This window comes from Haemorhous mexicanus, chromosome 3, assembly GCF_027477595.1.
Source record: "Haemorhous mexicanus isolate bHaeMex1 chromosome 3, bHaeMex1.pri, whole genome shotgun sequence".
Lineage (NCBI taxonomy): Eukaryota > Metazoa > Chordata > Aves > Passeriformes > Fringillidae > Haemorhous > Haemorhous mexicanus.
Genome location: NC_082343.1, coordinates 68,603,207 through 68,846,999, shown reverse-complemented (window position 1 = coordinate 68,846,999; position 243,793 = coordinate 68,603,207). Strand labels below are relative to the sequence as shown.

Below are 243,793 nucleotides of genomic sequence, written 5' to 3'. Positions count from 1 at the left end.
GGGGACTTTGGGGTGGGAGGTCTTATTCCTGTCATGCAGCATGGTGACAGCACCAGGGATGGACAATGAATATGAATGGGACACCCGGGATGCTGTCACCTCCACAGCCACCCTGCCCGCTCCGTGGTACCGCTGCCGTACTCTCGAGCTCCCGAGAATCCTCTGCCAGCACTCTGGTGTCGGAACCAAAACATTCCCTGCGGAGAAACGAGTCCTCCCTCTAAAAGGGAGAATTAGGACATTTCCGTGAAGTTCGAGCCGGGGAGGAACGGGCGGGGGAGGAAAGCCGTGTGCTCGCCAGGGATAAACAAACACAGGGGCACACACGGAGAGAGCGGAGCGCTCGGGCCGGAGCGGGGCAGCTGCGGGGCGGGCTCCAGCGCGCCGTGCCGCCATGGCGTGAGGGGCCGGCGGAGCGGCGGCGGGAGGAGAAGGAGGAGGAGGAGGACGGGGAGAGGTACGGAAGGAGGGCGGGGAAGCGGGAGGTGGAGCGGGACTGGGGGAGTCACTTTCTTCCTGCGTTGAAAAACGCACCCCTCACCCCCCTCCCCGCTCCGTCCCCCGGGGCTGCGGAGGAGAAACTTTCTGGCAGGCGGTCGGCGGTCGGCGCCGGGCAGGGGCCGCGGGCGGTGAGTGCCCGTGCGGGGCGGGCAGCGCTCCCGCTCCTCCATCGCGCCCTGCGCTCCGCCGCGGCTCCCGCGGCGCCCGGCGGCGGGGCGGGCGCGCAGCGGGGCGGGGCGGGGGCGCCGCTGGCCGGCGGGCTTGGGAAGGCACGGTCAGTCCGAGCGCTGCCTCCGGCACACGGTCCCCAGGCCGTGCGGCGCCCGGGGCAGCGGCGGGAGCGGCTCCCGGTGCCGGGCGGCGGGAGCGGGGCCGGGGCGTCCCGCGGGGAGCAGCCCCAGGCACGCACGGGCTTTTCCCGGCTGGCCCCGGCGGAACGCCCGCAGGACGGCCCCGCAGTCCGAGGGAGGTGGGGGCGTGCGGGGGGACGTGGCGCTTTCTGTGCGAAGCTTCACCTGCGGGCGCCGTGGGTAACGGCTCTGCTCCTCCGCAGCATCGGGACAGCGGGAGCCTCCGAGCCTTTTGCCAAAGAGTTCAGCCTCCCAAACATGCATGTGTGAAAGGTAAGCAGTAGCATCCTTGTCTTGCACCTAGGCAAGCTGAGAGACAGGAACAGAGCGACTTGCCCCATGCAACTTCCTGCCACTTCTTTTTTATTTCTTTTTTAATTGGGAAAGTTTTAAGTGACCTGGGACCAGAGCTGTCAACTCGGGAAGCTCAGTCTTCTCAGCCCCAGGCAGCGAGTTGCGATTCCTATGGCTAGTATTCCATGAAAGGAGTGCATCATCACTTGGTGTGTCTCATGCCAGCTCTTAAAATTCAGTTTGGTATGAATGAAAGTAACCACCCCTCTCTGTTCTTCTGTCGCTCGCTCTTGAAGCAATATAAAACTGACATTTTCTTGTGTTTTCAAGTTGGAGTGGCTTGGGTTTTAGCCATAAGCAATGGCAACATAAAAAGTAGTCACAACTGTGAATAAAATACAAGAAATATTGCTCAACCCTGGAGATTTTTCGGTCGCACTAAGAAGATCAACTGCAATTTAAATAACACTAAAATTTTAATGTAGTCTAAACAAAGACAAAGAAAATCTCAGCCTAAATATTGCCACATCATGTTTATCATGCCAACTATTATTATAACTCACTGCAGTATTTAAAAAAAAGGAACAATTCAGCTGACGGGCAGCAGTGGGAGTCAATAATTCAGATGCTGTTTATTACTCTGAAAGACTCTAGCTGGGTACCCTTGGGCAAGTCACTCCACCTCTCCATGGCTCTCTTTTCTTCCTCATAAAACAGATAAATGTGCTTGCTTGCTTCACAGGGGTGTTGAGAAGTTTAATTAATTAATTAGTTTCATAACTACTTGTAGATCCTTGGCTGCATCGTTCTACTGAAGTGCTAAGTATTATTTCAACTAGGAGTTTCCCTACTGTGTCTCATCACTTATACGTGGTTTTTTTTAAGTGACCTGAATTAGTTAAGGTTTTAGGGGTTTTTAAGTCAACAAAGTAGCAGTTTTGGATTGGGGTTGTCTTGACTCTCTGTAAACTTCACTGAAACGTGAAACCAAAACGTACTAACCACAATGTATTTCATTGGGGCGAGCTACTGGGCCTTTAAAAAAAATGTCATTTTCTTGTTATTCAAAGTAAGAGCTTGCCTTTGTTGCTTTGTTTGAAGTATTGTGATGTTTTGCATGATTTTGAATTGCCATGAGAAACACCTGAGTTGCTCTTAATATGAAAGATACGAGAATAGTTTTTAAGCACATCTGTGTTCTCTACTGTGAACACTGACCTCAGAAGACACTTGGTGCTGATTTTCCACTCTACATTGATATACAGTCTCCTTTACAACCTGTTGTTTGGGTGTAGAGAATGTTGCAAGAAAGAAGTGCATAAACAGAACCATTGATTTCCTGTGGTAAAAGTGATAGATTTTGGTTGCCTAGGCAAAATCAGTTTTTATTACTGTGTATATTAATTATTGTAACTAGGTATTGAGTAAATATCTGCTGTACAATGGTGAGGAAAATGCATTTTATTACCTGGCCAAATGTTAGATGTGATTTTTATAGGTTGCATAAAGTTACAAGTAAAAATGAGCAGCTGAAAGCAGGTTTTAGAGTGACATCTTGGGTTTGGTACTTTTAAAGGCTCATGAGGTTTGTGTGTACCATTTCTTTTCCTCAAGGACGATGACAGTACATAAGCTTTTTTTAAAACTGAATTCAAATAAAACCTAGATCAGGGGTGGTAAAAAGTGGTTCATATCACCAGGCAGCTGTTGGGTTGTGAATGAACATAGGAAGTTTATATCTTAGTGGAATGATCACATCCATCAGTACCCAGCAGTCTGAGCAGTGAAAACTAGGGTTAAATGAGGAGCTAGATATCCTTTAAACTGAAGTGTCCCTTGTCTCAGAAGTAATTTCATTTAACTAAAATTCAGTCACATTCTTAGTTTGTGTATGGAAACTTGCACATCTGGCACCCACAGCATACTATAGCAATGAGCAGAAATAAATCTAGTTACTATTGCTATTGTTCCTGGATATTTTGCAAGAAATAAAGCGCTTTGGGGGGGGGGGGGGGGGGCGGTGCTGAAGGAATTAAAAAATAAAGAAAAAACCCCAGCTTTCTGTAACCATTGTTTTCTTGCTTAGACTTGGTAATTCAAGTGTGTGATGAATGAAAGAGGCTATGACTTTTTCTTAGCAAATTGTATTTAATTGGTAAATACGACATCTCAGCAGCAAGTTTGTCCTGGCTGTTCTCACCTTCTTTGCTGTCTCCATTCAGCTGAGGTGGATCAAAGAGCATGGTTATAGCACTATATTCTCCTAAAGCTGTTAAACCATGGTGCCAGTTCACATTCAAGACTATAGCCACATACTTAATATAAATAATTTAGTAATAAATAGTTTAATATAAATAATTCTGCGTTTGACTCCCTTTGAGGCAGTTTTCTGCTTATATGGGTAAACTTTGTACTGATGTCTCTTAGCCCTGCTGGGGTAGGGTGAGGTCCTACAGTGCTGCATTAGTAAACCCACAAACCCTTGTGCACTGCACTTTGAGCAGATTCTGATATGTGCTCAGGATGAGAACTGGACAGAGAAGCCTGCTAGGAAAAAGGAAATTTAGCAAATGCCACCAGAGATCTCTCTCATGAATGCTTTGTCAGTAAAAGTTTAGCAGAAGTAAAGTGTTGGTAAAGGAGAGCTGACCAAAAAGGTCAGGTCATTTTGGGAATCACACAAAGAACAGAGCACTGGAAGTGTTTTCTCACATCAGGTGCTGGCATGACACTTTCGTCCACTCTTGGGACATGGTCAGGTGTGGAAGCACAGGTACAATGTGACTATTATGTACGCAGTCTGAATTACCTTTGTTTGGTCTTTCTTTCTGTTTTCCCCCTTGCTTAGATGCAGAGTATACAGGAAGAATCAGCAGTAGCGTTGTTTAGAGTGAACAGAGGGTTGTAGGTAATTTGACTTTGGTATGTGTTGTATCTCAGTACAAGAGAAATATAATTTTAACATAAACACTCTTTTACCATGGTTGTCCTTGTTTATGCTTTTATTTTGTGGAGGTTTTTTATCAGAAATATTAAAAATGCTGAACATTTTATATAAACCTGGTATACCTTCTTCAGCCTTCTAATCGAGTGGCTGCTAGAGTTGTTAAAGTGTTTTGAAAAGTTGTTCACAAGCACTTCTGTGAATATCGTGTTTCTTTTAATCATATCCTTGCAATCATGGTTCATCACACCTTTTACCAAAATGATCTGTCCAGTTTCAGTTCTGCTATGAGAGCCATGCCTGCACAACTTACAGTCAGAAATGAGATCATAGGATTCTAAATTTCAAAATTAACCCATAATTTAATGGTTGTGTTGACACCTGCTTACAGATTGCTCATGCACACTGTGAGTCGCTACGTTTTGCAGGAATCATGTAGTTGCTTAACTCCATCTGCAGTTGAGATTTCTGTCCTTGAAAATGTAATTACCACGTTTTTCAAGGCTTTTGTTAAGGGTATTCTGGGGAGCACTGGGAGGACAATAATAGCCCTGAAGGAACTACAGGGCAATATATTTTGTCTGTCCCAGTTTGTACCCTGAAAAAAGCAGTTGCATCTGGGTATGTATTACATCGATGGGGAGAGAGAGAGAGAGGAGCTATATGCTCTATCTCTCTGTGGAGAAACCCTAGGTAATGAGATAACAGCAGAATTGTATCAACAACCATGAACAACACACTCATCTGTAGAGAGATGCAGCTACCAGGTAGGGTGGTACAATTTAGATCTACCATCACAGTGACATTTATCCTGTAACAAATGAACCAGTGGTTCTTCTGTGTGAGTACACATTTGGGGTCTGCATACTCACACTCTGAGGTTATCTCTAGATAATATAAAAGCAAGTGTTGGTTTAAATTGCTTAGATTACAAACGCCTTAGGTTCAGAAACTGACTAGCATCAGCATCTTTGGACTCTGCTGGCGCTCCTCAATGCTCCCATAATAACTTAACATATATGATTGCCATGGTTTTATCCCAGCTGGCAACTCAGCCCTACACAGCCACTTGTTCCCTCCCTTCAGTGGGATGAGGAAGATAATTGGAAGAATTAAAGTGAGAACGTTTGTGGATTGAGATACAGTCTGTTTAATAGATAAAAGCCAGACAAAACAGAGAATTCATTCACCACTTCCCAGGGGTAGGCAGGTGTTCAGACATCCCCAGAAAAGCACATCCCCAGGCTCCATCACATGGAATGGTCACTTGGGAAGACAAATGCCACAGCTCTGAACTCTTCTCTCTTTCTTCTTCTTTCCCAATATTGTATGCTAAGCATGACTTCTTATGTTATGGAATATCCCTGTGGTCAGCAGGGATCAGCTGTCCCAACTGTCCCCTTCCCAACTCCTTGTGCATCCTCAGCCCCCTTGCTGGTGGGGTGGGGGTAGAGGCAGAAAAGTTCTTGACTGTATAAATGTTGCTCAGCAGTGACTAAAACATCCCTAAATTATCAACACATAGCCCCGTTTCCAGCATAGCCCCGTACCAGGCACTATGAAGAAAATCCAAAACATAGCCCTGTACCAGCCAGGTACTATGAAGAAAATTAACTCTATCCGAGCCAAAACCATCACATGAAAATAACAATAAAATATTAATATAGTGTTGTGTGCAACACTGACTCATAAACAGGATATGGAATCATAGTTAAAATGAGTTTTGATCCCATAGCAACTGAAAGGATATGATGCATTTTAGAATTCCTGTCTGGTAATATAAAGTTCTGTGGAAATGCTTTAGAAATAAAAAATATTTGATATCTTCAGCTACTCAAGTTCGTAGTTTTAGATACAGAGAGTGAGAACTGGTTTTGTAACACTCCAGCAGAATCACATCATTTGTTTACAACACCTTCAAGACAATCGAATGAAGGACAATTAAAACAATAAGCAGGGAATATTAAAACTGTTAATTATACATGGTCAAGAACAACAAATAAGGGCACTTAAAACATTTACAAGTATTTGGGAGAGTAAAGGTCAAGGCCAGCAAAGAAGCATTAGTTGGAAAGAGGATAAAAGTTAAGGTCTGAAATTAAAACACTTGTTTTGGTATCAGAAGTTTCTGGTGTTGTAATCAGCCTCCTCAGAAGTGAGGGAAGATGGATGGCATGCAATTCCCTGGGGCGGGTTAGGCACAAGGAGGAATTCTGGCAGCAGTAAATTGGCTTTCCCTCTTGCATGTAGGATTATTTTTTCCTGTCCTTTATTTGTGCCTCCTGGGCATTGCCATTGCCGTGTGAAGTTTTTCCAGTTCCTCCTGCACTCCATGGCTGTACCAGTGGATCCACACAGAGGCTCCAGCCTGCCCCTGGCATTCTGTTCCCTTGCTCCCTTCTTGTGCAGGTGGATGTGCCTTAGGGCTGTGGGCTGCTCTCAGAGGAAACCCTAAACATGGCTCCTGATACCCGACTCCAAAGGGTTCACAGCCTTACTGACCCCCAGTGGGCCTCTTTGACAGGGCCAGGAAGATGAGTTGCTTCTCAGTCCTTGCCAAAGGAATATTGTTTCACCACCCGGGCTGTGCAGGAGCCTTTGTGTTTCTAAAGTGCCTGTTACTGTCATAGTCCTAAACCCCAGAGGTGCCCTACATGCTGTAAGAGTGTAACACGTGGATGAGTGATTTGCTTGGCTTCTGGGACATTAATGGAGCAAAGGTAGGGAGTATATCCTCTTGGCCTAGATGAAAGTTCTCAGACTGCCTTCCTATATTGTTAACATCTGTGAAAGCATTTCTAAGGTAGAAAACAAAACGTAATTTTAGTTATTAAAATGGCCCTTTGAAATTATGTCAGCGCAGGATACAATGCTGGTGTTCTAGAAGGACTCTTTCTCTGGTAGCTTGTAGTTTAAGCCTTCAGTGGTAAAAGTGATTGGGCTTTCATTCACTGAATGTGGATGCCTTAACAGACATGTCTGTACTGGTTGGGAATGATCATCTGCAGGATTCTAGATGTCAAAATTACTTCTTTACTCATTCTACAGAGTGAGATATGGAATAAAAGATCCTAGTAAGGGTTAGGAATAGACTACTATTATTTTTGGTTAGTACAACCAAAAATTACTGAGAAAGCATTTTTTACAGGAGGACAAATTGTAAAATAGAAGGAAAATCTAACTTCCCAGATTATGGTTTGGACATGCAGACTATTCAAATCATGTTTTCACTTGAAGCAGAGAGAAGGTTATGCATTCGGTGTGTGTGTGTGTATGTTCTGTTAATTTATATATACAGTGATAAAATAGACAAACTTTTAACTGGAAGGAATTAACAGATGAAACTTCCATCACAGATGTCTTAGAGATCCTCCTGTAAACCTATAAAAATATTTTGCTGTTGCTGTCTTACCTGTAGCATGGTGAGGAATGACTGCAACCCTCCATTCTCCTGGAATTATGGTCTGACACAGCTGCGTGCTGCTCTACACAGATCCATTTAATTTTGTGTTAGATCAAAGGACAGACACAAGTTTAAATCTTGACTGCTGACAAGATGGCATATACTGATAATCCCTATAGGAACTGGCTGTTTCTGGTTGCCATTGGGATTTTCATAGCACAGCTGTTAGTCAGACATAAAAGCTGATACAAACTTCTTTCAAGGTATTTCCAATAATTTCAGAACAAGTGCAGTACTAACACCTGGGTACCTGAGCTGTACTTTATTTATGGCAGATGTAATTCTGAATTATATTTGGGATTTCAGTATTTAAGTTTTGAAATTCCTTTGAAATTATATAATTGTAGCATGCTTTTCATAATGAAAAAACCTGAGGAAGAAATGAAGTAATGTCCCCTGATGGTTAAGGTCGTAATAGGTGTTTTTCAAGTTTTAAGCAGTGATTTTTACACCTTCCCAGTATTTTTACTGGAGAGCCATATAGTCACTGGTTTGAGCTCACCAGTCAAAAGGTGGGTGAAGACTCCTGACTGCTCCTGTCTCTTGGGACGTGGGAGTTTCCCACCCTGGTGTCCTGCCCCATAGCCTTGAAAGGGTCTCAACAGTACTGCTTGTTGATGTAGAAGCTATCCAGCATGGGACTTCAGTCAAGAGATTGATTGTCATTATTACAGCACAAAGATAAGTTTATAGTTTTATTGGTTCTGCCCCATCATGCACCTAATTATGCTGTATTGGATATGGTTCTCTGGAACCAAATGGCAATATATATGTGGGAATTAGTCCCCATTGACCCTTTCACCTCTCTGTTTTCATGGACTTACCCTGCATTCTTTAGTACCAGAATGTCATTGCATTCAGTTAGAAGACTAAATTGTTCCCCTATTCTGAAATGTGTTTTCAAAATATTTAGATTTGTGGTGAAACTGACTTTGTTGAACAAAACATCTCTTCAGTTGATGTAACTGGCATGACTTTAGAATGCTACCATTATATAATGGTACCAAAAATTCCAACTGATATATTCCATGTTATAGATTCTGCTCCTCTCATCAGCAACAATGTCAATTGCAATGTCTGTGAAAAGATATTTCAGATTTTTGAACAAAGTGCAGAAAAAGGAGCTCCTACAGAAGTTTGCTTTTCTCTACTGTGATCTAACCTACTGCTTATTGTGTTACATTTTGGCAGGTGCCAGTATTGGGACAAAGATTTGCACATCCCTCTCCATTTAATGGAACATTATTCCACACACATCTCATTGCAATGTTATCTATTACTTTCACAGTTTTGATAGGACAGCATCTGTTTCTGGTGGTTGACCATTTCTTGTTGAAATATCTATGACTTTCCTACCTGTTTTAGAACTGGGTTCTAAAATTGCTTATTTTAGTTTTAATACCAGTTCTTGTGATGCAATTTGTGACAAAACTGTAGCGATACTGTTGTTCAAAATGAAACCGCATGTTATGTATTTCAAGCATTGAAAAAATTGGGTAAAAAAAGTTCATTTTCACTGTCAATAACTTATGAAGTGCAAAGAAATGATGAAATTTACGTCCATGCTGACTCAGAGGTCATTTTCTAAGGTAAAAGTTTGTGCACAGATCTGGAAGATTTGATTTTTGTCAGTATGGTGGAACAGATTTTCATTTAAATATTTGAACACATTTCTTAGGCAAACATTTGTTCTCAGGTATCTCAGGTAACCATAATGAGAACTGTAGCCTTTGTGGAAAATAGTAGCTTCCCAAAAGAAGACAAAGAGTCTGATGTGTTCATGTCCCAGTCCTGGGCTCTGGGAAGATCTTTTATTCAGAAACCTGAATAATCTGTGGTCTTGTAATGCCTCCGTTTCGTGGAAGTTTTAGTCACCTGAAATCTCACCTTTTTTTGTTCCTTCCTATAAATGTTGACGAGGTGCCCATGTCAGAGATGGGTCATGGCTAGCGTGGGAGATGCCAGCAGAGACACCTGCAACTTCTGCTTTTTAGGAAGTGTTGCAAGTTTGATTCTGCAACAAAGCTACAAAGCAGAGTGTCTCTTCAGAACTGGTACTACAGAAAAACACGGTTCTGTACCTGGTTTTAATTTTTAATCACCCACAAGGAGGTCAGATTGCTTCAAGGACAGCTGTGCAAGCTGGTGATCCTAACAGTGCCATCATTTCCTCTCCCTCCTTCTCTGCCCCTTGCTCACTCTGCTCTCACTGATGAAGTGATGGTTCTGTGCACATGTGGCAGGAGTAAATGGGCCTCTCTTTTCTTTTAAATAGTTTATTTGGTAAAGTTATCTGTATAAACTAATGTTTAGTTTAGTTTAGTTAGTGGTTTCAGTTTTACAATACTTTTTTTTTCCTACAGCTGAACATCTACCAGTTGATGCAGATGGGGTGAACTAAAATTGTTGAGATTTAATCTGTTGGGTATTTTTTTCTGGAATAATTGGTGGGTTTTACTGTTTGTTTCTGCTGGCAGTGGAGTTGAAATCATGCAAAATGCTCTTTCAATCTAGAACGAAATGACAACATTTTCAAAGCAGACTGTATAATATGATTTTCTTCCATGGGCAAGCATCCTTCATTCTCCTTTTAATTTTTAATACTTAATCAGATCATGGTTTCCTAACTGAATACAACCCCCTCGTTTTCAGAAAAGGTTGAGTTGCTTGGTAAAGTTTTTCTTGGAAGATGTGACTGGTAATGATGCAGTGTAATATGAGAGTAAGAAATTCCTTTAGCTTTAAAAAATGGTATTGTGAGTGCACGTTAAATGATCACAAGGCCCAGACTCCAATTCTTTCAAGCCCTGTGTATCAGGCAGACTTGTAGCAAGTTCACTCACAACTGGTAAGCTGGAGCTTATGTGGACAGTCAACTGCACAGATCCAGCTTCACCTAAGCTATGCTGATAACCAGGGTTCAGAGGTTTGCGTGGAAAGGAAGGTGCACTCCCTTCCAGCTGCCTCCTCCCATCCTTCAGTCACACCAGACTGAGCCCTGAGGTTATGGCACAGGGCTCACTGTCCTTAGTGAGCCGTGGCTGCTGAGAGTTATTGTCTTCATATCACAGGAAGGGTTCCAGTATAATTTAACCAAGAATAAATGATTTTTGTATTCCTGCTTTTGCCACCTATTGACTTTCTTCCAGATGGTGACTCAGAATAAATATACAATAGGTTGGTTTTCAGTTATTCTGTTGTTAGCCTAAAGAATGTGGTGCATTGGTTCCGCCTCATGCAAAGGTAAAAAAAAGGGTTTACTTACATTTCTCACTGAAATGTACACATGAATAAAGGGTGAAAATGTGGGAGGCTATTGAATACTTAAGAGTCCAGACTATGATTTTTTGGCAACACTGGATGTGTTTGATGATGGTGTAATGCTGGGAAATGTGTGTTCAGATTTGCAAAGGAGTTCTGGGAAACTTTACTGTATATTCCCTAATCGTTGGTCAGAAATAACTTAATTTAGGGAACTCCTAAAACCATCCCTAAGTTTATATACGTTCTTAATTGTCACTGATGTGCAGAACACTTACAGAAATCAAACCAAATGAAAGAATGCTTGAAGTCCTTACTGCTAGCTGAGATTTTTTTTCTGCTTGTGTAGACCAGGAAGTTTTTTCAATAAATAGTTAACACAGAAAAAGCTACAGGCATTTTTGGCTTTTCTGAGGTATTTTTTAGGTTATTTCCTCTGCCCAGAGTTTTAAAGGATCACAGAGGCTTAAAAAAAAAACCCCAAAAAACTGTAGTGTTTTTTTTTCTTATTATGACAAAGCAGTTTTTTCATCAATTAAAAAAATTATATCATGTTTCAACCATAATGTATTGCTTTGTCTGGTTTTTACCTCCTTCTTCTCAAAATATACTGTTGTATAGTTTCCTTCAGCATTGAGAGGAATAAAAGTAGTTTTGACTATGTCTGGAAAAACTGTGGTGTATGTGTCTTTTTGTATGTCTGTATGTGGTGAGAGACTATGTAGATATAGTAAAAGTGTTACCAAATAAACCAGCCTGTGATAATGTGTCCTGTAACAACTGGTTTACATCCAAAACAGGGCAAAATGTTCTTGCAAAATGCATTCAAATACTATGAAGATGTCATCTTCCTTTATACTCTGTTTAAGCAATTATGCTGTTTGCTGTAATAGATAAATTTAAGCACTTATGAGGTACAATATTATTTGTAGGTACAAATTCAGAAGAAATGATGTATTTCTTGGCCAAGGAGATTTGCTTACAAATTAATTTAAGGATGTGAGCACAAAAATCTAGAGGGTCTGGGCACCCAGTAGTCATGAAGGGTCCTTGTCTGTCAGAGTTTTCTTATATTAATGACTTTGTTGAAACAGGATGTGGGTCTCTAAATAAGGTTTTAGCAGCCTCAGTTTCTATTAGAAAGTTTTGGCTATGGAATAGGGATCTGCAGGGAGAAGTAAAAGGTTGCTTTGTACTTTAACTTCCTACAAGTTTTATGACTGAATCCTATGAAACTGGTTTTCCATGGGAGAGAAAAAAAATCTGTTTTTAGGCTTTCTTTCCTTCTATTTCTCCTTTAAATAATTGAAAACTACTGTTCATTATTTACCTAAAAGTGTCTCACTTGAGCCTGTTTTCCATAACCTTTTCCCTCATAAGAATTCTAGGAATTTGCTGGCTTTCCTCAGGGGGATCTTGGCCATGTTTTATCTGTGACTTTAGGCCAGATAGTTGGTAATTTCTACAAAGTAACTTACTATGTTTAAATTGCATTTGCCTCTGCATAGATTTCTCATTTGAGCACATTTCAAGAAATAATGTACGTAGAAGAATCTGCATTTTAATACAATGTTCAGCCTTCTTGGTAACTGGCAGTAAATCTCCACATGTAAAATGGAAAGCCCCTTGGAAAAAAATACTAATAATGCAACCCCCTAAATGCCTGGAAGGCAAAATATTTCAGCTGTTTTTCTAAGATTCTGCCACTTACTGTTTCCCTTTTTGACTCCTGACTCGCTCTTTTTTTTTCTTTTTTTAAAATGAGGACGTGTCAGAACCAGAGGCCTTGAGCCCTGTATAAAGTGACCCCGGCACAAACCTCCAGCATTCCTCATCTTTCCCTCTCTCCAGCTGCTAACATCAGCCAAGGCAGCACGCAGGCTTGGCTGCCGCCAGCTTCCTGGCTCTCCCCCTTCCTCCTCCCTTCCCGCCCTTCTCCCCTTGCCAGTGCAGTCAGCGCTGCTTTGCATTAGGCACTGTTGCAATTATTTGAAATCTCCAGTACAAGAGCTGTTGTTGTGTCCCTTCAGCTGGTATCAGCTACTGGAGGGCAAGGTGTGGGAAGGAAGGGGCTTTCTTCAAAGTGTAAAGCTGTTTCTCTTGGGTGAATTGCTCAGTAGGTGTTTCATCTGAAGTATTCAAATAGAGATGATTTGAAAGTCACCTGGAGAATACGTGGGGTTCTTTAGGTGGAGTCATATTTCCCAGAGAGACTCCTGAATGACAGTGTCTCACAGATTCGTTTTCTAACTCATTCTTTCATGTCCATCTACCACAGGACATTTCAAAGATGGTTTGGCTGCCATTGAGACCTGGAGATCTGATGCCACAATGAGGACTCACACACGGGGAGCCCCAAGTGTGTTTTTCATACACGCGGTTTGCTTTGCCTTTGCCTGCGGCGCCAGGGAGGACCAGGACACGATGGTTCCTTTTGTCAATGCCAACTATGACAGCTACCCCATGCTCTACTTCTCCAAGGGGGATGTGCAGACCCTGCGGCTCCAGGCCAGCAGCACACACCAGCACATTGCGGCTCGTCTGATTGAAGCAGTGCAAACCATGCTGTCGAATCCCCTGGAGTACCTTCCTCCCTGGGACCCAAAGGAGTTCAGCGCTCGCTGGAATGAAATTTATGGCAACAACCTCGGGGCCCTGGCAATGTTCTGTGTGCTCTTCCCTGAAAATATGGAGGCCATCAACATGGCCAAGGATTACATGGAGAGGATGGCAGCTCAGCCTAGTTGGTAGATTTTTGTCTTTGTTTTTTTTTAAAGTTGTTTTTACTGCATAGACTGCTTACAGTTGGAGGAGTGAGTGGAAAAGTGAATTGCTTAAATTATTTCAGTTGTACTAATATTCATTTTGACAGTGACTAACTTGCTGAATGTATTTACCCTCATCAGGACCAGCAGTGACACACAGCTTTTCACTGTTACTGGACTTATCTTCTCAAAAATTGATGCTGAAAGGAGCATGATTCTTTATGCACCACTCTGCTGTAAAAAAACAAAAAGTAGTCCAAACCCACTCTAAATCAGAAGAGTTTCATATCTATTTTTTGGCAAGAAGTACTAAAAGTGTTACTTTGAAACTTTTTTCCCCAGATTCATAGATACCTTTTGGGTAACTAATTCTTCCTTAGGAAGAATTTAGGAAAGGGGGACCTATGAAAAAGGTATAATTAGGTGTAGGTAAAAATGACACTCTTTGGCTTCTGCAGTTTGCTCTAACATCTGTCTGAGCTTCAGTTCAGGCTGGCAGCTTCACTTGGCTGCATGGTTCTTGGGCCTCTCCTTAAGACATACTAGGACATGATAGTTGTCCATCTGATTACTGGAAATGCCTGAGTAACTGAGTAACTGGTGTTTTGATGACCACCTCCTGGATTAATTTCCCCTGGATTTGAGTTGTCGTCCCTACAAGTTACTCTGTCTTCTCTGTGCCACGCTCTTTCTATGGGAACAGAAGTTAATGTTCTCACTAGTGGAGTGATTTTAGAGTTGAGACCCCAAGGTCTCCTGCTTTTCATATCCACCTGCAATTTATCTCCTCTTTTTGCTCAGGCAGATGCATTTCCCCTATGTCCCTGCAGCAGCTGCCACTTTGTGCACCTTGCAGACTATGGTCCAGGACTGCTGTCACTGTGAATAGGTCACAGAATGGGAATGTAGGCTTTGCCAGGACAGTGGCATCTGCCCAGGGCAGCGAGATGGAGCTGGATAGGGCACGGCTCCCTTCTGTCATAGCTGCTCTTCTACAGCTCTGTGGTGACAGCAGCTCGGCAGAAGTGTGAGTCAAGATTCAGGTCAGCACAGGAAGAGAAGCATTAGCTGTTCAGGCAATACTCATTGTTCAAACTACTATTCCTTACCCTCTAGTAACCAACCAGTAGTATCTTACAAATGTTATCCTTCCATGAGCCATCACTGGAATTATGCTGGATTTGAGCTAGAGTAATTTGGGATCTATAGCCTCCTGATGGGCATTATTGAAAAACTATGATAGTGTTCGGGTTCCCCTGCACTAAGGATTAAAATGGTGCATGCCACAGAAATACATGAGCTAGAGCAAAAGAAGTGATTGCAGACAGAAGGGACACACTGGCCATATATTGCCTGCATGTCACAGAAGACAGGACATGTGGGATTTAGGAAGAAAAGTATTGTCTCAACAGTGGTGGTAATTTCCAAAATCTTCCACTGAAGCATAGCAACACAAAGCTTCAGTCTTAGCTCTGGAGACAGTGTGGAGACAGTTTCTCTTGGCACACTGACAGAGGGATATAGCTTACAGCGATGAATCCAAGGATGTGTGACCATCTCCAACAGGAGATAGACTACTCCAAAGTCAACACCTTCCTCCTTAGTTTCATTGTTCACACTCTTTCTTAACTTGTTTTGGGAAGGCTGTAGTTACATGGCCATCTGTTTTAATGAAATAAGAAAGAGGGGGAAGCATTATTTTGAGTAGGAGGACTTGTTTGTGTCTGTTTTTTTCAGTTTCCTACATCTTACTCTCTGTCTCAAGGTTATATAAGTTGCTTATGTCCTGTGATTCCTGCCCTGGATTAATTGTGGTTGTTCTGTCCCTTGTTATAATGCTCTCCTTTGTCCCAGCTGACCAGATACCAATCAGAACCAAGCAGATATCCCATTTCCACTTGGCTTTGATGTTATTTACTTGCCTCCAAGTACTGTTTTTTCTCATGCAAGTATCTTCCATTATCTTGGTGAAAGAGAAACCATGCTTTTCCTGTCTTTCCCTTCTGGTGTAGACATCCCATTCAGAAATCAATCAAGGTTTAATCAGGGTTCTCTGCTTGGCAGAAGAAGTGGCTGCAATATGCTTAGTAGTAGTGAAAGTGCAGGAGGAAATTTTAAACATAGGCAATGGATCTGGGCTAAGCTGGCCTTTGTATAACCTCCATCTGGCCAGCTCTTCAAATGCTGTGGCAGAAAGATGGATCTGGTTTCCATTTTTGTTTTACCCCTGAGAACTTATGTCTGAATGCTGTCAGCATGGAGTTTATACTGTAGCCCCATCAGTGGTGGCAGTAATACAGATCTTTCTCCCTTGTCCAACAGTGGTTTTCAGAAAAGTAGGAATGTGACATCTCTGAGGCATGTACTGCACTGTCTGGCTTTGCTCAAATAAGCTGGGTACAGAAGCTGAAGGACTGGGCAGACAGATTATGTAAATCTGTTTTTCCTAAGAAACTCAGTTTAAAAGTACCAGAAAATGTTATTGCACGTACTTCTCCACTTAGGATAAGACTAGGAGAACAAACATGATAAACAGGAGTTACGGCTGTTATACGAGCTGTTCTGGCAGTGTCAGAGTGGTGGAATTTTTTGTCCAGTCTATCTAGGCATGTTTAGTTTTCCTCAGACATTGGGAAAATACTGTCCTGGATGACATAATATGATTATTGTCCTTATTAAATAATTTGAGGGCACGTGTCTTCTGACCAGGAGGGTGGAAAGAAGGAGGAGTCTTCATGTTGCCTGACTTTGGGGCCTTGTATATTAGGAGAGTCCTCTGCCATAACTTTTTATTTCATTGGGAAAGAGGGCTTTTGCAAAGAGGTATCCATAATGTAAGTAAAGTGGGCCTCTCCTTAGACCTCCTCATTAATGTAGGTACCAAGACTGACATGTAAAATTTCTGGAAAAATATCTTGTCACTGACAGATTCATCAACATGTTGGAAACTTAAATCTGGCGTTGGCAGCTTAATTCTTTCAGCAGTATAATCTGGATTTCTTTTGACTTCTGCTGTCATGGCATTGACTCTAAAATAGCTTTAGGATTTTTTAAAAAATCATCTTAATGAGTTTTCTCTAGTTTTTGTGGCAATGTTATGTAAAATTTAGGCCTTACCAGAAAACAAAAGTGTAGGTTTTTAGCGTATGCAGTAGTTGAATAAAAGAAATATGGTTTAAAATGTCACTGGTTATTTGTTTCGGAATGCTAGGAGATTGAGGAGACTGACATTTTAAATTTCTTCTTTACATTAGTGGAATCCTCAATAGTCCAAAGGATTGTATCCCTGGGATTAGTCCTGGGATTGTATCCCAGGATACAATCATGAGAATGTCTACTGGTAATTGATATATACATGGAAGGGGCGTGTAATTAAGAACTCTGGTCCTTTCTCATCTATTAAAGTAGTCATTTTATGTCACATAATAAAGTACACCCATAACTGAGGTCCCATTTGTGTCAGCTAACAGAGGTTAAGCCGTTTGTCATAACAACCCATGTGGATAGGCATGCTGCTCATTAGCAGTGCATCCCTAATGGCTACATCCTGGAGTAGGTTTACATTTTAAAATAAACAGAGGGGCACTGGGTAACAGCTAACTATAACAATCACCCAAAATAATCTGGGAACGACACTGTTGTGGAGACTAGCAACAGCAAACAAACGTGCATTAATATTTTAGTTGAAATAGATGAGCATGAATGGTTTTGCCTGTAAAAATTAAAAGCTGGTATTAAATTAACCCCCTTGGTTTTCCATGGATTGGATATCTAGATACTGTCTAAAATCTTATGGGAAGTTTGTCCTTATATTTGAACCCTATTACCTTTTTTTAGCGGGAACAGAGGATATTGATGTGTTTTCTGGCATTTTATCTCCGACTGGCCCCTAGAGCACTCCCCACCAGAAGGGCGTTTTGGCCAAGGAGATCTGTGCGCGTGATTCTTTCCATATGCCGCTGGCTTGTCCCGTTCCCGTTCTGAGCGGAATGATGTAATCACAGTCACACATTGTGCAGAAGTAACACTTCAGTCAGACTCTCTGGTTTGGACAAAGCAGCGAAAAACTCTCTCCTTTGCTAAGCCCATCTTACAAACAAACGCCTTGGGAGTTTGCAAATTCTGCACCCTTCTTGTAGCAAGAGGGACATTCCGATTTGCAATGGCCAGAAAGAGATTTCTGTGGGTTTGGTTTTGGGTTTTTTTGCACATAGTTGATGCCCCATTTTTAAAGACAAGTATGTTACCGATGTGCAGTAAGGTGTGGGGTTTAACAGCGATTCTGTGGGTTTCACAGGGCAGATAATTACTGTCAAGCACATGCAGACATTCCAGGGAAATAGCAACAACGCAGGAGAAGCTAACAGGAGGCTTTGGAATAACAAATCTGTGACTTTCTGCTGCTTTCTTATAAACTAGCAATCATGTAGCCTTCTCTTAGTCACTGCTTATTAAAAAGTATTGGAGCATCCTATGGGACCCTTGCAGTTAGTACCCAGATAGTGCTAGATGTTGAACAATACAGATTACAAGGTAAAAATAGATATGTGTAAATAATTAAACATGTGGATGATAATTTAACTAAAATAAATTCATATATGCCAAGTTGAAATAAACCAAGTCTCTGTGCTGACACCAGAAATTTATAACATCTGTTTGACTCCCACTAGTCAACTAGCAATCACATTCAAAGAAAACTTAGGGAGCTTTGTAAGACTGTGGAATAAAAGTTAGTATAAAAGAAGCTTGGAGGATGCTGATCTGCTGTCTCCTACAGAGAGGAAGAAAAAGAAAAGGAAGAGTAAGAGGATGAAATTGATATCTGGAATATATGTTATGTTAGTAAGTGAAATATCAAACCCTTATACTGTTTTTATCTTCTACATATGTAGTGTTTAAAAATAGAAATTGTGCATGTCTATGAAATTAAATGGCTAGCTGGATTTTGGAGAGCTTCTTTAATATCTAAATTGGTATAGAAGATAAATTGGTGCTGACGTTCTGTGGTAGCTACTGGGAGCTCACTTTGTGGCATGACTGGTATAAAATTTTGCTAAAACAAGAGCTAGAGGCAATCTCCTAAAAAAAATAACATAATTAAAATGTCTGCTAAACATGACACTGAGAACAACTGAAACAGAGTCAGTTCTGGTTTATTAATGTGTCAACACAGAAGCATCATAAAAGCAAGCCCTGTGTGCAAAGGACTCTCTTGTGATCAAAGCCAAAAATGAGAGAAGATCTGAAAGAAGCTTTAGAAGCATCAGAATGATGATCATAAACCTATGAGGAAACAGAGGGAAAGAGGTTAAAAAGTGGATTAAGATTTTTAAGGGACTAAAGTCTACTTTTCTCCCCATAGCACCTAAGCAGTACAACTCTATTTTTATAGTAAGCTCTTAAAACGTCTGCCTAAATGTTGCCTTTTTTTCCCATAGTGACATGAATGTAGCCTTTTTCATTTAACCACTCCTTTGCCTTTCTTCCTGTCAACTGAGCTGCAATGAACACAAGCATGTGAGATTGGCTGCTGCTGAAAAATGACTAGTAAAGAGAGAGGGGAAAACCTGTTTTACCTTAGACACCAGAAACATAAATCATCAGTTTTTCAAGTATGTTTTTAAACTTTTTTGTTTTTGCAAAGGACCAAGCACTAAAGTTGGGCAGATAATGGGTTTTTGCTTTGGCAGCCAAACAGAAAAATGTGAGAAGGGTAAAAGCTGGGAGGCTGGGTTTTTTTCAATGAGTCTTCTTTTTTTTTCCCAAAACGACAATTGTAGAGTATTGCTCCATTTATTAAGAAAATATTCCACTTGATTAAAAAAAAAAAAACAACTTTGTTTTGGAGACTTTGTAAGAAAAATATTTAAGATTTGGTTTGGTTTCTAAAATAAATGTTGGTGGTCTCATTCCCCTTGAAAGGTGTTCTCCCGCTTGATAGGTATGCCTCGTCTAGCCATGGAAGAATATTTCTCTTTCTTGTCTGGTGGGAGGTTTAAAGCTGTATCTTTTTCCCTCAGAAGTGGATCAGGACAATAGCAAGAGTGCCAAGGCATTGCCTGTGGCATTGGGGAAGACTCTACAATTGCACAAGCTATCAAGAGGTCACTTGGCCCCATTGTGTGCCTCGTTTACATCCACACTTGACATTTTGTGTGCATTAAACTCACCCATGCTCACAGCTGGCTACCACATCTGAGTTAGATGGCATCAAAATGTACTACAGGGCTGTCTTAGAACTAATTTTCACCTCTAAGCTATTAGAAGAGAGTTCTCACTCATTTCCTTTGCATGCAGCTAGTGAGATTGGAATTTCACTGTACTGGCATCCTTCCTTCAATCTCCTCCTCCAGGAGTTACTCTGCAGTGATTTGTCATGGGAAAGTTTGGAGCATTAAAAATCAGGATGTGGATTACTTGTATAGTAATCCACATCTTGATTCTGTATAGTGCATGTGTCAGGATGTGCTTAATTCTTCATTTTGCATGCACTGATACCATGTTAGTTGTTGACCTAGAGTCCAAAAATCAGATCTCACACTGCTTGGAAGGTTATTCTGTATCTCAGATTAAATAGGGTTATTTTCCTACTTACTTCAATTTGTTTTTAAGAACTGGATACACAGTGAAGGCTGATGAGTCTAAATATCCCACAGGTCATGATCAAGGAACTCACTTGAGCAGCAGACTTTAATTTAAATCCGGCCTTGAACTGACCATGGTTTTTCCCTCTTGGCTTGTATTTCTGAGAGAAATGCTAATAGAATCATAGAAACAGAATTGTTGGCATCGGAAGGGACATTAGAGATCCTCCAGTTCCAAAACCCCTGCTCTGGGCGGGGACAACTTGGACTAGACAAGATTGCTGCAAGCCCCAGCCAGCCAAGCCTTGAACACTTTCAGGTTTGGGGTATCCACAACTTCTCTGGGCAGCCTGTGCCAGTGCCTCACCACCCTCACAGTCAAGAGTTTCTTCATAACTCTTAATCTCCTTTTTTAGTTTAAAACCTTTTCCCCGTGTCTTATCATTATCTGCCCATGCAAAACCCTTCTTTTTCATATGTCCCCCTTTAGGTACTAGAAGGTTTCTGTAATGTCTCTCTGACGACTTCCAGGCTGAACAACCCCATCTCTCTCAGCCTGCCTGCACAAGAGAGGTGCTCCAGCCATCTGAGCATCATTCTGGCTTCCTCTGGACACACTCCAGCAGATCCATGACCTTCTTTTGTTGAGGAGCTCAAGCAGTTTGCAGCACTCCAGGTGGGGTCTCACCAGGGCAGAGTGGAGGAGTAGAATCCCCTCCCTCGCCCTGCTGGCCACGCTGCTTTTGATGAGCCCAGAACAATTGGCTTCCTGGGCTGCAGGTGCACATCACTGGGTCATGTCCAGCTTTTCATCCACCTGAACCCCCAAATCCGCCTTTGTAGGGCTGTTCTCAGTGAATTCTTCTCCCAGTCTGTACTCATGTCTGGGACTGCCCCATCCCAGGTGACCCTGCTTTCAGTAAGGAGGTAGTTACTTGGTAGTGAATAGTGAGATATTAAAGAAACACATTTCTGCTAAGAGAAGAGGCAGTAGTAGCATCAGGAATGTTGTCAAGAAATTGAGAGGTTGTAGTGATCTTGGCTTTGTTGGTGATACTGGTTTTTACTTTCCATCCAAAAGTTTATGCAATGGTATACTTATTTAGAGTTTGGAATTACATTTAATGAAGGTGCTGTGTATACTCAGAACAAATGCAGTGCATGCATGATGGTTCTTGGTGCCATCAATTGGTCAGTGGAAAACAGGGAAAAATCCCCCTCTTCATATTCATTGTTCATTGTAGAAAGTGACAAATCTAAAGCACATAAACCACATCACACCATGCTAAAATTCTCAACACATGTAGGAAAACCATACTACTTATTCCTAATTCCAGCCTCATCCATGATCTCTTTATTTCTCCAGTTTCTTCATGGAGGATTTATATCAAACTCTAAATGTAACAAAAATGTTTTATAGGACACGGATGAACACAAATTTAAAGAATACCCCAGGCATGTATTTATCCTGTGCCATTCACAGGATTTGTGCAGACAGCAGATTTTTGTGCAGAACAATGCATATGGCTTTGGATGTTTATGGAGTTTGATCATGAGGTAGCAAACCTGTTCAGCACTTTTTCAAAATCTTCTCAAGTTTCCAGATAGGCACCTCTTGCAAATATACCTATGCCTACAGATAAAGGTATGTAAGTGCAAAAAGGTACTGTAGGGGTGCCTTTATCTTTTAGAATTTAAAATATATTTTAGAATTTTTAAACAGTTGCCTTTGCTCAAAGTTCATATGTCTGCAATTAAGTAGCTGTTCTGTATTTTAAAAAAATTATAAATATTTTTATTTACTTTGGATTTGTTTGTTTGCTTTTGTAACATCTGATGCCTTTTAAGGCTGACAAGGCTAATGCAGCCTTGAGGTAGAGGTTACTTGCTGTCGTCAGACTCAGTTAATTGTGAAGCTGAAGTTCACACTCTCTGATGTTCTGCTTTAGTCTTGAGTGGCTTAGAAAGTGTCTTGTTGTACAGGGCAAACTGTGGGCTTTTTTTTGACCTATCTTTGTATAAATACATACCACTTTTAGTAGTTAATAGTTAGCCCTGAAAACACTTTATTCACTTGCATTCAGTGCATGCCTGTGGCTCTGTGCTTTCCCTCCGTTTATCAGCCAGGCTATTTACCAAGTCTAACACTGGGAGATGCATTTGAAAAATGAGAACATTATTTAGATACAAAACCATGTAATGCCTGCTACTTGATCATTCTTCTTGTGAACCAGTTTTAACATGGTTGGTGTACATTGCTTGATTCCCTTGAAACTAAGTTAAGGGGGGTGGCACTGATTTATAGCAGCTAAAGAGTTGTTTCTTCAGAAGAGCTTCACCTTAAGAACAGATGTTAGCTGTGGGTTTGTGTGTTTAGAAATTAGGATCTTTAAATCATCATCTTTAATTTTCTCTATTCCTTGTGTGAATCTCCTCTGTGAAATTTTATACAAGACTTAACTGTACAGAAGTGCACTATGAGGGCAGTTATGACAAAATTGCTGGTCTAACCCAAGCTGGGTAACTGTGTCAGTATGTATGATAAGGGTGCCTTACATAAGGGTTTTCACACTGAAAGGCTGTGGGGTTTGTTTTGGGGTTTTTTTGTTTGTTTTTTTTTTCTTTCCTGAAGAGATCAGGAGCCTAAATGCAGTTACAACTTCTCAATTTATCACCTCCCATGTAGAAGACTGTTTTCTGTTTTGTCAGAAGCAGTGTCATGGAGACTATTATATGCTTTTACACTATAGAATTTGATGTGGTATTCTATTAGAAACTAAACATCAAGTTAGCATACATCTTAGCAGTGAAAGTTACAGTAAATCAGTTCCACTGGCAAATCCCATTTTAAATTTAGTCAGGTAAAGATCAGGTTTAGGCACAATAGGTTTAAGCAGAATCTAATTAGGAGCTTGTGTGTTGTTAAAAGGATACTGAACTTTGAATTAAATATTTTAAATTAGCTCAAATTATTTCATTGGACTTTTCATCTACCCTAATGTATAGTTTAGCCTCAAACTCTTTGTAATTGTTCCAAGCAGATGCCTTAAAAGTGAAATTTCCTGCACCTATTGGAACTCTGATTTCTGAATATGCAAAGGTTTAATGAAACTAAAAATATCTTGGAAATTAGAATTCATTATATAGCTGATCAAAGGAATTTTTCTGTGTCAAAGGATTCCTGAAAGAAATCATGGTGACAGAGTTGCATATAGTTGGTATAGAATGTAATTTTAGTTTTATGTATAGGAACAACATTTTAATAGCTCTTTCAGTTATAAGGAAAGATGAAGAAGCAGAAATAGAAAATTAATTGAGATTGACAAATAACCAGATAACTCAGATTGATGTATTTAATTTAAATCTGTGAGACAGATATTTAATTTAAAAAAAGGAAAAAAGAATGTTTAACTTCGCTGCAAGCAGAATAAGAAATCAAAGCTGAGAGAAGGTGAACAGTTAAAACTGTTGGAAATTCGTCTGATCAAAAAGCATACAAATAGTTTCCTTACATGACAGTATGAATGTGCCAAACTTGAGTTCTTCCAATGATTTAAATATGCTGAAATAAAAATTAAAGGTCTTTTTTTTTTTTTTTTTTTTTTTTTTTTTTTTTTACTTGCACATGATATCTTTTACTATCATTGCAGTGCCTTAGGCTGATGCTCATAATTTCCACATGCTTTATTAATGCATTTGGAATGCCAATAAATGCTTCTGTAGCAGAATATTTTTGGTTTTATCTTACTCTTTGGGGATTATTTTTCTCATCTATTCACACTGCTGCTTACACAAGTGAAGATGAAATCCTATTTGTTGAGTCATAAAGTAGTTGAAACTGGAATGTGTGTGCCTTCAGGAGCACAGCACTATTTCTACTGATTGCAGTAGGACACTCACCTCAACAATTTTAATTCACTTCTGTAATAAAAAATAGATTGCAAAAAAAGTGAAAGAGGAGATCATGAAAGCATGAAAGCAACTGATGATTTTTCAGTTTATAAAAGTTTACTTTCACTGTGTATTCCTTTACATTATCTTTTCTGTAGAACCATGGGCTGGAAGTCCTGGAAGTACTGCAAGACTAAAGTCATTGATACACAATGTATACTTGATTTAAGAGGAATATTTGCTCCGTACCACCTATATTACAAATTTTCTTGGTAAAAATGTAGAATTTTGCAAAGTGCAGTGTAGTCATTGGACACAAGCCAGTAGTTCCTAGAAAATAATTTTTGAGTATTGACAGCATTTTACCTCTTTTCTTTCTTATCATTAAAAAACCCCAGTGTTTATTAAGAACGTTAATTCAGGCTGTAGTAAAAGTAAATTTCTTCTTTTCTACTTCTGTCCTTGAATGCATTTGGGACATGAAAAAACAGTGTAGTGAGTTGTTTTCTTATACTTGCTTTAAAGACAGCTTTAATCTCATAGGCACTGTTTATCATCAACTGACTCCTTCAGAAAAGAAAAAAGATTTGTTACTGGAGGTTGGAGGAATATAAACCATAACATATTACTTTAACAAAAATTATATGAATCTTTCTTCAGATGAATAGATTCTATTTCTGTACAATCAGTATTCTGCCTTTCTCCTAGCAAAACCCAGAATATTTCAAACATTTTTCTAATATTTAGCAACTTAATCTTTATTATAAAATTTATGAGTTTTGAAGATTAATGCTGTCCATACTTAGGATAGGAGAAAATAGTTTAGAGACTTGGTAAGTAGCTTACTACTGGGTTAAAATTCAACACAAATCATCTAACTTTGGAGACTTTAAGTCATATACATATCACAGTAGAGTAAGGGGGAAAACTTAAGTAGGTGAAACTCAATTAATTGCTGTATTTATTTATTGACAGGCTAGTGAAGGATGCCCCCTGGGATGAAGTCCCTCTTGCTCACTCCTTGGTTGGTTTTGCCACTGCTTATGACTTCTTGTACAGCTACCTTAGCAAGATTCAACAGGAGAGATTTCTTGAAGTAATTGCCAACGCCTCAGGATACATGTATGAGACATCATACAGACGTGGATGGGGCTTCCAGTACCTTCACAACCACCAGCCTACCAACTGTGTGGCCCTGCTGGCTGGAAGCCTGGTTCTGATGAATCAAGGTATGTGCTAAGCCATCAGAATGTTTTTCCTAAAGTCTATCAACTCAAATCTGCCACTTATGCAGCAAAGTTCAGGATTTGATAAAAATGCTTCTCAGTGTATAGCAGTACTGGGTTTGCTCTTTTGCTGCTTAGTAAAATTTAATTTACTGAATAGAATACTGCCTGTGGGCAGATATACATGTGTGAGTATAAAAGTTCAGTTTTCTAAGTGATTCTGAAATTCTTACCTCACAATTTATAAGAGTTAAAAATTCCCTTGTGTGCAGTTTGTCCAGTCCTGATTTCATGGACAGTGTCTTTCAGAGTAGATCATCAATGTAGAATGATGCTTGGTCTCCTTACACAAAGCATTGTGAAAGTCAGCAGTCAGAAACACCCAGTGCTCTGACCTGGGAGCCAGACAACAGGATAGCCTGGAATTTCATCCAGGACTTCTCTCCTCTCACCTGGGGGAGCTGCAAAAGTGTAATTTTATCTACCCAAGTTCTACAGCTTTGGACCTTTCTTCCCAACAGCCTATCTATGGAGATATACAAGGCTGTACTTTTTTCCCTCTGAACTCTGCTATTGCACCCCACAACCAACATTTGTGCCTGGTTTCCTCTTCTTTGCTTCGGGGGCATAAAACCATCCTTCCCATTTCCAAGGTGAATACCCTGGCCAGTAGCTTTTGCCTGCTCTGTCAAGGGGCTGTCCCTGTCCTGCTATAGAGTGCAAGTCACAGAGTGAGAGAGAGAAGGCAGGTAAGCAATCCTGACTTTAAACCCCAGAGGTACTTCAGCTGAGAGATGGAAGTCATGGAGCCAGCTCCTGCTTTTATAGGAATTAATCCATATTTCATCAGGTGATTATTTTATATGTGCTAGAAGTATTTTGAAAACATGATTCCGAATGGAATTACTTACATACTGCAAGTCAAGGAAAATCTAATTTCTGGATGCTGATGAGCAGCCAAGCTGCTCAGCCCTGCCAAACAGAGGCACATCTGCACATCACTGGAGCTTTCAAGTGCCCAAAGAAATGTGACAAAAAACTGTGGCACCTACTGTGTTTGGAGGGTCATTTTTTGCTAAGTGCCTGTCAAAACAAACACACTGACTGATGTGTATATGTTGAAAAGCATCAAGAGCATGTGTGGAAGTTATTCCCTATCCTCCTGGCTTGCCTTCCACAAATTGAAGACTCAAGTCATGTTTATTCAGTGGGTTTGCTAAATTTCACATAATTCCATCCTTCCCTAAGCCTTTGTTGGTGCAGAAAGCTGGCATTTTGCAAGATGGTTCTGCTTTTCATTAAGGTATAGACCATAAGTATGCCTTGTGAAAAACAATGAAAACATCACAAAGCTGGGCAATATTTTTTTCACCAAGTGACGGTGTTTGGGGGGAGGAGGAAGGGAAAAAGCAGGAAACTAATGAATTCTTGAGCAATTTGAAAATAGTAATATTTCAAATGAAAATAGGTCAAAACAGATTGTATATTTCTACATTAAAATGCTGTCATTTTGATATAGAGAAACTTTATTTTTTCCAAATAAATAGCAACTTATATGAGGTTTTTCTGTTAGTCTAAAATGAAAAAAAGAATCCTAATATGAAAGAAAATAATCTGAAGGAAAAAAAAAAAGGAGGGAGAAAAGGAATGAACATATTATGCTTCTGTATCAGATATATAGCAATTGCAAATATTGTATCCCAATGTAGACCTTTCTCACAGAAGGTTTAAATTCCAACAAGTAAGTTTAAACACAATTCAGCTATTGAAGCTTGTAGAGACTAAACAACCCATTTAAAAGAATGTAAATGTTACCAAAGGAATGAAAAATGAAACTAATTGAAGTTAATTCTAGGCACATGCATATGGCGAAGTCTTTGCACTTAGACACTCTGATGTTCAAAATAGGAACTTGAGTAAGGCCTTGATAGATATAGATAGCTGGCTTATACACTGCTGAATTTAGGTGAGATTTTTTTTTCTGGTTTGTCATGTAGCCTGACAGGGTGTTGGGTCTTTTAATTTTTTCATTTCAATGTATTACTGTTCTTTTAGTGTACTACAAGTGTATTGTTATAGCATAGATATACCTGAAGTAAACAGAGCATTAATGCATTACAGTGGTAAAGGCACTGTGCTGAACCATAGCAAATCACATTCTTGCAGCAGTCAAAAATTAGCTTCCCTTTTATGTCACAAGGGAAAACAGGAGTGGAAACATTCAGGATTTTATTCTGACAGACCACTGTGCTGCCAACTCCATTAAGAGTAATGAAAGAGTGTCTTAATAGCTGGGAGTGAAGTGGAAGTAAGTAGTACCACTGCAACTGTTGCTCAGGCCTTCCCCATCACAGCTTTCTCTTCAGTCTCTGTTAACTGAGCAGGATTTGGCAGCCTTGACTGGTAGGATGCCTGAATTACTCATCACTCTGCTGAGCATAAAAACAGTGTTGTTGGCAATGGGATGAAACACTCTGACTAACAGGACTGCATGTAGCTCCTAGTCCCTTAGCCTTGCATGTGCTTCATTCAGCAGGCACTGCTTCACCATGTAGTGAGGTGTAACATGTGCCAGCTGGGCTTTGCTATAGGATGGAATTAAGTCTGGTTCAATCTGTGTCCAGACACTTTGAACTGGGAGAGAACACTAAGCTGCCATGCAGAAGCACAAGGCAGTTGACGTTTGTTTAGTCCTACATCTCTTGCTACTCAATCCAAAAAGCCTTTCCTCTGCTGGGTTCCATGTGCTGACTTCTGCTGGAGGCCCTCCTGCTTGTACTTACTGAAAGCAGACTGGCACTGAGAAGGTTTCTTGTGACCTCTTCCCAGGTCTTGATTTGTGTAGAGCAGACCAAAACAGTAAAATCTCTAGGCTCAGAATTTATCTGCTTGAAAGATTAATTTTATTCTGGAATTGAGGAATCTACTTTTGCAATTACCCGTGCAAAGCTCTTCCAAAATAGCTTTTATTTGGATAACCCTTTAGGTTGTACAACAAACTGAAAATATAAGTAGAACAGAGCAGGTCTTAAAATAGAGCATGAGTTAGCTCATCGTCATATCAGTTAACTGCAGCTCAAATGTGAACTTTTTTACCATGCTGGTGATACTGCCAGTGAAAAATGACTGATCAGAATTGTTGCATTATTGGAGCCCTCTAGTGGGGCCATTGGTTTGTTTTCATACAGCTTTAATTTGAAATGCAATAAATAGTCTTGGTTTGGCTCTTCCCTTTTTTGCATGTCCTGAATGTGTTCAGGAAATTTTCTTTTTAAGTTGTAAAGCACAGCCCCATATTATTAGCAAAAAGGGTTTGTTAGATTTTCCCATGCTCATGTGACCTTGCTTTGCTGTATTTAAATACAGAATTTTATTTTTCACCCTAGTACAGGAATGCTGCAGCAGTAGGTTGTATTACTGACCCCTTTGACTGCAGATTCCTTGCTGGGAAGGACCCCACAGTAGGAATACAGACAACACCATCTGTGAACTGTTGTGCTGAAATTAGTTTTGCCACTGTCATTTTCTTTCAGGCTACCTTCAGGAAGCTTACTTATGGACCAAGCAAGTGTTGGCAATCATGGAGAAGTCAGTAGTCCTGCTGCAGGAGGTCACAGATGGCTCCCTCTATGAAGGGGTGGCTTATGGCAGCTACACAACCAGATCACTGTTTCAGTACATGTTTCTTGTCCAAAGGCATTTTGACATCAATCACTTCAGCCACCCGTGGCTCAAGCAGCACTTTGCATTTATGTACAGGACTGTCCTACCAGGTAGGTCCTTTGGGTGAATGAAGATGAATCTCTTTATTTTTGAAGCAGCAATAAATTTCATACTTTAAATAGGCCATTTTAAAATAGCACTCTACTTGGATATTTTTCAAAATAACCACTTCCTTGGATTTTACCTTCAACAGTTTCCAAAACAGTAACATCCTTGTTTATCACTGCTTCTAAATGAGTGACACTTTCCACTAGCACAGGTTGCTTAAAGACCCATCCAACCTAGCCTTGGACACTGCCAGGAGTGGAGCATCCACAGCTTCCCAACCTGCTCACGTGCCTCACTATTCCCACAGGAAAGAACCTCTTCCTCATATCTAAACTAGGTCTACCCTCTTTCAGTTTAAAGCTGTTACCCCTTGTGTTGCTTATTTGCAGGACACTTCATTAGGAACTTACATTGCTCAAATTCCAGGTTAAAAAAACTTAGATAACTCTCTTGGATCCCCAGATCTACCCATGTATGTGAGGGGAGATGAATGCAGCTTTGGTATGCCAGCACAGGCACATAAGGAATTGTGCTGACTCCATGTGAGATATCAGGCATCCTTTGGGAAGAGGTTCCTAAGAGCAAAATGAACTCACACTGTTGGTTTCAGGGTGAAGCTGATTATCTTGTTCTTTGGGGGCACCTCTGGTTTATTCCTTTGCAGAGTATAGATTCACATAAAAACATGAAAGCTGTAAAGGGAAAGTTACTTTTGCCAGACTTGAGTGAGGAGAGGAAGTGGATTGCATCTTACATTTTGTGTAGTACTTTGGTTGTCTGTAGCCCAAAGCCAAAGAAGAAAGGTGAATATTCAAGCTGGCTGCAGCAGAAGGAAACCACTCCTGTGTAACCTATTTACGGCTCATTTACAAGCAGGTCTATAAACTTCTGAGAAGGCTGCCTCTGTTTGCACCGCTTGGCTTCACTGGCATGCTCTTCAAAAGCATCTTTGTGTGCTTATTTGTTCTTTCTCCTTCTCACTTTTCCCCAAGGGTTCCAGAGAACTGTGGCCATTGCAGATTCCAACTATAACTGGTTCTACGGGCCGGAGAGCCAGCTGGTGTTTCTTGACAAGTTTGTCATGCGCAACGGCAGTGGGAACTGGCTGGCAGAGCAGATCAGAAGGAACCGAGTGGTGGAGGGCCCAGGCACACCATCCAAAGGGCAGAGGTGGTGCACTCTCCACACTGAATTTCTCTGGTATGAAAGGGAATGAGTGGGCTCAAAAGGAACCTGGCAGCTGTTTGCTGTTAGTGATAATTCATTATCTGTAGATTTGCTCCATAGAGGCCAGGCTCAGGCTGTCCGTGTGCCACCCAGGGTCATGAGGCACAGAAGGACTTCTTCATTTAGCCCAGGTTGCCACAGGGAACACCCTGGTCTTGTCCTCCATCTGTTTTTATGGTTTCTTTCCACTGTCTATTGCTTTCATAGAATACAGGCCATTCTGAAGGAACTGAAAATTTACCTGTATGTAGTCTTTGTTTAATTTGGTCTATTCTAATGGGGTTTAATCCTGTTGTGTTCTTTTATGATGAATTAGGTGAATATTTAAAGCATAGTTTTCATTCAAAAGTGCTGTAAAACAGTATAAACTTTCTTTTAAAAGCTAAATAATCCAAGCAGCAAGGCTACTGTTAACAGGATTTGCACACTAATTAGCAAGTTATGCTTTGAAAAAATGCCATGCTAGATGGATATTTTCCCATGTAATTTACAGTTATGCTAACTTCTATGTCAATCTTCTTAAAGTAAGAAATTAAAAGGCTCAAGAAGCTTTAGATCCACATATGAATTCCCTTCATTTGTTGAGGTAACAAGTATATTTTCGAGGTAGAGCTCTCTCTCTTGCAAGAAAAATCTTATTGAGTATCTGTTGGTTTGCACTTATGATGTGCACATTAGAGTGCATCTTTGTTAGGCTCCAAGCAGCCTTCATCTTGTTACTTGCAAAATGCCGAATCTCTCCTCTACAACCTCATCCCATCACTGTTTTCTCCTGTGTCTCCATGGAAATTCTGGGACTGTCTAGGGCCTGACAGAAACCCCTGGTTAATTGTAAGAATAAATCTGATTCTGGAACTGTCTAACAGAAATGTTAGTGGGCTTAATATGGTTTTGTTTATTTTAGTTGCCTAAAAACAATGCCAAAAGGTTACGTTTTGTTTTGGATTTTTGTTGTTATAACTCCCATAACAGATAAAATTGTAATAATTTTAACCTTTTCTGGAATTAAGGCTTCTTTTTAAACAAAATGTCTTACATCTTACAATTCATACAAGAAATACCAAGAAAATTTTTCTTCAGCCTAGTTTGGAGAAAGAAATTAACATACATTAACTGATACAAATAATAAATATTCATCCTTTAGAATGCCTTTTCATTAATTTTCAATGTATTGCCTGTTCTGTTTGAAGACTACAGACTTCTGTAATCATCATTTTGGGGAAACAGACAAAACATGGCTAGCTTGAAATTAGTGGTACTCTTATTTTTTGACTGCAGAATGACTGCTTGCTTTAAATGCAGAGCAGATGCTTTCAGCTATCGTTCTGTAAAAGGCACACAGCAAATTTGTATAGGGATTAGTATGATGAATAATAATTACAGCTATATGATTAGGAAGCATAACTGTGGGCTTTATATTGTTGGCTTGCTCTGTGGTGTAAATAGGGAATGGTTTTTTGAGTTTTTTACAAGTACTGATAGTGGAATCAGTCAAGGGATTTTAAACCCCATTTTTCTCATCTTTTTTTGCAGGTATGATGCAAGTTTGCGCTCGGTACCTCCACCAGACTATGGGGTTCCTAAGCTGCATTATTTTGAGGACTGGGGAGTGGTGACTTATGGAAGTGCTTTGCCAGCTGAAATCAACAGGCCTTTCCTTTCCTTCAAGTCAGGAAAGCTGGGAGGACGTGCAATATATGATATTGTTCATAAGAACAAGTACAAAGAGTGGATCAAGGGGTGGAGGAACTTTAACGCTGGCCACGAACACCCAGACCAGAACTCCTTCACTTTCGCTCCCAATGGCGTACCTTTCATAACAGAAGCTCTGTACGGGCCAAAATATACTTTTTTTAATAATGTGTTGATGTTTTCCCCTGCTGTGTCTAAGAGCTGCTTCTCCCCATGGGAAGGGCAGATTACAGAAGACTGTTCCTCAAAGTGGCTTAAATATAAACATGACTTGGCTGGCGACTGTCAGGGACGAGTGGTTGCCGCCACGGAGAGAAGCGGGGTGGTTTTTATCAGGGGAGAAGGAGTGGGTGCATACAATCCTAAACTGAAGCTGAGAAGATTGCAACGAAACCTTATACTTCTCCACCCCCAGCTTCTCTTGCTAGTGGACCAAATCCACCTAGAAGATGACAGCCCTCTGGAGGCAGCGACCAGTTTCTTCCACAATGTGGATGTACCTTTTGAAGAAACAGTTGTCGATGATGTCCATGGGGCCTTTATTAGGCACCGTGATGGGATATATAAGATGTACTGGATGGATGACACCGGCCGCAGTGAGAAGGCCACCATTGCCTCGAGGATGTATCCCCGGGGCTACCCCTACAATGGAACAAACTATGTGAATGTAACGACCCTGCTGCGGCACCCCGTCACGAGGGCCATCTACCTTTTCATTGGGCCCTCTGTGGACGTGCAGAGCTTCACCGTGCGTGGAGATTCCCCGCAGCTGGATGTTTTTGTGACCACTGGTGAGCACGCCTATGCCGTGTACCTGTGGCCCGTCGAGGATGGCTCCCGCTCTGCCTTTGCACAGGTTATTGCAGACCGCCAGAAAATTGTCTTTGACCGAGCCTCTGCCATCAGGAGCTCCACAGTGCCAGAAGTGAAGGACTACGTAGGCATCGTGGAGAGGAACCTGCAGCATTTTAAGCCCGTCTTTCAGCAGCTTGAGAAGCAGATCCTGTCTCGTGTACGCAACACGGCCAGCTTTAGGAAGACTGCTGAGCGGCTGCTGAGGTTTTCAGATAAGAGACAGACAGAGGAGGCCATTGACAGGATATTTGCAATCTCACAGAGGCAGCAGCAGCAGCAGCGTGGCAGAGCAAAGAAAAACAGAAAGGTAGCCAAAGGCTACAAATTTGTTGATGCCGTTCCTGACATTTTTGCACAGATTGAGGTAAATGAAAGAAAAGTGCGACAAAAGGCACAGACTCAAGCACAAAAAGAGTTGCCTGTAGATGAAGACGAGGAAATGAAAGATCTTCTGGACTTTGCAGATATCACTTATGTGAAGCACAAAACTGGGGTGTCTGTCAAAGGCCGATCAGGGCTGGCACAGATGGTGGCGACTGCTGGAAGTGCCCCATCAATATCAGCTTCTTATACTCGCCTCTTTCTAATTCTCAACATTGCTATTTTTTTTGTCATGCTAGCAATGCAGCTCACATATTTCCAGAAGGCCAAGAGACTGCATGGCCAAAGATGTCTGTATGCAATACTTTTAGTAGACAGCTGTATATTATTGTGGCTGTATTCTTCCTGTTCTCAGTCACAATGTTAGCAAAAGACCTCTACTAGTTGACCAGTTTATGGTCATATACGTCTATGCAAAAACATTAACCCTAATAGGGCCAAAGTTTATATATTCTCTTTTTTTTTTCTGAAACATTCCAAAAACATCTGGGGAAAGATCATTTTCAGACCAGAAGGGATTAAAGAATAGGGCAAGCAATAAATATCTCAGAAAAATCAGTACTTAATAAGTACTCCTCCTTTGTGTTATGAGCTGCGCCTCATGTCTGAGGGAATGTTATGCTTTGTTCATCAGAGTTCAGTAATGTAAAGCTGTAATTAATTTTTTGGTGAGAAGAGCCCTCTTGATAAGTTTGTTTCTAAGGTCCTTTTTTATACAGAATTTGATTTGCATGTAGTGAGTTTTCATTTCAGGCTGCTAGGGATGTCTCTGGACATTCTCCTAAGACGAGGACATTCAAACATACATATACAAGGCAGATCTTAGCAGCAGATTTCATTTATGTCTGCAAAACCAAAGAATGGCTTAATATGGGACACCCCTCTATCATTATTGCAGACCCTTATATTGTCCCATCTCTTTCATGCTTTACAGTCTGGCACAGTGGGGAAATGACAGTCATGTCAGTGCTTGCCAAGTGAGGGGCACATCACTAGTAGGTAGTAGTAGAAGGCAAATATGGGTTTAACTCAAAGTAGAACAGAATGCAATTCTCAGGAAAATAAAGCCATTTATATTTTAGGCAAGTATAGGCTGTAGAATGCTGAATTCTGTAGGGTCTGTTCTCCATTTTACAAGGCAGGGTTTCAAGAAAGTTTTCTATAGTTTGAAGCACATCTTAGCAGGGAAATATTGTCCTAGATCACTGCCCTACCATATGTAATTTTAAAGATACAAAGAACCAAAGCAATCCTGTGGTAACCTCAGCAACTGCCAGTATGGAAAAGTATGTGTTAAGGAAGTATTTAATGTATTTTTTCTTTCAAATGGCTAGAAAGAGGACAGGTAAAATTTTGTGAACAGCCTGTTCTCTATAAAGCACCAGCAAGGGTTCTGCAAGCTCTTGATGGCCCCAGGTCAATTATTTGGGGATTAGTGGTAAATGGAATCATGTGGTTTATGACAAAAATAAATTTGACATCTCCACATATATTCCCCTCTGTTCATTAAACTAATTTCAAAAACTCATAGCTATTTGAGAGAATTAAAACTGTGGAATTGGGACATACCTGTATGTCTTTACAGAAAAACAATTCTTCAGTACATTTGCTAAATAAAAGCATTATAATTATCTCTATGGAAAAGTTGTTTTTCTTTTATTTAAATATTTTTCCTGATAATTACAGAAGTCATGTTCATCAGCTCTTGGTTCAAGCCATGAACCCTTACTTCCTCTTCTTTATACCATTTAGATGTATATTATCTACATTACTCCTGTTAAGCCTTCTGCAAGTCTGTGTTTGGAAACATGATGAGCTTTCCTTGTCTAGACATCTTCAGTGAATAGGTCAGAATATTTTCACTAGGTTCCAGCTCCTGAGTCAGTTCAGAGCACTGTATTCACATAAATAAACCCTACTGCAGTCTCCAATGCCTGGATTTATTCAATGAAATTTGCTACATTTTATGTGAGCAAAGATTTAGGTACCCAGGTAATGTCTGATCCATGCATAGTCCTCTGGATTATGAGAGCCTTCAGACAGTAACTCAGCTCACCAAAGACCTTGGAACACCTTCAAGATATACTTTCCCCTATTCCCTGATTGCAAAGGACCTATGAGGTGGATAATTGTCTATTTCAACTCACTCACTTTTTCTTAAGGCAAAGGCAGCTGGGCCTGGGGACTGTCACCCGTACAGCTCCAGTTCAGCCTGCTGAAAGCAACTAAACTGTGACAGGCTGTGGGTAACTGGAAATCTCTTTATTTCTGCCTTTGCACTGTGATGACATAAACACATGCAAAAATAGTTGTCGTCTTACGTTCAATTTTAAAGGCACTGTTAGTTTTTCAATATTAGGTGACTGGACTATTATTTGTCATGAAACACCAAAAAATCAAGAGTTTATTTAACGTCTATGCACATTTTCCCTGTGTCAATTTGCTATTACTTTGAACAACAAGAAAACCACCCTGTGGTCTAGAAGACTAAGAAGTGCCTGCAATTCTTTGTCTGCTGTGTAGTGTGGCTCTAAGTTCTAGCATGGGATTTGTGTAGCTGTCAAATGCAACTGCAGAGATTAGCAATTAGGGTATGGTTTTGCACGTTAGTTCTCATTTACACTACACTTCTCACTTTTCCAGCAGTGCCAAGGGAAAGAGGTGGCTGCAAGAGCTGCCCATGCTCACAGCCAGGTCTTAAAGCAGCTTTTGAAGCAGACAAGCATTCAAATGAACAGTGTTTGTACAATGATACTGTAAAGGGAAATGAAATGTAGCAGCCTAACCCTCCTCAGTGAGAGTCCAGACCCATTTCAGCATACAGCGTGCATCCAGGAGTTTTGCAGCCTGTGCTTGGTTTGCATCTGTTAAAGATTTATGTGTACACGACTGTCATTACTTGCTGCTCTGAACTCCACTTGCACAGATGTGACTCTGATGCAGATTGGGCAACTAAAGAAGCAAATTAAGCCTTAATTGTGTTGACTGTCTTTTAGATACGAAAAGAATCCTTAGTTATTCTTTTCCAGGCCAGAGCCTTTAAAAAGGCCCTCTCCAGTGGTTCTGTTTCCACTCTTTTTTTCCATTCTTGTCTCACTCATTCCTTGCCAAGGACTGTAATTTTTTTTTATTTTGATTTGAAACAAATGGAAGAACAGATTGTTCTATGCCATCAATAATGTGGCATGGGCAATTGGGTGTTGGCTAGAAGTGTCTGTGTCACAGAGAAGAAACAGTTTGAGGCCTCAGGTAGCAGGACCCTGAAAAATGCAAGCTGCCCTTGCTTCACTGGGAAGTACAGTGAGGAGGAACAGGTAAATGGGATCAGCCCGACAGCCCTACTGGCTTGTGGGAGGGCTGGAGAAAGATGGTATTCCTCCACACTTGGTTATGCAGGACAGAATGTTCTCCTCACCTTTGCATCCTTTGCCTGAGCTGCAGAAGAGAAGCAGCCTCAGTGGGCTCTGTGTCCATGGTAGAAGCATTTAGCACTGTGTTCATTTAGTCTGGGTATACTGAACAACTTCTGAAATGCCACTGTATGGCACCCAACAGCAAAGTTATTTTTCAGTCCTTCTTTTTAGTGGAGTAGAAAAACTGAGGTGTTCCTGGCACATGCCTCTGCTCCCATTCTTATTCTGCTTCCTTTTCATTTCTGAAAATGTTCATTTTCTGCATCTCTGCCCACATGAAAAAGTGGCTATCCAAGAACTTTATTTATGTGGATGGGTTCCTGTGTTCATCTGAGACCCTGCTGACTTCACTCAATTTCTCTTCAATAGCTGTTCTTCAATCATGCGTGCTTCATTTCAGGACTGCAGTCTAATTTAGTCTAAAGTTAATTCACTGTATTCTGAACAAAGTGAATGGCAATTCAGCCCGCAGGTAGTGGTATATATGTTTGAGGGTGGAAGTGAAATCTGGTTCTTAGATTCTTTCAATTATTTTTTTGAGTCCAGCCAAAAAATGTCTATCTATGTTACATACATCATTGTGACTCAAGGAAGCTAAGGGAAAGGAGCACGTTACTTAATTTCTTAAAACTTGTAAGATGAAAGCTTATTCTGAAGAATTATGTGTCTGAAATTCAGTTGGTCTATGTATTTTCCACTGATGAAAAGCATTTTCTTGGTGTTTGAAACCATATAGAATTTGGAAAATAGCTGTATTTCTGCACCGGGACATTACATTCACATTTACTTGGTCTGGTTGGGATCATAAATACTTTTGTCTAACTTCAATCCCTTTGCTCTGGCTAGTCTGTTAAAATCAGTAGGGTAACTTAGGCTGGGACGTCAGACTGAGCTAATGAAGCCAAGATGTCACTTTCTGTCCTTTCTTGGCAGCTGACTCCAGGAGCTCTCTGCAGCAGAAGGCCCATGCAATCTAGTGCTGAGTATGTCTGTACTGTCATTAGAATAGAGACTGTTTTCCAAATGAGTTCAACCTTGAAACCATATCAAAACACTTCGAATAAAAGCCCCGGACCCTCTCAAGTAAGGAACAAAACTATTCCATGCTTCAGACAGGCAGGAAACTGGACCCAGCTACACAATATATGAGTGCATTCCTTCAGCGAAATGCATGCGTAGCATTTTCTCCAGATGCTACCTTTCCTGCAAGGTTCTTCAGGCTGATAAAGCACTCATAACATTTATGATGATTTTCCAGAAATTTAGAACGCAGAGAAAAATTGCTAGCTGAAATGAATTATTGTACAAGACATTTGTGACTTTTTTCCCCTTTGACTTGTGTCCAAAACCATCAATGATTTTACTGGTTTCCTAACTGACCCTGGGACAATCAAGAGGAAAACTGTCCCACTCCAACCCCCAGGGCTCTGTTACTGTTACAATAATCCATAACAAGTTTATATAAGTTTATGACTGTCCCCAAAATATTGACTTACATTTTTTCCCTAAACATTCCATACTCAGTCTAGCTACATACCTTCCTCCATTTGGAAGGCATTCTTCAGGGAGGTGGAACACTTCTAAAATCACAAGTATAAAACCCCTGGTTTCCCACTTTGTCTTCGTTAATGTAACATAGGAAGTGAGGAATGCCAGGAAAGCTGGGCACAGGAAATGCTAGTGAAGAGAACTTGAGGAGGACTGGGACATGGAACTTTCACTACACTGCTACACTGCTGTGAGAGTAAGCTAGAAGAATTTGCCCTGTGGCAAGAGGGAATAGATGATCAGCATATGCATTTCTTTCTATCCCTAAAAAAATAGGACTATCCTTGGGAGGAGAAGCTGAACTCTTTGGGACATGCTAAGGAAGGCCAAGTTTCCCTGTGATCTAGTAAAGATGCTACAACATTTATAGTTGACCTTTACTATTAATTGTAGTCTAGAACTGTATTCACTCCTCTCATGCTTTTATATGGCATAAACCTTATTTTGATCAAGTAAAGTAATTGTATCTGTTCACTTACTAAGTTTGTCATGGAGTTTCCTCTGGTGGACCCAACTGCAGGTTGGTAGCAATGGGGAAATGGCCACAGGACCAGAGTCCCTGGAAGGGCAATTGAAGAACTCGGCCTTTATGGAAGCTAGAGGAATAGAAGATGATCAATAATGCTATGAAATATAGCTGCAAATGCCAGGCAAATAAAATGACAATGATGATGGAGTATTTGAACATTGCAGAATAAATGAGGGCAGACCAAGGGACTTGGAAAGTTACTGCTAACATAAAATATAGGCAACTGGGAATATTTTCTCCTTATGTCCCATATATCATTCTTTCCTTTTGAATCATATCTTCCCATTAAAAAAAATGGAAAGTGCACACACAAGGGCTGCTGAGTGTAATAGGGTTCAGCCTTTAATACAAGCCAGACATGGTTACCAGAGAGCCTGACACAGCTTGTACAGTAGTGGTGAGCTGAAACAGCTTGGGTATTCTGTAGCTAAGGATTAGATTGATTAGAAAAAATATATGAGCAAGGGAGGTTGAGGATCAGAAGCCAGAAACTTTTCATTTCTTTGACACCTTTGAAAAGGATAGGGTCTCAATTCTTGGGCTGCATTACTGTTAGAAAAGATTCTATGAGAAACAAAATTTTAGCAGCAAAGGAACCTGAAATGGGAAACTGGAGACAGTAGTGTACTACCACGAACTAAAGAACTAGTTAATTTGTTCAAGTTTAAAAAGAGAAAGAAGGGTTAATTGTATGGAAAAGTACAGAGCTTGTTTTGTAGCAGATGGTTAGCCACCATTAGGACACACATACGCCCACACAGAGTGGAACAGATCAAATCTTAGGACAAGGGGGAATGACCTCAAGGTGAAAGAAGGCAGATTTAGATTAAATATCAGGAAGAAATTCTTTACTGTGGGGGTGCCGAGGCTCTGGGACAGGTCATCCAGAGAGGTTCTGCCCCATCTCTGGAAGTGTTCAAGACCAGACTGGATGGGCCCCTGAGTGCCCTGGTCTAGTGGAAGGTTCCCAGCACATGGCAGGAGAGCTGGAACCAGGTGATCTTTCAAGGCTCTTCCAGCTGAGACCATTCTATGATTCTGTGACTCTGTGAACTCTCAGCTACGCAGCAATTCCAAGGCAGCAAGGTGTGATGGTATAACCTGAAGAAAGCAAGGACACATGGAATATAAAACATCTATAATAAGAGCATAGAAATATTTTGGGTTCAATGCGTTTAAATTTGCAAAGTAATTTTATGGTGTGTCATTTTCCATAGTAAATGAAAAAGACTGAACTTTTATTTCTTAGAACTGACTGGTTAACCACCCAGGGTGATTTGCCTGATTAGTCTTAGATAATCTGCCTCACCAAGGCTACTTAATTTCATCATAAAACATGATAACTTCTACCTTTCTAATCCTATGCTTCTATCATATATTTTCATATAAGTTCAGCAAATATTTGTCACTTAATCTGCAGACAGCATTAAAGAATCATACAGATTTGTTCAAGGCTAACACAGACTGCAGATGGAACAGTAAAACCCCCATGAAGCTGGCTGCTGTGGGACATTTGGACTGGGTGACAGGACCTTCCCCATAAAGAAATGAGACATGTAGTGGACCCACAATGTTAAAAGAGCAGCAGTAAATAATGGCCGGGGACAATTAGTGCCATGGCTGATGTGCCTCTCTACCAGAGCTCACCCATCAGAGCCTCCTTCGGAGCCATGCTTGGTTTTCCAGACCTGTTCCCTTCCTGTCTGCTAAAATCCATTTTCAGCCAAAAATTGCTAATAAATGTAATGCCTTAAAATAGCAGTATAAAGTACACAAATGCTTGTAAGCTGTGCAGGCCCAGGCACAGTGCTACTTCTCAGGCTGCTGTTCTACTAAGTGTTAGTACTATTAATGATTTATGTGGTGCCACTGAGCTGTGTGACACTTCCTAAACTTGTAAGAAGGCTGGTTTAACCATAAAGTCAGAATAACTTCCTCAGTTTCACAAAGTGAGTCAATGGACCTCTGGGGGAGGTCAGTCCACCTGGAGGGTAGGTGCAGAGCTGCTTGTGGACAGGACCTCCAACATTTTAAGCATTAATTTCACCTGGAATGAGACAAAAGGCATTACAAGAATTTTCCTCGAATAAAAAGGCTTATTATCCCTGTGTCTTTCTGAACTGGAGAAATGCAGCTTACATTTCTTTCAGTTGAAGAAGCAAGGGCAGATTTTATGAACAGAAAACCAGTGCAGAGGCGCTCTTTTCCATTGCAACCATGAATGTACAAGATACTACAGCATTAACATGAAGAGGGAATTGAGCTTTTTAAGACTAATGGAAGGAACTTAAGACAGGATGGGCCTTGGATGGAGCGTGGCTTGTAGGAAAACAAAACCAATCTTTGGCTATTCTGAACAAGTAGAAAAAGTTCCAGAAAAAAAAAATTATTAAGAAATAACCTACTGTAAGGATTTACTAACATAACTAAAACAAGACCTGCACAATATGTACTGGTAAAGCCTTTCAGTGTGCTTACACACACTTACACACTTTGCATTTATGGCCAGTATTATGCATTTTATTGAACCACAGAATTAGTTCAGACTACAGATTTTTCCACCTAGAAAAAGTTTGAGAATCATTCATCTGCAAATGAAAGTATTGAAGTTAAAATGTCAAGGAGAAAATAAAATATTAAACAAGTTCGCTTGTTTCCAGCTAACTTGTTCATTTTAATAAAAAATATTTCAAAGCAGAAAGATGTTTCAAGTAAAAAATAACCTTTTGTTCTAAAAAACTCCGTCTTTTCAATTCTTGCATTGCTCCATCCCCCCTTGGAAGACATGAAATTTAATGCAAATCAATGTAAAAACAACCATTAAATTGGAATTCTGGGTCCTTTAACAGAAAACTGTTTTTCTGAATACTTTCCATGTAATGCTTTGCAGCTGTTGTGGCCAGACAAGTGTTAATTTAGAGGGCAAGAATGAGCTGCCCTGGGAGAAAAGGGCTGTGAGTGAACAGGGGTTCTGTAACTCCTGGGCCCCACAGCTCCTCACACCCTTGGGCTGCTCCCCAGCTCCCAAAGCCACCACCAGCTGGGCTCACCCTGGCTACTCCTGCACCCCACCTGACTGCCGGCACAGCTGCTCCCCCACTTCCCAACTAGGGTGGTCTCTCTTCCCTTGCCCACCACTCTGTGAATATTTACTGAAAGCATGTTTTCTTGGAGGAGGGTTAATCCTTTTTCATGCAGAGCTCCCCTCCCTTTTCCCAAGAAGCTGGTTCCTGAAATAGTATTTTATTACAGATAAATAAAACACTGCTAAAATTAGGCTCAGAAAGAGAAGTAGCAGGGTTTCTTGGCTCTGTGTTTTCCCCTGTGTGGTCATAATCTGTTCCAGAGAGCTGCCTCTGGTCCTTTGCCTCTCTTGTTAAACCAGTTTGTTGTGGCTCTTGGAGGCAGCCTATGTCCCTGTCTTTGTCAGGATGTGTCCTTGCAGCAATTTCACATTGCATCTGTTTCTTCTGCTGTGCTGACAGAGAATCACAGAATCACCAAAAAAGATTGGGCTGGAAGGGTCCTTAAAGATCATCCAGTTCTCTAACCTTCCTGCCATGGGCAGGGACAATTTCCACAAGACAAGGCTGCTTAAAACTTCATCCAACCTGTCCTGGAACACTTCCATGGATGGGGTATCTGAATTCTAGTTTCACAGCTTTCTAACCTCTGTCTCTAACTTCCTCTAAGTAAAAATCAAGGTAACAATACCTGCCAATAATGCAAAGTTATCCTTGATACTTAAAAATAAATCACTGCTTTAAAGATCTGGTGAGATACTTTCTTAGGCAGCCTGACCAGGAAGCAAAATGATATGTCTAATTCAGTATAGAAGTAATGGTGCTCAAAGTGAAACCAAATCCTACCTTCACATATACAGTGATAGACTCTGAGCTTGCTGAGGTTATCTCTCAGGACTAAAGGGCTTTTTATTATAAGGCATATCTTGTTAAAATATCAATTCATGAATGATAAAAAATTTCTAGAAATGATTTCAAGGGAAGAGATGACAAATGTTAGTATTCCCTTGTAGCAAACTGTGATTCAGTTGCATCTTCAATGCACTGGAAATCTGGTATAGTTCCTATTTCCTCTCTTATGAAGAATTATACCTGAATCCTAGAGAACAGTTCAGGTGGCAACATGGATAAAGGAAGTATCCAAAGGGTTACATCAGATGAGGAATTACTATATTAGGGTTTCCTCAGCCTAGGAAAGAGAGGGCTATGGTGAAGGTGTACAAGACCATGAGTTGATGGAGATGCCTAGGATCCATTCTTTTTTCTCTTTCCTTTCCAGATCTTGGGGACATCAAATGTCATTCATTATAATGAAGGTTAAGCACACTTGCTGTACAATATTTTGGATGTCAGAAAGTCTGCATGGGTTAAAACAAAAGGCATTAGATACAAAGAAAATCCCTGAAATCACACAGGGTGTGAGGATATTGCCAAAATTCTTTTCCCTGTCTCTGTCCTCCCCCTCAGCTATTGGCTGTAGCTGAGATGTGGCCAGACAAACCTTCAGTTTGATTAATTCTTCCTGGTTTTACATCCTTTTTTGATTGCTATGTCATTGTATTACAAGGGCTCCTCCAGGCCAAGGCAAGCATTTCATTTAGCAGCACATTCTCCTCTCCAGCAGCAGCAGCTCAGCACTGAGCACAGCACATCTGCTCTGAGCCCAGCAGCCACCTGAACCAGTGCTGCCTGCTCTGGAGTCTCTGTGTCATCCTCTCAGATGACCAATGAGCTGAAATCGGAACTGTGAATTTTCAAATTCCTGATCTCCAAAACATCCTTTTTCTAAAATTGGAGGTTATCAGGCCTTGTCCAGCGAGACCCAAAGCCTCAGCAGTTTAAAGATTAAACAAACAACAACATCCAGCTGACCTTCCCCTTGGCAAAGACAAACAAATACATGATTTAATGCACCTTAAAGTAAAAAAAAAAAAAAAAAAAAAGTAAGAGTTATATAATTTACAACATTACTTAAAAAATATTGATAGATTGATTATCTTGAAAAATTGACATGATTACAGTTGAATTTTCTTCCATAAGAGAACAAGCCATATTGTATAGCTAAAAATAAGGCAGGATAAAAATCTGTATATGGTTCTGGGTGGTTTTTTTCACATTTTATTCACACTTTGAATCTGGTACCTCACTGACAAGATGATGAGGTTTAAGCCATTTCTAGTTACAATGCATGTGTGGATGAACACAAACTATTTTTATAGAAACAAATGTATAGAAAATTGTTTTGCTGTTGATAACTGGAGTGGCTTTCTGGTGTGGCCTGTGAACTGACTGTGAAGTGACTATTATTTCCTCTGTGAAGGGCTGCTTCTGTGCCTCACTTCACCACCACCACCAATAGAAACTGAGAGCTCTGTAAGCCTCTCTAGGCTGTGGGAGCTACAGGAGACTTGTCTCTCTATTTTCCTTTTCTGACAGAGATTTTGCTCTTCTCAAAGTAAGGAGAGGCAGAAAAATGGATAGGTTACAGAAGGCAGTGGATTTCTGCATCCACCACCAGACCACTGTGAGTTTCAGCATGATGTCCCTGCTGATGGCTACCAGCGAGCACATCTTCTCATCTGTGGTGTTCAAGTGTCCCTGCAACTCTGGGAACCTGGTGTATGGTTATTCCTTCCTCTTAGCACCTGCCTTCGTCCTCTGGCTGCTCAGCTACTTGATGAATACCAGGACATGGCACCTGTTTACAGGCATGTGCTCTCTGGAGAAGCATCCCCAGTGCTGTTCCTGGTGAACCTGTGCCCGCTTCTGCCAGCTGTTGGTGCCAATGACAGCCAAAGCCTCGGTGGCCCCGCTCACCTGGATAGCGGTGGCCCTGCTCGGAGCCAACTTCTACGAGTGTGTGGCCAGCGGGAGCAACATGTCAGCGCCCCTCTTCTGTAAAAATAATATAAATTACAACCAAGAGCAGCTGTACAAAATGCCCTGTGATAAGAACTTGTCAGCAGTGATGTCAAGTGCATGCCTCAGCTTTCATGCGCAGTCCCAGGTAAAGCCTTGCTGCTCTTCTCCTCACACTATGGGCTTCAACCCTGACTGCTCTATGCATGGAGGTGCCTGCTGGGGACTGTAAACAGTTCTTCTCCCTCATGTTATATAATATCAGGTACCAAAAGCACATGGCTAGCCAAAATTCATTGGCAAAAAAGCAGCAACAGAAAAGCAATAGGTATATTTTTACTATACTTTCTGGTTTTGCATGTTTGCATGGTAATGGTTTGGCACTGTCATTTACAAAACCTCATGGACAGGGAACCAGCCTAGAGAGCGGGACTTTGCACAGCAAGTTTTCTTCTCAGTTAACTTAGACGTGGTTTGGGTTCTTCTCCTTCTCCGCTTTTATGTCTCTGAATGCCTCAAACTTCCTCAGATAGGCATTAGTTGAGGGGAAGATGAGATCATTAACACAGAGGGGAAGATGATGTCCCCTTGCAACAGAGTGGTTACAAGGAGACATCTGGAAAGAGAAACAAATAAGAACATCTTGTTTGATTATAAATCTCAATGCTTGAACTTCTTAATAATTTCACACTAGTATTCTAGAAGAATAGTTAAAATACATATCTGTCTTGTTAAAGTCTCTTGTGCTGAAAGTAAATTGCTTGATCAAAACAGTAACACTTGTGGATTGTTTTTTGTTTTGTTCATTGGCAGCACTGCAGTTTTGTTTCCATTTGTGTGGATTTTGTCTTAACTCCATTAGGAAAATCACATTTTGCGACTTTTTCTCAGGAAAACATTAGGAATTGGTTAAGGGAGTTAAGTTTATAAGAGTTTATAATTCCTTGAATTTTTGAAAGTTCCTGTTTAGTACAAATGCCTAATTAAACAAAAATATGTTTTTATTTGTTAAATACTTAGCATGCTGTTTCTCCAAGAAAAAGGCTGGAAAGGGGCAAGCTCTATACCATTGATTTTAGATAGGGTAAGAAAGGAAAAACCAAGGAAACCTCACTGTTACTGACATTGCAGTGGAATCTAAAAGAAACATCCAGTCAAACAAAAATAGGAAAAGTGTGAGTGCATTTTTATTAGTGACCACTGTTTTTAATATCCAATCTATCTTCAACAAAATTAAGAACCAAAAAGAATACAAACTCATTTTTGTTTAGCACTCTATACTTTTTCATTTGAAGAAAAAAGTCATCCTGGGGTAAAAGAGCATGTTGCAGGATGTGTTCCTGGAGCTTCCAGCTAAGTACCCCTGAGTAGAGGAGACACCAGCAATTACTAAGACACTTGGTTTTGATGGGACCTCTGAGACTTGTCTAAGGGTGTTAAAATCAGGTATAAAACAAGTATGAATTCCCATATTCAACAGCCAAATCTGTGTCCTGCCTACAAGACATACAGGACACAACCTTTCCTCCGTGTTGTGCAAAAACTAGCTGTTTTTGCAGGCAGACATCAGAGAGTAACTACATTCCATGAGAACATAGCCAGCAGGAGATTTGTAGCACAAAGCACACAGAGAGATTCTGCACCCTCTGTACCATAAATGTCACCACAACTGCAGAAACTGATGGCCAGTTTCTTGCCTTAAACTTAAGAAAGCTGGATATAACTGAGTAAATAACTTCTGTCCCTCTTCTCTCTTTTCAGTACTCATCCTTAATCTGACAAGATCAGCTGAGGGGTGCAGAAGGTCTGTATGTCTGTCTGAATTGCATGTATGGGATCCCCTACTTTGACAGCAAGCAGTTACATGCACTCCAGGGTGTCTTTGCTCAAAGTTTTCTTATTTTTTCAGTGTTATGTTCTATACTCCCACATATGACCATGCAAAACAACCACTAACCTCTATATCCTTTTTTCAAGCTGATAGGATGGTTCCTGATGGCCAGCATCATGACTGTGGCACTGATTTCAAAATGTGTCACCCACTGCCGCTCCCCTGTCAGCTATCTTCAGCTCAAGTTCAGGAAAATTTACTCAAGAAAAGAACATGAACTCCTTAAGATCAAAGCCAAAGAGCACGCAACAGAGCTAGCAGAAGGAAATAAAATTGCTTTTTTGAAGCCACTGATCCAGCACCATTTCACACTCCAAGCAATGAAGACTGGCAGAAGATTTCAGTCTTGTATACCTTTAATTCACAAGAGCAGTATTACAGCGTGATACACAAGTATGTGAGCACCAGCAGAGGCAAGAGCACCAAATTCGAGGAAGAAGGTCAGCATCTCACTGTTTTACAATTTGTGGATGAAGACCAGGCAAGAGTTTCAGGGTTGTAATGAAATAAACCCTTTGCAGTGTTGGCAGTCTTTTAGCCCTACTGATATAAGAAGAGTCTTATTCTCTGCTCTCACTGAAATCTATGCAAGCTGAAAGTGAAAGCTGATAGTTGTAATCCTCAGTAGATTTGCTTTTAAGTGCATTTTAATCCTTTTGCTTAACTACATTTCAATGGGAGTTTTCCTATGTTGTTGTCCATTAAGCGTTGTATGTAAAATAATCAGCACCCACAAAGATGTCAGCACATATTATGTCAATTACCAATACCTTAAAAGCACTTGGCAGATGAAGTGACAACACCAAACTTTACCAAAGAGACAAAGACAGGAACGGAAGATTTGATCAGAAATTCAGCTTAGTTTATTAGCTCTCTCTTTAAAATGAAGCTTTCAGAGAAGCTTAGAGCAAGCTGTAGATTAAAAAATTTAGCTTGTCTTGAGGGGTTAGGCTCATGCATAACATGGTGGTGGAGGTGAAGCTTATATATTAACAAGTATTAAAAGCACATTCATACATTTAAGGACATTAAAAATCTGCAATCCATATTAGCAAGTAGTAGTATTCTTATCAAACAACATCTTATTGTAAGAAATAAAGGTACAAGTTTTGAGTGAAGAATAATAAAGTTCACCTTTCTCCTGAAAAGCTGTTGTTTAAGAGAGTGTTTTAAATGTGTAAGACAGATTGTTTGGTCCAGGCTGTCCATTTGCTTCTCCCAGAATTCTCTCTTTCTACACAATAAACTCAGAAATCATTCATACATACAGACAAGAATCCCAAGAAGTTATTTGTTACATTCATTTTGCAAAGAAGGAAGAAGGAGAGAGCCTATTTTAACTAGCTGAATATAATGAGTTTGAAGCTTCTTTCTCACTATAAACTAAAAATATAACACATGAAGGCAAAACCAGATTTAATTCTGCATGTAGAAAAGAATTTTTTTAACATATTCATCACAGTCACTTACTTGCTCAGTGTTCTTCTCCTTCTGAGAACCTGGATGATTATAGAGTAACAGTGCAGACTGGGGCAGACCTCTCAGAGGGCATCTCTGTAGAGAATGACCTGGGTGTCTGGGTGGATGACAAGCTGACTATGAGCCAGCAGTGCTCTGGTAGCCAGGAGGGCCACTGGTGTCCTGTGGTGTGTTGGGAAGAGCATGGCCAGGTCAAGGGAGGTGCTCCTCCTCCTCTACTCAGCCCTGGTGAGGTCACATCTGCAGTGCTGTGTCCAGCTCTGGGCTCCTCAGTACAAGAAAGACAAGGAGCTGCTGGAGAGTGCCCAGCAGAAGGGCCACAAAGATTTGGGTCTGGAGCATCTCACTTAGGAGGGGAGACTGCAGGAGCTGGGCCTGTTTAGTCCAGAGTAGAGAGGATTGAGGGAGGATCTCCTTAATACCTCTCAAAGGTGGGTGGCAAGAGGAGGGTGCCAGACTCTTTTCAGTGGTGCCCAGTGACAGGAGGAGGAGCAATGGCCACAATCTAAAGCACAAGAAGTTTCACCTCAACATGAGAAGAACTTTACACTGGGGGTGGCAGAGCACTGGCACAGGCTGCCCAGGGAGGTCGTGGAGTCTCCCTCTCTGGTGACAATCCAGACTACCTAGATATGCTCCTGTCAGGACCCAGGACATTCCTCTGGCTGACCTGGGTGATTCCAGACCCTAGCAAGAGGCTCAGAGACCTTGGCACAGAGTCAAAGACACCTGTGCCTTCGATTTTAGTTCATGGAAAAAATTACCAACTTTGTGTGAAGATTTGCAAGCCACAAGAGTTTGAGTAGAATGATAGTTAATTTGTCACAGGGTAAAAAAGTAGAATTTTGGGGTTTTAGAATGGGGTTCAAGAGGCAAGATGGAGGAATCTGGGCGTGTCCTGTCCTTCTCCTTCCTCTTGTCCTCCATCTTCTGCTGGGATGATGACACTTTTTGATTGGTTTAGAGTAGAGACAGACTGTCTAACATAGGTAATAGGTATTGGAAAATTATTGTAAATAAAGTACATATAGTTCATAGCATAAAAAGTTAACACCACCACAAGGACAGTCACTGTGCCACAACCCAACCTGCTGGACAGACCTCAGCAGATCAGAGAAAGAAGTGTAATAGATAAGAGAAAATAACCTTGAAAAGCAGAACTGACGAATCTCAGCTTCTTTGGTTGCAGGGCTGGGAAAAAAAAAAAAGACTTTCTAATACCTCAGGGGTCATCTCAACCACAGAAACCCAAGATGTTCCTCTGTTACCTGCTCTGGGTGACCCTGACTTGTCAGTAGGGTCGGACTGGATGACCCTCAGGGGGTCCCTTCCAAACCTAACAGTTCTGTAATTCTGTAAGAAGACAAGGACAGTATAGCTAATTCACTTTCAAGATAATTTTTAAAAAGAGAATATTTGGTTAGTGTTGCTGGAAAAAGTAAAAATGGCCATTGCCAATAAACAGCCTTTATTGTGGTTAACTACATGTACATCTCAAGCAACAAAAACCCCACTGAGGGCTCTTGTACAGGCAGTGAAAACAGACAAATTCCACAATACATTTCAGATCTAATTTAAAAAAGCAGTAATAATAATTAAAAAAAAAAGGCAGGGAAACTTGTTACTGGTTATAACATATTGTTACATATTCATGTTGCCGCTTCTTACTGGTAGCAGGTAACAGCAGTTGGGCTGAGACCAAGGCTGGGTAACAAATAATTTCATTTTTGTTCCCTACAAAACTGCTCACTTAAAGCTCCATTCTTCTATGCCACCACTGTACCACACCATTAAGACAAACAAAGGGAGAGAGATTATCATGAAGACTGTACAGGTCTGGTGAGAATGAACCCAAGGTAAGAGATGCCCCCACTTAGCATGATGAAGATGTAAACAGACTGAGGGAAAAATAGGAGAAAAAGATACAAAACACAGAGATAAAATCAGAGTTAACTACATTGGCCTTAGTTGTTGGTATTCCAGTTTAAAACAAGCATTTTGGTTAGAAGAGGGTAAGGTGGCTTTGTGGGTAGGGTGCTGTGAAAGGACCTGGGGTTCTGTCCAACCCTTATCCAGACATCTTGCATTACACCAAACATATAACTTGGGTTTCTCTGAGGCTGCTCCTTCTCTACTTCCCAGGCATGTTGTGGTAACAGGTCCACTGCCAAGAGGAAGATTTTCAACAGCTGGTGGTGAAGGCCAGGTAAGTGCAGAAAACATGACCACCAAACCAGTTGTGTGGCAATCTCAGGATTTTAATTCAAGTTTCCTTAGACAGGTACAGATCCACAATGGGTACACGTTAAATATATCATGCTTTGTTCAGTTTGGTCACAAGATCAGAGCTCTTGGAGAGAAGGCTGACATGGAAAGGCCCATAGCTTGGTGAGACACAAGCACTGCTGCAGCTGTCAGAGTGCTGCAGCCTGGAGTGTGCACAGGACTGAGCAGGAGTGCCAGCAAAACTGCATATGGGGCCTGAAGAGCTGGAAAGAACACCACCAGTGGCAGTGAAGACCCATCCCTCCCTGGTTTCAAAGACAGCAGGATGTCCAGCATGGAAGACAATGAATGGCAAAGCAATACAATCAAAACATGCACCTGTGAGCAAGACACTGCATACAGCAATCACAGCAGAGGAATCCTTTATGGATAACTACACACAGCCAGGGAAATAAAGCACCTCTAGCAGCCATGCTTTTAAATATTACTGACAAAATGGGAAAAAGTCATCAGCTTTACCTGAAAAGAGTTGGTATACAGATGAACATTTAGCACACACTAAATACTGAAATAAAATTTAAATTACTGAAATTAAGCTCAAGAGCCTGGGTATATGAGAAGGAAGGGCAGATCATTTCAATCTTTTTTACTGATATCTGTGCCACAACAATTAACATTGCTCTCCCCTGCTCTGCCCCTCCTCTTTGTTGTCCCGCTCTCTTCACCTTTCAGCCAGCTGACTGGTGCAACCGACTCAGGAAAGCCACTCTTACCCTGTCTTCTTCTGAAACAAGGCACAAAATATCCCCCAGCAGGGGTTTCTCCCAATATTTCTTTCATTTGTTCCTTCTGTGCCTTCTGTCTTCAGGCTTCCTTAAAAACGTAATTCCTATTTCTGTCACAGCATCGCCCTTCAGCCTGTCCTGGAGGAAGGAAACTTCTGCTGCTAAGTTAACCTGGAAAGAATCAGGTCTGATCAGTTAAGCAAAGAAATGCCCAGTTTTCCACCCTCCTCTGGCATAATGAGCTTTTTCTCTCTTACCACAAGAGGACCCCCTTTCTCAGGTTTCACAGGAAACAGATATCTAAATTGTTTTAAAGTAGCTTTCCCAACTAAGCTAATACAAAGGAAGTTTATAGACACTGGATTTTATATAGCTCATTACCCTTCTCCTCAGTGCTTTGCTTTCTTCTGAGACCCTAAATTGCATACTTGGTGATTTTGTGATCACAGAATTTCCTAGTCATGTACTAAGACATATGATATAATACTTTTGTTACTTAGTCTTATATCAGCTACTATGATTCTGAGACTGATGTATGTACATAACAATGGAGTGTTGAGTTTCTTGTCGGTTGAAATATAAGATCTATGCCAAATCGGATAATCACAAAAAACATAAAGGAGCCCAAAAATAATCTCCCTGAAGAAGCTCTACAGGTCAGAAATTTTCAAATTATGCCCTTTATTTATTTCTTTGCAAAACCTTAAACTTAAGAACAGAATTTGGATTGCCATCTGATACACTTCTGATGCTTTAGTTTTAACATTCTACTCATCCACGCTTGGTTCTCTCTTTGAGCAGGTACCACGGTAACCTGAGAATATTATTTATCTTGACGTGTTTAGAAAGAATCAGGAATGACTACTACTGGCTACAGCTGTGCAGGGACGTGTGATAGGCTCCAGAAGCAGTGGAGGAACCCAACATGCCCCTCTGTCCCTCCACTTTAAGTGTTACCTGTCTTCCTGATCCCACCTGGCTTTTGCACCCAAGTCAGCCACTGAACAGACTGAACAGCCAGGCAGGAACAGTGTGGAGGTGAGATAATCTATGTGCTTCTCTACCTCAGGATCCAGGATCAGCCTTGTCCTCTTTTATCTAGATATAGACATTTAACCTGAGAGGTTAAACAATACTGTATTTCCTGCTCTTATCTGAACAAGTGATTTTGTTTTCCTGTGTTCTCTGAATTAACAAAGAATGGAGAAAACGGGTGTGCCCTTCCTTACCATTTCCAAGGCACCTCGAATCACCCCACAGAGGAGGTTACAATAGCAAAGTGACGCTCGTTCCGCTGGCAGCTCCTCCACAAAGTCCACCAGTGGGTTTTTGTCGAGGATTAAGGAGAATTCATTCCCTGTGACACTATTGCAGCTCACACTAGCGGTGACCCCAAGGTACATCTTGAAAGCAACCTGCAGAAGAATGAAACTCTGCTGCTTAAATGTGTCGCGTGCAAAGCAGAGGTGAAACTTTAGAAAAAAGCATCCTGTAGACCAATTTTACCCCAGGAAATAAGGAGGGGAGAGCCAGACAGGCTAGAAATCAAAGTAAATTTGTCTCTTCTGTGATCAGCTTGAGCCAGCAATGCAAATCTAGAGCTATGTAATGCTCCAGGAAAACACAACAGAGAGCCGTTCTTCTTTGAAGTTGCTACATTTACAACCCCACACAAAGTGGCTTTATTGTTATCACTCGTCTGCTTTCAGTCATGTCATACTCCCTTGGGACCATTAGCATCTATATTAAGTCATTCACTACCTCACCAGCAACTTTTATAACCATGGCTCAAGATCTCACGCAACTCTGATCTCTCCATCTGCAGTCACTTAAGAAAACAAACAGCCCACCAAGAGCAAGACTTCCAAGACTGCGAACTTAGCTGGTTACACAGAGCACTGCCTGCTTTCTTCCGCGGCGGGCGAATGCTGCTGTGGATGTGCCACATCTGGCCTGCCAGCGCTCTGCAGCAGTGACATCACGGCGTTATCTCGGCAGGGCGGGGGCAGGCGGAGGGAGAGCGGCGGGCTGCGCCTCCTCGGGAGAGCTCTGCCCCGCCGCACGCCGCTGCCAACGGAGAGAAACCGTCCCGATTTACACCTCCGTAGTGAGTACCAGAGATGGATGCATTCCAAACAATCCTGAAGTTCTTTATGAACCGGAAAACCGCTATAGGTTACAGTTTTATGGCGCTGCTGACAATGGGAGGTGAACGTGTGTTTTCTCTTGTTGCTTTCAGATGCCCTTGCAGCAATGAAAACTTCAGGTACGGTTTGGTATTTCTCTTCTCGCCAGCTCTTGTTTTGCTGGTTATTGGATACTTCTTGAACAGCAAGACCTGGAAACTCTTTACAGGCTGCTGGGTGAATCCCAGGAAAATATTCCCCAGAGGGAATATCTGCCATTTCTTTTACGTCTTTGGACAAATCACTTTAAATGCTCTGGTAGCCCCAGTGATGTGGCTCTCCGTGGCTTTGCTCAACGGGACTTTTTACGAATGTGCCATGAGTGGCTTGAAAAATCCTGCCTACTTACAAGCAGTTTGCCACAGCAAATCGGAGAACTGCTTTGAAGAGCTACACAAGGTAGCCTGTGACAAAAGCTCCCTGCCCTTTTCAGAGAGTGATGAACTGAAAAGAACACTTCAAGCACAGTCCCAGGTAAGAAAAATGATAAACAAAGAGCATTATCCAGGCTGAACTGCTGCTGTGATTTATCTGTGGAAGATCCTGATGTCAGTTTTGTTAAAACTGTTGGCTTCATGTAAACAATATTTTGGCAGCCTTGCAAAATACGATCAATCCATCTTTTGGTTCAGTTTGAGCTGTTCCATATTTTTTAGGGGTCCTCACTTACGGTGGGGTCAATAAGACTAGACAACCTAAAGCTTTCTTCCTGAATGGAGATTGCTCTAAGGAGGAAAAAAAAAACCCAACTAGAGTGTTTAGGAGGCTGAATTAACAGATTCAGACCCCGTTAAAGGGGTCTGTCCTATTAAAAAACTCATGCCACACTGTCACATTTTAAATCATTGTGATAACTGTGGGGAATTTTTTAGGTCACTAGCAGCAGAAAAATACTGGAAAATAAGATTTGTGAAATATCTTTTGACTGCTTATATAATAATATGTTTCTATTTGTGTTCCTCATTTTTGTGATGACAAATGCATGCATGTTTTTGTCCTGCTTAGAGGAAGTGAGAAACAATAAAGCAAGCAGATCATGCAAAGCTGAGCTCTTACTACATTTTACAGTATTTGTGCAGTACAGTTTCGCTCTCTGCATTGTAATGCAAATAAATTCAGAGGCAAAAAAATCAAAACAGTGGAGAGAATTTAAAAAAAAAAAAGAAAGCTACAGAAAAAGGAAAACACTCTGTGGAGCCAGCAAGTTTTTGTCAGGAATTGTATCCATCTGGAACAATTTCCTTTCCAAGAGCTGGTTTTATTTTTAAGTCCTCATGCAAATAGGACAAAGACTGCACTGCAGACAAAGCAATTTATTTGATAGTTTTAGAAAGCAAAAACAGATAGGGCTTGAGACTTTAAGTTGTATGTATAGGAAATACTGAAAGAGCGGGGATTCAGTTTTAACATGAGAATATATGAGTTCATTTTCCAAGCTGCAAGAAAGTAAAAAACTGCAAAAAAGAGTGATTTCTCAAATACCCATAAAAATTGCTAGTCAGTACAGTGATTGGGAAACATGAAGGAAAGCTCTAACTATTCTTCCATTCCAGTTCCTAAGAATAGTTGTCAGGCTTCTCTGTTTCACAGACTTCCCTGAAGAAAGTTTCTATATTCCATCAGCTAAATACAGATTTTTACTGGTGGTTATTTTTTTTAACATCAGTACAAGAGTTCACATGAGAGTTCACTCTCCGTATCATCACCATTAGAGCCTGGGAAGTCAGCTCCAGTTCATAATGCCTCTGAGCCCTAGAATATTTGTCTCACACTGGAACTTTTTCCAGTGTTTGAAAACAAGTTTATTTTTTTTTTTAACTTATCACAGTGGATTAGACAAGTAAAACCATTGGCTAGGCCAGTGGCACAGGGCAGGAAAAAACTGTGTTCACACTGCTGGTCTTCTTAGGGGAGAACATCCCACAATAACGAGCTCGAGCATATCTTTCCATTCTCTTTCCTTGCTGAGGAAGTAATTATGGAAGTAGATCATTCTTTTAAAATGTTCTTGACAGAATTTTGTCCACATCTGAAGCTGCTACAGAAAAAAGGAGTTGAGTGATGCTAGTTAATTATGTAGTTGTTTTGTTGGAGGTTTTTTTCTAATAAAAAGAAAACAAAACATCTAACAGTGGTCACAGTTTAAAAGGCTGGTTGATCTGGGACAAAAGTTACTTGCCCTTTTTGGTTTTGTAGTTCTTCATGATTCAAAATTAGTAATTCTTGTTGGGTAGTTTTATGTAATGCTTTCAGGAGTTAGAAAACACTTTACCCTTTACAAAAGAGATACCAAAAGGAGCAGTATTGAGAAGCATCTGTGCTGATGGATTTACTCTTTCTCTTCAGTCCTGTCTTGGTTTGAAAAGACAGGTGTCTGCTAAGGGACGCAGGAGCCTTCCTTGAAATGGAAAATTTAAACCCCCTCCCTCTGAATTATTATAATTTTGAAATTAAGGGGCTCTCAGGAAAAGATATGGGAATAGGAATAACAGTTCTTCACTAGGAAAATTAAAATACAAATGAAATAGTACAAGAAAAGAAAAGAAACCACTGACAGAGTCAGACTACAACTTGACACCCTGTGGGTCAGGGTGTTGTTAGCAGTCCCGTTAAATAGTGGCTGTAGTCCTGGAGTGACAGGTGTGGTTCTGTTGAAGCAGTGATCCTGGGAGAAGGGTGCAGGTTTTCTATGAAGGTCTGATGGTGGTGTAGATTGCCGGGTCTTCCCCTGGGAATCCTGTGGAGAAGACAGTTGCTCCTCTGGGAATCCAGTGGGAAAAGGCTGGCTATGGTGTTCCTAATCTCAGATTATATCCAGGTAGGAATGCTTGGCTCCTCCCCCTGGGTAGAGCTTCTCACAAAAGGATGATGTAATTTTCATCAGTCATGCAGTGGGACTCACTGGCCCATGAACAGCAGATATCTCCCAGAGGGAGGATTGGTTGTGGAAGAGATAAAGAAAACTGCCTGATTAACAGAAGATAACTGCCCCACCTTTAACAGATGGGAATAGAATACACACACCCATTTCCAACCTAAAACAACTCCCCATGTGGATGTCCCACTAACATCAAGGCCAGCACCAAATGCAAACTAAGTGTGGTCACTTTGTCAGATATTCATGATTCAAGTAGCATTTTCACTTGGGTCTTTTTAACCTGAAACTGATTTCTTTTGCCTTCCCAGATTTTAGGCTGGTGTGTGATAGTTATCGCAGCTCTCCTCTCCCTGCTAACCACTTGCTGTGCCAGCTGCCAGTCAAAAGTCAGCCACCTCCAGCTGATGTTTTGGAGAGTGTATGAAGGGACAGAGAAGGAGCAACTGGAGCAGATTTTCCAGCTGTATGCCACCAAGCTGAGCGAGAGAAACCTGAAGTGCTTTTTTGAAAACAAGGAACCAGAACCCATTTCCCTGCCAGCTTTCCAGGCATGGGAAGATGCTTCCCAGCTATACTCTTTCAGCAGCAGCAAACAGCATTATAGCACGATTCACAGGCTAGTTGAAGAAGGCCAGAAGGGAACCAGTGAGGAAAGAGAGACAATGCTGGACCTTGCGGACAGAAGGGAAGTACCATAGACCAAGTATATTTTCAGCTTTTTTATATCTTGTTAATATGGCATACTTCTATCTGGTTTTGTCTCTATGTTTTTCCACAATGGCCTCTTTCTTCTTCATCATGTCTCCTCTCAGTTAGTTATCTGCTCCAAAAGGATGGAATGAAATTATGTCTCTACATACAAGTGAAAAGGCTGCAGTACTCCATGGCATCCAGGGTTCATGTCACTGGCTCAGCATCAAGAGCTGACAGCACAAAGAAAGGAATAATGGATTCTACAAGAGGGTTTTAACAATATGCTATGTAAAATGTGCTATAGTGTGGTTTTCCTGTGTAAATCTAGAGACTGTCAACAAGTAAAGTAATTTAAAGTATGTGAATATAATTACAAGATACATGTGCTTTTCTGACAGCCAACATACAGAAAGTAAAGGCTTTCTCTCCAGGTCATTTCCAGGCCAGTTGCAGGTACAGCCTTGTTTTGAGGCACCAGTGATCCCTCAAGGCTTCTCTGTCTTTGGATATTTTGCCTCTGTAGAACATCTCCCTGTTATCTGCTCCCAGTCTAGACTTTCTCTTTGTCTCAGTTTTCAGCAAGTTTCAGGCACTGGGTGCAGCCTGTAGTGCTCTGTAATATTGCTGTTTCTGGGTCTGCAGCCAGTGTACAACAGAGGGCCTGGAAGGAAATTCCACTTTTTAAGACAGGAAAATATTTTTGCAAAAGACCGACTTTCATTTTTTTGAATATCCTTGGAAAACTTGGTGTCTGGAGCAAGAAGAACCAGCAGGTGAGGCAACTGCACAGTCAGTGCCTCTGACAAACACATTTCAGCCCAGAGCCCTGTGCTTTACGTCACTCACTTGGAATTAATCACATGGCTCTCAGGGAGTTCAGAGTATTTGCAAATGCTGTATAAAAGGAGAACAAAGTTACTTTCCCTGGGGTAGCTGGGCAGGCTTTTGTGCAGCATTTTACTGCCAGTCTCTCTGAGCCTGCAAAGAATCATAGTTTTGCTCTGCTTGAATCATGCTCTTCTCAACAAACCAGGATATCCTGCCCAGCTGTTCTCATACTCATTGGGTTTCTTCAGCAGGTAAAAGCATCTATATACAGACCATTACTCTTTATGAAATAAAACACAAGTGCCAATTCAACACTCTGCTTAGAATTTTCTCCTTATGTTTTCAAGAACTTGTGACCTTTGAGACAATGTTTCAAAGTTTTTTCATCCCAGATGACCTACTTAGCAGCATACTTAAAACATGTTATATGCTTAAATGAGCCTGCTGCTGCTGCTGAAAACACAGATGCAACGCTGCCAAAATGAAAGTCACAACAGCAGATGTCTGACACTGTGCCTGACACATAGACCAACCATTTTCTCCCCAGGAGCTTCTTCTGGTATAGCATCTACCTACTTCCAGTTTATGTGACCCTTCCTAGTTGTCTGGTTTTATCTTTCCTCATGAGAACTGCCCCAATATCTTCTGCCCCAATATCTCCTCCCTGCACACAAGGGGAGATAGAACACCTCCTAACAGGACAGCCCCACTGCCTGGGCCAAACTTCCCTATCCCAAACTGTCTCTCCACTTCCTTCCTCAGAAAATCAAAGCAAGTAGGGATGCAATGGGGAGGACAGCAAGTAGGTTAATGAGTTGATCAAAGAAATACAAGAAACAAGTGGGTTGAGGTAAAGATAAGGCCTCCAGTGTGATATAATAGCTGCGATACAGAGGCAAAAGCACAGCTAGTAGAGCGACAAGTAGGAGGAGGGAGTGATCCCACTTGGAGCTTTTGGTATCCTCTTTTCCCTCAGAAGAAAGCTTAGGGCTCTGCACCTGAGTAGCCCAGGCCATCTGAAACAGCAGCACTTCCCAGCCCTATCTACTGCTTTATTGTGGAGGGGCAAATCCAAAATTCCCTCTCCTCCTCCTTGCCTGCTTCATGTTTGCAGGTAGCTCATGTTGAGAGTGTCTCCAGCCCCGAGAGCAGCTGCTGAACACTTTGTGCTGCAATGTGTGACTGGTAGGAGCCCATCTCTCCCTGATCCTCATTCCCAGGGGAATGTGTGACTCTTTATCTTACCAAAATGCCTGTGACTTATTGCAATTTCCATGTGGATCCTAGATACTTTTATGAAAATAGACTGAAATAATAGCCAGTTTGACTCTATGTTTCCAACTGGCACGTGGGTTTGAAAAATTTAACTCAGTCCTGCAAGGGGCTATTGCAAAAGCTGCTTTCAATCAACATGGCTCCTGAATCCAGCAGCTACCATGGCAGCTCAGAAAGAGACAGAGTGTTGTCAACATAGTCCAAACAAACTGGAGAGAGAGAAAAACACCCAACAAATAAAACCAAACAGCAAGATTGACATTTTCTGCTGGAAAATTTAGATTTTTGCATTAATTCTGATACCCATCAAAATATGAGTTTACAAGAAAATAGAAAACTTCTGTTTAATCTTCTGTGCTCTGTCCCTCGGTTTAGTCTTTAAATTCTCTTAGCGCTTCTTCCACCACACATCTGCTGCTCCATCAAACTTGAAGTCTTTGTTATAAGAATAAAGACTTTTTAACCATGCTAAGCCCTCATATGCTCTCAATTTAGTTGCAGCTGTACTTTGCATTATGGTATGATGCATCTGTCCAAATTCTATTGTTAAAAATTCTTGTGTAAAAGAGAACTTGCATGGAAACTATGCAAAAGAAGTAGCTGGTTTGCAATGGAGTACCAAATTAAGGCCAAATTGCAAAGCTGTAAAGTGGAAATTGTGAAAATGTCTTGGCAGGAACAATAATTTAAGTGCATAGATAAGCAAATCAATGAACATAAAATATTTTTTTCTTAAAACCAGGCTATAACTGAACAGCAACTATTTTAAAACTACCATTTACAACTTCTCAGAGCATAAAACAAAGGTCTTTTCAGTCTTTGTGACTCCAAAAGACTAGAAGGTAAAATGAATGAGGTGGTTTGAAACTCACATCCCATTAATGTCTCATTTTTATCCATGAAATGGAAGAAAAAATATCTGTTTAGACATGTACATAGGCTTGCCAGCAAAATGATGCCCATATAAAGCAAAACCTCACTTATGAAAATGTTATTTGCAACTCTATGACACTATACATTGCTTAATGAGAAAATAAGATCTAAGCAGTCTGAATTAAAAATGTATCTCTGCCCTTTTTCAAAAACTCAGCATTCCATCTCTCTCAAGCAGCAAGAATAAAAATTGTTAACATTTTGAGGGTGCTCAAAGACAGCCTAGAATTACTGAAATATTTAGGAAGCCACTAACTTTTCAGCCCCTCTACATACTGCTGGGGACTTTTCACTTCCAAACTTTTTATGCAGAAGTCATGACACCAAGTAAGTAAGTACAGACTGTTAAAAAAAATGAAACCACGATTTCAGACAATAATAGCAAGATTAATTAAGGACCAGAATTCATCTGCTTAAAAGGGGAAAGGCGGCCAAAATAATATTTCTGCTAGCAAAATTTTCATTCTTAGTATTTTTTCAGTCAGGGTTTGGAAAGAGGAAGATATATTAAAGGTGCTGCTATCTGTTGCTGATTCCAAACTTCTCTTCTGACCTTTTCTTTACTCTCCACAGTGCAGCACTTCAGTGTACTGTTTACTCTTTACCACAGTATGCTCTATTACTTAGCACAGCAACCTGCTTATGCATTTCTCTCTCCCTGCTGAGATCTGAAAACCAACAGTTATCAGCTTCATAAATTCTGCCAGCTTCTGTCAGACCTTCCAACTGGCCATATGTCAACATACAGGGACCTTGTGTGGCAGCACCTTCCATGACAAGGGAAAGGACTTTTCCTGTCCTACAGCTCTGGGCAGGGGGGTAACATGGTTGGATTACCCCATCCTTTGTTATCCCCCTCCAGGGAGCTCTCTTCAAAGACCTCCAGAGATGTCAATTTCCTGTGTTCACAGGGTACTGAGTGTCCACAGTAAAGCCCATCTTTGCAGCCACTGCTTTTCAGGAACAGATCTATCCTTAGGCACTGCACTGTTTATTCCAGCCTGTGAGCCAGCACCAGTTTGCTGTGGACCAGAGCGTGTGGTCAGGCTGCTTCCACCTCTGGCACAGACAAACACCTCCTAGTGCTAGTGAAAATAATATAAACATTAGATCTAAAACCAGAAGCTGTTTTTTGCAACTCATTTGATCAGATCAATTACATCAAGGTCTTTGAGGAGAAATTAAATTAAAAATTTGATTTTGCAGGATTATAGAGAAAAATTATCAACCTAATTTCAAAAGTAATCCTCAGTTATACTCAGATCCAAATTCTGAATCCCATCTTGGACATTACTTCTTCTGCTGGGTTTTGTTCTTAATATCATTCCTCAATTGGTTTCCATTTCTTACCCCAATTTGCCAGAAAGCCTAATTTTACACGTCCTGTTTAATTTCTTTTTTAATTCAATCCCAACTGTAACCCTGCCAAGTCACAGGACCAATATGAGAAGACAGTGAACACCATGGGAACTCAGTGTAGAAGGGCTCACTTTGGCTCCTCATCAAAACTTGTTGGCCCTTCTCCAGGCCAGTATAAGTTAGCAGTAAAGCCCAGGCTTTGCAATCTGAACCAGTGGTGGAAGTTTTAAGCCTCCAGTCACTGCTTTAGGTGCACCTTTCCTCCAGTATTTATTTCTTAATCTGGGAAACTGGCTTTGTAGTCCTTATTTATGTTTTTTTTCTTTTGCTTCATCTCTTTCCATTTCCACAGGGAACACCCACAGCCTGGTTTTACAGACTTCTTTGTTTTCCAAAGAACTGAAGGATAATAGTTATGTTAACAGAAGGTTTGGCTTTAACTACTTGAATTGCTGAACTGTCTTAATTACTTTAACTTTGAAATGGTTTTACTCATTCTCAAACAGATTTAGACCTCTGAAGACTTAATGCAGTTAAGTATTTAAGCACTTTCTCCTGTCTGGGAACGCTCCTGCTGAAGAGTTAAGGAGATCATGTAAACAGCTTCATGATTCTGAACTAAAAACTGTAGTAGAGTATTTGCAGCTCCTTACTGGGTCACTTAAGACATGTTTTGTTGGTATGTGTCTCAGACAAATGTGCTTGAAGATTATTTAAAAATTGTTTTGCCAAAGAAATGTGAAAATGCTGTCCATATCACATTTTGCCTCAGAAATGTTACACTCCTACTACAGAACTCCTTTTAGTTTGCTAAAAATAGTCTTTCAAAGGGACAGTGTGTGCCTTAATGCTTGTCCCAATCTTTCCAAGTAATTTTTTACTTCTCTTAATAAGTCTCTTTGGAAGTACAAGCTGCAGAGAAACAATGTCTTTTTCCATTGTTAATTTCTCACTGCACTTTGCTGCTAAATACCATGTACTTAAGAATGAAGGTTCAACTGTAATAATGCATTTGTAAAGAAGGGAACTATAATGAATAAGACCCAGAAAACCAGGTATCTGACATATATGTGAAAATAAAGTACAAATCACCTGAAGAAGAATGTAAAAGTGAACAAAAATTTGATTTTGCAGCCTTTTGAAATGAGGCAGTGGATTTTAAAACAGTGATTGAAATGCTGCTTGTCTCATCGGTTTCATTCAGCTGTCTTCACCATTTCCAATGGATCATCTGTCTAGCCCAGCTCAGCTGCTTACTGGGAGGAACTTTGTTATGTATTACTATGTAAATTTCTCTTTGAAATTCCCTGGAATTCTAACTTGCCAGTGGGGGCAAACAATCTTTAGAAACCTGTGTCTTTGTTGTCTGACAGAAGTGTGAACAGCTACTCAATAAGAGGGAAATTTCCATCAAAGTAAGCAAAAGTACATGCTCTGATTTTATTTTCTTGATTTTATTATTATTTTTGTGGGTAGTCAAGAAAATGTTTCTCTCATTTTCCTTTTTTACAGTTCTTCTTTGCTACCACTGGGATTTTTCATTTTGCAGAAAATCCTGCAGCTTATTCTTAATATTACCATTGTAAAGTAAAAAGATATCTAAGATAATTATGGCAATGATGAGAAGAGACAAATGGCAGAAGTAAAAATATCAAAGTTTAACATCTGTATGACACAGTTAAGACTTATGCTCCTAGGAAGGGAAAAAAGGAAGGGAATACATGATTTTAAGCTAAGATCACTGAATCTGATGACACTAGAAAATGCAAATCTTATTTACCTGTGCAATCATGTCTGCTGTTTCAGAGTAACTACGGCACTTTCTCACAGCTGAATGAGCCAAGAAGTCATCAATGAGCCTTATGCCGATGCTGTATCCCCTGAGGAGGAAACAGGGAAAGGCAACATTGTAAATGGGGAACTTCTCTCCACCTCCCATCTCCCTCCATCTCCCTAATGTGTCTCTTGCTCTTCCTCGGCAAAACAGCTGCGCGATCCTAATTGAGGGACTCAGTGACAACATATTTTGCTGGTCTGCATTCTTCTTTCTACCACATTTTACAGCGCAGTGAGACTGCTGTTCATGCAGTCTTTTAAGGAATCATACTTCTTTAAGCATGATAGTCCTGGCAAGGATGATATGAATTGTCTACACAGTTTGTACATTGTCTATACATATAAACACCAATCCTGGGCACCCTCATTGCAGCATTCAGTTGCCATAGGAAATGCACTCACACCTGATCTCTTTCACTTTCTCCTCTTACCTCTTCACCTCATTTTTCACTCTTCCTTCACAATTACCTGTTTGTCTTTTTTTCTAACATGTTATCTCCCTTCATCTAACTAGCTGACAAAAAAAAAAAAATCCAGAAGTTGTTAGTTAACACATATCACCAACAGGTAAGGCTTTATAAAGGGAAGGCCTTGGAGCATGGCTCCAGCCTGTTACTTAGGCTGAGTAGAGGGGAGCTATGGGACAGTGACTTGGCTGGAATAAGGGTAGAGGAACATCAGAGAGGAGATGTGAGAGATGTGAAATGTGCTGTGTGACTGCCACATGTCCACATCCTGTCTGCATCGTGGTGCGTGGTGGTTGGTTGTCTTGGGCTTGTTGTACCTTAAAACTGTGTAAACTGGTAACAAGCTAACTGCTTAAAAAGGTCAGGTTTTTGGCAATAAGGAGCGCTCCTTTGTACCTGCTTGGGGTCCCTGTGTCGCTCATTACTGCAACAAATGCAGAGTTTTTGTACACTGCCACCACCATTTTGTATTTAAAATACTACTATTAAAAAAAACAAACAAAAAGGGATGGAAGAGAATGGAATTTTCATAAAACAAATATCCATTTAGCTCTGACACATTAACAAAGGTCAATAACTTCCTAGTGCGCAAAACAGCTGTGACTCCAAACATTTTCTGAAAAATGGAAAGACATCGACACAAATGTTTTATAAGAATGGGCACTCAGCTCAGAAACGTTTCAGGAAATTCTTCATTCCCAGATATGTGGATGTTGGCACTGTCTGCTTGTTTGTCGGAGGCCCTACACCCTCAGTGAAGCAACCTTAACTCTGTGGAGTTTCTTTCTGCTTTGTACAACATCTTTGGCTAGAAGACAAACAGTGAGCTGATGACAAGACCAAAAAGTGGATTTGGCAGCGTGAAGATTAAAATTGCAGTATGTCATGTATCTAGAAACAATTAAATATTTATCTATTGCCTAAGTATCTATAACATTGGCAAATGTGTCATCAGCAAGGTATGTATTAGTGACATACAAGACTACCTAGATACATTTCAACTTTTATGCCCTAGATTTGCCAAGTCAAATTAATAACAGACTGGTAAGCAGCTACTTGGCAACTGTACAGTGAAAAACACCCTTCTCACTACAGACTATATATGTACAGAGAGAGAGATAAGATACTGTCCCCGCCTGTCACAGGTTTGCTGAGATGTGAGTTTTCTTTGTGAAGCTGGGTTGTTTCATAATCACAGAAGTAAAGAACACATTGTTTTAATGAAACCTGTCATTACATGATCCAGTCTTCCTCAAAACAAAAAGATTTTATAGAAACAACTACAATAATGAAAACGTAAGGAGCAAAATCTGTCTTCACATCTTCCAAAACTGCCCTCTAGTAATTTCTACCATGGCATCATTGAAGAAGCCTGTGCATATTTTAAATGTATGATTTTCACCAGATCTGAATGAGAGATGAATACAAAAAAGTATCTGAGGGATGTTATCCCTTATAAGTTTGTGAATAAATTACTTTTCTTTTTCCCAAACAATAATTTTTTTTTTTCTTTTACTCTCATGGATAGTTATTGGACTACATACAGCTAGTTTGCAAACTTTCAGGTTAATAGTAAAGTGGTAAGGTTATTCTGCCCACTGTGATTTTTGTAAATCCATTTTGCATGCTCACTTTGCCCAGAAATACAAGCCTAACTGTTCTGCCAAAAGCCTTACTATATGTTCTTGTTGACCAGCTAAAAAGTTTTTTCTTGCCAGTTTTTCATTATATTGTTATCTTTATGGTAGTAATGCCTAAGAATCTCAGTCAGGCTGACAGGGTTTGCAAACATTGGATCTTCATTTTCCAAGGAGATTATCCATGTAAAAATCCACCTTCATTGACATTTTGTGCTATCTCACTCATTGCTGTATGGTCTTTTAAAGGGGAGAGGCTCATTTGCCCCTAACCCAGTAAGGGATATAGGATATGGAATTTAGAAGATTATATTAATAATTAGAATAATTAAAGGATCAGCAAGGAATAAGTGAAAGCTATGAAAAAAATCCTGACACTTTTCCTCAGAGAGTTAAAAAGCTGATTGTTGATCTTAATTCACAAATTGGTGTTGTTTCTGTTGACAGACTATTGAACCTTTTCCCTGTCTTCTCTGTAACCACAGACAGAATGCTGGAACTTGTGAGATAACAAACAAAAAGCTGAAAGGTAATATATACGTAAACAAATAGCATTATGGATAAAACTGAACATTTAAATCAGTACTTACATTCTATCTAAACAGGCATTGACATCTTCATCTTTTTCATACTCCTTGCACAGCTGGGCTACCAAGGCCCCATATGTGAGTACAAAAAGTTCTCTGCTCTGTCAGAAAATAAGAAAATCAAAAATTAAGCTAGCTAAAATCCAACTCTTCCATGTTTTTAAGCTGTTGGCTCATTAAAAGCAAGTAAAAATTAATTTAAATTAATTAAGAAATTTTTGTCCATGGATGCATAATCACTGAAATCCACATTTCAAGCATGACAGAATCTATGTTGATCCTCACTTGAGTTTGTAAGGAATTTTGGTTGTCATAAGTACCATTTCTTGGTATAGTCAGAGATACTATTATCAGTAATTCTTGTATCTTGAGTGTATGTAAACTGGATTGACAAATGCTGTCAAGTGCCACCCGAGAATAATAAGCAGCAGGAAAAGAGGCAATGAGCTATTAATCCTTCTGCAGTAGCACAACAATTCACAAAGGTAGGGTGGATCTGATTCAAATAATTAGCTGCTTTGTCTAAAAAAGTAAAAAGTAAATAAAAGTTTAGCCCAGAATAATGAAAAAATACTATAATTCAGGACAAGGGTAAAGAAAAACAACAAGACGAAGGGGATGGTGAGGATTGCAGCCCCCAAAGAACATGGAGAGCAACTGAAGATGCCAAAGGTATGTCTCTGCACTGGTCCTGCCACAAGCACTACTGTGGGGTCTTCAGGTGTGCAACAGTTTGGAGGAGAGTTTCCTTCTCTCCATGCCCTGTCAGATCACATCCATGCACTACAGAGCTGTCTGTATTTAGCAGGAGTAGCAGCTGTCCTTTAAGTGAGAGTTTGGGTTGACTCTTACTAAACTTCTTGGAGAGCAATTAATTAAAGCGCTATAGCCCTCTGGCATATGGTCAGACCAGTGCTGCTTTTTTTCTCTAGCCTGTGGAAAAATAATAGTGAATACCAGAACAAACACACTGGCAAAGTAAGAACAGCTGGGTGGAAAGTTTTTCTTCCCTTGCATCAGAAGTTTGGAGTTTAATCAGTGCTGCTGTTTTAACAAGTCACTGTTCAAAATCTTAAGCAGAATCATTTTCCAAACTCATTTTAGTGATAACTCCTGTTTAAAAAAATATTCTACTCTTGGCCATATTCTCAGTAACAAGTTTTCAATGGAGTAAATGGATGTCATACAGGTCCTGTATTGCTTTGTTATTATTGTTCAGCAAAAAGTCTCTGTTGCAACAAGAAAATTACCTCAGAGAAACTTAAGCATAATATATCAATGTAATCAAATTTATCAGCCACATTCACAATCCATTGGAATACTTTTTGTCTGTAAACTTTGGTATATTAACTGTAATTTTATTACACTCTTTTAATCATTTTTCAGTGGAGACCTCTGTCCTCTTTTCACAAATTGATACAATATTGTCTTAAAGTCTTCAGAAATTTTTCCACTGCCCAGTTCCTGTCAAAATTCACCACAGAGAAAGCCCTAAGGCTCTAAACTCCTGAAGAAAGGTTTGTGTGGAATCAAACCATTCAAGCATAGAACAGAGATCTCCTTCTCTCTGTGTTTCATTGAATGACTATCTAACTGCAGAGGTACATAAACTTACCTGGCATTTGTATCTTAGACCAAAGCACTTAGACTTCTGTTTCTGAACAGCTTGCAGTCTCAGAAATTTTGTGCCCCTCATTCCCAAGCCTGTAGAGAATCTCAGCAGAATCTCAGGAGTAGCAGCCATAAATGCTGCCAGCAGCTCTGCTTTTGTACCACCGATCTTATCCCTATCCTTTGAGTACTTTCAGATTGTTCAGAAATAGGAGTGTATAAAAGTCATCAATAAAAGAATAGGTTACTCTTATTCCATGCACTCTTTTAATAACACATTACAAAAATGTCTTACTATTTTGTGGTTCTCCTGCTTTCTTCCTGGTGACCGAGACATGCTGCTTGTGTAACTCCTGATGTATTTGATTGTCAGTTTATATATTTTCTTCCTCAAGCAGCACAGGCTTCTCTCAATCCTCTTTCTTTTCTCTTTTCTCCTCCCTGCTCTTCTGTCTTTTGCATGAGATGTGTTTGCTGCAGTCTGTAATGCTGCTGATGCTCCTCCTATTCTCTGCATGCACTGAGCCCTTTGGGAGGAATTTAACTGAACAGATCTACCACTGTCCACAACATAAGTAATCACTCTGTCCATAGGAATGGTTTGTAATCAAATGCACAGCTAGCACACATGGGAAGTCAAACAGAACAGGTCTCACAGTTTTAGGGACAGTTAATTTATTTTGTTGTTTCTAACAGACTTCGGTGTTTGAAGAGCTAAAAACTTCCACTCTAAAGAATAAAAACACAATTGCAAGATACTGCTGTACAAGGGAAATAAAAATTGATTGTTTTCAATCTAAAGAAGCCATAGTAGTCTGCCAACTCTTAGTGCTGTAGTCTGGTGAGTTAATATCTGCCTAAGCTGGGGAAGTGTGGCTTTTAAGGCACTGATACCACCATGTTTGTGTAAAGCTGCCAGGGCAGACTGGGAGAGCTCAGCTTCCCAGAGGAATAAATCCTGTACCTGTACAGCTGCCAGCTTATGCAAATGGTACTTTCACTAACTATGTTCCTAAAGGGTTTATAGAATTATTATTCTCTCATTCTTAACCTGTTATAGCCCCTATTTCTTAACATCCTTGCAATGAATACCCAGGCTTAGTTCATCTATTTTCCCCTATGGTAAATTTGGACTACGTGGTAGTCCAAATTTTGATTTGCAATGAACTTCAAGGATGGTCACTGGTGAATTTAGAAATTAATCAGGTAGTTGTCATTCCTTATAGGACTTACTTGCACACACATTCCAACTGAGTCCTCTTAGGAAAGGAAGTAAAAATATATGGCCTCCTCTGAATGCCATGCTGTTACTAAATTTCTGTTAACTAATAGATCCACTGCTAGAATAAAATTACAGATATTTACTACTACAGATACACAGAAGGCATTCAGATGTGATTCATTTGGGATAAGGAAGATTAGTTTATTTTAAAAAATGGTAGTTTAAAGTTATGACACCATTCAACCAGGAAAAAAAAGGATTTTCACATTTTTCTATGTAAAGCTCAGCCATCCTAACTGCTTTTATTTCACACAGAATGAACTCGTATTGACAATTTTACAATGTAATTGCCTCTTCCATTTTTTTTTCAGGTGCTTTTCTGACCCTGTAAAACCTTATTCCATTTTATAAGTGAAACAATTGTAGGTACTTCTCATATCTAAATTTTAATAAACTTTAAAACCAAGGCATTACAATTCTCTAGATAGTTACTTACATTTCTAAACTGAGTCAGAGATGGGTTTATTTCTCTGATTGTCTCCAACTGGTGACTATGCCCCACATTGCAAGAGTAAGCCCATATTCCACAAGAAAGTGTACTGCATTACATTTAAAAAACCCCAACCTGTAAAAGTTTATAATTAGCATAATTCAACTTTAGTGAACCCACCACAAAGCACTTAAGACTACTCATAAATGAGCACAATTCTAATTATCTGGTTCAGAATATATATGGATTAATTACTTCAGCCTGCATTATTAGTACCATAATCATGAGGAACCCTGTGCACCAGACAGTGCAATGGCAAGGACACATCAATATCCTTTGAAAAATACAGACATGCCCACGTGCACACAAGTAAATTCACACACATACTGCTGTGTATTGAGTAGAATGTACTGCATTTCAAAAGGTTTGCACATTATTGAGAAAAGGAAGCTGAAATGGTGTGTCCAAATAAACTGGGGATTCAGTGGCTCCAGTGAGGGAAACAAGTCCTTGGTGGACTGTCCTGCAGCCCTGTAAAAAGAGTAGAGGTAGGCACACATCTGGCTCTTGTTTTAATCCTGAACATATACTTCTTAGAAATAATCCAAGGCAATTGGAATAGTGAGAAAGTGAGAATCACCCTCCACCTCCCTTTCTGTCCTGTTTTTCAGGTGAGAAATTCAGCCCCAAGGTGAGTCTTCACAGTGCTTGAGCATTAGACTACATCAGTTCTCTCAATTCCCATCAAACTAAAAACCAAAAGCCAAATACAAAATGTATCCCAATGGTCCAAAGCACAAATAAAAGCATGAACCAGCACTCTGTCTCTTGCAATGGACTGGCTATTATGGGAAAGCTGATACCTGCGGAGGCAAGTACATGATAAGTGCAACATAGAAGTAAATAATAAATTAGATATTGCCTAATTAGAAAGCCTAAAAAAAAAAAAAAGTGAAAAAATTCTTTGAGCCAAAACAAGAATGCAATAACCACAGAAGGCGAGTGTCCTAATTAGTAAAATACAGGGTCAAGCTTTTGTTTGTTCTCCATTTTTCAGATGGATAGACCTTGTATTAAATTTTCTCTGACAGAAAATAGAATCACAAGAAGGTAGGTGTTAAGGATTTGAAGCTATGTGAAAAAAAGAACTTGAACACAGGTTTCTCATATCACACATGAGTGCTTTTACTAGAAGTCCAGTGTGGCTGCTGCTCTCACCACATGTCCAAATAAAGCAATGCCATTGCTGTCACTTTGCTGTAGTGCCCTGCCTGGGAAACATTCTCAGTTTGACCTGCTGAAACTTCCTTGGTTAGGTTATGTTTCTCAAGAGGGTATTTTGAGATTTGAGCACCTCCTTTTTGCTCTCTGCAGGAACCTATAATCTCATAAATTTTCCTGTAAAGCACAGCTGAATTCTGAAGTGAAATATGTAAGCTTTAAAAAAAAAAATCATTAACAGATTTCTATCCTTCCCTTAACATAAAGCTTATTATGTTTTTCATCAGTGCTTGTCCTGGTTATGGGGACAGGAACTTCTCCAAAGGCCAAAAAGACCATGAAAATGACTTGGCAGCCTGCATCCAGACTGGGACCTGGCAGCTCACAGGACATGGGCAGTGCCCTCTTCTACTCCCACAGGAAATCTGTCATGCAGGTGCTTTCATTCCATGCTTTCTAACATGCACCGGTGGGCTTGACATCCATGCAAAATGGAGCTCAAAACGCAGCTAGAGCAGCCACAGAACACTGGCCTTTTGACTGCTAACTCAGTGATGAAAACGTGTGCAGGGCCAGAGAGACCAGGATTCAGTTTCTGCCTCCAAACTTCAGATGGAAAATAGAAAATCACTTCCCTCTTCCTCCCTACCTTTCCCTGGCCATTAGATAGCAAAATCCTGGTCCTTTTTTTGATCCAATAAATACCAAAATCCTCTCTGTGGCAAAACTAAGTGCAACTGGCAGAAGTATGGCAGGAAAGCTGGAGAACACAGCTTCTTTGCAGCACAATCACATCCCCTTACTAATAATTGAGCCTTTGGAAGAAAGGAATGAGTTTTTACTAGATCAGGTGAGAGAAGGGAGCTGAAATCTCTCTATTCTGCCGTGGTTGCTTTCTTTCAATAAAAAGGATAATAAAAATGGTTTGCTGTGTATGGGAAGGTGAATTCTGTCTTCCGAACTCCATGTCTTAAAAGAAATGACAAATGATTCTCATTCCTTAAAAAAAAAAATAAAAATCTCTCTTCTCATAAGTGGGGTTACTGGCAGTGAGTTCAAGCTGACAAAGCCCTGCAATATGAAAAGCAAAACCATGACTAAGGTTTGTTCATGGATCCTATTTGCCTCAGATGTCAGCTATAAGCATCTTTTTGCCTCACAGGCCAGCCAGCTGTCACCTCAGGTAGTGGTATTTTGGATTGCATCCAGTCCTAACTCCTCCTTGGAATTGGATAAAGAGCCTAAATGTCTACCTCAGGACCCTGGGTTCCTCTGCAAAGGCAAGTACTTTAAGGTTTGATGTGCCACCCAAGCTCTTAATTGGATCCAACCCTGTAATTTTTTCCATAATAGGATGACCCAGCAGGATCATTTACAGAAGGCAATGAAAGCAAATGCCAAAGAATGAAAATGCAGAAGTACAAAGTTGTTGTATTGATTGTATAAATTGTCTCATTCAACAGCCTTAGGCTGACTATTAATATTTCAGTGTTGGATACCACTTCAGTTTCACATCTAATGTGTTTCTGAAGTAAACAAGTGATGCTTGGGAAAGCCTTCCTCCCTTATAACCAAAATAAGACACAGGTTCCAAAAGAAATCTCAGAAGGAATCAGAGATTTTAAAATTAACTGAGGCATAACAGAAGACTCTTATAAAATAATTTTGTGATAGCCTGATAGGTTTATTTCACTGATTTTTTCCCAAATATAACATCACTAGTACCAAAAAAAAGTTACTGAAAATCCTGTGATACTGAAAGAAAATGAAGGTTCAAAATGGCAGTATTGAGACATCTTTGGGATTTCATTGTGCTATTACTCTGTCCAAAAAACTAAGAATGTAACAAGTTCCAGAAAAGCTGTGCCAAAGTGCTGCTGGATGTTTCAGCATGTTTCTGTACTGCTTTTAATTTTGTGTAACAGTATCACATCGTTTGAGAGCCAGTTACCAGCAAGGACCTCCTTCCCAGATGGTGACAGGGGACGAGACAAGCAGGTGCCCACCCTAACATTGCGCTGGAGGAACAGGGTCCTGCCTAGTGAACAGGCAAGGAATGTGTAACATGCCATCCCTGTGTACAACAGCTGAGAGAGTGTCTCTGCCATCCAAGCAGACACCATGGGTGCCAAAACTGCTGTTTGAGACCTAATTTATTATTAGCAACCCTCTCTGCAAGGGGAGAAAAGAGGCTGTACAGACACTATTATACCACACAACCAAGTCCACGCATGCTGGAGATGCACATATGTAACGGGAAGGCAAACTTTCCCATAAACTTTCTGGCTAACTTTTATTTTATTTTTTTTTTTCTTTTCTTGGTAAGAATATCAGACTTTTCAGTCTTTAAACACAAGTATTTGCATATTCAGATCAGCCTAGGTTACGCAATGCATAGAACTACTGGAGAGTGTGACCATTGAAAAAATGTGATCCAGAGAAAATCATCAAGAGTGAAATGTTTTCAGTGTTTCAGACCCCTGCTTAAGGCTTGATTTGTGAGAGATGCTCAGAGCCCAGGTCATCTATCTCAATATCCAGAAACCAGCTGTGGAAATGCTTAATTGAAAAAATTTTATCTCTGTACATGGAATAGAAATGACTATACTGGTAGAAAATTTTAGAACTCATAATCACAAGCACACTGTAAAAATACCAGCTGGCTTGACATTTCGTGAATAGCTGATTATATATATTATAAACCCCCCCGCCCAAAAAACCCCCAAAACCCCCAATAACCCTCCTCCCCCCCCCCCAAAAAAAAAAAAAAAAACAAAAACAAACAAAACAAACCAACCAAACAAAAAGCCCCAACCAACTTTCTAATGGAAACATTCAACACTGTCACAAAAAGAGACACATCAGTTTCTTGCCACCTACAGGTGAAACACTAAAATCCTCATGATCCAGGAGCTAACTACTTCTCAGACTCCTGTGTTTGGACAATGAATTACCCCAGAACTGACATCAAATGCAAACAGCACTGGGATTCCAAACATTGTGCAACTTATGGAATATTTTATAAGTCTATTTTAAAGTGGAAGTATTCTTTTTTTTTTTTTTTTTAATCAGTCCATTTGCCAAGGATTTGTTTGGATGATCTTTTATGGAGAATAGCTGGAAGGCTCCTTTTTCCTTTCCTAGTTTCATGCAATGTTCTGCTAATTACTGTTGATTAGCAAACAGCTTGGCAATTAATCCTGACAGGTTAGCCATCAGTTTGATAGCACTGCATGTCATCCAAAAGGTAGAGGGAATTTATTGTTAATTTCAGACAATTAGCAATGGGCTGGCAGAGCTCACAACAGCCTAAAAGCTCAATTTTCCAGAACAGCTGAGATAAATTACTGAATCAATTAAAACACATCAGTGGATGTCTGCAAGCATACTTAAAGCTAGCAAACAAGCCACTGAAAATTAGTGGGAGGAGAAAGACTAGTAGAGGCTTTTGGGGTGTTTTTTGGTGGTATTCATTTCAAGCTGTTGGTATTTATTCTGCTCTGACACTAGTTAAATATAGCTAAAAGCTAGTACTGACTTAAATCAAAAGAATCTAGTAAAGAACAGGATCTAAAATGACTTTCCTTCCTAAGTGGTTAACTTTTCTAAAAGGCAAAGAGGTTGTTATTGCCAATGCAATAATTGCAATATTGACAATTGGTGGGCAGCAACTTTTCTCTTTTTTCACATTCAGCTGTCCCTGTCATGTTGGACAGAACCTTATCTATGGGCTGGCTTTCCTAGGAGTGCCTGCACTGATCCTTCTGATTGTTGGCTATGCCCTGAACAACCAGACGTGGAGGCTGGTTATGGGCAAAAGCTCTCATTTTGAGAGGGAGACTTCATCAAACTGGCTGCTGAAATACAAACTGCTCTGCTTTGTCCTGTGCAGCATCACGGGGAGGGCACTGGTTGCTCCAGTCACATGGCTTGCAGTGACCCTGATAAATGGCTCCTATTATATCTGTGCTGTGAGCGAGTACGTCCCTGTGCATTACTATGGAGCTGCTCCTAATGTTACCGCTAGTGAGCGCAGCAGGATATTGGCAACATTTCCCTGCGGGCAGCTGGTTCCTCCAGAGCTGAGCCGGGCGAGAGATGAGGTGATTCTCCTCCTCCGATACCAGTCACAAGTGAGTAACTCCTGTTGCCTGTAAATTTGATGGTAAGAAGTGAAGCTAATTCAGCAGGCATAAAACAAGATCAGTGTCCTCTGCCTTGAGTGCTAAATCTCTGTGTGTGTTTTGAAGCCTGTTCTTTTCTTTTAAGTGGAACTGAACTTTATAAATTACCATATCTGCTCGTCCCATTTGTTACCTGCTGCCTGAGGACATATTCTTCCTTGTGTAGTGTCCTGGAAAATAATACCAAGTATGATAAATGGAAGTTTTAAGAGCCAGGGAGGGTATGAAGTTTCTTCATTAAAGCAGAAGAAATGTGACTAAGAGGCCCAGGCTGTGACAGCTTCATGTGAACCCATGTAAAATCTTGAGGTTTAGATCAGACTCAAATCTAAGAGTTTGCATACTGAGTAAATAAGAGGAGAAGCATTAAGTTGTCACTTCAGAGAAAACTGTTTTTAAACAGGCTATAAGCTAATATAGTCTAGGACTTGCATGGCCTATCTTATAACAATGATAGCTGAGAAAGCAATATTCTTAAATCTGCACAACAGAACTTTCTTGAACTTGAAAGGAACAAGTAATTTTACTATATGGCTGCCTCCAGTAGGCATGGACTGGGTTTAGTGGTAACAGATGCTTTCCAGGCTTATACCTTGTTAATGCTATTATTTAGGAAAAGCAAGTAAAGTTAATTTTATGGATTTTCTGGTGCTCAAAAGTTACCACTGTGAATATTTCCAGGTCTAGCAGTTATTTTCTTTTTTTTTTCTTTTGGTAAGGTGGCTGGCTGGCTTTTGATTGCTGTGGTAGTCATCACTGTGTTCCTTTCTTACTGCCTGGCAAGCTGTTTCTCCCCACTCAGCTTTCTACACTTCAGATACTGGAACAGCTACGTCCACAATGAGCAGGAGCTCTTCGATGAGGCAACAGAGCAGCACTCCAGGCTCTATGCCATGCAGAATGTAAGGAAGTTCTTTGGCTTTGTCCCAGGAAGTGAGAATGTAAAGGAAATTCGTATCCCATCTCTCAGGGAGTGGCAGGCCATTTCTGGACTGGCCTTTCTGAAACAAGTGGATAAGGAGCACTATGATTACAGCCTCCTCCATGACTGGGCACTCAAGGAGCGTGCGAGTGGAAAGTATCTGAGGATTGATGAAGACCCTGGGATCATAACACAGCTCTGAAGATCCAAGACCCCACAATACTTTGCAGAAAAGCAGGAATCTGTCTAGCTCTATATCAGACCTGAGCTGCGCTGGAACTTTCCAATACAGTATTACATTGATGTATAAATTATGTGAGCATCTTGTTAATGTGGTCCTTCAGCACCTGCTTACAGATGCCTTAACTGATGGCATTTTGACTCCTGTGGGATGTGGTGATCTATGCCTAGATTAGGGTGGGCTATTTCAAGCTTCAGCTCTCTGCTTTCTAATAGTTGTGCTGAAAGGCTAAGTATGTACTGAGAACTTAGAAAGTTATTTACAAATGCTTTTTTTCTTTCCATTAAAAGCAGCTTTAAGAGGTAGACCTTGACTGGATCTCATGAATTGGTCCATTCTGTATGGAGCAAGGGCAGCTATCCAGCTTTTCCTTAGTAACACCTAGCAGAAATTACTTATTTCTCCTCTTCTGCTATTTTTCTTGTTTTTGTATTATATAAGTAATCTACACTGAGCTAACTCCTAGTTAAGTCTGGGCTACAGTAGCATGCAGGAAACATATCAGGAAATTTTATCATCAAAGGCTGAGTTTAGATACAATGATGAGAGAACTTTAAATTCTGATAAGGAGAGACAATACCCACTGAGGCACATGGTGGAGGTGTGTTAACACATAGCAGCTGTATGAACAAACACTTGACATATGGCAAGCTGAGTTGATTTGTATTCTGGCTGAAAGAAATAGCGAGGTCAGTCTCCTATTTGGAAGTACTTCAAAATCTCCAAGGTGTTTGTGTGCTTGCCTAATGTACAAATAGTAAATGAGGATGGGAAAAAGATCAGTCTGTACAGCAGGGTTTGCTTTGCCTCTGTAAATTTGTAATTTATACATATACAACACCCATGGAAAATGACTGTGATTAAAAACTACTGAATTTTGTGAAAGAAGGCTTAATAATGTTTTTCTGTTAAGTCAGTTTGGTATGATGTGACATTACTCATCTCCTCTCTAACCTTCTGTGCAGATGTTTCTAACTCTAAGTGGGAGGGAAATGCATGCCATAATTTTTTTAATGCTTCCTGCATTGTCTTGCCATGTACACATATATATATGGGCTCCAAAGCCATATGCTACGCTATAGGATGCTATCTGCTACTAATAAATGACCCCATGGACTTGAAGTGGAAAAATTGAATTATTTAGTACATTTTTTAAGAAAATGCAGGAGTCAGAACTGCTCTCCTCCTCTCCTCATCTGGATAGGGGAGAGAGAATATTAGGAAGGGCTAATTTGTTGAAGATCACTCAGCAATTACTGTCAAGGGCAAAACAGACTCCACTTGGAGAAATTAGTTTATTTTATTACCAATGAAATCAGAGTGGGATAATGAGAACTAAATCTTTAAGTACCTTTCCCCACCACCTTCCTTCTTCCTGGGCTCAATTCCACTCACAAATTTTCTACCTCCTCTCCTCCAGTGGTGCAGAGGGTGTGAGTGAATGGGGGTTGCAGTCAGTTCATCACATACTGTCTCTGCTGCTCCTTCCTCCTTGGAGGGGGGGGGCTCCTCACACTCTTCCCCCTGCTCCAGCATAGGGTACTTCCTTCCAGGAGAGTCTTACAGTGACTTCTCCAGTGTCCTTTACAGAACCTGCAGTTCTTCATGAACTGCTCCAGTGTGGGTCCCTTCCATGGGGTCCAGCCCTTCAGGCACCACCTGTTAAAGTGTAGGTTCCCTGCAGGGTCACAAATCCTGCAGCAAACCTGTTGCAGTGGGGCTCCTCTCTTGCCTCCCAGTCTTGCCAAGCGTCTGCTCCAGCACAGGCCCCTAGTGGGGCCACAGGTTCCTGCAGGCACCCACCTGCTCTGGTGTGGGTTCCTCCAGGGGCTGCAGGTGGATCTGTTTCACCAGGGACCTCCTTGGGTTGCAGGGGTACAGCTGCCTCCCCATGGTCTGCTCCAGGGGCTGCAGGGGAACCTCTGCTCCAGAGCCTGTAGCACCTGCTTCCCTCCTTCCTCACTGAGCTTGGTGTCTGCAGAGCTGTTCCGCTCACTCCTCTCCTTGGCTGCAATTTCTGTTGTTCGGGGTCTTTTTCCTCATTTCTTAAATCTGTTATCCAGAGGTGCTGCCTCCATTGCTGATGGTGCTCAGCCTCGGACAGTGACAGGTCCATCTCGGAGCTGGCTGGCATCAACTCTGTAGGACACAGGGAAGCTTCTCACAGAAGCACCACTGTAGTGTCCCTGCTACCAAAATCTGGCCATGCAAACCTAATAAAAGGTGATGGGGCTTCATTGTTTATGTGAACTCCTTAGGAAACAAAGTACCTCTGGTAGTAAACACAACTTCTGATTTAATTTTAAAAATATTTGTGGTTTTTTTAATTTAAGATGGAACACTGTAATCTGGAACACATGCAACTGATTTCTGTATCTGAAAGTTTTGATAAAGAACCCCTATGCTGATATCTGGATCCAAATGAAAAAATCTGCTGTCTTTAGTCTATGTGATTTCTTTCCACTTCTACTGTTTTACAGTACTACTATAAAATGATGCAATATTTCCAGTTAAGAGTAACCTGTAAAATTCTTTTTATATCTTGCTCACCTGATTTTTAATTAGGCTTCATGGCTTCTGATTTTGTCCAAATTACTATTTGCCCTGTACTTTTCATAACAGTATGTAATTTAAAATACTGAGTGGAAATACTATCTGTCACTGTGAAGTCAGCCTGCCAATATACTAACAGACTATCACCTTGTTAATATACATTAATCCATAGTACTACAGCTGTAGTACTTTAAGTTTTGGGGTATTTCCCTTTACTCCTCAGCTCTTTGAAACATGTCATGGATTGGTAGTGAAGGCACAGCTTTCAAACGAATTCATGGTTACAGACAAATCTATGAGTTGGTACAGTTGAACAGTCAAACTGTGCCTACTAAAAGTAGTCATCTTACCCAAGAACCCACTTAAAATTCCAGTTTGCTCACTTGAAAAAATATTCTCTTTATGTCCATGGTAAAAGTTTTCTGGAAACCCTGGGCTTATAAAATGTATCTGTTGGAAAATTGCCAGCCATGGGGCCAGGAAAGGGATGCACCTTACAACTACCCTGTGTACCACGTACCCATCAGGGTCTGCTGTTGTTTAACCTTCGTCAGTCTTAAATCCATGCTGGCAGGTAACCCCCAAAGCATGGCAGCTCCCAATATCATTAGGCTTGGCGACTCCTGTTCTGCACATACGCCATGGCAATGCCACCCATGTGATGGGACTCCTGAAATGACGATGACTGTTTCCAGGGAAGTTTGCAGGCACTGTTTAACTTCAAGCTGCAAATCACCAGCTGATCTAATAAACTTCCAATTTCTTGCAGAAATGGCATTCAGCTGCCTTCACGGTACCTTTATGCAATACCTAGAGTATCGGGTTTGAATCCCCTTCAGTTTGCTGATCCCTGTAAATTTTCAAGAGAAGAACGCCCAAGAATGACCCATACCATCGCTAGTCTGTGCAACACAGGGACTGCGGACCTCAGCTCTGCCAAGGCCGCCGCTCCCGGGAGGTGCAGGGAAGCAGCGCGGGCGATGCCAGCAGGATCTCTCCCGCTCGCCAGGTACGCTCCGTCCTGCCCGGAGCTGAGCGCTGGAGCGGGCCGAGCAGCGGGTACGGCGGCTGTGAGGGCGGCCGGGCCGGCGCCCCGCGCGCGGCCTCCCGCCAAGGCAGCCGCACCGCCTCCCTCCGTACCTCCCTCCCTCCGTCCGTGCAGCCCAGCCCAGCCCAGCCCAGCCCAGAGGCGTCATTCCCGCCTACCGCGAGCGCGAGGCATGCTAGGAAGGGCAGGGACGGGGCCGGGACAACGCAGGCGCGGGCGGGTGGCGGCGGCGTCGCGGTGCGGGCGGCCCATGGCCGTGGGCGGCGGGCCACGATGACCGACTACAGCGAGGAGCAGCGCAACGAGCTGGAGGCGCTGGAGTCCATCTACCCGGACTCATTCACGGGTGCGGGGCCGCGCCGGGGCCGCGCCGGCAGCCGGCGTGCGGGGGGAGGAGCGGGAGGCCGCGGCGGGGCTGCCGCGGGTCCCGCGGGGGTTCCGAGCCGTGCGGCTCGGGTGGGTGCTCGGGGTGTTGGTTCGCTTTCCCCGGCCGGGAAAAGCAAAGCGCTTGATGGCCCCTGTGGCCCGGCCCGTGGGCGCTGCCCCTGCCGCCTTCAGCGCCGTGGCACAGCCGCCAGCCCGGCGTGGGCAAGCTGGTCCCCTGCGCTGTAAGGATGCTCTTCGGAGAAGCCTTTCAAAAGATGCAGCCCTAGGAATTGGTTTGTGTGCCGAGCGGCTTTTTTGTCCGGTAGCAAGCTTGTCGTGGTCGTGAGGCATGGGATGTTTTGGGGTGATTGAAGGTGCTGTTTCCTCCGTGCATGTATTGCCAGTACCTGCCGTACTTCGTTGCAGGTGAAAAAAAGGCAAGCTTTAATTCCCTGGTGCAGCATATTATACTGCTGAAACTTTCATGTTGTGGATACGTTGGTTCATCAGTTTTTCAGGATTCTCAATTTACCATCAAACAATGAAGAGTATACAAATGCTGCCTAATCCAACATCATTTTCGGCATTCGGTATCCAAAGAATATTAACACTGGAAAAATCGGGGCATTTTCTGTTTCCTTCCTGCGCAGTGTCTACTCTGCCTAGAGTTCCACAGCATCTTACTGGGCAGTAACTTCATCACACAAACATTTGCCCAGTACTATTGCCTATTGCTTCAATCTGAAAATCTTTTCAAGTCTTCAGTTTTATGTTAAAGAGTGCTTAAAGGTATATAAATTGATCTCTGGTAGCTGGGGATGCTGGATATCTGATACTGATATGGAAGTCATATTCTCTCATACAGCCTGTACTGTGATGCTTACTCAGAGTTATTATTCACTCATGTAATGCTTTGATGCCCAAGGGAAGAGAGGGGAATAAAGATCGTAGTAGCACATTAGCAATTAGGCAAAACTCAGATGATCCTTTGAGAGCATGTACAGTAATTTGGGCATAGGTTATAACTGAGATGCAGAGCACCTCTTACATGAATATGTGGTCTGCAACCTACAATTGTGCAGTGAGGTTTTTAGCCTGTGAAATACAGGTCACAGCTGTTGCTCTGTTGTGTTGTCTGTCTTCTAGCTGTCTGATTCACACACTTTCATTCTAGTACATGGCTTGGTTAGTAACATTTCTTGCATTAAGCTGTTTTAAATATAGGTGCAGACATACTGTAAAAGTAATCCACGGTCAAGAGTGCATTGGATGTTCATCAGGCACATTTAGTGCAGTAAGGAAAATCAGCTTTGGTATCTTTCTTCATGCAGTCAGTGCACTACCAGAAGTTGTTTGATTTGATTTGCACTTTCTGAAACAGTGAAACCTCCAGAAGAGAAAGTTTTCCGAAAGGGAAACCCTTTGGTATTATTTGATGATGTATGTTCTCATTCAGAGAGACTCCAGGCATCACATCGTATAGAAAATAGCAGTTAATTGAAAAGTATTACCTTTATAAGTTAAAAAGGCCCTTAACAATGTATCAAGAGCTTACTTTCTTTATAAGTCTTTAAGAAGTTCAGTTTCACTGATGTGAAGGAGTAATTGATTCAAGGACTCTCCCTGACTCTTACTTTTTTCCTTTGAACAGTATTGTCAGAAAATCCAACAACTTTCACAATCACTGTGACATCTGAAGCTGGAGAAAATGATGAAAGTAAGTTGATCATGTCTTACTCAGAAACTTCTGTATATGTTTAAATCCAATTCTATTATTCTATTCTGTTCATCAGCTCCACTTTTATACCTCCACTTAGATCCTTATAGGGGCCTAATACAGCAAACATTCCCTCGCAGATATAGTTCAAGGATTTGGGTGATCCTTGTTCAGTTTGCAGAAATGTTATGCAGTCACTGTAGGGCTGCTTTCTGCTGAATCTCAAAGGCTTTGTAGTATAGCTTCAAACAGCATGTCACCATCCTTCCAGTGGCTTACAGACATGTTGTGAGGGATTTGTTTTCTGGCAACTGTGTGCCAGCTACGTGGGAGAGTTGAGTCTGTGTGCTGTGAATGTGCAGCCCTTAAGGAGCAGTTCCAGAGCAGCAGGCTGTGGGTCTCAAGTCCCTGTGTATTTTTTGAGTACCAACAATTGCGTGGGAATATTGTAAGCAAGCCTTACTCCAAGAAAATTTGAAAGCTGCTATTCTGGATACTATAGCAGAAGGAATAAATTGGTGCTGTCTTACGTAGTTTGAAAGGAGTAAGTCCTGCTTAGAGCAGGTGTCTGTGTTGTACAGACAGCTGTGCTGCCGAGAACTGTGAGTCTGGAACTAAGGGAAAGCTTCTCCCTGGTATTCTGGGAGGATGTGTGAAAGGAACTTGATTCTCTTTTGCCTTGTTTCCATGTTAACCTGGCTCTGGGCAGCTTCAGATTGAATGCATTTTTCTTAGGCAGTTCTCTGCTTAATAGCTCCTACTGGACATAGTGTGTTTGTCCACAGTGTGGAGCGCTGGAACCCAACACAGAGGTTGATATTTCAGCCAGGCACACAGAATCTGAAGTGTTAATATGCTGAGATTTTCTCTAGTTCTGTTATTACGACTCTTGCTATTTTGCAGCTTTAAGTAGAATCTGAGGGAGAGTACTGCTCTAGTACCTGTCATACTACAGAAGGTTTTTCAGTCTTCCTAAAGACCTTTCAAACTTGAGTAGGTTTTAATATTTTTTTATCATCTTAATTTTTTTGAACTCTTGGCTTATGTTAAATCTGATCATATTGTTTTAACATCTGTGTAAGAAGACTGTTTCTTAGAGGCATATTAAATATTAAAGAATATTTTATATTCTATAATCTTAAGGCTGTGGATGCAGTAGGAAAACATATCATTAAAGTTATACAGAGTTATCATCATAAGAATATGTGTTTCTTTATCTTGTAGCTGTCCAAACAACCCTTAAATTTACCTATAGAGAAAAATACCCTGATGAAACTCCACTATATGAAATTGTCTCACAGGAGAATCTTGATGATAATGATGTCATGGACATAATTAAACTGCTAGAGCAGCAGGTAAGAAAGAATATCTTGCTACAGCTTGATACCACTTCATACATTGGCTAGAATTTCTCTCTCAAATCAGTTATTTTCAGAGGTGTCTGCTACTGATCCGAAACCTGTTCCATATTATAGAGACTTTCTTTGTGGTTTGAGTTTGGTGAATGACATTATTGAAGTAAAATATAGGGCTAATTCAGTGTGTGCAATAATGTAGAATAATGAAATGGAAGTGCACTAGGGTTTCCCCTCTTTTCCACTTCCAGCTTAAGGTCAATTTGTTTAACTTTGTGTGTGTGTGTGTATGTGTGTGTGTATATATATATATATATATATATATATATATATATATATATATAATTTGTGAAAATAAGCCACCTCAGTTTCATTTGGAAATATTAAAAAATGCGGCATTGATTCTTGATTCTTTTTGATAACATAGCTGTTTGGAGGTGAGGTGAATCTCATCAACCTTTAGGATCAGTGAGAGTGCATTGTGAAGGAAAAAAGGAGGCACTTCTTTGGTTTCAGGAATTTCTGACAAGTCCTTACTGCCTTAAAATTGCCATAATATGTTTAATGGGCTTTTTTTTCATTTTCAGTTTACTTCATATAAACTTCCTTCCATCAGCTGATGTTTTCTGATTTTCCTGGGAAACTGTCTCACTTCAAAGGAGCATGTAATAGAATTAAGGATTAAACTGTTCCAGGAGAAGAAAGGTTCTGAGTGGCTTGTCTCTTATGATTCGTGATATTCAAATTTTACAGTTGTATTTCTACTATAGGTTTTGTTTTATTCATGAAAAAGCCTTTCAGAAGATATCTATAATGTGTTAATAACCCAATCACAGGCATTCATCTTTGTATTTTGCTGCACACCCATTTGGGGATAACTGACTGGATTAACTGGCCAGTTGAATTTGAATTTTACAGCAAGCTTTTGACAGTGGTGCAGAATGTGTCAGCTGTGCCCTCTGCATTTGCACAACATCCTACTTTCTATATTCCTATTTATGCATTCAGGTTCTTCTGTTTGAAGTTGGCTTCTTTGTGTTGTAGGCAGAAGAAAATTTAGGAATGGTAATGATCTTCACTCTAGTCTCAGCAGTACAGGAGAAATTAAATGAAATAGTGGATCAAATAAAAACACGAAGAGAAGAAGAGAAGAAACAGAAAGAAAGAGAAGCAGAGGAAGAAGAGAAGGTATGTAAAATAATGTCTTCAATGAAAAAGACTTCCAGCTTCTTTAAACTGCATTGGTTTAATGCAGGAGCAGTTCTCAGTTGCAGTGGGAAAGGAACAGCTATTCTAAAGATTATTTAATTGAAATGTAAGAAGACTGTTTAATGAACTTCAGTGACCTTTTTTCCCCCTTTTTTCTTAAACACTCTTCTTAGAGTCTAACTGTATGTCCCTTCTAGCATTATTTCCTAAGGGGTTTTTCCCAAATGAAATCAGATTTACTGTAGACAGTTTTTTGCTGGGAGAAGGGGTAGCAAGAGGGAATGGGGAGCAAAAAAGACTAGAATATGTCATGCTGCACACAGGCTCCATGGTTTGAGGAAGGCTGTCTTCCTTGGTAGACTGAATGGACAGGGTGGAAGCAGTGGGACCAATCTTCAAGACTGGTTTTCCCTTCTGTAGAATAGTTTTACCATTTGTGGATTGTGCTGTGATAAATACAACTAATGAGTCTTCACTCACTTTATGAGAAATAGCTGGAAGGTAATGGGACTTGGAATGTTCTGTATTTCTGAAAATTGGCAAAGAAATTTCTGAGGAAAAATGGTCCTTTTTTTTTCTGTTTTAGCAATATAAAAGGATTAATGTATTTTAATGGGCAGTAATTCAGTGTAGATTGCACTTAAGGGTTGAATGCTGCCTACTTATAAATAAATTATGTTAGTGGGGAGTTGTGAACTATTGCACTCTAGGTCCAAAAAGGAGTATGCAGGGTTCTTCCATGAGAGTTTTCATCTCAGTATAGTTCATTGAGGAGAGACTCCCATGACAAAAACCACAAGAATGTGTTCTTTATATACTGTCAGGATTAGGATTAATTTCTCAGAATACTTCACAGCAAGCAGTGTTTCTGTAGTGTTGTAATTTAAATAATTAAGAGAATGCTTATCTTCACCTGTAGCTTTGCAAGTTGTGTTTGCAGCCTTGTTTTCTGTTTTTCCAGCAACGATTTCATGGCACTCCTGTTACCATTGAGAATTTCCTTAATTGGAAGGCCAAGTTTGATGCAGAGCTTCTAGAAATAAAGAGGAAAAAGATGAAAGAAGAAGAACAAGCAGGCAAAAATAAGCTAAGCGGTATGTTTTAATACTGGTTGTGAAATTTCTGCAGTGCTACCAGCCTATAATGACAAGTCTAAAAGTAATTGTTACACAGATCATAGGTCTTAGCATCCTGTTCCATAGCCTGCATGGCTTAGCTTTGAACTGGTTCTCCTGTGATGTTGGATCTACTTTTGACCTGATTAACTGAAAAAAACATAACCGCTGGTGATCATGCCGTATCACTGTTCTGTTTTCTCCTCACTTCTGGCTAGTTTTGATGAAATTTGACAGAGATGGAAATTTTAATGGTATTAAGTTTCATAAAAAGCAGTACAGGACAGGGGACATGCTTGATTCCTCTCTGAAGGGTATGCATTTGGGAATCTGCAAAGATGACATAACAGAAATCAGGTTTCTCATTTTCCTGTTCTTTAAAGTATTTATTAGTATGTGGTGTCTGTTTTCCTCTATACAAATGTAGTTTATAAATGCTTCCCTTTAGAAAACCAAAACCAAGCCTACTCTTGGTTGTCATTAGTGTAATTTCAGTATTACCATGGACACCAAGCAGTCTTGTTTGTGGAAGCTTGCATGAGCAATGTAGATGGAGGACAGATGATTTAGGTGGAAAGAGTCTTGAGCTTTTCTTCCTGTCCCTCCTAGTCAGAAAGGCTTCACTCTTCTATGTTATTACCTTCAAAGCTCTGTGTGTGTGTAGGAGCTGGTGATTTGTGTAGATCCAAGTTGCTTTTTGAATGGGAAAATGTATGAAAAAAGGTGGAGGAGTCAGCTGATTTCCTTCCCAGTTCCCAGAGAGGATTTCTTGTGGAATGTAAGATGAAGACTAAAGCGGTAAGGACTGAACACAAGCTGTGAGTGTAAATTTTTGCTGCCCCCCATTATTAAAGTCTTAATAACATTACAGTGACCCATTTCACTTGCTGGCATGGATGAATCCTGGATGAATTAAAAAAGAAAAAGAATGGGGAGCTTACAGAAATGAGCAGTTAAAAACACAAAAGGCTGCTAGAATTAGTTGATATGAAAAGACTAAAATACACACGCTGACTATTCTTGCCTTGGCTTGATAGTTGTTTCAGAACTGTACTTGCTTATATATTGGTTTTTATTTCATTTCTAGGTAAACAGCTGTTTGAAATGGATCACAACCTGGACACCTCTGACATCCAGTTCTTGGAGGAAGGTAAATTCCTATTTGATTCCACTACTGAAAGTCAGTGGCTTAAAAAGGTCAAAATTCCTAACCAAAATCTGTGTTCAATTTCTGACTTAACATCTTTTATCAGAATCCCTTTTACATTGGAAGAACTTTCTGAGAAGTACTGCTTTGCACAGTGAACAGAATTTTAACTTTTCCCAAAACCAAAACCTTTCCAAGATTATAAAGTGTATTTATTTGCAGCCTTGTGCTTGAGGTGATTATACTGACATTGCTTCAAAAACAAAATAAAAAACCCAACTCAGCCTTGATTTTTTTTTTTTTTTTTTTTCTAATAGCCAGCCTTCCCTGGCTTCAAACATTGGTCTTGAACTTTTTTTACCTTTTCTCTGAAACTCAACACCAATAGTAAACGTCTTGCAGGTCAAAATAAATGTTACTGGCTTCTGTGCAGCTCAGTTCTTTTTCATGGTTTCTGAAGATGGGCCTGTTACCTTACCTAAAACACTGACCTGGTGCCAGATGAAAATTCTGTAAGCCTGTGCCAGAAAAATATTAAATTTGGAAAACCGGTTGGAGATAAAGCACATAAAAACATATATACTCACAGTAACATACCTGTTTAATTTGCTGTACCATTTTTTAGTATCCTAGTTTAAAATACCTGAGTTTTGAGGTAAGAGAGGTTAATGCAGCTGTATTGTCTACTGGTATCTGTCCCAAAACACAGGCAGAAAGGGTTAAGATTCTTCTCTGCAAGTAACAATTAAACAAAAGATTAATGAATGTCAGTGAGTATAAACTAGAAATGGTAGTTATGGGGAAGTTTAGGTTCTTTAACAGGGAATAATTTAATCTTGTCTTCCTGCAAAATACCTAAAGTGGAGATTGTTTATTCATGGCACATTTGGCTCCCTCAAGGGAGGAACAGACCTCTACCTGGGCTCCGTGCCTGGATGATTTGGGATTAATATATTAATTTATAATCCTGTTGCTGCTGGTGATTAAAACTCCCATTCTTATTGCTGCTTGCATTCTGTCATAGGTGCAACAGGTTACTAAGTCTGTTTTAATGTTACAGTAGCATGTACTACAATTTTCAGAGGATAATGGCATTATCTTTTATAGGTGGCTTCAAGTCCAGTGAAATAATAGAAACTTTATTTGGTGACCAGAAGAGGTCGCTGTTGATACATAAAAATAAAATAGCAGTCCTCGAGTTTTATCTTTAGGTCACCAGCATCTCTTTCAGAAGAAAATGTGAAAGTAGCCAAAGCTTCATCTTGCTTGTAAAATTTAAATCTGAACGCAAATACATGCCTGTCAGTATATGGTGTGTAAGGAATTTTTTATGAACCCAGTGCATTTCTCTCACTAGGATGATAGTAATTATTCCAGCTGTGAGGTCCTGAGCTCCTGCTTTGGCTGTCCTGGGGAGAAAGAATCTCTGCTTCTGAGAAATGTAAATGTTAATTTCATGCTCCCAATGAATTCTGAAGTTCTGTGTGACATTTCTCTTGAGTGGGTTTTGGTACAAAGAGAAAAAACTTCAGCTGTTAAAAGATAAAATGTGGCATTTACTTTTCCACATCTATTTGATGTATAAAAGCCAAGCAAGTTAGCAGCTACCTACATTGAAGAACTAATACGAAAAAACCTTGTATGTTTTGTTGTTAATGTTTTCCTTGTTGCATGAAATTAAAGTATCTTTCTATTCCTTACAGCTGGAAACAATGTGGAGGTTGATGAATCTTTATTTCAAGAAATGGATGATTTAGAGCTGGAGGATGAAGAGGATGACCCTGACTACAACCCTGTTAATTTAGATAGTGATTAGACTTATTTGAACTGATTCTGTCATCAGTATGGACATATGTGAGGAGAGAGGGGCAGGCAGGAAAGCCACAGCATCTGTGGTTTTAGTAATGTGTATTGTTTTTCTTTTTTCTTATTTTTTTTCCAAAGAAAAAAACAACATATTTTAAATCCAGGAGAATGGTCTTCTGATGACTTTCACTATAAATAAATTTACTTTAATATTTCAAACGAAAAATTTGAGAAATATTGATCTGTCTGAAAACACCTTTCTATTTTCTCTTTATTATTTTTCTCCCTACTTCTGTAATTGTCCTTTGAAGAGATGTGGCAACATGCAAGATGGAAAAATGTTACGGCACTAAGCACTAAACACACCTGCATCTGAATACTGAGCAGCTTTCCTGCTGTCTTCCACCTGGGATAAACATGGGCAGCTTTGGTGAATAAAAGGGATCACATACTATGCAGTTATTTATATTTTTGTTCCTCCTGTGGAATTTTTAAATAATTGAAGTCAGTTCTGGTGCCCCAATTACCAGCTGTAGATAGACGGCACTAGTCACCTTTGTTGTTTAGCCTTATTAAAGTCTAGTGGAAACCATTTCTGTACTATTAGAATGATTTTTTTTTTTTTTTTTGCCATAGTCATGAATAATATTTTAAAAATGGTGAGTTCAGGTCAGTAGGGGGAAACAAAATCAGAATGTGAAGCCTCTTGAAGTGTGGTTGGTCTGTTCAGAGATGGTTTGGGTTTTTTTGAATGTGTGCCTCAATGAACTTCTATGAAAAATCAAAACCCACCTTAGGAAAATGAGTTTGCTTTTGGCAGCAGACTCTATTGAAACACTATGAGTGGAGTGCACATTACAGCAGCAGGGTTTACAGAGTGCTCTATAGGTTTGAATGTAACTGGTGTAGCTTTAGAAGCATTGTGTTGGCAGCCTGTGAAGGTTAGCACAGAATGCCGTAAAGCTACACATCGGCTTGGGGATGTTGCCCGTCCTTGAGAGTTGTTTCTGGAGCTAACAGCTGTTGGACTCCTCCCTTACCACCTCCAAAAAGCCCAAACACTGCAAGAACTTCAGTGTTTAAACATGCTGTGTTTGAAACTGCAGCGCTAGGAGGATGATAGTGTCAAAAGACAGCTTTCCAAACAGAGACAGGCACCTCAATGATTAAACACTGTGTGCTGAATTTTAAACACTGTTAGTAGACTGCCTTAACTGTGCCAGCTTCAGTCTTTGAAGAAGGTTGCACTAAAGTATCACATTGCTTAGAGGAATAATAAATTTATGAATTTTAGTATTTGAAAATTCCATAGTCAAGATGAGAAGTTTAATTATGGAATTAATTTAATGGTTATAAGATTCTCTGCTCATATCACTCGAGAACATCTGTTTACGATGACCTCCTTTAACCTTTTTTTCCCTTTTTCATTCAAGGTAAATGAATTTCTAGTAGATAGAAATAAGTGTTCAAGTACCCTGTAAATACTTTTATAAATTAACCATGTGCCTTTGTTCCTACTGTTGTCCCTTTGATCTTTTTAATTTTGGCTACTAAGAACCCTAGATAAGCATCTAGGTCTCAATGGTAATGTTTTATGTTTCAAAGCAATAAGCAGGATCTGTGCTCCAACAGAGTTACCAGATACATTAAAAAATGGCAAGCTAATGTGATATTAAATCTTGTCTTTTCCAAAGTGACAGTTGAATTGAAATCTTCAGTTATTACATCCAGCTTCCTGTGTAATTGCTAGGATGCTTTAAAATGCTCTTCAGCACTGAACTTACTATTTCTGGTATGTCTCAACTCAGCTGCATAAAACCCCATTTAATTCCTAAGGCTGCTTTCCATTTCTAGCTATGTATGTTTAAAACAGCTGTTTTTTCATAAAAGGAGTGAATTGGAACTCTCTAAATTTGGACCAAATCCAAGAATCCTGTGTAGTCTGTGCAAATGTGATAATCAGAAAATTTTCCAAGTGGATCACTGATAAGTCATCTACATATGAAAGTTTCTCATGAATTATATTTCTAGAATAATGAAATTTTCTAGTCTGTTTTCACACTAACATATTTATTGGTTTTCATGCAGAGAATGTATAGCTTAAAAAAATGTTAAAATTATGTAAAACAAGTTAAAATGTGAAAATGTGTTTTTGCTGTTATATTTCAAAGCAGAGGAAATAATAAGGGTTGAAGTGACAAAGAAATTGCATAAAGTCTGTTCCTACAGGTCCTTGGAAGAAGTTGCGGTGACTCAGTCTGAACTGCAGATTTGTTTAGCTTTGTTAGCAATTAACATCTGTGAAATAAAAAGGGAATTTGACTGAGAATAAGCTTGGCTCTGTGTGTGTGTTAGTTTGCTAACGTGAACAGAGAAGGGTTTTTTAGCTGGGATATTTAAATTTGCTTATCTACTTTGCATTAAATTGAAAACTAATTCATATTAACTGAATAAAACCCCATTTATAAACTTTGACAGAATTACAGTAGTTTAAAATCCTGGTGCTGACAACCCTTCTTGTATATTGTTTTTAACTGCCTCAGTCCAAAGCATGTACTGTAATGCATGGAGGCAATAGTGAGTTCCAACACTGCACCTTGACCAGTGAATTGAGTTTTGAACAGGCTGAGTATTTTAAATAGTTGGTGCCAGAGCTCTTAAAATTCAGAGGATGGTGTCTACCACATCAAGATGCCATGGGTAAAATCTCAAGCATGCTGCCAAGCCTGGGATTTTGCATCCAAATTATGATTGCATTATTGGCATCTCTCCTTTTCTTTCCTTCCTTCCATTTGTTTGACACCTGCATCACAGACCATGTCTAAGACAGGAGCTGATAGTCCCCCAGTTCCTAGGAACTCTTCTCTGGTCTGAGCCCCTCTAGTGTCTTGAGTATTTAAACAGTTTAAAGGCCACTTCTACATATCTACTGAATGAATGCATTTTCATAACTATTTTGTAAGATTTTATGCATATTTCAGAAAAATCAATGATTTATGGATTGTAATATCGGTACATGTTCACATGTTCCACTGCTTCCAAAAAGGACAAGTTCTTATTGCAAGAGCACATGAAACATCAGAGAAAGCAGTTAAGGCTCTTACACCTGTATTTAGGTGTCAGCATAGAAGGCAGCCTAAATAAAAGGGGTGTATCTAAACTCCAGTTACATTAGGTGGATGCATGATACAGCTGGTAAAGCAAAAACACCCTGTGCTACCTCTGCAACACACTCCACCATCCCTCCCAGCCCTCAGCTCCCCTCCTGTAGGGAGAGGGCTCTTACATTCAACCAAAGCAGCATCCTAGGTACAGTAAAGCGCCTCTAATACCCAAGACACTTGTTTCACCAGACAGCTCCAGTCTCTTAATGGCATTAACCGTGCACAACACAGGCACTAGTCAAAAGGCAGTGTCCTTTGGGGATCAACATTATAAAACACACAAAAAAATGGAAATTAAAAAAAAAAAAGGATGAAGTGAAGATAGAATAAACACTTTAAAAAAATATATGAATTTTATTCATTCATGGTACAAAAGGAATATTTTATTCCTCTACCCCAAAGGATTGTCTTGCACAGAACCTAAAGCACATACACTATTTTGGACACTGCTTTGTTAGACCTCTTAGCCAATGCCAACACTGATCCATCTCCTAAGCGCATGTATTCAAGTGATACATCTAGAGAAGCCAGCTAATTGAAAAGAAGTTTACTGGTAAATTAATCCCTGGTGCAACAGACTGAATTGTACAGAAACAGAGGACTGGTCACAGTGGCAGCAAAAACACATTTACAGAGGTAAACCATGACCAGGAACTCCAATGAAGTAGCTCCATAGTATCTTTATCCACTGCTGATTACCAACAGTGCATAATTTGCTACAAGATGGTAGGTGTTGCTAATTCAAAGCAACTAAGAAAATAACACATTCTCTAGTGAGACAAGGACCAGTATACTTAACAGCTACATTTGTATCAGGATGCCAGAATTTTGACTGAAAACAAAAACTACAGGTTTACTCCAGTGTTGTGCTTTCCCAGAGCTCCTGAGCATTTATGGAGACACAGTTTAAGTCTAAAAATTGTTGCGTTAGGGTCACAGTCCAGAAGTTTAATGTTTTGCACCCAGCAAGTTCCAGAAGCAGGTTACAAAGGTATCCTTTAAGGAATCCTCTCTGATGTTAAGACCTGAGAAGCACGACAGCGAGCCTAAAGATAGGTGGGGAGAGAGGAAAAGAAAATACTTTAATGAACAAAACCAGCACTTTAAAGAGCTTTTTCCAAATTAGCAGTTTAGTAATCTTAACGAGTGTTAGGGGTTACATTCCATCTTAAATGGGAGCTTCCCATTAACTCTAAACAACTGATATTTTAAAATATAAATCAAAGTTTTGAAAAGAATAAAAAAAGTGGCAAACCAAAACCAAATGAACACCACCACCCTCACCAAATCCCAAAAAACACCTTTTTTACACTGTGTCCTGAATTTTAAGGCTTTTTTCCAGTATGAGGAGAGGATGGTCATTTTTCACTGATATTTCTGACATGTTCAGGGCCAGAAAACACTTAAAACAATACCTCATTTCAACATACACATTAAATATAGCTGAGCAAGTGATTCAGTTGCCAGTTATTTCATAGTTTAAATAAAAGTGTGTCCTGAAGCTTGAACATGCTGAACAGTGCTGATACGACACCACAGAACTGGAACACCTCAGAATCAATTTGTTAGCGTAGGAAAGAAAAAGCTTAAGAAACAAAAACCACATTTGACAATCTGCTGAAAACTTCTAACGTCTTTAAAAAGGTAAAATGCCCCAAAGTCAAACACATGGATAGGATTCATAATTTCAACAGCTCATTTCAACCTCTGAACATAATTTTGCACTGTGTTTGTAAGTAACTTACATGCTCACAGTTATTTAGGAGAAAACATTGTAAGAAAATGGAAAATTTAAAAAATCAAAATTTACATCTGCAAACAGATGAAAGTTTCATACAAGACCTAGAAGTTGTCAGTTGCATCAAGGTGGCATCCATTTATATGCAAAAAATGTTATTGGTTTTGATATCCTGGGATTATATAAGCAGAAAGAAGGAAATAAAAAAAAAACAAGGAAAGTGAAAAGATGCAAAAAATTCACCATGCAACCATATATGCATATGCATTCAAAGAAGAGATGCAGATGGTCTTAAATTTTCACAAACAGAAATTGTTTTCTAAGACACTTACAGCTTTCTCTTCCAAAGAGAGCACCCCATCTACAGCCACTATCTGATATTGCTTTTCTTTCAGACTACCCACAAATTTCCGAAGTAGTCTGAGACCAGTTCCATCACTGTTTTGTTTCAGCAGTTTCTGCATTTGTTGGGAAGAACATCCTGGGTCAAACAGCAGCAAACATAAGCTTTTGTTCTTCTTCTCCTCTATTCCAACAACAGTACGACTGTGACCTATTATCAAAACAAGAGTTTCAGCAGTTTAGAAACACATAAATCCCATTTACTGCCTTGTAACTTATGACTGATTTTCAGATCAAGGAAGGCATTACTCAAAATTTAAGACAGCTGTTAAGAGTACATGTCAAAAAGTTGAGATCCCAATCACATTCAGCTCTTCCATACAATAAAAATACAAACTTTAATGTTGCTCTTACTAAACAGGAAAATTAAAGGAAATAAAACCAAGCCTTCAATTCAATGAAGAAGGACTAAAACATGCTGCTCTGAACTGCAGTACATATAGAGAGAATAGTAAGAAAGCAGCATATTGTGACACTAACCTTGATGTTGCAAGTAGATAGGTGGTTTGGAAGTACACACCACTTTTGCACCACCACCTTCATTATCTGCAGAATAGTAACGCAAAATCCACTCAAACAAGCGAGGGTGTGTACCCATAGGGCCAGTGGGTTTGTGAAAGTCAATGATTTGGCACCTACAAAACATTGAGAATGAAAACAACAAAATTTCAAGCAGGTTGCTTCTTTCCACCTCTGGGTTCCTGCCTCCTGCACCCAGTGGTCCTTATTACTTTCTTATTTTTTAATACAGGAGTAGGAGACATATAATTACAAAGCAACAAAACATATAATCTCACAAACTGGAAAATTCATTACATTATAAAGAAGTGCTCTACTCTGTTCAGTCTAACAAGAAGTTGTAAAACTTGCAAAAATTAATGTTAAATTTATTTGTATGTTATAAATGTACGCTACAGAATCCAATTAAAAGCAATAGAAAATAGCTGAAATTCAGATTCTTCTTGAGAAGAAACTTTCAGAGAAATGAAGTTTTAAATCAATGCTTTAATTTTTGCATATGTGGCATAATTCAGCATTAAGTCTCCATGATCTAAGCAGTCACTCAGTTTATGTACCTCCTGTAAGCAGTTACATGTACCTGTAAGTGGTTATACAGCTTCATGCTGCATTAAATCAGATTTGTTTATATATGGTTAAATGTAGTCACTAAGGTGGCTTTGTCATCACACAGCTGGGAATTCTAACCTTTAAAATTACAGCACTTAAATCAGCGTTAATAATAACAACCACAACAAAAAGCAATATTTACTTTATCCTGAGACTGGTTAACAGTGAATAAATTTCACATGCTCCTATCCATGCTTTGGAACCATGTAATCTGTTGTTGAAGTGAGATGCCCCATGAGGATCAAAACCTTCTCTCCAGGCATCTTCAATCATGGACTGAATCTTTGGAATACTAGGAATTAGTGTAGTATCTGGAACAGAAAAGCTTTTGAATTGTTGTTACAGTGACTGAAATAGTCTATTAATTAAAACTATTCATCTTCTTTTATAACAGGCAGTTGATGTTACAAAGATGCACCAAAAAAACTAAAGGTAAAACTTCAACCACATAATTTCTTGCCAGTATTCACCTCTGACTCTTCCACAGTAAGTTCCAGTGGTATAACCACCATTTAATAGGTATCATTGACCTTGTAAGACTTGCCGTGTAAACGAAAAGACAAAACATCAGTCAGCAGGTTGTCATCCAAGGTACACAGAACAAGCAGCATTTTGTTTAGTACCTCTCAGGCAGTCATTGTAGAAGCTGTTTTGCAACAGTGAGGAAAGGAGCATTTGGAAATTCCTGTAACCACAACCCCAGCCTCTGTCACCCAAAGATGAGTAAAAGTGATCTACTCCTGCTGAAAGCCACACATGCCTCACATCTTTGTTCTCACTCTGATAGTACTTGCACAATGCTTCAATGACTCCTAAAGAAGACAAAATATGAAGTTAATCTGTAAAATGTACTACTAAATTTACCAGAAGATTCCTTCCCCAACTTGGAACAGATACAGATTAATACCATTTATTTTAAAATTTCATTACATTTAGAGCCCAAATCACAAAAGCAGTGGAAATTGCCCCTATTTAATTTCAGTGGTCTTTACTTTGATGAATTTATGTACTATGAAGTTTTCAAAACTAAATCTATTTTTTCACTGTTGCTACACAATGATTATTTTAAATTAAACAAAATTATGAACTGTGATAGTCAAAGGAACTATTACAATGATATAGAAAAAGTATGTTACCAATAAAGCATTCCTATGCCCCTGCACCTCCAGTACAACATCATCTTAAAAACATGGCAATACTTATGCATACTATGTAAACATTTTATTCCCCACAACTTATTTTTCCTGGAGAAACTAAGAGGGGGAAAAAAAAATAAAAAGGAAAAAAGGAATGGCAGAAATAGCACAGAACTTTAGAATCATTGTAAATATTTTAAAATAATACTCTTACAGGATATTCCAAGTTCTCCTTCGTTACGTGAAAAAATATGCTTGGGAATGCTCTCTCCAATTCATATATGTAAATCCTCAAAGCCCTTTCATAGCCACGCTGTTCTGAAGAGAATTATTCCATAGTCTCCACAAATTATTTTCTAAGAACCTCTCTGAAATCTAAATCATTACCAAGAACAAAAACTTTAAATGTGTTATTTCCACACAATCCGTTTGACAGAAAAAATTTTATTTTACCCGTCAAGAACCAAGTGGATATTTTGTAAGCCAGAACCACTAGCAACAGGCTCAAAGACCACCGGACTGTGGTCTTGGAAAGACAAGGGAGCCTTTTGAAAGGGACACAGAGACCCATCTGCACCAACTATAAAACATTTAAGGGAAAATGTATCAAGTAGATGTCTACTCCTCCCGGTCCTCTCTTGGGCTTTGTAATCAGGTGAACACTGTGCTTACCTGCAACCAGCTTACACAGAAACACAAGACAAAAAGCTGCTGCAAATTTTAACAGCTACACTGGATTAGGAACCAATGAGTACAAAGCAGTAATCAAGCACAGAGTCAAGGGCAACCAGTGATAAGACATGTGCATCTTCTGATACATACCATACATCTATTTGTGCCCTTAACCAGACAACTTGGTTCCAAGTTCCACAGAAAATAAAAAAAAATTAAAAAAAAAAAAAAAAACAAAAAAAAACAGCCTGCAAGTTAGAACACAGATTAAAAATATACCAAGATATGATTTATTTAGGACTTTAGGACAGTAACAATTTGGATTGATCTAGAAAATTGTGCTTAGAACTAGGACATAGCCAAAATTAAGCAATGAATTATATGTTTTGTTAAAGACTGGTTTGGTCACTACAATATAAGGTCTAGAAAGTACAGTTTTAGTTGTACAATTTCAGCATCTTTACCTGATGTCTTGGTTCTCCCATCATCTATACCAGAAGCCAAACTTTCCATCATGTCAGCTTTTCTCTTATGATATTCAAAGGGCTGCATCCTTCCTCTGTCAACTTCTTTTTCCATATTCTTTAGAAATTGCTGCTTGAAGCCACCAGAATTATCCAATCCATACTGTTTCTGTTAGGGATGGAATGTACATGATTTAAATCACATTTTTAAAATTCATCTTTTGTCCATGCAGTTTTTCAAAATCAGTAACTTTGAAAAATTGTAAGACATAAAAACTTCAGAATTACAATTATTTTGGAGCTGAAGACCAAGCTTCATTCCTAAACATGAGTATGGGACTAGGAAAGCCACACCTGGAAGAGCGCACACATCCCTCTGCTCCCTCTTGGCAGAGCCATTGGCATAGAGGCAGTCTGGCAAGGAGGTAGTGTGAGTGGGAAGTGAGTTACCAGGGCTGTGAGATGGGAGACAGAGGGAAGCAGGACCTGAAGCAGGTGATGGTATTCCAGGAAAGGACAGCCAGGATGCTCAGAGCCTTTGGCACTCTGGCAAGGAATATGCTCCAGGCTGTACTGCAAGGCAGAGCACAAGAGCTGGCAGGAGCACAGGCAGCAGGTGTGCTGGGAGAGCAGAACAGCAAGCACAGGGAGCAGCCAGCCCCATCCTGAGCCAGCACCACTCAAAACTGTAAAGCCAAGTAGCTCGAGGCTATCATGTCCAGCACTCTGTCAGGATCGGCATTGCCAAAAGACTGAATTTGCTTCCAACCATCCCTGCACCATTACCTCAACACAGACTGTGCGGTGTGCACAGTCTGACCTGGTAAGGCCATTCCAGGACATTATAATTCCAAGATACTCAGCTTCTAAAGGCACAACTGGTTTCAAGTTTACCATTTAGAAACAAGAGTGTACCTGCAGCTTTTTAAATTCTTCTCTCTCTCGCTTCTCTTCTTCTGATCTCTGCTGTTCATCTTCTTCAGTTTGGAGTTGCTGAGCCAGTTCTAGATCTCTAATGTCTCCACCTAACCCAGGACAACATTTCAAAGTGAGGGGACTTGGTCAGGAGGGTAGTAATGCTTTGAGGGATCATTTGTTTAATTTTTAGAGATTCCTTTCTAAGCAGACATATGTAAACACAATTGGGCATTAATTTTAGGAGATGCACCCCACATTATTTTGAGCTATTAGCAACGAATGCTGAACAGGACTGACTGCATTCAGTATAACAAGACTCAGACTCTTGACTTGGACAAAGTTCATGCAGCTACTTGAGCAATTACTTGGCAAATAATGCATGTACCTGTAGCACTGAGAAGACAGTTTTTGTTTACTGTGTTTCACTTCACTGTTAGCAAGAAGTCTCAGTTCCTTTAATACCACTTATTAGCATCTAGGACCATTGCTAGCAGTCTCACAAGGAAGAGACAAAAATTTACAATTGGAGAACTGAATAGGGAATCTCTAAGATTCTCTTAGCCATGTTATAAAATAAAATTAATTTAGATTTTTACTTTAATGCTAGGATTAATGAATCGGTAAAGTATTTGCAAAAATTAATTGAGAAAATTGAAGTTTTCATAAGCTGTACATTCTCAACTCATCACAATGGAACGTGCCACCGTAAACTCCACTTCTGTAAACCTTCTATAGAGCTAGAAAAACAAATATATATTACTGCTGTCTTTTAAACACTTTTTGCTCCAAGTTTTTCCTTTGGCTAGCACGTATTCATGTACTTAGCAACCATGCACAGACAAAGATTTCCTTATTAGCCTGGTAATAAAGTAGAGGACTTGGGCAAGTGATAGGACCTTAGCTATGTTAACTTCATTATACATGTGTCCAAATTCCCTTTAGATACAGAAATATTTTTTAAATTTCATGTGAGATTCTACACTACAACATGCAAATATCTGCAAATACTTTCAAGTATTATCAAGCCTGTACCCTGTCACGTACCTTCTGAAAAGTTATGTTCCTCTAAGTGTAAATCCACATGCTCCTCAAGAATCTGAATGTTTGTACAGGTTAGACTACACATAGGACATTCATACAGCTGTTCACCATTTCCTGTGTCTGAAAAAAAAATTCAGTTTCTTGATTAATGCAATTCCTGTGGTTCTTTGCTAGAATCATCCCTTAACTGATATCCAATCTAAAACAAATACACACTAATGAAGTCTGTGCTGCCACTGAAATTCCTCAGTGAAAGGAAAAAAATTCTAAACAGCTGTTACTCTCGTCACCACTTAAGAATTTGTATTTAAATACATGAAAAAATTAAGACATATTTTCCTTCTTTCGATTAAGTTTTTCCCCATTTCACTTACAGATCACAATTTGCTATGATAACATTTGTATCATGAAATGCTTAGTATGAAATATCAAACCATTAATAAGAAAATGTGTTCTACTAACAGAAAAATTTAACATTCACACAGCAGTTGTTGGCCTGAAAGAATAAAAAGTGCTGTCGTTCTTATTTTGTTGGTCTTCCCACATCTCCTCAAATAAATGTTCTTTCTGCAGTTTTAGGATTATTTTTGAGGGTACCACGTAATACAGGTAAAGCTCAAAAGGATTTCTGGAGATCAACTAGTCCCTGGTAGAATGGTGACATTAAATAGGTTACACACAGCTTTTCCCAGTCATTTTTTGAATAATTCCAAGTATAGACTCTTCACAAATGCTCCAGTATTCTACTGTTTAACCATTTTTACAGTAAAAGTAAGTGTTCTTGCATTTAAATAGCATTCCTCATATTTTGACTTGTGCCCACTGCCTGTTGTTCTGTCACTGGGAACCACAGGACAGGTGCCTGACTCCATCTTTACTGCTCTCCTTGAGTCCCTAGGATTTATCTGCACCTCCCTCAGTTCACAAGAAACAAGAACTGATATCCTGTGTTAGCAGTTTCTGGAAGGCATTTGTCCCAGCTAAATGTTTATGACTGGTTGGAGGAAAACTTGGTGGTATAATCATCTAAATTCACCAGAAACATTTAACGTAACACTGCAAAATACAGTTTCCTGAAACCTGTTAAATACATAAAAAACCAAAAAACCTTATACAATTATTTTTAAAGCAGAAACTGGCATGCAGGCAAGTAAGTTATTCAAGTTCTGCATTATTTGCGCACATGGAAGTAAAATGTTCAATACTAAGACCTGGGGGTGTGGTGGGTGTGTTCTTGGGGGGGGGAGGGGGTTGTTACAAAAAACATTTTAATCACAGATGATGCAGTGCGGTTGACTGTACTGGCACATTTTGCATCCTAACCATCATTTATCTAGTCACTATATGTAGCTTGCTACATCACAAATGTTAGTCTAAGTGTATTACCCACCAACAGAGATGCCACCTTTTAAGTTTCTGAAATAACGACCAGCATTCGGCCAGTTAGTCAAAATAAAATTCTGATCACGCCCAGATTAAACCACACTATCTAAATACATAACTACTTCCTTTGTTAAAACTTCATCCCCCGGCCGGCTCCCCGTTGCCAGCCCCGATCCCCGCGGAGAGACCCGTCCCTTCCCAGCGCCGCTCACTCGTGCCCGGGGCGCCCAGCAGGTGCCCGTGCCGCGCCCTGACGTGCTCCTCCAGCTCCCGCCCCGCCGCCTCCCCGCAGAACGGGCACTCGGGCGGCGCCCCGGGGCGGCGGGAGTCCGGCGGGCCCGGCTCCGGGTGGGCCGTCTCCATGTGCCGCCGGAGCTCGTCGCAGCCCACGGCGGCGGCGCAGAGCGGGCAGCGGGGCTGGCGGCGGCACAGGGACGGGCGCCGCGGGTGCCGCCCGGCCGCCGCTTCAGAGGGCAGGGCCCGGCCGCACACGTCGCACAGGACCATGGCGGCGGCGCGGGCAGGGAGCCCCCTCACCGCCTTCCCTGACCGCCTTCCTGCCCGCCGCGCCTCGCGCCCCGCCCCTCCCGCGCGCGCGCGCTTCCCGCTGGAAAGCGCCGTTCCCCGGACCGGGGCCGGTGCGAGCCGCGCAGAGGCTGCTGGGAACGGCGGGCCCGCCCCCCGACCAGTGCGGCGCGCGGCGGGGCGGCGTCCGCCATCTTGCATCGGTGTGCTGCCGGTGCGGAGCGCTCCGGAGCGGCGAGCTCGCGTTTGGACGGCGCCGGGCGCCGGGCGTGTCCGCCGCGATGGGTAAGGAGGAAAGGCGCTGAGAGCCAGCGGGTAGGGGCAGCAGAGGCTGCACCGCTTGGGGGACGGGGTGCCTGGTGCAGGCCGGTCTGCCGCTGGCTCCGGCGGCACTGCCCGCATGGCAGCTCGCTCGGGGCTGGGACGGGGTGTCCGCTTTCTCAGGCAAGAGGGCTCTGCCATCCTCCCCCTTCCCTGCCTTGCTGCTGGTGGAGGGGGCTTTCCACGCCTTTTGCTGGGGGCGTGAGTGACGAGCGCTGCTCCTCGCTGTGTGTAGCCGGGATGGCTGGGTGGCTGGGTGAGTGTCCGGCCTGTCAGGCTGACAGGTCAGTCGGTCCTGGCGGTCTCGGACTGGTCGGTCCCTGCGGGCTGGGCCTGTGCGCAGCGTCCGCCTGGGGAGAGGGCGGAGGGACAGCGAGCCGCCGTGTTTAGTGAGCCTTAGGTAGACAAGAAGGAGGGGGAAAAAAAAGTAGTATGATAGCTGTTTGACTATGCACAACAAGTGGGTGCGATGCAGGATGTGGCGGGTGGAGGGATCGATGTTAAAACAGGTGTAGTTTTGTAGCACAGAAGTGCCGGCTTGCTTGGATCTAGGTACAGACGGTGTGAAACCAGGGACTGCCAGTCTTCTTGCCCTTATCATGTCTATATTCAAAGCTTTGTGGAGGGATGGAAGCTATAAATTTCTCAGTTTTTCTTTTTAAAAACAGTTTCGATGGGACCTTCCTTCCAGTTGACTTTCTGTAACTTTTCAGAGAGGTGGTGACTGGGTTACTTTGAACGTGCATTTCTCTTGTTCAGTCCATTTCCTGGATTGACAGTTTCATTGGCACAACTAAATTAGCAAGGCATGAATGATTAGGAAAGGGATGGTGTTCTAGGACTAGATAATCCAGTGGTAGGTGTTGGGGAAAATAAAGTTACATGACTGTTGCTAGAAATTTGCCTTAGACAGTGGCACACTTAGCCTTGTTGTGCAGAGATGTCAGTAGTTTACTTAGGTTCTTGTGGAGCAGATATTTGGGGGAAAAAGGCTGCCAAGTCCTTGCGGTGGTGCCTTGATGTCAGCCTAAGTCTGCAGTCTGTTTTCCTCTTATAGCTTATGTTTATTTCTTAGTGGTCCTTGGTCCTGCTGATTAAAAAAAAAAAAAAAAAAGCCCTAAAACAAATTGTCTCAGCATGAAAGTTGCCAGAGAATTGTTCATAGCTCAGGTGCTGTAGTTTACATGTTTTCTCCTTGTAGAAGAATTCCAGAGGAGTGATAGTTTGTGTAGAGTCTTGTTTTTAACAGTTGTTTCTCAGATGAAGGCTTCAGTTCTAGCTTTAAAAAAAGGCACTGTGCTGTTAACAACCTTTTCAACTCCGTTTGATCGTTCTGGTGACAGAATTGCAAACTATCACTTTTATCTTTCCACAGCTGATACACCTGAAATGACAGTCAGAGTCTAATCTTCTAAATCCATTAAAACAACTGGTAATTGGAGTGAGACAATAATTTTGCTAGTTTAAAATGAAAAAGAGTACTCCTTTCTGCGTGCTACTGACCCTTAAATTATTTTCCTGCACACAGTTTAAAAGGAAAAGCATAGCCCTTAGATTCTGTTATGTTTGTGAGATAGTGAAATTAAAGAAACAATGCCATAAGGTATTACATGAAGCAGTAATTACTTCAGGTTTTCTTTTTGGGTTTGTGTTTATTTGTAATACAGTCAATGTTATCTTTATGAGAGGAGGAAGGAATTTTTTTTTTTGCTTGCTTGCTGACAGAATCAAAATTTGCAGCATAATGTCTTTTTAGCAGCTTTTAGTTTTTCAATTGGCTTGTAAGATGCATAGTTTCTTTTTACAGTAGCTTATGCCCTTTAATGCTTGACTTGAAAACTGTAGTTTAATCTGCAGTTTGGAAATGCCTATCTAGGCATAGGTTTTCAGTGATTTCTGCATTAAAGATTTTTGTTGATGAACTCGATATTGCAAACAGATACAGGAATATATAGCGGCTGCTGTAGATATTTTCATTGTACAAGAGATGGCAGGTGTGGCCTTTTGAAGTAATTTTGTATTTTTTCAATAGACAACATGGCAAGCCCAGGTAAAGATAACTTCAGAATGAAAAGCTACAAGAATAATGCACTTAATCCCCAAGAAATGCGCAGGAGAAGAGAGGAGGAGGGAATCCAGCTTCGGAAACAGAAAAGAGAAGAGCAGGTAAGCATCTCGGGGAGCTGTTCACTGTTCAGTGCCTGTGGAGCTATATTCAGGGGCCTGAAATGACTTGAGCAGACTCATTCTCAGGAGTGGAATCCGGTGTGCCAGGTTGAATGTCTGTTTTCTTTGCATTTGTGGGAAGCCCCAGGCACTTCTCATTAGGATCATAAGAAGATGAACAGAAGCCCTTTTAAGTTACTAGGGCATACAGAGGAGAGAGCTGTGACTTTTTAACATCAATCCATAGTCTAGGTTTATACAGGTGAGACTAGACCAAAGGAACACTCATATTTCCAGTAAGAATTTGAAACCTTGCATTCTCTGCTATAGCTGGGGTCAAATTTGGTGTGTTAAGGGAGATTATTTTCATCTTTGATACCATGCTTCAAATTGCCTAAGAGCTCCTCTTAGGCAACTTAATAAAGTGGCTACCAGTTAGTGTCTCTGAACTATTATACAAACATTTGCAGTTGTTCTCATTGAATTTTTAGTGCTCAGAGTATGTGGAACATTGTATTATTTTATAGTTTGTCATAGTTCCTCTTTGCAGAATGTTTCTTGCCAGGAAGGTTAGGAAGGTAGTTTGTTTTTCTGTTTGGTCTAAAGTGGATGACTTTGTCTCCCACACCCTGGAGAGTGTCCCAGGCTCTGATCTACAGTCTGCTATGAGGTGGAATGCTTACCCTTCTACTGGGAAAGTGGTGCATGGAAAAAGAATTTCAGTTATTTGGGCCAGGGAGTAAGAGTCAGAAGTGGTGTGGTACTGGAGCACTTATCTCTGAATGGGAAATGCATTGCAGTTCCTGCTGAAAGTTTTGTTTACATATTTTGTAGTAAATGCTCCCTGGATAAATTATGAAAATAATGACTGTTTCCTCTCCCATGTTGACTGTTGTATCCATGAGACTACTGTTATGGTCTGCTTGATCTTAGTTTGTTGGACTGGTGTTTTTCAGCTCTTCCTGACCTGAGAATGAGTTTATGCAGGGAGATGAGACTGCTTGTGCTCCAGAAGGAATTGTCACTGGTAGAAAGACCAAGCAAGTTTATACTTTTCAACCAAGAACTTCTGTGTCCTTGTTGAGCATTGAGAAAGACTGGCTGGTCTTTAAAAAGTGGAATATTGGTTTCTTGTTCCTTTGTGTGTTTAAATGGAATTAAGCCTCATTTGCATTCAGTATTCTGTAGTTGTTTTGTGTCCAGAATTACACCCAACCCATAAGTTTATCAAACGGGGAGAGAATGCCTTGGTTTAGGTTCCTGTTGAAATAGAGCTGGGATGTAAATATGGAGTTGTTCTGCAGTTTTGGACATGTAGAATAGCAGAAACCTAGGTCTGTAGACACCTAGAGGGACAAAACAGTCAGGATTTATAGGTGGTTTCATTATTATGGTTACAGGTGAAATCTTAGTCAATGGATTAAGAGCCTATCATTTCTTTCTAAAGGTACAAATGTAAATATTCTTAGAATTGTTGGTTACACTAGTTGTAAGTGTAGTGCTGGAATAAAGATAAAAATTTAGGTTTGGTTTCTAGAAGAGAACAGATCAATGTGAATGTTTTGCTTGTATGCCAGAAAATGAAGAGGCACTCATTGAATATAGTTTACTAAAAACTACAGGGCTGGTATGTATTCTGAGCATAAGCAGTGTGTGCATCTAATTGTAAAGCAATTTTTGGACATAGGGAATGTTTAATGTTGCATGGTTCAGAAGTTCACCTTGAAACTACACTATTTTTTTTTCTCTTCTGTATGAAAATTATGTTTCTATTTAATCTTTCCTCATCTGGGTATAAAATACAGGTGCTGCTTAGTAGTCCTCTGTAGAAGAGAGGAATGCAGTGTGCTGAAACACAAACATTGCCTCTGTGTTGGTGATTTTAGCCTACAAACTAAGAAAGGGGAAAGTAGCTTGTAGAATACTATTTCTTGTTTAAAATGCATGCTAATTATAAGGGATAAAAGACTGAAAGCAAAAAGATCTGTATCTTCTTTTTCTTGTGAAAAAATTATGGATTTTTATAACTAGTAAGAATCAAGTTCTGAATGTCTATCTGAATTGTTGCTGTGCAGTTTCTCAAGATCCAGATATGATAGTTTTTCTCCTTTATGTTATCTCAACTTCTGTATGGAATTCCCCTTGTGTGGGTGAATAGGAAGGCGAATAGGTAAAATTATTTGACTAGTATTTGTGAAAACATTTCTTCAAGTGTATGTCATCAGTACCTACACCTTGGTTACTCCTAATATCTCCCAAAAATGTCCCGTTTGTTCAGCTGTTTAAACGCCGAAATGTGTGTCTCCCGGGAAATGAAGAATCCATGGTAGAAAGCCCAATTCAGGATCCTGATGTCAGCTCTACTGTTCCTATTCCAGAGGTAAGTACTTCCGAGTGTGTTTAGAATGTTATCTATTAGTGTGCATAGTACTACACTATAAGAAATCTTCCTTGCATTTTTTAGGAAGAAGTTATTACTGTAGATATGGTACAGATGATTTTTTCAGATGATCCTGATCAGCAACTCACAGCAACTCAGAAATTCAGAAAATTGCTTTCTAAAGGTAGGTAAACATTGCCTGTTTTTTCTAGTTGCTTCCTTCTATGTTATTATGAATTATACTTAAGAGTCAGTTAACATTTACTTATGTTTTATTTTGAAATAGATCTTGCAGAAGCTGTAGTTGTATTTATAAAAAAACTGTGCCAAATCTCTTCTGACCTAATGGCTAAATACAGAAATCTTCATTATTTTGACATTAAGTCTTTCAAAGTAAAAAACAAGAATGTTTTTGACTGATGTGTCCAGGGCAGTAACTAACTGCACACTAACATACTTAGAGTAATTGTTGCAGTGATTCAACTTCTCACTCCCATTCTCTCCTCAAGGGGAAAAAAAATTACATGGCTGGCAAAGAAGAGTTGTAACTTGTTTTTGTTGGGGCTGTAAAGCATGCAATCTTAAGGTGATGCTGGTGTGTTTATAGCATGATAGGTAAGGGTGTGCTTGGTCTTTTAAAATAGCATCCAGTATCCATAATTGCTCTTCCAGCAACCTGAGCTGTTGGTGGAAGGAACAGTGTTTTGTGATGAGTTACTAACGTGCAAATGGATAATAGTATGTGTTACTGTTATTATATGTAACAGGGTGTTTACTACATTGTACCACTTCATAGGAAAGATCCTGCAAGTGAAAAGTTTGTAACTCCTTTTGAAAAGGATTTAATGAAATTTTATGATCTACAAATAATATTAATGTTTTTTGTCATACTGAAAAAGTAATTTATTTGGTCTTTTAACACAAATATGTTTGGTTTTATTTCCTAGAGCCTAATCCACCTATAGATGAAGTCATTCAAAAACCAGGAGTAGTACAGAGATTTGTGAAATTTCTAGAGAGGAGTGAAAATTACACTCTACAAGTGAGTTCAGCTTGTACTGATTGGGGGTTTTGAATGGGATTAAAAACCTTCCAAAAGAGCTTTGGAAGGCACATGTTGTTTTGTTTGGCGGGGGTTTTGAGTAATCAAATATAATTCTTTTTCACCACTGAAGCCATATGTTTTCATTATTGCTGCTGAAAATGTGACTTGACTTTGTGAATTTTTATAGTAGTCCTTAGGGTCATAAATTCAGCTGGACAAAAGCTTAGGTTGAAAGCAAAATTTGTTCAAGAGGATTTACAGAGTGGTATATTAAGATCATCAGCAATGATGTGTGAGCAGAATCTGTCTTGTTAAGTGTTGACTATATTGTAGTACTTTTCAGCTGAAATCTTAGGAAAAAAAAGTACACTAAACTGACAGGCTTGTTTGAAATCCTTTTAGAACATCTTTGAGAAAATATCTAATTAATGGTAGAAGTAACTAGTTCTGTCTACTTCTCCATGGGAATAGCACTTAGGCCTTGTGGACATTTGTTCTAGAAGAATTAACTTAATATTGAGTAAACAAAAGGTATCTGTGCTAGTTAATAATGACTTGAAATCTTTCTTAGTTCTGTAAGCCAAAACCTAAAAATAATGTAGTTACTGGAAGTTACTACATTATTTTTTACTCTCTTACTAAATAGAGATTTTGTCAATGCCAGGATTTTTATTGTGTGGAGTACTATAATAATAATTGCATGTCAGTGGAAAGGAAAAAAAGTTGGAAAATTAACCTCTGAAACTCTTATGTCAAATTTCATATCATGATTTTTAGTGCTGAGTGGTTCAACATGGCTATGTTTGTGTTCCTCAACAGTTTGAAGCAGCTTGGGCTTTGACAAACATAGCGTCTGGAACTTTCTTACACACCAAAGTTGTAATTGAAACTGGAGCTGTTCCCATTTTTATTAAGTTGCTTAGCTCAGAACATGAAGATGTACAGGAGCAGGTAACTGTCTTCTTGAGGGGTTTTATAACTACTTAAAATTCAGTTATGAATGTCTCTTTTGGGGTGTGTGGGGTTACAGAGGCTTTGACCCCCATTTGCCTACTATCTAGTTGATCTTCCTCCAGGAAGATAAAAATTTACTATCACTGTTTTTTCCCATAGTGGATTTTTTTTCTATTCTGTAATATTTGCTGTAAAAAGTAGAGAATATCTGTAAAAGTTGATTTGCAAGTATTTATAAATTGACTTGGATGCTTTGCGTTTTAAGGCAGTGTGGGCTCTTGGGAACATTGCTGGTGATAATGCAGAATGCAGAGACTTTGTTTTGAATTGTGGAATATTGCCACCTCTCTTAGAGTAAGTATTGTAAACAGATATAATATTTTGTATATGTACAGAAAAATGAAAACTTAGCTTAGAATTTACTTGAAAAGAATATAGGTTTTAGTCTGTATTGAGAATCATAACAATAAGAAGCAGTTTAATGTTTTGGATTACATGAGCTTCATGCATATCTTTGATTAATTCGTTCATGACTGGAAGCTTTTCAGTGTTTGCAAAAGGAGAGAAGTGTTACCTCACAGGTATGAAATTTTTGTATTGTGCCAACTCTGTGTTGTCAGATTTCTGAATGTATGGGGCGCGAGACATAATTTGTTTCCCACTTGTATGGTTCCATCTGCCTAGGCAATAGGCTGTTTTCTCCACTTTCATTCAGTAGCTCCAAGCTCTAGTCTTCCTATTTATCTATTTGCTTGCTGAGATGAGCTGACAGAGTAGTTGTTACATGAGCTGCATTCCACTAGATTTGTCTTCATTAGGAGTATCGTTCCAGCATTGACTATGTGCTTACCATAGTATTTTCATCACAGGGAAAAATTTGCACAAGACAAATGTTACTCAGTTTATTACCACTTAAAGTAATAAAAGGAAACATTTGTAAAATAGCTTTAAGTAGCAGAGGAGAACATGACTACCTTCACCAAGGGCTTAAAGAATTAACATTTTAGACATTTTGTTATGTATCTGAAAGTGAACCTGATTTTTCAGGTATTGAATCTTTCACGTTCTATTTGGCAAAAGCAGAAGTAATGTGTTAATTTTTTTACAAGAACTTCCAGGTTTCAGCTTTTTATGGAAGTATTTTTTTTATTATTATTAATTGCATTTTCTGAATGAAAACATCAAAGTTCATTCCATGCAGGGTTGTGTCTCCTAGCCCCTTCTAAAGACCCTCAAGAAAGGTTTAGTTGAATGATTTTTCATGTAAGCAGTTTTTTATTTTATATGCATGTACTTGATTTGAGAATGAGACATCCCAAAATTATGCAAAATATAGATTCAGTTGATTTTAAGAAAATAGTTGCAGCATATAAAATATGAAGATAAATAAATTTAAACTAGTGATCAATAATAGAATTTCTCTTCCTTATGTGATGTTCTTTTGTTAAAAATAGCCAGAAAATTAACTAAATTTTAATAAGAAATTACTTTTTTTCTTATTACTGTCTCTCACAGATTGTTAACAAATTCAAATCGTCTTACAACAACTAGAAATGCAGTCTGGGCACTCTCAAATCTTTGTAGAGGAAAGAACCCACCTCCAGACTTCAGTAAGGTATAATAAAGTAGAAATCAAAAAGCTAAAGAATATCTATGTTTGTAATATTTTATAACAAACAGAATCTTTGAATCTAAATATAGACATACTTTTTATGTTTTTAATGTCATCACACAGCCTTGCCCATCTGTTGTATCTGTGAAAAATCATCTACTTTGGCACTGATAGCAATAAAATCATATCACTTAAAAACTTGAGACTATAGTCTGGTGCAAATAGTCACACACTGGTGTGAAGTGATGGACAAATTATACATTCAGCACTAAACCATGTGGGACTGTATTTTCTGTATTTTCTCCAGAACTGTTGTAGAGAATGTGAGTTATAGTTGAAGCTTCCTCAATATTTTTTTTTTTGGTTCTGTGATTGTGAGTGCATCATACTGCATGAATAAAATTTTGAGTTTTGTGCTCTGTCAGATGCAGTTAAATCAGACTGCGATGACAGAGAGAGCCTATATGCTCTCCCTTTTTTTGGTTCTTTCTAGTATGTAGTTGTAAAGACTGTCGAGACTAGTTGGAGTTTTAGCTTATTTTCAGTATGAAATTAATTTCTGGTAAGGTTAATGACTTTAAAAAAGATTAACACTGGATATTCTGTTAGAAGAGACTGAGTTTAAGTGATCAATAAAGTTAATCTGGAGAAAGTTTTACCTCATGAGTTAGTAATTACTAACTAGTAGTTATTGCTTCTTATTAATTCTTGAAGAAATATTAAGAAAAAGGGGGGATTTCTGATGTCAGTTAATTGATCACCTCACAATGACTCTGCCTAACCTATATCCTTTACTAGTGTTTTGTTCTGGTAGTGAAAAAAAAAGATTTTTTGCTGCTTGAATACAAAACCCCACAGGAAAAGGGTGCCCTATAGGCAGCTGCTAATAAGACTAAGTCCTCTGCTTTTTGCCCTTTGCAATAGCAGCAGTTGGACGCATTAAATAAAGACTGAATTTGCCTTTAGCCCTTTGCAATAGCGGCAGTTGGACACATTAGAGACTGAATTTGCCTTTATAGAACTTAATTCTTTACCTTACCCATGTAAGGTAAAGAGTTAAGTTCTACAAACAGTATGAAATTCCCAGGCAGTACAGCAGACAACTGTCAGGTTCCAAATGGTGCTAAGATGGTCTAGTTCATTTGGCTCTGCACAGAAGTTACAGAGATGAAGGCCAGAGGGTACAGTGGCAGTGAGAACTGAGACACTGTTTCACTGGTTCAGTGAATGTTGGGTGCTGCATGAGTTACTCTAGGTTGGTTATTACAAATAACTGCCAGTATTCCTACAAAGCCACCAAAAAAAATAAACCCCAAACTTTTATTACTTAGAGATTCTGCTCCCTGAATGATTAAAAAAGCATCAGCAATTCCTGTAAAAGCAGATGGTTTTTTATTTAAGCTGAACAATTTTGTACTTAATACAGTATCTCTCAATAAATAGGCTGTGAATTAGAACTTATCCAATTTGCTGGTTTGAATTGGATATCTAGTTTAATCAAAAAGTGTTTCACCTGGGTCTTCATTCATTAATGACCTTGTGTACCTGAACAATAAATAGTTTTGCACATTTATGCCTTTGCAGAGTGTTCTCTGAAACTTGAAAAGTATGGAACACCTAATTTTATGCAATATTTTTCTTTAACCTAGGTTGCTCCTTGCTTAAATGTTTTATCAAGACTGTTGTTTAGCAGTGACCCGGATGTATTAGCAGATGCTTGCTGGGCCCTCTCTTACCTTTCAGATGGTCCCAATGATAAAATTCAAGCTGTTATTGATTCTGGAGTGTGTCGAAGATTGGTAGAGCTGCTTATGTAAGTCTTCTTCTCACCAAATAAGTGTCTTATAGTACTGTTAATGTCAAAATTGAGCTGTGTTTTCTCACCTGATGTCTTAATTTTTGTGGAAAGTGACAAATATGAATTCAGTTTGAAATCTTTTAAGCTGCTTGTTAGCTTGCTTGATGCCTGCAATTATTCCTGATGTTGACAGTGAAAAAAGTTTTTTCCGTAGTATTCGCTTACATTCCTTAAAATTTAATGTAGGAATTCATATACATGAAGGAATAGAAAGGCAAAGACTGAAGACCAGTGTTGAATTGTAATTTTTTTTTTTTTTTTTTAATTTCTCTGTTGTACTTTCCTTTCTAGGACATATCATTGCTTTACAGACAGTTCTTAGACTCAGTGAAGTTCAGAGTCTGGCTAGAGCCATTTTTAAACTGTTGCAATATATTTGTGTTATGGTTCATTATTTTACTAGAAAGGGAGACTAAATCCCTGTGTTCACATGGGACTGCAGAGTAGGTCTGGGATAGCAGTTCCCAGCACAGACAGCTCAGCACACTTCCCCGTGAAAAGCTCATTTTAATAGCTGTCAGGATAGGGAAGATTGCTTTCTCTTCCATAGAAGCTCTAGGGCAACTGTGTAATTTCTTTCCCCCACACATCAGACAGCTGAATATGGACTTCATGTGCTGGCTTCTAGGATTATTGACTCACAAAAGGGGTAATTTTTCTTACAAAACGTGGTAAACTTTAGTATACACCTCATAACCCCCTGTCTGTTTCTGTGGCTATTGAATGACACGTGTTCCAGTATCATATTTAATAATACTTGAGCTGGGTGAAATGGATCTGCTGAGCAGATTGCTCTAAGTTGTGTTGTTCCATAGAGGTGCTTGGTCTTTGAATCAGCAATTCAGTTGTGGGGTTGTGGTATTCAAATTTGGCTAAACAGGGAAAGTGCAATTAGTAATAGTGTTTTTGATAAATACTTAGCATCTGAAGTAAACCCTTGTTTGCTGAAAAAGCAAAATTATTGTTTTAACACTTGGTAATATCAAGCAATATAATATTTGTCTCCAGGCATAATGATTACAAAGTCGTATCCCCCGCATTAAGAGCAGTTGGAAATATTGTTACTGGGGATGATATCCAAACACAGGTAAGACTAGTTGATTTAAGAAAAATTACTTGGCAAGACATAATTTTGTGAAAACTTTAACAAAATACATGTCCAGGTACAGGTATCTGCATATATCACTGAAAGAGGCTTTCTAGAAATCTGTGTTGTTGATTTGATAGTTTAGGCTCCTATTTTAATGCAAGAATGGACATTTTTTTTACAGCATTGTGTGTAGTGTATTGCTTCATTTCTGTACGGTACTTTGACTGTTGTTTTTTTTGTTTTTTTGATTTTTTTCCCTTCCTCTCAGGGGTTTCAGTTACTTATTATGGCTCCCCTTTTTCAAGTCTTAAAGGCAGTCACTTCTAAGCTATGCTTATACTTAATTTGTCCATGAATTTGTATGTGATAGTCTTACTGACATAATTTATTCTAAAGATCTATTTTATTTTAGGCAATGGCATTGATTTTGAAGTAATGCAGGAAATAGGAAGACAGGTCCCACTTTAAAAATAATTCTCTCTAAAAGGCTGACAGTACTAGTGTAAACAGAACATAAGGAAAAATGTTACCTGCATAATTTGTGAGCTCTAGAGAAAAGGATTTTGCTAAGGAATTAAATGAAAAACCCTCTCTCTTAAAAAATTAACAAATAACTATATAAATTAGATGTGCATTTGTCAATCATATTTTGTCTTACTCATATTTTAGCCTTAAGTAGCCTTACTTAGTTTTTCTGTTGTCAGTCTTTTGGTCTGAACTTAATTGAAGGCAGATTCTTTCAAATTGCTAGATTGTCTGATCACACACTACAGCATTGAACACTTTAATTTTGCAAGATATGGCACTTCGTATATTATAAATGTGTTGCAAGATCTTTTGAAGTCCTCTGTAAATGCTTTTATATTTATATATATATGTATATTGCACAAGGCTATATATAGTACAACCCAGTTTTCAATTTTTAAATTATTTTAGGTGATTCTAAACTGCTCTGCATTACCATGTCTCTTGCACTTGCTTAGTAGTCCCAAGGAATCTATCAGAAAAGAAGCATGCTGGACTGTTTCTAATATAACTGCAGGAAACAGAGCTCAGATTCAGGTAAAGCCTGCGAATTTGTTACTTGGTTGGTTTTGTTTTCATTTTACTACTTTGCTTGATTTTCCTTCACAAGATGTAAATGGATGCTGCACTGACTCTGTATTATTTGTTTTAGTCCTAACTGTATATAATTTTACCTAACCTAAATGGTTTCTTCTAAACTTTGAGATATTATTTTAAATAGAAATAGCTGTCACAATTTGTACTACAAATTTCTCCAGTGAAAAGTGAATTAGTTTGTAAATGGTGAATATTTTGCTTGGATAGAAGCCCAGCGTGATGTCATCAACACTGAAGTATATTCTTGTGGAAACTACTGCATCCTGAGTATTGTTCCAGGTGACTGGAGCTATCTGAAAGAAGGTTCTGATCAATAAAAACAAGACTTCTGAATCAGAATACGTTTTCCAAAATTATTTTTTCCCCTTCTGCTTCAATCAGAGAAGAAAATGTTTCTTCCTAATATAACTTAAAACATGTAATGAAGTCTCCAGTTACAGACATAGACTCTCAATAGAGACCACAGGACCTCAGTAAAATGGAAAATTTTGTTCCGAGGCTTGATCGTCAGTTCAGAAACTTGTATGATTTTTAAATGGGCCAATCCAGTAAGCTGGGCTCTGCCCACCAGAAACAGAGAAATAAAAAACCCAAGGTTTTCTGATGGCCACTGCAGTGCAATGTTGGAATAGTTCCGAATTTCACTTTAGCGTTTATAGTTTGCATGGCATCATGTAAACAAGATAGTCTTTGTTTTAATATCAGCAGGCATCACTAATTCTTGTGATCACTATTCTAAGGCTGTATGTGTTCTGAAATCTTTTATTAATGGTTGTAAAATGTTACAATTTCATCTCTTAGGCTGTTATAGATGCAAATATTTTTCCAATATTGATTGAAATTCTCCAAAAAGCTGAATTTCGCACCAGAAAAGAGGCAGCATGGGCCATAACTAATGCAACGTCAGGAGGAACCCCTGAACAGATCAGGTAAGTTTGTATGTGTTACTGTTTTCTCTGCCTAAGGATCTTCTATAGGGCATGTGGATTTTTGCATTTGAATCTTGGCAGTCATAGCAACAAAATCATACATAAACATGGCCTAAACATAGCCTCATTTCCTTGAAAGTCCAACTTGATAATGTAGAAATTCAGAAAAATCAAAGAAGCACATGCAACAAACTTAATAAATAATTAGTGCTTTTTTTCAGCAGTGTTGCACCTAAAGGGTGTTGCACCTAAAGACTTATCTTCTATAGCTGATATTACATTGTCAAACACAATTGGAACAGCTGATGAATGGTTTAAGAGTTTGAAAATGGAAAACTATGGGGAGTTCTTTAGGTGATTTCTACAATAGAAAACTTGTGCAGTGGGATTGTATATTTGGGGACAGACTTCAGGGATTTTAGTAGTTCCTTCATGTATTTTAACTTCAGTATTATCAGTATGATTTTAAAGTATGATTATAAAGGAGATATCTAAACTCCTTGCTCAGAACTGAGTTTGAGTAAACTTTTACTATCAGTAGCTATTTATATGCTGCAAAGATAGAATTGCTAGAATAAAATACTCTCTGGTTTCTCTGAATACTGTAGAATAATGATCTCTTTGAATCAGCAGCTGATAATTAGATTTAAAAGTTCCTGTATTATATGAAAGCCAGAACTGAAAGTGATGTGACAACTTTTCCAGCATATTTGGGAGATCTATTGTAAGAAGTATGTTCCTATTTATAATGTAACTAATCCTGATTTTCCTATAACCACTATGTGTTATCTGAGGGATAAAAGGAATAACAAAGAAAGTGTCGTGGGTTTTTGAACTTCTTTTAATTGCTTGTATAATGTAACATTTTAAAATTAGCATTTTAAAAATAAATTTTAATTCAGGATCTTCAAATTGTAGATGTGCATATAATACCATAACAATGGCTCTTCATCAAAATTACATTTATATTACTGGTGTCATGAAGTTTCAGTCCTCTTAATGTCCTCAGGGTACTACTGCCTAACTACAGGATAGTTTTAAACCACTGAATTAGACTGTATTTAGGCAAACATTGCTGTCATCATTTTACTTACATCCTAGAAGCAGGGACACAGGTTGGCTTGTGAAAGTTCATACACAATGTTTTTTTTCAAAATTGTGAAAAGGAGTGGGATACACAGAATCCCAGTATTTTTGTCTTTGTATCTTTACAGTTACATCCTTCTCTTTATAGTAGGTGATGCTAAAATCTTAATGGACTGCTAGTGTGGACTGTCTTAGCACAAAACAGTGCCCAGTGTTCTTACATGTATCTAGTGTGTTTACTTGATATTTCTACCACTAGGAAATTTCAACTGCCTGAGAAAGAACTTCCTGATAAAATTTTTTCTTTTATATTCAATAAAACCCACCTGAAGGTTGTAGTAAAAAAAATTTTAAAAAACTACAGATTTCACACTTCAATTAGCAATACACACATTCATTTTGTTTTATTAAGATAAATTGTAATATTTATTTCATTTTGGGCTAAATTTGTATTGTTGCATGTTTTAGAAATGCTGTTGTTTCAGCCACTTTTTTTAGCAAAAGTAAGTATTAATAGCAGTAGACTGGTATGTCAGAATAAATGTGATGGATTATCAGTTCTTTTCCCCTTCCTCTGTTTTGTTTCTGTTTTAAAGGTATTTGGTAGCACTAGGTTGTACCAAGCCTCTTTGTGACCTCCTGACTGTGATGGATTCAAAAATAGTACAGGTGGCTTTAAATGGACTTGAAAATATTCTGCGTCTTGGAGAACAAGAGTCAAAGCAAAATGGAATTGGCATTAATCCTTATTGTGCCCTGATAGAGGAAGCCTATGGTAAGAACACACTTCTGGTTAAACCACATACCTGAACTTCTTTATTCTAGGCTGTAAAAACAAAACCACTGAGAGTCATTTTGAAATTTGCAGGTAAGTTTTAATATAAGAATTACTCCAAGCAGAAGTAGACATAAAGTATCACAAAGTAAGTAATGTTACTTTTAGGGGAAAGTGGTCTCGGTGTTTGTCTGCGGTCAGTTTAAATGTCCCTCTAGAGAAGCATTCTCAGAAGGGTTTAACACAGGTGTCCCAGTCTATTGGAACCATGCTTTGCACACATTTATCAGCCATTCCTAAATACAGTTTTTAATACTTTAATACGTAGTCCTCTCTGCTACAGTTTCATTACCAACAGGGTTGTAAGATCAGGATTTTTTAATTGATCCTAAAGTTGTATGACTTTTTAATACAGTAAATATCAGTAACAGCAAAATCAACTTCAGGTCATAAAATTAAATAAGTTTTTACTTTTGCAAGTAGTTTGTTTAGTCTCTTAAAAAAGTTCTTGAATTAAACCTCTATATAAAGGCATTCTAATTTCTGGAATTTCATGACTGGATTCTTTTACAATTGGCTTATAATGAAACTGGCATTCTTTTTGGAGAATTGCCTTTTTTGTAGCTCTGACAAAACAAAATTGTCAGACATTTGTATTTCAGAAACTGCTAGTAACTAGTAGAACTGTAGTTCTAATTGACCACATTGTATCCGATTAGGTGGTACTAACTTTACTGTAAAGCTGTCCTTACATCTGAATTCCCTGTTACAGAGTTCACTTTTTTAAATCAAATGCATGCTTGAAGAACTTAGCAATTAAATGCATAAGAGGAATAAGTAGAAGACTAATTGAATTTACTGTATTACAGATTTTCTGTCCATTCATAATTTTAAGTATTGACTCTCTAGGTTCTCTTATTTTCTTTAGCACTTAAGCATAGGCTGCTGAAGCTGTAGAGTATAAGTTCAAGTAAGGAAAACAGCCGATTATATCACCATCATTGCTTTGGCCTCTGCACTCACCAGAAGGGTTCATTCAAGCTCTTTCTAATCCAACCTAAGTAGAAACTACATTACCTTTAAAAGCTAAACAGGAATTTTATATTAACCTAACGGACTGCCTATATTAACCTAACCTCTGCTCCTTTGGCTGAATTAGTCCTCTACTTGCAAAATGATAAGCTTTCCAAAAGTATTGTTACATCTTACAATTAATTCAAAAAAGTATACCAGACTGTACCTAGTGACAGCTCCATGAGTGGTGATAGAATTTAGAGTTGGGGAACACTTAAGAGAAGAAGAACAGAAATTGGGATATTAGTTTAATTGAAATGCTTTTAGCTTAGTTTTAAAATGAGTTTGGACAGCAGAAAATGAAGACTAGAAATCCATGGGTTAGGAAATTAAGAACCAGTGATTTCAGATTAATTGAGATGACTTGGGATTGCATCTTTTTGAAGTACTGCTATACTATAAGCTGTTTCTATTTGAATTCATCATTCATTTAAGCCACTATATATTTGAAAATTTTCTGTTTTGAATTTAGGACTTGATAAAATTGAATTTCTTCAGAGGCATGAAAACCAAGAGATCTACCAAAAGGCTTTTGAACTCATAGAACATTATTTTGGTGTCGAAGAAGAGGACTCTAGTATTGCACCTCAGGTGGATGAAAGTCAGCAGCAGTTTGTGTTTCAGCAGCAGGAGGCTCCAATGGAGGGGTTTCAGCTCTAAACTACTGAAGTGAATATAAGCATAAAATTTAAACACTTGTATGGTTTGGGTTTTTTTTTCTCAGAGGTCTTTTCTTAATGGCCAAAGTTAGAGGAAAAGCTGAATATGTTTTACAGAAATAGATGAAGAAACAGCTCATGCACTTTTATATATTGTGTTAGAGACAACTGTTCTCTGTTTTGTATTTGTGTTCTTCATTATCTCTTATGTACAGAAAAAAACTGTGAGTAATCATGTCTAAAAGCATTAAATGTGATTTAACAAGAACTGTTTAGCTAAGGCTTGGTAGGATTTTCGGTAGTAGTTCTGAATTTTTCATGTAGTCTCAAACTTCATATCAGCAATACAGTTACTGACAGTTGAATTTTTGGCAGTAGGCTTGACTTGCCCAGTCCCTGTCAAATCTACCTCTTGTATTGAAGCAGAAACATTGCTTCAGAACTAAGGCATGAAATAAAGATGAGCTTGTAAGAAGCTGAATTGGAATGTGAAAAATATTTATTTAAATTGTGAAACTTTTATGCATTACTTACTTTACAACACACTGTTGGAATTTATTTATAAAATGTATTTAAAGACATAATAGATATACATATATAATACTAATTACCTAATATAATACTGAATATATGAAAAAGTTCTTTCTGAATTATGTGGGAAGAGGACTATTTCAGAGGTTTTTAAATTGGAATCAGCAGAGACCTTGCTGTTCATTAGATGTTGGCTCTGTAATGAAAGCTGCTAAATGGCATTACAAGTCAGCCACAACTGCAGTACTTTGCAGTGGAAGCAGCCGCTGTGGTTACCACGAGAAAGCTGCAATTAGGACTGACAGAAGGGTGATGTGCACCAATCACCAGGCTGATGTTTTATAGTTGTCTTCTGTCAAGATGTGGTAACACCATCTTAGTTTGAGAAACATTGCAATGTTTGCTTTTTAGTACAATAGTTTCTTAAAAGTTTAGACAGTAGGTGTTGTTTTTTGACCAAGTATGCTACTGCCACTTGAAATGTTCCTTAGGTTAATGAATTTGGTTTGCTTTTGGTAAGACAGTAGAAATACTGCAGTGAAAAATGAATAGTGAATCATGCCAGTTGAAGGAAAAGTTTGTTGTACTGTAAATAGCATTAAGTATGTGGACACCAAAACTAACTAGAAGTTACTGTCATCTAAATATTTAGACTCTACAATATACAGTGTTTGCTGTTAAACACTAAAAGATACAGAATTCTAATATTTACATTAACAGTTTTGAGTACAGAAAAATGTATGCTCTGCTTTAACTTGCATATAAGTAGTGTTTCTGGTGTATTAGTAGTATATCTCATTTGGAGAAATTAATACTTTGGGTTAACTCTGAAGTATTGCTATTTTTTATTACCTGTAAGTAATGTGTTAACATCAAACTCCTGGGTTAAGTGAAATCTGTGACATATGAGAGCATTTCATGCTTCATAAAAGGCTGCAATTCAAACTTCAAATTACTTACCCATGGCACTGTGCTTGTCACTAAATAATATTTTAATGCACTGAAAAATACAGGTTAAAGGTGGTATCATTTACAGTACCATTTTATATTTAGAATTTTTTTTACATGCAAGTTAAGATTCTAAGATGTTTCACTTTTGATGTTACAGCAATATATTCTATATTGTAATTGAATGTGGGACTTGAAGTGGATTTTCTAAAATTAATGGTCAGTTTTGACTAAGATATAACTGGGAGGGAAGCAGCCTCCCATTGAAGTCTTTTTAGTGGAAGATAGAAGTGTAAGAAGTGTATATAGGAGTGCTGTTACTTTATGAACTCTGAATAATGAGATATTTTAGCAAATGACACTTTAAACCTAGATTTGTACAGCATACAACATTTTTGAATAGTGTGATAATATTGAGTACAGTTGCCAAATTTTCGTATAATGTTAGGTGATTGTACTTACGCCCTTTTTACTCTCATAGTTTTAGGTTTTCATACACCAACCTTCATTCTTTCCCAAGATCTCCCCACTGCCCATCTATCAAAGAACAGGGTAACAATCATGGAAATCTACCAAGGTTACTAGCAAATGCTGAATTTCAGTGTTCTAGTGTAAGAAAAATATTCAGGTAACAGGGTATTCCTTTTTTTCTAACAACCTTGTTTTGATAACAACCAGCTGTGCCTGCTTTTTATTTGGAGAGCCCTGTAAAACTACATTTATAAGCCTCTCTTATTTAAACCAAATCTGAACTATCAAAATCTTAATTGAAACACTTGAAAATGAAGAAAAGAGGGGAGATTTAAAGTATTATATTTGTTTTGAAAGAATGTCTTCAGTTGTGTGGATATATTATTCTATCTTGTGGACGGTTAGTGACTGCACTTTACGCATTTAGACAAACTATAGTTCATGCCTCTGATACATTTAAATAGAACAGTTTGAAAGGGAACTAAAATTGATGGATTTAGGATGATGAAAATCTTTATTTAAACTCAACATTTGGTTTACCCTGATATTGTTAAAAAACAATAATGAAAATTGTTTAAAGGATGGTCTCTCCTATTTTATCACTGGGCTTACATCATGCTTTGTTAGAAGCACATAAATGAACAAAATAAAACCAGAGATTATGACTTAAGGTCAGCTCCGGTGTACTCATTTGCAGGTAGGGGCACGATTATGATGATACCTAAACAGATGAAACTAGTATGGAGAGAGAAACAAAACTGTGATATGAAAATCTCTTTAAGTTTGGCACTTTATATGCAATCTGAAGTGCCCCATCAGTTACAAAGTCTGTTTAAAAGTACGGGGGTTTGGGTTTAATTAAAAGGGTACCATTTGTTTTGCTTAAATGTGAATACTAACTAGCTAATCTATGCAACTATGCAGAGCATAAGATTTTTTTTTTATTAGCTCCCTACTCTTGTTACACTGAATCATATCTAATTTTTTTATCATTGCACTTTTGTCTGAGGATTGGTTCATACAGCTTTTTAATTTTCTAGTATTTGCTTTACACACTGTTCCTAGCAGCAATCAGAAAATAGTAATAATGTTGGCACAGAAATGTTTGCTGTAGAACAAGTTTGCAACTGGAAACTATTTATTGTTGGGCCTGTCTTTAAAAAAATAGTAAAGATGCACTATTGTCTTTCTTCCATGGTTAATTCTCAGTAGGTTTATATTTATTAAATTGTACAGCTGAGGATTTTTGTAATAGATCTGCAAATTGATACGTGGACTTAAACTGTGACCTCAAGATTTCACTGAAATCTGGAATGAGAAATTCTAGTTACTTATGGCACAATGTCTTACATATATAATGTGGGAAAACTAAATTACCTGTATTAACTTCAGATAGTAATAGTGCATCTTTAAATCCAGGCCAAAGGCCCATTACTGTAACAGAACACATATAAGTAGTATGCAATATTATGGAATGTTAAATCTCCAAATACCATACAGAAACCAATAAAACCTATTTTACAGATGTTTACTGTATTTATTTAGTGATTCAGTAAGTGTTGCTTCTTAAAGCTAAAAATGCAAATACCATTTTGAATACAGCATTGATGCCAATGAGTACCTAGAGGCAATTTGTGCACTGAAAAACTAGGCACTGTCACCAGACAGAAAACTTCTTGGGTGTAAATATTTTGTGGTTATCTAACCAAAGGTACCTGACATTCTTAAGAAACTACCTCATCCCCTTTAAAACTAATTACTGCTTTTAATCACATGCAAAACATTCTAAATTAGTTTTAATTATATGCAACAAGTATCCTGAATATCTTCCTAATGAAAGAGCCGTTCCCTTTCTTTTTGTGATGCTGTAGCTGCCCTTACTGGCTCTAGGGTGTGCATACTACAGTTGTCCATTTAGGGGTGAAACTCACTAATTGCTCTCAGCAGCCGTTAATTTTGCTCTTCCAAGGACATTCAGCATTTCAGACAAAGTTACTTGGTCTTCGCCTCCGCAGCCAGCGCAGCCTCCTTCCGCCACTTGGCCTTCTTTGCCAAGTTCAGGCTCGTCAAGGACTCATGACGTGCGGCAGCCTGAGGAAGTAACAGCGTAGGAGTAAGGGTGCACCCAGGGAAAGCTACCCAGCCTTGGGAATGGGCAACAGCCACGCAGGGTGGTGGGGGTGACAGAGGCTAGATTAGCTAAAGCTTGGGCAGCTCTGAGCTGCTGCTCTTGGTTTAGATTTGTGTGCTTTACACAGAATTCCATTGTTTTAAAGTATGCTACTCAGTCATACCTTCTTAGCTGAAGCAATCACCGCAAAACAGGCAATAATTGAGAGCCCAATCATGATGTAACAGGCTTTCACTCGAGCTTTGTTTCTTGCCTTGTCTAGCATCTCTGGCCTGCAATTAAAGTAGTTGAATTGAGTCATTAAAAAAGGCAAAGTATCTCTTCAAAATGTTGCAGACATAACATCACAATTTAAAAATAAATATAGAATTAGCTTCTGAAGCAAGCATCTTTAGCTTGCTGCGGTTAGTTATGTATCAGCCATTTTCTGATCCTAATCCATTTCCCATGGCAAAGCAACATATAGTGGATTTAGACTGTTTTGGAGTTTTTAAGCTGGGAAAAAATTGCTCAGGCAAAAAATGTTTGCATTTCAATGCCTGGGGTTTCTGGCTACACCAGAAATCATACCTTAACCCCACTCAATTTTCATTATGTTTAGAGTTTATATGTTTAAAACAGATGGAGACATATATGTAGTGTCGGACAGAGTAAAAGCAAGTTCCCTTTATTCAAAGTTAACTTTAGAAATTGATTACTGCTGTATCTAACCTGTTCAGATGGTGTTCTGTAGGCTAAAGACTTTACATCTTTGGATTGTTGATGAAAGCAGAGTTTGTAGTACTATGAGTTAAAGGTTTTAGCTGTTTATTAAAGCAGCAGCCTGACAGAAAGTGGGCAGCTGAAGTCAGCCACCTCACTATTTCAGGAACGCACACCTAAACAAGAACAATCTACAGGATTGTTTTTGCTGGCCATCAAAGGCAAAAATAGTGAAAACTGCTGTCCTCTGTTTGGCAGTAAACGGTGCAAAGGAGACGTTTTACAGCCCAGATATCTGCTTTGTTTTCAAGCTCCCATTTCCACCTTCTTCTCTTCTGAGCCAGCAGCGTGGCCCTGGGAACCAGCAGTACAGGAAGTCATGAAAATTGTCACAAAATGTTCAGCTAAGTTTTTCCAAGTCAAACATTATACTTGAGAGTACAATTTTTAAGATATTCATAATAATACTGGCTGTGCACCATTTTCCTTTCATAATTCATAATGAAAATGCTTTTTATATAGATAGATATTTGTAAGATACAAGTACGTGTTTTATACATATGTATAAATGCACAACTATATATGTGAAAAGAATAGTTGCATAAAGAGTTGATTTTGTGTTCTAAGTAAACATGGTGTAATGCTCTCTTTCCTTCAAAAAACCTTTAGATTTACTTTAAAGAGTAATGTGGTGGGATGGGGCAGAGCTGTGGATTTGACAGTGCCATGAAAGCCTGCACCAAGGGGGCACTGAGGGCTGCAGTGCTTTGCTCTAGGGTTCGGTGTGGTGGAAGAGGACAGGTCTTGTGAGTGGCAGTGCTGTATCAGACCTTCCTTGCCAGCACACACAGGAGGAGCACATTGAGCACACTGTTTCTTGCAGGTGGCTGACAATGTCTGCAGTTCTCAGGAACTGCTTCTGGTTTGTACAATGATAAAAATCATCTTCAAAACAAACTGCACATCAGACTGGCACGTAGGGTCATTAATCCAATAATCCACTTGTGGCAACAAAAGCAAAACCGTAAATGTTATTAGTCTGATGTATTAGCCTAATTATATTTCACAGTGCACTAATTGAAACTCCTCTGAGGCAGATTTTCACTTTCTCCCTGCTTTCTGCATCTGCTTTAAGGAAAACAGGCCTTACAATGTTCTTCCCTAATTGCATATTTTGCAATTCAATCCTTAATCAAGACTTTTCTATTCAGTCCTTAATCAAGACTCCAGGCAAACCTCTGCTGAAGTGAGCAACAGCTGGGGCTTTAAAAAAAAAAAAAAAAAAAAAAGAAACCACAAGAACCTTGAAAAAAGCCTGCAGATTTGTTTCATAGTACAAACAATCTTCAGCAGTTAGGTAGTGTACACAGGTAGCAGCACCTTGCAATTCTTCTTTTGACAAGAGTTAAAACAGTGCCACAATTCAGCCTCAATGTCTAACAATCAACTACTTCTAGTATATTACAATTTACAGTATAGTATAGTATGGTGTAGTCTTACAGTTCTAAAAATACTTTGCATACCCAGAAAGCACAGTGATAACCTGCCAGGCCTGAAAGGAGTGATTTTTGTGCACGTGTCTGTATGACTGGCAAATGCCATGTCTTTATAAACATCTCCTGGCAACTTGAATTTACAGCTCCTGAGACATGTCTGAACCTTCCTCTAGAGGAAGATGGTGAAACTAACAGCACAAGATAGGCTAAACTGTCCAGAAAGCCACTGTCCAGCTCAGCAAACTCCAGTGAAACTGTCAGGAACCAGCAAGAATAGGCAGAGGATGTACCTGTTGCTTTACACTGCTCTGCACAATGTTTATTCTCCACGTATCCCCCAAGGCAGGGACATACTGTGATGATAAAAAGTAGCATCCTGGAAAGATGTCAAACATGCTATCTAACATCCTAAGAAAAGGGAGGCTTAAACATTAGAGGGGCTTCGGGTGTTTAGTGCCTGACTCCCTTAGGGGTTGCAAGTCAGCAAGTCAGAGAACTGTAGAGTTTGTGTGGTTTGGGTGGGAAGGGGCCTTCAAAGATCATCTAGTCCAGTGCATCAGCAAGAATAGGAGGCTAAGGCTATGTCAGTTTTCCTTGATGAGGGCTTCTTCTCTCATTATCTCCTTCCCTATTTTTCCTCAAATTCTATAATAAAAAATAATTTATTGTATGTAGTCACTCAGCAACAGCTCCCTTAGAACAGTTTATGTGAGCTATAAACAAAAAATGTTGGTTACCAATAACATCCTTCTCTGATTGCACGTTAGGACTAAGCAAAACAAACAAGCCAGTACATAAATGTAACCAAGGCTGTCTACTCAGATGGATCCGTTCTTAATCCCAGGCTCTAGGGACTCCAGCAAGGAACATTTTCTCATCTTAACCTCTAACCAGGACAGGAAATTCTCTTGCCCTCTAATTTGTTTCCAAGTCTCAGTGTTGTAAAACCGATCGTTTTAACCTCTGTGGAAAAGCTTTAAATTTTCCACGGAATCAGGATCACACCACTGCTTTCCCTTCAGCTCCATGTTACCCTTGGACAAGGCCAGCGCACTTACGGGATCCTCAGAGGAATCTCTTCTTCTGTCTTGAAACGTCCAGTCCAGAGGAGGATTTTTTTGTCAAACTTCGAAGGTTTGCAACTTGCAACCACCCTGTGAGCCTGCTCAGCTTAAAGAGTAAGAAATAAAAAAAAAAAAACCACTTCGTAAACCGTGCACCAGGACAGAATTATGACTGACAGTAAGGCGTAGAAGGGAAAAACCCTACCCATTTTGGTCGTTGGAAGAGTAATTTTGGGACTAGATCTCCGGGTTTCGGCTACGCAGAGTCACCTCCGCACCGTCTCTGGAATATCCCCGCACACAGCGAGTATTTCTGCGGGTCTGATTCAACCTCCCCGCCGCCGGCGGCTGTGGCTACCCAAGCGACCAGGAGAACGCTCGGGTCCACCCGAGCTGCGGTGCCTCCGGCGGGCCGCCCCACCGGGCAGCCCAGCCGCGCTCCGCTCAGTCCCGTTCCCGAGCCGCCCGCCCGCGCATCCCCCCGTCAGCCCCGGGACGCCGCCGAGGGGCCGGTCCCGGAGCCTCCGCTTCCCCCCGGCGCGGCGGGCAGCCCCTTACCGCGGGTGGTGCCCGGGCTCCGGACGGGATCCCCGGCGGCCGCGGCTCCCCGCGCGGGCGGGCGGAACGGCGCGGCGGACAGCAGCCGCCCCGGGCGGAGGCGCGCCGGCAGCATGGCCAGGACGGAGCGGCCGGACCCTCTGCCTCGGCCGGACTCTGCCGCAGCGGAACCCTCTACCTCGGCCGGACCCTCTGCCGCAGCGGGAGCGACCCCAGCCCCGCCCCACCCCGCCCCGTAAGCCCTTCCAGCCGCGCCCGGAGGAGAGGCGAGGAGAGGCGGGACGATCGCCGACACCCAGCGAGATCCGCCCTCCCGAAAAGGCATCCTGTTCACCTACCGCACTCACGGATTGCAACTCAAGTGAAGAAAGGTCGCTGTCCGAGACAAAACTCAGCTAAGGAAACAGACGCGATAGTTCAGCTTCATGTTAGGACGTGCACCTGCTGGAGTGAGTCCTGGGGAGGGCCACAAAAACAACCAGAGAGCAGGAGCACCTCTCCCGTGAAGACAGGCTGGATGAGCTGGGGTTGTTCAGCTTGAAGAAGAGAAGGTTCCAGGGAGACCTTATAGCACCTTCCAGTGCCTAAAGGCGGCCCACAAGAAAGATGGAGAAGGGTTTTTTACAAGGGCATGTAGTGATTCCTATATTCCCATTACAAGGAGTAATGGCTTTAATCTGAATCAGGATGGGTTTAGAATAGGAGGAAATTCTTTCCTGTGAGGTTGGTGAGACACTGGCACAGGTTGCTCAGAGAGGTTGTGGATGCTGCATCCCTGGAGGGTGGGATGGGGCTTTGAGCAACCTGGTCTAGTGGAAGGTATTTCTGCCCATGGCAACTAGATGATCCTTAAGGTCCCTTGCAACCCAAACCATTTTATGATTCTAGGTAGGGTATAAGTTCTGTGACACAAACCTGCCCACATCTGTGTTTCTGTCATTTTACTGCTTTCAGAATGCTCAAATTCTGATTCTCACAATAGGCTTTTCCATCTACTTCAACTGAAAAAAAAATGTTGTTTTTCTTTTCATATCCTGAACAGAGTTTGATAAAAAACAAAACAAAAACAAACAGCAAAAAAAGCCCCCAAAATCAAACAAAGAAACAAACCTTGAAAAAAAAACATTCAGAGAAACCAGCACAGAATAGACATTTACTAAGTAACAGCCTGTGTCAGCATGATATTCATGACAGTTTAAGACTGTCTCAACACAGCTGTATCTGAGGCACCAAGCAGTAGAAGATTTTACATGCATCAGCCAAAGCCAGAATAGCTGCAGATGAACAGAGGAAGTTCCACTCCCCAGGGATAGATCACTGTCTGGCAACAGCTTAAGTCCTGTGCTCAGTGTGACAGCACAAAAGAGGAGTTTTGAACTATTTGTAGCCAAAACCTCCAGCTATCTTTTCTTCAGGAGCAGAGCATATAACAAAAAGGAGGAGATGTACCTCTTTACATGCACACACACTCCTTGAGCAGCTGTGCCCTCTTTCAGAATGTTGTCAAGGAGATGAAGACACATCAACAGAAATGACCTAGGGGATCATACTTTACTTTTGCTCAAAGAGAGTGGCATGGTGTGACTATGTCAAGCAGTGCTCCTTGCCCCAGAAGACATAGCTGGGAAGGGCAGGAAGAGTCAGCACATTTGGGCTGGGCTCAGTGTCATTCATTATGAACAGCATCCCAGACACAGCTATCAGCTGCCCCTCCTGATGGTCACCCACATATTTGGAGTCACTGTAGTTCCAATGGCCATCAGCAGAGCTGCTGGGAGGAAGCCTGAGCTCATGTAGTTTCCAGAACTCGCCAAAGAACTGCTCTAATCATTGAGGGCAGCTGAAAGATATCTTCACAGCCAGAACTACTGAAATCTTGATGGAATTACGCTCTGGAGAAGAGGATGCCAAACACTTGGTGGCCTTTGTGGTCTTCATTCTCCCTGAAGATATTCTACATTGTATGATAGTGGCTTCAGAATGCAGCATTTAGCATAATTAACAATGGATGACATCACCCTAAAAAGGTTTAATAATGTTTACACCCAGAGCAGCCTCCTGCAGACCTTAACAAACTGCATTTTCCCATTTGATTTCTTGGTGCACAGCACTGGATTTGGAGACGTTTGTTCTCTCTATTGCTCTCAGAGATGGAAAACATGCCTGTGGGATATTAGTGTTTGAGAAGTGGTTTCAGGATCTTTCCAAAGTAAGCAAGCAGTGTGTGCTCTGGGCCAGAAAAAAGAGCTGATCCCTTTGGCCTCACATGGCCTGACCTATGGGCCATGGCTCTGGGAGCACCAGGATAAGACTTTGCTATGACTCTGGAAGGTGATTCCTGTTCTGTGCTCTGGGGATGAAAATCTGTTTCAGGCTCATTTAATGTCCCTGTGACTGGCAAGAGGAATAGTTAGATTGCTGGAATACTTACTGCCCCGGGCAGGACAATGTGCACAAAGGCTGCTTTAGCATAATAAACTCCTATTTTAAGCTTTTTCATATCCTATGTGTAGGGTAGCACAATCCCTTTATGTTCTACCTACATATGATCACTTGCTTCTTGCAGACAAGGCATTTAAAACCATGCCAAACATCTTGGTCTAGGGTCTCTTTTTTGCAGTCAAGTCAAGCTCCAAACCTGTTACATCCTCTCTGCTCCACCATGGACTGTGCTTTGTGCAGAAGACCTGGAGAATTAGATGGAGCATGTAGGGCTCCCTTAAAATTCTGCCATATGTGATGTCTTTCCTCAGAGATACCTTGGTAGAGTCCTTCACCCTGCTGTCACCAGGCCCTGTTCATCAGCACATTCCCCTATTGTCCTGTAGGATGTAACCCTGACCACACACAGCTTTCAGTCTAAAGGATGTTTCTAAGCAGGCTGAGGTCTGTAGTGGAAACAACCTTACAGGTGCATGTATTGCTGTTGTTCAAGGCCAAACAGAAGCTCATGGGGTGAATTAGGAAATTAAGTAAGCAAACTCAGTTTTAAACATCAAGATGTCTTTAATCGTTCTCTTTCATATAGCTTCAAGGCATGCTACACTCAACACTTTTGCAAACAATAAATACAGGTACAACATTCCAGCCAAATTAACTTTTCTAACCAGCTGATTACTGACGGTTGTACAATGTAAGCTTTGCTTCTCCCTTTTAGGGGAAGACTTCTTGTTGCATTGGCTGTCACACTGCAGGCATTTTAACCTTATCATGCATAACCTCATATGCAGAAAAGTATTTGCAACAACTGAACGATAAATAGCATTCAACATACAAATATATACACATGAACCTTCATTCCTACAGTCAGCAACAGAACACATGTATTTACACAAATCCGTATGGGAATTGCACTCTTGCCTTTTAAATGACTTTAAAATACCTTCACAGATACACAATAACAAGGATTTTAGTAATATTTTACAGTAACATGGCACAGAACTTAAATAGCAAAGTTTCTTTGTTCTGGGCTTTATGAATATGGAAAAGTATTTTCCTGTTCCTGTATTGACAATGTAGTTCTGCTGTTTCAGCTCCATCTGGAAAAGCTCTGCGGTACCATTATCCTGACAGAAAAATTCTTCCTTCTCTGAATGTGCCCTTTGCCTCTCATACAGAAGGCACAGCACAGCTCATGGAGCTACAGAGCAGATACTCATTCAGTGCAGATGGTGCCAGGTCATCCTTGTGCTATTTCTGTGTATCCTAATGGTGCATTGTCATGTTCTTATTGCAAATCACATTTTTTTAACGTATATATCAACCCCCTTAAACTTTCCAGGGTGTCCTCATGCTGCTACTGGTCATTACATTGTTTATGCTAATGAGAGGAATCAATTAGTGGTTTTAAGTTTTGACATTACACATTGACTTTACACTCTCAAATAAAAGGACACCTGGGGCTTGTTCTCTTTGTGCATCAGAGGAGATGCATGAGGTGAATCAATGTGTCTCTTCTGAGTATGGGGAAAAAAGGCAGATGAACATATGTATAACTACAGAGCTCCAGAAGAATTCTCTAATTTCTTTACAGCTCTGTCTCTAGTTCATTTTCATGCTGGTAAACACAAGAAAACTTAAATGTTACTACAGCACTCATCTGGAATAAATTGTGCATTTTGGGGAGGAAAGAAAAAGATTCATTTATACCAGATGAAAAGAGTTACTTTTGGAAGTTCAGAAGAATGGAAAGCCTATCTTAAAAGTGGAGACTAAAGGACTGGACTTGTTTATCTTGGCAAACAAAGGCTGGGACAAGGTTCTCTTTGATCTGTAAAATGGGGCCAAGATGAGAAGAAGAGCTCCTTAAACAACTGAGCATCAAAGAGGGAGAAGAAGTGGGGAAACTCATGTGGTCTCACTTACATGACTGTGAGAAATAATAATTTTGTGATGCTTCTGCCTCACTTGAGGAAGGGAAGTTGCAGAATGGGTTCCCACTTGTCTATGTGGGCTGGATGGGAAAGGAAGGGAGCTGCTGAAGGGGACTGCACATCAGCAAGTTTGCAGGAGCAAGGGATGGACTCTGTGAGTCAGGAAAGCCTTTCAGATCTGGTAAAGGATAACTGCCTAAGCACAGGAAAAGGTGTTTCACGTGGCCTGCCCTCCTTGGAGATAGCAAAAGGAAAGAGATCTGAAAGAGAAACGGCTCCCTAAAATGGCTTCTTAACTTCTGGTACTTTAACACTGGCCAGTCATATGCTGGAGACTCTTTTCCTGACCATAGTCCTTGCAGCATTTTTAGGAAGAACTTTTCCTTTTATTAGTGACTGCCCAGGCACTTGGAAATGGCAGTTTCCATTCACAGAGTCATTCTCTGTTTTACAAGAGTCTGTGATAGTGGCTCGGAAGCTGGAAGATTTTGAATCTAAAGAAACCTGACTAACAGCAACACTGCCTGCACTCTTAGAAGAGTAAGTGTAAACCATTTTGAGAAAGGCAGATTTTGTGTTTGTTTCTTGCTTGTAAATGATGATATAGCATTTTGGTAGAAAAGTGCAGCAGAGGATTCCATAATTAGATATTAAAACAACAATGATTTCCACTGCTGGCAAGTATTTGCCAAATGTAGTTGCGTAGACAGGGATAAATACGATCCACGCTATAAAGTAAATTAGCATGCCAAAAGTGATGAATTTAGCTTCATTGTAATTCTCTGGCAACTTCCTACCTTTAAAGGCAAATATGAAGCAAATAAATGCTAGGGCAGCGATGTAGCCCAACATAATCCCAAAAGCTACCATAGATCCCTCATTGCATTCCAGAATTATTGCTCTTGGGATTGAGAAATTTTGATTTACAAAAGGTGTCCTAAATATTAGCCAGAAGGTGCAAATGATAACTTGAATTCCAGTGCAAGTGACCACAGTGGGAATAGGTTTATACATGCATTTCAGGAAATTTTGAAGCTTGGGATCAAAGCTGAAAGCTAGTAAAATTTTTAGTGACTTTATTAAAATACATGAAATGCAGAGCGTAAAACTTATACCAAAGAGTGCTTGCCTAGTTTTACATTTGAATTCTGTGGGTATATCTATGAAGAAGACAGTGCTTAAAAAAATTAAGAAGTGGCTGAAGAGAATGATATAGCAGACAGTTAGACCACCAGACGCCTTTACTACTGGTGTGTCCAAGTTTTTGGTAAATATTACACAAATGGACAAAACCAACACAACCCCAAAAGCAGAGAGGAGGAGGAGGAAGATAGCAAACCAGTCAGTCCAGGCAAGGAAATAGATTGCCTTCCTGTAACACGTGCTGCTGTTGGTGGGAGCCCAGTAGGTTTTGTTGTTGCATCGGTAGCAGTAATCCATATCTGGAAGCAGAAAAAAGGGAAGATATCTTAGAACCCCAAAGTTAATAAACTGCAAAGCGGATTGTGGGGGCTTGAGATACAGGAGCAATGTGGGAAAGGATGCTAAAGGGAAAAGATGGGTCAGAGCTCTTCTGACTCCGGCTGTCACTGTCCAGGGGGAGGAGCTGCAGGGCTGCGGTTGCTGCGGTGGTAGTGGCACAACGAATTAAGGACAAATGCCTGGAGCTCCCTGCCAGCTGGGGCAAGCCTTGCCTGCAGCCAGGGGCAAGGAGGGAAAACGACCAGGCTTCTAAAACTGTCTTGCTCATCACTGACCAGTGAAATGTGACCAGTGAAAATTTAATTGAAAACTGAGCAATGACTCTAGATTATTTTCTTTTTCTTCTAAATTCTCTTCCAAACAAATGAATTACTTTCATTTGTCTATTTTAACAAGAAAACACCCTAATATTCTCTTTACAGATAGCTTTTAAAATACAACAGCAAGAACAAACCTTGCTTTAGATAATGGTTTGAAAGGTGCTTTTGCTTTGCAATTCCTATTTTCTGATATGGAGAAATTTCACAATTACTTGAATAGGCAGATAAAATTTACTTTTCTTCTGCTCTCAGGATATTAAAAAGTACATGCTACCTTAATTTTCTTAATTCCATCTTTCTTCTCCATATTTAGTTTTCCCCTTTAAAAGATTTTGCTTAAACCAATGGTAAAGTATACATTAGATTTGATATGAAAATATTACTGTTCTGTTATATCCAATAACACAGTACTCTGTGGTAAGACACAAAATGTGCTGCTAAGTAAATGACATAACCCTTGAACTTCATAGATTCATAGGCTTCCAGCCTTTAGGGTTGGAAGGGACTTTCAAAGACCATCTAGTTCTAACGCCTGCACCAGGGGCAGGGACACCTTTCACTACACCAGCTTGCTCAGAGCTCTGTCCAACCTGGCCATGAACACTTCTAAGAATGGGGCAACCACAACAACTTCTCTGGACAACCAGTGCCTCACCACCCTCAAAGTCAAGAAATTGCTCCTGACTGGATTGAATGTACTAAGGAAAGACAGGAAGGAAAGATTCTATTTAATGAGAGTAAATCTCACTGATAAATCAGCCAGAATTTCCATCCTAGCAAAGGGTAGTCAGCTGGACAATCTAATTACTTTAAACCTGACCTTTTAAAAAGCATTTATACCAAGTTTTACAGGAAAGTGACCAAAAATAAATATTTAAATCCCACTCAAAAATTTAAACCAAGATTCTTAAGGCATATTATGTCTAAGCAAAGCAATTGCATTGATGTAGAAATAAACCTTTATTTGGATGCTAATTTTTTACCTGTTTGGTTGCTGTAATGGTTTTCTGGGCAGTAAATACACTCATAGCAGCATGTGTGTGGACTTTCTGTAACCTTTTTCACCTGGCCTGGACTGCAGGGCTGGGAGCATGTTGATTGAACCTTCTGCAGTGTGCAGAGGGGAAAAAAAAAAAAGATCATCATCTTAGGTACTGCTAATTAGAAGGGAACATTAATAACATTAACAGAAACCTCCAGGATTATTTTGCAATTATTTAAATCATACATATTTTAAAGGAAATCTGAAAATCTGAAAAATGATGTTGAAAAACAGACATTGTAGGGTCCATGTTTGTAGTATTTTCTCCACACAGTCAATGAGTAACAGAATGGGGCATTATTTACCTGATAATTTTACTTTTGGGCCCTGAATGCTAATTTCTGAATTTGTGTATACCTTTAAAATTGAGATCAAAGTCTTTCATTTCTTTCATTCAGCTTTGAACCTGCATTTAGACTACAGAGGATCATCTTCAAAGAATGCACAGAAGCATCTGAAGGGGAACAGAGTGAACTGTTTCAAAAATGAGATCCTGATATTCTGCTCAGCTGCTCAGAGCCCAGGAGGGACACCTTGGCCTGAAGGAGATGCTTTGGAGGGTGCCCTGTACTGCAGCTCTGACAGTCCTGACCACTGCCAGCTTGCCCCTGAGTCATGAAGCTCCACTCCTGGGTGTGTGATCGGGGCCTTCTCCTGAGGTCTCACTTCATGTCCTCCTTCCAAAGACAGTTTTTTGTCAAATGATCTGTCCTGAGGCACGCTGCAATCTCCTCTCCTCCCAAGATGGTGTTTCAAGGAGGTGGAGACATTTTCTTGCACCACAAAGAGGGACAAGGTTTGAGGTTTCCTTCTGTCCTCAGCTAAGTTCACATGTGGAGACCAGAATTCAGTCCACCTGTAAGCAGCGTCTCCCTGTCCCATTAGTGGGGAATGCTTTGCAGACAGAGCTGTGCCATGAACTCAGACATCCACCCATGCACAGAGGACAGATTGTCCAGCTGGAACTGGCCAGGGCCACTCACTAGTCCTGTCTACACCAGTGCTGGGGATCCAGGTGGCACCACCAACTCACGTTGCTGAACCCAGCTCTGACAGGGGCAAATAAACAACAAAACTTTTTTTTTTTTTTTTAACAATGAAATCAACACATCTGAATCTTCCTGTTTAAAAAAGAAAAAAAATGTGGTACATAAGTGAGGGCTTTTTTATACACCATGATTTTTTATTTTAAAATCCCTTTTGTAAGATTCTGTAATATCGTCCTTAGGACAGACATAACATTCTAGGGGCATTCTGGAGAAATAAATAGATTTTGTATCACTGAGCCTGCTCATAGGCTAACATGCATCTCAGGGTGCATGAAAGGGGTTGAATAAACTCAGAAATGATTCTTTGCTCTAAGAGGAGAACATTAAATCACACAAGAAATTTCTAGCTGGCACATGTTCCAGTAGCAAGTGCTGCAGGGAAAAAAGCTGTCTTAAAATAAATTTCATACCTTACGTCAACAAATTAAAAGTTACCTTTAAAGCCAGAAAATCTTTTTTTTTCTCTTCATCCTCAAAGATAAAGCCACCTTTCTCTGCATCGTATTCTGCCATAATGGTGATTTCCATGTGGCCATCAATTTCTTTCCACAGAAGGACATCATAACTGGTGCTCATATCGCCATTGGAGTCAAATTTGACTTTCTTATCACCATCAATGACTACAACTCTTTTAAGTTCTTCAAGGAGCTGCACATAAGTTTAAGGAATGATAACATACACCAGTATCATATCAGTGTGACAACCTGAGTAGCTTAACATATGTATGATAGTATCAAGTTAAAAAGAAATGCTTGTAGGACAATGAGAAATATTAAAATTCAAATTCTTTTTTTTTACGGAATTACATTATACAGACAATCGTGCTGGCCGTAAAAATCTATCACTAAAAAGAATCCTAACTTCATAAAATCAAAATCATAGTATTTTTTTCCAGCCTTGAAAATTTTTGTGTGGTATTCAGAGCAAATATTTTTGCTTGCATAAACTAAGAGTCTTTTGGCCCTCCCCGTCTTGTGAAGACCAGTGGTGAGCAGTGCTCTTGTTACTTTTCTGACAGCAAAGTCAATCTGGGCAACATTTGCTTCCAGAGTAAATTCTCCCAGAGTGTCTGGGAGTATCTAGCACTGTTCCAGCTGTGACTCAGACTGAAATTTTGTATGGCAAGGTGAGGCTCAGAACTGTTAATAATCAATGAACAATGTATATGCTTTGTCAATGCAACTGTCCAGCTTCGTATTGCAATGCATTCTGTTCAAAAGGGGAAAACTTTTGCCTCCCCCATCACAAAGAGGCAGATTTGAAAGAGCTCTGTGTGAATCTAGAAAAGGACAGGTTAAGGCACATTATATATCCCCACTCCCAGCTCATGGGGAGATCATTGAAGTACTCCCATTAGCTTTCATGGCTCTTAATTGAAGCAAAAGCTTTATTATTTTGCTGGTCTAGTGATTTTTTTGGCAGCAGTAATTAACTGACAAGAAAAAAAATCAATGTTTGGTGAAAGGCTGAGTTCAGCTGCATTTGAAAATCATGCTGTTACATGGGTCCATTTGTAATATTCACAGCATTTAACAAACATGCTGACATGGATACTACCTCAACAGGCTTTGTCAAATTTATGTAACACATCTAGTAACACATACACACCTAGTGTATATAATATGCCATCTTGCCATGCATAATGCAATTTTTTGGGGCATTTTTATAGTTTATGAAGAACCGGTGTGTTTCTAACCAATTTGATTGGTGCATTTTATTTGGATGCTGCATAGTTGTGTGGAACTGAATAGGGCTTTTTCATTGTGTATACTCAGACCAGTAATTTAATTTTTCTGTTCTCCACTTTTTCAATTTGTCTAACAATATGAGAACACCAGAGCTTTTTGAATACATCTTGAGCTTCAGACAGAAGGGGCTAATATTCAGCAACATCTTCGTGAAACTGGTTTTTGGTATTTTTTGCAGAGTCTCTAACAACAATAACTATATTGTTTCCCTGTATTTGAAGATGTATGATATGGATTATTTGGATCCTAAGAGTTTTCTGTACATATATGTCTTCTTTCCTAGAGGGTTGAATTTTCATGTAGAAGAAACATGTTATGAAAACATCATGGGGGAAATAATTATCTCTCAGTTCTCTTCATGAGTGCTTAACAACTTAAAAGGAGTTAATTTGGATGGCTTGGCATTTAGTCCATTTATGGTGTAAATGTAGCTCCATAAAGCTGCATTCCTGCTAAACAGTCCTGAATTTGTCCCATTAATGTTTACTAATTCATGTAACTAGTCTGATTGTTACTGGGTTATTGGTTAGTTGTTTTTTATTTCAAATCCCATATCTTGGTTTGACCTGCCTTGACCTAGGATAAGAGGTCAGAGCAAATCAGAGTGCATCGGAGGTTGTTTGACTTTTAAGTGAATATTTGTTTAATCTTCTGAGTAAAAGTGTGTAAAAGTGAATAGTCCTAAGCAGGTTCTTGGGTAAAAGGTCAGGTCAGGTTTACTTGTCTGATTTTTCCTCTTCTTTTCCCACCCAGTAGTGTGATAACAAGTACCTCATCCATCTTAAAGATTATGTCTTTATATATAAGTCAATACCAGACAGAGGTACAATGTATTGCATTTTCAATTTCAAGTAGAGGCTCATTATGGAGGATAATACTTGAATCAAGACAAAGCAGATACAGTGGTAAGAGAAAGGAGAGAGGAAAATTGAAACTCTTCAGTGAATGCTCCTATCCTGCAGTATGCCAGTCTCTCAAGAGCACTCACAATGTGTATCACAGTGGTTTGCAGCAATGGGACCAAGCACTAGTAGCAAATAGCTGATAAGAAGTAATTTAGTGAAAGGACCAAGCTTTTATCTCCAGGAATATGGTGACAAAAATGCGATGAAAGTTAGGCAGAGAGAATGAGACCTGTAAGAATTAGCATCATACCTCCCAGGGAGTGAAGGCAGATGGATCCTTGCAGTCCCTGTCTTTGCATTGCCCTTTAATGGCGTGAGCTATAGCATAGACTGCAAGCATGGTACTACGGATAAATCCTGGTTCAACGTTAGCATTCAAAAAATCATCTCTCCAGATCTGAGGCTTACTCCCATCATTTTCCAGTAGATTATCCTGGGACTGGTTTGCAATGCACGTTTGAAAGTCATGATATTCCAGGTGTGCACAGACCGACAAAAGCATAATATATTCACGTAAAAACTTGTTGTTTTCAGTGGGCTTTTTATGAAGGTTTCTCAAAAACTCTTGGAATGAGGAGATGTCTCCATTTTTAAATCCAAATCCCACAACTGTTCCCAGCTGTCTAATATTGGGAATTGTACTGATCTTGACTGCAGCTGACCAGTTATCACTTGCAATCCAGATTTTATTAACGTTCCTCTCAATTGCCTTCTCGAATAATTTGAGCACATGAAACTGTCTCATGAAGACAACAATAACGTTTACTCTTTTTTCCTTGACAATCTTCTCAATTGCTTGATCAACTTTGGAGTGAAAGGTGCTGTCAGAGAGATAGGCTGGCAGCATCTCTTTAAAAGCTATGCAAACGTTGTTTGCCATGGCCTGGACCCCAAAGCTCTCCAGAGCGAACCGCCCATTGTCATCATCAGTGGCTATTACTCCGATCCAGTTCCACCCAGATTCACAGATCAAGCGAGTCATTGCTCTTGTCTGGTGAAAATCACTGGGGATAGTCCTGAAGAAAGAAGGAAACCTGATTTTGTCACTGAGGATTTCAGCTGATGATGCAGGACTGACCTAGGAAGAGTGAACAATTTAGTTGTGGATGTGTTCTCCTCCAAAGGATGTCAAGAGATGCAAATGATTGCTCTTTCTTCCCACCTGACCCAGGCTCCCTTCTCCAGTGGATGAGCATCCACAAGCTTCAGCTAAAGGGGGCAGGTTCTCTCTCCCTGCTCTTAGGACACAGACTCATGCCCAGCACCAGTTACACTTTTTCCCTTCCACATAATTCAGTGAAGGCTGAGAGCAAAATCTTTCAAAATGGATATGACAGTAATGACGGTATAAAGATTTTGGTTTGCTCTGTTCAGATACCATCAATATGCTCTTCAAAACAATATTTAACAATTTTTTTGAGTCTCTATTGAGATTGTTAGTACTCTTATATTTTGTAGTATTTTTCTATCACTGAGTGCTTTAGTATGGTTCACACACACATAGATATATATTTTCTTGCCAATATTTAATTATTATATTTCAAAAGGACCATTAAATCAGTTGAAAGAACCCCACAGACAAACAAACAGTAACCAATAATACAAAATGATATAATTTTTTCATACAAAAGATTTATTATCTTTTTCTTGTGAATGTAGCTGGAAAAACATAAAAAGAACATCGCTATTTAAATCTCTCCAGTTTTAATCCTTTCTTATTTTTTTGTTGGAACTTTTTATTTCTTGACAGTTCTTAAAAAATAAATTTAAGCTTTCCAAAACAAGAGTCACCTGTCTGGAGGGGATACCAAAATCTTACTGCGTCAGAACACTGCACATGCTATTGATAAGAAAAATTTCTTGATTCCCATTTTCCATCTATGCCCTACTGCAGATTTTTTTAGTCACTTGCCTTTTGATTATGTTCAAGTGTGGCACTTTAGTTTTCATACTTACTACAGTTCCTGTGGTGGCGTTGGAGGTCAGAATTACTTCCTACCATTGCAGAGGAGAAGATTCAGTTAGAAGTTATCTTTAGTTCAGATTTTATGTCTTTTCCACTTATTTGGTTAATTTATATCTATTGGCAAAACCAAAGTGCAAGACAGGATGGTGTGGAAGTGGATCTGTTTCTTCCTTCTTAGCCCTGGCCTTGACCCCAGTTCTTTTACAAAGGTGACAATAGGAAGGTTAGCACAGCCTAAGCACAAATGTGGGACTGTACTAGTCCTAGAGAGGTCAGAAATAGAAAAGGATGTTTTGGGAAGGACTAGTGTAGATCTAAACTGTTGTATTCTTTCACTTCTACAATTGTTTGAAGAGTACTAGGAGAAAATCTTTGTTTCAGAGCAACCTTCCTCACTTCCCTGTCCATAATTTTTACTGATTCCAACATTTAATTTCTCTTGGGCTGGAGAGAATTCCTGAATTTCAGGACAGATCAGATCTGATCTCTTTTTAAATTTTTTTTTAGCTTGAGATTGAGTATTGTCATATTCACCACCAGGCAAAGTGTACACTTCAGCTGTAACTTTGCTGACTGAACAAAGTTCTTGAGTGTCTTCCAAGGTACATTGGAGTAACCAGGACTGACCAGAGGCACTGCCAGGCTGACAAGGACCCAGCATGACCCTGGAAAAACACTTGGATAAATGTGCCTTGGGTATAGAAAATATCTCTTACTGCCTTTGTTTGGGTAAGTGAATCAAGGCCTCCACTTGGAGCTGAAGCCCACCCATCCTGATGTCCTTAGGATAAACCAAACCCTGCCTTGTAGTAAATACCTGGCTTTTGCAATTCCTGTGATCAGAGCCTTAATTCCTAGCATGGTAAATCTGACCCTCTGTCCAAAATAAAATAGTTGCCTCAAGCCTACCTGTGGGATTAATTGCAAAGCCAACAGCCTTGACACTGCCATCGACACCTCCGAGTAGCTGGCTCCAGTGACTGCCTTGACTCTCGGGATGTAGTCTGAGTAGTTACACTTGAACTCCACGGCATCCTCAGAAGAATTGAATTTAGACAGAAATCTCAGGGCAGACGCCATGGCTTTTGTAACTTCTGCACACGTGTCGTAGATTTCATAGCCCAGGGTAACTCCAGATAATAGCGTCGAGTTGTTGATGGTTTCAATAGCGTGTATCATTGCAAGTGTCTGAAGAAAAACTTGAATTTCAAAGCTGTCAGAGAAACATAGGCGGTGTTTTTCAGAAAAGCTTTGTTGGAAGCAAGGGTGAAAAAAAGGCTGTTTTGAGCATATCCCTTAGAATTTTACAGCTGCTGAAAAGAACTGATGGGCAGTAAGTTTTGTGTGATTTGCTTGGGTTTAGTGTGCAAAAAATTAAAAACCTTTTTTTTTTTTCCTCATTTAACAGGAGACTAAGTAAAATAAAAACAAAACTGAAAATATACTAGAATAAAAGTGTTTTTCTGGAAAAGAAAAAGGTACTAAAAGTTTAATTTTCCTGGTACATCAAAATTTGCAAGTGATATCTTTAGGAAGCATCTGTCAAAATCAGTGAAGATATTCTAGTTTACTACACCAGCCCACTAAGTTTTTCAAAAATGTATTTATTTTCACAAAACGCATGAAGCAAAGAAAAGGAGTACTAAATGTTTCAGAATAGAATAAAATATTTCAGAGGTCAAGGTCTCTAGTGGTTGCATTGATGTTTCTAAAATACTCTTCAGACCTGATGAAGTTAGCCCAGATATTTCCCTCGTCTCCTGTGGATATTATAATATGTGAATTATCAAAACTGAGCTAGCACAAAATGTCTACAATACAACCAACCCTCCTCTCAGGCAAGCTTCTCTAAAGATTGCAAAGCTTGTGATCTAAATTAAATTTCAGATGGACTTGAGATAATTTATGTCTCCATAGAAAAATAATGGAAGACAGACAAAATTATCAACTTATTCAACATTTTGTCATAAATCCAGATGGATACCTGCATGCCTAGTTGATTATTAGATTCAGGTGTGGGATTAAGTTGTAAAATTCAAATAAAATTTTTGGATTTTCACCTATATTTCACTTTTTAAAAATGCATGTTTGGAATTCCTGGTCTTAGGAAATGTTTATTATGTACTTAAAATAAAATACTTCACCAAGTTTCCTTTTTATGCATTCCAGAAAAATGGACATTTCAAGCAGAGTAGGATTTGGAGCCAACAGAATAAATATTCTGATGCAAAGAATGCATGCATGACAAGGTGTTTATCGGTAGTGTATCCTTTCACATAAAGCCACAATTATAGTTCCAAGTGTAATAATTATGGCAATTTAAAAAATAACTACAGTGTCACCATCAAGGTACTATCATAGACTGCCCAAGAGATGGGTGGTAGATTTTACTATGGGTTTGGGGAAAATGGAATAGTCTGCCTGTGTCCAGATCATGTAGGTTCAGCTTCATAACAAATAATTGATAGATGCTGAGTTGAGTCCTTCAGACCTACAGCAAATTATAGGGAAAAAATATACATGGAAATCAGATGATAACACAAACACCCAAGGCTATTTGCTTATCTGTGAAGATTGAAATAGGATCAAATGCTCATTCCCTTCCTCAGTAAACTGCACTATTTTTTATTGTAACTTTGCCATTATTTGTCATCCTGTGTTAATTTATATGAAATTTTTGTGATGTCCAATGAATTTTTTAAGTCTAAGCAAAGCAAAAGAACCAGAATTTGATGACCTTAATATAAGATTTACATGTTCAGTGTCAGTGCTCTCTTCTTTGCCGTATGTTTAATTTCCAGTATTACTCACCCAGCACATTTCTGGATTACTGGCTTGATGGGATCTTCTTCTGGATGCAGCATTTCGCTGTGAACTGCAAACAAGCCTCCAATAATGATGTCCCCTGGAGAACTGGCTCCCACAAAGTCATCAGCATTCTGGCAGGAGAAAGCGACATCGGTGCCGACCACAAAGCAGGGGATCAAAAAGATAACAAATGCCATGTGTCCCAGCTTTGAGTCGATCAAGCTGCAGCGCCAACAAGGGCTCCTGTGTCATCTGTAAAGAGCAGCAAAGGACAAAGGCTGCACTCAAAAGCTGGTCACACCTTGCCAGCTGAACATTCAAGGCTTTTTTATTGAAGGTACTAAAGCAGTGCTGTCACATAAAACGCGAGGGTGCGGTGGTGTGAGAGCTGAGAGGGAGGGAGAAAGATAAATGGGTTTAAAAGGAAATGCTGGTCATTAAACCTCTTATGTTGTGTTCAAAGTTTCTGATACCTTATCTAAAACACGTGGCAAATGTTTTGGTATAAATTTGGGCTTGTTTTGAGTTCCTTCCAGCTGAGTGCTGTGCGCAAAGAAGTAATTATATAATACGGTAGTAGCGATACTGCTGTGACCATGTTTTAAGGGCCTGGTCTGAAAAAGCTAAAATATAAAAAACCCCTCTGTCACAGTGTGCTTTATATCAGACTCTGGTTCAAAAATCCCAGCCCCAAAATACCAAAAGACTGCTTTTCTCTCAAATCCTTATCTGTTTTAAAATACTTGTATAAAAATCATTTGGATAAGGTAATATTCCTGATTCTCACGTACATGTCCTAGGGACTTCACTGGGTTTTGGATCAGGTTCTATATTTACAAACCAGGCCAAGTCTGCTGCTGGTTAATGTGATAGACACAGAACAGTGGGAATCAATAACATTAGCCCCAGCTTTTGCTTTCCTCCCTGTCTGACTGAGGACACGAGCGCATGAACAGCAGCTCCTGTGTTGTGGGAGGAATGGGAAGTGGCTGTTCCCACTGCCACTGCTCCCCTCAGATCCACAGGAATCAGATGCTGTGCCAGAAGGGAACTCAAGGAAAAGAGAAGCAGAGACTGGACTCTCAGTTTTCCTAAACCCCAATCTTAAACATCAAAGTGAAGCTCCTTAAGACAGAAACATGGCTTCTTAGCAAAAGTCAGTTCATGTGAGGGACACAGATCTGATCTCTGCTCTGATCTGATCTCTGTTTCTGACATTGGTTTATTTCCTGTTTTCTTTTAATGGCTTCTTCAGATTTTGCTTCTTTTGGCAGTATGCCAAGACACTCCCAAAAGAATGGCTTCAGTCATAATGTATATTGCCTGTGATTGTATAAAATCTTCGTTTACATGGAAAATTTCTGCCAAGGTTTATTTACTGGCAAAGAAAATTAGAAATGGGTTGTCTGTTATGCATTCTTTCTGATAAGCATAATGCATATTGTATAAATTATTCTAATTATTCTATTCTGCTTGTTTTCTCAATAGTCTCTTTGTAGTAAAATATCCATTTACAACCAAGATATTTTTTGTAAATGCAAATGCAATAGACAAAATACTTGTTAATCCCTAGTTAAGTTAACATTTGGGCTCTTTATTTTAATATAGCAGTTTGTGTTTCTTTCATCCACCTTCTTTCTTTCCATATGGCATTCTCACTGCTAAGTCAGTGCAGAGAGTAAAGAGCTGCCTGCCTTGTTTTTAATGTATCTGACCACATCTATTCATGGGCAGATGTTGATACCAGTTTATTCTGCTTCTGCACTGACTCACAAAAATTCCAACTGTTCCAAAGGTTTTCTTCTTGACTTATAACAGCATTAACTGTAGTCAGATAATGGCCCTGAGTTATGAAACGTTCACCTGCAAATATTCATGTACTTGCTCCTTTCCAGCCTGTAATGAAACCTAAAGCCTGGTTCCACATACTCTATATTTCCTTTACCTTGCATATAACTCTGTATATAAAACTTGTGTATACTTAGGTGCAACTAAGACATAAGACTGGAGCTAGCCATTTCCTTAAGCAAGTCACAAGAAATATTAGTATAAAATGTAGCTTTTAAGGGCTTAACACTAAGTATTATAAGACGGACTCAATGGAAACACAGTACTGATAATTTTAAACTTCAAATTTGTTATGGTTTATGATTAGAAGCAGAAAAGGAACTTTACTCTGGCCAGTCTCTAAAAACATATTAATTTCTATAGAAGAGGATTTTATCTACAAATAGAAAATCCTTACCTGATCACTTTGGAAAGTGGAAATTGACAAAATAAACACCACATATAATTGATGCATGATTTCATGTTATTTATAAAAACATCATAAAAAGAGGTGCGCTTTCAAGTCAACTTCACTGATTTTATGTCACAGTGTTATTTTCAAAGGAAAGAGGGTTTATTGGTTTTGTTCATTTTCAAGACCTGTATATTATAATTTCTATTAGTGATGAGACGTATATAATAGTTTTACTAATATACCTCAGCCTAATCTATTATTGCAGAATTGACTTGCACCATTTGCAAATATCCTTTTTCTTTGGCACTTGTTGCAATAGAAATAATTGTACAGTACAAAGTGTTCCTTGTTTCAAATGTAGTGACATATCATGGACACAACACCAGACTTTCACAGTTGTCAGCAGAGCAGTATTTCCTGTCAGGTAGATTCAAGCATAAGAGTCAGGGGAATTTGGTGAAGTACCATCAGCTCTCAAAAGCTGCCTCTAATGGACTGTGCAAAGATGGTAAACAGGACCTAACAATCCCAAAGCTACTGTGAGAGCCATAGGTGAATTCTACGAGGCTTTAGAGGACCTTGTGGGAGAAAAAGAGGTCCTGTCAAATCTCTGTGTGCCCCAGTTACCTATTGCCATGACAAAGTGGTTACTTCCACCTGGACTTTGAGAAGGACCAGAATTGGTGGGGTTTGGAGGATGGCCCTTGCAAGCCCTCAGCACTAATCCTTCAGGTGACCTCTTGCAAATTTATGCCTAGTAAATTTTTGGCAAAATGTTGAAAAGACCCACAATTAAAAATGCTCAAGAGAAGCTGGTATGACTTGAGTGTGAGACCAGCAGGGTGTACCCTCACAGCAGTAGACACCTGGAAATGGACCACCTGCTCCTCCTGTCTTTGCAGCCTCTAGACCTGGACAGACAGGTCTCTGCTTTTGTGCAGAAGGAAGTTTTGCAGCTCTCATTTGCTTTGTCCAGCAAAGAGAGACTATACACTGGTACATGAAACAAAGACCAACATTTTGGCCAAACTTCTTTGTCCTAACTTATGTTTCTCATGGAGATAATAATGGCTTAGATTCCAACAGGAAAATCTTTACTCTGAAGCCCATCCATTCAGGTACTGTTAAAGGAGAAAGACGTTTTTCATGACTTTCTATTTGAAATTGGTTTTAATTGTGCTGTTTCCAAACATACAACAGATAGCAAAATCCTCTGCCAGACATGCACAATAGCTAAGAGAAGAAAGAAAAAACGTGGATATTCTCACTCTTATTCATTTGAATAGCATTTGAATTTCATTTGAGTAGGGTAGCCTCCCCTCACTCAGAAAAGACTCACACCGACACAATGGAAATTCTCCTTTTTCAAGAAGCCAGCAACATTCAAATAAAATCCCATCATTTGCATTAAGAAGATTAAATATTGGTTAGGATTACCAGCTTTCTTGATCAATTGAACCATAGTGTATAACACAGTGATTTTGATTTACTAAATTTCTTTTAAGGAAGTTTAAACAATGCGGGGGGAAAAAAAAGAAGGGGGCATTTAATGATTTAATTTCAAGTACCTTTTAAAAATTCTCCAGTTTATTGGGACCTATATAGACCAATATTAAATATGAAAATTAAAAAATGGGAAGATAAATACCCATTATTTTGATTTGTGGTCTGTTATAAAAAAACAAACAAAGATAAAAATTAAAAACACAAGAACAGTGAAATGGAATTTGGATGGAAGCCAACAGCTCACTTTAATTCCTGAGAAACAAACTAACTCAATTTTCAAGTTCATTGAGTTTGTCCTCTAGAGGGTGTCAGCTGAGCTGCATGGTGGGAAGGACAAATCCTATTTTTCTTTATCAGATCAAAATGTTGTAACGTGTCTCCTGATGTTCCTTGAAAGTTGAATTTCCCCTGATGCAAATGACCTTGCTAGAGTACTTCTGGTGGAAAACTGAGATGATGGAGCATGGAAGTGCCTCCAAACTCCTCCCTGGACTGTCAGGGACATCCTGGGCAGTCTCACAGCAAGTTCTTTTACAGAAAGTGTTTTAGTAATCAGTCCATGTTGTACTCATTCAGTGCACCTCTGCTGTTTATGCTAGAAAAAGGATACAAGAAATTAAAACAGAGTTGTGAAAGGGCCTACATTTGAACTAATGCCTACAGGTTTTTTTTTTTCTAGTTCAGATCAGATATGTTTGTTTCACTTATCTTTTCTCTGATATTTTAATACACTTAGATTAAATTTCAAATCAAACACAATTTTAATGTGAAAAAAATCAAAGGGATTTTAATTTTCTGATGTTGACAGGATATATTTTTAGCCATTCCAAAATTGAGTTTACTTGTAAAGTACCTGGTTGTTTTTTTAAAATAATCCAGCAAGCGTAATCCTATCCCACCCAGCCAAGATAGTCAGCTACATAGGTTGGATGCAGGACAATTTTTCATAAAAGCCTGCATGTTAGGCATGTTCCAACTTATTGAGATGACATTTTCAGAATTTTTCAGGTTTTATGTCTCTCCTTTGTTCCATCTCCTCCACTTTTAATTGAAAATCAAGAGAGCAAAAGTGTCATTCATCTGTTGACAATGCAAATATTTGGTCCCAGCCTGTAGTGAAAGGGTCACTCAGAGGGAAAGAAAACCTTTAACTTAGGTATTTGTGCTTTCTCCTGAGAGGCTGGAGGCCAGGGGTTCTTCTGCCGGGGACTGCTCTCAATCCTAGAGTGAGATAAAAGAAGGGGACCCATATCTTTCTTCTTCCAGTGTCCTGTACTTACTAGAATGTCATTGAAAATTTGTTTGAGAAATTTCTTACTGCTTCTTGCCAGAGCAGTAAGAACCTTCCTAAGAGACTCAGCAAATTCAGAAGTGCCTGGGGTTGTATTGCCTAGTACACCTAGCATGTTTTGGAAAGGCCCATCAGCAAGAAAGCTGGGCTGGAGATCATGTCACACAAAAATGCCAATGGCAAGCAAGTATGACGTTTGTGCCAAGAAACTCTCAGTATTATTAATAAAGAACACCGTTCAAAATAAAGTTTGGTTAATAGGAATTTTAAAACCTAAGGGGTTACACTTTTTAGACATCTCCAAGGGTATTGATTGTGGAGGATCTGAGAGTGTTGATTTTGAATACAGGCTGTTAAAGGGGCAGGTAACCACACAAATCCAGATAGCCATCTTGGTGACCTTGTACTTAATTCTCATTAAATCACTTTTGCAAAGAGCATTTAGTGATTTTTAACTCTTGCACTGCTTGTCCCACATAAGTTCCTTAGAAAATATTCACTTTTTTTTTCGATCATTTTGGAGATAAAACAGAACTGCTAATATTAAACAGTAACTTGAGTAAGAAAAATGAAAATAGGTTTTGGAAGCAGGGACTGAAAGTCAGGTGGACCCTAATTTTAAGGGAATGCCTTAATTACTAAAACATATTATGAAAATACTCACCCAAATGTCCAAGTCTATTCAAATATCAGCAATAATAAGAAGAGAGAATTCATTTGCTTCCGTCCTTCAGTATACTTTAACATGAACACATTTGGAAAACATGGATTTAAAACTCTTCAGCTAGAGAAGAAAATCAAGTCCATGTCTCCCAAATGTGCTGACTGACAGGACCTAGAATGGCACACCAGGAAAAGAGCAGGTCTTTCTCGTTTCATAAACCTTTATTTTTTTACTGTCCATGTATCTTTTCCCTGAATATTTAGTTATCTGACACAGAGAAAGATACTTGGGGATTTGACTGGAGAATTTCCAGATGTCTCTTCCAACATCATCGATCGTGTAGTTCTGTGATAATGCCACACTCAACAGCATCTGAGAATAGGTGCCCGTAGATGCCAAATTGTAGAAGACACAAGTGGGATTTGAGGCTCCTCTCAGGACAAACTGCTGTAGGCAGTCCTCAGCTCAGCCAACAGGTCTTGGGGGACTCTTTTTGAGAACCTAAATCTCCTTATGTTTGTACAGGAGATAAGCTGTTAAGAGCTCCTTACCCAGCTGTGAGAGCTCTGCAGGCAAGGAACAAGATTCCCGAAGGTAGAGAGGTTTTATGCCTTAGCCCAGGCTTGATGCTTATTGATTCAAGGTTGTCAATGTCACCCTTATTCCGGAATTTTTAATTTACTTTGGTTAGGATCTTTTGAGATCTTAAAAGATTTCAGTTCACTTTACAAGATTTAACTGATTGTGTTATAAAAGTAAACATACACCTGCAAAGAAAGTACAGGCAGAACAGGTGACGCTCATAAAAATTCCTTTCAGATAAGGAAAAGAACCCAAAATAGTAAATCCATGAATCACTCTGGAGACTGACTTCAACCTTCAGATTGAAAGACTGAGGAAAAAAGAAAAAAGTTTCACACATTAACACCATTGGGAATGTTTATTTCTAAGAAGTTCACAGTTATGATATTGTAGAGTAACACAACATTCTCCACACTTCCTACAGAATATGGTGCACTATTGTTTAAGGACAGCTTACATATTCAAAAATACTGCATTGCTGCCTTTGACTAACAAGAAAACAGCAAAGAAAATTCCGCTGTAGTTTCTGTTCTCTGACAAGAAATTGTCTTTGAAGAAATGCCTCAAGGATGGATAAACCCATTAATCTGCACTTACTCTCACAAGCATTCAGTTCATACACATTTTTTTAGAAATACAATATGAAATGGCTACCAGCACAAAAATGAATTTGATCTTAAGTTTGGTATTAAATCTCTTTGCAATCACCCAGCCTTAAAAGCTGAGGGTGATAGAACAACTATCATGACCTCTATTAATTGGAAAAGAAACAAGTTATGTCAGCAGCTATCCAAAAGACAGCAAAAAATTTACTAGGATCAACCAAGAACAGAGCAAAATTACATTAGCTATGTGAATTTTTCTTTTACCTGTTGCCAGAGATTTGTTGATATTTTCTCCAGTAGATTTTCAGGCATTCAATTTTCTGCAGTTTTCAGGTACTTCCATCATGGCCTACACAGATGAAATGGGTATTGCCACACTGCCAGATAGAAACTTCATGATTTCATAGAAAAGCAAGGAAGTTTTATCTGAAAAAAAGAAAAAGAAAAAAAAGTTAGTATTTTCCTAGAGGGATACTTAAATATTTCTGTGTTTAAAAGATAGAAGTATTTACCAGTCTTTTCTGTCAGATGGGGCCACTCCAAAGTTAGAAAGGATAATTATAAAACCTTGTACTGCAGGCTGTTCTAAGGATTCCCCTTCTTTCAACAGAAAAAGGGGCTTCTATCATTTAGAAGTAATCCAGAGGGGCAGCAAGAAAAAAGAACTTAAGGAGTTTGTGGCCAATTCATTTGATGTTTTTCCATCTGTTGTTTTGTTTGGTTTTTTGTTGTTTGGTTTAGTTTTAAATTAGAATGGTTTCCTTCTTTTCACACATCAATTCATTTATGAAAATTTCCACCACCCACTGGGGGAGCTCTGTTTTAATGTCACTCCTAGTGATAAGAAAAATCATATTTGTGTGGCATCTAACATCTAAATTGTTAAAATCTTTACCTCTAATATATTGAAATGCAGATACTGCTTCTTCCAGATCTGTAGAATAAATGTACTTATATGCAGAATGTACTTAGATGTGGAATCCTTTGACATTAATTTGCCTAAGCAGTTTAATAAGGGCAGCAGATTCTTAAGACATAAAATAGTTTGAGCTGAAAAGGACCAATAAAGATCATCTAGTTCCAAACCTCCTGCCATGGGCAGGGACACTTTGCACTAGATCAGACTGGTGAAAGCCCCATCCAATCTGGCCTTGAACACTTTCAGGTTTGGGGCGTCCACAACTTCCCTGGGCAACCTGTTCCAGTGCCTCACCACCCTCATTGTAAAAATGTCTTCCTTACAAACAGTGTAAATCCACCCTCTCTCACTCTTTAGTCATTTCCTCCTGTCCTGTCACTACAGGACTTGCTTAAAAGTCTTTCTTCGTCTTCTTGTAAGCCACTTTTATGCGCTGAAAGACTGCAAATATATTCTTATTGTTCCTGAGACAATATCTTGGTTAAAAAAGGTAATTTCTACACAAATGCATTCACAAATCATCAACAAGGCAGGATCAAAACCTGATGAAGATAATGATGATGATGATGATGATGATGATGATGATGATAGTTCCCATTAGAGTCTGTGGATATATCTGTAGGTTAATTAAAAGTGATTTGTAATGTCATGATTACAAGAAATGAGGCAGTAAAAAAGGTCTCTGCACAGGTGCCACATCTAATCCTATCTCATTAATGAGAAATTAGAAAACAGAAAACTAAATTATTTTCCGCATTACACCAGAGTAATTTACAGCCTAATTCTTCAGAGGTGTTTAAGCTACACTCATCTGTACCCCGCCCCCAGGACTGAAGCATGATAGATCTGCACATAAGGTGTGAGACTATCATTAGGTGTGAGACTATCCAGAAATGCCCCAATATGCCTTCCAATTCAAAGATCACAAAAATAGATCACAATGTGATCTATTAAGTACCAAGGTCTTGGAAGACACAATTTTTAATATGTGGCAATGTAGCATATGTATTGCATTATTAGGAAAAGTAATGGAAACATGAAAGAAAAGAAATGGAAAGTGAATTTTAGGGTCAGAATTGTTTAATCCCATAACCAACACAAATATTTTGAAAAAACTTCATAGTCACCAGAGTTTCTCATCAGGAATTTAATTCCCATGAGAGCTTTCTCTTTCTCCAAAAGTCTAACCCTTATTCAGTCTGATTTATTTATATTATTTCCAATTCCTAAACTGAGCATTTCCAAGTGCCTTGTTTTTAATGACATGTAGCAGTAGTATTTGATTGGAATTTTGATAAATGTGCAGATATATCCATGTGTATGTTCTGCAAGCCTATATGCAATTATATGAAAAAATTAAATGTAGCTAGATGAAAGACCAAGGGCTGGTCTCTGTTGCCATTGTTATCATTCTTCACAAAATAGAATATATTATGATATCTACAAAGTTTCTCTGTGGAATTGCTCTGGCTGTTGAAATAATGTGGTGTGGTATAGTGGCCATGGTGGTATTCAGTCAAAGGTTGGATTTAATAATCTTAGAGGTCTTTTTCAACCTTAATGATTCTATAATTCCATGAAAATTATTCTATAATTCAAACAAGGGCAACAGAACTGGAGAAGGGTAAATCCAACATGCTAAAAGCATGGAATAAACCTGTTTCTTGGAGCACCCTTTATTACCACGACAGTAACCCAGGCATCACTCCAGGATGCCCTTAACTCGAGTTAGTTCAGATTGCAGTGGGATGTACTGCTCAATCCTGCACAAATGCTCTCTGCCCTTAATCACAGAAACCATCTGTTGATAAGGGACACAGTAAAGACCTTTCTGGTGTTTTCAAAACATGTAGCAGGTGGAACAGGTGGCGGTGAAGGTGTTCTGGGTGAAGAAAGGACTAGCTCAGGCTGGCTGGAGCTGAGGAGATACTCAGCCTCCTTCAGCTTGGTGTGTTAAATGAGCAGGAAACAGGCAAGGTGGCTCATTTAATGTCAGTGATTTAGGAAGCACCCTGATCACCAGGAACCTGGCTGTTACTGAGCACACCCAGAATCCCTTTATCAAAAAATCCTTATCAATTTAGATCCTCTGCATCATGCAAGGTTTCATAATGTGCCCTCCCCAGGGCATGCCTGGCTTTCTGTCCATTATCCCAGCTACCCCAAGGATCTTGTCCTTGGCCAGAATTTATGCTCAGAAGTGCTGAAAACAGTATGACCACTTTGTGGTTGAAGTTAGACCTTTGACAGCAAGCAACATAACTCCTCTTATGCAGAAATTTGAGTTAATTTTCCTCCAGTCTAGATTCCAGAATCTGTTATCAGCAAGAAGTTGTGATTTTTCTTAGAGCACAATACCTCTCTGACTGTGGACATGTCACAATGTGAAGTTTTATTGAGTGTTTGCTTAGCAAATAAGGACCTAATCAAGAGCCCATTGAAGTCGGTGGGAAGGATACTATTGCCTCGGCATCAGGCATTGAATTGCTCCCACATTGTCATTAAATATAATGTATATATTAAATGTTTTTTAAAATATTGTCCAAATATATGATGAAGGGAAAAAATATTTTTTTCTTTTGTCCCAAATTTTAAAATAATTGGCTATAACTTCTTCATTGCTGGGAAACATAATTTCATCAGTGAAAAACAGGGGACAGTAACAGCAAACACTTGGTTCCTGACCTTAGAAAACACCTGCCTGAAGTAAGTCAGAGGCTAGAGTGTCTCTCCATCCAGGAAACAGCCTCACCTCCTCATCATTCCAAGGCTTACTCCGGCATCTCAAAACAGAGCATATGCTAGAAATGGGAATATGCAAAGGGGCAAGCACTGGTCTTGTTCCAGATTAATTGGGGGCCTGAGCAACTTCCAGGGGAAGGCACTGTTTGTCCCTGTGTTTTTGTGCAGTGTGGCTAATTGATCTCAAGAAAAAAAAATATTCTGGGGTGAAAACCAGAATTATTCAGAGTAACAGAACACTAGATCCAGATACAGAGCACTTAGTAGATTGCTAGTGCAGCATGCTTCTGTTCATGCCTAGCTGGAAAAACATTGGTAAGATTCCTTAAAAATAGAAAGGCAAGGCAAGGAAAGGAAAGAAGGAAAAGAAAAAGGAAGAGGTTTGTTCTTCATGACGGAATTGTAAAGTTGCACAGTAACTATGTGAGATTATTTGTTCAAAGGCAGCTGCATTAATCTAAAAAGCACATTTTGCACATCACCCATTAATAGGTCTGTGGTTCCACAGAGAGTTCAGCAGGTTTTATTGCTGCAAAAGTGAGGAAATCATTCTCCCCTCCATTCTTATATATCCTCTATCCCGACCATCCTCCTTCCCTTTCCCTCAGTCCCAGTGATACCATCCCACCCACATTCTGGCTCTGATCACACTTCTGGGCTCATTTAACAATTTGAAATATCAGAAATCATTGTTTTCTCTTGGCCTTGTTTCCTGTTACTTCAGTAAATTAAACTGACACAGAAGTGTCAACAGGTGCTGAATGCTAGCAGAAGGAGTATGTGGCTAGGAAAAGGGTGGACAGACAGACACAGAGGGGAAAAAAACTCGTTTTGAGAAGTGGTGAGCTGTCTGTGAATGCAGCAGTTTAGTGAGCTGCTCACAGCTGGTGGTAGAACCTTCAGGACTCAGCTTTGCATATAGAGAATAGTTCCTTGACTTTAGTGGTTTGCTTCTGTTAACACCTATTTAGAAGTTGTTTGCAGATAGGCTAGTCATACAAGAAGTGCTGCTAATAGACCTGTTTGGAGTATCTGCAGAAACTCTCAAAATCACTTCTTTAAGGGTGAACATATCCTCTAAGCTCAGCTCTATTCTTGGATCATTCATAGAGGAACACAAGATGTTTGAATAGCTGCTGAGTGAAAAACTCTGCTGGCCTCCTTAATATTTTTTTCCCGAATGTGCCGACCAAAGCACAGTGCAAATACATGAATGGTGAAGTGGTTGTTCAGTCTGTAAGCTTGTAGGAGCATGTACTTATATGAATACAAACATTTTCTCCCAATTTGGCACAGGAAAAAAGAATACATACTGAAAAATGGCATTTCAAAATCAAGATAAGTAACATGAGACAACTGTTTAACATTTCCTGAAGAGAGATGAAGAGGGAAGTAGGCATTGAGATTTTTTGCTTACATGTAGCCACATAAGGTCAGAACCACACAGTTTACCTCAACTACCTACAGAGCGTAGAGTCTCCCAGGGTTTGTAGAGGATAGAGACATGTGAACTGTGAAAAGGGTTAGTGTAATATATGGTTTATTTATTTCAAAGTTTGTTATTTGGGAAGAAAAATAGAAGGACCCACTTCTATACAAAACAGAATGGGTTTTCATTTAAAGATCATAGGAAGAGGCGGTGAGTAAAATACCCAAACATAAAGAGACAGAGAGACAGGTCTGGCTTTATTAGCTGGAGACAGAGCAGGAAATACCTTATTAAACATCACCATCTACTGGATGCCAGCAATTGTTCCTTATGAAGGAAACTGTAAGCTTCTATACTGAATTAACTTGTCAAACAAGCTGATGCTTTCGCAGATCTGGCCCTGCTTGTAAAGTTATTGGCAGGGCGAGGTTTGTAGATTTTTTCCATACCAAGTTGGGAAAATATTTTCAAAATCATGGAAACTCAGAAAGTTCAGGGTGTTATAATAAAAGCTATGAAATGGCTAGTAAGGCAGAATGAGAACCTACTAAAAGGTGGGAATAGTCAGGCATGGAGGCAATAGCATCCTTTGGGTAATCAATTTATCTTCTTGTGGAATTTTTTTTGTAGATACAGACACACATGTTCCTGATGGAGTTGAAGGATTCTCCTTCTGGGTAGTTTGTGCTTATTGCAGTTCCATATTAACTTTTCACTCTGTTGGCTGCACAGGTGATTTTACAGCAACAGGACTGGCAGCAGCTTGCTGAGGTCAAAAGGCACCAGTGCAGCCCTGCTATAGCTGCTGAGCTGGACTAGCTGGGCAGTGAAAGATCCTCCTTCCCTTCCCCACTGAGAGCAGAAGTCTCCAGCCCACATTGAAGGATTCCACTTCCCCTGCCTGGTGCAGGGGAAGGGGCCTCGTTCACTTCCACATCTTTCCCATCTTTCTTCCCCTTCACTTCCACATCTTTCTCCATCTTCTTCTTCTTCTACAAGCATCAGAGAAGCCACAGCACAAAGTGACAGCAGTGGGTGATACAAGTATCCTCCTCTGTGGTAGAAGACAGACAAAATGGAAAAGTGCTTTGAGGGCCCTCCATTTTTTCCCCTTTGCTTTCTCTAAGGTTTCACCTGGTTGCATGCACAAAACTGGTGACTCAAGACACCAGAAAGAAACAAATTCTTCAGAGAAATCACTTATTGCTGACATATAAGAACCTTGAGAAGGGCTCAGAAAAAACTGCAAAGACAAAAAAAATTCCCTTATCACTGAGTGATGTTCTCAAGCCATCATTACAGTTAATTTATCAAAAAGAATGATTCAATAATTATTGGAAACAACAAAGCTAAGATTTTGGAGGATGTTTCAATTTGTTTCAAATTTGACCCTTTAATTAATAGAGATTCTTATCTAAAGAAATTTTTGCAATAAAAATCTATTATTGGATATAGGCTTTCAAAAGGTGTTGCCAGTGACAACGTCAAATGCAGGAGCCCTTAGCTTAGTGCATTGATTTTTATTAATTTTTTTTTCGATTTTCAAGATGAAAATTCTCTCAAAAAGTAAACACTGAGATGTGTAGAGGACCAAAATAAATGGGAAAGCTATCTTGTTTGAATTGGAGCTGATTAAAACTCTTTCTTGCAAGGAGTCACAGAAAACCAGAAATGGAGTTTCAGGAAGAGCTAAATAGATTCCTGCTATGTCAAAGCAGAGAGAATGACAAACACTGACAATTATGACAAATTGATTTATTATATCCTTGTGGAATACTGAGAGGTGCCATACTTTACTTTTACGGTACTATCAGCATATTTGGAAAGAAATAGGTGTTAGAGTCTACCAAAGAGTCCTGGCATCAACACCGTATCAGGGCTTCTGTGTAGTTCATTTGTCTGGGGAGGATATGAGGTGAAACAGTTTCCAGCACTTAAGTAAACATCATGCAGGATTACACAGGAACAGATCAATAACAAATTGTATTTCTACTGCTGCATTTATCTTCCAAACATTTTGCAGTTCAAAACAGAGAACCCCTCAGGCAGATTGTTATTAATGGCAAGTCACATTGATATGAATAAAGTTGAAAAATGTTTTGTTTTCATGCACTGTATTGGCAACAAGGAAAAGAAAACACTGCAGCAAGATGAAATGGTGCAATGCCTGAGTGCTGATATAAAAGATATTTCATATGCAAGTTACAGAAACAAATAATTCTGCTGTCCTACAGAGCACATGTATCTGATCATTTACTCCAGGCTATACAACAAACTGTTGAATTTTGGTGGGATTACATTACAAAATTCACCTAAAACTAAGCAAGGCTTTCTAGGCTCTCAGTACAGACCTAGAAGGGAAATAGATTTATGAGAAGATGATCTGTTCACTGGGTAATGCGCCTGGTATGAATTAGCTCTGGGACACACCTTCTCTTCCCCACTGACTCTAAAGGGAGATGGAGGTGAACAGATTAGAGTAAGAAAACAACTCTGAGACAAAGCTAGGCAAGAGATTTTGCATGCTTCAAGCACAAATTATAGAACCATAGATTAGTTTGGGTTGGAAGGGATCTTTGAAATGCACAGGGACATCTCAAACTACATCAGGCTGCTCAGAGCCCCATCCCATCCATCCTTACTTTGAATGCTTCCAGGGATGATGCATGATGCATGCATCCACCTTGGCATTCATCTTTGTGCATATGTGTGTGTGTATATATATATAAATATATATATAAAACCCAGAACAACATTGAAAATTTCTAGGCACGAGCACTGCTGTAACATCCTTGGTACTTGTGGTTTCAGCTAGCCCAGTTCTATACCTGCCCCATCCTTTCTGTCTCCCAAAGGCTGAAATCATACATTCAGCAAGAGGGAGCTTAAAAGTGGGGAAGGATTGTCCACCTGCCATAGTTTTTGGGGTCTGTCCTTTGCTTCAGCAGGATTACAGCTGCTTGCTGCAGGATGGAAACTAGCTGGTCCCTAGGCTGGACCCCTTACTCAGTTAATCCCTGTGTTGATGATGACGGATAGAATTCATTAGTGTCACCGAGGATATTCTGCCACCATAACAATCCTGCCCTTTCAGAGCAAATAGCTACATTTAGCTCCATAATTCCAAAATATCCATGTTCAATGTCACACTGGATTTTGATCACAAAAGATTCAACACAACAATATGCAGCTGAGAGGTTTTATCGTACCATGGAAATACTGGTCATGGTGGACCAAATTGTGAGCATCTGAGTCAGAGCTCAGGCCAGCCAAAAGTCAGAGGGTCAAATGAGATTTTACTTCAGCCTCAAACAAAGCCATTGGAACCAGATGCTGAACTGTCACAGTGAGTTACAATAAGAATTGACACAGACACCTGTGGTCAAAGCCATATGTAGCATCACTTAATGAAGTAAAAAGGGAACATGGAAACAATGAAGAAATGTTGACTGGAGTAACCGGTAATGAAAGAAATATATTTTTCACAGTGGAGGGAAGAGGTGTAAGCAGAGCAGCAGAAAGTTTGGGCTAAATGCCATTTTTTATTCTAGGACCCTCTCACAGGTCTGCCTTGGGTCTGAAACCCATCATTTACTCTTATGATGAGGTTTTGGGTCTTTCAGCAGATATGGGCACACCATATTTGTTAGATATGGATTTGATAGATGATAGCTGGTCTGAGGATGCACCTCTGTAGGAATGGAAGTGGTCATATTCTACTGTTTTGTAGTGCTGGTGGTATCAATGACGTGAGGTGCAACAGAAGACTGGAAGAGAGTAGAAAGGAAACAGCTGTTCACGAGCTTTGTGTTTCTGACAGCCCAGCACTACTTGATGGCTCAAAGAATGCTTCACAATTCATCCAATATAACATTTCAGGACTGCTTGCTACCACAAGTACAATTTCCCAGTCCTTATCTGGAACAGCACAACACCTAACATTTTGTTTTAATGAGAATTTACTAAAACAGTAGACATTGCAGTTATGAGACAAGATTTATATCCTACTGACAATTTTGTTCTCTTGTAAAAGCAAGGACCACTTTCTGTGATTCTCTCCTGCCATCTCTCAGTCAGCATGCTGAAATGGAGCAAAGCAAAGACACGCCTGCCAGATGAATGTACAAAATGAAGATGTTTTTCTCCATCACCCACAAAATTACTCTGGGAATTAAGGAAATACGGACAGTGACAGATAGTGCCCAGAAGGGTCCCACCACTGGTCCTGCGGCTATCAGGAGGCAGCTGCGAAGCGCAGAGCGCCCGTCGCCCTCCGCCGGAGGGGAGCACAAGGAGAGCCGCCTTCTGCCCTGAAGGGACGCGAGGGGACCCGGCGGCCGCCCCCCTGTTGCGGCGGGCCAGGAGCTGCTCCTGACACCAGCCGGAGCCACGGCTGCCGGGAGTTAATCATTAAATTCCCGGCAGATCCGCTCCTGGCCGGCTCCCCCGAACCTCCTCGGCCTTCAGCCGTGCCCTGTCCCCTTCTGGCCTGACCGAGCACGGCGGCGGGAGGGGAAGCGGAGGCAGGGACGGAGACACCTCCCTGCCACCGCCGCCAGCGGGCCCGGAGCGAGGCGGAGCCCCGGGGCGGGCGGGCCGTCCCTGCCCGCTCGGTAGCCAAGTCGCCTCCCTGGACGGCTCCGTAGGGCACACCTGTCCCCCGCTGCCGCCCCCGCATCGCCTCTCCTCCCCTTCACGGCAGCGCTTGGCCGACACCGTCTCCGGCCTCGGTGCAGAGCCCCGGCCCACGCCTCAGCCGGCGCCCCCGGCCGCCGCCGCCGCGCCCGCCCCGTCCTCCCGCTCCCGTCCCCTCCCGCCGCCCATGGGCGCCGCCCGCGCCGCGCCGGGGCAGAGCCGGCGCCGCTGAGGAGCATGGCCAAGGGACCCGAGCAGGGGGACGCCTTCCTGCACCTCCCGGCCGCGCAGGCGGTGCCCGCCGAGGCTCAGGAGGAGCGCTACGCGGGGCTGCTGGGGCGAAGCTTGCTGCCCGGCGCCCGGGAGGCGCTGCCCGAGCCGCCGCTGTCCGCCGGCGTCAAGGCAGGTAAAGGCGGGGAGCCGGCGGCGCGCCCTGCTCAGCCCGGCCGCGGCAGGCAGCGGCAGCCGCTGCTCGGGCTCCGGCGGGGACGGCGGCAGGCGGGAGGGGGCGGCTTGTGGCGGGACCGTAACGATGCCCTCGGGCCTCTCTTCTTGTCCCCCCGCGGCGCTCAGAAACACGCCTCGGCAGCGAAACCCTCTCCTCGGAAGAAGAGGATGCGGATGCTCGCGACGGCGCGCTGACAGCCGCCGACCAAAGCCCGTGTTCGAAGAGGAGCATCCCACAGATCATGAAGGACAAGAAGAAGCAGACGCAGCTCACCCTGCAATGGTAGGGCTCCGGAGAGCCCCCGCTGTCCGCCCTGGGGGCTCCAGGACCGAGCCGGCGTGTCCATCACACTCAGAGGGACCCTTCTCAATCAGCTGAGCCGGCGAGGAGGGCGACATCTCTTTTAGAAAGAATTTGTCACTTTTTGGGGTGTTTCGTTGGTTGGTTTTTGTTTTCTTTTTTTGTTTTGCGGGTTTCTTTTGGATGAGCCTCATCTACAAATAAGGATACCCATCCCCAAATTTCTGAGTTTTGAAATTATCAAAGGTTCGTCACGTAATAGAAGTCTCAGTTAGATTCTCACACTATGTGGCTATCAATTAAATGTTTCATCAAAATGTAGAAATGAAACATTATATAAGAATCGTATTGTTGAACGGCTGCTTTAATTATCCTTTGAGGTTGTGACAGTTAGATTTTCACTGTCTTATAATGAATTTCTTTTACATTATGTTCTTCCACCTATCGAGGCCATAACTTTGGTTTATTTTATCTGGGGAAAAAAGTTAACCAAATAAGAGATCAAATTCTGCAGCCATTAATTGATTAATGTTTATATTAAAATAAACTTGAAATTAGGGAGGAGTTCTGTTGAATTAAATGGGAACTTAATTACGAAATGTAGACTGTCAATTTTTTCCTTCTACCTGAAAAATTAGACTAATCCAAATTATTCACTTTGTTATTCTAGTTTACTTCTGAGTGTAAATAGTTAAGGATTTAAGTCTGGTGAGTCAGTGCAAAATTATTAAATATGCAGCCCTTACTGCACAGTATTTTCTTACAAATTTGTGTAATTTGAGAAACAAATTTATTGCACATCATCCCAGGAGTAGTGAACAATGTAAAACGATAAAGAAAAAACCCAACAGGACAGAGAAATATCCAGCTGCTACCAAGGGTTCTCTTCAATTGAAAACAGTCAGGTTTTTGCTTCAGTTTTAAAAATTTTACTTTAATGACCATCACTCAGCACTTGTATTCTGAAAACTGATTGGGAAGCTACATAGAAATTCACCTTCTTCAAAAAACACTGGTATTTGTTTTTCCCTCTGTGGTTTGAAGCATTTCCAGGTCCAGAGTGGAAATTAAAAAGCAAAACAATGAAGAAAAAAGACATTAGCTCAGGTGTTGAGGATACAGTGGGACAGAAGTTGCAAGTCCAGGTCCCTGCTTTTAAATACTTTCAAAGGACTGACTTAAACCGAGGTCTTTCATAGTCTGGTTAGGACTCTTCTTTTCAGACTAAGGCTGGCTCTTAGGTGATGATAATTTAATTATTGAAATGAAGCAAAAATGTCCAGACATTGAAAAAGACTCATTAAGAGCAGGGATCTGGCCCCACGTTTTCCATGAATTCTGCAGCTAGCCTAAGCACCAAGTGTGGAGTCTGTCTGTAGTGCCTGTCATGTTCAGGAGAAACTCATCTGTGTGCTCTGATGGAATTCTTCAGTAAAATTATAAAAAGAAGGACAACCAAAAAAAAGAGAGCAAAAACTGGGAAATGCAATGAGGAGAAATGGCATGTTGCTTCTTACTCTGGCAGTTTCTTTCTCTACACAGGCTGGAAGAAAACTACATTGTATGTGAAGGAGTTTGTTTACCAAGATGCATCCTTTATGCACATTATTTAGACTTCTGCAGAAAAGAGAAGCTGGAACCTGCCTGTGCTGCAACTTTTGGGAAGGTAATAAGTAAATGCCTTAATAATTTGTTAGATCAGTTGTTTGGAAGAATCACAGTTTAGTACAGCTGCGTAAGAATTCTTCTGAAATTCACATGTTTTCTGCTGCAAATGTACATGGAATCAGAATAAGTATAACTACACTGTCTCCTATGGAGGCATTTCTTAACATCTCCTGTAGGAGATTGAAGCTGAAATTTCCTTTGATTTATTGTTGTTTTTTTTTAAAAAAAAAACACCAAAAAAACCAAAAACCAAAAATAACCCCCCAACCCCACAACCCCCCCCCCAAAAAAGGCCTTCTCTCTGAGTGCTTCTTTTCTTTCCCTTTTTGTTCATGACATCAGTAGGTTCTTTCCACAAAACCAGATCTGACATGGAGGACACATAATTTACTAAAGGCAGTGTAAGGTGAGATGTGACACAGACAATACCACTAGAAGGGGAAAAGAAATTAATAACACAAAGAGCTTCCAAATGAAAAATTGTTGATTCATTCTCTTTTCTACCCTTCTCTACAATTAATCCTGAAGTAATTTAATGTAAGAGAGATGTGAGCTCTCCAGATTAAATCCTGAGTATTTAGTGAAACAGGAAACCAAAAATGCTTCAAGGATCATCTTTTTTTAAGCACTACTGGTCTAGTAATGGTTTATACATAGCAAAATGCATTAATTTAATTAAATAATGGATTTAAAATCTGGTTCATAAAATGTTAATTTCCTATTTTATTCCTCTTGAACTAGATACACTAAAAAATGGATATCTAACTTTCATATAAGGTTTCAGTATAAATGAGAAGGAAAATAAGTTCTATTTAAACATTGTTTTGACAGTGATCTGTCTATCAGATATATCTATTAGATCTACCTCTATCACTGAATTAATTTTTTCAGATCACACTTTCAAATAAAGAAATCAATTTCATTCTAGTTGTTTGTCTTTGAAAACAGTATAGCTAGAGGGCAGAGTTTCCCCTGATTTTGTTTAAATCTCTGAAGAATACAGTTGTACTTAAGGAACTTGAACATAATAGGATTCTGGTGAAGAAAACTAGATTTTAAAATGTTAAAGTGAAAACAGAAAGGGAAAACAGGTGGGAATACTGGAGATACACAGCAAGATGGACAAGGATGGAAGAAAGAAAATATAAATAAAATAAAAATGAAACATGGCATAATCTTTTATGTTGATAAGTATCAAAAATGCTAATTCATGAACTACCTTAGACCATATACTTACACTACGATTTTTCTGTGAACAGATTGCTTAGAAAGTTTGCCAGTGTTAGAAATTAATGCAGTTATTTTCTCTTTAGACCATTCGCCAGAAATTCCCTCTCCTTACCACAAGGCGGCTCGGAACAAGGGGCCATTCAAAGTAAGGCTCAATTACGGGTGTATCTGCTTACAGAACACATTTTAGGAATCGTGTATTTCCATGTCTCCTTAATATGTACTAATAGGCAGGGGAGTTTATTCAGATGGCACACTGCAAGTGATAACTTTCATGTACATGTTGAAACTGATACTCAAACTCAAACATTTAAATTTGAAAACACTGCTGCTTAATTTTTAAAATTAAACTGATTAAGCTTCTAAGTCTTGTCATTGCTTTTATAGACCCATGCATATGTTGCAAATATATGTCAAAATATTAGATATAAAAATAGTTTATAATACATGTCTTTTTATAGCTTCTCATCTTTCTATAAATAGTGATTTTATTTCTCTTTTGCAAGCCTAACAACTTCCATTGACTTCTCTCTCATGTAACAATGTGGGTTCACCTAAATACACCACCAGGAAAAGCATTGTTTTAAATTGAAGTTAAGGTATACTTCTGCTCTTTGTTTTGGGTATTTTATAAAACTCTGTAAAGTATACCATCTATGGTGCAGTAGTTTCATAAATAATGTATCCTGTTAATTTGTATATTTGATCTGTAAAATATTAGGTTGTAGGAATAGATCATAGACAACTCTATATCGCCTGGTATTAAAATTTTCATTAGTTCTGGTTCTGGAATTATGCTTTTGGCCATAAAAAAATTAGTGTAAAACTGTTGTGAAGAGTGGTAATATACATATTCCCTCCCATCCATTTTGCTAATGAATAAGATAGAAAACCAGAATAATGATAGAAATAGGAGAAACTCAAAACATTCTGTTTGTTTGGGAAAACTCTTTATTTTGAGCTACTTAGCCTTGAAAGACAAAGTAACTCTTGTCTTTCAGTAGTTTATAAGCAAAACTCAAAACAAAAGGAGACTGAAAAGAAAAAATCAACAAGACTTGTTTTTCTAAGTGCTTTGCAATCTACCAGAAATGTCTGAAAGATAATTTTTTTATTTTCATAGTTTTGGGGAGTTATTAAATGTTGTTATACTTGGTTTTCTTCCTGCCTTAGAAATACAAGAAATAGCTAGTTATTCCACCTTAGTTTTGCTGAAGAATGAATGAGATGCCGTTTGTGAATTTTAGGTTTTGTTGCAGAAAAAATGAAGGTTGGGAAGAATTTAAATTCCAAATATTTGCAAAGACATTCTATTTCTTGAGCATGTCTCAAGAATTTTTTTTAAATAACCACTAACAAAATCCAAAGGAAATAAAGTCTTCACAGAACATTATTCTTTTTTTTTTTTTTTTATTGTTGGTTTTAACAGAGGATAGTTCTTGCACAATGTCTCTCACAGTCTTACAAATTTGTAATCCATTCACCTCTTTTTAGAAGACAGTACACAGCCTGCAATGTATAGAGGAAAACTGGACCTGAAGTTCATTTCTCTTTTTGTAGGCCACCTATAGATGCTGAGTAGAGGTGTTTTGAGGAGAGCAACTATTAAAAAGGTTATTTATTAGGGAAAAGAGGGATTTTGTGTATTGTCTGCTGTGGTGAACTTAAGCTGGGATTACAGGTATAAGATGATGTAGACATAGCTTTGCTGCTGGTCTTCTGTTTAAGATTTTAAGAGATCTGGCATTCACAGTCTATGCAGGAATATTTGACAATATGCTCATTCATCAATGCTGTGGTGAATTCTTAGCCAGGTGCATAACCCAACATATTTGGTGAACTATTTAGTTACAATGAATGAGATAATGCAAGGGAGAAGTCTCCCTCATGCTCATTATATACTTCTTCTGACATAGCTAACAGACTGATAGACAGGATCCAATGAGAATCCAAACTTCCAAACATATCCTGTGTCAGCATGATTTAAACACAATAAGTCAACCTTTATAAGTAAATGAGTATGTCTCAAATATGTGTATAGCTATAAAATTAATTGTTTTGGAACATGTGTCACTGTAGTCCCCTTTTCTCAAAGACATTAAACAATATTAATATAGAAACAACGCATGCCCAACATTTCTTTGGCAAATTCCATATCCCTATTGGCCTTGTTGGTATTATGTGCCATATTTTCATATGGATTAACTGTTCTTGAACAATTTCCTCAAAGAAATGAGGCATCATCAGGTTTTGTTTGAACATCTGGCGCTTGTTTCTCTGTATTTTTTCATCAGTTTTCCTCAGAGGCTTTTCCTATTCAACTCTCATTTCTGCTAAGATGCACTTACCTTGATCTTACTGTGCTAAAAAGGACCTCACAAAAGGCACAAATGACAGTATTTCCAGTTCAGAGACCAAACACAGCAGCAAGTAGTCATATAGAAGTGTCAGTATAAGTCATAGAATTATACAGGCATAGAATGATCGAATGCTTTGGGTTGGAAGAGACCTTAAAGATCATCTAGTGTAACCCCTGTGCCATGGGCATGGACGCTTTCAACTAGGCCAGGTTGCTCAAAGCCCCATCCAATCTGGCCTAGGACACTTCCAGGGATGAGAGATCCACAGCTGCTCGGGGCAACCTGCGCCAGCACCTCAATGCCCCCAACGGAAAGAATTCTTTCCTAATATCTAATCCAAATCTACCCTTTTTCAGTTTAATGATCTCTGATAATCAATTTTTCTTTCTGTGGTGTTGTGGGCTGTGTCCCCCTCAGAACTACAGACTCACTGAGGAGTATATAAATTTCTGATTTCACCAGGTAGCAGTTAGTCACACAAACGTTATTTACAGAAGTATTTCCATTAAATTAATAAAAAAGTTATGGGACTGTTCATCAGTTTCAATGAATTACTAGTTACTGTCTTTTTATGTTAGCTTGGACTCTAAATGTTACAAGCTGTTTCTGAGTCACTGGGACCAGTAGGAGAGTTGTTACGAGCAATTAAGTCATATTTTTTAAAGCACAGTAGTGTAGTGACATGATATTATTTTTGTTGCTGCTGTCTTTATTACCATATAATGCTAGCACTCACTATTCCTAGCAGTGATTTTTTATATAGCAGTATTGCCCTGGAGCTCTGATCATTGTCCAGGACTCCAGATGCTGCAAAAGCATAAAAAGGAAGAAGACAATTCTTCTCCAATGGAGTAATTGTTCTTAAATTTAGAGAAAAGTTAATGCCCTGGGGAAAAAAGTGCCTTCCTGGATACTGCAAGCATGCATGGTAATCTATTGGTAGAGTCTGGCTGTGATCAGAAGAAAACAAAGAAAATAATTTCCTTTTTCCATCATCTTCAAGGTGGTTGAAATTGTTTTTCTCCTGCTCTGAAACAAGCTCTTTCTGACATCCTCATGAGCATGGATTGGATTTGAGTAAAAGCTCCTACACTAACATATGGAATACAGTTACTGTTGTAAGGTGTGAGATATACAAATGTTAGTTCTTCCTCTGTTCCCAAACAGCATTTGTCATCTCTAGTTCAGGGCAAAGGATAAACTTAAAACTGAGTCCGATGATCCCTAGAATTCAAGTCAGAACCTCTCTTTCTCTGCATTTACATCCAACAACCCATTTGTGCAAAAGTGTCAGTACTAAAACTCATTTACATGTTTGGCCAAGAAGGTCCAACACATTGGACACAATTTTGTTAACAAAATATGTTAGTCTCTCATGCCCATGCTAATCCCTCTACATAGCTGAAAGTAAGGGAAATTTTCTGTTTTCACTCTGCTGAATGAAAGAAGGTGCAGCACCATAAATACTGCAAGAGGCTCTCTTAGACTAGTGTTTCATAAGCCACAGTTCTCTGTTCTGAATCCACCTTTTTGCATTGGTAATTTTGAACATACCATGGTCAATGCTAGAACTCAGCTGTAACTTTCACAGTACACAAATCACCTGAAGCAGCTATTTGGGAAAATGTAGAAACTGCTCAGTCCAAACACACAGGAAGACTGTTTGAGTTCAAGTTACAATTTAATTTCTTTGTAGACTTTGATCAATGATGAATCTTAGCTTTTATCCATCATGTCTGAAAACTATTATCTTATTTATTAGGAGTGATTTAGTGGGTTAATAAAACTGATATGGCAGCTGGCCCTGTGATAAGAAGTTATTGCAAGTCCCTGAACAGCTTAAGCCTATCATTTCCTTATCAGCTATCATTTGTATCAGTGTATGCTAAAATCAGAGCTACAAGTTGTGTAGGAACATATGTTCCAACAAACCACTGAATTAAAAGAGAAAAGTAGTTCAGCTTGTTTTATAAAATGTTTGTTTCAAAAATTGAGAGTAAATTCCTTGTAGTAACTGATTACGTTTTGTTAATCACACAATAGAAATAATAAATAGTAAAATAAAATATACTGAACATACACATAAAAATATGCACATAAGGAGATGGAAGGCATTTGAAGATGTAGGTTAAAGATGTTGTCAGTGTGTCTGGTATGGGTATACTACTCTCAGAAGGGAGCCCAAAATAAGCTATTCAGCTAATGGCTTGTAAGAGAATAATAGTCTTTATATCCTGTTACTCTACAGAGGATGCCAGACAGAGCTTGAAAAGTAAAATTATATTATTTTTAATAGTTTCTCTGTTGTGAATGGAAAGCTCTGGTTTTTAGCAGTAAAAATTCAACTGCATATTATTGAAGAAAAAGAGAATGATACCTGCTGTGCCTTTAATACACAAAGAATATGTACTGAAAATATCTATTCTCTACATAACAAGATGTCTCAGTGAAAAATTCTGATATCCTGGGATGTTCCAGCAGGAACAAGTATATTGCCCACCACTGGATACTTGAAAATCTTAATCATACAACAGTTCCTGTTCCTTGCCCAAATATATTAATATTGAATTAGATGTGGAATAATCTAGATACGGAATCATAACTTTGTAAAGAAGTAATGCTTTTCCTTGCCTCTGGCCCACTCCCGCCTCAGCTGGAGGGAATGCCAAATTAATGGTGAAAGTGTAAAAGTCTTTATTTTAGAATTTTAAAAATGGCACGTGACTGAAGCTGGGAGATTTAAACTGTTGGAATGAGACGTGGGCAGCTGCTTGCTACGTGGCCAGTGACAAATGGACAGATAACATTGTTAAAGAAGCAGTCACAGTCACAACTCTATTCTGTTTTTTGTCCTGTTCAATGGACACCCTTTGCCATATAAAGATTAAGTAAATGCTGTCATTTCAAAGAATCCATACCTGTATATTTTCAATATATATATATATACCTCTTGTGTCACAGTAAGGAAACAGGGGAGACACTTTCAGCTTTTCTAGGGGTTGACAGGTGCCACAGTGCTCTAGCACTGTTGTGTAGACTCACCAGTTTCGGGAAAGCAATAAAAGCAATGGTGCCACATTCTGTCGTGCTTCTTGGCTGTAAAATCCTGAATGCACACAACAGACCTTCCAGAAACAGAAAAATTATTTCAGCTGAGATTGTCACAGCTACCTAGGCCAGGCAAATATATCATCCTAATGAACATTTTCTTAGGCATAATTTGTATCTAATGCCTTTAACCAGCTCTGTAAATATAAAGCACATAAGGGTTTTGTTCTTACCTGTGACAGTTCCATACAAGAACAAACAAAACATTGTGATTTTTTTTTTTTTAATGGTCATCCCCAGGAAGAGCAGACATGAGATCAACACTTTCGTTGATGTGCTCTAAGAACTATTTGCTGGGGCTTTGTATCTTAAGAATGCATTTCTTCAAGCTTTTGGGGAGTTTGAGTGAAATTGGTGCAATGTGTTGCAAAGAGGTACTTTGAAGTAGTTCAGTTAAACCAGCTGCCATGGTACTTTCAAGCAAATTTTAGTAAAAAGCAAATTAACCTTTTTATTCTGTCCATAACATTCTTAGACAAATTTGGTTTAACACAATCAGTTTTTAAATCTATTGAGTGGAATTTATAAGATGGGGCCTATCAACTTTGATAGATGAACTCAAGCAAACTTTGCTATGACCGGTAAGGAAAGAGCTGCCCCCAGCTTGCTCTCCTGCCCTTCTCTCAGAGGTCACTTATTTTGTAGCAAAATCAGTGGAAAGCAATAAGTAGCTACTGCACAGCCAGTTTCCTTAGCATCAACCCAACCTTTTTTGGGTCTTTGGTGTCTTTGGTTAAGGTGTTGGCTGTGAGCACTGCAAAGCCTGAGCAACAGGCATGTTTCCTTTTTCAGTCTCTGTTTGGGAGCAGTAATCTCCAGGAGAGCAACAAGGGAGACAAATGTGGATGAGAAGTGCCTAAATGGCTTAATAATTTAGAGTTAGCCTACGACCTGACAGAAGAATGAATGAATGACACATTATCATTGTTAGTCATAGGTGACTGAACACTGAGTTATAGGTTGCACTGGCAAGCTATTTTCAACTGAGAAAGGCTCTGAGGGACTGTAAATGTAACAGTGGCAAGTGAGATAAAATGAACCTGATAGATCAAACCCAGCACCCTTTCAAACACATGAAGTAAAGGGAAACAGAAGGTATATCAGGGAAAAGGGATGTAACATGTTTCTGGGTTTTCTGTTCTAGCTACATTCTTGTAGTAAGAGAGAAAGTATTTTAATTTTAACAGTTGAATTTGGATCAAATCATGACAATACTCTTTTCTATGAGACTAGATTTTGTTGCGTGACTGTGAAAAGAATTGTTCGACCCTGTTGAGAAAAATTTTCAGAAAGCATTTAAAATCAGTCTGACAGCTTCCTTTACTTTCAGTTTGGCAGCTTGGTTTACTTGACATGTCACTCATAAATGCTCTTCTTTTATCTTTCTTTCTTTTCTTTTTTTTTTCCTGCAGATATCACTATTATGGAATTGGCATTAAAGAAAGCAGTGCATATTACCACTCTGTGTACTCTGGAAAGGGCTTAACCAGGTAAAATAACTTCTGAGACTTAATCAGTGAAGTTCTAACTATAATCTTCCCTTAGGAAGGTATACATAGGACTCTGATTTTTGTTTCTACTAGAATTGCTGGTTATCTCAGTGTTCAAAAGGTTGATTTCTATATTTTGCTAGAGTCTTCCAGTTTGACCCCACCACAGTCTGTGTAGAGCTGTCAACTTTTAACAGCAGAACATTTGTTCAAGTTTGTATGAGGGAGCAAAATCCCATTTCCAGAACAATTGTCTAATTTTGTTTGCCTTTGTGTCACCCTGTGAGTTCTTTCCCCAGGACAGCTTTCCATTATGAAACGTCTGGAGAACGGTGTGAAGCTGGCACCTGTGGGGCAGGAGGGAGGGGTCAGTGTAGATTAATATTTACAGGTCCTTTGACTGGCTAATATCAGTTTAAACCTAACCCAGGAAGCTCTAATTATATTTATTTAAGGGACAGCTAGCAGGATCAATACGTTACGATAGCTGCCTGTTGGTTTGCCAAAGATTAATAGTTCGTAAAACAAATGTCTCTGTTCACATATGGCTTGAATGACGGCTTTCATTGTCTGTGGCAGTATACCTGGATAAGTGGGACTCTGAGAAAAGAAAGGAATAAATGAGTTTATAATCACACATAGAAAATTCGACTGGTGGCAGATTTAGGTCATATCCAAAGAGACCTTTTCCAAGCAATAAGACAAGTGTACAAATTGAGGGTAATTCTGCCAATGATGCTTAAAAAGGGAGGGCTCTCTCCACAGCAGCCCTTAGGGTGAAATAGATTAGAATATTCTATTTATTTGTTTGATATGTATTCGGAGCTGTGGAGGTGTTGCTGGTACACAGTGTATTTTTCTTTCATAATACAGAATTACCTTGAACTAATTGTGCATTTTGTTGACTAAAAGACAGTTATTTTCATTTATAAGGATATAATAATTCTTACTCCTCAGCTTTATGTCAGGTAGGTACAATCTAGTAGGAATGAGTGCAAAGAAAGCGGAGGTTCTGCAAAATTCCCCAAGGCAGGATTTCTGAAGGTATACACTCACATGAAGATGGGATAGATACTCTCTAAGATTTTCAGGACTACTCACTAGATTGGCTGATTAGTAACCTTTTATTTCTGTTAGGACCTGTATGAGATGTTGAATTTTCAGGGTCCAACAGTTCAACTGCCTCCCTATCTGAATTAAAGCAGAAGCTCAGATGCTCATTTTTCGCAGTCTGGCCCATCATAGCAGCTGGGTTTTTCTGTGTGAAGACAATGGTGCAGTTGCTTGGGGTTAAGAACAAGCTTCTGGATAATGAAAGAATCAGGTAGTGTCGGGATTCAAAACTCCCAATTCCTGGCTGCTGCATATAGTGATCCATAAATCTGTCCTTTACCTCTCTTCTAGTCCTTGGGGCTCTGGAAAATCAGTGCTAGCAGATGCTGCCTCTCATTTTTGCTGTACATGCAGTACATTTTGCTGAACATGTGGAAATCCAGAGTCCAAAACAAATACGTCTAGCCTTGAAGTTAATTAGATCCACGTTGTAATCAGCTGAGTGATGCCTTCATTTATACTCAACTATCAACACATAAGGGAACTGTCTAGGTAGCACATGCTGGATTATCATGTGGTGGGAACTGTCAGGTGCCTGTGCCAGGCCCAGGCAGGAGGAATTCCACAACTGCTTAACCTCTGGATTTCTGAGAGCATCTCAGAGAGCAGGAAACAGCCAGGGAGCATCTCAACAGCAGGAAACAATGATATTGCTTCTAATAATTATGAGACTTCATATTGCCCACAGTATCTTATCAGTTGGCAGCTAGTGGTACAGGAAATAACAAAAATCAAACAACATTTATCATTATAGTGATCCATTAGAATCACTATTATTGCACATTCTCTACTTTAATAGTTATAATTTAAAATGTTCTTCAATGACTTCATTGGGAATCTCTCAATTGGACTCTTAATAAGACATTCACTATACAGCAACATATTTTAGCCAGTTAAGGAATCTTGTATCTCAGAAATTTATTTCATTTCATCAAAATAGTACTGTAGTGAATAAAAATAGGAAATCACTATGATTTCTGAATTTTTCTGAGAAATGTAAATTTTAGATATATGTATGTACTTTTTCTACCCTGAATTTACTCAGCTCTGTTAAAAACTCCATGTATTTCCTTAAAAAGACATTATGGACTTGCACCTATGCTACCCTTTTGCTGTTTGTGGAGTGGCAAAGATCCAAACAAAAAACGTGAAATTGGATTTTATACTTTAGTGTTTAGTCAGTTGTCTTAATCTTCATGTTTTATAAAACATAAGTAGGTTTCCTGTTATCCCCAGGCATTTGAAAATCAGTGGAAGAAGTTAAGGAAAAAAAAAAACCATTAAAAAACCCATAAAAACCTGTAATTGCATTTGGGAAAATGTGATAATTTTTCTAATAGATCATAAATCTATATAATCTCTACAAATGTTCTGCCTAGGAAAAAATAATCAAATGTGTTTACTTCCAAAGGTTCTCTGGAAGCAAGCTAAAGAATGAGGTAAGTGCTGTAATCTGTTTCCTTTTACTTCTGTTATAATACAAGTATTATGTGACCTGTGGTTTCCTTCACATTTTTTTCTTTGAAAATTGCAACATTATTTTTCATTAAATATTAGACTGGATAACTTTTTTAACAAAGCTGAGTATTTGTTCCTCTGAATATTCAAAGAAAAAATAAGATTGGAAAACACCTTTTAGGGTTCCCATTGCAATCCAGTTACCCATAACTGTATTTAAGCAAAGGATCAAGCTCTAGCTTTATTTTTTTAACATGTTACTTTAAGAGGATTTTTCAGAATCTCGTATGTCTGACTGGAAGCTGAAAAGAACTTTTTTTTTTTTAAATAAATTTGTGCCTCCTAGTCAGAATTGCCTTTTTTGCTCTTTTTGTTTTTTTGCTCTTCATGACATTTTTTTTTATATCTTTTTGGTGCTTTTGCTTGCTGGATGAGACAAACAGCAGCTTTTAGTAACTTACCAGCCATATAGCCTTCTACTGTACTTGTTCTGATTTGAATATATTTAGAGTAAAATAAATCATAAAGTCTTGTAAATGGTATGTTTCCAATTGCTATTGGAAATAGCCCTTCTGATGAACCCTAGAAAGGAATCTGCTTTGTTGGTTTTTGTTCTCCAGCCCCCCTCAAGTAGTCTACATTTTTATTACTATATACTATGGTATAGTCACTGTCATTCTGGTCATATTAATAGTAGAAAATTATGGATTATTGTATATTAAAGGTTAAGGGTTGTTCACAGTATTTTTATTTGGTACTGAGTTCAATTGTCATGGAATATCCTGCATCCATATTATTATCTCATGAATCTGCGAAAGGTCATAGGGACATCTCTGCTACATTGCCACAAAGAAATGTCTCTAACGTGCAGTATGTGTTGAAATATGACTGGAGGTGTTTGGGATATTGCTAATTGGCATGGGCCAAAAGAATGCCAGAGGCCATTCTGAGTGATACTCTTCCAGTATTGCCTGGGAATGTTTCCTGACACCATTTAATTTACTAGACTAAATATGTCTTCTGTGATCAACTGACACACAGCAAGTCTTTCACCTTTTTAATTTCCAGATAAGCAACTCCTAGCTGATAGCAGACATTTTTATTTGTCCCTGAGAGTGTAGTTTTGCTCTATTGATTTTCATCCCCCTTATTACAGTTATCTCAAAGCCATCCACGTCTTTCTACATGACCTCTTGGTCTTTCTCTGTTGATGATTTCATTAGCTCATGTCAACCAATTTGATCTATGAAATGTTCAGTCAGATCAGCCCCAAGTCTGATCTTTGGGAGTTTTCATTTCAATCCCTTTTCAACTGAGTAGTTTCCTTGTCAACAGAACTTGTTAGCATTTCAGCCAGAGTCAGTTTCTTAAACATTTTTACATTCTTTTACTAATCCCCACTCTCACCAGCATAACTGATCATTTCCCATGGTGAACCTATGTAAAGTATTTTAGTGAGGTTCAGATAGATTAGATCTGTTGGATTTTCCCTGTTCAGATAAAATGGCTATCTTATCAAAAAAAGATAGTGCTATGTCATGGGATATCTCCAACATATTCATGAACACTACTGAAGCATTCATTTGTCCAGAGTTTTGGGATGGAAGATATCAGGTTCGTTTGGCATAAATGGATGCATATTTTCTTCCATCTCTGATGTTGCATTCACAGTCTGCCTTGGAATTGACAATCCCACAAATCTGTCTTGTTTCTGACTCAAAATTCCTCTGTTCTCCCAGAAAAAAATGTTCATAGATAAGTTGGTGGAAATAAATGAGAAAGGGCAAATCATTGTGAGTTCTTGATTGTCTAGCTCAGTATTGTCTGAAACTATTCAGGCAGGTCTTAAGAGAAAAAAAGTATTTAATGGTCAAAACTGAATTATAATAATCTTAGTGTACTGAAATTTTGGCATTATATTTTCATTAGTGTGAACAGGTGATAGATTTGTCCTTTTCCATGCTTGAAAGTACATGCAATTAGGTATTCCAAAAAGATTTACAACAATTGCATAAGGTGTGATTCTCAGTGGGAACTTAAAGACATTGAAAAGATGTTAAAGCACTGATTGTCTAAATATACTGAGTAAATGGGATTTGAATGAGCACTTATTGAGTGCCAGGGACACTGTTTACTTCTGGTATGTTTTATCACATTTTCTAGTATTCTCTCTGTAGGGGGAGATATCAGCAAATTCTTTTATCTAAACCAGTTAGTGCACCATTAGAGTCTACATGGTTAATTAGGCAGATAATATTACTGTCATTATCTTAATGTTAAATGGCCATTAGAAACAGATGGCATTAAATTGAAAGGGCAAGTGGCAGCAGGTTAAAATATTAAGCCTAGAACTGAGGCACAGTCATATAAGTCCATTAGCAAGGTAAAAACATTGCCAATTATCTTCTCAAACCTCCCACCACAATCTCTGCCTTTTTTTTAAATGAACAAATCCCTTTTAATCAGGGCTTTTAATATATTTCATGGGTAATTGCATAATAAAATCATTAGAATTACTCCTGTTAAAAAAATACCCTCCTTATTGCCTGATAGGCAATTATAACACTATAGAAGTATTGACATGAAGAAGTACTAATGTTTCTAAATTTCTACAATTTCTTTTACTTAGGGCTTTATATGTATTTGGAGAGTAGATAGCACAGGCAAAATTAGTTTGCATGATGTATGCTTTTGGTTTTTTGCTGTGTGTTTTGTCAGACATATCACCCTTTCAAAATAGGGCTACATTTATGTGGCATGAGTCAATTACAGGTATGGTTTTCTGAATTTAGTATTTGAGAGAATTTCACTTGAAACTGACCTCCAGTTTATAAGTCAACATTTACAGAAATGCACATTTGCACACTTTTACACTATATGTTGCACTATATACCTACCATTCCCACTTCAGTGAAATCTACCTGTAGGTAAAGGGGCAGGAAAAGGTCACTTCAGTTCCATTCAAATGCCTTATGCAAGATCATAAATTTCATGCATTAGTACAGAAGGAGTCTGCACAGAAGTAATAAGATTTTCCGCAGGAATATGCAGAAGGCCAGCTTGTGGCTCTGCACACTGACTTTACATAAGGACTGGTTAGGCTAAAATAGAATGAAGGGTTTAAGCCAAATGAATGCAGTCCCATGAGAATAACTACAGTTCAGCCAGTTAAGGGCAGAACTGTGACACAGATTGTATTTTTTCTCTTGAGGATGAGGGTTTCACCTTAATCATAGCATTTGAGACCTCAAGAGTGTTCTGTGGAGTTTAGATATAGACACATATTTAATTACCTTCCTGAGCTGGGGTCCAGATCTGGATAAGCATCAATAGTTTTGAAGATCTATCTGAAGGCAAGTATTGTGGAACCTTGAGAGACTCATGAAGTAATATACAAGTTTAGCTTGAATTTTTGGTTTCAGATGTAACAGTATTAGCTATTTCAATGTTCCTGCTTTTCCCCTTCCTTTTCAGGGTGGTTTTACTCGTAAATATTCTCTGAGCTCCAAAACTGGAACACTCCTCCCAGAGTTTCCAAGTGCTCAACACCTTTTGCTTCAAGGGTGCATTTCTAAAGACAAGGTAAAAAGTGAGCTCCTTCTCCTCTGTCTAAGAGATCAAAAATTTGCCTCAGAATGTTTCTTCATATCTTAGCCTTTGAGGTATTGACATGAAAGAGCCAGAAATGTCCATAATCAAACAGAGGTGACTGATTTATAGAGGGGGCAAACCTTTACTAACACCGATTAACTGGCTTTCCAATGGAAAGGTGGTTGAATTATTTACCTATTAACTGACCCAGTATTTTACAAACTGATGGTATGTAAGACGGGGAGAGCAAAACAAACAAATAACTGAGAGTTGTATTCTTTACAAAGCCTTTGGATTTAAGGTAAATTTTGTTCTGATTAGAACAAAAATAATTCACAACAAATAGATGAATTTTACTGTCTTTCATAAATTATTTGAAAAGCAGCTGAAAATCTGAACATGTTTGGGTTTTTTTAAAATTACTTAAATCGATACTTGGTATTACTTACCCTAAGGATAACTCTTCAGTTGGAAATACCTCTCATGTTTTATGTCTTTGACTCTCTTACTGTGTGTTACATCTGTGTTGTTTCTTGTCCCCTTACAAGCTGCTACATTGTGCTAGAAATCCTTTGACAGACATTTAGAACTTTTCAATTTAGTCTTCAGTGCCAGTGAGAGTGATGACTGGTTTGAGACACGTTGTTTTTAGAGCCCCTCCTCCTAAGCTTGTTCTGAGAAAGTAGTGAAGCCTAGAATTCCTGTAGGGAGAAGCTAAACAAAAGGAGCCATCTTGGCTGGAAATCTTACCATTCATAAAGAAAGCCCAAGAACTGGTATACTTAGCACTGTGCACCACCTGCTGCTATAGTCTCTATCAGTAAAGTGACATTTCTCATATAGACAGCATTCTCATTAAATTTAAATCTGACAAATGTTTGAGGTTCCCTGGAGACCCAGCACAGCAGTATAAACAAACAGATTTTTTCTGCTCCAAAAATGGAGAAAAACTGGCAATTTATTCTCTCTTCATTGGCTCAGCAGCATTGTGCATGACAGTCTGGGGGCAGACTTACTGAGTTAGGAGGAGACTGTGGGAAAGATGAATTTCTGTGTATCCTGCATTTTCCTTTCTTGCTGCTCTTTTCTCTTTTCTTATTTTCTAATTTCCTGTTTTCTTTTCACACTGCCTTTTCCCTCCTTCAGCTTATCTGACCAAAGGTTATTGAAACTAAGATATTTAGGTACTTTGTTGAAGACAGCCCATACGTGAAGTTTGACTCCTGCATTAAACTCTTAAGGAGTTGCTTGCAACTCAAATGTCTGGAGAGCCCATAAATACAGCAGTCTGCACTAAAATAGATGGATAATTCCCACATTTAATATTTCTGGAGAGAGCTTACACAACCTTTATACTTCCATCAACTCCTTTCAAAAACAATTCTTTAAAATGTTCTTGAGCACTTTGCTATTGCTTTTCAAAGATAACATGGTTAAAGAAGCAGCTCTGAAAGTCAGAAAGGTCTGGTTTCAACGAAATCTGCATTCTGAACCTATTGCAATAAGATGGCACCAGCTCAATTCAAAATCTGATAGTAGTTTGCTGGAGAAGTTGATAAACTATAACAAACCTTCTGTAACTCAGGACCATAAGAATGGTTTTGCTAGCCCTTTTCCTTCCTTAAATGAGTTTGCATATTTCTTGTCTTAAAATTTGTACAATTTTTAAAAATTAGTACTTTTTTTTTTTCTTAAATAAGGGAACGCTCCATTCAGATAAAGTAGACTGATGAGATGAAAGGGACTTCTGCTTTTTTAAGTTGAGTTCATGTGAGGCAGTGATTAAACTTTGACCAAATGACTGGCAGCTATTTTCTCATTTGTCCAGCTAGATGATGTTTCAGAACACTCATAGACGCCTATAGTAGCCTAATGATTAACTTGCACTGCTCTTTGGGATTAATCTTAGCTTCAGAAAGGTGAATTTACTTTACTATCTGACTGACTAATCTAGCTATTGCCTTACTTTATTATCCACATTTTCACAGTGTATACAGGTTCATGTCTGACCACAGCATCAGTGCTTGACTTTAATAATGACTTAAATAATGCTTGAATAATAATGATATAAAGCTGTTGATAAAGCTATAGATGAGTGATGTCCTCATCACTTCTGGATATACAGGCTGTCTATTTTTAAATATACATTGCAATACAGTTTATATTATGTTTTTAAATGCTAGCTACACAAAGCAAAACTTAGATCACTGTAGCAGTAAAGGAAAGATTTAAGAAACTCTGTTTAATATTTCTTTCTTCCAAAACAGGTAGATACTCTTATTATGATGTACAAAACACACTGTCAGTGTGTCCTTGACAATGCAATCAATGGGAACTTTGAAGAGGTAAGGTTGTTTGAACACACACTCTTGGTACACATGCGTGGGAAAACAAGAAAGCATGATTTATGTCTATGAATCTGGTTCCTATTCCTTTAGATCCAGCATTTCCTATTACATTTTTGGCAAGGAATGCCTGACCATCTTCTTCCTCTGCTTGAAAATCCCATCATCATTGACATTTTCTGTGTCTGTGACTCAATACTGTATAAGGTAAGTTAAGCATTTAGCTACATGAATAATCTCCCCCACAGTACAGCTTCTGCATCTGTAAAAAGATAGAATGACAGGATGACATGACTGATTTCTGCTGTAAATCGGCAAGGAAGTCACTGAAATCAAGAAATAAAATGGGCACCTGTAAGAGCTGAACTCCAGTCTCAGCTCAGCTGAACACAGGCAGCACAGCAACAGTGAAACCTTGACAGACTTGCTTGAATGAAGCTAAAAGAAACGCTCATGTGCTCACCGACAAGGCTAACTAAGGTAATCCTGGATGAAAACTGAAGCCTTGTTTTCACTGAAAAGATTATTGCAATTTCTACCAGAAAAGAGAGTGTGTGGCACACCTGTAGGGTGATTCCACATGCTGGCCTGCTGCTCACAGGTTATGTCAGGCCATGGTTTCATGCTACCAAGCTGGAACAATACTGGGTTAAGACATTCTTGCCCCTCCTGCCAGCTGCCTTTCATTTCTGTTGCCTTTTTGCTAGATCTACCAGCAAAACTGCTGCACTCTAAACTGCTCTGGGTTTAAAAACATTCAAGGAATACTTGTTTTGCAGAACTTGTGTACCAATGAGTTCTGTGATCTAACTCATGGCATGACTGCATAAAAAGTTCAAACCAAGTGATCCTTAGTGTTGCAAGGTCAGGAATAAGTTATAGAGTGCTGGGAAAAAAACATTATTTATGCCACCAAGGTTTCCTGAGTTTTTCACTTGGAAAGTCAGATCAGATGATTATTTAGTAGATGCAAAGTACTTTAAGTTTTTTTGATAAGACATCCAGAAATAGGAAAGGATTCTCATATAAGTGTCTGTCTAACAGATTTCATATCAGATATTGATAAGAAGAAATAAGTATTGGTTTAATAGTAAGCACCAGCCAATCAAAGCAAAAACTTGAAGCTTTTTACCTCTGATGCCTTGTTGTAATCTGTCTTTCTTTACTGTACAAAAATATGGGGGTAAGATCCAGAAAAGATGAAAACATATATTTCTTAGAAGCATAAAAAGCTGTAAAGTAAGAAGTGTTTTAGTTAGCATAGTAAAGCAAAGGTAATTAGCATTAAGAATCATAATTACTACCCAGGAGATCAGTCATTAAGCCTCATTTACTTGTAGAGGTTATAATGTACCTTGAGTTTATGAGGTTTTTCCTGCTCTAAATGTGTTGTCTCAATAGATTCAATATTAACTTTATTTATGATAGATTTAATGTGACAGAAGAAGAAATACTAGAGGAGCATTAAATTATAGATTGAGTAAGACCGAATTTCTCAGAAGTTCATAAATTTGCTATTGTGCCTCTTCTTTGTCTCTTACTATTTCTTACCTATAATCATGTTAGATATTCTTGACATCTGACAGAAGGAAGAAGGAATTGCATTGGATTGTTATCAAACTATTTACATTAACAGAGAAAGGAGATTTCTGGAATATTGTCAAACAACTTTGTCCTCCACAGTAATATTCCCTAGGGGGCATGCCTGATGGAAGAGTTTTTGCCAAAACTGTTCCACACCACACTTAGCTACAGAGAACTCTATGGCTAAACTCTGAATGCCTGCAGTGCCATGTCCAGTTTGGTAGAAAGAAGAGTCAACAGCACTGAAGGACTTGGGAGATGCTTGATTGTCTGCTTTACAGAGATGCGGTGATGCTAGAAAAGACAAAGTGTTTATTCATCTCACGTTTGCTGGTTTCCCTTCTTTAAGACAGGGGGGATAGCATGTCTTGTTTGGGTTTTTTTCTCATTTTACAGCTAGGAAGATACACACTAAGTATATAAATGTCTCATAAGTTTCTGTCTAATAGTGATTGGAAAAATCCAGGCATATAAATATCTAGACATGAATGAATGAATAAATGAATGGCCAGTGGAAGCATGATGTCATTTTCTGTTAACTTTTTGAAGGTTCTTACAGATGTACTCATCCCTGCAACAATGCAAGAAATGCCAGAAAGGTAGGTATTTGAAAATAATCATTGTACATTCTGATTTTTAGGCATATTCCAGATAAATACTATATTATTTATTTATATTATTATAAATAAATAATATAGTAATTCTATATCCTCACAGTATTTATGCTCATTTTTAGAACAGTAGATTATGTATGGAAAAATAGTGTCAGCTCTGAGGGCAGCTACAGAACAGCCTTAAAATATTAGATAGCATTTTAGTGTCTCAATTGGCCCACAGTTTTTCCCAGAAGAAGTATGTATCAATATGTAGTCAATATATAGATCAGCGATTGATCAATTCCTGTTTCTTTTGGTAACACCTCAGGAGGAATTTCCAGATATGTTCAGAAGTCTGTTAGCCATAGATTGAAACTCAATTATTTAAACTAATGCCAGACAATTTTTACTGGTGATTCTCTAAATCACTTTTTGTTTCCCTTACAGTTTACTGGCAGATATAAGAAGTTTTGCAAAAAACTGGGAGCAGTGGGTTGCTTCTTCTTTGGAAAATCTACCAGAAAGCCTGATAGATAAGAAATTGCCTATTGCAAGAAGATTTGTTTCCTCCTTGAAAAGACAGACGTCATTCCTACACCTAGCACAGGTAAAGAGAATAAGATTATACATTCAAAAATGTGTCAGTTGTAGTCATTGTCCCTTTCTGGCTATACAGGAGATGCATTATTTTTTCAAGTTTGACCTTCAGCCATGGAAGACTTAAATCTTGTAGTTTTAACCATGAAATTAGATAGTGACCATAAATAGATCTGACCAGAACTTTAAACTTTTGTACCAGAAAAGAGAGCAAAGAGCATGGTTGTAATGAACTGACATCACAGGAACTATTTTCAATAAAACAATCAAGTGGAATATATGTGTATTTTGGGTAGTACCAAATTGGAAAAATACCGGATGATCCTTCTTGCCTAGCAAAGATTCACTACTTCCATGTTGTTCTATTTCTATTTCTATTTCTATTATTTCTATTTCTATTTCTATTTCTATTATTTCTATTTCTATTATTTTTATTTGAGTTTTGAGTGGAAAGAAGAAATGGGAGTGACAGTTGGAGACTCCAAAGCTATGTTGTCAGGATACAGGTATCTGCAATTAGGAGTCACCTCCATCTGATGGTTTTGTAGATTATCCAAAAGGATACAATGCATATTGTTTGTAAATATTGTAAAGGACACAGTCCTCACAAATAACTGTAGGCACATCAGAGATTCATCTTGACATGGTTTTGTCTTTCATAAATACAAAAGCAGTATATAGGTGATCTTGTTAAGATAATCTGATAGGAAGGCACATTAGAAGAGCATCAGGAGTCTAATGAAAGGGAAACATCTCATCTGATCTGTGATAATCCCAGCCATGACAATGAAATTAAACATATTAAGATTTGTCTCTGAGCAGTTTTTTGGGCCTGTACTGGTTTTGGCTGGGATAGAGTTAATTTTCATCATAGTATGGGTCTGTACTTTGGATTTGTGCTGGAAACTATTGATCATTCAGGGCTATTTTAGTTACTGCCACACACAGCCAATGTCTTTTCTGCTTCTTTCACCACACTGCCAGCAAATAAGTTGCAAGAAAGCAAGTAAGCTGGAGGGGCACAAAAATTTAGCAGGGGACATAGCTGGTACAGCTGGCCCCAGCTGATCACAGGGATATTCCTTACCACAAATCAACAATAAAACTGGGGGAAGTTTGGTAGGGGACCACTGCTCAGGGACCTGGCTGGGCATTGGTCTGTTGGTGGTGAGAAATTGTTTTAATTGTTGGGTTTTGGTGTTTCTTTTAAATTTTTAAATCATTATTGTTGTTGTTATTTTTATTATTTCTTAAAAAAAAATCAAACTGTTTTCAACCTAACTAACTAGTGTATTTACTTCTACACTTTTAATTCTTTCCTCTGTCCCTTGGCAGGGTAGGGAGTGAGTGAGTGTCTGTGTGATGCTTAACTACCAGCTGGGATAAAACCACAACAGGGTCTCAGCATTTTACCTTGGTTTCTCTTGCAGATTGCTCGGCCAGCTCTATTTGATCAGCACGTGGTGAATTCCATGGTGTCGGATATTGAAAAAGTCGATTTGAATAGTATTGGTTCTCAGGCCCTCCTTGCAGTTTCAGGGAGCACAGACTCTGATGGAGAAGTTTACAGTGAATGTAAGTCCATGATGATATATTTTTACAGTTAAAAGTACATTTTTTCATTCCATGCCACACCAATCTGCTTGGACTGACTGAGACAGGGCACTCATAAATTCTGCTTTCTCTAATCTAGTTCACCATAAACTTCAGTAGGTTAAGAAAACCAACTGGTTGCCCGGGCATGTCCTACAAGAACAGAAGCTTGTGCTGGAAAGTCATCCCAGCTAGATGACTTTAAATGGTTGCTGAAAAATTCGTTTACATGTCAGTTGCAAACCTCTTTTGAAACTTGGCCCTATCCTATAAGGGGATATTGAACAGATCAGTTCTTGAAAGGTTTGTCTGAAATTCCATTTCATTATGGCCTAATGTAATGGATATTTGAACTAGTTTACTTTTTTTAATTAATCATATTTCCTTCTGAAAGTTGAGCTTTAAAAATCTATGTATTTTCTATTTAGTGTAGCAGCTATTTTCATACACCAAATCGAGTGAAGTATAAATTTTAAGGTAGTTAATTTTCATTTACATTGTTGAAAAATAGATATAGTCATCTTCCCCTGTTAAAAAGAGAACTTTGTCATAGGAGTCAAGTTGATCAAAGTTTCAAGAGCTGAAAGGAAAAGCAATGTGGTGTCCTGTAACTATTATTACTTTGATTGTGAAAGCTTGTTCTCTTTAATGATTCACAATTCTATTCACATTTTCACTTGACTTGCCCCTTTCCCATTATTTTGTGTACTTATTTTTTTATTTTATTCTTGGTCTTCTTTCACATTGGTTAAAAAAGAAAAGAGAAATAGCTGGTCCTTCAGGCACTTTTTTGAAAGTGGGAATTGAGGAAAATAACTTTATATTCTATTGTGAGAAACTTGTAAAATATGAAGGAAACGTAAGACACTGCAAATCTGTAATATTACAGAGAAAGCTTTATTAGCAAACGTAGTACTAGAAAGGTTTGCAAGATTGAATCTACAAAGGAATGGAAAATACAACAATCTTATTTTGCTTTTTATTTTCTTATAAAACTTCAGTGTCTTACAACCTGTACCATTGCAATGCTTAAGTAATTAAAATGCACGTGTGTGATGGATGTGTGTGTGCTTGCTTTGCTGGGGAATTACTTATTTCTTCACTGCTCTAATTCTTTGATTTTCCTTTCCATGCTACAATATTGTCATATGGCTGGTGAGTGGCTTTTTCTCATGTTCAGAATAGAGTGCAATGATATGTTCTCCTTTTTACATGGTAGATGACTCTATTACAGTGTTCCAAGAACTGAAGGACCTCCTAAAGAAGAATGCCACTGTGGAATCATTTATTGAATGGTTGGATACTGTGGTTGAGCAAAGGGTTATCAAGGTACCTTTCAAATGTTCTGCCTGACTCCAGACCAAATCCTACTTCCCTAACTCCTTATGCAGCCCCACTGATTTTCCACAAGGAATTTTCATCTCTGCTCCTATCTCCTTTACTGTGACAGGGAAGTTTGTAATTTGGTGTCAAAGATTCTAGTGATATAAGTCCAAATTAATCATGCTGAGTGGTCTTATGTGTGTGACAAACTAAGTATTGTAGCTAAGACACTAAAGTCAGCACTTTCACAAATTGTACCCGACAGAAACCCTCTGACCTTATGTGTGCCTGCAGAATTGCAGGGGGATTGCTCTGAGTAAGGTGAGCAAAAGTTGTTTCTTAGAGAAGCAATCTTCTCTTCCATGGCATTTAGGTGGTACTGTGTGTGGTATAAGTTACTGCAACAGGTGGATTCAGAAGTAGCTAGCCTCCTGAAGGATTTCTACATTTCAGGATGGAGGATACAGTTTTGTAGCTTTGTAAGGTGCTTAACTCAGTAATTGATGGTTTTGATGGGATTCCCCTTCCCATCTCCAATTACCAAGACACATTTTCATCACAAGCATTTTATATGCATGCAGTTGTGTAGGGATTAATAAACTACAGCTCAGAACAAAAGATAGGATTTTTTCTTATAGCTAAGTAAAAGGTATTTACCTAATTTGTGACTCTAATTACTGTTAACTAGTAGAATGAGGTGTTGCATATTGTTGGCTAATAGCTGAGCACTGGTCTTCTCATCAGACTTTTTTAATCTGAAAATACAATACCTTATTCATCATTTTAGGTAGCATCTTGATATGAATGGGTGCAAAAGGATGAGACAGTACAGTGAGCATCAACTGGCTGGCAGAAGAGAGACTGCCACTTACAGGAAAACCATAGGCATGCCCTTTTTCCTTTCTTTGCCTGTTTTCCCAAATTTCAATGGAGGCAGCAATAATTTCTTTCTTTTTAAAGTACTCTGTGTTTCCTAACAATTGCTGACACATGAGAAGCACAGTGAGGAGCTTTGGGTTACTCAGGGCAGCAGACCCAAAGCAAGTCCTCACATACACAGAAATCTCCCTAGGCAAAAAAATCCAATTGAAGCTGAGTAATCTCAATTTATTTTAGACTGGAATGATTATGGTCTAAATCTCATTCCACAATTTAGAAGACAATTCCTGATAAGCAAGTCAGGCAGAAAAGGTGAAGCAATTTTCCATTCAGCATCTACTATGTGATACCATATTATTAAAGATAACGGGTATGGTTCCTAGCATTGTTTTCATGTACTTAAGGGAAGAAGTACCAACAAGTTTTGATATGAACCTAGGTCAACTTGAGCAGAAGCTAATCATTTACAGAACATGTAATCCTTCCACTGCTGTTTGCCTTCTGTTCATGCTAAAGTGTGGCTACTGTCAAACTCACACAACAGCTTCTTTCTGCCTGCTGTTGGAGAAAGTAACAGGGCATATATTGCCACATGAACAAATCACTGTCAGAGCAAAGTGACTGTATGGAATGAGCAGTATTAAAAGCATCACTTTGATCATCATGATGGTAACATACCATTCTGTAAGAGAAATTCTGACCAGTATTACACAGATTTAATTAAAGTATAAAGACTAATTCCTGTTCTTTGTTTTTATGTGCCAGAGGGTGGGACCTTCCTTCCTTCCTTCCTTCCTTCCTTCCTTCCTTGCCTGCCTGCCTCTCTCCCTGCCTCTCTCCTTGCCTCTCTCCCTTCCTCACCTGTGTAGTTACAGAACAACTTGGCACCTTTAATACTAGAATATGGAGTAATTTATGTCCCATCAGGGCCCAAGCAGTAAGCAGTTTGCTTCATCTGACATTGACAGACAACATTCTATGACTGCACTGGAAGGAGTGGAGGCTGCTGTTTTACCAAGTTAGGTCACAGAGCGGGGAGATGGTTTGAATCAGTCAACTTGATTCACTCTGCCCCATCAGCCTGAGTTAAGGAGTCCTTGAACTCTCAGGGATATTCAGTTCTTCTCTCCCGTTGGCAGAAAGCATACCTAACAGTATTTTACTGTTCTCTTTCAGGCAAGCAAGCAAAATGGGAGGTCTTTAAAGAAGAGAGCTCAGGACTTCCTTCTGAAATGGAGCTTTTTTGGTGCTCGAGTCATGCATAACCTAACTCTAAACAATGCATCAAGTTTTGGTACCTGAGCTTTATAAAAACACTCATGTTTTGTGCATATATTTTAAACACTTACCAGCTTTCCACTGTTTCCTATGCTGAGGAACCCATCCTTATCTAAAAATTCTTTGATCAAAGCCACAAATGTTATTTGATGTATTTTTCAAACTAATATTTCACACTAAATGCTAGCAATATTTTTTGCTGGTAACCTGTGTCACGGGGTTTTTTGTAAATGGTATTTTTCTTTTGACTTGCTTTTTTGGTACTGCTTTGATATTTAAGTGCTAGAAGGTTTGTTTGTTTTAATATGGCAATGACTGCATATCTCAGTATAAGAGACAAAAGATTTAAATTATTTTTTTTACCCTTGGATCAGTTTGGTAAAAAAATACTGTTGTATATAAGTTCTTGTGCATGATGTTTTAATAAAAGCAAAAGAAATTTAGCAGTCACCACACGCTTAATTCTGTAATCAGCAGATGATTCATTTATTAGTTTGTGGCTTTTAAAAATTAAGGGTCACACATGCATCTTTAGGAATGTTTACAGTTTTGGGAACACTCAGAAAGAACCTTGTATAAGAGAGAAGATGGCAGAGCAAGTGAAACAAACTCTAGTATGTAATGTCATATGTTTAGTCATAGGTACATTATTATCTAAAATTCAGAGGGTATTTGAAATGACTGGATGGACACATACTTTTTTTTTAATGTGATATATCCTTGAAATAAGGTCAAAGACTTTACCAGTTATTGTCTGGTTATTTAACACAAGGCAAACAGAAATAGAGCAGAGGCATTCTAGCAGACTTCAGCCTTATCTAGTTCCTCTGTGTGCTCTCTTCAAGTATAAAGCATGTCTCACTTTCATCAGTATTTTTCTTTGATGTAATTAGTGGTCAAATAGCCTACAGGACAGTAAACAATTGAGCTAGGTGGGCCAGTGCAAAGAGAGATTAGAGCTAGAAGTTAGGCACTATTCCTTGTTGGTCTTGCCAGGTCATTTAAAGTCCACAATTATTTGTTTGTTTCACTGGCTTCTTGTGGAGTGGTGAGAGATGGTCACAAAGATAACTCAGCTACTCTCTCTCTTTCTGCTCCAAAAGGTTCTTTTCATTTGATCCGCATGTTACTAGATGAGTACATCCTGCTTGCCATGGAGACACAGTTCAATAACGACAAAGAACAAGAACTCCAGAATCTACTGGACAAATACATGAAGAATTTAGGTAACTAGAGCTTGCTTCTTTTGCAGATACTCCGGTATGTTTAGAAATTGATGTATTTGCTTAAGCAGAAGCAAGTTTACTGTATTCTGCTGAAGGTGTGGTTAGGTGCAACATTGTCAAATTCACCTGAAAAGTTTGTGACCATTCACTCAGCAATTCATTCCCACCTTCCTACCACAGTTCACTTAATAAAATTTTGTTGGAATGTCAATACTAAGGATCACTGAAATGATCTTGGATGCAGCAAAGACTTAGAGGTACATGTGAAGGGCCATGAACTGAAGTTTGAAAAGAGGTATAAATAGCAGAAAGGGCCAGGAATTCCTAATCCAGTTTTTCCCCAAAGCTTAAATATGTAATTACAACTTGAACCAGGAATCTATTAAATGTTACCAGAGTGCAAATATCCCTTCGATGTCAGAACACAAGTTTGGAGCCCTATTTGCCATGTGGTTGAAGTATTACTATATGGAAAAGAAATAAAATTATTTGAAATCAGTATCCTTAACATTTTTCCTCTACCAGGCTTCTTCAAAGTTAGACAGTTTGAAATTATATCTTCCAGGTCCTTTGCTGTAAAAAGAATGAAGATTGATTTGAATCAAGTTCTGATCCAAGTTAATAATTGAAAATCTAGTGAAACTTCAGAAACTTGCTGAATTATTTTTTATTAGCATAAACACTGGCAGTCAATCCTTAACTTTTTAGTTGTTGTTACTCTAAGTCAGCACTTTGCTATAGGAAACATGCATAGGATTTGTCTGACATTAAGTGCTGCACTTCTTTCAATTCAGCCTCCAGAAGAAAAACTTGGCCTGTGTGGCAGTTGCCTTATCCATGTATGTTTAAGTGAAGTACTTGAAACCATAAGGCAGAATCTTTGCTCTGAAGAACAGCAAAACTGACCTTATCAATAGTCTGCAAAAAGCTGAAGAACTCTTGAGTATTACAAATGCTTTTCTCTAGATATCAATAGGAAAAGAGAGTTCAGGTATTCTAAATCTGCCATTGTTAATTCTTTAGGATGAAATGTTGATTCTGATTCACTCTTAATGCACTTTGCTTGACTTCATTGTTGACATTTACTTCAAGGGAATAAATCTGATTCATACTTTGAATATGATGGCTTCAGTAAGGAGCTGAAACTGTGTGATGTAGATCTGTGATCAGGGAAGATGATACAAACAGAACTTGTGTGCAGTGAGGATATAAGAGCCAACAAGGGTTTTTATTTGCCTTTCCAGATGCAAGCAAAGCCACCTTCACTGCATCACCAAGCTCTTGCTTCCTAGCAAATCGCAACAAAGCCGCTCCTGTGCCCAGTGACACTTCAGTCAAAAACGAGTGCCTAGGAGAGCAAACCTATGTGTCCTTGTCAGCTGGCCAGCCCAGCAGTGCACCTTCTGGTCTGAGCACCTTCACCACAGGAGATGGGGAGAGTATGCAGCTGACAGGTGCGTATCAGCTCTTCCAGTTTCTCCTTCCCTAATTTGCTTGTTAGTCTTTCATGATGCTGTAGGAGGAACAGTGACCATGTGCATTTAGGAAGACCTCCAGTAAAGAACATTTCATGACCTAACCTTCTGTGGTGATTTACAGAAGTCAGCAATTGTAATTACCCTGCCAGTCATAGTTCCTCTTGGAAAAATGGTAAAACTCTCTTAGAACTCTTGGCTTGGTGAGGTTCTTGTGAGTAGAGAATGAGCAGTAAACCTGGAACACATAAGGAGTGTTACTGTTGGGAATTCCCTCTGAATGTGGCACCTCAAAGGTGGAGAATGAAAGGGAGAAGTTTTATACCCTGAAGCCATGAAATAAAAGCTGTGAATTATATAGGTGGAGGGCAGTGCATATCTTTTGTAAAGGTTTCAAATGGTAATCCGCGTGTCATTAGAGGGTTTGTGTCTAACAGCAGTACTGAGGTTTGGACACTGATCATGGTTAATGTTTATTTATTCCAGATCAAATGGAGCTGTCTCAAAGCACTGGTCACCTCATGACTCCACCCATTTCACCAGCCATGGTCAGCCGAGGAAGTGTTATCAACCAGGGCCCAATGGCTGTGAGACCTCCCAGCGTAGGTCCCATGTTATCGACACATTCACAGTGCTCTTCCTACTCAGAACCCCTTTATCAGACTCTGTCACAGAATAATCAGAATTACTATGGAAACAATTCCAATTACCAGGCTATGTTCAGGACACAAGCCCATTCCGCTCCAGGAGTTTACGACCACAGAGCAGAGCCCAGCCGATTCAATGCCTTGAGTGAACAGCAGTTCTCCAGAGACTACTTCAGCAACAGTTGTGCTGTGTCTCCCTACAATGCCAGATCCCCTTCCAGCTATGGTCCCTCCAACATGTCTCAGGACACACACAATATGCAGTTTCTGAATAGCGGGAGTTTCAATTTCTTGAACAACTCAGTGTCTACATGTCCAGGAGCAGCTTATCCTGCTAATGCTTCCAACGGTATTAATACATATTTTCTTTTTCCTTTTGTTTCTCTTTCATTGCTGGAGTAAAACACGTTTTCTCTGCCTTTTTTTCTGTGAAAGATATATTTCCCATTTTATTTATACATTCTTGTGTTCCATTTCTCTGATAGCACACAGAGGTTATAAAGCAGCTTAATGAGCTACTTAAGGGTTTTCCTCTGGTGAATCCTCAGTTGACCTCAAATGCATCTGCTGCCCTATGTTAATCTTTGTTATCATCGCCATGTCTTGCACAAAGAAAGCAAAACTAGGGTGATCTTATTGTTTAACAACCTCTTGAAAAGCCCCCAAAACATTTGCTGTGAAACAGAGCAGACACAAGATAGCTTACCTCAGGGATCAGCATAATGGATCATTCGAGTTGCAGGGTGGAAAGAAGTATAAAAATGTGCACTAGAAATCGCTGGGGACTTTGTCCCTCTCATTTCTCATACTTTAAATGTAAAATTACTGCTTCTGAGGTATAGTCAGCAAAACACCTCCCTCTTCTGGAGGAAAGGCACAGTGGAAATGTTACTTTCATATGGATTTGTCTGTGCAGTGAGTACATATTACCCTGCAGTCTTTCCATGTATGCTTTCCCATGTCGTAAGCTTCAGAAGGAAGCACTGACTGTGCTTAGGACTCCCAGTGGTGTCTCTTAAGGCCAATGACTGCAGGCTATGTTTGATTCTGAACTTAAGAAGGAAAGAAACTGAAGGCATGACTGAACCCTTACCATATTTGGTTTCCTTGTTACCACCTCTCTTTTGGGTCAGTCTTTACATATGCTGCTTATTTTCCTGAGCTGTGTGTGTATATAAATAATCTTATTGTGAAGGGCTTCATCCAGTAACAAGTACTGTTTTTCCAAGGTTATCACAGGCTCATACACTACCCAGTAGTTTCATTCATCTTCTTTTTTTTTTAATCTTCAATCAGGATATTATGGAAACAGCATAAATTATTCAGAATCTCACAGACTTGGAACAATGGTGGACCAACACGTTTCTGTAATCAGCAGTGTCAGCAGCATTCGGCCACTGCCATCCTACAGTGATGTACATGATCCACTGAATATCTTGGATGACAGCAGAAGAAAACAAACAGGCTCCTACTACTCAGAGTCCCCACCTTCAATTGTCTGCCGGACCCCTATGCGTAAGTACAGCCAACAACCGAGGAGCAGCTGTGAACTTTTTAGTATCCTGTCAAATGCTGAGTGTTTAATTGTAGCTCACATACACAATGTATGAAATGCAACATTGCTTGGTACTTAGGATGTGTTTTCCTTAAAAGTGAGTTTAATAAATTTACTTCCATAAGGAGGTCTATAATCCACTGTCCAGGAGCAGTGGAATGATTGGACTGAGTTGCATAAAAACGTGCATTAGGAAACACTTTCTGATTATTAAGTAAGCTAATAATAGACTGGCTTTTCTAGGGTCTCTTAGATATCCTCACTGTCAAAGAGATCAAATGAACCCTGGGTCAGGGGTGTCTCAGTATATACTTTCTGTGCTCAGTATATACTTCCATTCCATGCTCCAATAACTGTGTATTAGGCAAAGCTCCCACTGACAGTGAATTTTAGGCAGAAATACCCAATCCCTAAGGGTTTCTTTTGGTACATGCCTTAAGCAAATAGCAGCTGAGTTTGGTCTCACATTCCAAAAAGGGTTGCATGGAAGATATGAACTAGAGCACTTTATTTCTGCACGAGAATATATCTTCCTACTGCTTAACTGTTAATCTTGCACAGAAGATCAGACATTTCTGTCCTTCAGATGATGTGCCTGGTAGATAGGAGTTTCCATCAAATGAAACTGGATTGTGATTTCTGTTAAATTCAATAAATTGGAAACTTGCAGTGATGGTAACCTTTTTTCCCCACAGCTTCAAACTTGCAAACCACATCTTCGTCCCAGTGTATGTATGGAACATCTGGTCAGTTCCCTTCCCAGGAAAATCTGGAGGTCCATGCCCCACCAAACAGAGATATGGTGCCATCTTTACCACCAATCAACACCGTCTTCATGGGAGCAGCTGCTGGAGGAACCTAACTGAGAGAGACATGTCTCTGCCCTAAGCTTACTTTCCAATCCCAGACATTAAGGCTATGATGATAATCCCCTTCCAAGCTGGTGGAAGATAAAAGTAGTACATATAGGTGTTAAAGAAGCCATTGTTATCAGCCCTCCACACACAAAAAATAGCTATATTTAGATTGGGTCCTGCTTTTGAATCTCTCAGGATTGTTCTCACCATTATAGCTTTTCAGTCAGAAATTCAGGGTGAGCAGAAAGAGACAGTGATTCTTGCATGCAAGAATAAGTTGTAAAGAAATTATTACACCTATTCCTAATTTATTAAAAATGCTATTTTAGTCTTTCACTTATATCTTTTTTTTATGTATATAAAATGTTTATTTAATGCCTGTGTTGCTCATTATTTATTAGGACCACAGAGTAACTGTTTACTTTCTCATATTTGACAGATTGTCAAATGTATGTATCCTACCTCCTATGGAAATGTTTACAAGGTCAGTTTTTACTGTTTTAAATGAAACTAAGCCAAACTCTAAAGTTTTTTACTGTTGTGCTCTGGAAAGTCAATTTCAAATGTTTAGTGCCTACTTGTGTAAGTGAAAGTCCTCAGGAAATAAATAAAACAAATTATGGAGATTTTATTTCTCTTCCTCTTAAAATGAAACCAACAAAACATGCAAATATCATAAGCTAAGTAACTGCAGTAGCCTGCTACTGTAGCTGGATAACTGAAGGAAATGAAACTATGCCACTAAATGTCATGAGATTTCAGAATTACCTGTGGTACGAGCTCAAAGTTTTTTGTGATGAAAATCCATAAAAATAGGTTCATCAGCTTTCACTGGTTTAGGGAAACTGTATAAACTGAGACTGAAGGTAATAAAGATTACAAAAAAATTTTGCAACCCTTCAATAACTATTTTAATTTTAAAAAGTGTTTTACAGAAGCAATGATAATCTGTGCACAAACACACATTTATTTATGTTTCTGGAGAAGCCAAGAATGTTCACTAGTGGTGTTAGAGAGGACACTTACAAAACACACTTCTTGCTATGCATTCATGAAATAGCAGGTGTTATTTTATAATCAGATTATCCCAGCACCAGATTCAAGTTTGGATTTAAATCCACTCCCATTCAGTCCATTAAATATATGCTGAATATTGTGGAATTGAAGAAAAGTGCATTTTTGGTGGAGGAAAATGGATGATACCAGGATGAAGCTTTTCTCTCTAATTCTGTAAAACTTCCTTCAGTATCTCTCTATCATGAGAAATCTGTAGAAAAGCAATCAAAAACATTGACTGGACTAGGTTGTGAATAATTCTGGATATGAAACACTTTATGTAGGAAAAAGACACCATAGTGCATAATTGAGAAGTGGAAGACTTCAGCTCAATTGCTTCCTAATTCAGGATGAGGACTTAGGCTGTGACCAAAAGTACCATAATGGTGCAGGAAAGCTTTGGTTTCTATACAAATTCAGAATGAGATGCAATGGTAACACAGATTTTTCAATATTTACTGGACAAGGCTTTGTAGCAAATGAAGTAAGCACTGCAAAAGAGTTCTTTCTTCATGACTGATCGGGATGTGTTTTGTCCTAAAATTAGTCCTATAAAAGTCAGGTTCCCTCCCTATGTGTGCAGGTGACCTCCATAGTCAGTGACAGGAGAGGAGATACCTCCTGTTCCAAGGAGTTAAGATGGGGAGTACGAAGGTAAGGGATATGCCACTAAACAAGGGATGTGTCACTAGCCTGAGATCCTTGGCTCCCTCTGCTAACAGATGACATGGCACAAATAATTAATTTAAGGTCAAAACATCCAGGTTGTTGAATGTAAGTGAGGGGAATATGTAGAATTTAGAGAAAGTAGGCAATCACTATCAGACAGGGTCTTAGTCCATAAGTCTCTACATAAAAAGCACTCTGTGTACATAGTTTCTCAAATGTGGTATGGGATTTATATGCACGATTTCCAGAAATTCTCTTGTTGTTACGTGAACCATTTTGCACTGGGATTTGTTGAATTTTTTTGGGTTTCCCCCCCCAACAAATTACTGTGTCTGCACATCATCTGAGATAAGATACGATCATATGTCATTAAATGTGCAGATTCTCCAGAAGTCTGCAGAACACAAAGTTGCATAAAGTATCACACTGTTGGAAATTGCAGTTCATTGTCAAGAGCAAAGAGCAATAAAAATATTGTAATATTCAAATAGCCAGTTGAGAGAATTTTCTCATAGTGCTGCAGAACAAAACAAACCCATCATAATTGTAACTAGCAAAAGCAAATGAGAAATTTCCATTTTATGACCCATTAGTTCAATCAAATAAATGGTTTGATGAATTCAGTACATTTTTTATGTATAAAATGAAATAACTCATAGCTTTTGTGAATAGCCCATGGGAAGATTTTTATCTTTTGTGTTGTAACAGCATTACAGTAAATTATATGAAGAATTAATGGAGTTGCTATTTAGTGGTTTTGTATTAGTAAGTTCAGTTGCATTTCTGTGGACGCACTAATACATTGGTTAAATATATACATGCCTAGAAATCTCTGTTAAAGATTGTACTTATTGAGTACAATTAGTGTCAAATGAATCTTGCCTAAAGAGAAAAACAAAGCCTTTTTTTTTCCCCTTTTTTTTGAGAAAGAAACATGAAAAATTAAATAATTTTGATCTATTTTGTCAGTATCAATTGCTCTGAACTAGTGCTAGGAAAGGCAAAAGAGGTGGGTGAGCAAGTAAAATTTGCTTCCACTTCTAAATTAAAAGTGATCCTAATACAAAATATATCAACCAAGATGAAGCAATGTTGGAGAAGAACCAATTGTCTTGTGTGCCATGACCCCATGCCCTCATTGTGCAGAATTTGTGCTGGAAGAGGGGTGCAGTTCTTTGACCCTGAAGGTATTTAGGACCATGGGAATATTGCTCCAAACTCAAAATTAGCAAGAAAGTTGGCTTTTACCTTTAAATGTGCAGTGGAAGCACAGTGAGATAACTTGCCAAAGGTGAACCTGTGTATTGTTCTGTCATCCCACACACCAAATCACTGGTCAGATCAGCATCCTGTCCCCATCTCGTATGCAAGTGATTGTTGGTCACTGAGAGGAAGGGAGTCTTTGGTGCAGAGCCACTTAGCAGAACCTCATACCTGTTGCAGACTATTAGAAGGTCACAGCTACACAGGGGTGGGAAGAGATGTTTTGTATGATGCAGCACAGTATTTTTCCCTCAGTATGGGGTCAGTGGACTTTAGGCTTATGGAGCAAGAAACAGTGGTACAAAAAAATCCCCACTCTTAGAGCACTTGGAGAAAACCTGTAGAGATGTTATCAATCTTAGAAATGCCAATATTTGACACTAAAGAATCAACACAGGTTATTAATGCCATACCTGCGGCCAGAGGTGTACTGCTACAGGCTGGGCATGCAACACCACCAACATTTCTATGCTAAAAGTAAAACTGGCCATCAAGCAAAACTTGAAAGGGTTGAGGCTGCCTGCTAGTGATTAGATCAGCATAATTCAGGAGGCTGAACCTGCTTTTGAAAACTGAGGATAGATTAGAATTTGTTTTTGGTTCAATGTGCTCCAGGTTATAAGTAACAGGCTTTCGTATGAATAGGTTTGGGCTATGGTTTAAGTGAAATCACTAAACTAACTTTAAAGTTTGATTGAATTCTATATTAGCCAAGAGATGTAGTCTGGGCAAGGATGGACTGGTTGATATGGGCCTTAGGACTGTTGCAAATGAGGGCTGGTAAAGCTACGGTAAATTGCCGGTCTGAAACAGGTTGCAGGTTTAGTTTTTATGATGAGCTCTGTAGGATTTGGGAATAGCTATGAGTGGGTTTATGGGCTTAAATTCAGGCTACGACATTGGACAAGCTTGCATAACATCTGAGCTTGGCTTGTGTCTTTTGTCATAAAGGTTTGCATGGTGTGTTTAACTTAATATAGTTAATTCTTGAACATTTGATGCTTTCTTCCTAGTGATGTACTCAGGACGGAGCCTAAATCTGATTTATCTTTGGCATAAGGGTTAACTTCAGAGGCTGGGTCACCATGAAGCTGAGACCACAAAATATTATTGGATTTAGAAGTGTCCATTCAAGCTTGACTTAATGCTGCTGCTTAGAGAGACCCACAAACTATACTTAGTTCTAGAAAAAAACAGAATGTAGAAAGAACAATATAGATTGCTATTCTCAGAACTTTCATTATGATTGACTTAGAACAGGCAAAAGTGAGGTGTTTCTGCATGTTTCTGCATTTTTAGAGGGGCTGTTAAGCTTACACAAAGCTTACTGTCAGACCAGATGATCTAGTTATAATTACTTCAAGGTGTAGCCTTAAGACTAGACTTAGAATTGATTTGAAATTTACATTTGGTAGTGAAAGAAGATTAGCCATTTAGAATAAAGCCAGATCTAGAAGAAACAAGTGAGACTAATTTGGAGTTTAAGGTGATGGAGATCACGTTATCAATCGTAATTCTGAGACTGGCATAGTGAAATCTGAAGTTATAGTTGGGGTTCAGGCCAACATGAAGCAATGAATCTGAACAAATTATGGATTTAAGACCTTCAAGGGTTTATGGTTATTATTGACATTAATAAGAGTCATTAGTTCTAGATAAAAGTTGAAGTAAAATCTAGGACTAGGTCAGTAACTGTGTAATGCAGGATCAATGCATATCTAAGTAGTCATTAGCTGAAAATTCTTTGATGGAAAGAAAGTGCATTTTTCACAGCCTAAGACAAGAATGATACCTTTAGTGGAAGGACTGTAGGACCTGTAGCCTCAAGAGAGATTCTACAACAATACTAATGGTTAGACCTCGAGTAACCAACACTACTGGGATGGTGAAAGGTCAGCAGAGCGGGAGATCTTACTGCAAACTATGCTGCTTCCATGGATTTGCAGCAGCTACAAGTCTCAGCAGAATCCCCTCTTGCAAGGACTTGAGGCCTTGTGGCAATGAAGGCGTAAGCAGGCAAAACAGGAGGAAAGCAGGGCTGAGGTCTGAAATACCATGCACATTGCAAAATGAGAGTGACATCAAATACCATTTCTCTACATTTGGATTCTTTGCTATTTGTCCAGTTTTTTTCCATTTAACAATGGCTGGATTTTACAATGCTGCACGGACAAGTGGTTATACAACTGGGAACACGTAAAAGATTATATTAGCAACTGAACTAGGAAAATCTACTTCCCTTCCTTTTGGCTTAGTTGATTATTATCCCTGATCAAATAGAGGACCACATGTTCCTACTGCCCTTGTGCCCTGGTTGCTGCAGTAAAAAGAGACATACAGTGAAATTTAGAGTACTATATGCCTTTTTGATTTCTGTCAAGTTTTCCCATACAATTCAGTTTTGTACAGACTTCATTGTTCAATCACCTGTTTTGCATCAAAATATGTGGAGATGGCTCTAAGTTTAACTAAAATTACATGGCTTTGAAAATCTCCATACAGTAAAGATACCAACTGTGCGTAATATGGTAACAGGCCATCCTCTCTTTCTATTATAGTTTATACCAAGCTTCGTCTTCAAAGTATGATCAACCTTCAAACACTAGGCCAGATGTATGTAATCCTCTAACAGCATCATTCCCTTGTCTCTAAGTGGTTTTTTCCTATGTAGGTGGGCCATCCAGTGACTGACCTGCTGGGTCTGTGCTCCTCCACACCCAATCCACAACAGCTGTGATTTTCTGACAGACCTCAGATTTCAGCTCTTGGTGAGCACTTGCATTTTAGAGATCACGTGGCCAATCTCCAGGCATGCTTCAGACAGCAGTGACCCAACTTCTGACTCCTGAGAAAGAACTGATGAAACATTTTCAGTGCCGTGGATGTAAAAGTTCGCTTTCACTTCCTCTTCTGAAACTACCAAAATGTGTGTCATTGTATGATTGATAGTGTGGGCAATGTCTAAGGAATTTTTGAAGAGAATATAAAAAAGTTTCCCACTACTAAGTTTCTTTTAGAATTGAAAAGTGAGTTTCATTCTAAGTAAAAGCTATGTAGAAAATTCTTGGGAAATCAATTTTTAAAAGAGTGAAATATTGGGGATGAAACTGAAATGGACTCAGTCCATTGTACTGGGGAGGTAACACTTCACTTAAATATAAATACTAACTAAGCCATAGATTAGGTTTGATATTGAGCTATTCCAGCTGATCATGGTTTTTGCTCATTTGGAAAAAAATCAGATCTCTCATCCTCCCCCAATGTTTACATGTAGTGGAATGGTGCTACCAGAAGAAACTAAAACCATGTCTATATAGTCAGCTTGGTTTTCTCCTCTATTTGCAAAATGATCTTTATCTCCTGACTGCACAGTCAATCCTGTGCAGTATGGTCATGCTTCAGCCTTTAGCCAAGCTGCTCCCTTTGTAGAAAAATAGTGAAAAAACCAATTCTGTCCACTGCAGGGTCCACATCTACTCCAGATCATCAATGTGATCTCCATCCCTTCACAGTCTTTCAAGAGGAGCCTCCCAGATCTCCTGCTCCATCCAAAGAGCTGGGAATGAGATTCACGCTACTTCTGCCAGCAGTCAAGATATGATGTGTCACTGATAAGGATATGACCCTGAGGACAGCTCAGATGCAAGCAAAACTCTACTATTTAGGCCTAAAACTTTGTCCCTTTCTCATTTATCTCCAGGCAAAATAGAGTTTGGCAGGTGGATGTTCCTAAGAAAGACTTTTGCTCAGCAAATGTCTTTTCTTAGCCCCTGCTGCTCTTAGACATTCTTTGAATTGTGGCTCCCATGATTTCCATGAGTGTCTCCATGTATCCTGTGGGAATCTTAGATTCCTTAGCTGAGACTGAGATGTCTGTTTGGCAACAGGTCATGTAATTGTCATGCAGTCAGTACATGACAAGCTTAAAGCCCTGCCATGGCTGGCTTTCCATGACCCTAGAAAGTCTCACTGGAGTCTGCAATGTCAGGGTGAGATATTTTTCCACCAGCATGGACTACTTGGCGAGCCCCAGCCCCAGGCTGGCTGCAGCAATGCAAATGTAAGAGCTAATTCTGACCTTCAAGAAATGCTGGTCAGATGGCAGACCAGGCTGAACTGGACATCACACAGCCTCTAGGATGAAACCAGATGTTTCAGAGAGTGTGCAGTGGAAAAGATCTGTATAATCAACATCTGGCTAGGTGCTGTATGTCCTTGTGGGTAGGCTGAGAGGTGAGCAGAGAGATAAGCTAACAAGTGCTTGAGCATCTTTGGGGGGCATTTGGAGTTCAGCTCTGTTAACACTGATGGGTGCAGAGAGCTTTTGAAAGATATGAGGAATCCAATCCTTTATCCTGTAAGTAATAGAGAATATCTTCTAAAAATATCCAGACATCTAATTTATACATATCTTGCTTCTATAGCAAAACTTGTCTATCTTTAAAGAAATTAATCTTCACCCTTGCACTGCTAAGCAGAAAAACACACAAAAACATGTAAAGCCCCCCTGAGACTGCTGGTCTCACATTTGAAAATGTTATCCTCTGTTCTCTCATCTTCTTGACAATTCTAAAGGTAAGGCAAGGCTTCCACATCTGCATTCAGTTTCTCAAGTAAGCAAACAGTTCTTCTGAAGTGTTGCACAATCAGCAGTTCCTGCTGGCTGGCATTAATGAAATGGCTTTACCAGGAAAGTGCAGGCTGGAGAGCCACGGAGACAAAAACATAACTGAGAGTGGGGATGGGTGGGGTGGGCGCTGCTCTCACTTCATGTCACTGGCCTACTGGGTAAAATGCTACAGCTTTCCCCAACTACAGCATGGCACAAGGGTCCTGACTAAGGAAAAGAAATAGTTACGGTGGGATTGAAATTGGTGAAACCCAGTGTAATTGATTACAATGGCTACTGCTGTCAGATGGGGTTGAAGTAAATGGAATTTCTTGGCTACCTACAATCGCATTGCATTCACCAGTTTTCTGTCAGTCTTCAGGAATTGTGGTGAATTAGTAATTTCCCTGTGAGAGGTTCATGAAGCGACTCAGTGGGACAGGCAGTTTGAGACACACCAAAGGGTGGCCAGTCCTCTATCAGCTTCAGGAGTCCTGGAGTGCTGACACTATTTAAACAGCAGAAATCTGCCTCCCTCAAGCTCTGTTTTCTCTCTTTTGTCCCTCAAGAAGAGCTTAAAAAGCTGTAGTGCCAAACAAAATTAGGCTGAGATCAAAGCACAGGTCTATGCAACCTGTGTGATGGACATGATATGTGGGAGAACATTTGGATCAGAGATTTAGGTATAGTGAACATTTGCTGTCTGATTTAGCAATTTGATCTGTCCTGAAAGAAAATTATTCTTTGGCAAATTAGAACAAGAGAAAATAAAAAGTGAATTTTGATGAATACAGCTGGGAAGATCCCCTGTCAATTCTCTCTCTCTTCTTTTTTCAATAACTCAGGCTTATGCAACAAGATGTAAGAGTGTGTTTGTCTCTCTCACATGTTGGTCAAAAGAGCTCTGCCAAGCTGACTGCCAGGGACAGAATGCAGGTGAATACACACAACTGGGGCAAGACTAAACAAAACTAAAAGACATATTTAACCATGGGGTACACAGAATTGCCTGACCTAGTGATTTAAATTCAGAGCAGCAAAGCAGGAATCCAGCAAAAGCCCTACCTCATCTCAACACATATTCAGCATACATTTGGATCTGCTTTAATTGTTGACCAGAACAACTCATGGAAACAAAACGAAAGAATCCCACACAGCTGGGAGAAAAGAAATTGCTTTACCAAGGCAGAGAAAGATAGCCCAGGTTTTAGTATCTGTCATTATGTATAACAGAAATGTATTATAATATGTTTATTATGTATTATTATATGCTTATATATCTGTCATTTAATATCTGTCATAACTATTTCAACTAAGATAATCTTTGCAATGACTTAGTTGCACTGGTGAAGGCCCAGAATTCGGGGTTGCCAAGTGCTGATGCTCATTTTGATGGGAATGCCAGATCATTTTACCCCAGAACAATTTGCTATGGCTTACTCCATACTAATTAATGCTACTTGCAGGAGTAGGCAAATCCTGAGGTATTTGTGCAAAATTATACTGGGCTACAGTTTGAGCAGCATTAAGAACTTCAGCTACAAGGTGTTGGATTTCCTGGTCAGCAGGGGACATGCTCAGGCAAGACACAAATGGCTTCTCTAGATCTGCTTCTCCCTCTTCTGCCTTAACCTTTTCTTCCTTTTTCTTTCCCTAAGCACGAAAAGCTCAGTGGTTCCCCACAGGAGCAACCTCTCTTACCAGGCTCTGCCCTGTTTGACCTGGGGCTCCATCCCCTTTTCTTACTTCTCCTCGTGGGAATTCCTGGCAAGGGCTGAGAAGTCAGTCAGAAGAGGGAGGTGCCCACTCCGAAGCCCTCTGCTTTGCTCCTGGGACAGAAGGAACCGGGAGTGGAAGTCCTACGTGCACCTCCTCTCTCAAGGAGAGAAAATTCTGTGCACTTTTGCAAGCTGTCTTAGAAAAAGGAAATTATCCTCATTTTCCCCTTCTTTCCCCATCCTGAGGGGGGCTTTGCAATTAGAAGCATGATTGCATTTTGTACCCAGAGAGGAGGAGCGGAGTGGGGGGTGGGGAAATTGCCATGTACCATAACAGATGGTTTAAGTGCGGTGATTACAAAATCCTGAAGTTAAAATAGTTTAATTACAAAGTCAATACTGCCTCCAAGCTCTGCTAAGCCCCCAGTGTAAAAACAACAGACGGTATAGTGCAAACGGTGGGACAATATTTAACCAGAACTTTGCATTAGCTACTGCAGTACAGCTCTCCATCAGGCCTTCAGCAAACGGAAGATCAACTGATTTTCCCAGCCTGTATTTGTTAACCATCCCTGCCTCAGTATCAATGGGCAGCTCTGAGAGAGCCACAAACAACCCCAAGGAAACAAACTGCAATACTATACTGCACACAGAGGCTCAGCAGGGTTGTGTGTGAAGCCCAGTGTTTCAAAAGTACCTAAGAGAATTATTAGCACCTTGTCAGGAATGAATACAGAGGTAAAAATTGTGAGCAGGTGGAAGTATTTCTACATAAAATGAAAACAAAATTCAGTGAAATAAATTTTTTATACCCTGGATTTTATAGGGGAAAAAAAAAAAAAACCAAGACATGGGCAGGCACAGGGAAAGAAAAAGCTAGGAATGATCTCAAATAGCCCAGACTTGATCTTCCACATGCAGGGAAAGCAGCAGCTCTATAGAGCAAGTTGTAAGGAAATTGTAAGGAAATGTCATTAAGCTGTGCTCTTGCAGCTGAGAGCCTCGGCACGGTACTTAGCCCAGTGTGTACATATGCTGCATATGCTTCAACAGTGACAAACCCTCCCTCTGTTGGCCTGTGTCTCTTATAAACACTCAGTTAAGCATGGGAGAGTCAGAGGAAGTCTGGCTCTACTTTGTTAGCAATATGCTGAAATCCAGTTCCATCTGCCTCCATCATGACACAGCATGAGGTGTCCACCACACCTGCTGCACATGAAGCACTGTGAGGAACTGCTCACCCCCCTGTCTGGGTGGGGAAATCATGGACTGGGCAAGCTGGAGACAAGAGATGCAGGCCCATGAAAGTAAAAGCCAAGAGAGACACATGGGAGGTCATCTTCAATACTTTTTCTTATCACATATGACCCCCCGGCAAAATCAAAAAGTAAAGCAAGAGCTCCAAAAGTGGTATTACAACATGGAGAAGATCTCATAACTGTGATCCCCCTTTATCTTTTTTATTGCAGGGTTTGAGAGATGAAGTCTAACTTTGTGTGTTTGGGATCATAACTGCAAAATCAAATAAGAGTTTCTAGTGGCTGATTTGTTTCTCTGGGGTTCTTCATAAGTAACAGCATTTGGGTCAGAGAGCTGCACTGGCTAAAATGGGGGGAAAGGAGACACTGCTGTATCTAGGGGAAGATCCTCTGTAATGTAAGGAGGAAAGAGGAAACATTCCTAGGACCTGATCCTTCAGGTTGCTCTATATTCCAGTCCAGCTTTTAGGAAGTTAACTTTACATATATGAGTAGATTCATTGACTTTCAATTAAGACTAAGTGCATGTTGAAGTGCTTTGTTTCATTAGAGTGGAAACAATCCTCTTTAATAACAGAAAAAAGCCCCATAAACGAATGTGCTGGTGGAAATCACAGCATGAATGGCATAGCAGTGACAACACAAAACCAGCTTAAAATATTTTTATATATGAATAGAAAATACTTTTATATTTTCCTAGAATAAGATAACAAATAGTTTTGTTATTAGCTATAATAGCAAATAGCACTCTGAAGTTTATTGTAGAGGACTTGTGAATGTCTAGTAATTTCTTTAATCCTCAGGTTTCCCTCTTTTTTTACCCTAAGGAGGTACTTGCAATGAGGAAATCAATCCAAATAAATAAGGCATGGTCACAGCCTTCTTTTAAAGATTTTTTTTAAATCTTAGCTTGGGGCAGAACCCATGAGTTTGTATCTGAGTTTAGCCTCTCCCCACAGTGTGTGTTGGACACAGTTGCCATGACTGCTCTCAGCATAATCCTGTTTTTAAGCCAGTAGCTCTTTAGTGACTGCTCTCATCCAGAACCACAGGGACTGATGCTCAGTGCCCAGTTCTGGGAGCAGCGCTCTTCTCTGTCAGGAGATAAAGCACACCTTGAGCACCCTTTCCTGAGCAGATTCCATGAGGGAAAAGCTGTGAAGTGAAAGCATCTCCTCTGTCTCCTCCTGAACTCCAACATGAGCAAGGATGGAGGCTGTCTTCTGTAAGGAGCTGATTCCTACAGGTGTACATTATGTAGACCCAATAGATAAAAAACATAGGAGCTGGGATACCAAAAGTCCAGCTGGAGTTTGGTACCTAAGAGCTCCTCATCTCTCCTGCACTGGCAAGGAGACCACCGACACTGTTTCTTTGTCCCAGTATCATACCAAATATCCACTTTTTGGAAAGGGCCTGGGATCCTGGAAAGGGCACAAGAAAATAAGTCATTTTGAGTGATTTCAGCTTAGGTACTGCTAGTCAGAGGCATGCATGGAATACTGCAGTATTCGGCTGGGAATTTTGGCTGTCGCCATTGCTAGACAAGCACAGCTCCAGGAAAAGCACGCCAACATCACAGTTATGATGTGTTTCAAGGAACACAACTCTTTGGGAGAAAGTGTGTCTGGTGATGGATTATAACAGTGCTGCTAAACCAGGCTGTCCAATGCTAGCTGTTTCACACAATGCACATTCAGGATGTGCCACATTAAATGTTCGTTTCAGCAGGATTTTCATTAGTAAATTAGGCAGAATTCAATCCTGATGACTGGAGTCTTGACTTTGCACACTCGCAGAAGACTGCGCCTGCAGGTTTCCATTCTTTGTGGGATCCCTTCACTCTGAAGACAGCTGATTTCACTCCAAATTCTTTGGCTAGGCTTTGGGTACAAGGTGCTGGCACAGGGACTATCGGTGCTGCCATCGCTGTTATCGGTGCTCTCAGAGCACTTGGAGACGCTGCTGGGGATTACAGCCCTGCTGTTCTGGCAGCACCTGGAGCACAGGGGTGAGCAGGAGGAGGAGAAAGACAAGTGGTCACCACCCAGAGCTTGCCCTCTGAAAGTGTGGAGGTGAAATGGCACTGCCTGAAGCCTGAAATCTATCTGTGCAGCTCACAGAGGAGGATGCATTTTAAAAAAGTAAGCAGGAGGAATGCTGTTGTTGTAGACTGACCTTTTTTCCTCCCAACAAACATTTACCCAGGGCTGTCTCATGACTGGTCGACTTTTGTAATCCATTAGGAGGTGATGCTGTTGCATGACATGATCAAACACCAAACACAGCAGAAAGGTCATAACTATATCTAAAAAGCCTTTGCTTTGTTGAAGCCTTTCACTAACACTAGCAACAAAATTATTGAGGTCTGTAATGAGCTGATCTCTTGCTAAATAAGCCGCCTTATGAGAGTGTTAAGCTTTATATCTGCTTTCAAATGAAACACTTTGGATTTATTAATGTTTCCTTTCCTCTCCAAATTTCTTTGTTGAGAAGAGGTGCCAGAGGAAATGTACTGGCAACAGTAGGATGTGAAGTATAGTTTAAAATACATTAAACATATGTTGATGGGGCCATTAGCAGAGTTTATAGATACCACCACCTGTCTCTTATTCCACTTGTCATTACTTTAGTGACAGAAATCATACTGTAAGAGAGGTGGTGTGCTACCATTAAATCTTTACTCCTGTGTCAGAAGGAACATAGCAGTAAATTCATGCCTTATTGGTAACAAGCATTTTCAAAAATGGTTCACTTATTGAGCCATATACTTTTATTTATAAATAAACCAGAATAAACGAGTAGAGCAGGGGCTAAAGAATAAATGTCCCTCTGAGTTTGGATGCAAAAGAGTCTCTGAATATTTGAGAGGGAAACCCTTTGCCACTATAAATACTCGGCGGGGCACTTAATGCTCTACTTGTTCCTTTCAAGCCAGCAAGCGTGATCTTAGAGCATCACTGCCAAGGGCGTTCTTGGACCCACCACATGTAGGGTTTATTGCCTTCGGGTAAAACAGAAAAAGAAACTATTATAGAAATCCAAACAAATCCACTCAAAAAAAAAAAAAAAAAAAAAAAAAAAAGAAACTGCGATAAAGTAAAATGAATGAAATGAAGCAAGGAAAGGGAAAGGAGCGCTGACATCGCCTCGGCCCTGGGGTGCCTCCTGGCGGGCGCGGCGCGGCACTGCAGGCCCTCGCCGGGCGCGGAGCGAGCGCCAGGCGGGCGCGGGGCGGGAGCGGTGCCTGCTTGGGACGGGATGTGGTGCGGAGAGGGGAGAGGGCGCGGTGCCTGCTTGGGGCGAGATGTGGTGCCGACTGTGGGGCGGGAGCGGTGCGCAGCACGGTGTGGGGCGTGGTGCGGGATGCGGTGTGCAGGGAGAAACGGCCTCGGTGCGGGACGCGGTGTACAGTGAGAGACGGGCGCGGTGCGGGGCGCGGTGTGCAGGGAGAGACGGGCGCGGTGCGAGGCGTGCGCACAGGGCGGGCACAGAGCGGAGTGGGCGCGGTGCGGGAGGAGCCCGGAGCCCGCAAGGCCGTCATTCTTGAGGAGGTTCGGAGTGCGGCTCACAGTTGGCAGCACTGCTTCTAAACCCGTGGTGAGAACCGTGCTGTTTCTAAACCCATGGTGAGAACCGTGCCCCGCCTGTCGAGGAGCGTCGATTGCCCCGGGTGCCGGCCCTTGCCGTCTTCCCGAGGGGACCACCCAGTGTTTGTGCGGCAGGGGAAACCCCAAAAGTGTCTTTGGTCTCATGGTTAAAAGGGACGCAGCAAGGCAGTCACCCCACAGGAAGAAAAGAGGGGCACGAGCGGCAGGAAGGAAGGAGGCTGGTGCAGCCTCATGGAGGCTCAGGGAAAAGAGAACGATGCCAAGTCTCAATACTGAGGTGGGGAGAGGGGAAGAGACCGGGCCAAGACCTGTAGTCTTGAAGTTGTATCTGCTAGGCAGACTGGGGAGAACCCTTCTCAAGAGCAGCTCTGGGCAGCTCGGGTCCTCCTGTGAATGCAGCCTCAGCGCCACGGCCCCGGGGTACCCTCTGCACACGCACTCATGGCAAGCAGAGCCGGTGTGAGGAGGAAAGGGATGGGGTTCCTTGCAAAGCACAGGTCCTACACAGAGCGGCCGAGGGTGCTGGGGTTATTTACCCTGGAGAAAAGAAGGCTTGGGGTGACCTTATTTCTCTCTACAGCTACCAAATGAGGTTGAAGCGAGGTAGATGTTGATCTCTTCTTCCAAGCAACAAGCAACAGAACAAATTTAGTGGTTAAGTGGTGAACCGATGATGCTGTGTTCAGAGTTGGACTCAATGATCTTAGAAGTTTTTTTCCAACCTAAATGATTCTCTGATTCTACTGTCCTTTCTAGAAAAAGAAGGGGAAATGTTGCTAGCCTTTGTTCCAGTACGCTTTCATTAGAAGCCTCGCGTTTGACCGGGAGATGGCAGCACAGTTCTGGAAAGCTCGAAAACTCCCCCACCAACTCTCCCTGTTAGCAAAACCTCAGGACTTTCAGGGAAGGAAAGCACTCCTCTGCTCACTGGAAGAAGAATTTGAAAGGGAAACCCATGCATATGCTCAGTAAGTACTTGAACTGAACTTCTAAGAAAGCAATAAAGATCGAAACTGAAACTAAGTATGATGAGGCACACATCTCACTCCAAAATGTTGCAAACTTTCACAAGAGGAAAAAAACCTCCCTCGAGATGAAGTGGCAAAGATAACACTAGAGACTTCATTGTTTCAGTCCTTTTAAGAATTTGTATAGAAATGTCCACGTGTCACCAACACCAAAAGAAAGATAAAATTGTGAAATGCCTCTGTCCTGTTTTCCAGCATAAGCCTTCAATGGGTAAAAAAAGATTATTTAAAAACTCGATAGAGTGATAAGCAGGGTTTTATGTTAGACCCACAAAGAATCTGCTTCTTGATGCAAACCAACAACCAAACCTGTAGAAAACATGAAGTAGCTGAAAAGTGGAACAAACCTGAGCAAAACGAAAATTGCTGCAAGTGAACTATTTCTGACTTATTCCTAGATGAGCTTTCATCAGGAGGTGCAGACAAAGGTGTTAATATCAAACCACATATTCTGCTTCTCTCTGGCCCCAGACTCAGGCTTGCTCAATCTGTGATTGAGGAATTCCCACCGACCTGCAGGTATTGCCAGGAAAAAAATTTGTAATTCATTAAGTGGTGCTGAAAGTTTTTGCTGGAAGTGCCATCATGTTGACCGTGTCAGCATTTTCTAGAGCTGCTCTACCTGAGGCCTTACAAGGGGAGATGCTATTGAAAAAGCTATTTGGAGTTAGTTTGGCACCATCTCTTGCCAGATTCAAGACCTTCTGGTATTCACTGAATATACAAATCAGTGCATGTAACCCCTCTTTCTGCACTCCAACATAGTCGTGGATCCATTTGATTTTTGACACTTTATTTAGTATTGGAAACATTCAAGAAACGTAACAAATGGAAATTTAAAGTTTAGCCAGATTGTATCAACTGTTGGTATTGGAACATCAGTGAAGCTCAAACAAGTTTCATTTGGCAGGACAATTGCACAAAAGCATTTGATGTTGAATCACAAGCTATTTTCAAGGTTCATGCACACAAAAAGGTTGAAATATAAGCAAATTAAAGCCCAGTATTAATGAAAAATGTTCTCCTTTCCTTTCTACTTGCCAAGAATTTAACCTGGTCAGGAGATAAATTCACGTGGGATTAATTCTATGGAGCCAGCCTCGGGTTCCTCCTGAGTTTCCTTGAAATAAGGTATTCTTTGCTTCCTATCCTGCATGGTCTGGTAATGCAGCTGCACATTGTTGAAAAATTGCCACAATTCATGGCGGGATGGCTGCGCTTCAGCAATGAGAGAAGTTATTTGGAATACATATGTCTATGTTTGCATGCTTGTGAAGCTTGCATGACTGGCTTGTTAAGCTCCAGGAAGCTCCCTGATGGACAACACCATGATATACAGTGGATGGCAATCAAGCCATGAACCTGAGTTAAAAGAGGCTGATCCTCAGCTCTGTGAACTCCAAAGGAACTTTAGTATCCTTTTGTAATTCAAAAGGCTAAAATGTCCTGTAGAGTAGAAAACCATGTAGAAGATGAAGTAGAAGAGGTGAAAAGCCAGGGGTCACTGGGTCTTCACAGCCAGGGACCCCTGTGCTCCCTGTGATGTGGGGATCATGCCTTAGAGACTGTACAGAGCATCAGCAAGAGATGTGACCATGAGGAGGTGGCTGGAGGCAGCTCCTGCCACCACTCTTGCTCCGTGTCCCTGGCTGTGCCCGGCCAGGCTGGGCACTGGTGGGCATAGGGGGCAGCATGCACAACTGCTGTTACAGGCATTCTTCTGAGGCTTTAGACTCCCTTCCTCCTTCTTCCTCCTGCCATGTGATAAGGGGGGAGTGTTGGGCCTGGCAGTACAAACACCTTCTGTTTTGGAGTAAGATTAGAAATGGGAGGGAAAAGCAGAGATTTTGGCTGTAATCTCAGTGCTCCAGCCTTTCTTGGGCATGAAGGCACATCCCTGCACAAGTATAACACAGGAAAGCAGAGGGCTCAACAGGACCTGAATGGCACTGCTGTACATAAAGATGTTGTGACTGGGACAGAAGTGCTGGGGCTTATTCAGGTCCACAGTGGATTAACGAAACCTGTGCAAGCCAAACTCACAACTTATGTAGGCAACAGCCCAGGAACATGATCAGCACATTTGCTCAGCAGCCGTCTAATGGCAAACTGAAAGAAATCTCTCCTTACAATGTGTAGTGGCTGGCACTGACACAGAAAGTGTTTGTGCTGGTTTCATTTGGCCCCCAAAGAAATGTGTCTGCCTCTCAGGTGCACCCGTTCTGTGAGCACTCTTGGTGCCCTTATGCATGAAGGCCATGAGAATATCATGCAGCAGAAGCTTGCTCTTTCTCCATCTTTTTATTTAAACACAAATGATGGGTCCAGAAGCATTTTTAAACTGATACAACGAAGGCCTGCTGCAAGAGGCCAGATGAAGGTGGGCACAAAATGCTCCTGATCATAAATCCTCCCCACAATGCTGGATTTGTCCCCAGTTCAGTGGAGGGGCTGCGTAGCACTGCTAGCCATCGGCACGGAAGCTGGGAATGGAAAACAATTTTGACATTGGCAGCCTGGAGTCCTGCCCTTCTCAAACACATTTGATGTTCATACATGGTCTTTTGGCTGCTGCTGCTGGGGACCATCTGTTGGGATGGCTTCGTGCCTGATCAAATGGTGGTATGCCAGTTTCACTGGGACATGAAATACATGCCAAACAAAACGCGTCTGGTTTTACTTCTATTACTCTGAATTCAAAGCACATGCTAATACTAATCCCCATTTTAACACCATTGTGGTGCCAGTTAAACCTTCATTTTTTTCCCAGTGTCTGCCAGGTCTCTACAACGCATTTAGGAACTTAACAAAATACAGCAGAAACTGTCACTGCTGATTTCACATGAACAAGGGCACTGTTTGCAGGAATTTGGTGGGAAGTGTTAGCCATAACAGCAGAGGTGAATGCATGAGTTTCCAATACATATAATACAGGATTCTTTAAGGAGTTGAACTAGGACATTTCTTTGAAAATTGCCTCTGAAACCCCATCCAACTATCATAAAATTTTCTGCCCAATGGAAATGTGACTTACAATTTAAAAGTGTCCCTGAAAACAAAGCATAGTTAAAAAAAAAAAAAGAAAAGAAGAAGCCTCTGACAACTGTGTGAAGGCTTTGAGCAGTATGTGAGTACTGAGATGCTCTAAGCATATCCTCTTTTCAAAGTTCACTGTAGCTCCAACCCTGATACACAGTAAAGTCTTCTGTGCTGTGACTGGCTTTGCTGTCTGGGTTTATATGACTAACTCCCTGTGAATGTTCCACATACAGAGAAGTGTGTTCCTGACCTCAGCCAAGATGAATATTATTGTCAAAGCTGCCATCATTGCAGCTACTGTGGGTTTTCAGATTCTTCCGGTGTTTGTGGGGAAAATCCATCTGCTACAGATGTTCCCTTGGATGATGGATTTTCTTCTCTAGTTCCATAATGGGTCAGAAAAACCTAAGGAAACATGCCCTGATGGGATTCCCTTTGCTCCTCATCCTCCTTCAGCAGTGCAATGCTAAGAGGCTGGAGATCTTGGACACATTCTTCCCCATCCTTTTCCTCCATCTGCCCCTGCAGTGGGACACGATAAAGACTCAGTGCTGGCCTCCTCAGACCGGATCCCACTCTGTGCAGGATTCAGATGTGCCAATTGAGGTTCCCAGTTTTAGGAAGTGCTGGGACTTATTCAAGGGTTTATTTCCTCCATTCCTAGATTCATTATGATTTAAAGCATCTAATTTTGTTAATAAAGTAACAAATTTCTGGGTTATTATAATTTAATAACCTTAATTAACTTCTTCAGCACCTTCCTTACATTGTCATCTTGTTTATGTCTGAAATAAAAGTTATTATAGAAATGTGAAAAAAATTGCCATAAACAGTTAAGGAAATTTGGAGAACGTGCAAATTTATGAATGTCTTTTAGCATTGTACTACCAGAAAGAAAAAGAAAAGTGTTCTTTGAAACGCTCAAGTAATATGGCAGGGCTGGGAGCATAGGCCAACGAGCGGCATGTGGACCGGCCATAAAATTAAAAATAAACTTAAGAGTAAATGTGCAGCTAAATGCAGACTGTGAGGATAGGATGTGAACTTCAGCTATTTCCTGGAGCTAGTGTAGTTCCAAAGTTTAACAGCTTTAGCCTTTGGAGACCTGGAGGCGTGCATACTTGTGTTCAGTTTCTCCTCCTTTCATCTCCCCCCACTCGGAGCCCTACCACCTCCCAGCTGCCCTGCTCGCTCGTCTCTCCCTGCAGAAGGACACTCGTCCCGCCCTCTAACCACCATCCCACATGGCTCTTGGCACTCAGCATCCCCCTGCAGCAGCAGGGCCTCCCTTCCCATCCTTGTCTCCTTCAGCCTTCTGTGGCCCAGATTTCCATTTGCCTCCATGGCTACTGGATTGCAGAGGATTCACTGCTACCTGTGAGGACAATCCAGGGATAGCAGCAGGTACCTGGTCCAGCAGAGCCAGCTGCTCTCAGGGTGTGCTGGCTAATGCCTCATGGTGAAGATTTTTATTCCGTGCAGTTGTGATGTTTGGGCACCCTTTTTCACACATAAATTGTTATCATGGTATTGTTTTTCCTAAACAAATGTTCCTCAAAATGTTGGTGCTATGTCACTGCAATTTATTGAAAATATGTTGGCCATTGCAAAAGGCTCAGTTCTGGGAAGCAACAAGCTCCCAGGGCTGAGACCTCAGTGGACACATTTTATTTTTTTTCCCTATGAAAAAAAAGAGGCAAAACAAATCTTAATATGCTCTTGGGTTGGTATTTTCCTTGACCATAGAGCCTTAAGATCTTGGTAAGAATTGGGATGATAGAGAAAAAAAATGTGAGTCTGCTTTATGTGCTACACAGTCCACCTTTACACTAATTTTCTAAACACACTATCCTCCAATGTTATTTTATTCCAAATGTGGTGAATAACATAGCGTTGTGTATTAAAATAACCCCAAGATGAATAAACAAATACAGTATTTGTAAATGTTTCTAAGGATTTTACTTGTATGAAGGATTTTCAAGTTTCCCAAAAATAATTTCTTCTTTGTGCTGTAAGTCAGAAAAGACAGATAAATTAGAGGCCCACACAAGGAACAACACCAGATTTTGGGCTCTCCTTTCCTTTTTATCTGGTAATTAAGTCAAAGACTTAATTACAGATTGGTTTTTCAGCGTAATGTCTTAATGTTTGTGGATCTTTATCATGCAGCTACACTACCGCTGACCAATCCTGCAAATGATCTACCTAACTGATGCCCCTGAGGGGAAAATCCCACTAGTGGCCCTGTGGTAACAAGTGAAACAGTTCTCAAAACAAAGGGGCAAGAAGTAATCATGTATTTGGTGTACTGATTGGAGTTTCATCTCTTGAAGTAACTCTTCATCTGTACATCCAATTCTCACAATGTTTCAACAACTGTGGCTAGCTGTCACTTCCAGAAGAACATTATCACCTGTGAAGGAAATGGTACATCTGGGGACAACTTCACCTGCAGTTTGGGGAGTGCTTTCTACCAGGAATTGAAGGGTGGGAGGAGGGAAACCAGAGACTTTTTTTTTTTTTTAACTATATGATTCTGTGTGCAAAATCTTGAAAAATAAAGTATTTTGTAGATTAATAGTTTGAGGAAGTGTTTTGTAAGAGAATTGTTCCTCTGAGGTGACCTTTTCTTTTACAGTGCCTCCATGAAATGTTGGTGAAAATAGCAGTTTGTACCCTGCAAACCATTTCATGGGTCACCAGCTAAGATGGAGTTCATTAAAAGATAATTTAAGTTCTTCTTCAGTCTAAGCAATACTGGGGTAATTCCAAAGTAAGCTAATTACTTCATGTTATCAGTTAAAACAAAACTACCTGAACAATCTTAACTCTGATTTATTGTGCATACACATTGTGGCATAGCCATGTGCTGCTTCAATCCCACACCAGCAGGGTTTTCAGCTGATTCTGATGGAATGATGAAGGGGTTTTTTCATAGTACACTGCAAACTACAGTTCTCCAGCACAGGATTCATCTCATTAACTTTAAAAGTCATAAGCCCTATTTATGTAGCCTCTGTAGGCACTCTGTACTCCTTTCTCCAGAGGCTGATTCATCTGACCTATTTTAGACAACCACTCAGGGTGAGATGTGTCTCTTGATTTGCACAGTTGTGTTTCCTGTGAAATGACTGAACCCTCAGCTTCAAATCAAACACTAATGTGATCTAGGATGTTCAAATTGGTTTTTTGTCAAAATTTTCTGAATTCCTTGTCTAAAGAAACAGTGTCTCCTGAAAACTAGTGGGAGTTTAAGACAACCTATAAAGTTGTTAGGTTAATTAAAAAGGTAAGTGGGTGTAAAGAAGATATCAGGCTTTAACAAGAGATCTGATGAAAGGATGCAGAGAGGTCTTCTGAACACTAGTTCTTGCAGACATTTTTCAAACCTGGATCACTTGCCATAGCTTTCTTCTTCAATAAAAAATTCTCAGTTCTTTCAGCCAACAGACTTGCCCCCAATATTTAGTCTAGCCTGCAGCAGACTGACCGTCCTTTTTAGGCTACCCCTCTCAAACTGTGCCTGACTCAGCTGCCCATGTGTCAGTATGAGCATGGATCCTACCCTTTCAGTTAGCTTGGAAGTTCACAGTTGCAAAGACTTTCTTTTACTGTCAGTTTTATTCTTTGCATGTATAACAGGCCTGTTCTTCATACATCTGTGTTATAGCACATGTTGGTTCTGCATTATACAGAGTTATCAACACTGTCTGTTAGCACTGGCATTAAAAGGTTTGTGCAATGTTTTGCCATGACACTAATTTATCTTTTACACAAAGAAATAAAAAGCATAGCTTTATTTCACATATTCATCCTTCATCTAATCTATTTATCAAGCAATATGAGCTAAAAACTGTGGAGAAGTACTAGGTGATTCAGCAGAGAAAGTGTATTCTGATCTATATGCTGGCTGGTGTATCAGAAACCCTTGTCTCTAGCACACGCCTCCCAACCTGAGCAGGGCTGTGGGTGCTGGAGTGGTGTAAGCCAACTCCACCATCAGGCATTACAGGCATTTCTTTCATTGGTGAGAAATATCTGGAAAATCTCTCTGCATTTTAGGCACTGTGAATCTTGTGCTTAGCCACAAGTTAGAGTTAAATTGTAGTACATTCAGCTGCCATTAATTTTGAATTAGCAGGGTCATTTATATTTATCTTTTATCTTTTTTTTTCTTCATATAAATATCATTAAAGATACAGATTCCAAAACTTTAAATATACATTAACAGAGTGTGCTCACTAATCCTGGGAAGATCATGCCTCCTGTTCCATGGGATTTAGGCTTGTATCCGAATCAAACAGATTTGTGGTGTGAAATGCTAAATGGTGCTGCTGGTGACTACTTTTTCACAAAGGCCAGTGCTGGTACCTCATTTTTCTTGCCCTCACACACTCTCCATTGCACTGGAAACTGCAAAAAAAAATTGCACTGGAAACAAACAAGTGAAAAAAGCCACGGTGTTTTCTTCCATGTTAGATGCCAGTAGTTGGCAAAATGAAAGCCTGGACTGAGAACTGAAGGCTTTTTCCATTCTTACTTCTTGCCATACCAAAGGGGACTCATGACCAGAAGCATGCACGGGTGGATTCAGGGTGACCCGGCTCTTTGTGTCCTTGACCCTGGGCTGCTCGCTGCAGCCTGTGACACCAGGCTAGAGCCGAGCCCAGTGACAGGATGCTGACACTGCTTTCTGGTGGCCACTGTCAAAAACGGTTTAATTTATATGCTTTGCCATATGTGTGCAGCAAGCTCCCTTGGCCCCGTCAAGACCCTGGCAGGGAGAGCCAAGTCATGTCCCTTGGCTTGGTTTATCTTTGGCAATTGTTCAAGCTTTCATCTTGCCTTGGAGTAGATGACATTCACTCACAGCAATCCTTTGTAAATGTTCACCCTTCAGAAGGCAGTGAGTGGTCTCTTAGTTTATATGGGTCCTGTTTGAATCTCCTAGGTTTGAGGTCTAAGCACTTTCCACCCTTAAGGAAAGTATCGTGGGATAAATGGGTTGGTCTACAGTTCTGCAGAGCATCGGATTGAATGGAAAGCTTTTTTCCCATTCTATTAGTTTTCGAAATGACTTCTTAATTTTCCTAAAAATGAGAGAGACAACCTTGTATCTTAGAAGAGAATTAATAATGTTGTTTTTTGCTGGAGAAAATCCTCCTTCAAGGTGTGAACAATCAGACGATGAGAATAATTCATCTCAGAGACCAAGCCAGCCAGATAAAAGACAGCAGACATATCCCTGTTAGTGCCAAGCTGAGACTGAGGTAGCAGATGCTACCTCTCAACAGAGCTTATTAGACCATGCCAAACAGCATGTTGACATAGTTAGATGGTATCCTAACTTCTTCTGGCCTGTAACAGCTTACCTTATTGCAAAAGCAAAGGAGCAGGCAATTGCAAAGGAGCAGGACCTGGCAGACACAACTACACCCCGGGACTCTGGGTTTGTGAAAGATGTTTAAAAGCGTCAGGGTGAGCTGAAAGCTCTGCTGTCCTTTGCAGTTTGGAAAAGTCTCCCCCTTGACTGGCACACCGGTTCCCTAGGCTGTGGCTCTCTGCATAGCAGAGCATTCATTTGTACTGCAGAAGGGCTGTTGCTGTTGCACTTGTGACCATGGACCCATTGACCATGGACCAAGCATGTGCAGTGAACATCAGGAGATCTCTTACATAGAGGCACAGTCAGACCATTCAGCTACCAGAAGTCTATTAAATGAAAACTGCAGTTTTAACCACTTTGTCCCTTCCAGCCCCCCCAGTCTGTGTCCCATACCTGGGTGCCACTTTTTGCTGGTGTTCACACCAATACTGCTTCTCCTATGAGACATGCCTTGTGGGTACCTGCTGTGATTTCCAACAGTAAATTATTGTTTAACTTTTAAATCCCAAATGTTTTTTAACATTTATTATTGTAGCCAGGTCTCATCTTGTAGTGGTCACTACCCAAAGATCTGTCAAGCATCAAAATGTTCAATAATACTGTGACATGAAAAACCAAAAACTAAAATAAGGATTTTATGCATGTTTTACCTAGTAATCATTGATAATTTAAACTCATGTCTTCAGCATTTTATGGAAGGGTATTTAAATAGTACAGAGAAGATAATCCCAGTGCTCTTTCGGAGATTTAATAATATTAAACAATTTATATATAAAAAGTCTCAATTTTATGGCTTCAGAAAGAAAATTTCTAAGGACATATCAGTGTAGCTTTGTTTAAAATGACATCGAGAAGCCAAAAATATAACTTCCAAGTGACTAGTCTTGTGGGAAACTAATTCTGAGTTCCAAGTGGTGGCAGTGTAATGGTGACAGCCATTGCAACTGCCTCAGGTGGCATGGCCTATAAGCAGGGCTAGACAAGATGAAAACAAAATGTCTTAAAATTATTTAGCTTCTTCCAGCCATTTCTGTTCTTGACCAGTGACTGGTTCTGTTTGAAGTACACCCTTTGCAGAGTCTGCCTGTGAAGACTGTTCCAGACACTAACGGATGCACTTTTCCATACAGATTATTTTTTCCAGTCTAGTCTTTCCCCTGTATTTTTTTTTTTTTTTTTTTTTTGTTACTTCAAAGTTCTAGTAACCTGCCAGAGAAAATAACAGCTGAAGTTCTGCAAGATGGAGAATGGAGAACTAGCGAAAGAGACACAGAGAGAGCTACTGCTTGTAGCAGAACTACATAAAGGAAATAAAGGAAAGATTTATTTGGTGAAAACAGCAGTCAAGTGTGCCCTACTTATCATTCTGTCACCTTTTCTCTGTGAATCACAAGTTGTTTTCTTTCTGGAGCTTCACTTCCTTTACCTCAACAGTGAGAACAAGCAGAAGGCCTTGGACAGTTTGACTCACAGAGCAATGAGATCGTTTCATACAAGGGATTCCCTGTGTCAGTGGGCATCAAGGAAGCCAATGCCCAGCTGCAGTTAGTTACCAAGTCAAGTTTTTGGACAAAAATCACCTCTCTGCCCTACCAGCGGCTGTCTCTACAGGGGCAAGTAGCCAAGAATTGGACCTCATTGTGACTCGTTTTCCTGAACATAAGTCCCAGAAATCAGTTCATTATTATCTCCAACTCATTATTTCCAAGTTTATGTCTTCCCTAGGCACATGTAATTTCAAAAGACTTGGTTCCTTTTTGGGTCATTGAACTTTTACAAGAGTAATACAATAGTATGAGGAAAGGCACAAAAATGGCTGGTTTATATACTGCAATATCACAAACCACCTGGATGAACTTGGTGCAGAACAAGATGTTCTTACTCCTACAGGTCATTTAAAGGCACATCTTTACAGGCCCAGCCTTTGATACACTTTTTGTTTGATACACTTTTATGATACATATGATGCCTTCCAAAATGAGCAGTCAGGGTGAAAACGTAGCTGTTGAGATAGTGAATGTAGCATTCACTTCTCAAAGTTATGAAAACATAGTGTCAAAAGGCAGATGAAATGACAGTGACCTGAAATAACAGGAAGCTGGCCTCAGCTGCAAATCTGGCAGGGGCTGAGGGTGATGGTGATGGAAGCTTGTGAGCTGTATCCAAAGCCATGAAATATAGCCCTGCCCCTGAATAAACTGGAAGACATATTTCAGTCTACAGCAAGTCAGAGTTCAAGCATCAGTGGCCTTCGGAACCTCTGTTCAGACCTAGTTCAGATCCAAATACAGAAGCTTTGGAGTGATCTTTTTACTCTACTGTTAAATTTCACTGGCACCTATGTCTTCCCTTCCGTACAGCTGTGGGCTTTCCTCAACAGAGTCACTAGCGTTCATATTTCCCTTGTGGAAAATGGAAATGAGAGAGTAAACTCTTGCATTAACTTTAGCCCTCTCCTGGTAGTCTGGAGGAGAGTGCTCGAGAATCCAAACTTTGGCAATTCTTTTTTCTTTGCCTTAGAACATGCAAGGTTTTGTGAAATCTGTTCTGCAAAATGTCTAGCAAAAGGTAAAAGAAAATCACAAGGAAAAGCAAAGAAATGTGTGAAGTAAAAACCAGAGTCATATAAGAAAGAATTTACTTGAACCTGGGAATCTGATTTATTCCATCAGAGAAGAAAAAGAGAATGAGTGCTCTGTATGGAAAAATGGTATGCCCTGATGCTTTATGGGGCACAAGCCTTTCAGAGATTCGCAGATGTCTGCATCCAGCTCAGACCCAATGGCAGCAGTAATGGGGATTAATCTCCCTTTGCCCAGTACCTGCTACCCATTCCCTTAGTGGAGAAGGACTTTCTGGAAGGATCACCAAGGCAGACAGTATGTAACACAGGTCTGTTGCTTTTCATAATCAGTATGATTTCCATATTAAAAGCTGCATCTAAGGAAGATGGATGGCAAAAGTGCTACAGGACAATTGCAGTCTGACTGGCAGATTGAGTTAGATCTCCACTAAAACTAAAAATTCTTCTAAATGAACCATTATGGGAACTTCTGACTGCCTTCAGACACACCATGAACATCATAAATACATGGATCCATGATGTGCTGAGGCCAGTCTAGATGCTGGCTCTGCCTTAGGAGGACACTTCATCCATCAACTGCTTTGCTCTTCTTCACTGCCAGCTTTCAGCCAGAGCAGCCAGCAGGTGGCTCAGCCTGGCCAGGCAGCAACGGGGTACCAGGAATCTGACAGAGACACCTAAAAAAAGAGGAGGAGAGCTGGACTCCTTCTTCATCTGTGGCTCACAGTGTTAATCGGTAGTGAAGCTGCATCCCAGGAATACCTGTCATAAAGTGATGTGGGGAGCTGATGAGTCCATACTTGGAAGTAGAAGACTCTTAATGGGTCTGAGCTGTTGCTCACAGCATTGGTGTTTGTGCAAGGTCTTCTGAAATTGTAAGTGATCATTTTTTGCTCCGAATTAAAGGACTGCTGGTGCTAAGTATCTTGGTTAAAAATCTTTTTTCCTTTGGTAGGCCTGCCCTGGATCCCCAGTCTTTTGAGGATAGTCCATAGAGATTTTAGAGTTCAAGCTCAGTTTCATCATGCCCTGATTGTTCACTGTGGAGGGACAGTGCACTAGCAAATGGAAGAGGTTTCATAGTCCCTCCCACTTCACTGCTTAAGTCCAATGGGTGTTTGAGCTGACAGACAACAACTGGGCAGTAAATGGGTTATGGAACACCCCAGAACAGGGAAAAAAAGAAAGGACGCTGACATCCTGCGACATAAGGACTATTTCTAGTCTTGCCTCTTGGCTCCTATAGGTCTGCTTAGAGGGGAGGACAGGGATTTCTTCACTTGCAGTTCCAATCATTTCTGCCATGGTCATTGGTAGGAAGTCACACAGCCCTCCAAGATCCTGTTGCCAAAACTGAAAAGTTTGTTGACTCCCTTTGCTTATGGACAGGAGGATAAATTTGGACAGAAGGATAAGTTTGCTGTTCCCAGCAAAATTAACCCAGGACCACAGTATAAACTGCTTTCCTTCAGCAGCTGTGTGCTTTTGGCTGGTGCTTGCTGGTGGCACAGCTGGAGGTGGGCACTGCATGCACACCCGAGAGGTCAGGCTGAGACACCAAGCTGAGTGACTGTGCCTTCTGGAAAGCATTCTCAATAAGATTGCTGCATTCCCACATTTGTATTTGAAAGACCTTGTGCACACTCACATTTTAAGCATAACCACAGTCAGTGCATTAATGTATGAGAGATTTACAGACCACACTTGAAATCCTAGTCTGCCCATTTTTAAAAAATCATATACTAAAAAAAAAAGTTAAAAAATTTTGTGATGTGTGAGCAGATATGGAATTACATGCAATTTTTGTCTGATTATGTTTTGATGTAAAGCCCACAGGCTGAACTTTCAGCCTTCTACTTGCAATCTTTCCTAAGAGTCATCTGAAAATTACAAAAGCATTGAACCCAGCCACCTTTGAACCACCGACGCTATTGTGGTGATTCAGGTTTTCCTTTGAAAATGCTGAAAGATCATACTCCAGCAGGAGAAAGATGAGACTCAGTATTTTTCCTGTAGGTCTTCACAGGACTCACATATTTGTTTCTGTATTGGTAGTGATTCATATCACAAATGCCTTTGTCCATTTCCCTCTTTCTGCTACAATAGCCCAGGTAATTAACTAAGTGAAGAGGCTGTCAATTAAACATTGATACTAATCTTGGCATAAAAGCTCCCTTAAGAAACACTGAGTTGGAACATATTTTACAGTGACACCACTGCCTTCATTCAGCTCACTTCTCAGACAATTAAGTGCTCCAAATGTTTGTGTGTCATCCAGGCAACATTAGTAGCATGAACGACCCCTGGTATAGATACAGTCCTGCAAAGAATGCCTGGAAATACAATGCCTATTGTGACAGCAAGGCTGATTTTATCAACCAGGAGACATTATATAGTTAATTAATGCCAAGATCTTTAATGATAAGATTGTCAAGGACAATTAAGAAGATTATTATAAGTGTCCTTGGTAACAAGAATGCAGTACTGATTTCAGCTTACTTTCACTAAGTGTGGCTTAAAGGTCAGTTTCTCTGAAGTGTGAATACTTAAGCATTCTTTGGATAGATGTCATTATACATTAATCTCAGGAGGAAAACACGTTTTTCTAATGTAGCTGTGTAGCACATGAAAATTAATGTGAAGCTCTTGCTAAGAAATAAAGGTAAAATATTTCAACGAGGAACTTCTAGACAGTGTCACATCCTCAGAAGCAGCTCTGTTGAACAGGTCCATGTTCTGAGATAAAGTCAATGGAAAAGCTTCCTCCAACTTCAGCCCATGTGGTTCAGAACCATGACCATGCAGTGAGTGAATGGACAGACCCTCCTCAGTGAGCCCTTGGGTGCTCAGTGAGCTTCTCCTGCTCTTCATCTGCCTTCATCAGATCCAGTCTTACTGTGTCTCACTCATGCACCACACCAAAGCTTAAAGGGCACTTGGCATAAAATCCCTCTGTGAGCTGGATAAGCTCACAGAAGAAAAGTTGTACTGGTAGCACAGATTGCATCCTGAATATTGAAATTAAGAGGAAAACTAATTTCATCTGTTAGAACTGAGGAAAGGTTTACTGCAGGAGCCTCTTTCAGCCTCTTAAATTGCCATTGTAAATGCAGGGCACTTTATGATTTAAGTGATTACATGTAAGATGGAAGTGGTTTTCTTAACTCCACCATCCCTTACATATTAATTCAGTATTTGGCCCCTGTCTGATGCCCAAAAACCACTGACTCAAAAATAAAGAAAACACATTTTTCAAAGTGAGAATATTCTGATCTAATGTTCTTCTTTGTGGTGGAGACAGACTACAGAAGAGACCAGCATGCCTGAATCTTGAATCTTCAAAAAGCATTTAGCGGTTCCTAACAAAAATCAGGAATCAGTTTTAAGGATGAGTTGTTTGAGGAATGGGTGACCAATAGATGCAACTCCTCAGATATGAAAGACATAATTGCTTAGAAAATGTTTCCTAGTTAAAAAAAGATATGAACATTTTATATATATATATATATATATATATATATATATATATATTTAATTACAACCATTATAAGAAGGAAAGAAAAGGACATCTTTCAGAATATAGTTTTCATTGAGAAAAATTAAAAGAATATCTAAAATATCAGTAGCCACTTAATTAAAACTTAGTATAAGGCATTAAAAAATATGCAATAGATAAATCCATGCCAGGCATCAGGTTAATATAGAAACAGATGTTATAATTATGAATGGGATTCAGTAAAAATTGAGACATTTAGCAGAGGCTGCTGTGCCATGTTTAAAACAAATGATTTTATAGCAGTTATAACTGCAAACAATTAAAGCAAATCAATGAAAGTCTACTCAAGATGACCAAGAAACAATTATGTTTAAGATGACCAAGACTAAGACACTACAAGCTACAAAAATATGGTTAAAGGCAATCAGAATGTTTTCTGACATGTGGATCTTCTTAAACATGAAAAGCACTAGTGTTACACTAATTTGGTCAATAAATGCAACTGTTTTCTGATAGTATAACTTAGATTTATCCCAGGCATCTGATACAGCACCAAATGCCACACTGATTTTAAACCCCCAGTTTGCTCTGAACCTGTTCTGTTTGCCAGTGCCTGATTTAATGGGTGGGGAAGCCTGGCCACCACCATAATGTAAAACAAGAGTTAACATATACAGCATGTGGCATCAAAAGCTGCTTACACACCATCTTGCTCACTCACTCCTGAGATAGTACAGTCTTTTTTTAAAAGGATTTTCCAGAAGAATCAAGATCTGGTTCTTCCTTTCATCACAAAAAGGCATTTCTCACAGTGTAGATACCACAATTCCACAATGTCATCAGATCACAGAAAATATATTTTCATTTATTTCATAACTAATTATCTCCAGCTGAGACAATTGCTTTCCAGATAGGAGTCCCACCAACATAAACGCATTTACTGGGCATGACTGTCATTCTCTAAGCTGCTGCCAGCTGTGATGCTGTTTCTGCACCTCTTTGTTTTGGAGAGGTGAAGCCCAGTCATGCATTAGAACATGTGGCAGCTGAGAGCTCACCTCATTCTCCCCAGGCACTTACCAAAAACACGGCCACGCTCACTCCCACAGCTGCATCCCACTATCAGAAGACTGCTGCTTTGCATGAGGATGTGAAAAGCTGGAAACCACCAAAGGGCTCTGTACACAAGCTTGCCCTATCGTCCATTTGACAACTTCCTTTCTCCTTTCCTTCCTTTCATTCTCTCACCCTGCAGATTTACTTCATGTCTCTCTGTCAGGTCCTAAGCTGATATTTATGGTTTAGGTGAACCCAGGCTCCAGACCTGGGGGAAGAAACAGCATTAGTAGGACATGTTGAAAGTCAAAACCAGGAGTCTGATAAATACCCATAAATGTTGATATTTATCCATTACAGTTTCCTCTACTTCTCCTTTCCTTCCTTTCCATACCCAGTCATTATTTTCTTTTGCTTCTCATCTATCCACAGCCCATCCCCACACTGAATTCTTTGAAGACTACTTAGGGCTTTCTTTAAGAAACAGTTGATTCATTATCTAATTTTTAAAGGGGCCAAATGTTTGTTTCACTACATGTATTACCACAACTGTCATTGAGCATCCCTGTTACAGAGGTATCACCAAGTGCACCACTGAGAAGAGACTCAGAGAGAGAAAATAAATAATATTTCAGCTCACTGGCTAGTGACAATCACCACCACAGGGACCCACTTATCTGCTTCCACACTTGAGGATGTTTCTGAGTACAGATGGGACTCAGTGAGTGAAAGGCTGAGCCTGGAAGCATCACTACTTGCCATCTTTCCACCAGAAGATGTTGTGTAACTAAGTAATTTCAGAGCCTACTCTTCAATTTACTCCTCACACTTGGAAAATTGAGAGGTTCATTTGCCTATGAGAGATACAGAGAAACTTTGAAGCACCAGCAGTAGAAAAAATATTGCAGAGATGTTTATTTACTACACAGAAATAAATCTGTTTGCAGGAAGGTGGGAGGGAGGAGAGTAGTGAATAAAAGCAAAAGTGCTGCATTTTTGCACAACACTTCATGTTCGGCATCAAAACTATTTTTCCATCAAGGATATACTTACATAAGCAGCAGCTGCTGCTCAGTCTGTGTTCCTTAACTACTTTATAATTGCTTTATTATTAATCCATCTCATTGCAGTTAAATGTCAAAGAAGTTGCAGTTCTGATTGTCCGTTCACACATAACAGTTTTATTGAGCAGGCTGCATCCTGACAAACCAGTGGCTTGCTTCTGCTGGCTCACAAACTGGAGCACACAGCCTTTCTGATGCTGACAGATTCCATCTGCTCCCCTTTAATTAACATCTAATATGTAAACCATCTAATACATGTAACGCTGCATAACGAGGGATTAAGAAATAGAAGGTAGCTCTTCATCATAAAGCTGTGTCATCTCCTGGGATCTCATTACGAACAGTAAATGGTACCAAAACATAGTGGGACCTGCACACAGTAGAACCAGCACATGTGGGTAGTCTCACTGAAACAACTACAAACATGTATGAGCACAGAGACAAAATAAAGTGGAAGGTGTAGCAGCTTTCATAGATGGATTCACATTGGTACTGCTCCAGCTCAGACATCAGCTGATTTAATGCAATTACAAGGAAGAATGGGATCTACTCCTTTGTGTTCCCAATTATTGCTAGCTAGATAAGAAGCATTGTTTCTATAAGACTCTGATGCAATCCATTAAACCCATTAAAAGTGCTAATTAGCTCATGTTCTACAAATGAAAGTGTCCAGGCAGCACTTTGTTGTCTAATACCTTCCAGCAGGCAAAAGCTGGGGATGAAAATATACAAAGAATAGCTTCTAGGAAAGCCCTGCAACCAAATTAAGATGTCAAAAGTAAGGGAGATAAAATGCTCTTCTCCATAACAGCAGCTGATGAACAGGCATGAAATTTATGTGACTGGGGGACAGGGCTTGCCACCATTCATGGCTGGCTAAGTTATGTGAAAGGTCAAGGCTGCTATGTTTTCATGATAACATCTAAGCAGAACACAAGCATTTGGAGAGTCTCATCCACACATCTATCTAGTGAGATACATTAAACTCATACAGAACAGCTGCAACAAGGCTTGCAATGCTCAACAAAGGGCAGGAAGATTAGACACCTCGATAATAAGACATGAAAGACCCTAATGGCAAGAGGAGAAGGGGAGCTGTGCTCACTAACCTGCACCAATGACAGAACCATTGTTTGAAGCTTCTGAGAAACTGAAAGAGGGGGGAGGGATGAATCGAGGGGACAGTGTGAGATCAGCACCTCGAGGCAGGTTTGGGCTTTGGTTTTCTGCAGCATGCGGGCTTCAGTCTTGTGCTATGAGCTCTTGAGCTTATAATATTGTTCTAAGTTGTGCCAGTTGTTCTCCATTTGCCCAGAATGGATCAGGAAGGCCAGCCTCTGAAAGCATGTTCACATGAAACTGCTCTGTGCTGTGGGTTCAGCAGGTCTCAGAGATGAGAGAGGAAAGAACTGCTCACATGTCTTTAAGGTTCATTCATGTTTGCATTTCCCTCTTTCCTGCTCCCAGTTTTGGGAGACATATAAACAAACATCTTCCTCCAGCCTATACAGGACAGCACAGGAGCCCATCATTCACAGCATCTTCAGTGGAGGCTGGGCAAAATCTTGAGGTGAGGAACAGGGTTTGCACGGGATCTGTCCCATCTGGGACTGAAGTGGAAAAAAAAGGGGATTGCATTGGAGTCAGTGCAAATACACATGAGCCCACTTTAGCACATGCCTCACCTCTCTCTTTCTCAGAGCCTGAGTACCCAATAGTATGAATATTTAAGAATCACTGAAAATCAATACAGTTCATGAAGAGTGCAGGCAGATGATAATGAAGCGACTCACAAGACACATGCCAATGTTACCAACTGCCCCAAAGTGCAGAGATCCAAACTTATAGCTAACAAATGCCACTGGTCATATTCACTTTACTTTCTGTCCACTCATCTCAGCTTTTCTGTTTACACCACTGATGTTTTTCAATGCTGGAAAGGTGTATTTTTTGTCAGGTGATGCAGATGTCTGTTTGTGCCTGCCATACTTGTCCTGTCCTCTTCACACTGGTAAATGGTCATGTTTACACTGTTGCAAAGGCAGTGTCTGAACATTCCTTAATAAAGCACATCAATATTGTGACAAGGCACACGTTTCACTTGCCTGAACTATGTGCTCTTATCAGCCATTACATACTTGGTGCTTATCTGCAATTTACTTCTGTCTTGAAAAAATAATTAAAGGAAAAGCAAAAATAAAAGCCCTGGTCTTTATTCAGATCTTCCCAAAAGAATAAAGTTATTCTAGTTATTTTGTTAGAGTGCTAAACATATCTTTCCAATTCTACTGTTTTCCCTGAATGTTTTTGGAGAGAATGAACCTGTACTACTTAATTTTGCTGAGATTTGCTTCATAGTAGTTTTAACTTCAGTCCTGGATTTCCTAACTCTTTTCTTTTTCCTTTTTTCCTGCCACAGGCTAAATCCATTAGATAGATACACAATCATTTAGAAGCCATTAAATCTTACTTTTGAGAAGAGGCCCTCTAGTTAGAGTTTCACTCTTATCTCGTTTCCGATCAGAGGAGGAAGTCCTGTCACAGGGATCCTGCCTTGAAGACTTCCCCGGCATCACGCTCTGCAGAAGAGCACCCATCCTCCTCTCCACACCCCTGTGCCATCCAAAGACCCTGCTAAAGCAAGCACTGATTATCTACCTGCCTGATCTCCAAGTTTGCTCCCTTGGGAGTGGTCAGCTCACAGCAAGCAAGCTGAAATCCAGATTTCCTGCAGCAGAGCCTTGCTCCAAACAATATCCCAGCCCAGCACAGGATGATTTCTGGGTTTGAAGCCATGCTCTTAAGGGGAGGAACCTTACATTGCACTGGCGAATGGAAGATACACTTCAATAAGGCAAGGGAGTAGAAGCTACAGGAGGGCTTTCATTATGATTAAATAAATTAATTAGAATGGTACCATAGACTGGGTAGTTCCAACGGATGTGTTTGGGATCATCAATCCATAGGTTATCCATCCCTCTCTTGCTCTCTGATCAGCTGTGCATTCATAACTGCAGCCAGAGGAACCCCTCTGTGAGAGTCCCAGGGGCTGGGGGAGAGGAAGGGAAAGAGTTTGTTAGAAACCAGCACCTGCAGTGGGGGTAGAGGCTAGAGGAGATGGACAACCCAGCCTCACCATCAGGAGCAGAGGAGGAACAGGAGTTCAAGTAGATAATTCCTTGAGCAGCAGAAGCCGTGCAGAGAGGTTTTCTGTGGCTGCCTTGCATGGATTTTCTCTCCATCATAATCTGGTTGGTTTTATGCTCAAATTGCAGCTTTTGCCTTCAGGGAAAGTACTAATGTTGGTGTGATTCCTACATTTATCTGGAAGTTTTCTCAAGATTTAGGAGTACAGTTTCATGGACTTTTCTTAAGACAGGAGTGCAATATCATGGCAGCCTCTGTTCTTCATTCAGATGTTTTTGAGATGGACAGTAGCATGCAAAGAGCCACATAAACTAACTAGGCAGAATTTGCTTACAGAAATCCTACTTTTTTAGCAAAACAGGTTGCACTTCAAATCAAGCAAGTTTCATGAAAGGCTGGAATATAGCTTAGGGGAAATTTTTCACTCAAACCTAAATTTTGACTACTTAAAAACTTATTTTCATATTGATTTAGCCATATACTTTTATTTTTAATCCAGTTTGTGCCTCAAGGCAATTGAACTCAATTGTATACCTCGGTAATATTACGCCAGTGGGAGTGAAAACGCTGCGGTCATTTGTCAAAGAATTTGGATCTGGATCTCAATTTACAAATTGTTAAACTAAATTAAGAGAGATTTTCTAGGTTATTAATTGTTGTGGATTTTTCTTGTATTTAAAAAATGCAACCTTTGCATTTGAGCAAAGAGTACAAGCAAATTGAACTTGCACAGAACAAGTAGCAGAGAAGTTGCCAGCTCCTGTGTTTCAGGCAGGATCACCAGTGAATTTCAGGCATTTCTATCTTATTTAATCACCACTAACTGCAGCCTGGAATGCTGACACGATGTGCAGTGAAAGCAAAGAGTGTAAATTGGGCATGATAGAGGTTTCTCGATGCAGGAAGGAAGTAACATGACACTGAACACAGCTCAAGTTGCACTGTGAGAACAGAATGAATGAGCAAACCAGGTCTCTGTCACAAAACAGCAGAGAAAAAAAAGATAATTAAGAAGAGCTAGAGGAAAAGAGTAATGAAATATCTCCCTTTTGTTACTAAACTGATATTTTGAAATACAAGAAGGATGGACATAACTTTAAAAACATGTTATATTTTAGTTAAAATAGCAAATTAAACAATTATCATGTTGAATTTAGTGAGAAAAATCATATGTTTAAGTGACAAAATCTTTTTTCTAAAAGTTTTTGTGAATTCAACTTCATCAGCTCTCAGGAACACTTCTATTCAGAACTTCAGTCAGGGATCTTCAAACTCAGCTGCCAGTTTGCTGAGAACCCAACACACCCAGTGAGTAGGAGTTCAGGGTGTAAGCCCCACTGGGCCACGAAATGCCTAAACTTTGATGGCTTAGAGTTTCTGCAGTGGATTTTAGTATGGAAAAAGCTTCTTAAAGCTCTGTCCTCAGATTTATGACCTTATTGGTTACTGAGGTTTGAGCAAAATTCTGAGAAGCACGCTTCTCAAAAGACCACAAATTGTTATCTTTTTAAAAGGGTGTGTAGTGATAGGACAAGAGCAAAAGGCTTCAATCTAAAGGAGGTAGATTTAGATTAGGTATTAGAAAGAAATTCTTCATTGTGAGGATGATGGTGAGGGTGGTGAGGGACAGAAACAGATTGGCCATAAAGGTTATGGCTTCCTCATCCTTGGCAGGGCTGGACAGGGCTTTGAGCAACCCAGTCTAGTGCAAGGTGTCCCTGCCCTTGGCAGGGCCTTGGAATTATATGACTTTTAAGGTCCCTTCCAATCCAAACCATTCTATAATGATTCTATGTACATTCAGAAGGGTAAAAAGGGACTTTGAAGGGGCACTGGTAATGCTCAGCTGCTGTTCCTGTGTGTCCCAGAAACCTTTCTTACAGCCCATCTTGCCTTAGGAAATGCTTCTTCACTCTGATGCCCTGGTGGTACATCCATCCTACCACACGGTGGTTGTGCAAGGGATGGGTGGTCCATGGATGCAGGGTATTGGTGCAGGGAGCCTCGGGGTCCAGCACCCACTGAAACCTCTATGGACCCCAGCAGGAGCTCCATGGTGGTGCTTTAGGCTGCTGTGAGAAAAACAGACACTGGGAGACTCAGACACCAGGGGAAAGGGGACAACAAGAAGCAGGCTGGATTTTCCTCTGATTTTCTGTGACTGTGATTCTGTTTCTAAACCTAAAACTCTGAACCTCCTCCTTAGAAAAAATCTGTGGGATTTTACTCTCCACAGGAATTTTGTAATTAACCCAGTTTTGTAATTGCATTCACCTTCACCAAAACCAAGGAACTTAGAGAAAAAGATTATTTTTATTGTACACTGGTAAACATTTGTTGCCCTAGCAAATAATCTTTCCCTGAAGAGGGTGAAAAACTCCTTAGGCTGACCAAGACCACCTTTGCAAGCAGCCAGTTCAGAATCACCCTGACTTAAAAACATAAATAAATACTGACCAGATTTACAAATAATTCTTTAACCCACTCTTTTCAGAACAAAAAGTACTATTTAGCTGCTCTGAGATTGACAGCCTTGCTCAGATATTCAGCACCACATGAAGAATACTCCAGAGAAGACTGCCATTGCAGTGTGTAATATATCTTTTAGAGCTGTTATATTATAGACTCCACATTGTTTGCTGTATCCAGCTACACTATGATACAAAAAAGCCTCTCCTTTTTGTTACATGTCACCTCATTTTACTTTCATAAAGAAATGTTTAGGTTTCTATCCTTTTGGATGGGACTGAATAATGTCACTTTTTATTTGTGAACATATATTTTGAATTTCAACACAAGGACAGACCCGATGAACAGCTCTATTATACTTAAGAAATTGAGTTTCTATTCATGAAGAGCTGAGTAGTGCCTGTTAGATGGTTTCCCAAACAAAAACCACTGAATACCTCCAAATGAGGCTGACTATATCAAAACACTAAATCATGAATAGGATTTCTTCTCAAAGGAAAGACTGAATCAAAGTACAACTATAGTGATATATCTTCTAATACAGCTATTTACAGTCTAAGAAGTACCTTTACCTTGGCTTAGAATCACTCTGATTTCTGCTACAGTGTTTTTGTCATAAATGTGCACCTTATTATACTGAGGAAGGGTTTCTCTGAACTGTGTATAGGGCACATTTGCACTCTAATTCTCCTGAACAGATCGTGGTGTTTGCCATGAAATATAATAGTTGCCATTTTCAGACTTAGAGTATCTTAACTGTGTGTTCATATTTTTGTCTACTAATACTTAAAAAAATATGTGCATGAGCAAAAGTAACTGTAACAAATCCTTGGTAATAATTTTTCAAGAATTATTCAGGAAAAGAAGACTTAATTCCCTGGTTCAGTGACAAAACCAGTTTTGAGTGCATAGTCTAAACCAAAACAATGGAATATAAAGTGGAGATAATATTGCATTTTTATAGAAGCCACATGCAACCTTATCAAATTGTACCTTATCAGGTAACAAAACACAGCCTTAGGAGAAATTTTCAAAGGTGGAAATTTATCAGGGATGCAAGCACAGGTTCCAAGCAATACATAGACTTGTCTTTTTTCTCAAGGAAAATTTTATCATTTGCAAGGGTTATGCAGAATATTACCATTGATCTGTTAGTGCTTAATATTTCTTGTGTTTAGTTTAGTTTGATGTCTAAGACAGTGTGCAGACTAATAAAAAGCCTGGCTCAGCAGTTGTAGCAAATCTTTGCTGAGGATGAAGAGGGTGAAGCACAGGCATTGCTTATTCAGCTCTGTGATGCACAGGAGTCTTATTATGCCCCAAAAAAGAGGTGATCCTGCCCCTCTGGATCCCGCTGGAGCTGAGTGAGGGCACATCTGGAGTACAGTGTTCATTTTTGCCCTCTTCAGTACAAGAGAGACGTGGAACTCCTGGAGCAAATTCAGCACAGGGCTACAAAGATGATCAAGAGACTGGAACATCTCTTGCATAAGGAAAGGGTGAGGGAGCTGGGCCTCGAGAAGAGACAGCTGAGAGGGGACCTCATCAATGTCTGTCAGTATCTAAAAGGGGAATGCCAAGAGGATGGAGCCAGGCTCTGCCGGGTGGTGCCAAGCAACAGGACAAGAGGCAATGGGCAGAAAATGATGCACAGAAAATTCCACCTGAACATGAGTCAGAATTTCTTCACTGTGCAGGTGACTGAGCACTGGAACAGGCTGCCCAGAGAGGTTGTGGAGTCTCCCTCACTGGAGATACTCGTGAACCTGTGAGGCACCATCCTGTGCTGTGTGCCTTGCTCCTCCTGTGTGCTCTGGGGTGAGCCTGCTGGAGCAGGGAGGTTGGGCCAAATGACCCACCGTGGTGCCTTCCAACTTTACTCATGCTGTGAAAAAACAGAAAGCAAAATAAAGGATTGGCAAGAAAATTGAAGGTGGATATTCTGCTGGGTTTTCAAAAGAATGAAGCCCCAACAACCCATCCACTTACTAACAACTGATAGAGCATGCCTCAGCAAATAGGTTCCCTACTTGAGTCTGATATGTAAATGAAGAATGGGTACTCTATTTTAAAGTGAATATAAACCCCGAGGAAGGGAAAAAAGTCATTTTCTTCCCCATCCTAAAGTTTAAAAAGGCAAAGTTCTGTCATTTAGTGATGCCACAAACTTTTTCTGAAAGTTTCTGTTTAAAATGTTCAAGATTTTTTACTTAAAAGGAGTTATTGTTGTCATAGTTGCTTTAAAAGATCTAAAACTCTCAAGTACAGTGTCATGTGCTTCAACAGCAAAGCCACTTAGAAAGAGCAGCATTCCTGCTAATGGAAGTACTGCTCAAAGGAAGAACATTACTCCTTAGTTTTCCTCCACATTTGCTAGAAGGGAAGGCACATTGACCTCTGGCTTGTGGTGGGTAAATGTTAGATTACAACTAGCAAGTGAAAGTCAAAAGTGCTTTCTGTGTTGCTTTTTAGTTAATGGCATCTGGTCTGTTAAGACTGTGACATTTTGTTGTTCCTTCTACTCTAAAATACATGTTTTGGTCACCAGACTGATTCTGCTAGGTTTCTCTGAGTGGGAACATCCCAGAGTGAATACCTATGTCCACCTGTTTCACTTAAGTTCTGTACATGATTAATAATTATTCTGATTTATGAAAATTATATAGAGTAGTTTATTAGCAGTTTTATTAGATAAGAGTAATAGAGGCTGGGATCAGTTACAGGCAGCTAGAAGGGGAGTTATTGCCCACTGTTAATTAATATACCAGTGACTATTAACTGTACTTGTTATACCCCACAGAAATTTTTATCAACATCCTTGTAAATGACCCATTACCTCGCAGTAATTTTTGTGCAGAAAAACCACAATTCTTTCCTGTCTTTCTACTCCTCAGATGCAAGGGCATAGCAGGACTGGACAACTAGATTTTGACTGTATGAGACCTTACTGTAGGCCCTTTATATGTCAGTACTTCTGACAATTGCAGGTTTAAGATGCATTTTGTATGAAGTAAATACTGCTGATTACACACAACCCAATGTGAAGTAGCATTTTCACGTGTTGATTTTACATCCATCACCACAAGTGGTGATTTTGATTCTTTGCAGGCTTCCTTAAGCCAGCATCAGCAAGAAATTTCAAAGCTGGTTTCAGTTTCAGATTAGCCAGATTGCTTCAGAGAACTCAGCAAATCTGTAATTCTCTTATCTAAAAGCAAAAGTACCTTCCAAAAGCTTAATAAAATAGTGGTTATCTGCATTTCAGTGTCATTTAAGTAAACACACAGATGATTTAATGAACTGTGACAAAAACATTTTCCAGTGGAAGTTGCCTGATGGGTAACATGACATAAGTCAGGCAGAAAACATCTACTGTGTCACTATTTGCCCCATATTATTGTGGCCATGGGGAGACCACTACTTCCATATTCAGTTATGCAGTTAATTAACAGAAATGTTAAAGAATTTACACTCTGATGGTGGAAACTATTTCTGTTTGTTCTGTTGGAGCTTTATTGCGATTCTTTAATGATTGAACTTCCAGCAGCATGTGAAGAACTGTTTTGCAGTGGAGTTGTAATTTGATGTGATTATTTTGTGGCAAAGGCTTTGAAGTGTGTCTTGCCTCACACTCAGCTGTTTCAGAAAAGAAGGAATTAATAGTCAGCTCTATGGATAGTCAAAGCTCAGCTCTGATCTAAGACATGAGCATTTGTGATGAGGCATGTTGGCCTAATCAAAACTGCCTGGTGCTGCTTTGAGATCATAGAAGGTGCTGGAGAAAGCTGTCTGAGGCTGGCAGGCACAGGAGCTACAGATCCTTTCCTGAAACACCAGTGGGTCAGGCTGTCAAAAAAGTCTTTAGATTAATATTGGAAAAAGTTACAGGCTGGATTGAGTATGCCACTGAGGGAGATAGGTATGTGTACTCACTCCTGATGCATATTGCTGAAATAGACTAGAGGTAGAGAGACAGGAAGTAGAGTTGTGATTTTTTTCCTTTCTTTACCATCATCTTACCATCTGGCAAAGAGGCTGGTACCCCAAAACCTGTATCTCCATCCCCTTTCTTCTTTGGGTGGGAGTCCCCTTCTTCCCCAGCCCAGGTACCCAAGCCATTTTCTTACCACTGAGTAATCCTACACACAAGGGGGATTTTGCCATTAGCCTGTTTACTTTTTTCTCACTCAGCCCTGCACTGGAAGGATTAGAGTGAAAATGAACTGCAAGTGCAGTGACAAAATGGGTCTCTGGCTTACAGTTTCAGGCTGTAGCTCAGGCTCAGCACACACAATGTGGTCCATTGGGTTTATTTTTGTTTTCTTTTTCCTTTTTTTTTTTTTTTTTTTTTACTCACAGACAGCACAAGAATTTTAAGAATACGTAGAATGTCAAAATTGGCACCTCTAAGCCTTCTCAGACAAGGGAAATGGTTTTTCTGCAGCTCCCCATCCTCCTCTGCCTGGATTAACCACTGACAAACAAAAGCAGTGGATTTTCTCCAAGGCTGGATGCCTAAGACAGGGCTGGGTCACATACAAGACAGGCCAGGTGAGTTCAATGTTTTGTCTATTGATGCCACTGTATCTTCAAAGGCACCATGTCACTCAGCCCTCAGAGGGCTCAGTGCTCTAAAGATCTGTAAGCAGTTTCAAGTTAAAGTAAGATCACTGACAAAGAATATATGTTTCACAACAGCCTTGATCCCCCTCTCCTCTGTCAGGGTATGTGAGGATTTCAGACCTACATAGCTCTTTCCAAAGATGTGCCCAACTCAAGCTGGACCCTCCATAACTTCTCATCTCAGAAATTCATAACCATAGTTGGGAACCATTTTTTCCCTTCTGCATCTTGTGCTTAGCTGGGACAACATCAGCTGATGCAGCAGCAAGCACCATTTGACAGCCACTGTGACCAACAGGACTCAGCCAGGAGTTTCCATGTCTTTGCATCACATGGAGTTTTCCACCTCTTGTGTTCTCATATGAATAAAATGGCACATTATGATATTCCCAAATATTTTTTTTAGCAGTTGTCTTCATTGCAGGTATTCAGCAGCTTTTCTCAGAGTGGGCAGAGGACAAGGTCCAACAAGGGGCATATGTGTGCCTTCATTTCCCGGGCTCAGAGTGGCTGCACTGCCTGAGAGTGATAACAATCAAAGCTGTCATGGAGGAATTAAACTGTCTCATGTCTGAGAGACGTGCCAACCCACTGTCGGGTCTGCAAGTTGGTGCCAAAACACAAAAGCATTTTTTGTGCCAGTCATATTCTCTGGGTGAGTTCAGAAACAGAGAACATTGCTGGTAAATTCTTTGGAGGAACTCAGAAATGACTGTGGAAGTACCAGAGTAGCCGAGTGCTTGCTGTATCTCTTGTACTGGGACAGCTGTACACAGCCTCCTGGTGACAGAAAAGCTCCCAGCTTGGTTATCATAAATCTATTGATTTATAATTATATTTATAATTTATATGTTTATAATATATATTATAGAATATAATATATAATATATAATATATTGTATATTGTATATTATATATTATATATTACATATTACATATTACATATAATATATAATATATAATATATGATATATTATATATATGATATATAATAATAAAATATAAATTTAAATTTTATAATTTTACCTTCCAGAGGTGCTGCTACACCAAGACACCACAGAACTGAAATTGGCAGAACACTTAAGGAATTAAATTTAAACCTTTTTTTTTTTAAACCACTCAAGTTTCAGTGGTTCTATTCTTTTTGCTTACATCAACCAGTTTTAGGACAATTACAGCAAAGTTTCTCTTAGGCAGACACATCTTAATTGGACATATAGTACTTTTTCCTTGACTATCACGACCAAAAAGAAATTCAATTTTTAAGAGATCTTTATTGAGAGCCACATTTTACCAATGGAAAAAAACTTTAAAATATAAAATCAGTTGCCCAGTAAATTTTTTTTTTTTCATTAGAATAGAGAGACAGGAAAAGAGAGGTCATCTTTTAGGTACAGGATTAAACAAACAGAAAAGCTGAATGCATATATGTATATATATATGTGTGTACATATTTGCATAAATTAAAGACTTATAAAAGAACAATTATTTATAAAGAAAATCAAACTAAAAACTGCACAACATTTGTAATTTCTCAATTTTTTAAACTACAATTCTTCATTACATTCCTATCAAAAACAGTCACTGATAAGCACACTAACAAGTAAGTTATATGGTCCACTGCCTGTAATGTGAGTGAAAAATCAGTATTTTTTCCTTATTTCTCAAAGACTTTACACAAAGATGATGAATCAGTGTGTGATGTTAAGGTTTTGCTATTTTACTGTCTGTCTGAGTGTGAAGCATTACAACAAGTAGAATTTAACTGCAGTTGTCCAGCTGCATCGACATAGAACATTGTGGGATGTGCTATTCTTGCTTTCTAATTATCATAATTGACCAGAAGCCAGAGTTTTACAGGTTGTTAGGCCTGTTAGGCACTAGTCCTCTGGAAGTCCTGGATTTTAGGAACCTACATCAGTAAAATTTGTCAAGGACAGAGAGGGCATACAAATATATGTTTTGAAATCTGGAACTAATTGATTTCTAAGTTTTCTCCACACAGCGTCTTCCAAATGCAGAGAAAATCTGCGCAGCCAGAACATTAGGGCCTCTGCTCAGCATCCTGCCTGTGCACTGGGTCAGTCCCTTTGCAATAACATCCAGGAAAGTTCTGGGAAGATGCAAGGCTTGCCTCTGTCATGCCAGTCTCCAAATCAGCCTCACAAGCTGCCTTACCTCTGGGCCTAAGAGCAATTCCTTATGAACGTGGACCAAGTCTATCTTTGCACTTGGACACATAAAAGTGTCCTTGCTCAAGTCATAGTCACTTAGGTCAGCTTGTTTGCACACAGCCAGGGTCAGTGCTTACAGGTAAGCAAAGAACTGAAGGTGCTGTTGAAAAGGCTGGAGGGCTTAAGGACTTGTGAAGTCAGAAATTTCTGAACTGTCACAGAGGATGCTTGGTTTCATTTCTTATCATAGACTGAGCTGTTTGATATTGAACAAGTGACTTCATTTTGCTATGCATCTACCTCTAAATCAGAGATAACATCCATAGTCTTCTACCTAATCAGCTTTAGGCATGATCTTTGCAGAGGCAGGAAAAACCTTCTGCTGAGTATTTGAATACACACTTGACTTTTTCCAAATGGAAGAGGCAGACCTAATAGGTGGGGCTGGGAAATGACCCAAGACACACCTCACACAGCAGGGGAAACCATTTGTCTTCACTTAACTCGCTTTCACACCTGTCTCCCCTATTCTTTAGGCTCTGCTATGTGTAAGCAGTAAACTGGGGATAATCAGAGCCAGTAATATTTAACCTTCCCATGGCAGTTTGTGAAACAGCTTTCCAGGGTGCTGCCTCTTGCAGTTCATCCCCTGGAGTGTGCATTTAGCACATATTTGTTTTGAGGGGTTTTAAGCTGTGAAGATGTATGAATACCTGCCATCCACTTAATCTTGCTTGTCAGAGATGGGCTACCAGGCAGGAAGGATCTTGGGCTGGCCATACTTGCAACTTAATTGAATAGACCTGAGAAATGAAAAACCTTCTGTGAGTCACATGGCATAGTGCATTTAGTCAAAAGGGGAAAAAAAAAAAACCCGGGAAGAGAGAAAATGTATCTGTTGGTTATATTTAGGGGAGCAAGGAGCAAAGGAAAGAGACAGAGGACAGGAAAGGGGCAAGTGAAAAGCCATTGCTTCCTTCAGGATGCACAGTAATATTTGCTGTAGAGGCAGGAACCAAATTCTTCTTTTTATAATCAGCATAATCCACCAGAAATAATATATAATTCCTTGTAACTGAACGGCTGTCTCACAGATGGATGGTGTAATATGTCCCTTGCTTCCCTCGCTTCCCTCCCTTCCTTTCTTTCCCTCACTGGAAGTTCCTGTAATTGTCACTTTGTAATGTATATTCCAGCACATGGACATGCAGAATGAAGGCTACATGCTCATTTTGCACCATAAATGATGTGTACTGCCTTGTGTCACAAACAGTAAATCCTTTATACCAAAAGTCTGTTCATTTTCACACCATTCACTTGTTCAGTAACAGTTGTCCAGATTTTTTAATTCAGCTCCTTCCACTAATCCAGCAACTGCTGGTCTTAGACAGGTGCAGGGATCAAACAGGCTCAATAAACTGAAACATCTGGCCTGGAAATGATAATAGGCCCTTTTACTTTCCAAAGCAGAGAAGGAATGCAAAGTTTTCAAATGTTAAATCATGCAATTAGCCCTTGTAATATACTTTTTAAAAATCTGAAACAATAGTGTTTTCTGTTCGGGGTTCCATCATTACTTATGTCCCACTTTCCTCTCTGCTGCAGAAGATGCCAGGCCAAAGGGGTCAAAGCATCATCTACTACTAATACATTTTTTAGAAACCCAAACAAACCAGACCTGCCTCTCCTCCTTCACAATCAGTCATTTCAAGAGGCCCATCCATGCAATAAGCCAAAACCTACTTCTGTGGCAGTGTTTGGGAAGACCTATGCTCCAGAGAATGGAAAAATCCCTGTACAAGCCCAGTTTCATGGAGCTAAGGGATCTCCAGTGTGTGAAGGCCAGTAAGAGAACAGAATTAGTTGCAGACAATCACCCCATTATCTGGATGACCCCGGGAGACAGTTGTCCTCACACTCTTTCTGGTTCTGAGACTATTATCAGAGCTACATAAGATCTTTCAAACTCTGAAAATGCCCCAGGAGTATTTCTGTTTGAGGTTGTCCAGTTTTGGAGCTGCTCTCACTGTGCTTGTGCCTGGGTTTGGTTAGGCTGAGCCCATGGTAAGAAGGCTCATCTTGCTTTCTTCCAGGCATTGTTCCCAGGAGTCCCTGGCTTATATGAGGCTGCCTCTGTGCCCCATAGACCAGAATCAAAACCTTCTGCAGGAAAGAAGAATTGTCAGAAACTTTTATGGTAATGATTAAGGGGATGTTGTCTTCTGGCAGACCATGTATGTGACCAAGTATTAGAGACAGGTATGTCCCTTTTCCTGTATTAGAAAATAAGTTTCCATTTCTTGTTCAAAAAGTTCTCTATCTTTTAGATTAAAATGCTTTGGCTTGACTAAATAAAATTCTCTTTAAAAAAGTTTCAAACAGGCCTCACCTTGACTGCTGGCACTCATTAAATCTCATGTGAAGAGTTGGTATTTTAATCCAGCACCGTTGCCAAAGTACTTTGGTAACTTTGCACTAACCAAATTTTCCCTTACGCTTGGAGCTCAACATGGCATGCTCTCTTGAGTAAACTGGAATGTTCATCTTGGGCCAGAAAAACTTGGAAGCCAGTCCTGGGTCCTACTCCAACCTTTGCCTCAAGTTTCCTCTGAGGTCTGAATGCTGGACTTTCACAAGTGCTGCAAGCCTGGGTACAATTGGTTTGGCACATTTGGGCCCCGGATTCCAAACGTTTGTTCAGTTCTTCTTACACACAATCTAGCCTTATAAACCCTATTTGTGGATAGACTTCTCTTGAAAATACTGTCTTTAGGCTCTCATAACTTCTGCTTTCAGGAAAGCTGGAATTGTAGCAGAAACAGAGCATACAGTCTCTAGATTGCCTACAATGCTGATCTCTTCTATAAGGCAATGGTGTATACAAGACTAATATAATGAAAACAGAGTGTTCCTCCTTATTTATGCAGGAAGAGATGCTGCAGTGTTCCTGCACTGCTGGCTGTGGAGGTGCAGCCATAGGGCCAGAGGCTGAATGCACTTCATAGTCCATGCCATGGTCTGCATTTCACTGCATGTCTTTCCTCAAAGGTCATGAGCCTTCAGCTAAAAACACCCTACATCACTGTAACGTGGATGAGCATATAGATTTTCCTCAGTCACTGTATGTTGACAGTCTCTGGCAGCTGTAGCAGATTTGTGTTCTCATCCTGGAGTTGGTAAAAGGGAGTCATGAGCCTGGCTCATGAGGAACTCGTGGAAACTCCTTAGTTTTCCTGAACTCTTGCACAGATTTTCCTTAAGGGAACAAGGCTGTGACCACAGGCATCTCTAAACGCATGCTAAGTGACTGTTCACATGTGTTAATGACACCTGTGTGATGTAAACTGTGAGATAGAAACTAAAAAAGAGTTAAGTGAGTACCAGCCTTGATAAGCAGTGTCCCTAGGTCAGGGTCAGGCTTAAAGTAGACAGAGCAAGAGACTTTAGCTCTGACCAGGGCTCCTAAATGCTGAGTTCTCCTTTCATGATTGACCTTGCAGAATGGAGGTCCACTGAGGAGAGAGAGGTGCTGTGCAAGAGTCTCCCTGTGCCCCCAAAGGCAACATGCCCACCTTGCTGCAATGGATGTGTCAGACCCAAAAGCAGCTGCTGCATTCTGCAGCTGAGGGAGTTTGGGTTAAACTCTAAAGGGCAGGATGGCAACTGGCACCTCTCCCACCAGAGGAACAGGAGAACAGGGTAGACAGATATTAACCAGCTTCGTGTTGTACTCCCTCCTTTAGGAATCAGAGGACCAGGAGCTTCTGACCTTAGAAAATAAGCCAGACTGAGATTTCTTTGCACAGGGCGGATGGTGCATCCCTGTGGCATCTTTGCTATTCCTGGAAGCCAAAAAATCCCTCATGATTTTTGAGGGAATGATGCAAGTAAATGAAAAATTATGTATTGGTACACATACAGCTGATCTCTCAAAATATTCTACCTATATAGTTGCTGATTAGAATTTTAAAAGTTTCTTAAGTTGTGTTCACAATTACAATGTAATGATTTGTTTTGGAAACACATACAGATGAATAAGTCAGAATTGTGTACACCTTTCATTTTCTGATTTTGAGATATTTCAACTTCCTGTAAGGAAGTGAGAAGTAGTCTCTAGAAATACATCTTCTTCTACCAGAAAATAGAGACCAGGCCTAGTAGCCATGGCTCCTAGTGGCATGTACTTGCACTTGTGCATAATTTTGTCATTTGCCGCTTGAACACAGCCTATGCACTGAGGATTTACTTGATTTCACTTGACTTGCGTGGATGTAAAAAAACCCGCTCACCAAAAATAGCAAGATCAAGGTCATATTTATTATTGACTACTAAGTTTAGGTGTAAAATGAAACCAAGCCAGCGACATTTTTTGTTAGTATAGCAAAAAGCAGGTAAATTTGAGTGCCCTTCATGTATTCAGTATTCTTTTTGACACGTTAGGTACTCTGGTTTGTTGAGCTCTACCACTATGTCCTTACAAGTCTTCAGCTCACGTGCTCACTTCTAGTACACTAAATCCATCCTATATGTCTGTTATAAATAGGGTACTGCACATACAGCAAATGCAGCCCCCACTACACACCCTTGCATGATCTCTTCAAATAGCACACATATTCTCACACTATATTTAGTGCTACATCCACGGTAACATATCACCACATCATTGTATACAAAATGTCTTCATAAAAACAAACATTGGAGCAGAGAAATGGGTCTCTTCAGCCTGCATTGAAGCCTGCCAAGCCACAAAGTCCTACCAAAACTAATTTTACTTAGTTTAATTCTGATTACATAAATTTTTAAGGCTTTTCCTAATTTGTGAAGCTCCCAAACAAATTCAAATGACAACTCCCTACTGATATTACTCCAGAGTGTGCTACTGCATGTGAGTCTAGCAACATGAATAAGCTGTTCAGATAATTTTTATGGCTGCACTGCCTTCTGGTTTGAAAGTTGGACTGTTGTATGGATCAACACACTGGCAGCTGGCTCACTTAGTAAAAATGGAGCAGTCCATACAAATGGAGCAGTAACCTCCTTCCAACCCCCAAGTAAGAAATCTGGACCAAAGTGCTGCTCTTAGATACTGCACCAACATAAATTAAGTATTGAAAAATATATGAACATGAGAGGATGTGCAGCAATTCTGACTGATGAAATAGTCTACAGACCGAGCCCACCAGCAATTTGTCATCTTTCCCTTTTTTTCCTGCTGTAGGCATCACAGAATAAAGGAATCTTAAGAGGAGGTCTCAGGGAGTATAACAGCAGGGATATGTAGAACGTGGATAACGGTGTGGTCAAGAGCATCTTGAAACTGAGCATGGGATGGCAGCTGGGTGCAAAGGGAGAAGGAAGTTAATACTTGAGAGTGATAAAGGTCTGTTGAGGCAGGATAAAAATGTCCAGGAAGGGCCCTGAGCTTGAGGCACTTAATGCAGCAGAAAACATGGGGAATTGTTGGAGGCTTCGTAGGGAAGTGCTGTCCAGGGAAGTTGACATGCTAAGGAATGGTTATTGCAGCAACACTGATGAAACAGGATGGTGTCTCTTGGAGACCAGCTGTCCTGGTTCTGGCCAGGGCTGGGTTTCTTTTTTTTTGCAGTAGCCAGGAGGAGGCATGGCCAGGACACAGAGGTTACTCTGTAACACCTCATGTCATTTTGAGGGGATTGGAGAGGAGTCACACAGCACGGTGGAGGAAATAGTCATCTTTTGTCGGGTGTTTTCCTTGGGATGTGAACAATCATGTTTGAATCCCTCACTTTTTTTTTTCTTCTACACTCTGTCATTAGGATTGTTAACGCTTCTGCTCATTTTTCTTTTTATCTGCTGCTTCCAGTAAATCATTCTTGTCTCAACCCACGATCTTTCCCCTTTGTGCCTCCAATATTCTTCTCCAGCGTGCTGCAGTAGGAGGAGGGAATGAGCGAACAGTGCATGGTTTGGAGAGGTTCAGTGGGAACACTAAATTGGGGAATACCATTCCTAAAGCATGACACCAGGTAAGATAATTTTGCAGTAACAAAAGTTGCATTATGAACAGGAAAGGGTCCATTTTTGATGAATCATCAAAATGCCATCAGGTAAGGTACCCCTCTGTAGCACCCTAACCCAGCTGAAGTCCTGATGCTCTCTTCCCGTAGATTGACACTGCAGTCCCTGAAACCTCACACTGAGGTTCTTCAGGGAACATACACAGCTGAAACCCAAATCTTCCAAAAACATCAGTTTTGTCTTGAAGCAGCAGGACTCACTGAAGAGCCTGACACATCGCACCAAGCACAAACAGAGTAAGAGAGAGGGAGAAAGGACATGGAATTGGCATCAGGGTGGGCACAGCAGCTACCAGGAGACTCGGGGTGTGTCGTCTTGAATTCACTCCTCTGCCTAAAGCTGAGAGAATGGGAGGCTGACAATGGTACTGACCACAGGACAATATGTTGGTACAGTCTTAGAAAAAGGTATAGAAAGTAAAAGAGTCATTTTTAGCTAGATAAATCCTGAAAGAGTGACTAAACATCCATTAAGTATTATAGGAGAGAGAAGACAATATTTGATCTGGGCAGAAGACAGGTTAGGAATTAAAAGGTAGATCTGTATATTATTGTTTAAGATGTCACTGCCCTGAAAGCAACAGTCAGAAAGATGGATTTCTTAGCTCCTACCTGCAGTGCCTTGTCTTTATAACCATAATATTACCTTACCACATCCCATTAGTAATGTTTTCTTTAAAGCCTATTATGGAGAATGAGTTGAAAATCCCAAATTTCCTGTTATTATTGCTGTCATTTCTGCTCTTTGTTTTTTGCAAGAAGCCTGTTTTTTAAAATGCTCCAAAAACAACTTAAAATGGGCTTAAACTCATTCCTTCTGGTAGTTAATTCCACCCAGAGATTTCATCCAGTCATGCTTTTTCCTTAGCTACAAGGAGTTTTATTAGGCATCATTAGCTTTGTTGGCTTAAAAGAAACTGCTCCAGCTGAGACAGTTTCTAAAATACTCTAAAGATTTTTCATGGAGGCTGAGATGAGAGCTTTAAATTGCCTCAGAAACAAGGAAGCAAGTAGTTCTGTGGAATATACACACACTGTGATCCCACTAAGAAGGCCAGCTGCTGGCTGCTGTGCAGATCATTACTTTGAAAAAATCTCAAGTGACTCTCAAAGTGACCCCCCAAACCTAAAAGTAAGTAAAGAAGAAATTAGATAATAAGGGTAGGAAGAAGTGTAGTGAGCAAACATGAGGAATGCTCATAGTCCAAGACTGAAGTCTGATAAATAACTCACATAAACAAGTTTAAATTAAGATAATTGCAATTGCATGGGCTGCAAGATGTTATCTTCCCATCATGACAGAAGATGTTCTCACAATGCTAAATTAAAAGCAAACAAAGAAAACAAAGGCTTTGTAAGTAAAATACTGGAATTCTGTTAACCTTTTGTCTTAGAAGAGACACCCACCACAAACCTCTGACAGAGACATGTGCTACTGCCCTGCCAAAGCACTTCTCAGCCAGCTACTCACAGCATACCCCACACACAGAGCTGGGCACCACACTTCTGCAGAGGACAGCAGGGAAGCCGAGAGAAAACCAGTATCAACCTACTCTGAGGTAGAAATCTTCTCTCACATCCCTCTTGTGACCTAGACTTGGCAGCTGCATCCCTGACTCCAGCCCAGGAGGTGACCTCAGCCAAGGGGATCTGGAGCAGAAAGCTGGTCTGAGGGAGACAGTAGAGGGAAGCTCAACTGTTGGCCTCTGCATCAGTCTATATGTAGCACAAATCACAATGTACAAGGCCTTATTTCAGTTTTCAGGAGCTGCATTAGCCCTAAGATGTTATTGCACCCCGATAATTAGTTGCCATGTTCACTGCTGAGCATGTCTTGTGAAAAATCTGTCTTCGGCTTCAGGTCAAATGCAGCACATTCAGTAAGGATGTAATTGGTTCTTGCTGGTGCCCTTCCTTGCAGGAAGAAGCTTGGGGTGCATGTGGTTTACATACAGTTTGGAAAGGGCTGTGATTTAAATAAAAAATAAAAATCATGTTTAATAGGAGAAAGGCTGTAAGAACACTAAAATTTTCAGAGCACTTTTTCAGATGTATCTTAGTGCATTTTACAGACAAGGTTCTTCTGAACTGTAACAATTTCTTTCATAAGTATATATTGTCAGACATCTGTTCATAAGCTACCCTGGATCATCTGAAGATGCAGTATTATTCATAACACATTTTAAGAACACAGAAACAGATTTGTCTATTAAAAACTGACCTTCAAACCTTCACTCAGTCTATTTTTAGGACAAGGAAAATGCACTATAACTAACCCATTCATACTGTGGAATACATTCTGAGATTGTTTCTTGTCCCCTCTGGAAAATCGTCTTATGTACATGCCTGAAATTGAAAGTAAAAGCTGAGCAGGTTTCAGCAGCTGAAATAATGTTAAGAAGCTAGTCTGTTCCCTTTAATATCTGTAATCAATTTATCCAAACAAAGTGCAGTACAGACATCACAGTTGTAAGCTTGTAGTCAAATCTCAGTCTTTAAAAACTGGACTATCTGGCCACTAGCTCTCATGTATTTCAAGGGCATAATGTGACTTCTTTCCACTTTAGGGTCCCAGTGGGCTGGATTATGAACCAGCTGTGCCTGGCAAGCAAGGACCTGGAGCAAAACAAGTGGCCTCAGCATCACCCCTCAGCTGTGGAAAGGACACAGAAGTGCATGTGCAGAGAGGTGCTTCTCAGAGTCTCATGTTCAGCTGCAGCAATTCCCCAGAGCCTCTCTCTTGTGTGTGTGGGTGTGGGTGTGGGTATGGGTGTGGGTGTGGGTGTGGGTGTGGGTGTGGGTGGGTGACCCCCATTCCCATACAACAAAAAGTCTTTGCAGCCTGACAACATTACATCTCTGATCTAACAGTGTCTAGATGGAGGTGGTGCATCAATCTGACATGTCCTAGGGGTATCCAAGACAGCTTAGTGGGGCTCTCAGATTAAACACAGAACAAGGCTGAGGACCTCCCGGTGTAAATGATTCTTCATTCTCTTGTTCAGGCTCCTGAGCATACAGGATACTGACCCAGAACCTCATCATCAGTAATTCCTGGCAAAAATATTTT

General features: G+C 39.9%; 12 protein-coding genes across 17 annotated transcripts; 7 read left to right on the top strand and 5 right to left on the bottom strand.

The window, feature by feature from the left end:
- Positions 1–396: 396 nt before the first annotated feature.
- Positions 397–34,836, top strand: DSE (dermatan sulfate epimerase). Of its 5 annotated transcripts, none has more exons than XM_059842233.1 (7): positions 397–457; positions 1,055–1,124; positions 13,092–13,560; positions 25,029–25,282; positions 28,813–29,052; positions 30,043–30,250; positions 31,811–34,836. In XM_059842233.1, exons 3-7 carry the CDS (start codon positions 13,145–13,147, stop codon positions 33,570–33,572), a joined length of 2,880 nt encoding a protein of 959 aa, XP_059698216.1. In that variant the 5' UTR covers positions 397–457; positions 1,055–1,124; positions 13,092–13,144; the 3' UTR covers positions 33,573–34,836. The 5 variants fall into 5 exon arrangements, with proteins under 5 accessions (XP_059698216.1, XP_059698217.1, XP_059698218.1 ...); XM_059842234.1 differs by lacking the exon at positions 397–457 and adding an exon at positions 494–629; XM_059842235.1 differs by lacking the exons at positions 397–457; positions 1,055–1,124 and adding an exon at positions 505–629.
- A 9,355-nt stretch (positions 34,837–44,191) lies between these two features.
- On the top strand, positions 44,192–46,970 carry LOC132325717 (calcium homeostasis modulator protein 6-like). The gene is given in 3 exon segments (XM_059843300.1): positions 44,192–44,725; positions 46,555–46,735; positions 46,738–46,970. Coding segments are annotated over 3 exon segments (948 nt in total).
- A 3,305-nt stretch (positions 46,971–50,275) lies between these two features.
- Positions 50,276–67,585, bottom strand: TRAPPC3L (trafficking protein particle complex subunit 3L). The gene is made up of 6 exons (XM_059843299.1): positions 67,544–67,585; positions 67,253–67,438; positions 65,641–65,738; positions 62,891–62,990; positions 52,188–52,373; positions 50,276–51,129 (listed from the first exon to the last, which is right to left on the bottom strand). The coding sequence occupies exons 1-6, from the start codon at positions 67,583–67,585 to the stop codon at positions 51,010–51,012; spliced, it is 732 nt and encodes a 243-aa protein (XP_059699282.1). The 3' UTR covers positions 50,276–51,009.
- On the top strand, positions 52,949–62,535 carry CALHM5 (calcium homeostasis modulator family member 5). Its single transcript, XM_059842248.1, has 2 exons — positions 52,949–53,618; positions 56,331–62,535. Exons 1-2 carry the CDS (start codon positions 53,079–53,081, stop codon positions 56,718–56,720), a joined length of 930 nt encoding a protein of 309 aa, XP_059698231.1. The 5' UTR covers positions 52,949–53,078; the 3' UTR covers positions 56,721–62,535.
- A 5,729-nt stretch (positions 67,586–73,314) lies between the features above and the next one.
- CALHM4 (calcium homeostasis modulator family member 4) lies at positions 73,315–76,410 on the top strand. The gene is made up of 2 exons (XM_059842245.1): positions 73,315–74,314; positions 75,085–76,410. The coding sequence occupies exons 1-2, from the start codon at positions 73,757–73,759 to the stop codon at positions 75,487–75,489; spliced, it is 963 nt and encodes a 320-aa protein (XP_059698228.1). The 5' UTR covers positions 73,315–73,756; the 3' UTR covers positions 75,490–76,410.
- Positions 76,411–76,804: 394 nt separating this feature from the next.
- LOC132325715 (uncharacterized) lies at positions 76,805–79,277 on the bottom strand. The gene is made up of 2 exons (XM_059843298.1): positions 78,974–79,277; positions 76,805–77,667 (listed from the first exon to the last, which is right to left on the bottom strand). Exons 1-2 carry the CDS (start codon positions 79,275–79,277, stop codon positions 77,177–77,179), a joined length of 795 nt encoding a protein of 264 aa, XP_059699281.1. The 3' UTR covers positions 76,805–77,176.
- Positions 79,278–79,316: 39 nt separating this feature from the next.
- RWDD1 (RWD domain containing 1) lies at positions 79,317–90,176 on the top strand. The gene is made up of 7 exons (XM_059842249.1): positions 79,317–79,475; positions 81,147–81,212; positions 82,437–82,567; positions 83,612–83,755; positions 84,738–84,870; positions 85,979–86,041; positions 87,742–90,176. The coding sequence occupies exons 1-7, from the start codon at positions 79,403–79,405 to the stop codon at positions 87,852–87,854; spliced, it is 723 nt and encodes a 240-aa protein (XP_059698232.1). The 5' UTR covers positions 79,317–79,402; the 3' UTR covers positions 87,855–90,176.
- Positions 90,177–91,337: 1,161 nt separating this feature from the next.
- Positions 91,338–100,527, bottom strand: ZUP1 (zinc finger containing ubiquitin peptidase 1). 2 transcript variants are annotated; one of them, XM_059842244.1, is made up of 9 exons: positions 100,103–100,527; positions 98,511–98,627; positions 97,464–97,573; positions 96,549–96,717; positions 94,900–95,088; positions 94,419–94,587; positions 93,629–93,783; positions 93,079–93,299; positions 91,338–92,054 (listed from the first exon to the last, which is right to left on the bottom strand). In XM_059842244.1, exons 1-9 carry the CDS (start codon positions 100,395–100,397, stop codon positions 92,007–92,009), a joined length of 1,473 nt encoding a protein of 490 aa, XP_059698227.1. In that variant the 5' UTR covers positions 100,398–100,527; the 3' UTR covers positions 91,338–92,006. The 2 variants fall into 2 exon arrangements, with proteins under 2 accessions (XP_059698227.1, XP_059698226.1); XM_059842243.1 differs by lacking the exon at positions 94,900–95,088 and having other exon boundaries at positions 100,103–100,461.
- Positions 100,528–100,545: 18 nt separating this feature from the next.
- On the top strand, positions 100,546–120,961 carry KPNA5 (karyopherin subunit alpha 5). Its single transcript, XM_059842240.1, has 14 exons — positions 100,546–100,700; positions 102,769–102,902; positions 105,181–105,282; positions 105,367–105,466; positions 106,230–106,324; positions 107,147–107,278; positions 107,547–107,635; positions 108,797–108,896; positions 110,543–110,706; positions 111,760–111,838; positions 112,778–112,903; positions 113,765–113,892; positions 115,575–115,753; positions 117,300–120,961. Exons 1-14 carry the CDS (start codon positions 100,697–100,699, stop codon positions 117,485–117,487), a joined length of 1,620 nt encoding a protein of 539 aa, XP_059698223.1. The 5' UTR covers positions 100,546–100,696; the 3' UTR covers positions 117,488–120,961.
- On the bottom strand, positions 115,832–125,558 carry FAM162B (family with sequence similarity 162 member B). The gene is made up of 4 exons (XM_059842251.1): positions 125,388–125,558; positions 124,824–124,935; positions 121,731–121,839; positions 115,832–121,527 (listed from the first exon to the last, which is right to left on the bottom strand). Exons 1-4 carry the CDS (start codon positions 125,500–125,502, stop codon positions 121,429–121,431), a joined length of 435 nt encoding a protein of 144 aa, XP_059698234.1. The 5' UTR covers positions 125,503–125,558; the 3' UTR covers positions 115,832–121,428.
- Positions 125,559–130,081: 4,523 nt separating this feature from the next.
- On the bottom strand, positions 130,082–141,480 carry GPRC6A (G protein-coupled receptor class C group 6 member A). Its single transcript, XM_059842238.1, has 6 exons — positions 141,084–141,480; positions 139,182–139,485; positions 136,557–137,384; positions 134,089–134,301; positions 132,546–132,669; positions 130,082–131,202 (listed from the first exon to the last, which is right to left on the bottom strand). The coding sequence occupies exons 1-6, from the start codon at positions 141,275–141,277 to the stop codon at positions 130,082–130,084; spliced, it is 2,784 nt and encodes a 927-aa protein (XP_059698221.1). The 5' UTR covers positions 141,278–141,480.
- A 16,452-nt stretch (positions 141,481–157,932) lies between these two features.
- Positions 157,933–191,042, top strand: RFX6 (regulatory factor X6). Its single transcript, XM_059842239.1, has 19 exons — positions 157,933–158,101; positions 158,269–158,425; positions 159,986–160,109; positions 161,425–161,486; positions 168,222–168,299; positions 170,824–170,851; positions 174,345–174,452; positions 176,729–176,806; positions 176,900–177,013; positions 178,940–178,989; positions 179,434–179,593; positions 181,014–181,158; positions 182,396–182,505; positions 184,555–184,672; positions 185,760–185,882; positions 187,127–187,336; positions 187,844–188,353; positions 189,301–189,519; positions 190,255–191,042. Exons 1-19 carry the CDS (start codon positions 157,933–157,935, stop codon positions 190,419–190,421), a joined length of 2,730 nt encoding a protein of 909 aa, XP_059698222.1. The 3' UTR covers positions 190,422–191,042.
- Positions 191,043–243,793: the final 52,751 nt, after the last annotated feature.

Coding starts and splice junctions, on each gene's coding strand:
- DSE (XM_059842233.1), top strand. CDS start 13,145: ATGAGGACTCACACACGGGGAGCCCCAAGTGTGTTTTTCATACACGCG. Junction 13,561..25,028: donor ATGGCAGCTCAGCCTAGTTG/GTAGATTTTTGT, acceptor ATTTATTGACAG/GCTAGTGAAGGATGCCCCCT. Junction 29,053..30,042: donor GTACAGGACTGTCCTACCAG/GTAGGTCCTTTG, acceptor CTTTTCCCCAAG/GGTTCCAGAGAACTGTGGCC.
- CALHM5 (XM_059842248.1), top strand. CDS start 53,079: ATGGATGCATTCCAAACAATCCTGAAGTTCTTTATGAACCGGAAAACC. Junction 53,619..56,330: donor CACTTCAAGCACAGTCCCAG/GTAAGAAAAATG, acceptor TTGCCTTCCCAG/ATTTTAGGCTGGTGTGTGAT.
- TRAPPC3L (XM_059843299.1), bottom strand. CDS start 67,585: ATGTCTCGGTCACCAGGAAGAAAGCAGGAGAACCACAAAATA. Junction 67,439..67,543: donor AGCAGGAGAACCACAAAATA/GTAAGACATTTT, acceptor ACAATCTGAAAG/TACTCAAAGGATAGGGATAA. Junction 65,739..67,252: donor GTCTAAGATACAAATGCCAG/GTAAGTTTATGT, acceptor ATTTTCTGACAG/AGCAGAGAACTTTTTGTACT.
- CALHM4 (XM_059842245.1), top strand. CDS start 73,757: ATGACTTTCCTTCCTAAGTGGTTAACTTTTCTAAAAGGCAAAGAGGTT. Junction 74,315..75,084: donor TCCTCCGATACCAGTCACAA/GTGAGTAACTCC, acceptor TCTTTTGGTAAG/GTGGCTGGCTGGCTTTTGAT.
- LOC132325715 (XM_059843298.1), bottom strand. CDS start 79,277: ATGACGCCTCTGGGCTGGGCTGGGCTGGGCTGGGCTGCACGGACGGAG. Junction 77,668..78,973: donor TGTTGCACAGACTAGCGATG/GTATGGGTCATT, acceptor TGTGTCCTACAG/AGTTGATGCCAGCCAGCTCC.
- RWDD1 (XM_059842249.1), top strand. CDS start 79,403: ATGACCGACTACAGCGAGGAGCAGCGCAACGAGCTGGAGGCGCTGGAG. Junction 79,476..81,146: donor CTACCCGGACTCATTCACGG/GTGCGGGGCCGC, acceptor TCCTTTGAACAG/TATTGTCAGAAAATCCAACA. Junction 84,871..85,978: donor AGGCAAAAATAAGCTAAGCG/GTATGTTTTAAT, acceptor TTTCATTTCTAG/GTAAACAGCTGTTTGAAATG.
- ZUP1 (XM_059842244.1), bottom strand. CDS start 100,397: ATGGTCCTGTGCGACGTGTGCGGCCGGGCCCTGCCCTCTGAAGCGGCG. Junction 93,784..94,418: donor TTAACCAGTCTCAGGATAAA/GTAAATATTGCT, acceptor AATGTTTTGTAG/GTGCCAAATCATTGACTTTC. Junction 93,300..93,628: donor TATCTACTTGCAACATCAAG/GTTAGTGTCACA, acceptor TTTTGATAATAG/GTCACAGTCGTACTGTTGTT.
- KPNA5 (XM_059842240.1), top strand. Junction 105,283..105,366: donor CTACTGTTCCTATTCCAGAG/GTAAGTACTTCC, acceptor TGCATTTTTTAG/GAAGAAGTTATTACTGTAGA. Junction 108,897..110,542: donor CACCTCCAGACTTCAGTAAG/GTATAATAAAGT, acceptor TCTTTAACCTAG/GTTGCTCCTTGCTTAAATGT.
- FAM162B (XM_059842251.1), bottom strand. CDS start 125,502: ATGCTGCCGGCGCGCCTCCGCCCGGGGCGGCTGCTGTCCGCCGCGCCG. Junction 124,936..125,387: donor GAGCCCGGGCACCACCCGCG/GTAAGGGGCTGC, acceptor TTACTCTTTAAG/CTGAGCAGGCTCACAGGGTG. Junction 121,840..124,823: donor GAGATTCCTCTGAGGATCCC/GTAAGTGCGCTG, acceptor CTTTAATTGCAG/GCCAGAGATGCTAGACAAGG.
- GPRC6A (XM_059842238.1), bottom strand. CDS start 141,277: ATGGCATTTGTTATCTTTTTGATCCCCTGCTTTGTGGTCGGCACCGAT. Junction 137,385..139,181: donor CTTTGCAATTAATCCCACAG/GTAGGCTTGAGG, acceptor CACTCTTCCTAG/GTCAGTCCTGCATCATCAGC. Junction 132,670..134,088: donor AAGATTTTCTGGCTTTAAAG/GTAACTTTTAAT, acceptor TGCACACTGCAG/AAGGTTCAATCAACATGCTC.
- RFX6 (XM_059842239.1), top strand. CDS start 157,933: ATGGCCAAGGGACCCGAGCAGGGGGACGCCTTCCTGCACCTCCCGGCC. Junction 170,852..174,344: donor GAAGCAAGCTAAAGAATGAG/GTAAGTGCTGTA, acceptor CTTCCTTTTCAG/GGTGGTTTTACTCGTAAATA. Junction 188,354..189,300: donor TCCTGCTAATGCTTCCAACG/GTATTAATACAT, acceptor ATCTTCAATCAG/GATATTATGGAAACAGCATA.